The sequence below is a fragment of the Polypterus senegalus genome, chromosome 17 (assembly GCF_016835505.1).
Source record: "Polypterus senegalus isolate Bchr_013 chromosome 17, ASM1683550v1, whole genome shotgun sequence".
In the NCBI taxonomy this organism is placed as follows: Eukaryota; Metazoa; Chordata; class Cladistia; order Polypteriformes; family Polypteridae; genus Polypterus; species Polypterus senegalus.
Window position 1 is genome coordinate 1,716,097 of NC_053170.1, and position 230,268 is coordinate 1,946,364.

Consider the following 230,268-nt stretch of genomic DNA (forward strand, 5'->3'; position numbering starts at 1 on the left):
TTGTAAGCTGCTTTTCATATCTTTCTAACTATTATATAGCGCCTTTCATATCTATATATTTTCAGTCATTAGCACTTTTAATATTCCCATTTTATATCGTCTTTCACCTTTCCCAGGTTTCGGCATATTATATATATTATATAGCTCCATTTCTACCTGACTGTTATATAACGCCGACCCTATGAACCTTTTAGATCTTTACATGTCCCCACTAAATGCGTATCTATCTATTATATAGCGCCTTTCATCTGTTTGTCCTGTTGCCCCAACTGGCCCACCCACCTCATGCTCCTCAGTCACCTCCTCGTGTCCACATCGCCCTGTCCACTTAGTGACCTTCAGCATGTCACAACACACTGAGGTTCCAGCCCTCTCTTATGTACCCCCAACTCTGTATAGCGCCTTTCGTGACAATTAGTGTTTTCCAAATCCCCCGCTTACTCGTTTGTAAATAAACACAATGACAGGTTTGTTTGTGTTTTTTTTGGTTTCTCTTCTTTATTTGTCACGGGTGCCAGCACTTCTACCACTGCATTGTCCCCACCATCCTCCGTCCCCTTCGAGCCCCCCAGACCATCATGATTTTTGGGTTTGACCGTTCAGAAAATACGAGGAGGTCCATCTGTATAAAGCGTCTTTTTGGTGGGCGGGGCTCCGTCTGCGGTGCGCACCCCATTTTCTGTCTGCTGCCCTGCGTCACTCGGCTTCAGTGCCCGGCGTGGAGTCGCCAGGTCCCATCGCCCGTTTGCTTCCTATTGTGACTCAGCTTCCTGACCACTTGGACCCAGTGGTGGAACAGACTGGTCTCGAGCTCGGGGGCCGCCAGCAGGCGCAGGTGGTACACGGGCCCGTTTCTGAGCTCCACTCGCAGCAGCCGCCGCTCCACACTGCGCACGCTCAGCTGCACTTCGCTCAGGGGCAGGCATCGGGTGAGCTTGGCGGTCTCATGGGGGGCTTCCTTGGGGTGTCGGTCACCTTCTTGTCCAGCCTTGGGCACTCCAACCAGCATGAGGTCGGGCATCCTGCGCAGTGGGCTGCTGCTGGTGATGAGTACCCTGACCTGTGGGACCCCAGCATCTAAGTGGCGTGCGCAGCCGTCTTCGGTCACTTCGGCGAAGTTGCTCTCAATGAGGGCGTTCTGGCAGAAGGCGTGCAGGGTGTCCATCTCGACGGCGTAGCCCGGTGGTCTCTCCATTAAACTCCCCTCCTCTTCTCGTTGTTCCTTTTCCGCACGCGCGTTTCCCCCCTTGAGATTCTTCACGAGTTGGACCCACTGCTCGAAGATGACCTTCTCCAGTTTAGCAGGGGCCAGCAGCTTCATGTAGTGGACCTGCTGTGGGGTCAGCTCCATTCTCAGCAGCTGCTGCCCCTCGCTGTGGACGGTCAGTGTGACGTCACTGAGGCTCAGGCGCTTGGTCAGCTGTAAGTGGCACCTGCACCCATGCTCTTCAGGTGGGCCTGACTGGCCGCTGTCACCCTGGGCAGTGCCCACCAGCATCAAGTCCGGCAGTGGCAGGAAGGGATTGGTGGACGAGATGAGGATGGTCAGCGGCGACGCTCCTGCCGCCCCTGTGCTGAGCTCCTGGCCGTCCTCGGACACTTCTCTGAAGTCGCTCTCGAAGACGACATTGTCGCAGAACGCGTGGAGGGTCTCAATGTCCAGTTTGTGCTCCGGTGGACTTTCAGCTAAGGTGACGACCCCTTCTGCCGTTTCCCCTTCCTCGCCAGTGGTCGTCTCTTTCAGTCTGTTGACCAGCTGAACCCACTGCTCGAAAACAGCCTCGTCCCGGCCGGGGGGAGCCAGCAGCCTCAGGTAGTGGACCAGACCGGTGTAGAGCTCCACCTTCAGCAGCTGCCTCTCCTCCGAGTGGACGCTGAGCTTCAGGTCCTTTAGGGGGAGGCACCTGGTCAGCTCCCTGCCATGCAGGCTGGCACACCTCGGCTCTGGCCACCCCCCCGTCTCTCTCTCCGTTTCTTGCAGCGGTCTTCCCAGGAACATTAAATCGGGCAGCGTCTCTGAGGACACGATGGTCACGCTGACCACTGCCAGCCCGGCGTAGATGCTGCTCGTCTGGCCGTCCTCGTTGACCTCCGCGAATTTGCTCTCCAGGATGACGTTGTCCTGGGCTGGCCCCGTGTCCTCTAGGGGGCGCGCCGCCTTCTTTTGCCCCTCGGGGGTCCCGTCACAGAGCCGCCTCACCAGCTCCACCCACATGCTGAACACCAGCCTCTCCAGCCCCTCGGGTGCCAGCAGCTGCAGGTGGTACACCGGCCCGTTCAAGACCTCCACCCGCAGCTGCTGCCACTCGACGCTCACCACGGACAGCTTGACCGACTCCAGGGCCAGCAGCTTATTGAGCCGCATGCCGGCCGGAGGGCTCTGCCGCCATGCCGCCGGGTGGCGCTGCAGCAGCTCTTTCAACTTGTAGCTCCCGAGCAGCAGGGTGTCCGGCAGGGGCGAACTCGAGTCCGAAGAGGTGATGCCCACCGTGATCACCGTGCGCCGGTCCAAAAGCCTGGACACCTGACTGCTCTCGGCGAACTCCACGAAGCTGCTCTCAAAGATGAACTGGTCGCAGATCGGGCAGAGACGCTGCCTCCGGAGGAACCGTCTGAGCACCCCGTTGCAGGTAAGTTTGAAGGCGGCCGCCGTGAGACCGAGCCGTGTGTTACTGACCGTTAGAGCCTGGCACTCAGAGGGTATTTGGTCCATTAAGCACATGCGATTGGGGGCAAGTGTGGAGGAGGACAGAGAGGGCGGGGTTATAAGGCTGCTCGGGACAACGAGGGCTCGCGAGAACCGCGTCTTCACTGCCCGGCCTTGCTTTGCAGATGGATAATATTGGAGTCAGGTGAGGCTTTGAGATGTGGCCGCTTGTAGACACACGGGGGCGCTAGTGACGAGATTCTAATTTAATGGCCGCCGATGTACTTTAGCGCTTTAAGCCCTGAAGCAGTTCACCTTTCAGCTGTAAAAGGTGTGAACGCAGACGCACGCGCACAAATACAAACACATGCACGCGCGCAACGCGCGCACACACGCACAAGCCCCGGCATCGCCAGTCTGACGCGCGCGTCTTCCAAACCAGTTCCCCGAGTCCCCGCGCGCGCCCGATTGTTACGTCATTCTGCGTTTGTAATCAGACGGAGCGCATTTGGCAAAAAATGACATAAAGAAGACAAACTCAAACAGCACAACGTTGTCTATCAGTTCAATATCGTTAACGGCTCTTGTGATTCAAAAGCGTTAAATGTGTTAATATAAATAATATGTACTTTATAGGAGGGGCATATCCGGTCTCCAGGTGGGACAAGTCTCCTTCTTTCTTTAATACTGGACTTTTTTTTAACGAGCTTACCATTTTGTTCATTTTCAGTTTATTTTATGTATTTTCCTGGCCGAAGGATTTCTTGTAGTCAGTCAGTCTAGATGGAAAATGGACATATTGACACAAGAGGCGACTCCAGGGACTCTGCGGGGTTCCTCCTTAACAGCAATATTTTACAGTTTAGTACCATTGTTTCCAGACTTGTGCCCCCCTTCCTTCACGCGTGCACCACAGCAGTGGACGGCACATCCATCCAATTCCGACCTGGTACAAAGACAGCGTCCTGGAAAGAATGTGAGTGGCACGAGGACAACTGCAGACGTTCAGGGCCAGGCGGCTGTGTAACGTCACCATGCGGTGAGGGACTGCAGCAGCACTCGTCTGTCATCGGCCATGTCACTGCATGGAAGGCATCCAGCAGAAAAAGAACAAGAGAGGCGACATTTAACAGTATTTGTGACAGGATGGGACAATGTGGCCCTTCATCGTCCCTGGCAGGTCACAGAGTGGCTTACAGCCCACCGCAGGATGATGTCGTTATTCCCACCACCCACCGTGCCCTCCAGTCCTCAGTCCCATTGAAGAATCGTTTTTTCCTGCATGGGAGGTGGGAGGGACAGTCGTGGCCAAACGTTCTGAGAAGGACCCGAGTGTTGGTGTTCACCAAGTCTGCTGCTTCGCCCAGAGGGGACTGGGTGGTCTCATGGTCTGGAATCCCTACAGATTTTATTTTTTCTCCAGCCGTCTGGAGTTTTTTTTTGTTTTTTCTGTCCCCCCCTGGCCATTGAACCTTCCTCTTATTCGATGTTAATTAATGTTGATTTATTTTGTTTTCTTATTGTGTCTTTCATTTTTCTATTCTTTAATATGTAAAGCACTTTGAGCTACTGTTTGTATGAAAATGTGCTCTAGAAATAAATGTTGTTGTTGTTGTTGTTGCTTCGGTGGCTTTAGATCTTCATGTCAGATGTTTCTCTGGGATACTCAAGTAGAACGACGAGCAGTTCCGAAGTTTCAGAGGCTTTGATTGACAATGACATGAAGTTTATGTGGCACAGAGTCCAGATTTGCAGTGTTGGCCCTTCTTTCTTTTTCAAGATTCACCCTGGCAGGCTGGCAATCAACGTCTGGGCCCAATCCTGACAGATGGCAGCTGCCCATTATTGCAGAATCAGAATTGGTGGCTTTTTGTTTGAGGATTGACCACAAGTTCTCGATGGGATTAAGGTCGGGTTTCCTGGCCATGGACCCCAAATGACAATGTTTTGTCCCCCGAGCCTCTTAGTTCTCACTATGGCCTTATGGCCCGGTGCTCCGTCATGTTCTTGGATGGTTGGAGAAGTTGCTCTCAGATGTTTGGGCAGCAGGCAGGTGGGAGTCAGGTGAAGACTTTTAGAGGATGGCCTTCGTGGGCATCAAGAAGGGCAGCAAAGAGGCCAAGACAAACATCAGAGACAGACTGATATTCTGGGATTGGACTGCTGGGGTCAAATCATCGTGTCTGATGAATCCCCTTTCTGATTGTTTGGGGCATCTGGAGAAGAAAAGGTGAGTGGCACTACCATCAGTCCTGTGTCAGGCCAACAATAAAGCATCCTGAGACCATTCATGTCAGCTGAGGCAGTGCGGGACTCAGAACACAGCCAGGAATGAAGAATGGGGGCAAGCAGTCCAAAGAATACCCCAGCAGTCCAATCCCAGAATATCAGCCTGTCTCTGATGTTTGTCTTGGCCTCTTTGCTGCCCTTCTTGATGCCCACCATGCCATCCTCTAAGTCTTCACCTCACTCACACCTGCCTGCTGTCATTCCTGACCAAGCTCTGCACTGGTGGTGCCCCCTCGATCCCGAGCCATGAATAAAGAATGGGACCCAAATATCCTCTGACAGCAACTTCTCCCAACCATCTAAGAAAAGTTTGGTGACCAACATGACGGAGCGCCGGGCCATAAGGCAAAAGTGACAACTGAGTGGCTCGGGGGACAAAACATCATGGCCAGGACACTCCCCAGACCTTTACTCCCATCGAGAAGGCGGGTGGACAAACAAAAACCCACCAGTTCTGATTAAGCAAGAATGGTCGGCGGACATCAGTCAGGATTCGGTCCAGAAGTTGATTGCCAGCCTGCCAGGGTAAATTGCAGGGTTTTTGACAAAGAGAGAAGGGCCAACACTGCAGATATGGACTCTGGATCACATCAACGTCATGTCATCGTCAATTAAAGTCTCTGAAACTTCTGATCTGCTTGTCATTCTACTTCAGTGGACCAGAGAAACATCTGACAAGAAGACCTAAAGACATTGAATCAGCAGACTTGGTGAACACCAACACTTGGGTCCTTCTCAGAACTTTTGGCCAGGGCTCTGTAAGACCACCACCTTCATGACCAGATTGTCCCATTGGCTGCTGAGTGTGGGGACATAAGAGTGGAGGACACCCAGGCCTGGCTAAGACCCTCTAAGAGATTTTGCTCTCAGTATACTTCTGGAGATGACATCCGTTGTGATGGCCAAATGCAGAGGACAGGTGGCTCGTCACCTCCAGGGTCACAGTAGACGTCTGCTGGCAGCTCCATGTGTCACGTCTTCCTTCGCTTGCTGCCCTGGACATGGAGAGGTACGCGTGGTGTGACCTGCCCTAGGAGCTTTTCTTTTTATTTTTCAACGCACCACCACACTCTGGACAGACGGGGGACACGGAGACACGTAATCTGAGACGAGTCCAGCTGCAGACCCCCACTGCTCTGCGATTCAGGAGCTCTGCTGGACGGCCAATTGGATGGCAGGTTTTCGTCACATGGTCAGGTAACTCCTCCCCCAACCCTAACCTTATTAAGAGGGGCGACAAGCCCCCCAGTGGAGTGGAGCTCTAGGGGTCCGCAGCTGTAGTCCATTGTGTAATTTACGTATTATTGGCTGATTGAGTGACATGGTGGTCTTGTGGGGGCATGCAGTAGGTATGGAATCACCTTTGGGTGACGAGTGAAGTGTTTTGGTGGCTGAAGGTTCCCAGATGTGCTCAGGTGTGTTTTGTGAGGAGTTTACATCAAGCGGACCCCCCAGTGGGACACGTCTGGAAGATCAACAAGGGGGTGTTTACTAAACTTTATTTTAATTTGGTGAAACGCGCGTTATTGACAGTTAATAACACAGCAACGTGAGCACAGAAAAGAGACAAGCAACAAAGAGCAGAATGGCGGGCACTTAAAACCCCCCAATGTAAACAGGGGGTACGATGCCAGCAGTCAGCTCCTCTCTGAAGCGGCCCGCCCTCTCCACCTGGTCACCATGGATACTGAGGCGGCGGTGGCACTTCTGATGTTTCCTCCACAATCGATCAGCTTCACATACAGGAGTGGGCTGCCTTCCTGATGCCAGTGTGCCCACCAGCCTTGTCCAGGTAAGCCTGTTTATTGTTGGCAGAGATCAGGCCGACCACAGCTGTGTCTTCAGCAAACTCAAAACCGTGATGTGCCACCATGAAGCTGGCGCAGCAGAGGACTCGGCCCACAGCCCTGTGGAGCCCCCTGTGTTGAAGGTGAGGGTTGATGAGGAGTGCCCACCCACTTAAACCCACCTGGGGTCTTCCCATCAAGACGTTCAGACCCCGTGAAGTGTTCAGTTGCGGGGTCCAGGGCTTGGTGGGGTTTATGTTGTTAAATGCCAAACTACGGTCTGTAAGTGGCATTCGCACAGAATTCCCTATCCTGTTGCCCAGGTGGGCCTGAAGGTTCGAGGTGATGGCATCCTCTATGGATCTGCTGAAGCAGAAGACGTGTGGGCAGTGATGGCATCAGTGGTTAGGGCAGGGAAGAGCGTATGGGGGTCAGTGTGACAGGTTGAGAGTCGTGCGGGCAGGCACAGGGACAATGGTGGACGATTCACTGGACCTGCTGCCATCCTGGTGTTCCCCCCTCACGTCGCGTTCCCACAAAGTAAACGACGCCTCATCGCCATGTGCCACTCCCGCCACCGATATGCTGGACCCCCTAGTTGAAGCTCGTGTGGAAATCCTTAACCTCGTCTTCCAGAGGTTTAATAAACTGAGGGAGACTCCTGCTGGGCCCGCGGGTGGTCACTAATGGGTACGGGGCACCAGTGAGGTGGGGGAGGCCTACTGGTGTGGGCTGCTCTCACTAAGGATGACCTATCTGGACCCTTCCAGGTTGAAGATGGGCTGACAAATCAACGCCCGAAGCTACTGGCCATTTCTTCAAGAGGTGGGACATGAAGATATCACTAGCGTTCAAGACGGACGTGACCTTTGTGCACGACACATGATGCTAATTCACTGGCACTGCTTGGCTGACCGAATGACCTGGCACCCCACCTTGCTTGTCCTTCGTTAAACATTCAGGTTTGACTTTGGATCTACCTAATAAGTGTGTGCACAGCGTATGCCATGCGATGGACTGGCAACCCGGGCACGACTGGGCTCAGCAAAAGTCACCAAGGAGGCCACCACAATGGAGGGATATCAAAGAGCCCGACGGAGAGTGACAGTGACAGAGTGGAGGGGGCATTGTATAATATGAGGGGGTCCTGGCCAGATTATGCCACTAGGTCACATCCTGGCACAACCCCAGTATGCCCTCTCTTGGTGCCCTAGGGTGTTAAGGTGCATGTGCCCCCTACAGGTTACAATGTTTTGAACAAACTGAACCCACAAATACTTGAAATGCAACATGCGAGCCACTAGGGGGCCACACGGCTCACAGACACAAAACAGGAGGCCTGAATGGGTCACCACACTGGTGGTCTGCTTTTGGAGGGCTGGCATGATTTGGGTTTGTTCTCTTTAAGCATCAATAGATTTCTTAATAATGCTCTCATCGTGTTAGAATTTATTCTTTTCCTTTTCTATGTATTTATTGAGCCAAAGTTGAACGCCATGAGAGCTGATTGCCTTTTAAAGCCAACGGCCCACCCTGATTGGCTCCCTCGTCTGGCGATGGCTCAATACCAGCTGCGGGCATCTTTATTTCTTTTACTGTTACCATTTGAATTTCATTTTCTCTTTCATTCTTGCTTTTCCCGGCCATTGAGGCCCACCGCTAACTTGCTTTGTTTAATGTGCGCCTCCTGCTGCTAGGGGGCGCTCTCTCCCAGTGACCAGCGGTCGTTGCTGTTGAGGATCCCTTAATAAAACACGACAAGCCGTCTCACTGCATTCCTGTGAATGAATGAAACGATGTCCGCCGCCTGCTGACTCACTGGAGTGAGGAGACCCCCCAAGTGGAAAGACCACTGGACTTGTCATCTGCATGTCCGGTTAGACAAGACGTCCAGCTTCTCTGGGGTCCCTTTGTATTCTCAATCCCCCCTTATGATCAGAAACACTTGAAGTTGGGAATCGGTGGACCCTGGGGGATACGAGGGGGTCTCAAGCCTTCATTAAAATGGGCATCGCTCATCTAGTCGTGCGGAGTGTCGTTTTCTGTGATTTCATTTTGGGTATTTTGATTCTTCACAGGTGGTCCTCGTCCAAAATGACCAAAGTGACACAGGTCAGGGATTATGAATCCGAAGTTACTAAAAGCCCCCCCCATGGACCACCCAAATGACACATCTCTATGACAATCGAGGTTATTGAACCTTTTAAACCGACGCACAAGTCTGAACATTTCAAACATTTCCTGCTTGTCAGGCCCTAAATCCTTCCGTTTCTTCTGAACTCCCCGCATTAGGTGGGCTTACGCCAATTGTGACTTTTCGCTCTTCACGGAGGGCAGGCGCAGAGCGCTGAGCAGTTCTCAAAAATCCTCTCTGAATTGTTTTTATGTTCCTTTTCTATTTATTTATTTGGCTTTAACAGGGCAGGCGAATGGCCCACCTAATGCCGCCTGTCCAGCTGAATACAAACAGAAGGGGGTGGCTGGGTGGGTGGGCTCTCGGACGTCTTTATTTCTTATTGTTATAAGTTTCATTTCTATTTATTTCTTATCCATCACAGACAATGCCACCCACCTCTAATGTGCCGTCTCGCTTTTTATGCAGTCCTGAACTGTTCCTGTAGGGGGCGCACTCCTCGATTGCCACACAGCCGGCCAGCTCTCAGTGACATCATGAGGCAGGGCAGGGTCCTCGACTCTCCTCTTGGCCCCTTTAATCAGAGGGTGTCTATATAGCACCTTGTCGTTCTAATAAAGCTGTCAGAGGTGCAGACTGACGTCAAGGTGAAAGAGACACTGACTGCAGGGGGCCAATAGGGGGCTCTGCCACCCTGCGTGTGCTGCTGGACCACCAAGGCAGGCGTAAGTCACAAGGTGTGGCGAGCCGCCAATGCCCAGCTGCTTGGGTGGCCCACCTTGGCTTGGGAGGCTCCTCCCCGGGTTTCTCACTCTTACTTCTTCTTTTTGAAGACGCTGAGGCGGGTCGCTTTCTTCTTCTTGTCCTGACTGAATGACCCGCCACGTTCGCCCGATCCTTTTTTGCTGCCCTTCTTTTTATCAGCACCTTTTTTGGCCTCTGGTGGGAGCTTGGGAAGTTCTCGTCTCGCCTGGACAATCGCCGGCTGTGACTGTGCAGCTTCTTCTTGTGACGCTGCAGCAGCCTCCTTTATGGGGGTCCCTACCTTGCTCTTACCAGGGGGCTCAGCCTTACCCCCCACCTTTACCCCTTCTTTCTTAGTAGCGGGAGGCTCCGCCTTTTTCTCCAAAGTCGTCTTTTCGGGAGACTCCTCCCTTTTCTCTTCCTCTTCCCTGCTGAGGAGCTCCGCCTCTTTGCTGTCCTTTCGTTTCACAAGAGGCAGCGCCATCACCTCCTCCTCCTCTTCGTGAGGTTCCGCCGTCATCTCCTCCTTCTCTTTGTCTTCCTCCTCCTCTTCCTCCTCCTCCTCCTCTTCAGGAGGTGCCACTTCGTTGAGTTTGTTGACCACCTGGATCCACTGGTCAAAGAGGACCTCGCGCCGGTGTGGAGCGGCCAGCAGCCGCAGGTAGTGCACCTGACCGGTGGACAGCGCTACCTTGAGCTGCTGCCGCTCCTCGCTGTAGACGCTCAGTTTCATTTCACTAAAGGGCAGGCACCTGCTCAGCTCGGTGCCCATGTAGCGACTCCTGTCCTCCCACGGGCGGCACCGGCTCTCCGGCTCTTCTCTATCTTGTCGCCCGTTCGTGGGCAGACCCACCAGCATGAGGTCAGGCATGGATAAGAACGGATTGGTCGACACCACGAGCACACTGACCACTGGCAGGCTGGCACGGATGCTGGACGTTTGCCCATCCTCATTGACCTCAGCGAATTTGCTTTCCAGGATCACGTTCTCGTGGGCATTCACCATGTCTTCTGGGGGGCTCACCACCTTCTTTTGCTCCATGGGGTTCGCATCACTCAACCTGTTGAGCAGTGCCACCCACATGTTGAACACCAGCTTCTCCAGCCCCTCGGGCACCAGCAGCTGCAGGCGGTACTCCAGCTTGTTGGGGAGCTCCACTTTGAGCTGCTGCCACTCGGTGCTCAGGACGGACAGCTTGACGGCCTCCAGGGCCAGCAGGCTCTTGAGCCTCATGCCATCGGGCACCCCGGGACCAGCAGCTTCCTGCATCCCCCGATCCCCCTCATTCGCCTCGGTTAGCCCCGCCCTTCCCACGGCCCAACTGCTCTCCGTGGTGTACGTGGCCACGAGCATGGCGTCTGGCAGCGGGAGGTTGGAGTCTGACGAAATGATGCCCACCGTGATGACTGTCGTCCCGTCCGTGCTTATCGACCTCCTCCCGGCCTCCGTCACCTCAATAAAGTCACTTTCGAAGACGAACTGGTCGCAGATCGGGCAGAGTTTCTGCTCTCTGAGGAATCTCCTGAGCCTCCCGTTGCAGGTCAGCGTCAGCGCGGCCATCGGTGAACTCGGCCAGCCTAGGCAGGTGAGCTCAGCTAACGGCTCTCACATGAGATTACGAGCAAGTGGCGCCGGAGCTGCCCGGGCTGCTCTAATAAGGACTCCCGCAGGCTCGGCAGTCTCGCGACAACTCACGGGATGAAAACACCGGCCACGTGGTAAGTGTGAGCAGCCCGGCCAGGGGATCGGTGTATTGTATAGCGCCGCGCAGGGCGAGCACCGCTTCGAGCCGGATTGACCCTGACAGATTACATCCTGGCACTACAAGTAAGCACGTGACGGGAACGCGGGCACAAGGCACTCGCTGATTCGTTACTCGTCGGAAACGCCGGTGCGCAGTGTGCGCTCTGGAACTTCACATTCGCCGCCTCTAAATCCGAATTGACCCAGCCGAACGTCTTAAAACGGGACGATTAACAGCGGGGGCCGTCGTCACAGGCTTAACTTGAACGGGCTGTGTATTCATCCATCTTCTAAAGCCGCTTATGCAAGGCAGGAACAAACCCAGGACAGGACGCCAAGGCACCGGTTTTACATTATTACGTACTCCGTGAGGAAAAGATTGAGAAGCCATCGGAAAAGTCAGCTAATCTGAGCATAGAGACCTTCTTAGAAACGGAGGTTGATTGGTCCCTCGGAGTGAATTAACATCTTCCCCACTTTCTCTCTCTCTATATATATATTTTTTTTATATATATATACTCAGCAAAAAAAAGAAACGTCCCTTTTTCAGGACTGTGTATTTCAACAATAATGTTTTAAAAATCCAAATAACTTTCCAGATCTTCATTGTAAAGGGTTTAAACAATGTTCTCCATGCATGTTCAATTAACCACAATGCACCTGTGGAATGGTCGTTAAGACCGCTTACAGAAAGTAGACATTTAAGGTGACAGTTCTAAAAACGCAGGACACTAAAGAGACTTGTCTACTGACTGTGAAAGGTGCCCAGGGTCCCTGCTCATCTGCGTGAACGTGCATTAGGCCTGCTGCAGGGAGGCATGAGGACTGCTGAATAAATTGCCATGTCCGCACTGTGAAACGCCCAAGACAGCGCTACAGGGAGACAGGAAGGACAGCTGATCATCCTCGCAGTGTAACAACACCTGCACAGGATCGGTACATCCGAATATCACACCTGCATGACAGGTACAGGATGCCAACAACTGCCCGAGTCACACCAGGAACACACAATCCCTCCATTGGTGCTCAGACTGTCCACAATAGGCTGAGAGAGGCTGGACTGAGGGCTTGTAGGCCTGTTGTAAGGCAGGTCCTTACCAGACATCACCAGCAACAACGCCGCCGATGGGCACAAACCCACCTTCGCTGGACCAGACAGGAGTGGCACAAAGTGATGAGTCACGGTTTTGTCTCACCAGGGGTGATGGACGGATTCGTGTTTATCGTCCAAGGAATGAGCGTTACACCGAGGCCTGTACCCTGGAGCGGGATCGGTTTGGATCGATGGCTAGGGCCATTCCCCCCAGAAATGTCCAGGAACTTGCAGGTGCCTTGGTGGAAGAGCGGGGTAACATCTCACAGCAAGAACTGACAAATCTGGTCCAGTCCATGAGGAGGAGATGCACTGCAGTACTTCAAGCAGCTGGTGGCCACACCACATACTGACTGGTACTTTTGATTTGGAGCCTCCCTTCATTCAGGGACACATTGTGAGACATTTGTAGTTTATGTCTTATGGTGTTGACTCTTTTAGTGTTCATACAAATATTTACACGTTAAGTTTACTGAAAGTAAAAACAGTTGAAAGTCACAGGACGTTTCTTTTTTTGCTGAGTATGGATGGATATACACACACACACACACACACACACACACACACACATATATATATATATACATACATATATATACATACATACATACATATACACACACACACCCCCCCCAACACACACATATTTTCTGACCCCACTTAATGCTACGCCACACCAAAATGTCAGGGATAAAAAAAAAAATGAAAAAATCCTGACCGGGCGGCTCGTCTCAGTGAGGCATCATAAAGGCAGAATGTCTGAACTTGTGTGCTTCAATCCTGTGAACCTCACTGCACCTGTGCTCTTACCATTAGCTCTGGCCAGGGCCGGATTTAGACTCGATAAGGCCCTAAGCTATTTGAGACATGGGGCCCTTTATAAGTCCAGATATTCTACGTTAAGTGCCAACTATGACTTGTTTTGGGGGCCCTAAGCTATAGCTTGTGTAGCTAATACGTAAATCCTGCACTGACTCTGGACCCCCCCCCTTCACTGATAGCCGTGTGTTTTACGTGGAGTGGTGGTTCTGAGGGTAGGGATCTGTGCTGCCAATCAGAAGGTTGGCGGTTTGAAATTAGGATTTTACCTGCAACTTAAACAAAAGCAACAACATTGTGGTCCTTCCCAACATAACAAATGTGAAGTGCTGGCACTGGTCATTAAATGTAGAGGTCAGTCCTGTTAACTTGGTGTCCATCAACAAGACAAGGCCAAGTGGAGGGTACACCAACATAACAAGGTGCCATACTATTAAAGCCTGGTGTCCACCTCCCAGCAGACAGACAGTTTGGAGGCTAAGTGGGTACCCAACCACCTAGTAGGTGGACAATTATAAAGGACTATGAAGCCACGGCAGGACTGAAGACCAGAAAAGCAGCTCTCATCTGTTTACATCACACATTCAGGAGTGCAGTTTTAAAAATCACCATGCTGGAGCATCACTGACATCCCATGAAATCCTAACTTGAAAGAACTGTCATCCATGAAATGAAGAGCTTGTCTTGGCACTGGAGACGGCCACCCACCCTCATTTATTTTTTTTGGATAAAACAGACAAATGGAAACAACTTAAAATCCAGATTGTCTTCTACAGTTACAAACTGATGTATTAGCACAAATATGAGGCAAACATGAAAAGCCTGAACTACATCAGAACTTCTAAAAATATCAAGTATAGGTGAGACCCAATAGATATTAGATTAAGTAAAATTCAAAGTGTGTGCTCTGCAAGGAGTCCATACTTGCACTGGGTTGCTACTTGATGAAGTAGGCCCAGATTCCCATTTTCCTGAACTGGGATAAGCAGGTACAATAATAGAAGGATGTAAACATTTGACACACATAACTGGATACTCTGCTCAGGTAGAGCTGAAGGCCCCCTCAGGACACCCAAAATACAAACTCTGAGTTGATACCCCACGCCGAGTACAGAAAGCAAACCAAAGGACAAGTCTGTCAGATCAAGTGACCAATCGAGTACCTGATCGCAAGGCATCTCCTCGTCACAGTGGGCTCATTCCACTTTAACACGCTGAGCAGCAGCCTGTGTGTGTTAAATAGCAGTAGGATTCATGCCAGTGCGTCCCAAACCCGGTCCTGAGGACCCCCCGTGGCTGCAGGTTTTTGTTCCAACCTGATTCATAATCGATGACACCTGATAGCACTGATCACATTTAATTAGCTGGGATTATTCTTTTTATTCTACATTCAGAAACGGACAGCAGCATGATTTGTACATTTATAGGACATTTAGAAATATTTCTGCTTTTGCTGTAGATTTAATTGCTTAACTCTTTTGTTGATTTCATTTTATTTTATTTTGCCCTTCATTGTATCTTATTAATGACAATTAAAAACGAGCAGAGCAGACACGCAGCCAAACACTGAATAATCAGTAATAATATAATATTATAATATATATAATATAGCAATAATAAGGCTGCAAGTACTTTAGCATCAGACCCACTAATTAGTAAATAATTACTACCCGGGGGAGTAAATGCTATCATTAATTTTATTTTAATTTTTTTCATGTTTATTACTATTTAATTTAATATTGTTTCTTTGTACCAGTATACTGCTGCTGGATTATGTGAATTTCCCCTTGGGATTAATAAAGTATCTATCTATCTAATGGATTAAACAAACAATTAGAACACCTAGAAAAGTAGAAAAAAAAATCAAGATGAAAATACTGTTAAGAAAGAAAAAAAAAAACACATTATTCCTATATAACTGCTTGGTACATTTTAATTATCATTTTTTTTTTTTTTTAAACCAAACTTAAGTTTTCTAATTCCTATATTCCCCAAAACACAGACCTTGGGAAATAAACGGTTCACTTAACGAGCCCAGGAGTCACAGGGGGTCACACTGCTTCAGGCTACCTGATCACCTGGTCACTTGCAGGCCACTCTACCACCAGCTGCCTGTGGGTATTAAACATCTCAGTAAGGACACCTGAACGCCCCCCCTCACCACTGACATTACAGGTAGAATGTTGACCCCATTTTCAGGGTATTTTTAAACTATAAGGTGCAGTGGTGCTCGGAAACGTACAAGTGACATTTGGAAAACTAGTTCCTGTTAAAATAAAACTGCTGAAATCTGTTTCGCAGCTTATCACCCATTTCTGCTTCGGCCCCAGCGAGGTTCAGTAAATGAAAGGAAGGAGTGCTTCACTTAAGTGTATAATTTGAATTATACAGAAATATAAAATTGACCCAAAAAAAGCTACTGCATAACAAACGCAAATTTAGAAAATAAGGAATAAAAACTCACTTTGACACAGTTATAGAAAACAAACATTTCAGAGTGGTGTTTATACATTTATTTTTACAATAATGCGGAAACAACTTAGAATCTGAGCTTTTGGAAGAACCACTTATTCTTGCCAGTCTTGTACCTGTGAAGAATACAGAATAATGTCAAGTGGCAAATAATACAGTAGAATAAAACACTTTAAACTCAAATTATAGAAACTGCTCAACTTCTACTGAATGAAAACGTACCCAACTCAGATTTAAATACGGAGAAGCTCCTGCAAAATCTACAAATCCTACACATTTCCTCATCTTCTTCTTTCCAAGAGCCACTAATCTCTACCAAAACACTCAACACCAACGAAATACACGGACAGTTTCTGTAAACACCAGGCTAACACTGTGGAACACATATACATATATATATATACACATACATATACATATATATATATATATATACATACATATCTCCCAAAATGCACTTTAATTTGGCCTTTTCAAAGCTGCATTTTAGTTTTATGATCAACAGATTATATATGCATAGAAATATCACACGCTATATGGACTTGCAGTCATTCATCTCGGTTTTCTCTTTTGCAGTATTTGTGGTGGAGTTTTGCTCTCCACCACCTGATCAAAGTGCTGAGCTACCATCTGTTAACGTAGAATTTAAAGTGGACACTTAATGATATCCACTGTATCACATCTACTAGGACAAAGTTTAAAAACCAATAGGAACAACCAAAGCACACGTATGTTCGGTGGAACGCTCAGGGAGGGCCCGACAGTCTTTTACTTTTGGAAACCCTCCTGAGATTTTTTTTTTTCCTTCCAGCATCTCAACCCTGGAGTTTTGTTTTCTTCTGACCATAGCATCAGACTCCGATTTAAAAACAAATCTATAAGAACTATGTCCACTGTATTAGTTATATCTGCATTATGCAAGTGTGTATTAATTTCATCTTATTTATGAATTTTAGTATCATTTATTCATGATTTTTTTTTTTTTTTGCAAAGTTTTCTTTGACATATTGTAAAGCACTTTAATCTCCAGGATTTCTACAAAAATGTGCTACAGAAACAAGTGATAGTAATTATACGCAATGTTATCTTACCTCTCTTCAAACTTAACCTTTGCCTCCCGCCTGGCTTTGCGTTTCAGGGCGGGATCTCTGAACACATCCTTGTTGACAACGGTTTTGTCCAATGGAATATCAACAGAGTATCTAAAAAGAAAACTTTAAATTAACATCTCAAAAGTAAAAGTTGACAGAACAAAAAAAAAAAAAAACAGGTTTAATGTCCTATGTCAATGTCAACTGACATTAATAAGTACAGTACCATAAGAGCAACGTTTTAACAAAACCTTTACTTAAGTATCAGAATTGCCAATCAGTAATCAATTCAGGATTTAATTCCATCAACAGAACAAGTTACAATTAAACTTTCATGAAGTATACCATAAAACAGAACAGTGTTTAACTCTACCAAGAGTGCACAAAAGTAGCACAAGTATTCAATTTATAAACTAGTTGGTCTTACAAGGTCATAACAGTATTACATACGTTGTAAGATTTTTTGCACTAATTTCATAATTTAAAAATTCCAAGTAATAAACAATGAATACTATTTATTCTGTTGAGATTTCTGAGCCAGTGCACACCATTCCCTCCATAAGATTTAGCTGAACCCTGTGATGGAGGACCTATAAAGTCAAGCTACACTGGCAAGTTAAACATTTCCACAAAAAAAAAAAAAGACCTCAGTGCCACGATGGGACAACTTAGCCGACAGTCTTGTAGGACGAAATGATTTCATGCATTTATAAACTGATACAGCGATTCCAACACACAACTGATCTGAGAGAAAATTCCCAGCACACACAGCTCTCCCACCAAAGCCCAATTCAGAGTTCTTATATAGATAATTAAATTGAGCTTTTTAACTACGCCAAAAACCTAACTGGCTACTGACCGGGTAGGCATCAGGTGGTTATAGTTGTAGACCTTGACAAAAGACTTGATCTTGGATCGCTTTGCAATTTTCTTTTTGCCCATAGTTGTGGTAACTTTCCGTGGGTAGCGGTCAATTCCAGCAACAAGTGCATGGCTGTAAGGCCTGTCAGACGTGCCATCATCTACATTCTAAAGGACAAAAAAAAAAAACATGCTGAAAGATTACATCAGAAAATTGCTAAATAAAAAAATAGTTTATAATTCACTTCCAAGGTAATGCACACAACAAAGTAAGATGAGTACTCATTTTAAAGTGCACAGTATTAGTAGTAATAATAATAATAAAAAAAAAAAAGCGAAACAAAAAATGTAAATGAGCCCAATCACCTAAATACATTTCAAGTTCTTAAGGGGAAAAAAAAACAAACAAACAAACCCACACCCCACAACTTCAGGCTTCCAGAGTACAAACCTTCAAATTATCAGAAAACAACATCGGCTTGAAAGCAAGATATTATGCCAATGTATCGCAACAACAATCAACGATGCCTCATGAAATACTCCAAAGAGATTTTTGCGAGAGAGACCGGTGTATGTTCTCCACTCTACAGTAGCTGGCAGAGGATGTACAATATCGTTATATATTTTTTTTTATTGTCTCCTCGAGATAACAGAATAATTTTTATTCGAGATGTCGAGAAAACAACCTTTGTTCCTGGCATCAGGTTCTCTTAATTGCGGCGCTTCTACTGCTGAAGCCTTGCTAACCGTCGTCTTAAATGACGGACACCACCGTTATTTTCTACACTAAGGCATAAACATATTTCAGCCTGCGTTAGCCCTCGATTGAACAAAAATGTGATATGCTGACCAGCACAGTTTTGCTCTTCTGCCATTTCAAACAGGACGTGGCTTCAATAAGCTAAACATTAGATACAATTATTTTATAATAATATCTTTTGATTTCTTGAGATCGATAAAATGAGTCCGTTATCTCAAGGTAACAATTTAAAAAAATAACGATATTGCATGTCCATTCTCAGCTTCCGTATCACTCTTTTGAGAGTACGGCTACCTTCAATTCTCTCAAACTCACCTCATCATTTCTTCTTAATGCTAACTTTTTTTTCTAAGCCTTTTAAACTAAATTCAAACATAAAATGACACCGATACTCCTGCACATACAGACAATACAGACTGTTGATGTGGATTTGAGAAAACATAAGAGGCTGTTGTCCATTTTCTTTCACAAATACATGCAAAATACTTTATATGACTGGCATATTTAAAGTATCTATCTATCCATTTACAAGAAAGCGGAGACGTTACCTTTACGATGACAGCTTTGCGTCCAGCATAGCGCCCTGCAAGGACCATAACCACTTTCCCAGGTTTCATAAACTTGCCCATCGCTACAAAAATGAAAAATAAATACACATAAACAAAACAATAAAAATCAGTCAAACGTGCTCAAAACGTTAAAAGTAGAGAAAAAACTAATAACGGATAAGGCCTATAAACTGCTGCACCTTAAAGAAATGACCAGTTAAGATCTTAAAACATTTGGCTCCACATAGAAGTGATATATTGATTTTAATTGTGTTTACTCAAATTAAAGTTGATATCTCAATATTTAACATTTATTCAAATATAACAAGATACCTGGAAATATTACTACGGAGAACCTTAAGTTTAATGGTACTGTGACTCCATGTTCTCAATAATTTAATTTTCTCCTTAAACTCTATTGATGGCTTTTGTGTAGAAAGCACACAAAGAGGCAACGACAGACCCAAGGTGCAATGTTACTTCTACTCTTTCAAGATGTCACAAAATTTAGAAGGAGTAACAGATCATGGGTCAGATATTGTGATCCACGACCATCATCAACAGGTGAAGCAGTTTACCATGTCTGGCTACATTTATGAAACCAACCAGAGCAGAAAGGGCCATCAGTTATTTATACAGCTTTATGGCTAAAACTCTTGGTGCATCCTAATACCTTGGTAATGTGTAGCAGCACATAAACATAAAACACTTAATACTGTTTAGAACCAAAACCTCAGCACTTTAACTCAAAATTTGCAATAAGTACTTAAACATTTCAGTAGACTGGTAATTTCTTGACAGTTAAAAAAAAAAATAAAGGTTTCCATTTATATCAATTTTTTTTTTTGTACACAATAATGTGTCCGAACACAAGGAATGCAGAATGGCCAATCAAAAGAACATGGAAGTCCTTGGGATTTCTGATGCCAATTGGCTAAAGTTTGACAGCCAGATGCTCTCTCACATTACACTTCTGCCCTTATTTGGGCTTGAGACTGGCACCAAATCAGGCTGGTGTGCCCCCTTGGTGACTTTATCTAGGATCAGTGGTGGCCCCAGATGGAGAATTACAGGCAGAGATAACCCACAGAGCGCAGCGGTGATTGAATAATTGGAATAGAAGTATCACAAGGACTGTGTGACTAAAGAATTATGGCAAAAAAGGTATGGTGTATAAGGCAATGTTGGACTAGCAATGATGTGTTAAGCCAAAACACGGGCAGTGCAGGAGATTAAGAAGTTAGACAGGGTAGAAATGAGAATGTTGAGATGGAGATATGAAGTTACAAAAAAAGGACAGAATAAGAAATGACAACGAAAGAAAAAAGTAAGAGAAATCTAAGAATTTACATTCTGGGGTTACGGCCATGTTAGGAAGACATACAAAAAAACTGACAGAAATAGAAGCACATGGAGAAACAGAAAGCGGGAGACTTCAGATGAGATGGATAAAATATTTAAAGGGAAAGGGTTTGACGGGGAGGAGGTGCAGGACAGAACTGTACAGAGAAGGCTGACCAGGCACATCCACCTCTCAGAGAAATGGGAAAACATGAAGAAGTGGAAGAAGCAGCAAGTCTTTTGGGAAAACGGAGAAAAAACACAGGCTGAGACAGGAGCCAAACATCTGAGGCAACAACTTAAAAACGAAGTTCATTACTTCATCAATTTTTGCCGAACTATTCCATTAACCAGACAACATCTATACTACAGAGGTAGCCTACAGAAAAAATGTTTAGATCAAAGACGACTCAAACGATTTAACAGTATTTTTCATATTCCTTATGGTTTAGTTTGCATCTCTTTATCCCCCACACCCCAATAACGTGGACCCCTCTAGACTGCATTTTCAGTGCAAATAGAAGCCTAACGGGATTCACAATCTAATTTTTACTTTAATTCTCTTAAGAAAAATAAAATTAACCTTCCTATAAGATAGTGGTCGGGGGTTAGTAAAATGCGGCTTTATCTTTAGCGACACACCAAAATTAAATGCGTGCATTTAGGAAATTCGTAGGACACGGTGTACAAGTCCTTCCTTCCCTTTGCTTTTTCAGGTAATTCCGGTAGAAAAACCTCAGCTCACACTATGGTTTGCTTATCAAGTAAGACCTCGGCTATGCCGACCACATCATAATGCTATTGAACCCAAAACCTACACTGGGTGCTATTCCTATGGACCGAGAAAGCCGCCTTTATCCAAGAGCTGCTTATGAATGGCCTAAGCTGAGGGCGGCCATGTTTTCCCTACTCTTCTGTGGGTACAAACAGCGTCAAGCTTTCAAGACATCATCTTTCCTCACATTAACAACGATTCGCAAAAATCATCAAAGGCTTAAACTACAATTGTATGTACTTCTGTCTGTGGTAGGGCAGCTTAGATATTTATATGCATTTGAAGAAGATGCAAGGCGATTCAATCCATGAAAACTCCACTCACCGATGCTGTTCGATGGCCGCCAAGGACAATAAAGGAAGTACGTAGGGCGCGTTTGACCTTTCACCCTGCGCCTCAAGTGACGTCAGCTTCTCGCTAAGAACAGATAGGACGCCTTCGGCTGCGTAAGCTCACGGTGAAAGCGAGGCTAAGGCGGATCTTCCGGTTTGAAGAACGTAAACGCGAAGGGTACACGTTTGGGTCTTTGGAGCTGACTTTGCTTAGGAAGCTACTTTTGTTACCTTTGAGATAGTTCGTTAAGATTTTTTCTATTGTGCTCAGCGAGTACGAACCTCCCCTGGTATTGTATTGATTATTTGTGATCTGTCGCTTTAAATTAGATTAATAACGTCTATGTTATCCATCCCTGCCATTCTGATACGGTATTAATGATGTGTATGTATGCTTGTATGTTATACATTGGATGTGTTTATTGGTCTCATGGCACAGTTGGCATTTATGATGTATATGTAGACCTTCCAAAATCTAACATCGCGTTGTTATTGCTTAATTAATTAGAAGTGCACGCTTAAGGAAATGTCTTTCAAGGATAATCAGCCAAGTGATGCGTTACAAGAAGGATGTCCGTCAAACGTTTTTATACGTTCGGAGCATCAACCGGGCCCATTTCGGATAGTGCTCAGTCCCTTTTTTCCCCCGTCACTTACTCAAGACAATACGAGATATGCAAACGCAATAGCAAAGGAACACATAAAAAATAAAGCGTTACATTCAGCTAACATCAAGAAAGAAAAACAGTAAAACTTCAGGACAGCCAAAATAAGGCACACTGATTTACAGTCCGGGAGAAAGGCGATGCAAAAAGACTGTTGAGAGCAATCAGTAGGAGGATTTTACAATTCCATTTAAATAAAACATATCCATCCATCCATTCATTCATCCATTTTCTTAAACCCACTTATCCAGAGCAGGAACGTGGGGAAGATGAAGCCTACCCCAGCAAGACATGAACAACCTCTGGTGAGGTCCATTAGACGTCTCGGAGGCTGTAAATAAAGACCCCAGTGTGTGTCGTCTTATTTCAAATGCCACTTTTTAAATCTGGCATTCACCTTGCCAGCCTGACACATGGTGTGTTCAACACGCTATAAACAAAGAACAGATATCCTGGCTGGGAAGGAGGGTGGTTTCATACCCAGACTGGAAACCAGAAGAAGAAGAAGGACAAATGGATTGACTGGTGGGACAAGAAAATAACCTTGTGTCCCACCGGTATTAAATAACGGATGGAGCAGCGATAGCCAGGAATCGGACTCAGTTCCATTCCCCCATATGCCAAGTAGGGGAAGCCAGTCGGGACACCCAGAGAGGTGCTTGGGATATCGAGTCTGGAAATGCAGCCCCGAGGATCGAAAGAGGGCGCTGTTGGGGGAGGATCTCCCTACTTTTTCTAGTGCCTGGAAGTGCTTTCAGGAAGAACTGGCATGGCACTGGAAGAATTCTATGGGTCTAACTTAAAAGGGAGCCAGCCTGCTGCCACACATACACCAGTCAGAGTTGGGAGGCAGCGGACAACGCTCAACAGGAGGACGGAAGGAAGATGAATTAGTTTATTTCTGTATAACGAGGCTAAAGTTAGAAAATGGGATTCATCAGAAAATGGAACAAACCTTCACAAAACTGACAATGTCATTTCTCAATGTACAATACAATTTATCTTTGTAGAGCCCAAGATCACACAAGAAGTGCCGCAATGGGGTTTAACAGCCCCTCGGCCTTGACTCTCTAAGACAGTGCGTCCCAGACTCAGTCCCGGGGTCCCCCTGTGGCTGCAGGTTTTTGTTCCCAGCAGCTTCTGTTTTTAATTGGACTCCTGGGCTAATTAAGTGAGATGTTATTTCCCAAGTTCTGTGTTTAGGGAACATTATAGAAATTAGAAAGCTAAGTTTGCTAAAAAAAAATTAAAATGTACCAAGCAGTTATATAGGAATAATGTATTTGTTTTCTTTTTAATAGTATTTTCATTCTGTTTTTCCAGGTGTTCTAATTGTTTAATGAATCCATTATTTACTAATTAGTGGCTCTGACTCTAAAGTAGCTGCCGCCTTTGATTATTCCGTGTTGTTTGCCTGCGTGCCTGATCTGCTCATTTTAAATGGTCATTATTAAGATACAATGAAGGGGAAAAACGGCACAGAGAAAGGGCAAAGTATAATGAAGTCAACAAAAGAGAGTTAAGCATTTAAATCAATAGCAAAAGCAGAAATATTTACACATGTCTTATAAATGTAAAAATCAGGCTGCTATGCTCTTCTAAATGTAGAATAAAAGAAAAATAAAATACAAGCTAATTAAATGACCTCAGTGCTATCAGGTGTTGTCACTGATTAGGAACAAAAACCTGCAGCCACAGGGGGTCCCCAGGACCGAGTTTGGGAAACGCTGATCTAAGAAGACAAGAAAACCTCCCAAAAATAAAACCCTATAGGGAAAACAATGGAAGTTCAAAGAGAGACCCCTTTCTAGGTAGGCTGGGTGTGCAGTGGGTGTCATAAAAAAGGGGGGGTAAAGACAACACAATACACAGAAGAGGACACAAGTCATCCTCAATACAATACAATAATGCAATAGAAATAGCAGAGAGCAGAATTTAAGAGTAGGCAGTGGCGGTTTTAGGCATGGGCGAACGGGGCAGCCGCCCGGGGCGGCATTTTTCATGACACGTGGGGGGCGGCACACGAACTTGGAGGAAAAAAAAAATCATCTGTCCCGCTAAGCGGTTTTCTATTATCTATGATACCTGCGCCGCCCCTGCTGCTGAAGGAGCCGCACAGAAGCTGAGCTGGCGCCCTCCGTGCAGCTGTGAGTCGACGTAATTCTTGGTAGCGAGAACCAATCGGATCGCTCTCCGCTACCAAGATTCTACCAAGAATTGAAAACACGGGCCAATCGTGGCCCGTATCGGCTACCAAGAATTGACCAATGACGGCTCGCTCGGCTACCAAGAATTGACGAATCACGACTACCAAAACTCGGAAAGTGCGGGCCAGCCTCTTGTCAGTTAATGTATTCTGCAAAAGCTTGTTCGACACAGACGCTTTGCGATTTGCGTTTCTTTTTGAACTTTCTACAAATGTTACTCACGAGTGTCGGTTTGTGACAGACCAATAATTGGCACATTTTTATTTATTTATTTAATTGTGTGAAATGGCTAATAAAAATAGGTAATAAAAAACAATTATGACGTGGAGGTGAATTGGTTTAGTCTTGACTTCTGGTCGTGAGTGACAGCGTTGGGGGATTGATGGGAAATCTGTTGATTGCCGATTACTTAGTAAACACAGGTGCCCAATTTAGGAAAAAAAGAAAAGATGATGAGGAGAAACGGGCAAAAGATAAAGGTATGCAACAATATTCTCTCTGTATGATTAAGGTATTCATGTCATTGTGTTAATTAGTGGTATAACGTTAACTCTTACTTTGTTAGCCTTCTTGCTTATGATGCATGCATGCTATGCTTACCTTGCTAAAAAAAAACACAGTAAAAGCCATCACAGAAATTCTAATGGTTTCTATTAAATACCATTGTGAACCATTAACTTTTTTCCAGTGAAACTATTACAAAATTCCTTATTGTAGTGTGTTTTGGGCACTTTTCCAATAGGATTTACCATCCCACCCACCAATAGAATCCATCATATACCAGCAGACACTGTTATACTTACCATTAAAACCAATACAATTCCCATTATAACCATTAAATCCATTACATTTTCTGTTATTTTTGGGCAGGGTTCTATTGTTTTTTCAGCAGTGTATACAACATGAGATCTAATTAAATTTAACCACAAAATTATGCTTTGCAACAAAACTGTTGCAAGTCCAGTTATTATTTATTTCCATTGTTTGTGTTGGCTACTGTAAATAGCCAGTGTAATTTACATATGTGTAGATCGTGTAAAAGACAAACATTTTCCATTTGCTATAACTCTGTTACGTGACAAAGCATATAATTTGAGGCAGTAAATTAACCAAGGAGCTAATTGTTCCTCCGTACCGCTTCAGCATCTGCACGGTTGTTTGGTATGACATGCTATCTGCAATACAGCATGTCAGCAAACTCATGCAGTCTCCAAATATGCATGTCGACCTAGCTGTGAATCTTTTGAAGAGGACTGAGCAAGGTCTCCAGAGCTACAGGGCAAGTGGCTTTGTGACTGCACAGATGGCGGCCAAAGACATTTGTGAAGAAATGAATGTGGAAGCTGTTTTGAAACAAAAAAGGCTGAGGTCCACAAAGCGCCACTTCTCATATGAATCACATGATGAGCCTTTCAGTGATGCCCTTAGGAAGTTGGAGATTGGATTCTTCAATGTTGTTCTTGATGCAGCCCTGTCAGCCATCGCGGAGAGATTTACCACATTGGAAAATGTGGAAAACAAATTTGGGGTTTTGACAAATTTCCCTAGTCTTGCAGATGAGGAGCTGGCAGAGCAGTGCAATGCACTAGGTACCACACTACACTTGAAGGGCATTCTGATTTGGACAATAGAGAGCTTTTGCAGGAAATCAAGAACTTCCCTCACCTGCCATCAAAAACCATGAGCCTCCTTGAGCTTATCACTTTCATGCATGATAAGGATCTATCTGAGATCTACCCCAACTTTTGGACTGCTCTCAGGATTGCACTTACCCTGCCAGTGACTGTGGCTCAAGCAGAGAGGAGCTTTTCCAAACTGAAGTTAATCAAGACATACCTGAGGTCAACCATGTCTCAGGAACGGCTCACTGGCCTTGCTGTCATAAGCATTAATCATTCAGTAGGGGAGCATATCTCATATGATGCCATTATTGATGACTTTGCATCTAGAAAGGCCAGAAATGTCAGATTTTAGTTTCAGTTTGTGTTTTCTGTTCTGCAGTGAAATAATTTAATTTTCTTTAGTGTGATTTATTCTATATTTTATTTGTATATTATTCTTAATAATTTAAAATATTTTTTCTTAAATAATATTGGTTTGTACAGAGTATAATTAAGTTATGAGCAGTTTATTTATTTATTTATTTATTTTGCAAAAATTGGTCTGTTACGGAATGACGGAATTACTACAATAAAACGTGTGGTGTGTACAAAATGTGTAGTTTTGTCATGTTGTTATTTTTTTTGGGGCGCCGGGTGGGAGTCTCGCCCGGGGAGCAATTTAATGTAGAACCGCCACTGAGAGTAGGTGACATCCCATAATAGGATTTGGATTTATTCAGAGAGTCCTGGAGACCTCCGCCATCAAGCTGCCTCCCCCTATTGGCCATTCCGCAGCTGAGCCAGCCAATCCGATGAAAGGACCTCTCTACCCGACGATTCCTGCGATCCCCCATCAGAGATGACTTTACCTTAGGCAGGCAGGTGGGCAGTGGCACCAAAAAGAGAAACTGAATAGGTGAGGGTTAGTAACAAATTCTAACTCTCATATTACTCATGTTTTAGTGCTAATGACCAGCAACAGAGTTGCAGTTTGTGCAGTTAATCAGTTAATGTCATCTCCACCCTTCTCAATGCACTGGTGCCACACCTGCCTGGCGGTGCCAGGATTCCAGCAGAATAAAAGGTTTGGTCTTGTCCTCACAACTACTCATGCACCCGAGTTATTATCGAACACGACATGCCGAGGGGTCCTACAGTGACTAGTGCGAGTTACTGTGTCTTACTGGGGACCAACTTGAAGCCTGCTGTTCAATGCAAGCTGCAGGGACTGGAGTCACACACACACACACACTGCTAAGAACACCAAGGCTTGTTGTCTGGAGGGACTGAATTTTGAGGTGTTGCCACATCCCCTCCTTATTCGCCACATTTGGCACCGTGTGATTTCCACCTTTTTGGACCACTCAAAAAACAATTGGGTGGTCGTCGATTCAAAGTAAATGACGATGTGAAGAAAGAGGTGCACGAGTGGTGAGGAGGACGAGACCATATCTTTTATTCTGCTGGAATCCCAGCATTGGTGGCGCCAGTGCATTGATAAGGGTGGAGACTCCATTAAGAAATGACATTCTCAGTTTTGTGAAGGTTCGTTCCATTTTCTAACTTTAGGTTGAACCCCCCAAATACCGACCCCACATATATATTGGCTGATCTTTGGAGAGGCCTTTTGTTTGAAGAAATCTTCTTTATTTGAACTCCGGAGTTCGCTGCTCTTTACTGTGTCTGTGGTTTGGGGTTCTCTGGCGCCCTCTACAGGCTGTAACATATATGGACAGACTTCTTTGACTCCTTTGCACTCGCTGTACTCGTGGACTTCACCATTGCCACATTAGGCAAAGAGCACTTTTTCTCTGACTGGTTTACACTTTTCTCCTCGTGATGATGAGCGGCTCAGCAATTAACAGCCAACTGACAGTGAAGAGCCCCATGTGCAGTCAGGCTGCTCCGCCCTGGATGAGTGCCTTGCATGGTTCAAGCATTTGAGACAGAAAGAGGCCATCCATTCATCATCCAACCCACTATATCCTAACTACAGGGTCACGGGGGTCTGCTGGAGCCGATCCCAGCCAACACAGGGGGCAAGGCAGGAAACAAACCCCGGGCAGGGCGCCAGCCTACTGCAGCTGAAAGAGGCCATTCAGCTCAACTTGCTGACCAATGCTGTTCTCCTCCGCTCACCATATTTTTTACTCTACGTGTCTCTGGTTCTTTGGAGGACACTTGCTGACAAATGGGAACATCTCTGCCTAATTTCAACAGAGTCCTGCTTGCTGTGGTGCAGGCTGTCATTTACTGGTCTCCATGGCTCATCACCATTACAATAAAGGAGCCCAAGGAATCTTTCAGGCAATGCAATAAAATCATTCAGTAGGCGAGGTGCACACAATGCTATTTATCTGGATGGTCAGAAGACTTTTCATGAGGTACCACATACGAGGTTTGTGATCAAACAGCAACACGCAAAAGGCAGACAAGACAAGACTTCCGAAGCCAAAGCAGAAGCCAACAAGGGAATGACATCCTAAAAAAGTCTGGATTTGTGAGGGGCCCATCATGTCCATAAATTCCAAAAGGTGGAGGGTCTTGGGCTGGGAGACGCAGCACTTGGGAGCAAAGCAGGAGGTAACCCTGGACAGAGGATTTCATACCATATACTGACTCGCTCAGTTTTGTACCATTTGAGAGGAACTGGACTTAAGAGACGACAGCCCACCCTGACCTGGGAGGAACACGCAGACTCCGCACAGACAAGAGACCACTGAGCTAACCGCTGCGCCGCCTCTGAGCCATGCAGACTGGTGTAAAGCCCAAGGTGTGGATGGTGACCTTTAAGTGACATCCTAAGTGCAGACGATGCCAGTCCCATTAGAATCTCCAGACATACCAGTAGGACAGAGCTTCCCAAGCTTTTTTGGTTTGTGGCCCCATTTTGAAGTCTGAGCTTTTTTGCGGCCCCCAGCTGTTTCAAATATTGACATTCACTTCCTATTCAATACATTCTTTAAGGTTTTTTTTTTCCTATTTTGAAATATTTTCCCACAACCCCATTGGCATTTCAGAAGACCCCAAGCTTGGGAAACACTGCAGTAGGGGGACATTAAGGGAAGACCACACCTGCTGCTTTGGTTATGATCCAAAGTGCTGCTTCTTAACCACTGGGTCTGGTTGCGGGTTGTTGCTGGTGGGCCGCCAGTTGCTATTGTTTGTAGTGGTAGTGGGATGTGGTGGGTCTTGAAGTTAGTTGTGAGTGGGCACTTGATTACTCTGACAGTCGTGTTTGATTCATCAAGCTGTACCCCCTTAGTATTTTAGGAAGAAAAGGCCCACTAGAGGGGGAACAACTTATCAAACCCTGGCTAGTAATGTGTAATTAGAGACAGTGACAGTGTTGGGGCACTCGCGGGCAAACTCGCATAATTGAACTATACCAACTGCTTAGTGTTCTGGGGGCTGCTGCCAATCCTGGCCACATCTTATACAAGGCAGGAACCAACCCAGTCCATCAGCAGCCCACCCACCACTCTCACTCATACAGGGCCAGTTCCGGCTTGCCACTTAACCTAACAAGCTCATTTTTGAAATGTGGTAGGAAGACCCAAGTAACCCTGAGAAGAAGCCACACTGGTACTGTGAAAATGTCCACGCTGCAGAGAGACAGCACCAGGGCCAGGACTACCCACACGCTACCTGCCATGCTAGTCATTACAACACCATGCTGCTAAGAGGAAGATAATCATGATGACCTTCATGAGGCTGGTCCTAGATTATTAAGTCCCCTTGAGGTGGACCACCTGGACTCACTCCAGTTTGCCTAATTGGAGTGGAGGATGCAATGATCTGCCTACTTCACAAGGCTGGCCGCACTGCGAGGATTCTGTTTTTTGATTTCTCCAGTGCCTTCAGTACCATGCAGCCAGCACTGTTAAGGGGTCAGCTCAGAGATATGCAGGTGGATGAACCGGTGGTGTCCAGGATGATGGTCTATGTGGCAGGCAGACCACCAGTGTGTGAGGCTGACGGCCTGTGTGAGCAACACTGGAGCACCAAAAGGAACAGGCCTGTCTCCTCCTCTCGACACTTTGTGCACCTCTGACTAGCAGGACAGGTCACTGGTGGACATTCTCAGATGATTCTGAACTTACAGTATGTGGGGGTGTATTGGTAAGGGGGACGAAACGAAGGAGAGGAATCAGGGGGAGAACTTTGAGAATTGTCTGCAACTTCACATCAGCAGAACCAAGGAACTGCTTATTGACTTTGACCAAACCAAACAGCCTCCATGTCCAGTCACCATTCAGGGAGTGCATGTAGAGGTGGTCCACTCCTACAAGTACGTGGGGGTCCACATGAATGACAGGCTGGACTGGTCTTGAACCACAAAGGAACTGCAGAAGACAGGACAGAGACGGCTTTCCTTTAATGTAGGTGACAACCTTCACATCTTCTATAACCCTGTGATGGCCAGTGTGGTGTGCTGGGCTGGTGACATCACTTCAAGAGAGGCCCACCGAATCAACAAGCTAATTAAAAGGGCAGGCTCAGTTATGGATTGCACTCTGGACCCCCAAGAAGTAGAAGAGGAGGTGAGAATGAAAGCAGAACTGAGTGCCATTGTGAACAATGCTGCACATCATCTCTCTGACACACCAACAATAAGGACTTTGAGTCAATGAATTATACAGAAGGGTGTTAAGAAACGTGACTGGGGGTCCTTTATACAAACTGCAATACACCTGTATTGTGCCTCATTGAGACTGGGTCTGCCAAGTCAGAAGTGTCCCTTTTAATCATTGAGGTGTGTATTTCAGGGGTTTGCCGTCTGTCTCAATACAATATTTATGTATTTATTTATTTATTTAATTCTTCTTCTTCTTCCGGCTGCTCTCGTTTGGAGTTGCCACATCGGATCATCCAAAATCCATATTGATTTGGCAAAATTTTACACTGGATGCCCTTCCTGACGTAACCCTCCCCGTTTATTTAATGGAGTTTCTAAAAAAAAAAAAAAACCGTGGGGGCAAATAAAGTGCTGTCGATCTGTCTGTCATACAGTGACTAATAAGGCTGTGTCTATCCATTCACTTACAGAAGCCCCGTAATCCAATCTTGGGGTCGTGGGCTTGTCACTGGGTCCTCGCACGCACGTTCACTTGCGCTTTTTGCTTTCTCATTATTATCAGAGCAGAAATTTCAGTTCCTCTCACCATGAATCCTTACTGGTGTTGGGAAGTATCCGTGATCTCTGCTTGTAGAAACAGCACCTCGAACACCGAACTGACCAACTCTTTCAGCGGCAGTGCAAATAAATGTCATCGCCTGTGTGCCCCGCCCACCGCGGCATGCTGTCGTCCTTTTTTTTTTTTTTAAAGAAGGCTCCCATTGGTGTATCCGATTTATCAACCCTCGCGTCACTACAAGCGCTTCACCAATAAACGCACATAACTCGTCACTTAGCAACAGCGACTACCGCACCTGCCAGACCAACGCTCTGTCAATACCTTGACTGCGTTTCCAGGGCGACACGTAAGCACCGCCCATCGAACCTATTACGACAAGGGCAGGGCGGGACTGGGCCTAAGAGGTGACGTCATCCACAGCTGTCCAGTTTCCTTTAACATGGCGTAACACCTGCTCTTTCTCTCGCGGCAGGTCGAGCCTTTTCTCTTCTTTATTTTAGGTTTCGAGACTTTTCTTCCTTGTATTTATACCAAAGTAATCACTGTGCGAAAACAGGACGATGTCAACTGAGGAACTGTCTACGTCTGACAGCGAGCCAGCGTTCGCAGGCGGCGAGAGGTGGGCACCGGTGGGCGCGGTGGCCAACCCGGAGGATGAAGAGGACAACGAAGGGAAAATCCGCACTACGGAGCCGCAGCGCCGGACCTCGACCCCGGGGGATATGGCGGACAAACTGCGGCGCCTGGAGGATGAGCAGGAGTTGCTGAACTCGTCGCTGCTCGCCCTCACCTCGCACTTCGCGCAGGTGCAGTTCCGGCTCAAGCAGATCGTGCACGCGCACACTGAGGACAGGGAGCGGCTGCTGGTGGAGCTCGAGGACTTCGCGTTCCGAGGCTGCCCGCACGTGCTGGGGTGTCGCGCGCAGGACGCGCAGATGCTGGAGAACGCGGTGAGCGGGGCGGAGTCACGGGAGTGGAGTAGGGTGGGTGCGGGCCGCCGTGGCGGGACAGGAGCTCGTGCCAGGATCACCTTAATGGCCGGTGGGGCGCAAAAGTGTCACAGGGCAAGGAAGGAAGACCCGATTGGCAGGAGTCGAGAATCAGCTAAAGGGATGGCGGTGGGATCAGGCAATTAATGAATGAGCAGAGAAGGGCGACAAATAAAGGCGACTGTGCGGTGGTTAAATCGTACAGGCGTGGCAGGATCTGTGAGGACAGGCTGTTGATTAAAGGAGGGATCAAAATAATCACAACCTATCGCCCTCGTCAATCTTTAACGTCCTACACAACACAAGGGGGTTTTCAGTGATCGGACTATGAACTCAGTCAAGCCCCCTTCCATTCTTGTGGGTACGTTGATATTCCTGTCATGTAACCTTGTTTAATTTGTGCCGTCTCCTCATGGTTCTCATCTTCTTCGTTTTTCCCCACTTCTGTGTGAGGGTCGGTGTGCCAGATCCGCCTTTTCCGTACAGCTCGATCCTGCATCACCACCTCCCCAGTCAGACCCATCTCAGTCAAATCTTTTACTTTATCCATCCAGCTCTGCTTTATCCTCCCTCACTTTCTTTTCCCACGGACTGCCATTCCCATCACTCTTTTGCCCACATATTGTCTGTCCTCCTCACATGTCCATACCACCAGTATTTTCTTAGATGTTTTTCCCGCTTTGTTCATCTATTAACTTTATCATTTCTTATTCTGTCCTTGTTTGTAACTCCACTCTTTTCAGTTGCGCAGGCTTACTTGTGAATTCTGGACATCATTAAACCTCAGCTCTTCTGTCGTCATCTTCTTCCTGTTTATCTGAAACCCCCCCATCTTCCAAAGCCCATCTCCATTCTTTGAACTTCCTCTCCACTTCCTCTTTACTGGTGCTACACAACACAACGTCAACGGCAAAAAACCTGAAATATGGGGACTGGTCTTTTATCCCACAAGGCAACACACCCATAAGCCGATCAAAGAGGTGAGGACTTCAAGAAATCTCTGGTGCAGACCTCCTCTAACTGGGCTCTCGTCTGTTTGCCCAACACTGCTTTGAACCCGAGTCCTCGCTCCCTCAGACATACCCTGGACAATCCTCACACACTTCTCTGCTCCTCCGTTCTTCTCCATGCACATGTGTGGTTCTCTAATAGATTTTTTTATTCCCACTTTTTATTGTAATTCAGTTTAATTTCACTTACTTGGGGTTAAATGTTTGATATTCATTTGTATTTAGTGTTACTAATTTGATGTTATATCTTTGCTATTACCCCTTGGGATGGGAAAGGTGCTATATAAATAAAATGTATTATCTTTTAATTGCTAGCTGTGCCATCCATCTAAGACAGGTTGAAATCAAAGTAATCAATGTAGACCTCACTGTTAACATTTGCAGTATACCATATAATGCATATGTCTTTGTTATATGCCATTTGGTATGGGATTCTTTAAAGTAGTGTTAATGTTTGTGATGCGACATCTGCTGGAATGTCAAATGCAATGCATTTTATTACAAAACATGTTTGTGATACACCACCTGTTGGAATGCAAATGCAATGTATAGGTCCCTGTTATATGCCATTTGGTATGGGATTCTTTAAAGCAGTGTTAATGTTTGTAACATGCCCTCTATTGGAATGGCAACTGCAGTATACATTTTATTACTAAAATGTGATGAGCCACCTTTTGGAACGGCAAAGGCAATGCATATGTCTCTGTTATATGTCATTTGGTATGGGGTTTGTAAAAGCAGTGTTAATGATTGTGATGTGCCATCTGTTGGAATGACAGATGTAGCAAGTTGATGGACACACGGATAGACAGACACATATACACTTCTTCTTTTATTAACATTGGGGCAAGCCAGTAACAAGGCAGGGCAAAGATTGGTGGAAAAAGACCAAACAGGGAAAGTGTGTAGTTGAGGTCACTTTAGTGGCCAATATGAGGACATGTCTGTATGACTCTGTAGAGGGTGAAATAGAAGGTGCACAGTGTGGCCACTAGGGGGACGTTACTGAGCCCCAAACTCCAGACACCGGTGACTTCATTACAGTCACTGGTTCAATAAAGTGATTTTTTACTTTTCCACTCTTTTCTAGAGCCATTCTACACAGCACAGTATAACAAAGTGAATTAAACTCTTCCTCTTTTGCCTCCTCCAGTCTACTCCTCTTTCTCCAAGCAAGTGGTGTCTCTTGCCTTCCTACTCGGACCCCCTTACCCCCCCCAGAGGTGAGGCGGAGGGCTTCTGTTAAGTAAGACTGAGAAATACTTCCAGTACCTGAGAGAAGCCCTTTCATGTCAGCCGGAAGTCCCAAGTAGAGACGGCCCATCCCCGTAGCGCCCCCTTGTGGCACTCATGCAACATCCGCTTCGTTGGGTCCTCCCTGCGTGGAGAGTGCTTTGAGTAGTGAGACAATTGCTATATAAATGTGAAGAATTATTATCATCATAACCCAGCAGGGCTGTCTCACAGAACTATAACTCCCAGCATGCCTTGTGGGAGGAGAGACATAGGAGTGCTGCCCTCTAATGTACTGGCGGAGTATGTGCTCCCTTATCTTACCTCCCAGTCAGCTAAGGATCTTCTTTCCGACCTTTCAGGATTGCCAGTCCTCTCATGCTGCCATGCTATGCCAGGCTTCTGTTTAGGTTGGTCAGCTGGCTTCACCCCCGTCGGAGCAGCTGCCCCTCAAAGTTACAGTCCATTAAAAGAGGTCCACGTGTGCCTTTTGAAATGATGTCCAATCCGTTCAGTGTGCCACAGGTGGACTCCAGTGGAGTTCTAGAAACATCTCGGGGAGAATCAAAGCAGTCAGGACGAGGCACTGGAGAGCAGTTTGGAGAGCCACAGCAAAGGGTCCGAATGCTTCCAGGAAAAAGAGATTTTAGTTTTTGATTTTTAATAATTTTGCTTCACATTCTCCTTCTGGGTTATTAAGTGGAGACTGATGGGCAAAAATGGCAAACGAATCCACATGGTAAAGTGTGCAGAAAGTAAGGGGGTCTGAATAATCCACTCAATTTGTCATTGTGCTCAGGAGACCCCCTATTCTGGGGCCCAGTATCCCTTTGAGTTAAAGTGGCCTTGGGTGGAGGTGGGACCCCCCTCTACTAATGAATGCGACGCCCTAACGGGGAGAGGGGCATTTGCCAGTTTTATTTATTGTCATAACAGGTGCTGTTATCCAAAGCGACTTACAAAAGAATTCAACATAATTGAGCAAACGTCAGACAGGGGGCTTTTTTTGGGGGGTGGGGGAGGTCTGGGTTACTGTGTTGAGCAACACAAGACTGGCAGAGACATGGCAAGGACATCGTACAGCCAATGCCAGTCTGGTCAGGCACTCGGCAGGGAGACCAGCATTTGAATCAGGGTTACTGTGTTTGCTAGAACAACACAGGGTGGGTCGGGGGGCACGCAGAGGGCTTAGCGTTGGTTGCTGTGTGGGTCTGTGGTGGGATTTAGTGAAGCCAAACAAAGACAGGTAGGGCACTCAGTATGTCAACGTGGTAAAGACCAATGGAGTGGAATTACTTGGTGCCAAGCAAATTGGTATGTGGGTGAGGTATTCACTTGGGTGCCAGTGTTTAAGAATATGAAGGTGGTGTTTGGTGGGCTCTCCATGTCTGTGGATTTTTTGAGGCCATGCCAAGTGCATTCTTGTGAGGCACCAATCAGCAAGTCTGGTGGTCCTGGACTGCTTGTCACTGAATGTCCAGCCTCTGACCAGTCAAGAGAGAGAATCCGGTTCAGGCCAGTCCCAGTCCCAGTGCTCGTGGCTGAGGGTGTGTGGACTGGTAGCTGTGCCCGTGCGTCACTTGTGTATGAGGTGGCGTGGTGGGGGGGTTGGTGTGCAGGACTTGTCATTTTGTGTTACTGTCAGATTTAACTCTGCTGTGTGTTTCTTCTTTCTGCTGCCATGCTGCCGCTCTTCTAGGAGGATCTGGTGAGTACGTCGTCCTCTCTTCACCCGCACAGTCCTGGTGTGCCCCTCCTCAGTGAGACTTTGATGCCACTGATTTTTGATGGGGTGCAGCAGGCGTCCAGCGTCCACCTAAAAGGGTCTTCTGCCCCTCCTAATGAAAAACGAGTTCATGTTTTTAAGTTATTTTGGCATTGAGCTGCCCTCTCTACATGCCCACCACAGGATGACATCCTGGTATTGCCACCACACTGCCACTGACTGATGGGTGAACCCCTGAAGCTTACGAGACCCCAGAATCATCAGAAAAGAGAAACACTTTGAGTTGACTTTCTGACTGTAAGCTGCATGGCAAACGCCGGGAAGTCGGGCACTGTGGCCGTGCCATGGTGAGGTTGGCAGTGGCTGCTGCTTCGCAATGCTGGCACCCCCGAGTTTGACTTACACTCTCAGATGTCCCCCCGGTGCAGTTTCTGTGTTCTTCATATATCTCTAGGGGGTCCACTCTCCCCCCCACCATCCCTGAAGACATGCAATGTCATTTAATGTGCAGGGGGTGTCCCCTGGTATAGGAGGAGGAGTCTGTGGCCCTCCTGCCCGCTGTGACCCCCCCCCCCTTCAGATTTGTCTTTCATTAGTTTTTCTATCATTTGTAACGTCTGTTTTCACTGGGATGCCACCTCTGCTGCTCTGGTCATGCAGGCTGCTGTGCCCGTGTTGTTGATGTTTGAATTGCTGTGGGCTCAGACCACCAAGGGTCTCGGTTTGAAGATTGTCACTGTGGTGACCGCTGATGGCCAATCATTAACCACCATCATCTGGCTCAGATGTGAGCTAAATTTGGGGGGGCTCTTTGAGGAGGCCACGCAGAGACCACCTCTGAACGCTGCGAGTGGAGTGCCTCTTGGTGATGCCAGGGGACTACTCTGTGTGTCGGGCACCACTTTATCCATGCAGCATCACCACCGTGCAAATCTCATCCTGGTGGCCAAGTGAATGGCCGTGGACTCTCGCCATGTGAAGACCTGCACTGTGATGCGCTGCTGGTGGTCAGTCGTGATCCCACCACGCCATCTTTAAAAGTGGTCTCACTGCAGCGTGAGCCAGCTGTGTCAAGGCCACTTCTGGACCCTGAGGGTCTCCACGGCAATTCACAGGACCAGGAGGAAAAAAAACGTCCAAGTGTGACTAAGAGGTAAGGAGCGCCATCCGGTGGCTGACCCTGTTGTTGTTCTTCTCTGTTGTGGCAGAGCGAGCGAGAGAAGCGAGAGCGCATGGAGGCCCACAGGCAGAAGCAGAGGGAGCTCATCATCCAGCTGAAGACGCAACTCGACGACCTCGAGAGGTTCGCCTATCAGGAGGGAAACTACGACTCGGTGCCCCAGTCCATCGTCATGGAGCGGCAGCGGGTACGAACGATACGCCTGGTTGTTCTGCCCTCTGTTGGTGCCCAATCCCCACCCTCTTCCCTAGCTTGTTTCACCATCTATGTGTTAATGTTGACCCCGGTGGTCTCCGTTTCTGATCTCCTCTTCCCGTTTGAACAGGTGATCATCGACGAGCTCATCAAGAAGCTGGATGTGAATCTGAATGAGGACATTGGCAGCCTTTCACCCGAAGAACTGCGCCAGAGGGTCGACTCTGCCATCGCCCAGATAGTCAACCCGGCCCGAGTGAAGGAGCATCTGGTGGAGCAGCTAAAGACGCAGATTCGGGACTTGGAGATGTTCATCAGCTTCATTCAAGGTGCGCCCCACCAACCCGCCATTGTCACTTCCCCCACCCTCCATTTGAGTCAAAAAGCTGAGCTGCTTGCTCTTGGCATACGCTTACACTTGGCATACGCTCACACTTGGCATACGCTTACACACTTTTGTCTTTCATTCTTAACAACAGATGAAGTCGGGAACCCACTGCTGACCAGCGCCGAAAACTCTGAACGTGTGCCAGCGCCGGGCAGCAGGGGACTGCCAGGGCAGCGTAAAGGTGAGTGCCAGTGTGCCCTCTTTAAAAGGCTGGTCACTGTGCGCATTCCAGTTAGTCTGATTGAGCTGTCATCTCTTTTTATTGTGTACTCCTCCTCTCTCTCTCGTCTCCCTCACACCAGTTTGTCATTTTTCCTTTTTTTTGTAATTAACCCCTTTTGTTTTGTGTCTCTTTCTTATTCAGTTCGGGGTTGACGGTAATCCTTTCCCTTGTGGGGCTTTTTGAATATGTTCTGGGGTCCTGGCCGTTTATTTTAGCACTTTTTGAAGCCAAAGGCCTGCTTGGCCTGCTGTACGTTGAAGCCAGCCATCCGAGTTGGTGGTCAGGCTGCCTGACGGTGGACCTTACCTGGGCAGGCCAGTAGGGAGTCTGCCCTGCTTTTTTGGCTGTTTTCAAGACCTCACATTTCTTGTCATTCTTTCGTGTGAATCTTAACATTTATTTGGCTTATGGGAATTTTTGATGTTCTTGTGGTTTTCCTCCCACATCCCAAAAACGTGCAGAACAGACTGAATGGGACATTAGCAAAGTGAGGGTGTACCCTACATTAGCCTGGCATCTTAGCCTTAGCCTTTTACCCAATGCTGACGAGAGACATCCCAGACCTAGGTGACAATTAACTAGCATGGAAGAATAAACGAGTGACCTCCACATGTGCCCTGCCATCGACACTGTGCTGCAACCCATTATGAAAATAAAAAGGGGGCAGAGTTGGAAAGGATTCTAACAATGCTGGATCCGTGTTGATGGTGGCACTGCCACCAGCAGACTCCAGAAAGGTTCAGGACACCACTGGCCGCTAAGGATGTACGTAGAAAACCCATAGATAGGGAGCAGGAGCTCAACTTCTGTGATAAAACTCAACCACGTCAGGAAGACAAGGATGCCAATGATACATTCTGGACTCCATGGGGGATCTGCAGGGTGCGTCCGCAGTAAACTGTGAGGTGAAGTTCATCATTGGCATTGGGAACTCAACATCTCTCGGACGTACAAACTGAATTCGGGGTCACAGACGCTGGAGCCTATCCCAGCAGCACTGAGCCCCAAGCAGTAGGTATGGCCAGGTCCACACCCACGCCATTTTAGAACTGCCATCTCCTCTCACCATCTGAATAACACTTCTCGTGTTGAGGGGCGCAGCAGGACAGCCATGACTTCTCTGTCTCCATTTACAGATTCCAGAATTTCCAGTTCTCCTAAAATGTACATCTCTGGGCATCTGGGAGGAAACATCATATGAATGTGGGCAGAGCATGCAGACCCCACACAGGTGGTGATGGGGTGCAGGATCCAAGCCCAGTCCGATGGATGTGTGTGAAACAGCAGCCTTGAACACGATGCCACTGTGCCACCTCGGAGCAGTCACAGCTAAACCCTGTGGTCATGTTAAGTGCTGGGGTACGGGGGGGTGACCCTGTTTATGACCCTCCGGAAGGCTAAAATGAAGGAAGAGGACAGTAGAGCAGCAGCAGCAGTGGCAGCCACTGACTGGACCTTCTGCTCTCTGCACTTCCTTCCTGTTGTTGTGTTCTGATTGGCTGAAAGGGCACAGCTAGGGGGCGGAGTCGGGAGTCTTGACGCCAGAATCTTCTCAGGTGTACCCCAAGAATCCTAACATCCCTGCACGTTCGATCCCCGATGTGTCAAGGAGTTGGTGCAGAGGAGGCGCTGAAAGAAGACGTTGGCGTGTCGGGTGGTCGTTAAAGCGTTTGGACACTGGGATTACTGGTGATTTATTATAATGAGCATAACGCTTGAGGAATTGTGTGGTGCCTTATGGAAGCTGCGATTGAATTACTGTGAAAGGCGCTATATACTGTAAATTACAGGTTGACTGACCGTTGTTTTGTATTTTGTTTTTGTTTAGTGGACGCAGAGCAGGCGAGGAAGATGCGGGCGACGGGACTGCAGATGATGAGACGGGCCCTGGCGTTCCTGCAGATCTTTGCCGTCAGCCAGTTTGGATGTGGCGCCGCTCACCTCCCGCGGGGTCTGTGGCCGCAGGACGAGCCCGGCCAGGACTTCGCCCCTTTGCTTCTGAAGCTGGAGGCGTCGGTGGAGAAAGTGAGGAAGCAGGCCCTGAGACGACAGCCGCATGACGACCACGTCATCAGCTACAGCAGCACTCGCGCCATCGCGGCGGGGGCAAAGGATGAGTTGACGAGCGCCGTGCGCAAGGACCTGGCCGTGGCCCTCCGGGACCTGATGGCCCACGGCCTTTACTCCCCTTCCCCGGGCATGAGCCTGGTCCTCGCCCCCATCGCTTGCCTGCTCCCGTCGTACAGCGCCTCCCCGCAGACCCTCCACCCCTGGGAGCTTTTTGTGAAGTACTACGACGCGAAGAACGGCCAGGCCTTCATGGATTCTCCAGCCAGAAAACTCTCTCAGTCGTTCAGCCTGCCGGTCAGAGGAAGCGTGACGGTGACGCCCAAGCAGTCCCTGCTGTCTGCCATTCACTTTGTCCTCCAGGACCACGACCCATTCAAGCGTGGCGCGGACTCGGAACTGAAGGCGCTGGTGTGCGTGGCGCTGAACGAGCAGCGTCTGGTTTCCTGGCTCAACCTGATCTGCAAGTCGGGAACGCTGATCCAGACCCATTACCAGCCCTGGAGCTATATGGCCCAGACGGGTTTTGAAGGGGCGCTGCACATCCTCAGTCGCCTGAGCCCCCTGCAGTTTAGCCTGCCAGTGGACCTGGCGGTGCGGCAGTTCAAAAACATCAAAGATGCCTTCTGAACTCTGGCAAGGAAACGCAAGTGGCCACCTCCTTGGAAAGTATCCCACCGCTGCCACCATTTGATACAACCACTGCCTCTCCCAGCCTGCGCAGCATTTGCACTTTGCTGGTGCCTATGGCGCCGAGATAAACTTGGTACTATGGATGATGGGTAAACTTTGCTTCGCATAACTGGTTTAACTCACTTTCCCTTTCCCTGCCCGTAAAGTCCCTGGCAGTGCCCTCCGAGTCCTGTGGCTGGCTACAAGGGGCCGGTTAGGGATACTTCGTGTGGCACGTCCTGGGATGGCTGAACGCGATTTCATATTCAAAGTCAGTGGAAGACAGGATTTCTCTCGTCTGCCACTACCTTGAAAGTGTTTAAAGGGGGCAGCGTCCATGATGAAGCGGCCATCCGAGTGCACATAAACACTTGGAGCGTTCCCTTCAATGTCTGTTCGGATTGGAGCTTTAGGAACGTTCGTGTCGGTGTGCGCTTCAAGACCGGAATTTGGGGCCCGCTGAACCAAAATAAGAGACTACCTTTAAGGAGTCCATGAGGAGATGCCAGACGTTTAAGACGCGGGCTGCACGGTGCCAATATTCGTGCTAAGGATGGGGGGGCAACACCTCTGGAACACTTTGGTGCGATCAAAGAAAATGGCTGTGACTTCTATAAAGCAAAAAAAAAGAGCAACTCAGAGGAGGGGGCAAAGCGGAATGAGAGACTGGTACCATGCCCGCTGTCTTTAAGATGCCTACACTTGTTTAGTGAGCCGCGGAATGTAAAATCAATGACATTCTGATTGTAACGGGCATCTTGGGGTCCAACTTGAGCACGACAGGATAACTCCAAGTCCCACATTAAGCAAGCATGTCATGTTAGTAATCCTCAGTCGCTAAGTGATCACTAGAGGGGTTTATATGGGACCACCACACGCTTGAAAGAATGGTGGACCCCAAGCACTCGGGGTCTTCGCGTAACCCTGGCGATTCTTCCGTGGAGACTCCTGGGAAGCCATTGTAGTGATTCGGTGCCTCATTGGCCTCGAATCGACTGAATTGGAAGGGCGTGGCACAGACATTAAGACCCCCAGCACAGAGGTGGCAGCCCACCCTTGTGTAGCGAACTCTAAAGTGAAGCTCTCGTTGGAACCGAATCGCCTCAGGGATGCGCAAACTCTGCTTTCTGCTCTCGTCAGGGCAGGGTTGGCATCGTCCTCCCTCGCGGTGGACACCTCTTACTTTTGGTGGGTGGTCTAACATTGATGGACATTTCCATGGTAACTACCACACGTGTCATGGAAGTATGGGAACCCGTGTCCACGTGACTTCATGTGGATTGGTGGACACCATAAATGGCTTTTCTCTAGCAGCCCTCGCAGACAATTCTGTCAAAATGGAGAGCGGCCTCAACGACATCTTACTGGCTGCTGAGTGTAAGAGCCGGCTGATGGAGTTTAAGGAGTTAAATACGTTTCGTATTCTCCATTTGCATTCCGCAGTTCCGTAAAATTTTGACTGCCTAGAAATTGGGCTGGCAACTAAAATGATTTTATGCAGATATGAACCAACTGGGGGGGGGTTAGGAAGCATTCTGGGCCTCTCCTCTTGTACGCCGATCGATAAGACCACCCTAACGTGTGGCCAGACGTCTCCTTGACCAAATTCTCGTTTCGGAAGTGGACAATTTCACTTCTCTGTGTGTGGCACATTTCACCCGGGACGGCATCTGAAAGATGTAAGGCGCATATTGGGGACGCCTGCGAAGTGCTAAACGACCGGACCACTACACTCTTGAAGGAACGGTGGGCCCCCGAGCACTTCGTGTCTTCATGTCATCCTGGTGATTCCACTGTGGAGGCTCATGGGAAGGGTTTTGGTGACCGCATGGAGGACGTGCAGCCATTAAGAGCCCGTGCAGGGAGGTCCGCTGTCCCCTCGGATCGCACCACTCCAGGCCCCTCCAAAGATTATGAAAGACGCAGAATCGATGAGTCGATTAACATTCTAGAATTTAGAATGAGAAATGAAATCTCGTCACGTGAGGAATTGATGAATGCGTCTGGCCGCACAGCCTTTTAGTATCCGTCACGGCTGGCGAGTGAAGGCTCCGTATCAGACACTGGCGGCCATGATGCCAAACTTGGATTTGTGCTTTTCACGATTTTTGTTTTTTTTTTTTTTCTTCTCAAAATTGTCTACATGGTGGGTCCCATTGAACGTGTCGAAGGGTGGAATGGCATTCCCTGATTCGATTTTAGTTGAGTAAGTGAATGAGCGGTGGGCGCACCAGGGACTCGGACCCGTGTCTGTGGGCCGGGCGTGGATGAACACGATGAGGGATTTGGGTTCTACTCGTACTGCCTGCCTGTGATGTGTCCTTGGTAACGTCGTGTCCTGCGAGGGGCTCATTGGCAGCTGTGCCCACTCGGTCGTCTGTCCGTTTTATTGATTTGTGATTGTTGCGGGGGCTCCCGGGGGTCTCGTGATTGGTCTTCTTCCTGTGACTTTTTGTCTGACTTCTCTTCTGTCTGTCTGTAATGACCAGGACCCTCGTCATAGCGGTGCACTAAACACTTTATGTATATAAGTGGAGGCAAACATGAAAATGAGCTCTATTTTGTTTATATGTATTGGAAAATAAAAAAATGTCTGAAAACGACAAGAGTCGCGAGTGCTGTTTGTTTCAGAAGTTCCACTGAAAGGCAGCGTTGCTGTCCAAGGTTCAAAAAAACCCGGAGCAGCGAATCTGAAAATGAATCGCCATCCGCTCCACGGCCACTTTATTAGGTACACCCGTGCGGCTGCTCGTTCACGCAAATCTCTAATCGGCCAATCAGACGGAGCCTTTCGGCCTGAAGACCTTGTCAAGACCACCCCGTCGGAATGGGGAAGAAGAAGAGGGGCTTGGAGTGACTTTGAATGTGGCGTGGCTGTTAGTGCCAGACGGGCCGATCTACTGGGATTTCCACACTCGACCATCTCTAGTGTTTACAGAGGGTGGTCCGAAAAAGGGAAAAATATCCGGTGAGCGGCAATTCTGTGATGCCAGAGGAGAACTGGCAGACTGGTGAGGTGTGCAGAAGAGCATCTCTGAACTCCTAGCATGTCAAACCTTAAATCAGGTTGGGGGGCTATAGCAGCAGGAGACCACCACCCCAGGTGCCACTCCTCTCAGCTAAGAGGGCAATAGAAGACTGGAAAAATGGTCTCGATTTCTGCTGCACCTTCTGGATGGATTGGCTCAACAACATGAAAGCGGGGATCCATCCTGCCTTGTTATTGGTGGTGCTGTAAGGGTGTGGGGGTATTTTCTTGGCACGCTTTTGGCTCCTTAGTGTCAACTGAGCATCATTTAAATGCCACAGCCTCCCTGAGTGTTGTTGCTGACCGTGTCCATCCCGTTATGACCACCATCTTCTGATGACAACTTCCTTGTCACCAAGCTCACGTCACTTCCAACTGGTTTCTTGAACGTGACGCTGAGTTCTCTGGGCTCCAGTGGCCATCTCAGTCAGCAGATCTCAATCCAGTAGGGCACCTTAGGGATTTGGTGGACCGGGAGATTCACATCATGAATGTGCAGCCGACAAATCTGCGGCAACTGCCCGATGCTCTCCACTCAATATGGAGGAAAATTCCTGAGGAACGTTTCCAGCGCCTTGTTGAAGAATAGGGGGTCCGACCCAGTATGAGCAAGGCATACCTAATAAAGGGGCCGCTGAGTGTAAATGTGATATAGCTCCTTTTACAGCGAGTATCACCAAGTAATATAAAGACACACATAATCCACGTTATATAGCGCCTTTCACAGCAGCTGGCATTGCACGAAACATTTCATAGAAGATAAAGAGATGGCACGATGTGGGAAATGCACCCGATGGTGGCTGGGTACCTGACCCCTTCGGTGTGCCACTGTCATGCCACTGTCATTGTCTACCCTTTGTCAAATCCACCCTGCCAATTCTGTTGGCTCCTTTAGCATTTCAACATGTTGGCACTGGTTGCTCCAGTAGACTTTAGACCCCCGGTGTCGCCTGCCTTTTTAAATTTTTTTTCCTTTTCATGGTCTTCTATTTCTGGTCGATACAGCAGGAGGTCAGGCCTTCACTGACTGTAACTCACGACTTAATGGAAGGTTCACCAGTCCTCTCGGGCCACCATGGGGACCACAGATAGACCCCATTGCCTCACTGCCCCCACCAGGCCCATGTGGACCATCACAAACGTCAGTAATAAGTGAGATGTGGCACTGAGGTACAAATACGTCATATCGGGTCAACTTGACTTTCTTTTATGTTCAGTGCAGGGTGTCATAAGAATGGACAGGAGACCTGAAAAGGTTTGGGGCAGCCACCCGCGTGTTATGGCCAGGAGACAAAATGGCTTTGTTTAGCCGAGTAGTGTTCAGGTTCAAGTGCCAAACCGAGCTGCTGTAGGTGTGTGAAGATGGCGGATATAAAGGCCGAGACCAGAAGTGACATCTTCATGGGTACCGGAACTGGAAGTGACATCTTTATGTGTGCTGGGACTGGAAGTGACATCACTGTGGGTGCCAGAACTGGAAGTGACATCATCATGGACGTCAGAACCGAAGTGACATCTCTATGTGTGCTGGGACTGGAAGTGACATCACTGTGGGCGCCAGAAGTGACATCACAGTGTGCTAACCCTAATTCAAATGAATTTAGTTTTGTTAAGTTTGATTTGTTTGTATGGAATGTTATTTGCTTTTAATAAATTCAATAAAAAAAAAATTTAAAATTAGTAGAATCTCCCCTTGACTCTCTCATATACTCAGATATGGGGATGGATATTTGAGGAGTAAACCGCAAGACAAGGATTATATTTATATAATATGTACATTTAAAGAACCATCAACAAGAAATCAAATTAATAATATACCGAACAATTATTATAAAAGTAAAGGTTGAAGAGGTTATCTTCAAAAGTGTGGCTCGAGTTAAAGGTGCTTTCAATGTAGGGCACACCTCCATAATAGCTTCAGCTATGATCTATACATCGATTTCCCAACCTGCTGAATCCAAACACAGGGTCACGGGGGTCTGCTGGAGCCAATCCCAGCCAACACAGGGCACAAGGCAGGAACCAATCCTGGGCAGGGTGCCAACCCACCGCAGATGATCTATACACCTGTTGTGAATATGTATAGGGTGAAGGATACTTTACAACATAAAATAAAAGCTGACCTCCAGAGGTCATACGAAAAGATGGTTTCCCCCCAGGGATTAATAAAGTTTATCAAATCAAATCGAGAGAAAAGCCAAGCAAAATGACACCTTTTATTGGCTAACTAAAAAGATTACAATATGCAAGCTTTCGAGGCAACTCAGGCCCCTTAGTACCTCAAATCAAATCGAAATCATGAAACAGCGCTGCACAAAACGCAAAACTGATTTCGCCGGGTGTACGATGTGTAGCGCCACCTTCTGGTCAGTACGTAAAGTCTCATCAACCGGCGATTAAACTTGAAACACACACAGCACAGGCGAGCCTGCCATTCGTTCTTTTGAGTGTCCGCTAAATGAAATCCCGGACCATTTTTTCCCCACAGCGACTTTTGCTTCTTTCGCTTTAATTTGTCCCCCTTTGCTTTGGGTGACCATCCCTTTTCTCTTTTGCGAAACACCAAATGTCCGACCCCATAAAAGCGACCCCTGATCGTGGGCTATTCAGTCCTGTTTTTTTTATTTTTAATGTGTTATTATTATTCTTATTATTATTTAGGTTTGACTGGACAGGCTTACAGGTAGCTGGGCAGCCCGTAGCCGTGCGGGTGTCTCGGTGAAAACGCGGACTTTTCTGTTCTTAGACATTTTTTATTCCTCATACATTTAAAGGCCTCTTTACGCACGCAAGCCCCCCAACCTCCCCCCGATGGTAGATCAGGCTCGAGTGCCTGGTGTCAGGGCCACATTATGAGAAGCAGCACCAGCATCTTCCTCGTCTCCGCCACTCTCAAATGATAACATGAAGCGGAAACTTTTCCAAATAAGAGGGGGCGGCTAACTCCCCCCCGTTCACGGCGTGCTTTTAAATAGAAGGCGCTGGCGGGAGTTGCAGTTCAGGACTAGAAGCATCTGGAAAATGCCCCAGCATTCCCCGTGGAAAGTGATAAAGGAAAGCGACAGCTGAGGGCTGCCAGTCAACAGGCGGACCACCCTGGGAAAGACGAGAGGAGCGTGCAAGTGGGCCGCGTGAGACAAGCAAGAAGCGCCGCCGACAAGTCGACTTTGAACGACCGGACCGTCTCGCTATGCCACTAATCGTCAGGCCGGAAAACAGGTACGACCACCCGTGAACCGGGAGGGTAACGATCTGGGGGTTTGAGTCAAAGAGCAGGAAGAAAAGAAAAAGGGTTGGAAATAGAAAACCTAATCCAAGAACGGGACAAATATTTATATATAATAACGTGTGTGTGTGAAGGTGCGCCCGTGTTGTCTGTGCCAGATTTCTATGAATACTTTTTATTTTACTTTTAATAAGTGCCCGGACAATTTCGGAGCTCCTGTTGCCTCGTGACGTGTTTTATGTTTCATCTTCTGCGGTGGACTGGCGCCCTGCCCGGCGTTTGTTTCCTGCCTTGCGCCCTGTGTTGGCTGGGATTGGCTCCAGCAGACCCCCGTGACCCTGAAGTTAGGATAGAGCGGGTTGGATGATGGATGTTTCATCTTGACTTCCTTTTATTTCATTTTATCAAGCGAGCTCCATGAAAACGTGCTCTAGAAGTAAAAGTTGCTGTTGATATAACGGGCCCTTCATCTCCTTCACCAAAGTTGGCAGCCGAATTCATCGTCGCATGCCCAGTAACTCGAGAGATCATAATACTAATGGTGCATTTTATCCATATAGCGCCTTTCACAAATATTCAAAAAGAATACAAAAGCCACGACAGCCCAGAAAAAGGAGCCAGTTAGTAACAGTGGATACAAACTAATAACCAAACCCACCAGACAATACACGAAACGCACAAGTTCTGAACTGGAATAAGAAGCCCACCCACTCTTTATAATGGAAGGCGCCAGAGGGGCTCTTCTGAGCGTTGTGACACGTTGAAATGATTCCACAGACAAAACAATCTTTGTTTTTAAACGCTTTAGTGAAAATTCAAGGTAAAACAGTTCACACGAAAACAAATGCAAAGTAAAGAAAAGCTCGAGTTTAACAGTTCTGGTTAAAGCTTATAAAGGACGTTTGCTCAAGTAACCGACTGCAGTCTGCCTTTCTCTGCGTCGTGTAAATGATCGTCAAGTCAGAGGCACGCAGGGTCAAAACAGAAGATTTTATTTTCCTCTCCAAAACTAAAGGAATAAAAAACGAAGAGTGCGTCACGTAGAGTAAGCGGCGGCTCCGCGAAGCCCCCCACAGCGTCCAGCGCGGCTTGTGAGGTGTAACGCCAATTAACGCCCGTACTACAACAGCTGCTATTATCAGTAAGATATTAACTGTTTCCAGGGGTCAACTCATAACTAAAACGAAGTGACATTATGAATAACATGTTACGATTTGCTCCACTCTCTAAACGGTGGAACTGGACACCATTGTTGCTTGCCAGCAGACTCTCTGTCACAGTTACTCCCTACATGCTGTTTTTCATTGTAAGTTTTTTCCCGTTGTTAATGTGCGTTTCTTTGCCACTGTGTACAGTATAATAGTTTTTTTTCTTATATTCTTTCTTTATTATAAATACTAAACGTACAGTGCACTTATAGACTTTGATAAATTGTTTCTTCTGGTTTCATCGATTCCTTGGCACGTTACCCTTTCCATTGCTCGGTACATAGAATATTATTTCTGTGTCTGCCTACTTTATTGTGTGCTGCTGCCAAAGGAGCCGTCCACGTGAAGGATCCAGTAAGACCTTTTAATACACATACAGCGCATCCGGAAAGTATTCACAGCGCATCACTTTGTCCTCTTTTTGTTATGTCACAGCCTTATTCCAAAATGGATTCAATTTATTTTTTTCCTCAGAATTCTACACACAACACCCCATAATGACAACATGAAAAAAGTTTACTTGAGGTTTTTGCAAATTTATTAAAAGTAAAAAAACTGAGAAATCCCATGTCCATAAGTATTCCTTTTCCATGAAGCTCCAAATTGAGCTCCGGTCCATCCTGTGTCTCCTGATCATCCTTGAGATGTTTCATTGGAGTCCACCTGTGGTCAATTCAGTTGATGTGACCTGATTTGAATGGCACACACCTGTCTATAGAAGGTCCCACAGTTGACAGTTCATGTCAGAGCACAAACCAAGCATGAAGTCAAAGGAATTGTCTGTAGACCTCCGAGACAGGATTGTCTCCAGGCACAAATCTGAGGAAGGTTACAGAAAAATGTCTGCTGCTTTGAAGGTCCCAATGAGCACAGTGGCCTCCATCATCCGTAAGTGGAAGAAGTTCGAAACCACCGGGACTCTTCCTAGAGCTGGCCGGCCATCTAAACTGAGCGATCGGGGGAGAAGGGCCTTAGTCAGGGAGGTGACCAAGAACCCGATGGTCACTCTGTCAGAGCTCCAGAGGTCCTCTGTGGACAGAGGAGAACCTTCCAGAAGGACAACCATCTCTGCAGCAATCCACCAATCAGACCTGTATGGTAGAGTGGCCAGACTGAAGCCACCCCTTAGTAAAAGGCACATGGCAGCCCGCCTGGAGTTTATAAAAGGCACCTGAAGGACTCTCAGACCATGAGAAACAAAATTCTCTGGTCTGATGAGACAAAGATTGAACTCTTTGGTGTGAATGTCAGGCGTCACGTTTGGAGGAAACCAGGCACCGCTCATCACCAGGCCAATACCATCCCTACAGTGAAGCATGGTGGTGGCAGCATCAGGAACTGGGAGACTAGTCAGGATAAAGAGAAAGATGACTGCAGCAACGTACAGAGACATCCTGGATGAAAACCTGCTCCAGAGCGTTCTTGACCTCAGACTGGGGCGACGGTTCATCTTTCAGCAGGACAACGACCCTCAGCACACAGCCAAGATATCAAAGGAGTGGCTTCAGGACAACTCTGTGAATGTCCTTGAGTGGCCCAGACTTGAATCTGATTGAACATCTCTGGAGAGATCTTAAAATGGCTGTGCACCGACACTTCCCACCAGCCTGATGGAGCTTGAGAGGTGCTGCAAAGAGGAATGGGCAAAACTGGCCAAGGATAGGAGTGCCAAGCTTGTGGCATCATATTCAGAAAGACTTGAGGATGGAATTGCTGCCAAAGGCGCATCGACAAAGTATTGAGCAAAGGCTGTGAATACTTATGGACATGGGATCTCTCAGTTTTTTTATTTTTAATAAATTTGCAAAAACCTCAAGTAAACTTTTTTCACGTTGTCATTATGGGATGTTGTGTGTAGAATTCTGAGGAAAAAAATGAATTGAATCCATTTTGGAATAAGGCTGTAACATAAGAAAATGTGGAGAAAGTGATCACGCGCTGGGAATACTTTCCGGATGCGCTGTAGGGGGCTCTGAAACCCCCACACCCCCACATCGCTCGCCCCACGCGCTCGTCATTTTTGAGATCTGCCGTTTGCGACGAATCGCGCTGTGCTTTTGGATAAGCACGAATATCAGCTCTGTCTTATAAGCAGGATTTTAAAGTCAATTCTAAATGGCACCGGCAACCAGTGTAGTGACATCAGAACTGGGGTGATGTGCTCAGATTTTCTTTTCCTAGTTTAGATTCTAGCAGCTGAATTCTGCATTCGTTATCATCGATTGATGTCTTTTTTGGGTGGTCCTGAGAGGAGTGCGTTACAGTAATCTAGTCGACTGAACACAAACGCATGAATTAATTTCTCAGCATCTTGCAGTGATAAATGAGGTCTAACTTTTGTTATATTCCTTAAGTGGAAAAATGCTGTCCTAGTAATCTGATTAATGTGTGATTTAAAATTCAGGTCAGAGTCAACAGTTACCCCTAAATTCTTTACCTCCATCTTGACTTTTAATCCTTATGCCTCAAGTTTATTTCTAACAACCTCATATTGCCAATCACTAAAATTTCTGTTTTTTCTTTATTTAGTTTGAGAAAATGACTACGCATCCATTCAGAAACACAAGTCAGTGAATCGATAGAGTCGGGGTCGTTAAGCGATATTAATAAGTACAGCTGTGTGTCGTCAGCAGAGCTCTGGTAGCTCACGTTGTGCCCTGAGATAATCTGACCTAACGGAAGCATGTAAATCGAAAAGAGCAGCGGACCCCGGATAGAGCCTTGTGGACCACCATATGCAATATCAGGGGTCTTTGAAGTATAATCACCACAACTCACAAAGAATTTTCTCCCTGCCAGGTAGGATTCAAACCAATTTAGGACCCTGCCGGAGAGGCCCACCCATTGACTGAGGCGATTTCTAAGAATATTGTGATCAATGGTGACAAACGCGGCACTCGGATCTAAGAGGAGGACAACAGATAGACGGCCTCTGTCTGCGTTAACACCCGCAAGTCATTGACTACTTTAACGAGTGCCGTTTCTGTGCTGTGATTTGTTCTAAAACCCGACTGAAATTTATCAAGAATGGCAGGTTTATTGAGGTGGTCATTTAACTGCGTCATGACGGCCTTCTCTAGAATTTTACTTAAGAAAGGCAGGTTAGAAATGGGGCTAAAATCTTCAAAAGCAGAGGAGTCAAGATTATTTTTTCTACTTACATTTTTTCTATTTACAATGTCAAGAATATTATCATTTAGCACGCCCGGTACTTCTTTGAAAAAACTTGTTGGCATTGGGTCGAGGGCGCAGGTAGAGGGTCTCAGGGTTGAGAGATTATTTTAGATAAATCAGGAAAATCTATCCTGGAATTGAAAGAATTGAATTTGTTTAATTTGTTTCTTGTCTCGTGGTACTTGAAATTATCTCTGAAAAACTCTCCTCTCGTCCCAGGATTATTTTTTTTATATATATATATATATATATATATATATATATATATATAATAGAGAGATCTGTAAGAGGCTCCTAAAGTTAATCTGCGTCAATGGCTGCTGACAGATTTGTGACGTCCCCATAATGGCTCCTGATCGTGCCGCACACCGTCACACAGACTATGTCCCGGTTTTTTCCCTAACCTGCTAGACAGCCTACCATACATACGTTAAAGATTTCAGTCTTCTTCTTCATATTAGGAGGCTTTTCAAAGCACCAGAGACCAACTTCTCATGCAGAGAGCCCGTCCCAGAATGCAATGCTGCTTGGTCAAGCGGCCATTAAAGTGCCATTAAGGAGCCAGCAGAGTGTAACGAGCAATAAGAGAAGACACACAACTCCGGACGAGAGGCCTGAGCAAGTAACAGGAGTTGTGTGAGACTGCACTGACCTGAGAGACTCTGCACCAGGGGACTCCACTCCGGTCCTGGAGGGCCGCAGTGGCTGCAGGTTTTCATTCTAACCCTTTCTTAATAAGTGACCAGTTTTAAGTTGCATATTAACTTCTTTCCCTTTTATGTTAATTGCCTTTTTTTTAATTTTTTCTGAATTTCTTCATTTTTTTTCCTTAAATGGCACCCGAGCAGAAATGAGATGTGAAGCGAGTGAGCCAATCGGGGCCTCAAACTCCAACCAGTGTCTTAATTTGAAGCAGATTCGTGCAGTTAATTAGACCCCGTTATTTCGTTCCATGGCTTATTGGTGCTCTTATTCTGCCACGGCACACATCTCTAAAATGCTTTGGTGGACCCGAGGAGATCAACTTGATTGACCTTCACTATTCATTATTTACAGATGGGCACAGGTTAGCTGGTTACGTGTTGTCTCATTTTCTCTCTCATTATCATCTGGATGCTCATTAAGGAAAAAACAAAACCAATGAAGGGGTTAGGGTCTTAAATAAATAAAAAGTCAATCAGGCGATTCTAAATTGGCCCTAGTGTGTGCTTGGTGGGTGGGTCCTGCGGTGGGTTGGCACCCTGCCCAGGATTGGTTCCTGCCTTGTGCTCTGTGTTGGCTGGGATTGGCTCCAGCAGACCCCCGTGACCCTGTAGTTAGGATTCAGTGGGTTGGAAAATGGATGGATGGAAAAAGTCAATCAAAATGAAGGGAAGGAAAGTGAATTAGCAGCAACGTCTACTGGTCTCTAAATTAAGAAAAGAGCTGGAATGAAAACCTTCAGCCACAGTAGCACTTCAGGAGCACAGCTGGGGACCCTTACTGTAGAGCAGGGCTGTCCAGATCTGGACCTAGTGGGCCGCAGTGGCTGCAGGTTTTCATTCTAACCGTCTTCTTAATCGGTGGCTGCTAATTCGCTTCGTTTGCCTTTGTTTTAATTAACTCGACTCCACCCCCTCCATTGTTTCTTTTTCCTTAATTAGCAGCCAAACAATACGGAGATGCAAAATGAGTCAAAACAGCACCAGCTCACTCACCTGTGCCCATCACACAATATGTGAAAATAAAGAAAGGTGAGGGTCTCGGTCCTGTTGGTCTGCTCAGGTCACCTAAACATTGTGACGGCAGTCTTAGAAAAAACACAAAATCTGCCGTGACAAAATGAGAGGAGCAACAAGCCGTGGAATCAAGTAACGGCTTTAATTAAGAAAAAGAATCAGCTTCTCATTGAGAGGTTGGTTGGAGTGAAACTGGTTGGAGTTTGACGCTCCAGTTTAGCTGGTTATCTGTCAGCTCGTTTCACGTCTCATTTCTGTTTAATGAAGAAACAAATCAATTCAGAGGACCGAAGGCTATTAACTCTTTCAGGGCTGGTGTCGACTTTTTTGTCAAAAGGAGGAGTTGACGATGGTAATCGACTGTAAACTGTGACAAAACCAACCGTTATGTTTTAGTTGCACTCTCGTTGCTAGAAGGAAAGTGTTAACTGAGATTTCCTGCACTCCCGTGAATAGCAAGGTGCCAGCAATGGCAAAAATGGCACTGATATCTGGCGAGAGATCAAAGCGAATGCGTAAAGCAAAACACTCCGAGGACGACGTTGTGCCCGTTATCTCTGAACTGGACTTTGACTTGTCGGACTCAGGATTTGATACAAGTGATCGAAAATGAATGGGAGGTTCCAGCTTCAGCTAATTGGTCCCCAGCTGGTCGTGGTACTGCCAATGTTCGCCAGTGAGGACTGCCACTTAACAATGATAAGAGGTGGAAACCAGATTGCAGTGCACTGCGACTTTGTCCCAGCCTGGCAGAAAGCCTGCCACATATTCTTGGCAAACTGGCAGCCACAGCATGCAGCAACAGATGGTTTATGCTGATTTCTCGGTGAAACCATTGCTTTTCATAAAACTGTTTTTTGGAAAAAATACTCGGCCCTTAAAGAGTTAAAATGAAGGGAAAAGGAGTAAATGAGGAGTGAAACCTGATTAGGAAAAGGGTCGGAATGAAAACCTGCCGCCACTGCGGCCCACCAGGCCTGGCGTTTGACACCCCTGCCCTACGCTGTGTCCCAATGCTGGAGTCACCGGACCCTGACACTCGTGCCCTTCACTTCAGTCCCTGACTCGAGCTGCCCGGGCTCCCCATGTAAAAACGCTTGGCGTCTGCTTGTTCTTCCTGTGCCCGTGTGGGTCTTCATGCCAAACGCATGCATGTTAAGCTGGCTGCCCTCTGATGGCCTGGCACCTCATCCAGGCTTGGTTCCTATCTGGTGCCCAGTGCTGGCCTGGGCTCTCGGTCTCCCTAAATGTGATCAGAAGATGGATGGCGACTACATGGCACTACAGCGTTACATGTTATGCAAGGCGCTATAAAATGTTTGTTAGGTGCTTCAGTTAGACTATACAGCAAAGTAAGTGGCAGTAAGATACCATGGAGCATGGGGGCACCGCAGAAAGGTGGTATATAAAACAAATATGGTGTGTGCTCCCTAACCTGCTTGATTTTAATTATAAAACAATTTGTGAAGACCGCACTCTTATTTGTGAGAGAGAAAAGAATTGCGGTCACCAATGAAAGGCGTTCTATAAATTAAATGAAATATGCCGTGCGTTTCCTAACTCGCCTGATTTCAATAATAAATCCATTCATGAAGGCTCTGATAGGACAGAACTCCGGTCACAGGTGAAAGGCGCTTTATAAAGTGAAGTTTGTGGAAGTGCCAACTCCCTGCCACTTTGCCGCCTTTTCAGCAGAAATGATTTCAATTCCGGGTGGGCATGTGAATGCGTTTGATTCATTTTTTAATTTGATTTAATTCTCTCTCTGGGCACCTCGCGCCCCTTCTGTTTTTATTTGCTCAGTTTGTGATTTTCTTTTTTTTTTTTTTTTTTTTTGTTTTTGCTTTATTTTCAGCCGCCCGGCAAAAGCCCTTTGGTTTGACCGCTCCAAATTTGTTTTTCTCAATTTCATGGTTGAAGACAGTAAGGACGTGCGAGTCGACATTCAAGAAGATAAACTCATTTTCAGGTGAGTCCTGCTGGCGTCACATCTGAGTACGAAAAACAAAAGCAAGTCCGAGTGGCAGCGAGGCTCGGGCAAAGCAAAGCCAACAAAACCACTCGGCTTGGAGGTAGCAGGTGGGCCGAGGGACCCTCAAAAGTGAGCGGCGGGCGAGCAGAAGGACGCAGGCCTGTGACGGCTGAGGGTGGGTAGGGGATAAGGCCAACCGGGACCATAGGGTCGGGTGTCTGCCCCCCCCAATGACAAGTCACACTCACTTTGAGTGGGCCGACTGGGACGTGCCGTCATCCTAACGGTGGCTCCTAACACCACAGGATGAAAGCCACAAGGGCACAGGGAGAAAATGCAAATCGGAGAGGGAGAGACGCTGGCACTCGGTGCAAAGCAAACGAGAGAACAAGGGTGGCACCGCCTTGCCGGGCTTAGCACACTGGCACAGACTGCTCTTAATTTACAGCCAAATTTCAGCAGTATCATCTGTGCCCGCCAGAGGGTGGGCGGCCAGCTGGGCAAGGTCAGCCTGACATTCGTGACGCAGAAACGGGTGGTTTGCCTTTATGTTTTAAATTCAACTTTATCAAATACACTGAAATTAGCCGCATATTGTTTATTAGGTTAAGGCGTCTGATTGTAATGAACCTTGTGAACACCAGGGGTCGCTGTTGCCCCGTTAGACGCTGACACTCGGGAAAAGCACTAAGAAGTATTCTTCTACTTAGCCTTCTGTCTTTAAAGTGCCTTTCAAGCGCTTCAGCCACCATTCACAAATAAAGAAATAATAAATCAATACAATAACCACAATACTGCCCCTCCTCTGTAACACTTCCTCCCAACTCTGGCTCTCCGCTGAGTTCCCATCCGTCCTTTAAATACTCTTTGACCCCAGTGCTTCTGTCCCTCCGACCACGTGACTGGTTGGCACTTTTGGGTCAAAGATAAAACAGGGATTGTCTTCAGCCTGGAAGTACTTTGGGGCTTCCGTCCTCGTGATTACCTCGTACTTCCGGGCTATACTGAAAGAATATGTCCCCAGGTCCTTTGTTAGCTCCTCCTGCTGGCACCCCCGGCAGGGCTGTGTGTCCGAACTCCATGTCCCATAGTACCCTGCGGGAAACTGCACTCCAGGGAAGCTGCCATCTCACGCCTTGGGGGAAGCAGTGTCGGCAAGTAGCTGCCTTCCCCTATCCTTCTATTCCAGGGGCGTACCGACCGGCCGTCCATCACAACCAGTAACAATATAATGGTGCACAGAATGGCCAAACCATTCCAAATACCACAGCTGCTTTAACGGTGTTACTCTCATTGCACCACTCGGAGTATTTTAACCCACTGTGTCCGAGTGTGGAATCACAGATCTACAGCAGCTGATTGGATTATCGGGGTACAGCATCGAGCACACGCTGCCTCAGCCATGCGCACAGTCTATTTGAACTGCTTTTCCTGTACGGACCTCGCGGTTCACAAAGAGTTTCATCCCAAGAACTCTAAACGCACTCAGTCAGTCCATCAAGTGCACCTTGTAGACCTGTTAGGACTTATTAGTACAATCGCCTCACTGTGAAGATGTATACTCGTCAGTGTTTTTCATTGTATTATCATTATTTTTGGTTAATATTTTATAGAAACTGCTGTGGGCTGGCACCCTGCCCGGTGCCCTGTGGACAAAAGATGGATGGATAATTTATCATGTCATGTCATTGTCCAACCCGCTATATCCTAACTACAGGGTCACGGGGGTCTGCTGGAGCCAATACAGGGCGCAAGGCAGGAACAAACCCCGGGCAGGGTGCCAGCCCACAACAGGACACACACGCCCACACACCAAGCTCACACTCACCAATCCACCTCACCTGCATGTCTTTGGACTGCGGGAGGAAACCCAGGCAGACACGGGGAGAACATGCAAACTCCACTCTGGGAGGACCTGGGAAGCAAACCCTGGTCTCCTAACTGCCAGGCAGCAGCGCTACCCACTGCGCCACCGTGACGCCCATGACAAATGATTACATTTTGATTTTTTTAATTGATTTTTAAAGTTTGTCCCATTTCAATACTACACGGGCGGAGATTTATTTTATGTTATCATTATTAGTTTTTTACTTTTCATGATGGCCGAGCCTCACCTGCCTCCTCTGACCGCACATCCGTGTTACTGCATGAGAAAGGCAGCTGCCTTCTGCTTCTGTGCCGATAAAGAAAGGCTGGCCGGTATAAAAGGAGCCGCCTCAAACCCAGTCGGGGAGTCAGAGTCGGGTGGAAGGTGGATGAAGCTTGTTGGGAGGAGTGGAGGAGAAACCGTGACGGAGAGAATCATTTGCTAGAACAATGGGGACCAGAGCAGGCCGTTCAGCCCGACAAAGCTCGCCAGTGCTGTCCACTTAACTCTTCTTTCTAAACTCGTCCCTAAAGTCTTGTGAGCCTAACTACTTGTGGCTGTGGTGGTGGACAGCATTGTGAAGAGTTTCCTGGCAATAAAACAAGTCTTTGTGTCCTCCATGTTTGTCCTGCTGGCTTTGAGGAGCGACAGCGCCCTCTCGTGGCCACGGCGTCCGGTAAGAGGAGTTCTCCCTCTTCAAAGAGAAGAAACAAGTGGTTTATGGTTTAAACTTCCTGCTGACCATTTTCAGGTAGAGGTTTTGGGTCACCCATGGGGTGACGGTCATTACTACCACAGTGTGTGTGTGTGTGCCCTGTGACATGCGAGCGAGCGTCCCATCTGGGTTTGGTTGCCTGATGCCGCTGAGACAGGCTCCAGCTCCCTGTGACTGTAAACTGAATTTAGGAATTGAATAAATGAACAACACAAATCACTTAAGCTGAACCAACAGCGACGGACGGAAAGTCCAGTTAAGAATTTCATGGCCCTACGGACAGTAAACTTGGCATGACTTGTCTATTTGAGTGCCCACTATGGGGTTCGGTCTTTCCATTTTTTTTTTTTTATGTTTTTGTCTTTTCTATTCTATTCACAGCTGCAAGTCGGCAGATGACACCGACATTTACAACGAGATCCACTTCTTTGATAAAGTGCAACCGAAGGTAAGGCCCCCCCCCCCGGGGTGACCCAAGTGTGACTCTGTGTCCCCAGGCTTGGGTGAAGGTCTGTCCAGGTACTCAGCGTGTCTTCTTCGTGTCTTCTCAGGACTCGAGGGAGAGAAGGTACGATAGGACGATCAACGTGCTCTTGAGGAAGATGAAAGAAAATGTCGCCTGGCCCCGGATGACCAAGGATACGGGCAAGGTGGGCAGCGGCGGACTCCTCTGACAAGTCTGTCCTTCGTTTTACTCTCATTGGTGTACTTTGTGTTGCCTTGTCCTGTAAAGCACCGTGTGACACTTTGGTGTTGCTGTGCCAAACAGAGGTGGGGGGGTATTGAGATGGCGCACCCAGGGACACCCAATTGGGTCCAGCAAAGCCAAGCCAACCTGGTAAAACAGGGGTGAGGAGGCACTTCCAGGGTACTGCTTTCCAAGGTGTCAGGGGGGCTAATCGATGACAGATGGCGCCCATTCAAGAACCGGATGTCCTTACCATGAAGGTGGAGCGGTGGCCATACCTGCTGTGTCTCACAGAAGATACAGGATGCCAAGTCTGGTTAGGTGTGCCAGCTGGGACGCCCTCACGGTCCTGTGGAAGAACATTTCATAAGTGCGGCTTGTCATTTATTTGTCATTACTGTCCTGTGGCACCCCTCAGTGACTCTCCCTATTTGCCACCCAAACCCCGATTATGATAAGAGTTTCTGGCCTGGTATTCGGTGTGTGGAGAAGTCAAATGGAAAAGACGTTGTCAGCTCTTCTCGATAAGACCCTCACGTGCTTTGTGATTTGTTTTTGCAGCCCATTTGGTTGGCGGTTGACTTTGACAACTGGAGAGACTGGGAGACAGAAGAGGAGGAGGGCATGGCGGAGTACGAGAAATACCTTGATGTGAGTCCCTGATGCTTTCACATTGCAGATACGGGCGGACCGCTGGCATCCGGTTAAATGGGGGGGCTGCTGTCCAGAACAAGCTGTGCTGATTCAGACGCCAGTCTTGAAGTGGGCTTCTTTATACCCAATGTCTGCGGCCAGACGGAGAAAGTCTGTTTGTGATGTCTGTGAAAGCAAAGCCTGGGTCCGTATTTGAACTTGTCTCTCAACAGATGCTGCAGGGTATGAGCAAGAAGGGCCCACCGCCTAAAATGGATGACCTTGATGACCTGGACGACGTGAGTCCCTCATACACTTTAATATACACTTAATAATAATAATAAATTGTATTGATATATCCCTTGTGCCCTCTGTTGCCTGGGATTGGCTCCAGCAGACCCCCGTGACCCTGTGTTAGGATATAGCGGGTTGTAAAATGAGTGACTGACTGTATCCATATAATAATCTGAAGGTGAAGGGCCTATATTGGGGGTGCATATTGGCTTGGCACAAATAGTGGGGGATGATGCCATCGCTTAGCATCAGGATTTGAAGTTAAAAGCTTGCTGGGTCACAGCCCACCGCTGGCTCTTTTTTTTTTTTTTTTTGTGAAAATAGTCAGGTCAGCTCAGATCAGATTGGGAGGCATGCACTGGTACAGCGTGTTACCGTGCCCACCACACAATGAAACAGCTCGTGATCCTGCTTGGCAGCCTCCCAGGCAGATACGCCACCCTCCAAAAATGACCCTCTATCTGCTGCCAGCCAGGTGTTACGTGGGTGCCCCCTTGGCCTGGTCCAGCCACTAAGGGGTCCTCAACAATAAGCTGGATCACCCTCGGGTAATGGCGCCACATGGCCATAGTGCCGTAACTGATGCTCCCTCATGTGCCTCATTTGGGGGTCCACGAGCAATACAAAGTCCCACCAGTGGGACCCAAGGAGACACACATGAAGGAGTCCAGTCTTCATCTCAGGTCACTGGATGGCGTCCATGTTTCACAAACAGGAAGCTCCAGGACTCTAAAGACTTGGACCTGAGATATTGCGAGCACCACAGACCCCTTTCCGGCGACCTCATGACTGCCCATGACCCCCCAATCTGTCTACTGACTTCATAGGAAGAGTCACCAGAGTCACATGAATGTCACAGCCGAGGTAAATAAACCTCTCAATGACGAGGTCTTCACTCTCTCCACAGACAGACAAACTGCTGATGGCCGTGCCCAAGAGGTCATTTAAGGCCTGGCTGTTGGTTTTTATCAGGACCCTCGCAAGCCCAGACACTCGGACTCCTCACTCAGTCTCTGGAGACCGCCGATCAGAGCCTCCTTTGAATGTCACAGCATCATCAGCAAAGTCAAGATCCGTGAATCTCTCTTCACCAACAAATGCCCCCCAGCCACTCGACCTCAAGACCCCCCCACACCCAACACCCAGTCCATGCAAACACTGAACAGAGTAGGAGCAGAACAGACCCCTGACAGACCCCCAGAATCAACTGGGAGAAAACGCAGTTTCTGCCTCCACTCTGCACTGTGAATGTGTAAAACCACCTGCGCCCCCTGCTGGCCAAAAGTGGAAAGTTGTGCTTTTACATCATCAAGTGCTGCCTGGTGTAGTTCACAGCGGAAGGCAGCAGCTGATTGTTGTGTTGTTGCACCAGTTGTCCCGTTAATGAAGATGGCAGGCAGCTGCCTGAGCTGTGGTGCCATTTGGTCAGCTGGCTTTTTCCTTCTACTGCAGAGGTGGGGGGCAGCAAGGCCGACATTCACAATACACATTGGGGTGCTGGCACATGTCTAAAAACTCACAAGCCTTTCAGTTGTTTGTGTGCGAGTATGTGCAGGAGTGCTGGAGTCCAACTAGCAGCAGCAGGAACAAGAAAGGTGCCAACCCTGGACTGCACAAGTCGCACCTGCACACTAGCCCATTCACGCCAGTTTAGAGTCCCTATTTAACCCACACATCCTTACGGTTACAGAAGACACCACACACAAAGAGAACAGGAATATCCCACACAGGCCTAAGAGCCGAACTCTGGTCCTTGGCACTGTGAGACACACACACACACACGCACAGCCCTTACAGTATTTACTCACAGGTGTGGTGAACTGGTGACTCTGAACTCGCCCAGTGTGAGTGTGAATGTGTGTCTGTGCATAAGTGTGTCGTGACCTCCTTAAGCCCACCCAGTGCTGCCAGCATGGGCTTCATCTACCTTTGACTCTGAACTGGATAACCAGTGTGGACACCAGGGGGCGCTGCAACTCCCCAAACACCCAACACAAGCAGGCTGAGACACAAGTTAAAGGGCTAAAGAGCCTTTTAGTGTGGGAAGCTCTTCCCTGTAAGCGTTTCCCACCACAGCCACAAGTACAATTAAGTCTTTGTCTTTCCACTCCTCCTGCCAACTCTGGCTCCTCGATGTGCAGCGGGCAGCCCCTTTTATCTAATTCCCAGGGGTGCTTCTGATGATATGACACTGCAGCTCCGAAGCACTTCTGGGTGAGGTTGGAACCCTACTGAGTAGGGAGTCCCAAAATCCTGTAGCTCCCCCTGGCTGTCCCCCAGGACTACAATACCTGGCATGCCTTGTGGGCACCCATTTGTGGAGCTGAGCCTGGGCTCGCTGCTATCTAGTGTCCTGGGGGTGACAAAGCCCCTTGTAAGCTTCCTTCCCCTCTCCTTCCACCTCGAGGGCATCCCAGCCAGGTAAGGATGCTGGGCGTTCCTCACACCCTGTTAATGAATAGAAGGGTAAATGAAATAAATAGAAACTTTTTTTTTTACATTTGGCCAAGCTAATTCTGAGATATTTAGGTAAAGTACCTTTCTGAGTTAACCCCCAAAGTGCTGTCACGCACCGGTTGATCACCTTAGGCTCCTGGTGACGCTGACGCTTTTCCTCTTCAAACACCCCTTAATGATTTCTCTCTTTGGTTTCCTTCCATCAGGATGACTGAGATTCTGAGCAGAGCCACAGTGATGCCAGGTAAGTGTGTATACGACGTCAGACTGGCGGGTAAGGGGGACCCTCAAGTGACTCTGAGGCTCAAATAATCCCAGTGCTGTGTTGAACATTGGGATGGCGAGCCACATAAAGGCGCTTTGCTTTATAAGGCAGCGATTGGTGGATTATGGCACAGTAGTTGGCACTGCTACTTACCATTTCCAGAATCACAGGCTGAAAGCCCACACCTGGTTGCTGTCTGTGTAGAGTCTGCATGTTCTCCCTGTGTGGCTGGTCGACTGCCAAGTCTGAATGGAATGGACTGGCACCCCGTCGGGGTCTGGGGTCTGCCACCCAGGCTGGGCCCCCAACTCCAAGTACCCCTGAATGGCACGAGCAGCTTGAAAAACAGACAGATGATTGATTACTGACGGTGGTCCCTTTACCCGTTTTGGATGCCATCAGCCAGGTGGATCACTTTGTCACAAGCAGCTGTGGCCATTCATCGTCTTTTGTCTTCATCTTCTTGTTTCTGATCTCGCGTCTTCACTCACTTTGATTTCTTTCCAGTGGCAACAGAGGAGAAAAGAAACCCGTCAAGAGCAGGAATTGGCCATTGGATTACTTTCAATGAAATATTTACGGAGTAAAATCTAAAGAATAAAAGGGTCTACATTTTGTTATTAAGTTGTACAATATTTGTCTTTTTTTATGCCTGCTGAAAGCCTTTGCCCTTTGTTTTGTAACTTATTGAATCTTTAATTAAACACCCTAAAGCTTACCTTTCATCTTTGTATTGTTGTTAAAAATAATAATAATAATAATAATAATTTACATTTCTATGGAGCCTTACTATCCACACAAACGATTTACAAAGCACCACTAGGGTGCAGCGCCCACCTGGGTGATGTGACGGCAGCCATTTTGTGCCACTCATTGGGTGGTAGGTGGTGAAGGGGTGAGAAAGAGTTAGCCAATCAGAGACAGAGGATGATTAAGGGGCCTGACTGACTAGTCTAAGGTGGGCAACTTTAGCCAGGATATCGGGATACTGGGTATGACGTTAAACTGCATCCGGCCTTCCAACTTGCAGGGAAATCATGAGGGTTGATGGCAGAACTGGCACTCCAGCTACTGTAACAAAGGAAACTTCACGCAGCTCTGTGACAACAGACAGGACTCCTTAATGGGGTCAGGCCTGTTGGGGGATCAGAATTGGTGTGGTGCTGAGGCATCGCCCGCTGCATGGCAGTACTCAGGACCCACCAGGACTCCGAGCATTTCATGCGACATGCTGTACCTGTGCCTACTCCTCAACCTGACCTGACCTCAATGGGATACACGCTGCTCTTTACAAAGGATGCCCAAGGGGTCTTCAGTGACCACAGAGAGTCAGGACCTCATCCAAAGGCACCATTTTTGCAGCACAGTGTGCCCGTCGCTGCACTGGCGGTATTGGGATCCACACACAGACCACAGGGTAAGCGCCCCCTGCTGGCCTCACCCACACCACTTCTAGCAGCAACCCTAGTTGGTCTCCCATCCAAGTACTGGCCTTTGGTTTGCTCTTTGGTTGTCTCTCATGTGCCATGCAGGCTAAAGGTCCCTTTTGTTGATCTTAGCCCACTCGCTGGTGCCCACTGTAGTTCTGACCTCCTGGTAAAACTTCAATTAAGATTAAATCTCTTACATCTTGCTTGATTAGTGCGTCAGCATCACTGTTGTTCATTTATTTTAAATTCTGTTGGCAACAATGATTTGTTAAAATAGTTTTTGGAACAGAGAGAGGAATTAGTTCATTTTTATATTTTAAATTCATATTGATAAGTGGGGATAGGCATATATTGGACACATCAGATTTTTTTTCCCTAATCAGCTAATCACAAAAATCACAGACAGCGACAACTGAATAGCTAACTTGATACAAGAATGTCCAACAATCAAAAGTAGTTGCTTAGAATAAAATAAACAAGTAAAAGTTCAGGGCCTGAAAGGGATAAACGCCCTCTGCTCCACGCAACACTACGTCAAGTTTGTAAAAAACACGCCAGTAAAATACAGAAGAAGCGGGTCGTTTCATTGATAGCTTAAAACCGCGTTAAAAAATCCATTGTGCGCTCAGAAGTCGGGTTGGTGTTTTGACCCTTGGCGGCTCCCGTCTGAGACGCCTAGAAGTCGCTAAGGGGCGGGGTTACGGCCGGCTTCGCCGCACGGAAGAGGCGGGGCTCACGCTCAAAATAGTCTTCACAGTGCGCTAAGAAGCATGGCGTACCAGTGTCAGAGAGAATGCTATCGGCAGCAGGTGAGAGGTCGGCTAGAATAAAACGCGACTATTAGTTCGTCCAATAGTTAGAGTTTGCTTTAGGACTTTGGGATATGTCGTTCATATCTAGAGTCGTAAGTTCTTAACAGCCGTCTGCAAAAAGTGAAGTTAACGAACGGGACGCCAGTGTAAGCCGAATCTTCTGAAAGCTCTCCCGTGTTTTGAATGCTTTCTTACGCGGCGGGATGTGCAGAATGTTAAATAAAATGACGCCATGCACGTTGAATCGGCGCGTTCCTTTGTTGTCGAAAATGCTGCTGGTTGAGTTTTTCGCCCATTCATTGTTTTATTGGTAAGAATTTCCGCATTTTTGGTGTCCACTACGCGGCCACTTCGAGATTCCCATCAATCTTTGTGCTGCCCGCAGGCTCACGGTCTGTGCACCTGCTTCACGTGTGATGGTGGCCCAGACGAAGTAGCCGGACCAAAGGGAACGGAAATAGTTCGTTTAATTTGCTATCTAATCTCCGTTGAGTCATTGACAAAGCTAGTTTACGGGTTGTAATTCTGCAGCCCATTTCCTCAGTTACGAGGATAAGCAAGTCAGCTGTCTGCCAAATTTTAAGTTCATTTGTACCATAATTAGGGCTTCCAACTCTCTTTCTCTGGAAATGAGGATTTTTGAGGACGCCTTTCCCTGTGATGCAATAATACGCACTTTATACTGTCTTATAGTTTTTTAAAATGATATAAATCTTTAGTAGCGATATAATTATATGATGGCCACAGTCATTGGCAGACTAATAACCTGTTAAATATTTTGTCAAGCCTCGTAAATTAACAGAGTTCATTCCTTCCATCGAATCGAAGCATTACGTATATCTGAATCTGTTCCTCGGAGAGTCACAGTCAGGGTGGCTGATGGGACAGTCCTTATGGATGACACTGCTGTTGTGACCCGCTGGGCTGGCTACTTTGAGCAGTTGTTCAAAGCTGATCCTCTGGCTAGGACGTTGGATATCTCTGGTCCGCGGCTCTTGGTGCTGATCCTCCAATTAGCTGTGAACCCCCCAATCTCACCGAGATGGCACAGGTGATGAACCAGCTGAAGGGGAGAAAGGCTGCTGGGATCTTTAGTATCTGGGGTGAACTTCTCCAGGCTGGTGGTCAGGCTGTCCTCCTGGCATTACCAGCAATCTTTGCTTCCTTTTGGGAAACTGGCATCATCCCAGCTGACTGGAAAACGGGACTTGTCGCAATCTGGAAAGGGAAGGGTGATCGCCTGCATCCCCAACAATGGTGATCTTATGAACCAGATCACCCTTGGGGGGAAATGCGCCACATGGCCATAGTGCCGTAACTGACGCTCCCTCACAGTGCAGGTCATGTGCCTCATTCGGGTCTCCATGAGCAGCACAAAGTCACACCAACGGTACCCAAGGACTTTCCGGAGAGACGCACATGAATGAGTACTTAGATGTAAAAAATTTCTTGTTTAGTCAAGCTGATGAAAGAAGAATCTAAAATAAGGTCTCTTATAGAAAACGTGAAATTATAATTTAACTTAGTTACCTTGAATTAGGATTACAAATAATTAAGTAAAGGAACAACATGTATAAAGAATGGTCTAATCACCAAGAAGGTAAAGCTGAATTCAAAAGATGAAGTGAAAAAGCCAAGTTGGACAGACTTTGATCATCCATCCATCATCCAACCTGCTATATCCTAACTAAAGTGTCGCTGGGGTCTGCTGGAGCCAATCCCAGCCAACACAGGGTGCAAGGCAGGAAACAAACCCCGGGCAGGGTGCCAGTCCACCGCAGGGCACACACGACGTGCACACACTAGGGACAATTTCAGATCGCCAATGCACCTGTAACCTGCATGTCCAGTGGGTAGTGCCTCGCAGTTAGGAGACCCGTCTGAGTTCACTTCCCGGGTCCTCCCTACGTGGAGTTTGCATGTTCTCCCCGTGTCTGCGTGGGTTTCCTCTCACAGTGCAAAGACTTTGATTATTCCTGTCAATATCTGTGCTGTTTACTACCAGAATAGAAGTGAAGATTATTGGGCGCTTACTACTTCCGCAAGTGCTGATTGGTGTAAGGCTTTCAATTTTTAGTAATGACTAGCAAAATACCCGAGCTTCGCAGCGGCGAAGTACTGCCTTTAAATTTTTATTAAGAAGAAAATCAAACCTTTTGAAACTGAGGGAGAATATCCCAATAATTATTTGTTAAGGATCTCTTTGTATCCCACATTGTCAGTTCGGCCCTCCAGTTGTAATCTGACCAGGCTGTGCGCTGAGCTTACTCTTGAGCATGTAACGTACAGTCGGCCATGTGAATAGTAATCTTGTCTCAAATCTCACAGCTTGGATTGCTGCTGTCATAATCGGTTTGAGTTTCATGGTTTGTTTCAATGACGACAGTATTTGTAGGACTTATGTTGAAGTGACATTCACCACCTGTCAAGTGTTGTAAGCACACAACCGGTTTCATCGATAACTTCACATCCAGCTTTTGAGAGTTTAAACATTCATAAACATCAAAGTGTCCACTACTGAAATCGTCACCTGTCAATCTAAGATGTTTAAGAGGCATTGGCGGTTGTCGAAAGGTGTAAAATATTTGGCCATTTCGGTACACTTGAGAGCAACAACCGAACAATTCAGCGGCAGCCATCAACTCACATGCAGATCCACAGGTGAAGAGCTTAAGCATTTCACTCTTCTAGTGCTCCTGTGTAGTCTAATTATCTCCTGTACGTCATCAGTCCACACCTTGAACCTGTGCCAGTCATTCAATACATAAGACACAATGGATATCAAGAGTGAGCCTGATATGGCCGTGCAATACGTAACACAGAGAATGGAAAAGGCAGGCGCCATCTCCGGGCATGGAAACCACTCGGTAAGTGACAGTTCTTTGATCGATGGTGATCACCTCGATAGACATGTTAATGGGGGTACAGTGGGAATGATAAAGGAAATGGGGACCTGAACAATGTAAAGTAAATCTAAAATACCTACACAATAACTATAATCGTAATAAACGAACAATAAAACAGCGGAGAAGCCATGGATTAAATAAAAAGGCTGCAGTTATCAGCAGGGAGACGTGAATCAAGCAAGGAAGGGAATGAAGAGACCGGAGCGACGGACGGCCTTATATAGGCAGACAGCCAACAACGTGGTAGGCGTTGAGATGGGGGACCCAACGCCGCCTCACACGGTGACCGAGCTGCAGGCTATGGACGTATATATGTACGTAAGTAGGATTCAGTTAGCATTGGGAACCTGCGTACCAAATTTCTTGAAGATGGGCCCATAAGTAACAAAGACCTTTGGAAAGTTCAAAATGGCGGCCGACAGTGGCATCATACCACCGAAATAAGCATGTACATCGGTTTCGGTTAGCGGGGAAGCCGCCTACCAAATTCGTGAAGATGGGGCCATAAATAAGAAAGTTCAACATGGCGGACGTTGTCGACTGTTATGACCGTTACGTGTAGAATTTCGAAATGAAACCTGCTTAACTTTTGTAAGTAAGCTGTAAGGAATGAGCTGCCAAATTTCAGCCTTCTACCTACACGGAAAGTTGGAAAATGAGTGATGAGGGAGTGAGGGAGGGCTTTGCCTTTTTTCAGGATAGATAAGGATATGGAGATTTTCTAATTTTAGCAGCCAAAATTCCGGACATTTTCAGAATTTTATAAATTTCTCCTGGACAGTCCATGGTGTGTTAAAAATGTGAATGTCTGTCCGCCCAAGCCATAATGATCATAAGCCGTTCTCGCTCCGTGTGCCACTGTAAATGTTGGGGTCTGAGTGCCCAGTAGCAATTGTGGTTTCCTGAAAAAAAAAAAAGCTGTAAGTCAATGTAATGGAATCTGTGCCAACACCAGGAATAGGATGCTGGAAAATATAAGAGGGTGCAACGGCGTTAGTATAATAAAAAAAGAAAATCACACACATCATAAAATTACAAATTAGGCAGCTAATTATGTAACCGACTAAACGCCATTAAAAATTCAGCAGAATGGATTTCCAACCTCAGTTGTGGCACAAGGATTATGAGAATCCAGCATTCGCCATCAGTCGTCATGTCTGTCTGTGAAGTTTTAAGTTTGACAGTTAAAAGCCCAGCGTGAGCTTTTACAGGATCTTCTGGAGCCGAACATTACCCAGTGAGCACTGTGTCACACGATGCCAACCTGGCCAGGTCCTTCTTTATATCGAGAGGCTCTATAATTGAAGAGGCCTACAGGGCACCTTCTGTATGAGTGGCCCGTCTGTGGCCTGTGCCAGAAACTCGGTAACTTCAGCTGGTTTGCTGTAACAAAGCTCGCCTTTCAAAAAAATCCCAACAAAACGAAAAGGTCAAATTCTCTTTTAATCGGGACGTAGCCTGCAAGACTTGATGGGTAACTGAACTTAAAAATGTAGGAAACTAAATTATTATTTGATCATAAAAACAGGGTATGAATTGGAATTGGGTTTTGCCAAAGTAGAAATTCGAAAAAGACAAAACATAAAGAGAACCCTCACCTACCAGAGCCCGCTGACCGCAGCCTTGTCATTGAATCCATAAGCCAGAACAGAGCTGCTGTGCCTCTTGTGAGTATGGAGGGATGGAAACACATCCACAGCCTAATGCTTTGCTCTATAAACCGAGAAACTAGGAAGAAGTTCCTCCCCAAATCTGTGATTTCTGTTCAGGAATTCATTCATCTGCCAAGATCACCAGTTCAGATACAGAATTTGGGGAGTTTGAACATGTCCTGCTAGGCTGGGGCTCGAGTGAAGGAATAATCCACCAGTCGGCCACAGGGCTCACACACACAGGACGCCAGTCTAGCGTCACCCTGACGTGCACATCTTTGAGATGTGACAGAAAACTAGAAGACGGTGGGGGGGCTGTGTAAACTCTGAAGTAATCGGGGTCTGGTCCTGATCAGGTAAACGGCATAGCCGTCGTCATCTGTGACCCTCAGAAAAAGTGCAAATCAGCCAGTGAAGTGGCCCTCGATGGTGACAACGATTGACTGCTTTTCTTGGTTTTAATTACTCGTTTCTTTGTAACTATTGCTGATAGGCGGAGTGGTGGCTCTGAGACTAGGGATCTGCACTAGCAATCGCAAGTTGTTGGTTCGAATCCCGTAAATGCCAAAAGGGACTCTGCTGTGTTGGGCCCTTAACCTGCAATTGTTGAGCGCTTTGAGTAGTGAGAAAAACGCTCAATAAATGCAAAGAATTAAACTCTTTTAAATGTTAAGGTAAGACGCCTTCTACTGCCTTGGAACCCAAGCAGAGAGACACTCAACTTTGATTCTTTTTTTTTGTTTTTTCTGTCCTCCCAGCCATCAGATCTTACTTTTTTCTCTGTTATATTCCCTAACTACAGGGTCACGTTCTGCTGGAGCCAATCCCAGCCAACAAACAAACCCTGGGCAGGGTGCCAGCCCACCACAGGGCACACACACACACACACACTAGAATCGCCAGTGCACCTAATCTGCATGTCTTTGGACTGTGGGAGGAAACCCAAGCAGACACGGAGAGAACATGTAAACTCCACACAGCGAACCCTGGTCTCCTAACTGCGAGGTGGCAACACTACCCACTACGCCACCATGCCACTCTAGTGTTGCCTACTTCTATTTTATTTTAGAAACCTTTCTCTCTTCATTGTGTAAAGCACTTTGAGCTTCACTATTTGTATGAAAATGTGCTATAGAAATAAATGCTGTTGTTGCTATAACAATAAACCTGTGTGTTAATGTGGAGGGGCACTGCTGCGTCTCGATGGTCTGTTTAAAGTCCTGGCAGAAGACGGCAGTGGGTTCTGAATGGTCACTCATCGCCGAGGTCTTTTTTTTTTTTTTGTGTTTGTTTGGGTTGCAGTTTTCTACGACTGTTGTCTCCTGCATCCCCACTGAGCAGAAACTAGAAGTCAATGGCAGGAAAGAAACGGTCAAAGGATTTCACGTGATCTTCAAAGACACAATCCTCTTTCCCGAAGGTGGCGGCCAGGTACAGTTCAATATTTGAATTTCATTTGTTGTTCTCCATTTTATCTTTTCTTATTTATTTTGTCTTTTATTTCTCTCTCTTTCATCATGTAAAGCACTTTGAGCTCCATCATTTGCATGAAAATGTGCGACAGAAATAAATGTTTGATGAGGTGCCACATGAAAGGTTGGGCATCAAATTAAAAAGAAGTGTCAGTTCAGGGTGATGTTTGTAGATGGGTGCAGAATTGGCTGATGGTGCCAGGAACCTCATCAGAACTGGCCGATGTGAAGAGTGGTGACCAGCAGGGGGCAGTGCTGGGGCCGCTGCTATTTTTAATATCTAGAAATGATTTAGATAGGAATATAAGGAAGAAGCTGGTGACGTTGATGATACCAAGATAGGTGGACTAGCAGATAATTTGGAATCCGTTATGTCATCACAGAAGGACTTGGATAGCAGACCGGCTTGGGCAGATTTGTGGAAGATGAAATTTAATGTCAGTAAATGTAAAGAATTACACACAGGAAGTAAAAATGTGAGGTCTGAATACACAATGGGGGTCTGAAAATCGAGAGTCCACCTTATGATAAATAGATGAAGAGTAAGACAGTAAATTCAGAGAAAAAGCCTAACAGACAACATAATTGATGGCCTGGCGCACACACACACACACACAGGTGGTATGAGCGTCTTGACATGGAGGTAAACTGAGAGACGGATAATGAAGTCAAGTAGAGCTGAAAGCCATCCTGAACAGATGAGATTCAAAAGAATTCATGGAGTCCGCTGACGTTATTCATTTCGGGAGGTCATTCCAGAGTCTGGGCACTAAACAGCTGAAGGCCCTGCTGTCACCCATAGAGTGTAGATTAGTGGGGGGCACAGAATCCGAGGACCTTAGTGGGTGGGCAGGCACATCGTGATGGAGAAGGTCGCTGACGTAGTTTGGCGCAGGTCATTTAAGGCTTTGATTTGATATTCAATCCTGTAAGACGCGGGGAGCCAGTGAAGACGGAGCAGGATGGTGTGATGTGCCCGCCGCTGCTGGTTTGTGTCCGGACTCTTACAGTCGAGTTCTGAATAAGCTGCTGCTGTGATGTAAGATTAGAATCAGCAGCGAGTTACAATAATCGATGAGGGATGTGATCAAAGCAGAGACAAGCGAAAAGGAGAGGAAGGAGCGAACACGGGATACGTGACGGAGGTGAAAGTAAGAAAGATTCTTAAAGTGATTTATGAGAGCGGAATAAGAGAGGAAGGAATCACAAACGACACCGAGAGTCTGTGCAGGAGCGGCAGGTCTGAGGAGATCACCGCCAAGATGGACTGAGCAGGAGCTCATTTTATGAAGTCGCACTTTAGTCCCAGTTTGCAGGAGTTCAGTTTTGTTGCAGTACACGTGTACTACGCTGAAACTCTGCACTTTCAGTTTTATATTAAAAGTTAAGGGTTTTGGAATTATTCCTCTTTTTTTATTTTTATTTTATTTTATTGTAGAATCAACTCTCGGCAGCAGGGTGGCCATGTGGCTCATGCTTATGGGCGCTGTTCTCATTCTCTACCACCTTCGCCGTCACTTCCCCTACGTCTTCATATCTGAAGTCTTCAGTTTGCCTCAAGAATGATTAAAGTGCCAGCTTAAGTGAAAAATTAAAGTAATTGCAACACAAACACTGACTGAATCAGCTTTAACGTGAAAAGATGCTGACAGAAGAAGAGAAGAAGTGGGCAGTTAGAGTGGAGAAAAGAGGAGATGCTCAGGAACAGCAAGTGCATTAACCTCTGAGCAAACGAATGGTAAACGTACAGAGAGAGAGTCTGAGAAGTAGGAATGCTCAAGTCAAGGGGGTTCACTGTACGTTATCGTTCTAGCAGTGCGCCATTACTGGCACTTTTATAATAATTGTTCAATATATTATTAGATAGATAGATACTTTATTAATCCCAAGGGGAAATTCACATAATCCAGCAGCAGTATACTGAAAGAAAGAAACAATATTAAATTAAATAGTAATAAAAATGAAAAAAATTAAAATAAAATTAATGTTTGCATTTACTCCCCTGGGTGGAATTGAAGAGTTGCATAGTGTGGGGGAGGAACGATCTCCTCAGTCTGTCAGTGGAGCAGGACGGTGACAAAAGTCTGTCACTGAAGCTACTCCTCTGCCTGGAAATGACACTGTTAAGTGGATGCAGTGGATTCTTCATGATTGAATTATTGACTATTCATTGACTATTGACAATTCATTATTGACTAGCCATCCCCCGCAGCTCCACCCACGAGTACTGAAACGGGACAGCGACGAGGGCCCCACTCCTGACATCACGCGTCCCCTTCCCCTCGGCCTGCAGCCGCTCTCTCGGATTAGCGTGAATATTTCTCTCATGCAAGCGAACTCTGATTCTTAGCGCAATGAGAGAAGCTGCAAAAATTTAAGCAAATTCTAGAAAAAAAAAACCTGATCTAAATCCGTGAAAAGCAGACAGTTATATATAGAGAGATTTGATTTGTTGTTGATGGTTCTTTAATATACATGGGGGCTTCGTCCACTGCTTGCTTTGCTCGCCAACCCCCATTTTTGTTTTTGTGGATACACACTTTTAAGATTTTTTTTTTCTTTGAATTGTTGCTATTTCATTTGTTTCACTTTTATTTCAGAACTTCTGTAAAAACAAGTCCCAACGTGCTAAATCTTTTAAATGAGGTCCGTGAGACATGTGTGTTTAATGACTTTGTACCCTAATTCAGGACAGGTGTCTCTGTTTTGAATTTCAGCACAGACAAAACGATCTTCATCTTCATCAGCAGTTCATCATATTTTTTTTGCAAAGTAACTAATCATTGCACGTGAGGTAAACTCTGTTTTTGAAATTCTCTGACTTAAACTTCAAAAAAGACAATATTTACATACTTCTGTGTCCGTATATTTGATCTCGGTTCGCCTTTTCGTTATTTCTCCGAGTAATAATTTCTCTGTTTTTGCGCTAATGCAATCTTTACTGTCTTTGTTTTGACCCTGTCACTTTTTTCTGCTTTCATTTTCTGTATCCTGCTCTGCATGTGTTTGGCCCCCTTGTTTTTAACCTCTTTATGATGTTTTACTTTGTTTTCTACTCTTTGCCTTTTATTTCTCCTTTATTTTCAATGACACCTGGTCCATGGTGATTATTTTCCCTTTTTCAAGTAGAATTTCCGTTTGTTTGCGATCTTTACTTTCTTTTTTTATACTTTCTAATTTTCCTACCTTCATATTCTTAAACTTTCTCCACATGTGTATCGTGCTGTGTTTTTTTTTTTTTGAGGCTTTCGAATTCCACTGCTTTCCTAATCTCTAACCTGCTCTGCGTGTGTTTAGCACCAACGTTTGTGAACGTCTTTATGAAGTTCTGCTTTGTCTTTTAATTTTGAGCCTGATTGGACCTGCTTATTTTTTTTTCTCAATTCCACTTGTTCCGAGCTGATAATTACTTTCCCTATTTTCTGAATTTGCACCTCGATTATTCTTTTTCTTTTTTTGTCTCTCCAATGCTTTTGAGTGTTTTCTCTGCGCTGCTTTCTTCTTTGCTTAGTCGTCTACGTTTCATTAATAACTAGCAAAATACCCGCACTTAGCAGCGAGAAGTAGTGTGTTAAAGAAGTTATGAAAAAGAAAAGGAAACATTTTAAAAATAACGTAACATGATTGTCAATGTAATTGTTTTGTCACTGTTATGAGTGTTGCTGTCATCTATACTAATAAAAGGCAAAGCCCTCACTCACTAACTCATCACTAATTCTCCAACTTCCCGTGTGGGTGGAAGGCTGAAATTTGGCAGGCTCATTCCTTACAGCTTACTTACAAAAGTTGGGCAGGTTTCATTTCGAAATTCTACGCCTAATGTTCATAACTGGAAGGTATTTTTCTCCATTAACTGTAATGGAGTTGAGCTGGAAGGGCGGAGTTTAGTGTGACATCATCACGCCTCCCACGTAATCACGTGAACTGACTGTCAACGCAGTGCGTAGAAAACCAGGAAGACCTCCAAAAAGCGCTGAAGAAAACATGCATTATATAATTGAGAAGGCAGCGAAACAATAAGAAGCGAGCGAGTGACATATACAACCATATTCATGAGTGTTGCTACCTCGGAAAGAAAGCACGGTGTAAACCTAAACTTTAAATTAAGTTCATAGACAGGCTACCGCTGGCGTTTCACATGCCCACAGGTAATGCGGGATACAAGTTTAATGAGAGGGCGAGGATATAAACGCGAGTTTTGATCACTTTATAACTAAGTTAAAATTGTAGGTGAAGGGGTGTGCTTATGCAAATTCGAGAGACTGTGTTTGTAGGGGATTGACAGTTAAGGCGGGTGGGGGAGTCACGTCATCATCTCCCCTCCCATTCATCTAATTTCGGTCTGAGCTGAGCTCCGCGGCTAACGCCGTCTTCCGAAGCAACTTCGTCATGCTGCCACCAAATACTCACAGAAAAATCCACAAGTTAATACACACGCTGTCTCTATAGAGTTTCTCCACACTGAATCCTCCAGGCACTACTTACAAAAGGTCACATTGACAATCGTGTTACGTTATTTTTAAAATCTTTCCTTTTCTTAGCACAAGCACAGCTGAGAAGCTTCGATGCATGTGCTCCATAACGCGTTAAAAATAATGCATTTAATCACACTTTGCATTACAAGCAAAGGGAGCTTTTGTCAATGCATGATTTCCTGGTACTGTACACGATTACATTGATCAGCGCATCCCGATTCATTTTACCCTCGCACCACCTTAGTTTGAGAAGAAGTCTGAAAAATATGAGGTTAACACAGAAAAACATCACCAATTCAAGCTTTATGAATAATCGATTAAGCCATCAATAATTGTTTTGGTAAAGCCATCCTCCTTCCATTTTATAATTTTTCCGCCACTAGCCATGATTAAATGAGCGGTAAATAAAGTAAGAGCAAAGCGAGGGTGACTTATTTAGGCAGGCATATATATGACAGCAACACTCATGACAATGTCAATCATGTTACGTTATTATTAAAATGTTTCCTTTTCTTTTCATTACTTCTTTAACACACTACTTCTCGCTGCGACGCGGGATTTTGCTATATATATATATATATATGAATGACCTCCAAAGCTGAGACTTTTGATATCATGAGCGTGTCTGCAAAACTGTGGTCTCCTGCCCTGCAAAAGTCGAGCAGCCAGCGCGTGCATAGCTGTGCCGGCCTTTGAGACGCTGACTGCGCTTCTGCCTTAAGTCAAAGTGAGCACTTTTAATTTTTCATCCTCCCCCCTGCGCTATAGCCCAGACAAGTGCAAACACGGGACCCCTTTTCTACACCACGGCAAAATAATATTAAGGCGATTCACACTTTCTTTTGCACGTATACGATTATGAGGTTCTCACCTCGGATTATGAAAACACGCACACGAGTAGAGGACTGACAGTGCCATCACAGCCGATTAATGGCGGGACGTCTCACCAGTCTACACAAGGCGAACATAACGTCAGCGAACACATATATATGTATAGTATATATACTATATAAAAGAAAAAGGCAACTTTCCTTTCTTTACACCTTTTTCCCTTTTATCCCAAACCAAAGCCTTTCTCTCTTAACACTGCAGAGGACACAAAACTAATTTTCTTTAAATGCCGGTAAGGCACATTACCAGAGGCACAAATTTGAACGTTCACATAGAAAATGTAATTTCTATACCACAGCCGTCGTGTAGCGCCTTTCAAAGGGATCTACTACCGAGAGATGATCCATATACATTTTAGCTGCTGTTAGTTACTTACCTGTTGTGTTACACAGTCTTTAAAATATAGTTTACCTGAAACCACTCCAGTAGTGCTCAATGTACCTGTACTTCTTAAAACGTTAATGTTTTACTGTTTAATAACTTATAGACTATATTTTATTTTTCCCTTGCACTCAGTGACCAAAGCTATACACACACATATAGACACATACAAACATACACACAAGTATATGTATGTGTATATATATGTATGTATGTGTGTGTATATATATATATATATATATATATATAATACACACACCTATCTACATTATATATATATATATATATATATACACACACATACATACACACATATATATAATTTGTGTGTGTATGTATGTATGTATGTATGTGTATATATGATGTAGATAGGTATGTATATATATATATATATAATGTATATGTGTATATGTAGTTATGTATATAGATATGAAGATATGTATGTGTATGTATGTGTGTGTGTGTGTGTGTGTATATATATATATATATATATATATATATATATATATATATATATATATATATATATATATATATATATATATATATATATATATATGACAGCAACAATCCAAGCTGTGAGAAAACACTAAAAAGGAGGCGTGTCAGGCGTTGTGGTACATTTTCTGATGCAGCTACGAAAAAACTTTGTGACGCTGCCAAATACACAAAACAATTACTTTGACAATCATGTTACATTATTTTTAAAATGTTTCCTTTTCTTTTTCATAACCTCTTTAACACATGACATCGCTGCGAAGCGTGGGTATATATATAGATATATATATATATAGATAGATAGAGAGAGATATATATATATATATATATATATATATATATATATATATATATATATATATATATATATATATATATATATATCTATATATCTATGTATCTATATATATATGTATCTATATATAGATAGATAGATATATATAGATATAGATATATATATATATATATATATATATATATATATAAGATAGATAGATAGATATGAGAACAACACTCATATCAATGACAAAACAATTACATTAACAATCAAGTTACGTTGTTTTCAAATTTTTCCTTTTCTTTTCGTACCTTCTTTAACACACTACTTCTCCGCTGCGAAGCGCGGGTATTCTGCTAGTATATTTATATACATACACACACACAGACAAACATATACAGTATACATATCTACATATACACATTTACACATATATATATATATATATATATACACACACACACACACAGACATATATGTGTGTGTATATATATATATATATATATATATATATATATATATATATCTCAGTTTAAAAAGGTTTTCTTTTCTTCTTAATAAAAATTTAAAAGCAGTTCTTCGTCGCTGTGAAGCGCGGGGATTTTCTATATATATATATACATATACAGTATGTATATATATATGTGTGTATATATATATATATATATATATATATATATATATATATATATATAAAAATAAGAAGAAAAGAAAACCTTTTTAAACTGAGGGAAAATATCCCAATAACTATTTGTTAAGGATCTCTTTGTATAGCACGTTGTCAGTTCAGCACTCCGGTTGTAACATGACCAAGCTGTGCACTGAGATTACTTTTGAGAATGCGACGTCTAGTTTTGTCCAGGAGGAAAGCAATGTTGCCTCAAATCAATGGCAACCTTTTGTAGTGTCTGTCCCTGAGACTTCTTACTTGTCATCGCGAAGCAGAGCCTTACTGGAAATTGCAGGCATTTGAATTGAAATGGGAGATCAGAGGGTATAACGGGGACGCGAGGAATACATTCAGAGTGTGGCGCTCTGCTGTTTTTTTGTGTAGCTGTCTTCACACGGCTTCTCCGCTGCTTTATAAACAAACGCCATATAAGGCCGTCGTTTCTCCTTGCTTTGCGGTTCTGTACTGTTTTATTGCTCATTTATTACGATTCTTATAGTTATTAAGTAGCTATTCGAGACTTACTTTACTGTTCAGGTACCCATTTCCTTTATTTAATCCGCGGCTTGTACGCTATTTTTTGTTCGTTTATTACGATTATAGATATTTATTGATTCCCTTCTTTAGCTAACTGCCTGCTCATATAAGGCGCTCTGCTGTTTTTTTGTGAAGCAGCCTTTACACGGCTTCTCCGCTCTTTTATAAATGAACGACATATAAAGCCATCCTTTTTCCTTGCTTTGCCAAGAAAGCTGCCTTTTTATATAATCCACGGGTTCTCCGCTGTTTTATTGTTCGTTTATTATGATTATTAAAGTTCTCTTTATATATCACGTTGTCAGTTCAGCACTCCGGTTGTAATGTGACCAAGCGGCTTTATTTAATGTTAGCTAAGACCCGGCACTTAAAAGTTTCTCGCTACTGCAATTTAAACTCCGTTACAAAGTCTCGTTTATACCTCGTGTCTTCTCATTAAACTTGTATCTCGTGAATATGGTATCCGTCGTGGGCATGACAAACGGCAGCAGGAGCGTGTCCATAAACTTAATTTAAACTTACGGTTTACACCGTGCTTTGTTTCCGCAGTAGCTGCACTTATGAATAAGCTTGCATGTGTTTTTTTCTTCGGCGCTCTATGGAGCTCTTCCTTCTTTTCTACGTACTGCGGTCACAGTCAGTTCACGTGATTACGTGGGAGGCGTGATGATGTCACACGCAGCTCCGCCCCCCACGGCCGTTGAGCTAACGTCCATTACAGTATATGGAGAAAAATAGCTTCCATTTATGACCATTACGTGTAGAATTTCGAAATGAAACCTGCCCAACTTTTGTAAGTAAGCTGTAAGGAATGAGCTGCCAAATTTCAGCCTTCTACCTACACGGGAAGTTGGAGAATTAGTGACGAGTCAGTCAGTCGGTCAGTGAGTGAGGGCTTTGCCTTTTATTAGTATAGATGTATTGTCCTTATATGCTTTGTATGCACTGAGAGCCCTGGATCTGCGACTCACTTTTGCTGCCAGCGGTTTAGACATCAATGGCTGTGTAGGGGACAGCAGATTGACACGGTGACACAAGCTGCACGCGGACTACTTGACATTTGATCAAAGTGTCACATCTTCAGTGCTGTCCCATGAAAAGATAGAATAAAATATTTACAGAAATGTGAGGGCTGGACTCGCTTTTGAGAGATACTGTATGAGTGGTGGTGGTGTGGACATGAGTGGGCCCTCTGATGGACTCTCGCCCTGGCCGGTCTGGGTTGGTTCCCACCTTTCACCCAGTGGCACACTGTGACCCTTACCTGGATTAACTAAGTCTGTAATGGTGAATGTTACAACAACATCAGCAGCAGCGGTTATTTCTGTAGCACATTTTCATGCAAAGGTGCAGCTCCACGTGCTTTACAAGTAGTAAAATAACACAAATGATACTGTCGGGCTATCGTCTGTTTATTATCCTTTTTGCAGCAGATTGTGATGTTCCATCAGTTTCTACTTATTTTTTGCTCATTTGATTGTAATTTCATTTGTTCTTGTGTCTGTTGATTGGAACGTACACAAATGCATCCTGATTCCCAGAAAGCACTGTTTTGACCTCTTGTAGCCAGATGATCGAGGGGTAGTGAATGACATTCCCGTGCTGCGGGTCACACGCCAGGGAGCAGACGCACTTCATTTTGTGACCTCACCGCTGCCGGAGGGATGTGAAGCGCATATGAAAGTTGACTGGGAGCGCAGGTTTGACCACATGCAGCAGCACTCAGGTGGGTGTCGGGCCTCTTGGGCCGCTCTTCTGATATGTGGTACCCATCAGCCCCTCAAACCGCCCAAATCTGGCTTCCTTTTGTTTGGACTTTTTTTTTTTTTTTTTAAACTGTAGAATACAATTTAGCAATACTGTATTGTTAAACATGTTAAGTATGCAGCATTTCAAATTTTAAGATAAGGCACTACCTCAACGTGCTGTTACTGCGATTAACTGTTTAATTAATGTTTATTATTAAAGGTGGCGCTCATAACACGGCACAGTGGCCCAGACGTGGCTCTTGCTGTCTCATGAATCCGCCGTACTAACTTTGAAATCCTCTCAGTTTGTGTTACTTGTGTCTCCTGCATGTTCTTCCCATGTCTTGTATGGATTTCTCTCCCACATCCTCAACTACATGCAGGTTATGTTAACTGATGTTAACTGTGTGTGTGTGCGTGGGACCCTCGGTGGGCTGATGTTCCATCCATGGACAGTTCCTACCTTCTGCCCAGTGCTGCTAGGAAAGGCGCTGGTCCCCTCCTGAGATACTGAATTGGATAAAGTCGGTTTGAGGAAGTTTTGTTACAGTTAAGTGCATTGGAAGTGAGGAAGAACATCCTAAATATACAAGACCTGCCCTTGAATTATAAAACCAAGAAGCTGTAAGTAGTGAGGAGCTGCGCTTAAAGACACCTGACAAGTAAGACGATGAGGACTTCTAATGAATTCATTACAGAGTGAGATCTTCTTTTTTGTAATTCTTGTGTGTTTCTTATGCATGCACTTTTACAATTTTTTCTGCACCGCACTTCTCACTATGAAGTGTGTGTGTGTGTGTGTGTATGGAGCAGTGTGCTCTGCTAATGAGTTAATCAGAGAGTGAGGTCCTTGTAATTCTTGTGTGTTTTTCAGGGTGGTCTTGTTGCCACCATCCATCTGTTTTTTAAACCTGCTTGTGCAGGGCCGGGGTCACAGGGCAGTTGGAGCGTATCCCAGCAGTCATTGGGTGCATACCAGGAAACAACACCTGGGCAGGGTGCCACTCCATCACAGGGTAAACAAACACACACACCAGTCCACCTAACCTTCATGTCTTAGGACAGGGGTCCTCAATCCCAGTCCTGGAGAGCCGCAGTGGCTGCAGGTTTTTGTTCTGACCTGGTTGCTTAATTAGAAAGCAATTCTTGCCAATACAGCACTAACAAGCTATGAAATTAAATTAACTCTGCTCTGTCAGCTCATTCTCATATCCTAGATTTTCTTTCCCTTTCTATCATGCAAATGATTTGAAGGCTAAAATGGACGAGTAATTCTCAGTCCTTCACTTTTTTCTCTTCATTTTTCTTCCAAGTATTTAATTAAACCCAATAGTGCAGATAAACACACACGGGTGTAAATGTAAAGAAGCTAAATGGAGAAATGCTGCTCTCTCTTGTCATTTGCATGTTATTGATAATAAGGAGCAATTCAAATAGCTGTTTAAGACAAAATGAAGCAATAAGGGCTCAAAATCACTAAAGTGAAGCAGAAGTGTTACTTTAGCAATAAGTGCTTTTTATTAAGCAACTGGGTTGGAGCAAAAACCTGCAGCCACTGCGGCTCTCCAGGACGGTGATTGAGGACCCCTGTCTTAGGACTGTGGGAGGAAACCCGTGCAGACATGAAGAGAACATGCATACCGTACCCGGGGAGCACCCAGGATGTGAGCCCCACTCTCCTCCTTATGAGGCAGCAGTGCCGCCACTGTGCCAACTTATTGTTGTTTGTTATAATATTTCTGTATTTGTTGAGCTTCTACAAAAGGTAAATGTCCTCTTGAGACAAACAAAACTCCATTCATCTGTCTGTCTCTGCCTGTCTGGGCAGCCAGTCGGTATAAGGAATGCCATATTAAAAAGAGGAGCAGCACAGTAAATCAGACTGGTTACAGTGTACCCCGTTCACAGATTCCCAGTGGTTTAATAAATGAATTCAGTTTGCTTTAAGATTACATGCCGCAGTATCCTTACATCCCCTCCTGCCTCCTAGAGTCGGTGCCTATTGATTACTGGGCATTGAAGCTGAGTTTACTGGGCAGCCTGTCTGCCAATATCAATACTTGGGGAGTCACTGGTTATGTACGTTGCATGAGTTATTAGGCAGTTCACTTGTGCCCAGCTGTTTGTCATATTTTTTTGTCATCTCACTCGTGCAAAATTCGGTGAGCAAGCACAGTTTGTGTGTGAAAATGCATAGCAGTGCCTTTGAAATTTCAGGTTAAGCTTCATCCAGTAGTAGTGGTGTTAAGCCAGTAAATCCAACTTTTATGCCCTTTAGGGTTAACCATGGTCAAAGATGCCTTATGAAAAATTCACTCGCCACTCCTTGTCAGTCAATGATTTAGTTCATGTTGCCCCATTCTCATCACCTGTCCTTTCCACTGGACACATTAACTATCACTGTTGTATGTCAGCAAATGCGTTCTATATACACAATGCAATAGTACTTCTTCTTTTGGCTGCTCCCGTCAGGGGTCGCCAGCGGATCATCTTCTTCCATCTCTTCCTGTCCTCGTCATCTTGTTCTGTTATACCCATCACCTTCATGTCCTCTCTCACCACATCCATAAACCTTCTCTTAGGCCTTCCTCTTCTCCTCTTACTTGTCAGCTCTGTCCTTAGCATCCTTCTCCAGGTATACCCAGTATCTCTCCTCTGCACATGTCCAAACCAACGCAATCTCAACTCTTTGACTTTGAGCTGACCCTCTAATGTCCTCATTTCTAATCCTGTCCATCCTCGTCAACCCCAATGCCAATCTTAGCCTCTTTAACTCTGCCACCTCCAGCTTTGTCTCCTGTGCCACCGTCTCCAGCCCATATAACACAGCTGGTCTCACTACTGTCCTGTAGACCTTCACTGTCACTCTTGCTGATACCCGTCTGCCACAAATCACTCCTGACACTCTTCTCCACCCACTCCACACTGCTTATATACACACACACACAATACAATACAATTTATTTTTGTACAGCTTGTGGAGCCGACCAGGACACAGACAGGCGGACATGTTGTTCTTCACTGCCACACGTTTATTATTTACTAAATATATACAATAAATGGTCACTCAGACCCAGTCCAAACCCCAACACACAGTCCTGGCCTCACAATGCCTTTCTTCGGGCTGCCTCCACACTTCTCTCGTGCCTTGTCCTTCTTCCACCCCACTCCAGCCGTAAATGAAGGGAGACGGCCCCTTTTATACGCTCCCGGATGAGCTCCAGGTGGTTCCCGGCATTCCCCTCTTGGCCACGCCCCAGCGTGGTGGAAGTGCCGGCTGTTCTCCCAGGAGCTCTCCGGGTGTCCATCTAATTCTTCCCCCAACACCATCTCCCCCACCCGCACTTCCAGGTGTGCCTGAAGTGCTGAGGTCACAAGTCCCGAAGGCATAGGGGCGCCTCCTGGCGGTGACCACGAGCCCCTACAGGGTGGGGCTTCCATGCCCTGTACCCGTGGCCCCCAAAGCATCCAGGAAGGCGGCCCCCACGTGATCCCAGATGGGCACACGCCCACTTCCGGTCCTTCAAGGCATCCCGGCCGGGTCGTGGCCCCTGGCATCCTCGACAAGCTCAAAATCACATAAGAAATGCCGCAATGGGCTTTAACAGGCCCTGCCTTTTGACAGCCCCCCCGCCTTGACTCTCTAAGAAGACAAGAAAACCCTTGGGGAAATGGAAGAAACCTCAGAAAAGGCAGAGAGACCCCCCTTAACAGCTTGGTTGGATGTGCAGTGGGTGTCAGAACTATTGGGGCAGAGTGGTGGCTCAGAGGCTAGAGATTTGCACTGGCAATAAGAATGGTTGCCGGTTCGAATCCCGTAAATGTGAAAAGTGACTCTGGAGCCAAGGCCCTTAACCTGGGTATGACGTTAATCTGCATCCAGCCCTGTATGTAGGCCCTCTAATCCCCAGGGTTGGTGGCACACTCCAGCCACCATAAAAAAACCTCACATTGGTTCCACTCCATCTGAACTCATTTGGTGCTGTGGTGTCGCATGACTGCACTCGGGTCCTAATCTGGGATCCTGAGTTTGTTTGTCATGTGGTGGGTACGGCAGTGCGCTGTACCAGTGTGGGCTCCTAACCTCTTTCTCTCGCTCTCTCACAATCACGTTGTAATACAAGTACAGAGGCATTATATTCAGCTCACAAATAACAAAGAATTTGGTAACGGCTTTAAACTATAAGTAGCCGCAGCACAGAACAGTAACACTTTACACATATAAGCTTACCGGCTCTGCTACCATTGGCTTATTTAAACAGGCAGGATGAACTTTGCTGCATGTACTGTACTTGTGGCAGACTGGGAACACCCCACTGTAAGGCGGCTCAGGAAGGACAAATCTCACAAAGTAAGCATTTTTGAACATAACAGTTTACAAAATTGAAGTGGTTAATAATTAAGGATTTTGGCCATTTTAACAAACATGACATATAAACACAACACAATACACAGAACAGGACACAAGTCATCCTCGATACAATATAATTGTGCAATAGAAATATTACAAGTACAGAGCAGAATTCAACAGGAGATGATATCCCATAATAGGATGTATGACTGTAGACGTAAACGTTTTGAGGAAATAAGAGCAACTCATCCTTTCTGATGTGGTGTTAACTTTAAACCACAAAAAAAAAAAACAAAGCCTAGCATAACACACGTCGAGTGTGTGTGTGTACAGCAACACTGACTTGTTCAGGTAACGGTATGAACAACAACGACATTTATTTCTAGAGCACATTTTCATACACATGATGGAGCTCAAAGTGAAACAAAAGAGAAAATAAATAAGAATTAAAATAAGGGAACACTAATTAACATAGAATAAGAGTAAAGTCCGATGGCCAGGGAGGACAGAACAAACAACTCCAGACGGCTGGAGAGAAAATGAAATCTGCAAGGGGTCCGAGACCACCCAGCCCCCTCTACCTGACATAAATGACCTCAATCAGTCCTCATGGCATTCAGGGTTCTCATGGAAGAACTTGATGATGACGGTCATGTGGACTTCTGGCCTTTAATCCATCAATGTAGGGACATCAAAGTGCTTTGATTAGGTGGCAAAAAAACAGAAAAAGAACAGAAGAGAAAGTAGAGCTTAGTACAGATTTTGGAGCCACCATGAATAATAATGATAATTAGTTAAATCCTGATGCTCTGTATATTGAACTAAGATGAAGTTATGAGGAAGCCATGTTACAGTAATGAGTTTTCAGCAGTGTTTTAAAGAGCTCCACTGTATCAGCCTGGTGAATTCCTATTGGCAGGCTATTCCAGATTTGAGGTGCATAACAGCAGAAGGCCGCCCACCTCACCACTTTTTTTTTTTTATTTTTTTTTTTAAGTTTAGCTCATGGAATTCTAAGCAGACACACATTTGCGGATCTAAGGTTACGATTTGGAATATAAGGTGTCAGACACTCCGATATATAAGATGGAGCAGATTATTTAAGGCTTTGTAAACCATCAGCAGTATTTTAAAGTGAATTCTAAATGACGCAGGTAACCAGTGTAGTGACATCAAAACTGGAGAAATGAAGATAAGTCGCACATCCTGACAAAAGAGAAAGAGAGAGAGAGCTTTGTCTCTGGTCGATTGTGTCTTTTGAGCTTCTCAAATCCATCCTTCTTTTTGTCTGAAAAGGCACGGAATAGAACAGCCGAGTCCTGCTATGTCAGGTTTGGTTTGTGCATGTACAAGATTGATGCACACATTGATATGTGAAAACTGATTGTCACCCACGTACAAAGAATATGTTGCTTGATGGAGAGAGGGGTGTGGTATAGTGGGTCCACGGCTCCGTTTTTTTTAAATAATCTATCGGCCGTGTTGGTTTCCGTGGGCGCACCTTCGCAGGCGCGGGGAGTGGATGAAGTAATTGGGGCAGAGTGGCACCTGCACGTGAGGGTGTGATCTTTCTCAGTTGCTTCATCGGCTTCCTGTGGTGCCAGATTGAGACGTTGTGCCCACAGAGCCTTATGAATACGGGCCGGCCGAGGGGGAAAAAGACGGAGAACTAAAAAAAGGTAAGAGCCGTGAGAACAGCAACGGGTGGAGAGCCAGCAGCATGGAGAAAGGCAGATTGGTCGTTAGGAATAAGGGTTTGGTGCTCTAGGGGTGGATCGTGGCTACTGACAATTCTGGGAAGAGTGGATACAATCGAGGTGGTGTCCACCCTAGGGGTTCAAGGGGCGGCCATGTGGGCGTGAAGGAAGATGGGAGGACAACTGCAACGCCCCGCCGCCACCCACCCGAGTGATCTGGCAGACATGAGCCGTTGGGGGAGCTGAAGAGACTGTTGTGTTGCGCCTTCCAGCTGTGACATGGACTTTAGTCTTCCTGTAAATCTTTTTTTTTTATCTCACAGGTTTTACTGCTCTTATGGCTTATTTATTTATTTATTGGAGGCAATGCACTTACTTTTGGACACAAACTGGTTTGATTTTTTTTTTTGTGTGTGTGACACCTGTAGGGGATGTGACAGCCACCCAGCCCGACACAGACAAACAGACAGACAAGAGGCACACCTACAAAACTCATGCTTTTATTTTTCTTCATTTCAACACACAGCCCCTCAAATCACCAACGATATGCTCAGTCCTTTTCTTTGTCTCTATTTTTTCTCTATTCTTTCTCTATTTCTTTTCTTCTGCTGCCTGTACTCCTCCCTTCGCAAGCTCCGTCCTCCACCTCCCGACTCCGGCTCCCAGAATGGAGTGAGGAGGTCCCTTTTATAGTTCACCCAAATGTACTTCCTCATGATCTTCCGGCAGCACTTCTTGGTGTGGCAGAAGTGCTAATCCAAGGCTCCAGGATCGTCCAGGCGCCCAACAGGGTTGACCTTCCAAGCTCAAGTCCCTCGGCCCTGATGCAAATCAGGTGGGCTGCCCTCTTGTGTCCCGGGGGAGGCATTGCCTCTTCCAGGTGTCCGCCACATGCGTAGTAAAAGCACTTTGCACCATCCTGTTGCTTAGCATATACTTTGTCCCCATCTGCCACGCTCATCCGGTTACGTTATCGACGGTGGCGGATTCGAGAGGCTCCCAGATAAGGAGGAGAGCATGGAGCAGGACTCGCACTGTCACAAAGGGAAAAAGTTATTTCCATGATGGGAAAGATAAAGAAGAATGTCAGCGGCACAGCATTTTGGAAGGCTATACGGCTGAAGCTTCCTTTTGTGTTTTTCGGCATAACAATACCCTTGACCTTTTCTTTTTTCCTTTTACAGATGCATGCTGGTGCAGTCCTTCACTTTCTTGTTTGAATGCGTATTTTTGAATTGAATATTCCTTGTTCATTTTCTTTTAAACAGGGTAAAGTATAGTTAAATTCTTAGATATTCTGCTTGTGGTGAAGAGACAGTCAAAATGGTTAGAAAGAATTTTAAACTATATGCGAGCATTCCCTCATCTGTTGGCTCTTTGAATTCTACTTGGGATTGGCACTTTTCCTATTGACATTTGACTTGCCTGTTAGCAAAAGTGCATTTTTGTGGGCTTTGTGGCTTCTTTTGAATTAATTTTGGTTGCTCTTTGTCTCCTTTAGGTCAACATTTAATAACAGCCATAGCCGATTTAGAGTTTGGATACAAAACGACCTCCTGGTAAGCCAATCTTTATTAGGCCAGTGCAGCTTCAGGAGTCTTTTATAAATTATTTTTGTTTTCAGATAATCAACACATTCTCTTCTGACATTGTCAGTAAAGTTAAATGCAGGTTTAGTCCGGGTAAGAAAGTTAATTGAAATAGTGTGCATCTCCTTTACTGGCGTCACACACAGGATTCGTTTATTTCTTACCAGGTTTTCCCAGAATTCTTTTCAGTTTCTCTTCTTGGTAACCTGCCCTGGTACTTGATACCACTGTTAGTGAGACGTTAAAGACATTAGGAGAACTGCAGTTAAACAGTTAATGTCACAGTAAGACCCCTTCTTATGTTACCTCTGCCTAAACAGCTTTGGGTTTAATGAGCTGTCCTTAGACGTTCATAGAATGCTAGCTGTGTAAGTCCGTGCTGTGTGCACAATTATTAAGCAAGTTGTATTTTTGAGGATTCATTTTAATATGGAACAAATACAGTGCTATCAGTCAGTCCAAAATGTTAAGAAACCTGTAACGTGAATGTTTTACAAAGGAAATGTGAGTGTGAACAACATCAGGGGAATACATATGTGTGCACAATTAGATGGATGGATATAGGGTGGTCCAGATCTAATTATGCAATTTTCATTACGCTATAACTTAAGTTTATTACACAGAAAATCACCCAAAAACTCCCGGACCATCGAGAAGTGTGTAAACTGACGACATGAAGAATCGTCTTTGCGCCGAACTGGAATCTTCCCCGCATAAATCAAAGTCATCCAGACGATCTGGATCTGCATAATTAGATCTGGACCACCCTGTACTTTATTAATCCCAAGGGGAAATTCACATACTTCAACAGCAGCATGCTGATAAAAAAACAACATTAATTATTTTATATATTAATTATTATTAACAATACTAATTATCAGGCAACTATTAGTGTGCAGAATTATTATGCAACTAAAGGAAAAATGAAAATGTTCCCATCTCACTTGTTTGTTTTCATCTGTTAGTGAGAATAATAAACAACTCAAAATTTACAAATAAACATTTAAAAAAAATAATAAATCCGTGCCCAGTATAGCCCTCCTGCTTTTCAATAACAGTCATAAGCCTTCCATTCATGGCGTCGGTCAGTTTCTTGATCTGTTGACAACTTTTTGTGCAGCAGCAGCACCCTCAGCCTCACCCAGATGTCTTCTCTTTTCCTTTCCCGTAAATCTGCCGTTTAAGAAGGGCTTTAGGTCAGGTGACAAAGGGGGCCATGTCATTTTTCTTTTATCATTTAAGGCCTTTATTGGCTGGCCACACACTGGAGTACTTCGATGCATGTGATGGAACATTGGCCTGCATGAAAATCAGGGTCTTCTAGAAAGATGCAGACATTTTCTTTTACCACTGCTTGAATAAACTGTCTTTTGTCTTCTAAAAACTGGCAGTAGGTTTGGGAGTTGATTTTGAGTCCATCTTAAACCTGAAAAGGTCCAACTAGCTCATCTTCAATAATACCAGCCCATACCAGTACCCCACTTCCACGTTGCTGGCGTCTGAGTCCTCTGCGCCCGTTACTGATCCAGCCAAAGGCCATCCATCTGCTCCATCAAGAGTCTCTCTCATCTCATCAGTCCATAAAACCTTTGAAGAATCTGTCTTCAGATACTCCTTGGCCCAGTCTTGACGTTTGACCTTCTGTGTCTTGTTCAATGGTCGGGTCTCAGCCTTCCTTACCTTGGCCATGTCTCTGAGCACCGAACACCTCGTACTTCTGGACACTCCATATAGGCTGCAGTTCTGGAATATGACAGGCTTCCTGGTAACTTCACGTTTGATTCTTCTCAAATATTTGGCAGTTAACTTGTGTCTTTTTTTTCCTTTTTCCCCCAACACATTTCTTGTGGACCCGTTGACTACTTGCAACGAAACGTTTGATGGTTCTGTGCTCACGCCCCAATATCTGAGCAATTTCAAGAGTGCTGCATCCCCCTGAAAGACTTTTTACAATTTTTGACTTTTTAGTGTCGGTTAAATCTCTTGTTTGGCCCATTTTACCTGAGAAAAAGAAGCTGCCTAATAATTCTGCACACCTTGATATAGCGTGTTGGTCTCCTTAGGCCACACCCTCCCTCATTACACAAATACACATCACCTGACTTGCTTAAATCCAATAACTATTCAAGTTTGTACAGCTTAGAGTCGGAATACATAAATAAAAATGATGATATGGTCAAAATACTCACTTGCCGCCTAATTGTGCACACAGTGTAGAAACTATTGAAGTCATCATTAAAAAAAATTGAAATGTCGAGATGTCCGGTATTGGAAAGGAACGACTCTGGGCGTCTCTCTCCTAGGAGGATTCATTTTGCTGACAAGCTCACATCATTCGTGCCTTAGCAGCGGGAGGAAAAGCAAAAGGGATACTTACTGTTTTACCGATGTTGACGGCTAAGCCACTTTGTCTTTCGTTGGAGGTCTCGTTTTGCTGACATGCTGGCCTCGCTTGTGTTATTAGTGGCTAAGCGAGTTTTCTGTTACCTCGGAGGCAGAGCCCTTACCCCGACTCGACCTCTCGCTTCCAGGCCGAACAGACACAGACACACACACATTTCCACATGTAGATTTTTATATATAAGATATAGGATGGTGATGGCAGCCATTTGGCTAAAGTCGACTTTGTCTCTTATAACGACTGTAAGGCCGGATTTATACTTCATGTGACGCAACGTGTGCTCCAGTGGATGCTACTGCTACGCAAGCCTTGTACTGTTTATACTTGCATCTGTACTTTACGTAAATGTGGAAGACTCCAACAGGTGACAGTGCGAGATATCATCGCGGTGAGAGCAGGTTTGACTTCGCTGTGTTGTGAAGTGCCTGAAACATCCATTAAATTCCGAGGACACCTTGTCACAGTATCTCTGAAAAGGATGTTTCAAGATTACATCCATCAATCTGGGGTTGCACCCATTCCAGCAAGCACTGGGCGCAAGGCAGAAACAATCCCTGGACAGGGCATCAGTTCATCACAAGGTGAATACGAGCGAACACACACACACACACACTCTGGCGTCATTTTAGTGTCACCAAATCCTAAAACTTTCATGTCTTTGGAGCCCACTGTGGAAACCCACCAGGAAAACATGCAAACACCAGCAATGGGACTCCCTGCAAGACAGCAGTGCTACCGCTCCACCACCGGGCTGCCCACCACATGTGTAACAAACAGTATTCATTATTTAAACAAAGTTAACGATTTATCTGTAAAATGTAACATCCATACTTTAATGCATTTCATCATGAAACTGATATCCAGTATAAACCTAAGGATTCTAAATGTGCAGAGAGTTAGAATATCCATCCATTATCCAACCCGCTGTATCCTAACTGCAAGGTCACAGCCAACACAGGGCGCAAGGCAGGAAACAAACCATGGGCAGGGCGCCAGCCCACTGCAGGGCACACACACCGTGCACACACACGGGACAATTTAGGATCGGCAGTGCATCTAACCTGCATGTCTTTGGACTGTGGGAGGAAACCCACGCAGACACGGGGAGAACATGCAAAGTCCACACAGGGAGGACCCAGGAAGTGAACCCAGATGGGTCTCCTAACTGCCTGGCAGCAGCACTGCCACTGTGCCACCCCTGTGTTAGAATATCATAAATGTAATGTGTTCTGTGTGGCAATTGCTGCCTGCTGCTGCCGCCAGCCCCAGAAGCACATAGCGATTAACAGCCGAGTCAGTTTTAAGATGTCATTTACGACAGTCTACTTCAATGATAAAGTAAACTACGAGGTTAAAGTGGACATTTCGAGATTAAAGCCGAACTTTCCACTTTAATCACAAAATACACATTTTCACCGTGTCCTTAATTTTTTCCCCCCTCAGTGTCTCAAACACGCCGCCATACATTCCGATGCTGTTGTGAAGGTGCAAAAAAATAAAATAAAAGACGGCACAGAAGATGGCATTTGGGACGTTTGAAATGTGTCATGCCATTACAATGGGGAATATGTGACACTTGAATTTAAAAGCACCACTAATGCATCTGTATGTCAGCATTTTGCTTCACCACATCAAACCATTCATCAAACACCGAAGCGCTCCCGTCGATCCCTAGGATACGCGTAGAGGCTTTCTGTGCACTCCTGTCGACTGGAGTTTTGTATTCAATTCCTCAATCGTCAGATGGCCGCGTCTCTGTTATAATGTTAATGGGACTTCATTGCCTGGTTTTGTTGTTTGTCAATGAGATTCATTTCTGTTTGCCTCTTAACTTTATATCTGTAGTTATGCATGTAAAATATATATATATTTTTTAAATAATGTATGTTTATTCTGTTAGGCAGTTAGTATTCGGACCCTTCACTTTTATCACATTTTGTTGCATTACAGCCTTGCGCTACACTCATTTGAATTCATTTTTATAACACATCAAGCAAAACTCAGTACTCAAGAAGGACAATGGAGGGGGGACTTTAGAATGTTTGGCTGATTTATTAAAAAATGAAGCCTTCAACTGATGGGCTGACTGAAGGAAACATCTAAATCCTACTCTCTCCACAGGGAACTGGGACGACAGCGTAGCGTCATAGAGTTGGACACACCTGGGTTGAAACCAGAACAACTGGAATTTCTGGAAAGAACAGTGAATGAAAAGATCAGGGCCAGCGTCCCTGTGAATGTCAGAGAGGTGTCGGTGGACGATCCCCTTGTGGAGCAGGTATGGACTCGGTCCAGTCGAGTTACTCAAAGAGGACGTTGGATTGCTTATTTTCATTAAAATATCCAAAAGTGGCCCTTCAGTTTTATTCATTTATATGACTTCATCATAAATAATTCACGAGTCTTTCATATTTTCCTAACAGTGAGGTCTCATTTTATTTGTTTTTTTTTTATTATTAATACTATTGTAGCATTGCCACATACAATACAATACAGTTTATTTTTGTATAGCCCAAAATCACACAGGAAGTGCTGCAATGGGCTTTAACAGACCCTGCCTCTTGACAGCCCCCCAGCCTTGACTCTCTGAGAAGACACGAAAAAACTCCCAAAAAAAACCTCATAGGGAAAGACCTTGGGAAAGGCAGTTCAAAGGGAGACCCCCGTCCAGGTAGGTTGGGCGTGCAGTGAGTGTCAAAAGGCGGACAATACAATTCACAACACAGAACAGAACAAATCCTCAATACAGCATAAAAATATAAATTTTAGAAGAACGGAGCAGAATTTAACAGTAGATGATATCACATAATAAGATTTGGATATTTTTAGAGTCCTGGAGACCTCATCCGTCAAGCTGCCTCCCCATTTGGCCATTCCATGGCTGAAACAGTGCTGGGCCAGCCAATCCGATGAAAGGACCCCTCTTTCCCATGATTCCTGCGATCCTCCATCAGGGATGACTTTACCACAGGCAGGCAAACAACTTGGCAGGTGGGCCGTGGCACCAATTGCCACATTTGAGTACCGAGAACAGAAACAGAATAGGTGAGGGTTAGTATTCAATTATAAATAAATGAACATAAATTTGTATATGGTTTGGTTTTTGTCTCTCTAAGTAAAATCCCGTAGCCATTTGAGAATACTGTAGCATAAGATGGGCGGGTTGGATAGAGAGGACCTTTTGGGAGGTACGGGGCTGTCATTGCCATTTCCGGGAGTGCCATGGAAATGGACGCATTATTTACATAGGGGCGCGTAAAGGCAGGAAGAGAAGGAAGAAAAGACATCCCGAGTTTTTATGGTGGAGGAAAAAGACATGACCCATCTGAGTCCAGGAGAAAGATTGTTTTCGGGGAGCACCACAAGTTCAGCGCAGTCTGGGGAGGCCTCCTCGAAGATTCCGGATACACTGAGGGAAGCGAACCTTACCGTGAAAAGGGATCAGCAGCAGTGTGAGCCGGAAATCTTTTATGCTGGGATTGGTGAGTCTGAACTATGGGGAAATGGGAGAATCGGATAATAAAGACCAAATCGAATGGACGGTGGGGAATTTTCTTGGGTACATAAGTTTATGCCTTTTGTTTATTGTATATATTGGAAGAGGGGGAGTTTTGGGGATTGTAGAAAATGTATTCATTACATTTTTTTTGTTGCATCTTTTCTCTGTGTGGTTTTGTAAAAATCGCCTTTATTATTATAAGTCATCTTTCTGCGCTGTGGGAAGGGGTTGACCTGCAATCATCAGTACAATTTTCACTATAAACTTAGTGAAGCGTAGCGGATACGATACAATCGTTACAGAGTTATTATTATTGGTCTCATTTTATCCATTCATCTTGTGATCTCTTGTGTTGTAGGTAGCTGAGAGCTATCATGTCATCAGTAGGGTCATAAGGCATGAATCAGTTCTGTACTGGATAGTTAAACTCCATCACAGGACGTAATCGCACACCTACGCTCTCGTGCATGGGGTCAGTGCAGCGTCTCCAGTTAATAGGATTGATTAGTTTTAGTCTGGACTTTGGTAGAAGAATCCAAGCTGCCCAACAAAAGCTTACCAGTCAGAAACCGAAACCGAATCCTAGTGCCTTGTTGCACAAATTCAACCAGTTGGGCTAATCCTCGTGTTTAAAAAGATGATGTGCTCCGTGACATTTTTCCTCAGGGGTTCTTGTACTGTCTTTCAGGTACGGAGTCGAGGATTGCCAGATGATCATGCCGGCCCAATCCGGATAATTGAGATTGAAGGAATCGACTCTAACATGTGCTGTGGGACACACGTTTCAAACCTTAGTCACTTGCAGGTGAGCTGTGGGTCGCTCGATTCTCCTGAAATGTTTATTTAAACTGATTCTGTTCTCTTCAGCAGAAAAATAGTCATTGTGTATCTGCACGGTCATAAACGGGCTGACTATTAACCCTTAAACCGCAATTTAGCATCTTATTAAAGAAAGAAACGGCATCAGGCAGGAGAAAAAGCTGTTCATTGTATCTTTTAATGACTCCTCGGCAGAATACCTTGGAGGGAGCGTTCATCAAAAACAGTCTGCTACAGCTTGGTCAGAGAAACAAAGAATAGAGGTTCATTTTATAAACTGTTTAATTTATATACAGTGGTGTGAAAAACTATTTGCCCCCTTCCTGATTTCTTCTTCTTTTGCATGTTTGTCACACAAAATGTTTCTGATCATCAAACACATTTAACCATTAGTCAAATATAACACAAGTAAACACAAAATGCAGTTTTTAAATGATGGTTTTTTTTATTTAGGGAGAAAAAAAATCCAAACCTACATGGCCCTGTGTGAAAAAGTAATTGCCCCCTTGTTCAAAAATCACCTAACTGTGGTGTATCACACCTGAGTTCAATTTCCTGATTACTGTCACACCTGTTTCAATCAAGAAATCCCTTCAATAGGAGCTGCCTGACACAGAGAAGTAGACCAAAAGCACCTCCAAAGCTAGACATCATGCCAAGATCCAAAGAAATTCAGGAACAAATGAGAACAGAAGTTATTGAGATCTATCAGTCTGGTAAAGGTTATAAAGCCATTTCTAAAGCTTTGGGACTCCAGCGAACCACAGTGAGAGCCATTATCCACAAATGGCAAAAACATGGAACAGTGGTGAACCTTCCCAGGAGTGGCCGGCCGACCAAAATTACCCCAAGAGCGCAGAGACGACTCATCCGAGAGGTCACAAAAGACCCCAGGACAACGTCTAAAGAACTGCAGGCCTCACTTGCCTCAATTAAGGTCAGTGTTCACGACTCCACCATAAGAAAGAGACTGGGCAAAACGGCCTGCATGGCAGATTTCAAGACGCAAACCACTGTTAAGCAAAAAGAACATTAGGGCTCGTCTCAGTTTTGCTAAGAAACATCTCAATGATTGCCAAGACTTTTGGGAAAATACCTTGTGGACTGATGAGACAAAAGTTGAACTTTTGGAAGGCAAATGTCCCGTTACATCTGGCGTAAAAGGAACACAGCATTTCAGAAAAGAACATCATACCAACAGTAAAATATGGTGGTGGTAGTGTGATGGTCTGGGGTTGTTTTGCTGCTTCAGGACCTGGAAGGCTTGCTGTGATAGATGGAACCATGAATTCTACTGTCTACCAAAAACTCCTGAAGGAGAATGTCCGCCATCTGTTCGTCAACTCAAGCTGAAGCGATCTTGGGTGCTGCAACAGGACAATGACCCAAAACACAGCAGCAAATCCACCTCTGAATGGCTGAAGAAAAACAAAATGAAGACTTTGGAGTGGCCTAGTCAAAGTCCTGACCTGAATCCAATTGAGATGCTATGGCATGACCTTAAAAAGGCGGTTCATGCTAGAAAACCCTCAAATAAAGCTGAATTACAACAATTCTGCAAAGATGAGTGGGCCAAAATTCCTCCAGAGCGTGTAAAAGACTCATTGCAAGTTATTGCAAACGCTTGATTGCAGTTATTGCTGCTAAGGGTGGCCCAACCAGTTATTAGGTTCAGGGGGCAATTACTTTTTCACACAGAGCCATGTAGGTTTGGATTTTTTTCTCCCTAAATAATAAAAACCATCATTTAAAAACTGCATTTTGTGTTTACTTGTGTTATATTTGACTAATGGTTAAATGTGTTTGATGATCAGAAACATTTTGTGTGACAAACATGCAAAAGAAGAAGAAATCAGGAAGGGGGCAAATAGTTTTTCACACCACTGTACAGTGTCAATCAATGCATACATTTTACTCTGATTGGTTTCCACCCAATTGATTTCTATAAAATGAAGTCTCTTGTATTATATTCTAGTTCTTCTTATACCTTTTGAGATGAGCCACCACCCTTGAAATTTCTGTGCATACAACAACTGTCCATTCTCATTTATAGGACGTCTGCTGATTTCGTAGTCATCCTTCAGTGCATTTTATATATTACATCAACCTTTGTTCTGGTACATTCTTCATTAATTGACCGTTTCAGTATTTTTCCTAAACCAATTCTTATATTTCAATGTACATTTTGTTGTTCACTTGACCTTTATTTGGTTTTCCACATTTATTAACCCTATATGCTATTTCTTTAAGATGAATGCTGTGTTACCCTAAAATTATTAGCTGATCAGTCCGTGCCGTACATTCATTGAGCAGCCAGCTCGTGACCACTGACGCCCCCTACAGCACTGCAGCATGACTGTCCCTGGGATTGAGCCGCTGCACTGGACTAGCCTGCTGGCATCAGCGTCGGCCTCTGTGTGCAGCCAGTTCAAGTGATTTACTGAATTTCATCAATGGTGCGTGTCAGTTGCACCGTGCACATAGAATAATAGATTGTTGCAGTAGTTTTTTTAAATAGTTTTTACAGTTCATTGGCAGTGTGTCAAATGATCAGTGCTGCAGTAATTGTGATGCTGTTTGCATGAACAAATTATGGCTTCCATTAGCATTTCACTTTTTCTTGGTGAATTGTGACGTTTCCTTAAAAAGTGCAGCAAAAAAGTATTTAGCGTCCAGGGATGCATTAACCCCCAAGTATGTGGCGGTTTAAGGGTTAATTACTTTTGCTTTCCTGGGGAGACAGTGGTATGGAACAAACGGGTGTTTGTCGCCAGTATGGTGGGCATATGGACTTGGGTTAATTTTTTGGTCCAAGGTAATGTATGTGTCTTGCAGGACCGTCCTCAGTCCATTATGCTTTGTTTAGTACAGCCTTAGGCGTACATATGTTTAAATCTCAGCAACATATGGCACAGGGCACTGTGTGAAATGCCAGTCTTTCACACCCTCACTGGGCTGATCATCACACACTCTGGCTACACATTTCTAAGATTTGGTGGTAATGCTACATGGACAACAAGAGTCAGCAGACAGAGGGCTAAAGTCCATCTCTGGAGCATCGGGCACAAAAATAATACCGGAGAGAATGCAAGACTATTATATGGGTCCATAGGTATATTCATGGGCATAACAGCATAGTCACACACACACACACACACACTGTCATTTTAGGGTCTCCATTCTCATCCTAATAATGGTTTGCTGGGGTGTGGGAAGAGACACAAAAAGGGAGAATAAGCGCATTTTACATAGAGAATGGGTTATACATTTTACTCGGGCACCTTAAAGCAGCAGTGCCAATCACTGTATCGCCAAATGCCCTCTAAAGCAACACTTAAGAAATATAATGTAAGTGTTTTGCCTGCCTAAGGTAAAGTCATCCCTGATGGAGGATTGCAGGAATCGGGGGGAAAGAGGGGTCCTTTCATCGGATTGGCTGGCCCAGCACTGTTTCGGCTGTGGAATGGCCAAATGGGGGAGGCAGCTTGATGGCCGAGGTCTCCAGGACTCTAAACAAGTCCAAATCATATTATGGGATATCATCTACTGTTAAATTCTGCTGCGTTCTTCTAAAATGTTTATTTGTATACTGTATTGAGGATTTGTTCTGTGTATTGTATTGACCCCCTTTTTCTTTTTCACACCCACTGCATGCCCAACCTACCTGGTAGGGGGTCTCTCTTTGAATTGCCTTTCCCGAGGTTTCTTCCATTTTTTTTTTCCCTACAAGAGTTTTTTTTCTTGTCTTCTTAGAGAGTCAAGGCTTGGGGGCTGTCAAGAGGCAGGGTCTGTTAAAGCCCATTGCGGCACTTCTTGTGTGATTTTGAGCTCTACAAAATTAAAATGTAAATTGTATTTTGGGAGTGTCCAGAGAGCCCCGAATATATTACAATTCTTATCTCAAAATGCCCCCCTTTCCAACATCTACTGTATAGAGGTTCCCTGGATGATGTCCCCACTCGGCACCTCTACCCATAACAACCGCCTGGTGTTCCAGACCTTCTCATACCAACATCTCCATAATAGTCTTCTTCCTGATAAACTTTCTCATAACATTATTTTTGCTGGCAGGACATATTGGCCACCTGGCGGTGAGCATCACCTGATGACCCCTCCCTTCATTCTCACAGCCTAACCCTGCGCTGTTAAGATCGATGGCCTTTCAGTTGTTAACAATTAAGTTGAGATCAGAAGGACCCATGTATGAAAACTGAACTGCCTAGTTAATAATTCAATATATGATTACTTGTTGTTCTAGCGTCCTGTAAGGCTAACATAATAGGCACCTGTGCCAGTGAGCGGGCAGCGCACATCTTCACTGATATAAATAACCGTGACACAGCGCTTCATGTTTGAGAGAAAGAAGGAAAAAGATGAGCCTTTAACAAATCTATAAGCTAGCTAATAAGTGCTACTGTATCTTTTTCATAATATGTTGTATTTTAATTTTATTGCCTAAGGCAGGGGTCCTCAATCACGGTCCAGGGGGGCCGCAGTGGCTACGGGGTTTTCATTCCAGCCAGTGTCCTAATTAGAACTCGGTCCTTGCTGATAATGAAAGTTGGTGTTTAACTCTGTGCCTTGTTTGTGCCTTTATTCATCAAAGACAAATCTTAGTTCCTTTATAGATCGGAGGTCCTGATTACAGTCCTGGAGGTCTGCCATGGCTGCAGGTTTTCACTTTAACCCATTTCTTAATTAGAACCCTTTTCTTTACTACTAAAGCAATACGTGTTTTGGGCTTAATTTTAGTTGTCTTGCCTGTTACCATTCAGAACCCTTAATTGTCTATTTTAGATTTTAGCAGCTGCATTTAAGTTTTAATTGTTGCCTGTTTTCTTAACCAGACATTAGTTAATAATGAGATCCAGATAACCAATAAACCAGCAGCTCTCCAGCTAATGTGCTTACCGTGAAGTATCTGTGATACAAAATGTTTAGAAATGAATGAGAGGGGAATTGGAAGGACCATTAAGTTTAAATCTCTTCTGGTCCACAAAACACTTGGCTAATGATCTCACAGCAGTTCGATTCAAATTGCTCTTGGATGATTGCAAGCATTAACAAGCTAAACAGTTCAGTACCAAGTCTCATTATCAGCCTGGACTGCCTTGTCTTCTAATTGGGAAACTAGTTGGAATAAAAACCTGCAGCCACTGTGCTTGAGGACCCCTGGCCTAAGGTATTGATGAGCCCCAATGCTTCTAAATGTCATTTCAATTGCTTATATGTTTTATGTGCCAGCTTGAGAGCTTGCCCTTTACTCGCACAGGCAAAGGCTCTGCATGTAGTTTGTTTAGCCTTCTGTCAGTAAGAAAGTCCGCACCTTCGTTTCTCAAAGCGACATTTGCCTGCTTGCTTCCTCAGAGATGACGAGATGACCTCGTCTCGCAGCTCGACTCGCAGAAACTCAAAGCAAGTAAGGAGGACAGGCAGGCAAGAGGCGCCTCTAGCAAAATAAATGGTGTCCTTTTAACGTTATTTCAGGCCTTGGCTTTTCATAGCTAAGAGCACAAAAATTAATAATGCAGCGCATTGATCCTTGATTTTAAATCCTCAACGGGAGCACAAGATGGTTCATAGTGGCATGTTGATAGAACATAAATTAGATGTTACTAGACGTAAATAAGAATTTCCCTGTTGTGGACGCTAGAGGCGCTGTTGCCCCGTTGAACTCGCCAGACAGACACGTTTAAAAGCAACAAGAAGATTCTTTAATAATAATATTTCTTCAATAATAGTGCACAAAGCACAGCACACTCCACAATTCTCTAATAAATCAATAATAATAATCACAATAATGATAACCAATAACAATCCTCCACTCCCTCCCAACTCCGGTTCAATCTGCTGGGTTTCCCACAGTCCTCTTAAAGTCCATGACCCGGAAGTATTCCTTCTCCGGGTCAAACGCCTTCTTCAAGTATCCCGGAAGTACTGTGGGTTTCTGTCCTCGTGACTCCGAAGGACTTCTGGGTTAGCGTCACTGTAATAGTCCCTGTGTTCTTGGTGAGTTCCCCCTGGTGGCACCCACGGTACCCATCAGGGCTGAAGAAACGGATTCCATGTCCCATGCTGCCCTAAGGGAATCCGGGGAACCATTTCCGTCCAGGGGAGCTGCCATCTCACGTCCCGGGGGTATGTAGTGCCCTGAAAAGGCTCTTTCTTTCAGTTGATGTCATGCCGGCCGTCCATCGCACTGTACATAAGACAACAGTGGCCCTGTGAACTCTCGCTGTACAAGGCAATGCAGATAAACGCATGGGGAGGTCACAGATCCCTTAGAAAGCACCACAGGAAAGGTTAAAGAAACGGCAACACAGCGATTCTTACTTACCTTCTTGCTTTGTCCCATTTCAGGCCATCAAGATCCTTGGTGTGGAAAAGGGAAAGAAAAACAAGAGCAATTTGATTTTTATTGCAGGCAACAGAATCTTACAATATACGGACAAATGCTTCAGTGTGGAAAAAGCCCTGAATTCACTTCTAAAGTGAGTAAGTGGGGAAAATGCAAAAAAAAAAAAAAAAATCCCAGTAGTTTGCCGATTTGGGGAGGGGAAAGCCTTAGATATGCTTGTCTGGTGTCTGTTGTTCAGTGCAGGCCCCACACCTCTGCATTCAGTGTGTCTGCTTATACATGGCAGTGGCCAGCATGGAGTGTTAGCTGTATGGATGGATGAGGTTCAGGGCAGGAAATCACCTCTGTGGAAAGGCCACTCCACTTACAATGTCACCACAGTGTAGACAGAATAACCACAACAACAAAACAGACCAATCGCATCACAATACGTTTATATTAAAGAATCTTTCAAGCAGGCAGCACGGTGGCGCAGTGGGTAGCGCTGCTGCCTCGCAGTTGGGAGACCTGTGGGGAGTTTGCATGTTCTCCTCATGTCTGTGCCGGTTTCCTCCCACAGTCCAAAGACATGCAGGTTAGGTACATTGGCGATCCTAAATTGTCCTTGGTGTGTGTGGGTGTGTGTTCACCCTGCCCGGGGTTTGTTTCCTGCCTTGCACCCTGTGTTGGCTGGGATTGGCTCCAGCAGACCCCCGTGACCCTGTACTTAGGATGTAGCGGGTTGTATAATGGATGGATGGATCTTTCAAGCATATCGATGCAGAGTCCGATTCCTTCAGGGGGACTCAAGTTAAAAGTCATCAGAGACCATTGCAGCAGTTAGCTGAGCTGCTCTCCAGCTGTTGACGTCTCCAGATGCTGTAGGAGTGTGAGGGTCGTTACCAAGAGCAGCAGTTCCAAAGTCTCAGGTCTATGGAGGTCAGCGGCTGTGTTATTCCAGCATGTGAGGGGTCCGGTGATTGTTGTGGTGGTGTCGTCTTAATACTTTTTGTTAACTTTGAATGATTTGTGTTTGATGTGATAATTTAATTTGTGCTTTTGTGACCCCTTTTCTAGAAGTCTCTGCAAAACAGGTTTCTTAACCTTCCTCTTGGGTTTATATAGCAAAAGAATGATGACAAAGGCAATGAATGTATACTAAAAAGGAAAAGTGAGCAGTTTAACTTAGTTATTCTAATGTTAACAATCAGAAATAAAGCTGTATATTGTGTATCGTCACGCCAACAAAAGAAACAGAAGCCAAAAAAGGTTTAGGGTAGCCGCCCCGTATATTGTGGGTCGCAGTAATAGCAAAAGAAAGTGAATTTGTCTAGAGTTCAAAATGGAACTGTCCTTTATAAGCTAAACTGGCGGTTTTATGGAGAGGCAGAGGATGAGAAGTCATCGGGGCCGGAACTGGAAGTGACTTCATTGGGGAGTTGGGGAACAGATATGACGTCATCGGGGCCGGAACTGGGAGGTGACATAATTGGGGCCGGAACTGGAAGTGACGTCATCTGTGATTTGGGGGACGGATGTGATGTCATTGGGGTGGGACGGAGCCAGAAGTGCTGTCATCAGGGTTAGGCAGGATTTCCCGTAATTGGACTCCAGAGGAAAGGGGAAGAGGCTTAGTGCACTTTGCCATCCCCTGGTCTGGCGTGGATTTGCCCTCCTTTGAGCCCTTTAGGTGCCTCCCATCCGCACATGTCTGACAATATGAAAGAAATAATGTTAACCAGGCTACTTACATGAGTGCACAGCTTATGAAATACACAGAACAGAGTGAATTGGAAATTAAGGGGAAGTGCATGTAAAACTGAAGCCAGGGAGCACATCTTTACTCAAAGAGTTGTGGGACTGTGGAGCAAACTATTGAGACGTGGAGTTAAAGCAGAAACCTGGACAATCTTCATGAAGAATCAGGATGACAGATCAGGACAGCGTAGGCATTAACTAAACAAATGGGCCTGATGAACTGAAGGGTCGTCTCCTTGTTTGTCAGATTTCTTACGAAGCACTGAATATTCCCGATTTTCACTGCTGCTGTATATTTACAGGTGACCGCTGGTGGAACGTGACGCCATTGTTACTGTGGTGTCCTTTCACGTGTGCCAGGCCGCCTCTGGTAATTTTTAACACGGTGGAGGGTGTAATGTGTTACACTTCTGCTGCAGATCATCTTGTGAATTAATCTATGATTTGTGCCAAGCACATTTAGTGAACTTTGATCTAAAACTTCAAGTTAAACTTTAGCAAAACTTAAGATAACTTAAATGTTTATTTGAAGTATGAGTTACAAAATAACATAGTGGAACATTCTCAACATGTCTCGATTCATTTCAGGGTGCTGGGTTTGGCAGAATCTGTTCCTGCAGTGTCAGGTTCAAGATGTAAACCCCTGTACATTGCAAATAATAAAATCATTTTTTTAATATTTCTATATTCACACATTAAACTGCTCATTTAGTGTCTCTTAGTGTGTAGATCGCTGGAATTCTAAGTATGGCCTTCAACTTTGCAGTTCAGTGCTAGTAGCCTGACTACAGGAAACTTTTCTGTCCTATGGTGACATCTTGTAGTAAACACTGTCCTGTGGAACTTTGCATGCTGGGAAGTCTGGCTTTGAGTGTAATGTAAATGGAGTGGCCTGCTTTGAGTAAGACGGCGAGTCTGAGGTGGACACTGTTTGTTGTACCTGCTAAGAGGCCACACTTTCTAACACTGAACGCTTTTTATTTTTCTCCCTCACAGAACTGGCCCAGAAGAGCATGTTGAGGCTGTAGACAAAATTCAGAAGTCTGTAAAGATGCTACAAAAGGTATGTTAGAGGACAGCCACCAGATACGTACATCTAACTGGACAGAGAAAAGAAAAGGTTACAGAACTTGTTATTGTAAATCATTTGGGGCGAAGTACATGCAGATCCTCCTCATCTGTTGCTTTCTGTCTTCCTCTTCTTGGTCGTATTTTGAGAGACTCCTCTCTTTGGCCTAAAGTCCCACTTGTGGAGATATGAGGGACATTCAAAAAGTTTCTGCACTTCTATATTGTTGTTGGAAACGGTGAAGGCGGGAGGAGTACTGATTGGTCGTGTCTGAGAGGGTCATGTGACTGGGAAAATTGCTTCGCAAAGGAAGGTGACTGTGTAGAATAGTGATGTCATTTGCTTTTAATAAGTAGAGTTAAAACGAGTGCACTTTGAATGGCCCTCATATCTCCACAAGTGCGACTTTAGACCAAGGAGATGAGTTTCTGTCAATTTATTTTCTCCTTAAGCTTTTCTTGTTGTCTGTGATGATGAAAGATCACAATTGTCTATGAATCCCTAAGGACATGTAACGTTCCCCACATGCTGAGGCACCTCTTGGCTTGTGTATGACTTGGTGTCGGTTTGAAAATAAAATAAAAAGGTGGAGCCGTCAAAATCAAAGGGCAAATTTAAAAATCAAAGCCGTGAAGCAAATTGGATTTCAAAACACTGACTTCACAGTGGTGCCTACTTGAGCTGAAGCCAACTTTCACCAAGTTCTTTGCCAGATTTCTACCGTGTATTTTTGAGGGATACAAACTACAGCACATTTATAGCATGACTAGCTGAAATACCCAGCGTTGCTCGGGAGGAAAATAAAGTGTTTTTTTTTTTTCTTTTCATTGTTTGAGAAAAATATAATAAAAAAAAAACTTTAAAAATAAATGAACAAACAATAAAGACCCAGTAATGCACTTGTCTTGCGGTCTTGTATGTGTGCTATCATCCAGTTGATGCTCGGAATCAGTCAACTGTACTTTAATTTGAAAAGCAACAGGGGCGCGCGGTGGCTCTCAAACATAAAGAATACTGGCAGTCACCTCTAGTCCGCCCTCCGGTGGTCTTTCCAAGTGTCAACTGGATGATAACATGCATACAAGACCAAAATATCTCCTCCCCCCACCCTACCCAGAAGGTTGTGGGTAAGGGTTTATTTCACCCTACTGTACTTTTAGTCAACCAATGAGAAAAGTGTACCAAGTTTCATGAAAACCGCTCCAGCCATTTGGATGTGATGCTGGAACACACATACATACACACATTGGCTTTATGTCTATCTGTCTGTCTATCTATCTATCTCTCTATCCATCCTAACTGTGTAAGCTGATCCTAGAAAGTATTGAAATTGTCAGAACTACGCTGGGTATCTCTCTGCTATGAGGTCACATGTTGCCGATGTGCTCTCATTGTTTGTGCATTAACAGCTAAGCGACTGTCTTTCTTAGGAGGTTCCCTTTTGCAGGTGTGCTGGCCTCACTTGCATATCGCTGGAGCCCACACCCCAACTCTACGTCTTACTTCCGGGCCGGACAGACACACACACACTTGCACACGTAGAACTCTATTTAATTTGAAAAGCAACAGGGGTGCGCGGTGGCTCTCAAACATAAAGAATACTGGCAGTCACCTCCAGTTCGCCCTCTGGTGGTCTTTCCAAGTGTCAACTGGATGATAACACGCATACAAGACCAAAATATCGCCTCCCACCCTACCCAGAAGGGAGTGGGTTATTGCTGATTTCACCCTGTGGTATTTTTAGTCGACCAATGAGAAACGTGAAGCAAATTTCATGAAAATCGCTCCAATCGTTCGGACGTGATGCTGGAACATACATACATACATACATACATTGACTGACTGATTTTTTTTTATATAATATATATATATATATATATATATATAAAATTATAATATGAGAGAGAGATACAGTATCAACAGAGTCAGGCATGTGATGCTACTTGGGGCATTGGATGAACAACTAAAACAGACATGAATAAAAGTTAACATCATCAATTCAAAGTTGACATGGTTAAACTACAAAACCGAAATCCTTAACATAATAAACATGAACTGAATAAAATTCTACATATAGAATGCCCTTAAACACGACCTCACCCCATTGCAAGACCACAACACACACATACAGCTGGCAGCAAAGAATGAAATGTTTAAGCATTAGGGAAGCAGAAAAAGTTTTAACTTGTAATGTCGGTTGCAGTTTGCACATACAAGCAGCACATTGTGATTATCCTCAAATCAAGAATGTCCTGCACTAAAGAAGAAAGAACCATAAGCCTGTTTCTTGTTTACCGCCCAGTTCTTGGCTGTTCGACTCTGCCCGGGTGTTTTGCTTTGGAGCGTTAACATCCAAAGGCCACCTATAATATCTGAATGGCACTCAAGTGTTAAGGTTGTCCCCCATGTGCAGTCTGCATGTTCTTCCCGTTTCCAAAGACATGCATGTTAGGTGAATTAGCGCTCCTCAGTAGGCCCAAGTGTGTGTGTGTGTTCACCCATTGCACCCTTTTGCTAGCTGGGATTGGCAAAGTAAACCTCCTAATCAACACCACCCTCCTTCCCTCAGCTTGCCCTTGACCTGAATTAGGCAGGATAGAAAATGACATGACTCTTAGTGTTAAAACGTGAAGAGCAGCCAATACCTCCTCCTCTGTCTCTGCAACTAAAATACCAAGCAAGTCCTTTTCTATATTGTTTTAAATGTTGAAGTTCCAAGCTGAACATTTTCAATTTGTGTATATAAATGTGAACTGCACTGTGATTGCACTGGAAATCAGAAGGTTGCTGGTTTGAATCCCGTAAATGCCAAAAGGATCTCTGCTCTGTTGGGCCCTTAACCTACAATTGCTGAGCGCTTTGAGTAGTGAGAAAAGCGCTATATAAATGCAAAGAATTATTATTGATTATAACTGTATCTACGTATGAGAATTTGATGTAAGAGAACTCAAAGTACAAATGTATGCCTCAGTGTTTTAAGTGGTAATTCCCAGTGGTGTTTAAATGATTGGTTCTCTTTAGCGCCCACTGCAGGCACACACGGTGGGATTTGGTGCTCATTGCCTCCTACATTCAGGCTCATTAAACACCGAGTGATGAATTCCGCTGCTAGTGTGAGGTCAAGGAATTGAAAGCTCAGCTCAGCTTTGCTCTGCTCTAAAATTCTACAATGTGTCCACGGTTTTTGATTTGACGTTTTTTTTTTTTCCCTGGGTGTCCTGGCAGAGTAACCTTAACCTCCTGCGTGACTTGGCAGTGCTGACGGCCCAGGCCTTTAAAAGTGATCCAAAGAGAGGCAAGCTGTTCACTCTGCACCGGTAAGGAATTGAACCGTTCTGTCTGTCTCTCTATAAAACCCTGAAGTGGCCATTTCTGTTCTCTGCCTGCGTCTTGCTGTGCACTAAAGACCACGGCTAGTGAGGGACTGGGAGATGAAGGTGGTCTCTAAAGCAAGCTTGTCATGTTAAAATGTGTTTTTTTTTTTTTCTTTCTTTCAGGAAAGATGGAGACAATGAATTCATGAATATTATAGCAAATGAGATCGGCACAGAGGTGAGTTCTGAATCATAACCCTGTGATTTGTTATGTCTGAGCAGAAAAGACTTACGACCATTAAGATGTGGCTGTGTTTTTTAATAAAGTTTTATGCGACTTTGGGCAGTTGTTTTACACCTGAAGTCAAGGTGGGGTGTGAGTTTTGGCATATAATGCGAGTCTGATTGGCACATGTACTGTAAGAGCCCACCTTCGCCATTATCTGTTTGTGGATAGCCTATGTGTAAGTATAGTCAAAAAATACAAATGTATGCATCATTGTTTTAAACGTAATTCACATAATGTGCAGTGCTATGAAGGCGTCACTAGTTCTATAAACTACAGTATGGCCCCCTGTGCGAAAGAAGTGAAAACAACAGATGTGTCCTGTCCTTGTTAGAGAAACATGTGCCACATACAAAAACAGACTACATATGCTGCATGTCAGAGATGTTCAGATTCAGAACAACTGTGCGACCAGAATTGGTAGTTAAAAAGTTACACAATGCAGCATTCTGCCATGCCATAGTTGTGGTAGGACCTCCACATGCCTATCGGACTCCAGAGCAGAAGGCCTGTAGTTCAAATTCTTAGACTAGGCTTCCCAAAGTCAACAACACCATGTATTTCCAGAGCACGTTTTCATACAAATGATGGAGCTCAAAGTGCTTTACAAGATGAAGAAAGAAAAATACAAAAATAAGATTAGACAATACTAAGTAACACAGAATAAAGTAAGGTCTGCACCACCACCACCAAATCAAAGCACCATGATGTTCCTACATTGATGGATTAAAGGCCAGAAGTCCACATGATCATCATCATCACGTCCGTCTATGAGAACCCTGAATACAATGAGGACTGATCATTTATGTTAGGTAGAATGTCCAGAGGGGGCCGAGTGGTCTCATGACCTCTGAACCCCTGCAGATTTTTTTTTCTCTCCAGCTGTCTGGAGTTTTTGTTTTTTCTGTACTCCCTGGCCATCAGACCTTACTTTTATTCGATGTTAATGAGTTTTGTCTTATTTTTCTTATTTAATTGGTCTTTTTTTCTTCTTCATCATGTAAAGCACTTCGAGTTACATTATTTGTGTGAAAATGTGCTATAGAAATTAATGTTGTTGATGGCCAGAAGGACAAAAATAAAAAAAATGGAGGCTCTGATTGGGGCACTCGAGAGTCTGAGTGTCGGGGCTTGCGAGTGTCCTGATAAAAACCAACAGCCAGGCCTTTAACGACCTCTTGGGCACGGCCATCAGCAGTGTGTCTGTCTGCTTCGTCGAGAGGTCTACTGGCCTCGGCAGTGACGTTCATGTCTCTGGTGACTCTTCCTATAAAGTCAGACGGATTGGGAGAGCATGGGGGCTCATGAGGCCGCTGTAAAGGGGTGTGTGTGGCGCTCCCGATATCTCAGTAAAAAGACGAAGGTCCAAGTCCTTAGAGTCCTGGTGTTTCCTGTCTTGCTATATGGTCGTGAGGCATGGACGCTATCCAGTGACCTGAGCCGAAGACTGGGCTCCTTTGGTACTGTGTCTCTCTGGAAAATCCTTGGGTACCGTTGGTTCGACTTTGTGTCCCATGAGGCACATGACCTGCATTGTGAGGGAGCGTCGGTTACGGCACTACGGCCATGTGGCGCGTTTCCCCGAGGGTGATCCGGCTTGTAAGATCCTCATTGTTGGGGACCCAAGCGGCTGGGCCAGGCCAAGGGGTCACCCATGTAACACCTGGCTGCGGCAGATAGAGGGTCATTTCCAGAGGGTAGGACTGGACCCACATGTCTGCCTGGGGGGTTGCCAACTGGGATCCCGAGTTGTTTCATTGTGTAGTGGGTGCGGCAACGCGCTTTACCAGTGCAATGCTCCCCAACTTGACTTGGTCGTGTGGACCTCTTGCCTTCAATCCATCAGTGTCGGGACTGCATGGTGTCCTGATCAGGTGGTGGGGGCGCAGATTGCCACCACAGAAAACCGGAAAAAGAACAGCAGAGAAAGTAGGGGTTAGTACTGATTGTGGAGGTTTGATAAAAGTGATAATTCAATGTATATACAAAATATCAGGGTTACACTAAAATGTAGCTATGAGAGCGCCATTTTACAATAATGGGGTTTTTAGAAGTTTTTTAAAGTGCTCCCCCGTTTTAGCCTGGCAAATTTCTATCTGTAAACTCGTATTGTAGATCTGAGGTGCATAACAGCAGGTGGCCGGCCGCCCGCCTCACCACTTCTTTTAAGTTTAGCTCTTGGAATTCTAGGCAAACAGATTTAAGGTTACGATTTGGTGTCTAAGGTGAAAGGCATTCTGAAATATAGGATGGAGCAGATGATTGAAGGCTCTCTAAACCATCAGCAGGATTTCAAAGTCGGTTCAAAATGGCACAGGTCACCACTGTAGGGACATCAGAACTGGAGAGATGTGCTCGGATTTTCTGTGATTCTTGTTCCAGTGCTACAGAATGGGATCAGAGCCCTAGTCTTATATATAAACGTCTACATGTGGAAGTGTGTGTATGTGTGTCTGGAAGTGCTTGGCTGCAGCATGAAGCTCAAAGAAAGCAACTCTGTTGCCAAAGTGAAACTGCCGACAAAAGAGAGAAACTTGCTTAGTCGCTGATAGACAACGTAAGCGAGCACGTCGGCAAAACGAAACCACCGGAAAAAATAGAATCTCGCTTAACCGCTACTGCACAACCGATGTGATTGATTGATTGAAGTGCCAGAATCCATGGTTTCTAGGAGCGTAGGCTTTTTACAGCATGGGCTTACACAGCAAGTGTGTTATATAAACGTCTACACGTGGAAGTGTGTGTGTGTGCGCGTGTGTCTGTCCGGCCCAGAAGTGAGATGTGGAGTCGGGGTAAGAGCTCCGCCTCCGAGAAAACTGGCATAGCCGCTAATAGCACAAGTGAGGCGAGCACGTCGGCAAAACGAACCTCAGAAGAAAGACAAAGTCGCTTAGCTGTTAACATCAGCAAAACGGTATCCCTTTTACTTTTCCTCCCGCCGCTAATACACAAGCGATGCCAGCACGTCGGCAAAACGAATCCTCCTAGGAGAGAGGCGCCCTGACTCGTTCCTTTCAATTACCTGACATCTCGATGTTTCAATTTTTTTTTTCTGACAGTTTCGATATAGGACCCCAGGCTTCTTACAGCACAGCCTTACGCAGCTAGTTTTAAATAAAGGTCTGTTTGGTGGAGCAGAACAAAAGAAAAAAATGATTTAGTAGAGCTGCGGGCACAGTGGAGTATATTTGATTAGATTAACTTTATTAATCCCATTGGGAAATCCAAATTCAGTATCCAAAGCTTCAAATACATCACACTTGAAACTGAATTAAGTCACCGGTCAGCATTGTGTTACTCTGGTTAGGTTTTGCCACATTGCACAATTCTTTTAGATGTTGTATTTGTACATTTGCTACATGGCTAAAAGATTGTTGACATCTGACCGTCACGCCTATGTGAGCTTGTTGGACGTCCCATTCTAAAACTGTGGGCAGTAATACGGATTTGTCAGGCTGACACTTGGCACTCTCTGAAGGCAGAGTCTCAGCTTTGTGTGTTGGTGTTTGGCCTTTGGGGAAGCTGGCAGGTGAACCTCTGATACAACGCGTCCTTTTGTTTTCACAGGAAACGCTAATATTTTTGACTGTTGGAGATGAAAAAGCGGCAGGGCTGTTTTTGCTGGCAGGCCCAGTTGAAATGGTCGAATCTCTGGGCCCACGGTAAGTGTGTGGCAACTGACTGTGCCAAATTTGAAGATGCAGGATGTCACAGATTTTTTTGGTTTTATGGTAACTCCCTAATCGCGACAAATGGAGGACTCTGAGAAATAAAGCAGTTATGGTATTGGCCACTAGGTGGCACAAGGACATCATTTAAGGTGTTGTGCTCTTCCAGCCTCACGTCTGAGGAGACTAAACAGTGAAAAGCAAAGCTGAGCCTTGAAATTATTAGGAGCTGAAAGCTGGCACTGCAGGCCCACTCACTCCACCAAGATGCACTTTTTTAAATAAACCCCCTGAAGATATTTCAGTTTTTCAAAGCATTTTCACATAAAGTGCTTTTACTGATGATGGATGTTTCGAGCCAGAGGGGCAGCAGAAGCCCTCCGGAGATTTGCTACTCCATTCCTAAAACTGAATCAGATTTCTGCCATACGTGTGGTCATGAGACTCGGCCCATTTCTGGGTGTTGTCTGTGTGCTTACGCCAAGGGGGCAGAATTTCTGTCCGCCATTTTGTGAACCTCTCTTTAAGATTTCTGGCATTTGAAGTTAATCAGCTTATGAGGGATGTTTAAAAAGTTTCCAGACTTTTTTTTTTTTTTAGCTTTATTTATTAAGAATTTCAAAAACAAATGACATCACTTTTCCTTGTAGTCACCTTCCTTTGCTATTTCCCAGCGCCATACCAACTTTTTAATGCCATCAGCAAAAAATATGTTTGGTTGAGTGCATAGCCCCGATTCAGTTCCAGGGTTTGTTCTTCATTCCTTGTGGTCCTGCCTGTAGCTGGACGTCTGGAGTGCTTAGCCATTTTCAAACATGGCAATCCCCTCATAGACGACTCTGCGAGAAGAATTGGTGCTCCTGGCACACCACCTGCCCACAAAGACATACGACAGACCCCTTTTCGTCTTTGGTGCACTTTATAAGTTTATCAGAGTCGTCTTCACAAGGATGTCTGCGAAACTGCAAGGGACAGAGCTAGTCACATGACCAATCGCTTTCACTGTTTCCAACGACAATATAAAAGTGCAGAAACGGTTTGAACGTCCTTCGTAGTTGGTGAGTTCTTGAGATTTGTACATTCTTGTGTGATGTCCTCCACAGAACGGATGTGTCAGTGGCTTGTTTAACACTTTCTTACTGAACAGTGTGGTCAATCGCAGTTATCAAGCATGAAATGGGATTCAGCTTCAGACGTAGGCTCGGAGTTTCCGTATTTTACAGAATCATTCTGTAGTTCATTAGCAGATTTAATTAAACAAAACTGTTTCTATATAAGCACACAAACATCACATTAAACACACTAAAGCAGAAGTTAGGTGAAGTGAATATAAATGAAAATCATAGTTAAGATCTGGCTGGCTGATGATGTGATAGATACTTTATTAATCCCAAGTGGAAATTCCCAGACTCCAGCAGCAGCATACTGATAACAAACAATATTAAAGAGTGATAACAATGCAGGTATAACAGACAATAACTTTATGTAATGTTAACGTTTACCCCCCCGAGTCGCATAGTGTGGGGTCTCCTCAGTCTGTCAGTGCAGCAGGATGGTGACAGCAGTCTGTCGCTGAAGCTGCTCCTCTGTCTGGAGATGATCCTGTTCAGTGGATTCTTCATGATTGACAGGAGTCTGCTCAGCGCCCGTCGCTCTGCCACGGATGTCAAACTGTGCAGCTCCGTGCCTACAATAGAGCCTGCCTTCCTCACCAGTTAGTCCCTCTTCTTTATGCTGCCTCCCCAGCACACCACCGCATAGAAAAGGGTGCTCGCCACAACCGTCTGGTAGAACATCTGCAGCATCTTATTGCAGATGTTGAAGGACGCCAGCCTTCTAATGAAGTATAGTCGGCTCTGTCCTCTCTTGCACAGAGCATCAGTATTGGCAGTCCAGTCCAGTTTATCATCCAGCTGCACTCCCAGGTATTTATAGGTCTGTACCCTCTGCACAGTCACCTCTGATGATCACGGGGTCCATGAGGGGCCTGGGCCTCCTAAAGTCCACCACCAGCTCCTTGGTCTTGCTGGTGTTCAGGTGTAGGTGGTTTGAGTCGCACCATTTAACAGAGTCCTTGATTAGGTTCCTGTACTCCTCCTCCTGCCCACTCCTGATGCAGCCCACCATAGCAGTGTCGTCAGTGAACGTTTGCACGTGGCAGGACTCCGAGTTGTATTGGAAGTCCGATTTATGTTGGATGAACAAGACCAGAGAAAGTCCAGTCCCTTGCAGCGCTCCTGTGCTGCTGACCACAATGTCAGACCTGCAGTTCCCGAGACGCACATACTGAGGTCCGTCTGTCTGTAAGAGAATTAAATTTCTGCCAGAAAGAGAACAAGAACTCCAGATGACTGCAGTCCTGGGGCCAGCAAACCTCTGGGGGTCCACATACAGAGGGGCAGCTCAGATAACCTCGGCCTCCCTCATCCTCCTGAGTTGTCCACTGAGGGGCTGTAGACTGAAACAGCTGACTGTTGAATCCCATGGTTTCCAATGTACAGTGGAACCCAAAAAGGATTCCGACCCCTTCATCAACAACAGCAGCATTGATTTCTGTCGCACGTTTTCATACAAATGATGGAGCTCAAAGTGCTTTACAAGATGAAGAAAGAGAAATGTAAAATATTAAAATAAGAGTAGACAATGCTAAGTAACAAAGAAATAAAGTAAGGTCTGATGGCCAGGAGGACAGAAAAAACACAAAAAAAAAAATCTCCAGAGGACTGGAGGAAAAAACAATCTGCAGGGGTCCCAAGGCCAACACATCAATGATCTCAATCAGTCGTCATTGTCGTTGGCCTTCACGTAGAATTAGACGACGCTGGTCATGTGGCCCTCTGGCCTTCCATCCATCAATGTTGTGACTGCATGGTGCCCTGATCAGGTGGTGGTGGCGCAGATCGTCGCCACGGAAGAACAACAGCAGAGAAAGTAGGGGTTACTGTGGATTGCGGAGCCATGATAATATACAGAATTTCAGGGTTACACTAAAATGAAGCCATGAGAGCGCCATGTTAACATAGCAGGGTCTTTAGCAGTTTATTAAAGTTCTCCACTGTTTCAGCCTGGCAAATTTCTATCAGTAAACTCGTATTCCAGATTTTAGGTGCATGACAAGGCCGCCTCACCACTTCTTTTAAGTTTAACTCTCGGAATTCTAAGCAGACCCTCATTTTGAAGGCCCTCTTCATTGTGTTATATCCGTCTAGAGTTACGTCTCCATTTGTCATTTTGGCCAGTCTACACTAAATAACGCCCCTCCACTCTGTGCCAGCGTCGATTTGGTGCGGATCTCGGCTTGGAGTTTCAGCGACTGGCCTGTAAATTCTGTTTACTTCTCCTCAGAGTGTCTGAGATGTTGGAAGGAAAGGGAGCTGGGAAGAATGGGAGATACCAGGGAAGAGCAAACCGAATGAGCCGGAGGTCAGAGGTCACAGCACTCCTGCAGGAATCCTTGGAGCTGCACAGCCAACAGGAGGAGTGAAGAACAGCAGGACTTGGACCAGAAGGCATCCGGACATGGCGGGTGGGCTCTCAGTTCACAATACAGCTTGTCTTTATGACTGAACTAATAAAGGCGGATTTAAAATAAACTGAAAGATGACTTTGAATGTTTTTGAATTGTAGAGAACTTTGCACTAAGTGACATCAGGGAGGATTTCCGTATAAAGCAAATAACACTGGGGGGCAACCCAAGTTTTCCAATCCCAATTCTGTTAAGGCTGTGTCACATTATTTGATTTTTTTTTTTTTTTTCCAGTGATTTTCTTATCGAGTCAGAGGTGGTTGGCGTTGGGCTCCTGTGAAGGCTGCAGTCATCTAGTGTGGCATCCCTGGTGACTCACCCCTACTCGTCCACGACTCGCCGCTCAGACAGGTTTGCATTTTGTCTTAATTCCTGGCACACTCCTCATCATTGGTGACGGACCTGCTGACTGACGGCAGTGGCACCGTGAATTCTGAGGTGTGTAGAAACATCTGATCTGCTCGAGTTCCAGTAGACGCCTCCAAACTCCCTGGATGGCACTTCATCCTACAACAAGATGATAATCCAAACACACTGCTGAGGTAACACAATAGAGCTAAACAATAGAGAATTCTTGAATGGCCAAGCGCTGAGCAGAATGCTGAAGGGGACAAGCAGGGGCTGAAGATGCACAATGGTTTGTGAATCACAGACGTCAAGCCGCCATCATATGTGACGTAGTCCTAAATGTGACTTGCCATTGCTGTGTCCCGAACATGATGGTGGCCTGAAATTTTGGGGGCCCTGACTTGAAAAAGTGTCAGCAGAGACCCTTTAAATGAAAGTCTGCAATGTGCACTTTAATCGCGTCATCGGAATCTCTGGATTTGTAATTTTGAACTGTGGAGCTTTTGACAATCAAGAAACACGGGGTCTTTGTGCCAAACATGACGGAGGACCCCGTATGTACGTGTGGTGAAGGAGAAACGAGTATTGAGAGGAAACCCCACACCCGTGGGCGAGTTGAAAGGGTTCGTCTTGCCAGCACTAATGGACTTGACGTGTCACTGTGTGTCACAGGGGACATTCTGAAGACCTAAGAGCGGGACCCACGACACGTACTCGATACGAGTTTAATGAACTCTTTTAGGGCTGATGATGATTTTTTTTTTTTTTAAATATTTTGAATATTTTTCGAAAGAGCTCAGTTTTCTGAAAAGCACACAGTGTGACAGTTTCACAGATAAATCAACATGAAATACTTAGTGAGTACAGAAAAGACCCCCCTTTGAAATATCCCCATTTTTTTTGCTTCACAGCCTTAAATGAAAACACACAAACTAATATTTTTTCCAGCTTTACTTACTCAATGCCACCGATAACATCCAAGTGAAAGACATCACAGCTACAGTGCAGAAGAATTTTAAAAAGTTAGGATACAGCGGGTTGGAGAATAACGGACAAACAAACAAGAAATCCTGAGATTAATAAAAGATCAGCCCCCTAAACTCACTCAGGTGTCAGTGCCCACCATTCCCATTGCGGTTACTGGTTTCCTCCCACCTGTGCTCATTGTAATGTGAGTGTGATTAGTGAAGCTGTTCCTGGTCCATTCATTCAACTGACAGCAAACAAGTGACTATGGGTGGCAGGCCACCTTCAGAAGATCTTGGGGACAGAGTTGTGGACGGACAGAAGGCAGGAGATCTCAAAGGCTTCATCAATCCCAAGGAGCTCAGTAAAGTCCATCATAAGTGTTTGGTACTACTAGGACCTCCCTGGATCCTCCAAACTGGGTGAAGATCAAGGAGGAAACTGTTAAGAGAGGATACCGAGAGGCCACTGGCCACTTTGAAGGAGTTACAGGATTTGATGGCACAGAGTGGTCACTAATGGTGTGCAGGTGACAACAATATCACAAGCGCTCCATCAATGTGGCTTGTTCAAGAGGGTCGCAACTTCTCAAGAAAGGCCACATGAAGGCTGGTTTGAGCTTTCCCAGAATGCTCCTTGAAGATTCGGATTCCAAGTGGGGAAAAGGTCTTCTGGTCAGGCGAGAGGAGAATAGAAGTTGGGAGCCAACGCTGATAGAGCGCATTGCCACACTCGCCACACGGCAAGCCAACTCAGGATCCCAGATTAGGACCCGAGTGCAGCCATACTACGGGTGACACCTCAGCGCCACACTAGTTCAGATGGAGTAGAACCAATGTGAGGTTTTTTATGGTGCCTGGAGTGCCAATTCTGCCACCAACCCCCAAGTCTTTCTCTGCAGGTTCGAGGGCCGACATGCAGATTAGCGTCATACCCGGGACGGAGCAACTGCAAGTTAAGGGCCTTGCCCAAGAGAGCAGAGTCTCTTTTGGCATTTATGGGATTTGAACCTGCAACCTTCCGATTGCCAGAGCAGATCCTTATCCTCAGAGCCAAAATCAAACTATTAGGCCTCAACACCAAACGGTCCACCAATGCAGCTCACCATCCACAACACACCATACCTACAGTAGAGCATGGAGGGGGCAGCATCCTGTTGTGGGGGGCCTGGGGCTCTCGTTAGGGCAGAAGGAAAAAAAAAATGGATGGGGCAAAATACCATCAAATTCTTGAGGAAAACCTGCCGCCCTCTGCCAGAAAGTTGATGATGGGCACAATGTTCACCTTTCAACACGATGACCCGAAACACACAGCAAAACTGACCACGTGGGGTCTGAAGAAGAAAAAAGAGTCACCAGGGGCCTCGTGTAAACTGTGCGTACGCACAGAAATGCTGTGTAAGAACTTTTCCACGTTCAAATCGCGATGTATGAAACCTACACTTGGCGTAAAGCCACGCACTTTAACATGGTACCTCATGCCGTGTCGTACGCAAGTTCTCCGCTTGGTTTTACAGACTGGCGGCACCCAGCGACAAAGCAGTGCTACTGTTCCTGTGTGATTACTCTTTATTTTATAAATACACTGAAACTAATCGTATATTGTTTATTAGAGTAACGCATCTGATTGTAATTAACAGTAACAATAGAATGGCAGAGGGAACAGCCATAGTAGTCCAGAGAGCAGAACTGCTTTAGCGTTGTTACTCTCACTGCACCTTCTTCTTCTTCTTCTTCTTCTTTCAGCGGATCATCTCTTTCCATATTCCTCTCACTGCACCACTCGGAGTATTTATATCACTGTATCTGAGTGTGAATCACAGCAGCAGCTGATCGGAAAGAGAATTATCGATATACGGCATTAAGGACACGCTGTCTCAGCCACAGCAAAACGTTTTAAAGCCTTTCCTGTACAGACCTCGCGGTTCACAAACAGTTTCATCCCAAGAACTCTAAACGCAGACAGTCAGTTCATCAAGTAGAACTGTTAGGACTTATAAGTACAATCTCCTCACTGTAAACTTGCACTACAGTTATAATATCTCACAACCTGCGCCACTTTATAAAGCGCGTATTTACATATGATGACGAGATCATTTTTTTATTATTATTGTTAATTTTTATTGCAATCCATACAAATCAATCAAGTTTTTACAGAAAGAAAGATTGAGTTAAGATCGATCCCCACCCCTGAGAGAGACAGCAAGCCAAACGGCGTGAAATTCAAGGCTTGTAAACATACCTAAATGAATAAATTCTCTGTGCTTTATGAACTTATTTTAAAATATTACTGATGAGATCCTGCCATGTTTTGAAAAAAAAGTCTGTACGGATCCTCTACCTGAGTATTTGATTGTTTCCAATTTCAAATAGTATAACACATCAGTTTCCCTCTGACTTAAAAGAGGAGAGTTTGGGTTCTTCCAGTTTATCAGAATGAGTCTGCGTGCCAACAGTGTAGTGAATGCCATCCCAGTTTGTTTGTTTGTCCTTCTCCACTTTAAGCCCACACCGTCTGGAAGACCCCCAAACACAGCTGTTAATGGGTTAGGAGGGATTGTGAGTCCAAGGCTGTCTGAGAGGTCATTCAAAATGTTTGTCCACAATAATGTTAATTTGGTGCAGCCCAGAACGTGTGACCCAGTGAGGCTGGAGCTCGTTTGCCGCGTTCGCAGGTTGAATCAGGCCCTGGAAACATTTTGGAGAGTTTTAGTCAAGACAGATGTGCGATTATATAATTGTGAGTTGTATAATCATTTTTAAGATTAAATGCAGCAAAATATGTTGATTTATATTATACAGATAAAACTTTATTTAAATAATCTGTATTGTTAATAACTAAACCTGCGAGGACACGGTGCCACTGGCGCTCCATTCACGTATTGTTCGTGCCACACGCTGTATGTTTGCTGAGGCAGGCGTGACACTGAAAGGATAGACAGACAGAATAATTAAACACGTACTACAAAGATATTTCAATGACCCTGAAAAGTTTTGAAGAATCGGCATTCTAAGTTTACAAATGGCTTAACGTCCATTACAGAGCTGATTGTGTGGCGATTGGGTATTTGGAGAAAGAAAAGTAAGGACAGGAATTGGAGGTTAGTACGTTTGAGAGAGACAGGACTGCTGCAATAAATTATTTAATCGAAGATCGTGCAGCAGCATCTTGTGTGAGACATGACCAATCACTGCGCCACCGTGTGCCCATGTTTAATAATGTGCTTTAACTCCTATGATCATGAAAATGACATCACGTATACATCTCAGTATTTGAGTTATTCAGAGAGCTGTAATGTCACGAATGTCATGGACTCTGTGACCAGTTGGAGGAAGAGAGCCGGTTTAAGAAGCAAGTAGTGATTCACACACATAGAGCACATACGAGTAGAAGATCAAATACGAAACAAAGCATTTAACGTGCACTTTAATTACGATGTGATTTGGGAAACTGGTTAATTAAACGATTTTAAGATGAAGTTTATGATGTTCTACTTTAATGACAAAATGAACTACGTGATTAAAGTGAAAATGTCGAGATTGAAGTTGACATTTCGTGCTTTTTCCCCCACTGTGTGCCTTTTTTTTCTCTGTACCCTAATAAACTTTCAGACGGTGGGCTTACAACTCGGCTTTTCTCGGCGACTTTGATATGTGACTTCTTTTTTATTTCCGGCACTGTGCGATTTTGTGAATGTGAGCTTTCAAGTTTCTCCAACACGCTATGTCACTCGATCAACTTCCTTTTGTTGATTATTCCACGGTTTATTTGAACACATAGTCTGTTTTTCCTTTGTTTGCCTCCACTTAGTATTCGCTGAAATTCTTATATTTCCCCCTGTGCTTTTCCCATTGTCTTTTCACAGAAGGCTGAGTTTAAGGGCGATTTATATTGATTTGCATATTCAAAGAGGCGTAATTCTGGGGGGCGTGACATAAAGCGCGTGCACGAGCGTCAGTTTTCACGCTGATCGGGATTTATGGAGCAGAAGAACGTGGAGGTTGGAGTGCGCACAGATTCCTGCATCTGGATTTTTCTGTGCTTACGCCATGTTATAGTGCGAGTTCTACGCACGGCGTTATACGTGAGGCCCCAGGTCCTCACAAATTAACGCAACGCGTGCGGGAGTCGCAGTACCAGCAAAAAGTCGGGGGGTTGTGGGATTTGGTAATAAAAGTGGGAATGTGACGTCAGAGTCACTGTTTACTACCCACATGTGACAGAAAGCCGAGTCTTGCGGAACCTACGAGATCGGTGTGCGCGCTTCAATGTTTGACGAACGGCTCGATGTGGTGAAGCGAAATGCCGACATACTGATGCATTCGTGGTGCTTTTATATTAAAGCGTCACATATTCCCGATCGTAATGACACAATAAATTTTAAAAGTCTCACATATCAACCTTTGTGCCGTCTTTTTTTCTGTGACCTGACATCAATAGATCGCCACACAGAACCCATTACACTTATGATATTAAAACTCTCTGCACATTTGGAATCCTTACATTTATACTTGATGTCACTCTCATGATGAAATGCATTAAAGTATGTATGTGACATTTTACAGATAAATCGTTAATTTCGTTTAAATACTGTTAGTAATTACACACATGGAGGTGACACGGTGGCGGAGCATTAGCACTGCAGTCTCGCAGGGAGTCACGTCGCTGGTATTCCCTGCCTGGAGTTTCCATCTTTTCCTGCTGGGTTTCCACACTGAGCTCCGGTGTCCTTCCAAAGATGTGCAGATTTGGTGACACTGAAATGATGCCAATGTATGCGAGTGCTTGTGTTCGCCTTGCGATGAGCTGAGGACCCGTCCAGGGATTGTTTCTGCCTCGTGCCCAATGGTAGCTGGAATGGACACATCCCTGGATTGATGGATGTAATCATTAAACATCCTTTTCAGAGATATTGCGGTAAGATGTCCACAAAGTCTAATGGCTACTCAAGGCAACTCACAGCGCAGAGAAGCCGAACCTGTTGTCGCCGTGATGATAGCTCGCACTGCCACCTGCTGGACTCCTCCAGATTTACGTAAAGTTGGCGCGCGAGTGTAAACAGTCAAACGTTGGATTAGCAGGAGCGTCCGCTGGAGTACACATCGCGCCGGATCACGTGAAGTATAAACCCGGCCGAAGGAAATGCTAACGATTGGAATAAAGTTAGAATAAAAGTGTCGGGTGTCGGTGCTCCGTGTAAAATGGACAGAATGGCGCTGACACGGCTACAAGGCCAGTGTGATGTCAGCAATTGGACTGGGACTGGTTTGAAAGTGGACAAAAGAAGTTAGTGGGCCGGAACAGATCTGTGTGGGATAAAGCTAATCCCCTTGAAATGGTCCGAGCCGCACTAACCCCCCAAATCTAGCAGAGATCGGGAATATTAAAAAAAAGGAAAAAAAAGCCCCGTTTGCCCCTCCTGCTGCTACAAGCTGCTTAAAGACACTGAGGTAGAGGAGTCTGTGAGGCCAGGGGGGCGCTGGCACCGCGCCATAGATGGTGGGCTTTGGAGGAGTTGTTAAGGTGGCTCAGTGGACGGACTCACTGTGACTGTGCGTACCACCTGGAGAGAGGGGGCCTGGGGGACGCACCCTCCATTGCTTACGTGACTGCGATGGCCGCCTGTCCCTGTCACTGTCCCTGCGTGAGCGCAAAGCCACAGGCCCCTTTTGATTACGGAGCACATTCGTTAATCTTTTCCCCGGTGACGCGTTGTTTTGCGGTTTGGGTTTATGGTGACGCAAAACGGTGAACTGCTGACCTTCGACGCGATGACAAACACTGCTGGATTCCAGAGGGTGGGCCGCGGGGACGGGACGGTAAACAAGCTGGAGAGTCCCGCCTGTGAGGGTCGTCTCGGGGGTCTTTGAACTGTGTCTTCTGCTCACTTGTACTGCTGCTGGGTGTCGTTGTGTGCTCAGCACTAACGTCTCGATCCCAAAGGATAAGGAGCTGTAAGCCCCCCTTACCGGATTGGGGTCTCTCGCCTTTCGTGGGTGGACGTTTGCTTTCTTTTTATTCTTCCATCCCATCCATTGAAGGCGCTTTTCGCTTCGGACTTATCGGTGGGTGAATGAGCTGCCCCTGAAAACACAAGAGCCGTCCAGTTTCAGGAATACGTTTTAGGACGGCTGTGCACTCCGGTCGGGGGGTTTGGGGGTCAATCAGGGAATGAGTCCGCTGCCCAAAGGGGGTGATGCCAGTCCTGCTCGCTGGCTCCAGGGGTACAACACGGGCTGAATGTCGCTCTCACTTTCCGGCTTTTCTGTGTTCTCTTCAGGTGCCCATTCGTAGCTCTTGAGCCCACCCAGTGCTGCCCAGCAAGTCGCCCAGTTGTGTTAATGGGGTCTGTGATGTAAAACGGCGGGGGGTGGGCTCCATCCACAGTGATGACCATGATGGCATTATAAAGTAGCTCGTGTGACAGGCTCTCAGCGGAGCTCTGTGTTCACGCGGCTTGTTCTGAAGACCCTGCGGATCAAGAGGGTGGTGGGCAGAACCTTCCCCAGTCTGGAGACCACCATAATGGAGGTGTGCAGGGGTGTACGTTCCCTTCAGCACTCTGGCAGAGCTCCTGTTCGGACACCCGCCGGCCTCTTGTATTAGATGTACTGTCTTAACGAGCCGCCATGTTGGGGGGTCCTCGAAGACTGCCACTGAAGGGGGCTACTTGGAGGGGGCAGGACGTGCTTCTGAGGTTCACCCCTGACAAACCAAATGTTCTCCTGGGGTTTGGTACTCCTTAGCCAGGTGAGCTGGGAGTGGTGGGCTACACTCGCCTGGACTGGGGGAGCAGAACGTAACAAGTGGAGGTCCCCCCAGTTCAAGAGGGCGGTGGTGATGTCCACAGTTGGCTCTCATTATGCCAGCTGCTGCCAGTGTGGGTTCACAGTGGGGGTCTCTGCCTGACAGGCCTGTCTACACCAGTGCCAGCTGCTGGTGCCACTGGTGGTCTCCTTATAACTGGCACAGTTGGCAGTGGTATTACTGGCTGAGGCTGATGCTACTGACTCAGTTTAAAAATGTGGGCCATTACAATGACTTGTAGCACCCACTCTGGGCACACACAGTGGTTACTGGTGATGCTGGACCCGGTACTGGTGCAACTACAGCTGCTGCCAAAGTGACGGATGCCCTTATACCCAACACTGAGGTGGCAGGGCTGCTACTGGCACTGGCCAAACTGGTGAGTGTAGTGCTGATGCTACCCCCAGTGGTAGGACTGGTGTTTTAATGATGTCACTGGTGTAAATGGTAACCCAATGTAGAAGTCGTTCTGTTGCTGTAATGGGTGTCACTGGTGAGCCTGGTGCTCCCAATGGTTACACTGGTGTACAGGTCACTTTTCAATGGGCAATACTGGCAGAAGGCCTTATTCTGTTATTGTACCCTTAACTGGTAACACTGGTGAGCATCCTGTGGATGGGTTGGCCTCCAAGCTGGGATGGTTGGGTGATATCTTCCCCAGTCAGGAGACCACCATAATGGAGATGCAGTGGGAGACATGTTCCCTCTGGCAGCAGCTCCTGTTCGGAGACCCCCTGGCCTGGTGTGGGATGTGCTGGCTTGTTGGGTGGGGGTCCTCAAAAACAGCCACTGAAGGGGGCTACTTGGGGGGTGGGGCAGGAAGTGCTTCTGAGGTTCACCCCTGACATGCCAAGTGGGTTTGGAACTCCTTAGCCAGGTGAGCTGGGAGTGGTGGGCTACACTGGAGTGGGGGAGCAGAACGTAACAAATGGAGGTCCCCCAGTTCAAGAGGGTGCCATTCAGCACACGGGGGCAGTCGTGATGTCCACAGTCGGCTGTCGTTATGCCAGCTGCTGCCAGTGTGGGCTCACAGAGGGGGTCTCTGCCTGATAGACCCGTCTACTCCTGTGATAGGTGCTGGCACCGCTGGTGGCCTCCTTATAACTGGCACAGTTGGCACTGGCTGATGCTAGGAAGACGAGGAGGAGGAGGAGGAGGTAGAAGAAGAAACAAACAAACAAAACACTACAAGAGTCTTTTTTGGACCAGAATCGTATATTTAGGAGTTGAGCTCTTGGACCCCCACAATCCCACCCCCCCTCACTCTTTAGCAGTAACACTGATATCAAATATGACACAAAGGATTGTGGGAATCTGAAACAAGCTACAGAGATATGAAGGTGAAGAAGAAACCTTGAGCACCTTTAGAAGGCTGGGGGATTAGGGGGGCAGCTGAATGGACCGAGTGGTCTCCCCTCCTCTCGTTTGGTACGTTTGTGATGTCATTGTCACCCGATGCTAGTGGTGACGGCCCCCCTGTGACCCTTCCCAGGTTAGATAATGGCAGACTGGTAAGAGGTCTTACTGGTGTGTGCTGTACTCTTAATCGCTAGCACTGGTGTGGATGCACTGGTGTGAAAATGTTCCTTTTACTGGGAGCTCTGGTGAGGTAACGCCGTTGTCTTAGATACTCTGTAGTAACACTAATAATACTGGGAAATCCTAACTAGTAATACTGGTGGGCACAAACACTGAAGGCGGTACTTTTACATTCAACCACTGCTGGACGTGTCCTGTCGGGTACAGTGGCACTGGTGGCACCAATGGCGCGTCCTTCACGTACATTACGCCCATCTACTCATACTGGGGCAGACAATACTGCTGTCGGGTGTGCCAGTGACCCCAAGTGCGGGCACCACTCTCGAAGGTCTGGTGGGCCTGCCGTTACTGTTAACTGGGAGTACCAGTCTAAATATCACTGGTGGCACTCGGTGCCCACATTAATCTTACAGCTGGTACTGGGGAGCGTAGCGTCACTAATGGTGTTGGCGTTACTGACGGTGGTAAGACTGGTGTAAGTGTCACTCTGGTGAGGTGGAGACGTCTTTGGCCACCGTGTCCACGTTATGCTTCGAGCAGGTACTGACGTGGCTCCTCCATTACTGCCATTGGTGGACTGGAGTGGACTTTCCCAGCCCTGTTCTTACTGCTGTGGACGTCACTGTCATTGTCACTGTGTTACTCGTAATGGTCACTACGCTTAGTGCCAACGTCACGCGCCGCTCTTCTCTTTGCCGTTTCTCACAGTGCCCTGATCAGCACATCTCGTTCCTTGGAGCTCAGATAAACTTGAGTGAACTTCACGTTCTTGTAGATCTTTAACCAGGCCTGATGCCCCCCCCACCACCCCTCCGGCTCAGTCTCAGGAAACAGGAATTTGCTTCTTCGCCGGCAGATTTATTACGTAAGACAGACAAGTCGAGGGCACAGCGGCCTGAGGATCACAAATAAACAAGTGCTGCCTGCTGCCTGCTGCCCGTCGGACCGAAGTGCAAAGGTGCAAGTTGCACATGAATGTGTCTCGGGCAGCACAGGTTCCAAGTTCCTCGGGGCCAGGAGTGCCACCTCGGTGCTTCTTGCCGGTGCCCGTGTCCTGACCGTTTGACCTGAGAGATGCCCCTTCGCTTGGCATTGGCTAGTTGGCCTGACCTCTTCTTAAGTCTTTCAGTAACGTGAAGACAATAAATAAAAGGAAGTGACGGAGGTGGCAGCCGGTGCTTCTGCTGCTGGGCCGACGTCTCCTTAAATAAGTTTAAAAGTAAAATAAAGATAAAGCAGATAATCCGGATCACGCCAGCTTCTCGCCTCCGCTCCGCATGCCGGAGATGCAGTAGGGGATGATGGCCACGCTGGCCAGGGGGACGGCGGCACTCTTACAGAAAGACAGCAGGTAGAAGAGGCTCTCGATTTTGGTGGGCGGTCGGAAGGAGTCAAAAAGGTGCAGCAGCACCAGGGAGGCCACTATACAGCCCAGCCTGAAGGGGGCGCCCTTGCCCTGTTTTCCTTGGCAGCTTTCCTGATAGAGTGGTGAGTTGAGTGCCAGGCCCAGACCAAAGAGGGTGCCCAGGTTGCGCAGCAGGCTGGCGAAAGGCGTGGTGTCCATGTGCACCCATTCGGGCCGCACGCACCACCTCCTGGCTTTCTCGAGGGTCCACAGCAGGTCCACACCCACCACCTTGAGGAGCAGGTAGAAGCCCAGTGCGAAGCAGAAGAGGAAGAGTGTGGTCATGAGGTACCGCTTGAGGCTGGCGCCATAGATCCACTGGGTGCGGCTGAAGGCCTCTGCCACCATCATGCCTAACAAAATGAAATTAAAATGCCGCTGTCAGAGAAGCAAATGGCATTTCACGGGCAGAAGCTGCTGCGGTTGGCAGGACCCTCACCTGAGATGACCCCTGCTATGACCTGGTGTGGGAAGTGGGCGGCCAGGAAGATCCTCGACAGGCAGACGCAGAGCTGGACGCTCCAGAATAGTGTCCACAGGAGACCCCGCACACACCTGCGGAGAGAGTAAGAGGGTCTTCAGGAGAGGATTCTGCCATTTTACACGGTTGGCAGGCGCTACATTGAGCAAGGCGGTGGCGACCCTCTTGAAAAAGCTCACACTCACCAGCTCTTCAGGTGCGACTGGCTCCTCTTCAGCACCACGCTCAGCACCGCCGTCACCATCACGTAGTAAACGCCAGCCGAACCCATGGCGTGACCCGAGGGGCTGCCTGCAAAGCACAAGCGTAAAGACGGACAGTGAGAACAGCAGGGGCGCAAAAAAAAAAAAAACGCACCCCGGTGGGTCAGGATGACAGTTAGTGGTGGGCGAGCAAAGTGGACTGGGTGACAACGGTGACAGGACTTGGCATTCACGTGTGGTGTGGGGGGTCCCATTGGTGCTGTTCTCAGATAATATGGAATACAAGCTGTGCTGCCCACCCAAGACAAGTTGAAATCTAAATAATCGATGTAGACCTCAGCAATAATGTTTGTGATGCGCCATCTGTTGGAATGACAAATGCAATGCATATGTCTCTGTTGGATGCCATTTGGTATTAGTAGGGTGTTGTACTGTGTTAGCCACTATGGATGCAATGAGCCATTTGGTATGGAATTTGTGAAAGCAGTGTTCATGTTTGTGGGGCGCCATCTGTTGGAATGACAATGACATAGCCACTGGTCGGACACACAGACAGACACGTGTCCTTTTATTAAGGTGGACACAGTTAGGATTTGCTCAGCTTGGGTGGATGAATCCCATCACACACGGAAACTCGGTTGGGAAACAAAAGCCACAGCACCTCGTCCTCCTGAGCAGCACTGCACAGAGTGGCCACTTTTCCCGACACACACGCACTTCTGTCAAGAAAGTAAGAAGCCCTGGCGCCCCCAGCAAGGGCTTGCCCTAAGAACCGACTCGGGTCAGAAGTGGACCTGGCAGGACGGCCCACACGATCCGTGAAGAACACACAAACTCAACACGGTGACCAGGCGTAAGGTTTGAACCCGGGATGTCGGACTCGTGAGGCAGCAGAGCCTTCCACTGTGCCACCCAGAAGTGCAGCATGTCAAAGGGAATGGAGGGGGCTTGACTGTCCTGCAACTTCACTTCCCTTGACCCCCCAGATTCGATAACGCAGGGGGCTCTAATAACCCATGATCCCCGGCTCTCCCTTCTGCCACCAGTCACTGGTCTGTCACCTTAAGCCCCCGTCACACAACACGACTTTTGGCCATTTTCAGGCACAGATTTCATTTACATAATCGTCGTCACTTTAAAATTAATTGATGAAGAACTTGGGGGGGGCACAGACTGACGTTTCTCACAGACATTCAGAGGTTTATCTTCACACGGACACACGGAATCAGTGGCCAGGAGTGTGGAGGACAGCAGGACTTTAGGGGCCTTCAACACTCGACTTGATGTCATTCGAAGACGTGGAGTGGACGGGACTGGCGAGCTCGGGTGGGCTCCCCTGTCCTGGTGTGGGTCAGCGCATGGCTGTGACCGTCTTCACTCAGTCCGTCGCCATCCAACCCTCTATATCCTAATACCGGGTCACGGGGGGTCTGCTGGAGCCAATCCCAGCCAGCACAGGGCGCTGGGCAGGAGCAAACCCCGGGCAGGGCGCCAGCCCACCACAGATGGTCCGCATCCTTTTTATTATTTATGTTGGAAAAATTCCTTTAAAAACTAATAAGGCAAAGGAGGTCACATGCAGGGTGGGCCACAAGTGGTTGTGGCTTTGAACTTGACACCCCGATGTTGGGGGTTCAAATCCCACCGCTGACACTGCGTGTGACCCTGAGTGAGTCACCTGGGATTAATAATAATGAGAATAGTGTCTGGTGAAGACCCCCTCAGCTGTCCAGCGATTTCACGTCACGGCAGACGGGACAGACGCCCTGAAACACTTCAGCACTTATGTTGGTTTGTTCACGTCTGCTAACAGGGGGCCTGCAGCTCAATGAATGGGCTTTGAAGAAATTAGGGTTAGGGTTATTCAACTGTAACACCCGTTATAATTAATGACGACCCTGGCACATTGTCCTGTACACAAAATGAAGGGGTCCCATGTGTGACGGGCTCAGCAAGTGCGGCTATCGAGTCCGACCAGCCCACCCCATTGGAAGTCGTGGAATGTGCCCCCCCCCAGTGTCTGAATGTCCAGATATGAAAGCAATGCACACTTCACCCTGATTTAAACTGTTTCATGTTGGTGATAAATTGTATTTCTTTTATTATACATATTGGGTACAATGCCCTTCTTTGAATGTGGCCTTGTCATGGCAGCAGCACCTGGCACTGCCCGTGTGAAGTAATTTGAAGGCACAACTTCTATAAATGGAGTGTAAGAGAGACCAATTAAATGGGCACAGTCCTTAAAACTCTCTGTAGTAAATATGAGACCCCCCCCCTCGGGTCTCACGTCTCTAACCTGACAAGGTGGCTTACGTGTGTAAAATTAAAATTACGTGTGTCGAGACTGAACTAAGGGAGTGTAATTGTATAAAGAATACCCGCATATTAAATTCAAATTTTGTGTTTGTTGTTACTGTTTATTAAAAAGACCCAAAACACCCCTTTGGTGCCTAAGTCAGTTTGGGGGTCTGCATCTCAAATCATAGGGGTGGGCTTAGTGTGCACATGTCACAGCTGACAACCAATGAGCACTCAGCTGGACGTACAGCGCATAGAGTGCAGGTGGGAGGAGAGTGCGAGAGCTCCACCCCATTGAGCAGCCTATCAAATATCACACATTCAATGAGGTTTAGTCACCACACCAGTCATGGGACCCGCTGCAGCCGGTCACTCATTTCTGAACACGCCCACATGAAGGCGGACCTTGCATTTCACTCTCGCAGTGGTTAAGATTAGGGCTGTGGGAGGAGTTATGGTGAGCGGGTGTGGCATGTAGCAGGACGGTCTCTTGGATACGTCACGGTCCCAGCGTCACAGTCTCATGCCAGGCCCTTCTCGCGTCCATGCAAATCATGTGACATAAACATGCATTATCAACAGAGGTCTGCATCGAGACCCTTCTTGTTTTGGACCCCACAGACTGAAGAGAGACTTGTCTGTCTGATGTCTCATGTTTCACATCCCATAATAGAATTTAAAAAAAATAAAAAGGTGCCAAGTTCCCTTTCACGCAGGTGACAGCGAGGTCAGGCAGCACCTTAGTTGGTGGTCAACACACGGTGAGCTCGCAGTGCTTCAGAAATGTGAAGCTCAACCTGAAAACAGGACGTTGTCACCTGCTGCGATTTCTGACGTCCTCAAGGTGACGAGATCAGCAAGTTCAGTTATCAAGTCTGGCATCCCACCCCACTAGAAGTCATGTTTTAGGTTTTAGTTGCTCATTGTACCCCCAGTGTAACAAGCCAACAACGACCCTTGAGTGGCGGTGGGTCAGTCATCTGGTAAGGCGGTCTCACCTGGTCCAGTCTCACACGTCACCGGGAACTGCTCGATGTGCGGCGCTGACGTGTTCTTGTAGTAGGATGTCTCGTGGACCCACCAGTATGGCCGCTGTCCAAAGAGAATCCTGCAGGAGACAAGCAGATGCCCGGTTAATCTGGGGGATGCCCCTGGCACTGCGGTATGCCCGACTTTGGGTTCAGAACCCTCGCCCACCAGAAAGGAGCCTCGTGTTCAGCAAGGAATGACCACCCTGTCGTTCACACTGCACTCGCACCGTCATCCCTAGTGTCCATGCTGCGAACCTTTGGATGCCAGTCAGTCGTCGGTCATCCCCACCCTCAGACCACCCGCACTCCATTCACGTATCTTCTGCTTCTCTTTTGCTCAGTTCCTGTGGTCCATGGAGGCCATTTTGTGTTGGGATGTTGCACCCGAGTCTTGAACCCGTGTCCTGCCTTTACAAAGCACGCCGTGGCATTAAGTGAGTTTGTGCACAAAGGGGAACTGACTTTTGCATAGAGCTCACCATGAAAGGCACTATATGAAACGAGGGGGTTCTCTCTAACACCCATCCTTCACAACACCTGGGCAGTCAGAGCCTATCCTGGCATCACCAAACCATCACTGGGCGCACACACACACAACCACATGGGTCCAATTTCACAAAACTGGAGAACCTGGGCATGGGGAGAGCATGAAGACTCCAGACGGGCAGCTCAGGGCACAAGGTAGGACCAACCCTGGATGAGGTGCCAGTCCATCGTGGGGCGCACGCACATTTTGGATGTCTTTTGGGATGTGGGCAGTAAGCAGGGGTGCCAGGATTTGAACCCAGGACTCAGGTGTGCCATCTCAAATGTAACATGACGGCACTTCTTGATAAAAAGGCGCTCTATAAAGTGAAGGTTGATATGTAAGTCTATTAATGAAAGGAGCTATATGTATAAAAAAACAGAAGCACCCGCATTGTGGAGCCTTTGATTGGGTACTGCGGGCCATGAGGGGGCGTGTACCAGGCTGCAGTCACAGTGAAAGGCGCTCTATAAAGTGCTCTGGTCTGTAGATTTGCATAGATGAGCCCTCCAGAAGTTCCAAGCTGAGGCGTAGCCATTTGTCACATAGAGGGCGCTCTCACTTTGTTAACCCCTCCTTATGAAAGGCGCTATATGACAGGAGAGATGGTGTAGTGCAGCTCTTGGTTGGTAATGGTCACATACAGCTCATGTTTGCCAGGCACTTCACAATGAAAGGCGCTATATAAAGAAGCGACCCCTGACAGGGTACTGCATTTTAAAGGCAATACATAAATGACGTGACTGCATCACACACACCACATCCATTAGCTTCCTAACCTCTGCATCTGTCCCTCAAGTCTGGCAACACTGGGCAGGGTGCCAGTCCATTGCAGGCACATGATGCCAATTTAGAGACCCCAATTCACCAAACCTGCACATCTGAGGGATGTGGGAGGAGACCATGAAAGCCCAACAGTGTCCAAGCTCTGGGTTTGAACCCGGGATTCTGGAGCTGTAAGGCAGCTGTGCTAACTGCTACGCCACTGTGCCACCCCAAATATAAAGGCGCTACACAAACACAAACTGTGATGCTGTCAGTGTAAGCAATGCCTGACTGTCAGACCGCAGTGACGCCTCTGCGTTTTACAAGGTGTCAAGGCGCTATATCGCACTTTCAGTCCCACTCCCTCCCTCATTAATGCAGCCCCAAGCCCCCCTTACCATTTGAAGACGAGGTTCAGCCAGTCGCCAATCACCGCCACCCAGATCAGCCTGACGCCCACCGACTCGCACAGGTGAAACCAGATGGGGAAGAAGATGAAGAAGGTGTTGCGCAGGTCTGCAGCGAAGGACACGAAGAGGAACCAACCCTGGGCATCCCGGTAGTGCGTCTGCAGGTATTGGACGGCGTCCACTCCGGAGCTGTGAAGAAGGTCCATCTTGAAGATCCTTGTGACACTCTGCTGTCTGCACGCTGCCGAGTGGCCTGAGTGGTGTCTCTTTTATACGATCAGCAGTGTCACAAAGGGCCCTCCTATTGATCTTTGCACTTCGCCCACCTGGGGGCACCATGCGTTGGTCTGGACATAACAACAGTGTGAAAAACACCTTCACCTGCCAGGTATTGATCGGCCAAACCACCTCTGACGTCACAGGGGTCAAAAAACACGGCGACCCTGGCGAGCAGTTAACAGACAGCAAAAAACACCTCAGTAATCATTAGCAGAGGCGGCGGGGCATGGGTGGGCACGAGGATGGGTGGGCAGGCAGCCTGCTGCGCCAGCTGATGAGTTACATAAACTGAAGAGGCCAGCCTTAGAAAGCACGTGGGGGACAGTTGTCAGTGCAGAGAGTGCGCCTGGACCACCGAGGGAAGGGGGGGCTTCTCAGTTCAAGGGGCTATATGACATGTTTAATGGGGTACATAGTAGGAGCTGCAGGTGGTAGGCATCAAAGTCATAGTCACTGTGTAAAATGAAGGTGGGCTGCTTAATGAAGCACTTGCTGTGAAAGGCACTATATAAACTGAAGGTGGGCTGCTTAGTACATAGTGTGAAGGGCACTGTAAAAAATGGAGGGTGGGCTGCTTGTCGAAGTATTTTGTCACAAAGGCACTGTGTAAACAGCTTACTGAAACAGACAGTTAGGGTGGGCTACCTGTTGAAGAACTGAATGTGTAAGGTGCCATATGGAACAGATGGGCTGCAGGTGGTAGGCATCAAAAATACACAGCTGCTGTATAAGTGAAGGTGGGCACCTTAGTTAAGTAATTAGTGTGAAAGGCGCTATATAAATTGAAGGTGGGCAGCTTAGTAAAGTAATTAGTGTGAAAGGCGCTATATAAATTGAAGGTGGGCAGCTTAGTAAAGTACATAATGTGGGAGGTGCTTGTAAAATCCAGGTGGGCTGCTTGTTGGTAGTTCTCAGAGTCACAGATGCAATATAAAATAAAGCTGGTCTGGTTATTGAAGTGTTTTATCTGAAAGGCGCTATATAACATAAAGAGGGGCAGCTTGGCGAAGTCTACAGTTTTAAAAGCACCTTATAGAATAAAGGAGGGTTGATTTTTAAAGAATTCATATGTAAGGTGTTAAATAAGACAGGTGGGCTGTGTTTTGAGGAGGCCTCAGAGTCACATGTGGTATATAAAATGAAGGTGGGCAGCTTAGTAATTAGTATGAAAGGCGCTATATAAATTGAAGACAGGCAGCTTGCCAAAGCACCTTAGTAATTGCGCTCTCCATAAATATCTTTCTATAAAATGAAGGCAGTTGATTTTTGGCATAACACCCAACGTAAGGCACTACATGAAATGAAGGAAGGCTGGGTGTTCGTAGTGCTTACTAGAAAAGGCGCTATATAAAATGAAGATGGGCTGCATGGTAAACTGGTCCTCAGAGTGAAAAGTGATGCCTACAATAAAACAAGGTGGGCTGCTTGCTGACAAACTACACTTTCTGGCAGCCTCGCCAAGACAGGCGCTCTATAAAGCGAAGGCATGCTTCCAAGTCCGTTGTGTGAGTCCCGATATGGAAAGGCGCTATATACAGCAGACACATCGTTCACTCCCTGTGATCATCCCTGTTTAAAATGGCTCCTCTGGAAAGTGCAGAATCCGTCCGCCTGTCCGTCAGTCTGTTCTGTTTTTGTGATGTGGCTCACTGTGCGCGTCGTGTGAGGACCTCAGAGTGCCACCAGTGACAGCACTTTGTCACCAGATGAGCAGTCCAGGCATTGAAGTGAAAAATGAAAATCTGACCATTTTTTTTCCCCATATAGCGCCTTTGCTGCCTCATTTGTCACCCTGCTTTATCGATGCTGTCACTCCACCTTCTTGCTGCAGCTCCTCAGCAGGCAGGACAGGCAGTAGGGGACAATGGCCACGCTGGTCAGTGGCACGGTGGCGCTCTTGCAGAAGGACAGCAGGTAGTAGAGGCTTTCAGTTTGGGTGGGCAGCTGGAGGGAGTCGATGAGGTGCAGCAGCCCCAGTGAGGCCAGTATACAGCCCAGCCTGAAGGGGGCGCCACAGCTGTGCTTTTCACGGCAGCTCTCCCAGTAGAGCGGGCAGTTGAGGGCCAGACCCAGGCCGGCGAGGGTGCCCAGGTTGCGCGCCAGACTGGAGAAGGGCATGGTGTCAATGTGGACCCAGTCTGGCTGCACACACCAGCGCCTGGCCTTCTCCACCGTCCAGAGGAGGTCCACGCCAAGGGCCTTGAGGAGCAGGTAGAGACCCAGAGTGACGCTGAAGAGGAGGAGTGTGGTGACGAGGTACTGCCTGAGGCTGGCACTGTAGATCCACAAGACCCGACTGGAGGACTGTGCCACCAACAACCCTGCAGAAGAAGAAGGAAAATCAAAGCCACAAGACTGTGTGCGATGCCCACTGGTGCCAGCTAGTGCAATTAAGCAGAGTGATATAACTGGGGTCTGGCTGAGGACACAACTCAGCACTTCAGGGCAACAGCCGTCAAGTTTACTGACCAGAGAGGACCCCGGCAATGACCTGGTGTGGAAAGTGAGCTGCCAAGAAGACTCGGGACAGGCAGATGCAGGCCTGGAGCCCCCAGAACATCGTCCACAGCAGACCCCACAAACACCTGCAGAGAAAAAGAGAGGAAGTGTACACTGGGTATGAGGGCAAGAGCTGGCACACCGGTTTATCATGCCAGAGCCCACATTTGGTCACTTCAGACTCTTTTGAGTGCCCGCATTGACTGCCTGGCATCCTGCACTCACCGGTCCTTCACCGACAACTGACGCCCGAGCTGCAGCTCTGTACTGAGCGACGACACCATGACGTAGTAGATAGAGGCCGCGGCCATGGCATGGCCAGATGGGCTACCTGCAGAGAAGGAGATACAAAAGAAGAAGTGACCTCGACCTTACCTCGATATGGCGCCTCTCATTGGCAATCACAGGAGGGCAAGAAAAGGGCATTCAACGTCGACATCAGGGAATCACAGGAGGGCAAGAAAAGGGCATTCAATGTTGCCGTCATCCAACAGAGTGGACAGTGAGAAAAATGATCCGGTACGTCCGTGAGTTGGGTCACCCTCATGGGGGATGGCCTACCACCACCTGCCAAGCTTTGGATGAAGAGGTGGGCTGCTCAAGCGAACGGAGCCCACCCTCTTGGCCTGACTTCATGGCAGAAATCTTACTCTGACCCTGTGATAGCTTGATGTTTTAGTGTCAGCGGTGGGATCGACAAGTAGGACACGAGCCAGGAGTGTAGCGGGACCATACAGAGAACTCCAGATAGCCGCTCAGCCCAGGGGCCTTCGTTACCACAGTTGGCACAGCTGGCATTTTCATTCCAAGTCCTCTGCCTGGCCTCCTGAAGGCTCACTTTGCTACGCATCACCTCCTCTCTGTTATTAACGCGACCATTCATTCAGCTCTCTAGCGCCACCTGTCTGCAATTAGTAATCATTTTAGTACCTTGGATTTATGCAGTGCCTGTCTCAGGCTCAAAATGCTTAATTATGAGCATTCATTCAGCTCTCTGTTTGTAATTAATAATAATACATGATTACATTAATAATCCATTTCTATAGCGCCTTGCCCAGGTACTTAATTATTGAGATTTCTCATTTAGCTCACTAGCGCCACCTGTTTGGAATCATCAGCATTAAACCTAAGAGGGTGGACTTTAGCGAATGCTGCGTTTTGATTGGTGGGTTGTCAGTACACAAAGCTGTGACGGTGGGCGCCCGGGAAGGACTCAAGTGCAAGAAGAAGTTGCCCAGAATGACCGCACAAAACGGTGGCTTCCATCCCGGAAGCTCCAAGTTCCTCATCTGAAGTGTCTGCTAGTGCTGAGCAATGAATGAATGAACGGAAATGCAGTTTGTACTTGTCTTGGTCTTTGAATGAACGCACTGGTACAATGACGTTAAAGAACAAATCTTTTTCGAGGCGTTTTAAATTGCTTTCCGTGACAGTCTGGAGCGGCCATCCTAACTTCACTCCAATGGCCGCAGTCTTCTGGAAATAGCCAATCAGTGAACTGAAACAGTCCGGACCCGACAGCTAGCCAATGACTGACTTGGTAGAGGACACCAAGCACCTCCCATTGATCGGTTCACTCTGACTGACTGACTGACTGACTTACTGCCTTACTGAATGAACCAGCGTGCCCCCTACTGAGCGGTACCAGCATTGCAGACAAGAGACTCGCAGTACAGTTCACTGATGACGTATGTGTGACAGACAGCATCAGACACCTTTATCGTCATGTGTGCGCTATTGTTAGGCTCCAATTGTACGATTGCTTTTTTTATTTGATGAGTTTTTTTATTGTCAGGATTCAATAAAGAGGATTGTTGTTGTTATTATTATTATTATTATTATTATTATTATATGGAAATTACTTATTTTGTTGCTTGATTTTTATATTGCTTATATTGTTTGGTGGTTAAAGTCGGATCCCAATCCAGGTGGTTTGTATAGGGTGGCCCAGATCTAATTATGCAAATTTCATTACGCTATAACTAAGTTTATTACATAGAAAATCACCCGAAAAATCGAGCTGACGACATGAAGAATCGTCTTCGAGCCGAACTGGAATTGTCCCCGCATAAATCAAAGTCATCCGGACGATCTGGATCTGCATAATCAGATCTGGACCACCCTGTAGTGTGGTGGGTGCGGCAACGCGTTATCAGCGCCCAACCCGTTCTCACTCGCTCTCGCACTATTCTATATTTTAAACTAGAATATAGATTGCTATTGTTTGTGAAGTGAGCGTATCAGTAATTCTGAAATTCGAATGAATGTGAACTGAACGAAATGAATCGAATTACAAAAAAGAATTTCATCGCACATCTTTAGTGTCTGCCGCTAATATGAGGACCGCTGCTGACAATTCGCCAATCACAGCGCAGCACGCGTTAGAACCCGCCCTCTCGGCGTTGACGGCTGAAAGTGACAGTTTCCGTGTTGCGAGCGACATAAGCGTATTTCATGACACTCATATGCTCACATATCATAACCCATTTTACAATAAATGTGTTTTTGTATTTATGTTCGTCCGAAATATTCCTTCATTCACTGCCACTCATATCTGTCAGCTAATTGTTATGCAAAGTTGGTCCATTCCAGCTGTTCTGATTGGACATTAACACATACGGTTGGTCTGCCCAGGGTCCTAACTTTTTTGTTTGTTTGTTTGTTAAATTCATTCAGTCTGTTTTTTTGTTTTAAATGCCAGTTATTTTTCATTTCCACTTTTTTTTTTTTTTCTTTGTGAATCTTCACTGCCAGATACCAAACGATCAAGAATGATTGGCAGCGTATATCGGCTATGAGGGACAACCCAAGGGGGGTTCCCTGCTCTCAGCTGTTTTTTTGTGAAGGGGTATAGGGGGCGGTGATCGGTGGTCCAACTCACCAGGTCCGGTTTCACACGTGATTGGGAACTGCTGGATTTGTGGCACCGCTGTGCTGTCATAGAAGGAGGTTTCGTGGACCCACCAGTATGGCCGCTGCCCAAAGAACACCCTAAAGAGAAGGACAGGACAAGTCAGGGTGGCCTTGGGCGTGATCTGCCCATCCTGGGGAGGGCTTGAGGGTCTTGGCTGCATGTGGTGTTACATTGCTTGTTGGCACTGCACGTCTGATGCCAGCCTCTCAGCACGGTGACTGGAGACCCCTACCATTTTAAAACGAGGTTCAGACAGTCTCCGACGGCCGCCACCCAGATCAGCTTAATGCCCGTCGTCTCTCGCAGGTGAAACCAGATGGGGAAGAAGATGAAGAAAGTGTACCGGAGCTCGGCGCTGCGCGAGGCCAAGACGAACCAGTCGCGTCGGTGCCCGTAGTGCGTCTGCAGGTAGCGCACCGCCTCCACCCCGCAGCCGTGAAGCCAGTCCATGTCGGCGGCCAGGCGGTGATGCAACGGGCGCTTATCCGTGTCCTCCCGAGGCTGCTCTTTGGACCCTGCGCAGGAAAACACGAGAGAGTGAGAGAAAACAACAAGAGGGGGCGTCACAGGGGGGTCGGAACAAACAAGACGTCAGGACATGAGCGGAGAAAAACAACGGAGATTAGCGGAGACCCGCCAGGGGGTCACGTGAGCCTCGACCTGCTGATGGAGTTCGTGGTCGACGTGGGGACGTTTGTGTGGACGGAATGCCGGGACAGTACGAGCGGGATTGGGGGATAGGCAGCCGGACCCCTCGGGGTGGCCTGCGCTCCGCCGCCTTGGCTATTGGGGCTTCATTGGCTTTCTGTCTGTACCTGTCCCGTTCAAATAGAGGTTTATCAATTATAAAGCGCCTTTCATGTCTGTCTCTCTATATATCTATTATATAGCGCCTTTCATATCTCTCTGCCTATATGTTATATAGCGTTTCATGTATTTTCATTAAATAGTGCCTTTCATGTCTATATTTTAATAAATAAATATATTTATTAAAGAGTCCCCTTCATGTCTGTTTTCTATAGTGCATTTCATTCCTGTTAAAGTATATATAGTGTTTCGTGTTTTTCCATTATATAGCGCCTTTCATGTCTGGTTAACTATTATACAGCACCTTTCACACCCTTCTATCTATATACTGTATTGCACCTCTCTTATCTACAGTATGTATCGTATAGTGCCTTTCAAGTCTAATTTATATAGAGCTTTATCTCTCGATTAAATTCTGCCTTTCATATCTGTTATATAGTATATTTCACATCTGTATACCAATCTATTATATAGCATTTTTCATATCTATCTATCTATCTATTATATAGTGTCTTTCATTCTATCTATCTATCTATTATATAGTGTCTTTCATATCTATCTATCTATCTATCTATCTATTATATAGTGTCTTTCATTCTATCTATCTATCTATCTATTATATAGTGCCTTTCATATCTATCTATCTATCTATCTATCTATCTATCTATCTATCTATCTATCTATCTATTATATAGTGTCTTTCATATCTATCTATCTATCTATCTATTATCTATCTATCTATCTATCTATCTATCTATCTATTATATAGTGCCTTTCATATCTATCTATCTATCTATCTATCTATCTATCTATCTATCTATTATATAGTGCCTTTCATATCTATCTATGTATCTATCTATCTATCTATCTATCTATCTATCTATTATATAGTGCCTTTCATATCTATCTATCTATCTATCTATCTATCTATTATATAGTGCCTTTATAGTGCCTTTCATATCTATCTATCTATCTATCTATCTATCTATCTATCTATCTATCTATCTATCTATCTATCTATCTGTTATACAGTGCCTATCATATCTATCTATCTATTATATAGCACCTTTCAGACAAAATTGTATAGTGTACCCTTCAGTCAATGAAAGAAATCTATCTATCTATTATATGGTCTATCAGAAATAATCTTTAATCTGATCAAAAGTAATAGTGCCTTTCATATCTAAATCTATCTATTATATATTCTGTTATATATGGAAATTTAACAGAAATAACTTTAATGACAAAAGTCAGACATTGCTTTTCAACCATGCTTCAACAGAATTAATAAAACTCATGAAACAGGCCTGGACAAAAATGAAAAGACTGAAAATAATGTGACCAAAGGGACATGTTAGTCCAAGGTGTGTCCACTAATTAGCATCACAGGCAGGTGTCTACAATCTTGTCATCAGTCAGTGGACCTACAGTATATATAGGGCTCCAGGTAGTCACTGTGTTGTTTGGTGACATGGTGTGTACCACACTCAACATGGACCAGAGGAAGCGAAGGAAAGAGTTGTCTCAGGAGATTAGAAAGAAAATTATAGACAAGCATGTCAAAGGTAAAGGCTATAAGACCATCTCGAAGCAGCCTGATGTTCCTGTGACTACAGTTGCACATATTGTTCAGAAATGTAAGATCCATGGGACTGTAGCCAACCTCCCTGGACGTGGCCGCAGGAGGAAAATTGATGACAAATCAAAGAGACGGATAATACGAATGGTAACAAAAGAGCCCAGAAAAACTTCTAAAGAGATCCAAGGTGAACTTCAAGCTCAAGGAACATCAGTGTCAGATCGCACCATCCGTCGTTGTTTGAGCCAAAGTGGACTTCATGGGAGACGACCAATGAGGACACCATTGTTGAAAACAAATCATAAAAAAGCCAGACTGGAATTTGCCAAACTACATGTGGACAAGCCACAAAGATTCTGGGAGAATGTCCTATGGACAGATGAGACAAAAATTGAACTTTTTGCCAAGGCACATCAGCTCTATGTTCACATATCAAGAAAAGAACACTGTCCCTTCTGTGAAACATGGAGGAGGCTCTGTTATGTTCTGGGGCTGCTTTGCTGCATCTGGCACAGGGTGTCTTGAATCTGTGCAGGGTACAATGAAATCTCAAGACTATCAAGGGATTCTAGAGAGAAATGTGCTGGCCAGTGTCAGAAAGCTTGGTCTCAGTCGCAGGTCATGGGTCTTGCAACAGGACAATGACCCAAAACACACAGCTAAAAACACCCAAGAATGGCTAAGAGGAAAACATTGGACTATTCTAAAGTGGCCTTCTATGAGCCCGGACCTCAATCCTAGTGAGCATCTTTGGAAAGAGCTGAAACATGGCGTCTGGAAAAGGCACCCTTCAAACCTGAGACCACTGGAGCAGTGGGCCAAAATACCTGCTGAGAAGTGCAGACGTCTCATTGACAGTTACAGGAATCGTTTGGTTGCAGTGATTGCCTCAAAATATTAAGTTAGGGGTACCATCATTTTTGTCCAGGCCTCTTTCATGAGTTTATTTTTTTAAATAATTCTGTTGAAGCCATGGTTGAAAATCAATGTCTGACTTTCATTGGTTAAATTTCATAGAATTTTTATTTATTATTACTTTTGTCAGATTAAAGTTATTTCTGTGACCATTGTGAGTTTTTCTTTCATTGACTGAAAGGTACCAACAATTTTGTCCACGTGTGTATCTATCTATCTATCTATCTATCTATTATATAGTGCCTTTCATTCTATCTATCTATCTATCTATCTATCTATCTATCTATCTATTATATAGTGCCTTTCATTCTATCTATCTATCTATCTATCTATCTATCTATCTATCTATTATATAGTGCCTTTCATTCTATCTATCTATCTATCTATCTATCTATCTATTATATAGCACCTTTCAGATCTATCTATCTATCTATCTATCTATCTATTATATAGCACCTTTCAGATCTATCTATCTATCTATCTATTATATAGTGCCTTTCACCTATCTATCTATCTATTATATAGTGCCTTTCACCTATCTATCTATCTATCTATTATATAGCACCTTTCACATCCGTCCATCGATCTGTATATTCTATTGCACCTTTCATATCTATTTCATACAGTGCTGATTTGTCTCTAGTCCATTTCGTGTCTGTCTCTCTATCATATAGCGCCTTTCGTCACTTTCTATTCGCGCACAGAACAGACAAGGCGCTAAGACAATAAAAAGAGTCATAAAGAAAGACGAGGGCCTGCAGACCCGACTCGAGTCCGCCTCGCATGTAATTCAGAGCACACACAGCGCTTATTCCCCAGCGGTCCTTTACCGGAGCCCACTTTTCCGGTTAGACGCAGCTCACCCACTGATGCACGTCGTCTTCTTGCTCAGTCGTTCGCTCGTTAAACGTTTCCCGTTAAAAGACTCCGCACGCTTACGAAATGGCGGCTGTGATTTTAATAACCACAGTCGTCAGTAATTCACCGTCGCATCCTCAAAACAAGACGGAGGACGATTTCCAGACGTGTAACCCAAAGCCCGTGAGCGCCGTTTTTCATTTTTTTCCTCTATAAACGATCACTGTGCCCCCTGACGTATACCGTCGCTCCCGGTGTTCCTCGCCGTCCGGACGATTGACTTTGGGGCTGTCAGTCCCGCAAACGCAGCGCTCGTCCGGCCGTCTCCTTCTCTGTGGTTATCCTTGAGGTTACCGGCGGATTTTGCTCGTTCCCGTTGGACTGTTCCACTCGGCCCTTTTGGCTTTCTTGTCTAAGAACGCGACGCACGGACGGGTGACATTTAAAGATGGCGCTCCCAGTGTAAGCAGCGCCCTTCTCTTTGATCTTCTTGTAGTTTTGTACTCCTTCTTGTAAACGCGGCGGGATTTGGCTTCATAAGGCGTTAGTCCGTTTAGCGGTGGTTCAACCCCACGGCACGACTGCTACCTCTGGCCCGCCAGCGTATAACACGGAGTGGCCCTTGGAACTAAAAAATCGGGCCCCGCTGTGCTGGGCAGGGGTGGGCAGCGAAGACCCGCGGCTGAACAGGTGTCAGCTTTATAGAGAAATTTATTATAATGCCGCATCCCCAACGCCCACCACTCAGGCTTGGGAGGGGTCGCGATAAGAGCTCACTGGACGGGGTATTGGGAGGGTCTCCCGGGTTAACAGGTCCTAGTAGTCCATCGGCATCCGTGAGCGGTACAGAAAGGCAGGGAGAGCTCCTCCTATCGGTATTTGAAATAATAAGCTGACAAATGGACTTTTATAAAGCATCACCCACTGAAAGCAAATTAGAATGCATAAATAAAAAATTTACATTCAAAAAAGGCGCACAGCTTCGAGTTCGTAGAACATCAGCTGAGCCTGGCAGTCACTGCCTCTCATGGCCACTAGGCGGCCAACACGGACCAGAGAGCGGGCGGGGTGCGCGCACTTAGCACAGCTGGAGGAGGCGGTCGGCTGCTTCAACAAAAACCGAAACCGATTTATTATCAGACAAGCGTCAGACACCCTCTGGGCACCGTCCGGTGGAGATGGAGCCGAGGCCAGCGACGTAGCTAGCAAAGCCGCAACCATCCCCACAGGGTCCTGGGTTAAGGCCGAGTAGGCACCGGCAGCCCAAGAGCGCTATGACTCATCCAAGCGCTATACAAATGTAAGGAATTACTATTATTATTATTATTATTTATTATTATTATTATTATTATTATTTTTTATGATTATGAAGATCTTCTCCTGTGCGGACAGGTACTGTAAAATATGGATATGAACGCGCGTCCGTCTTCTAGGGGAACCCTGCTCTCTTCGATTTTATTTACAAATGTGAGCGCGCTGCCATCTCCGATCTTTTCGATTGGTTGTCAGTATAGCGGGTCGCATGTGTAACAACTGTACGTGAACGCGCTCGGACCCCGACCCCTTTAAAGTCTCATAAATACGCTGCTCAGACAAATTAAAGGAAGACTTTGAAAACACATCAGATCTCATGCTGGCCATCTCTACTGATATGGTGATGTGTGAGGAACGAAAGGATGGCCGCCACATAGCTTAATGGAAATGAAAAGATCAACCGACAGAGTGAGGGCTCAATTCAAACTTAAAGTGACGAAAAGATGGGGCAGGCAGGCAGGCAGGCAGGCAGGCGAGTCCATTTGGCTGAAATGTCATTGCAGCAACTCCAAATTGTCCTCAGTGGTTTGTATGTGTCCATTCAAACCCCTAAACCCACGAAACCAACCCCAGATATCCTAATGAGATGGCGGATGGTGACCTGGTGGATCTCCTTCTAGATCTGCACTAGGGCATCACTGAGCTCCTGGACAGGCTGAGGTGTCAGATGGACTGAAATATAATGTCCCACCCAGAGGGGTCAGGCGAGTGAGTGTGGGGGCTGGGCAGTCACTGGTATCAAGTCCTTCATCCTCTCGCCACATGAAGCCGGGCATTGGTGTGCACCAGGAGGAACCAGCATAGGGTCTGACGATGAGTCCAAGGAGTTCATCCTGATACCTAATGGCAGTCCTGTGGTGCCCACCGTTGTCTTGCCTGTAGAGGTCTGTGTGTCCCTCCATTGATGTGCCTCCCCAGACTGACCATCACTGACCCCCCACCATACCAGTCACACTGAACGATGCCACAGGCAGCATAACGTTCTCCACGGCTTCTCTAAACCCTTCACGTCTGTCACATGTGCTCAGGGTGAACCTGCTCTCATCTGTGAAAAGCACAGGGTGCCAATTCTGGTATTCTATGGCAAATGCCAATCGAGCTCCATGGTGCCCACTAGAGGACATCGGGCCCTCAGGCCCCCCTCATGTTGTCTGTTTCTGATTGTTTGAGATGTCAGAGACATTCACACCAGTGGCTGGCCTGCCTGCTGGAGGTCATTTCGTAGGCTCTGCCAGTGCTCATCCTGGTCCTCATTGCCCAAAGAAGCAGATACTGGTGGGACCTGCTGGTGGATTAAGGACCTTCTACAAGGGGTCCTGTCCAGCTCTCCTAGAGGAACTGCCTGTCTGTCTCCTGAAATCTCATCCATGCCCTTGAGACACAGCAGACCTTCTGGCAATGCCACGTGGTATTGATGTGCCATCCTGGAGAAGTTGGACTACTTGTCCTAACTCTGTAGGGTCCAGGTATGCCTCATGCTACCAGTAGTGACGCTGACCGTAGACAAATGCAAAACGAGTGACAAAACAGATGAGGAGGGAAAAATGTCCGTGGCCTCCCACCAGTTAAACCATTCATTCCTGTTTTGGGGGGTCGTTTCATCGTTGCCCCTCTAGTGCCCCAAAGCGTCTGAAACTGATGAACAAGCCCCTCTGCTACTTCACTGACCAGATCAACAGCCCCCAAGTGTCACTGACTTGATGCAAAACTCTCATTCAAAGGGGTGCCTGTCATTTTTTTAAGCAGTTTATATGAACGCGGGTGTTCCAGCCTCGAAGGTTTCACCCCCTACCCCCCCACCCCATTGCCCAGGGGCGCCATGTACTCTATAAGTTGGCCCTGCCCGGCTGCGTCACTAACCAACCTGTCAGAAATATAAAATTAAAATGTGAGGATTAAAGCAGCAAGCGCGAAGCCGAGTGGGCGGGGCTCTGCGGATGAAAACGGGGCGCCAAGAGGAAGCGGCGCGCTTTTCAGTTGTGATGGCGAGAGTGTCGCGAGCTCTTCTGCGCATGTGTGGGATGGTGACTTTGTCGGCCTCGCCGGAGTTGAGCAGAGGGACATGCGACACGTCAAACTGCCTTGGCTTGAAAGTGCAAGTCGCCTGAAATATATATAAAAAAAATCAACAGCAGAGTAAGGACTGAAGTGACGGCGTCTCGCATGGGTTGTGCGTAGTTACCGATCGCAGTTTGATTTCTGCCAGTGCGGTTTTGCTCCTCGAGCCCATGGAAGGGGCATCGCGGTATTTTTAGGGGCTCAGAGTTCAGTTACGTCCACGCTATGATTGCTGCTACACTGAGAAACGTAATCGAAGTGATGGACTAAAAAAAAGGTAACGGTGGGAGAGATGTGTCCAGCTGCGACCTCCACGATTCAGTAGCTCCGCTGGACAGCCAATTGGATTGCAGGGTTTTTGTCACCTGGTTTTCTTGACTCGAGTCAGGTAACTCCTCCCCCAACCCTAATCTTAAGCACAGGGTAACCAACCAGGTGTCAGCAGTGACGTATAATATAAGGCGACAACCTCCCCAATGGAGTGGACCTCTGGGGGTCCACAGGTTGAGTCTATTGGACGGTGGGTGTTTCAGCACTGAACCTGTAGGACTGGCAAATTATGGAGAGAGCTGGGGGGTTAATACTGTAATGAATGGAGTTTTTTGTCGGCCATTCGCAGACACCTGAGGTGATGGATGATGAATGATTGGGGGGGGGTGTCTCCCCATCTCCCCGGGGGTCTGCCCAAGCGATTTGGTCCGATTAATGCAGGAGCTGAATGGGATATGGGATGCCAGCTGAAACAGAGGTGGGAGAGTGAGAAGGACCCAGGATCAGAAGTGAAAGAGTCCTGCTCTGCCCCCCGAGCCGCTCGACTGCGCCCCACCGGAGAACGGCAGATGGAGGCGAGGCGGGGGCTCTCATTTGTCTTTCTGTGGGATGCAAAGACCACCAAGCATTTGTGTCCACTCTGTGCAGGATGTGGTGGGTCACCTTAGACGACGTTCAGACACTTGGACACAACTGTCAGGGTTCAACATGACTTGCAAACTTTATTTCATAATGGAGCACTTTATATCGGTGCATAATAAAAAACTTGGATGATGTGGGCAATCTGCGCCTTATAAAATGGGTACAAAAAATGACTAAAAAAAACAAAACAAAATAAAACAGCTGGTGTGCCACTCAGGCAGGCCACTGTCCTCTGCCCTTTAATGTGACCGGCGTACCCTTGGACTTGTCAGGGTGTCCACCTGTCCCTGGAGGTGCCTAATGGCACTTGTCACCTTGGAGCTTTGATGATGAACAACTGCTAATGCTAAGATGGTGGGGCTGTCGTGGCTGGCAGGCTGGCTCTTTGTTTCCCAGGTGCCACTTTGGCCACCACATGCCTGTGTGTGACCGTTTGGCTCTTCCATGCGTAGCTTTGAGTTGCTTTTGAGTGTTTATGGAACTTACAAGGTGGGAGTTTTATTTGAAACTTAAGGCCTTGGAGTGTTGTGGGGGGCCCCGGCTGACTGGGAGTGTGGCGAGTGCGGACCTCCGTCTGCGGACTGGCCAGCTGACTGGGGAGAACAGGCTTGTCGTCTTCATATTGTGCCCACCCTGCTGGCCAAGCTCATTATCTGTCAGGAGATGAGTGACCCCCAAATGTGGGCAGCCTCAGCATTCAGCTGAAGCCCTCCAAGATGCTCTCCTTGCCAGTATCCTTTTGTTCCTCGGTGGCACATTTGCCCATCTGTCTGTGTGGTTTGTCTTTTCTGGGCAGCCGGTGGGATGTTCAGTTGCATGAAGGAGAGAGGAAGAGCGGAGGGCTCCAGTGCATAGCTGACCATCTGTGGTCCCATGTAAAACGTGTGGTCAGCTGCTGTGTTTTAAAATCCGTCCTCCCCTTCCTCCTTTGTCTTATACCAGCTTCTTGCCACTGCTGGTCAGCAGGTTCGAGACGCCATAGGGGATGATGGCCACACTGGTCAGGGGGACGATGGCGCTCTTGCAGAAGGACAGCAGGTAGTAGAGGCCCTCGATTTGGGTGGAGGGTCGGAAGGAGTCGAAGCCATGCAGCAGCACCACCGAGGTCACTATGCAGGCCAGCCTGAAGGGGGCGCTCTCGTCCCGTTTCCCGTGGCACTTCTCCAAGTAGAGCGGAGAGTTGAGCGCCAGGCCCAGGCCAAAGAGGGTGCCCAGGTTTCGCAGGAGGCTGGCGAACGGCGTGGTGTCCATGTGGACCCACTCGGGCCGCACACACCAGCGCTTGGCCTTGTCCAGGGTCCACAGCAGGTCCACACCCAGCACCTTCAGGAGCAGGTAGAAGCCCAGAGTGAAGCTGAAGAGGAAGAGTGTGGTGACGAGGTACTTCTTGAGGCTGGCGCTGTAGATCCACTCGATGCGACTGAAGGCCTCGGCGACCAAGATACCTGTCAGAGGGGAGGAAGAAAAGGAGAACGTGAGACGAACCTTCAGAGACCTCGCGAGACCCCTGTGGGGTCAGTGGGCTGTAATGGAGACACGAAGGTTTGCTACTCTCAGTCCGCTCTCTTTTTACTTCATCTTTACATCCTGGTAGTTTATCTATTGTCACAGTCGATGGGCTCAACTAAGCGGGTAGCAATGCCGGTCCAGGGGTTGGCAGGGTGTACTAATGCCTGTCTTTCTTTCTCTGCAGATCCCCTGAAGCAAAACCCACCTGACGACACTTCTGGTCCCGCCTCCAGAGAACCCCCATGCACCCCCAAGGCTCTCGTCATTTCCGCTGCCAGCCTCAGAGACCTGCTGTAAAGGCGCCATATTCCTGCCCGTAGTCAGCCCAACTGTTGTTACGCTCGGCCCTAAAAGATCACTCGTGGCATTGTGACCCTCTCTCTTGTGTCAAGTGTACAGGGTGGATCCCCCCAAATCTTTTTCTTGGTTCTTGTCGTTCCTATACCATCCATTTTCCAACCTGCATCTCCAGCTCAGGAGCACATGGAGATGGTGTGTGTTATGCAGGCCGTGTGGCAGATTCACTCACTCCGGGCACTTCAGTTGACTGTAATGTAAAAAAAAAAAAAAAAGACCACCCAATGGAAGCCCACACACACCATGTCCGGGGTCGATTTGAACTCGGGTCTGAGAAGCAGCAGTGCTGCCCGCTTGTGATGCATTGCCGGATTACGTTTTTGTAATTGGTGCTGCAAGTTCGGCTGTGAAAGGCACTATATTAAATGAAGATGACGGGGCGGCACAGTGGTCAGTGCAGCTCCAGGGTCCTGAGGGTCACCCAAAGGCCCAGTCTGTGGCTGTGTGGGGGCCGTACCTTCCCCCCATGTGCTCCAGTGTTTCACTCAGATCCCTGACTGACTGACTGAAAGACTGGCAGGTCAATCGACAACTCCAAACTGGTCCCATGTGGGCCCTGTGACAGACTGGCACCCACACCATCCTGGGTTGTTGCCTGCTTTGCATCCAGTGCTGCTAGGATAGGCTTCACCCCCCCATCCACCACCACCCCGAATTGGGTGAAGCAGCCTTGAGAAGGTCCAAGGACTGCATTGCGCCACCAAACCCACCCACTTCCTCACTTTGTCCTACTGACCTGAAATGACACCTGCGATGACTTGGTGTGGGAAGTGAGCAGCAAGGAAGACCCTGGACAGGCAGACACAGAGCTGGACCCCACAGAAGACCGTCCACAGCAGGCCCCGGGCACACCTGGAAAGGACAAAACTCTCATTGAAAGACCCCTGAGATTTTGGAAAACCATCAGAAAGCACAACAGTGACCGTCTGGCAGAGGTAAGCTGACCACTGACCACTTCTTCGCTGGACTGGATGCTTGAATTTCTTTGAGTAGGATGCCAAGAAGCGCAGACACCATGACATAATAGACTCCAGCAGCACCCATGGCATGACCCGAGGGGCTTCCTGCAGGGTAACAACAATAACACCACCAAGAGGGGCATTAGAAACACAAAGAGAAAAGTCAGCCCGAGTTCGGCCTCGTCTGGACCTGGCCTGGCTCACCTGGACCCGTCTCACACGTCACCGGGAACTGCTCGACGAGGGGTGCTGATGTGTTGCCGTAGTATTGCGTCTCATGAACCCACCAGTACGGTCTCTGTCCGAAGAGGACCCTGGACGAGACAAAGGAGCAAAATGAGAAAAGCTCACAGCACACACGGCCATCGGACTTCAGGACAGCCCACTGGAGCAAAGCCCTCATGAGATGAGGTGAACAACATGACGCCGTTTGGAGGGCTCCACTGGGGCTTAGTGTAGCGTCCACTCCGATCTTTGGCTCCAACGCTTCTGATCAATTTGTAAGTCTACCTTTTTCATCTCAAGAGTTTCTTTATATTCTATGCTTGTTTGCTTTGCAAAGGCCCTTGATGGTGCTCATTACAAAAGGCGCTATATAAAGCAAAGTTTCATTGTGCAGCCTGCAGATACCCCACCCACTAGGAGTACCCGTCTCCTGACGTCATCCGGGCATTACGCTAGCAAGCTTGTCGTTGGGGCAGAAGTGTGATGAGGAGTAACTATGAACGGCACCCTCTAGTGGAGGACCTCACTGCGCTTATTGTGGCTTTTCTGTATTCCGCACCATCAGGGTCTGCCTGTTTGTGAATCTCTGGGAATGACTGCAGCCTCGCGACCATCAACGCGCAGTGACGTAGCGAGCGTTCGGGGTGGGCGGGGCGGAGCTCCAGTTTGGCGCTCTCCAACATATCTGAATATATTAACCTATTTAAAAAGAAAATTTAAATGACGTATAGAGAGAAATTACGATAGAGTTTGCATAGATTTATTCATATATAGCGAAAAAGCAATATTTTTCAACATATAATATATATATATATATTATATATATATATATATATATATATATATAAAAGTCAAATACCTCAGACTCACTCATCACGAAATCTCCCTAACCATGAGGACTTGGGACTTGAAATTTGGAATGTAGGTTACCTTTGGCACATAGGTGTTCGCTATGAAACGGTTTTAAAAATTTCGTGGTCCAAGGGCGTCCTGTTTGCATGCCTGGCCGCCTTTCACGAGAGAATTACTTAACAGATTTAGATCTGGTTGTTTTCTATAGTTTGCTTGAACTTTCCGGTTGATCTTGCGACTTCTCTCATCGCGCTAAGTACCAGAGTTCTCTTGCGGTACCGATGTAGTTATGCAAATCCAACAGAGTGGCTGTGGGCAGGGGGGCGGGGCCTTCCTCATTCACTCGCCAGCCTCTGTTCGAGTCGCTCTCCCGTCGCCACGTGTTGGAATGCACCTCGTCTCCACTTAGCTAGCGATACCCGTTTGTTCATCAGACATTATCATCTAGAAATTGTTAAGGAGTAACATTTGACGTTTTTGAGAGAGAGATCAGAGCTCCGTGTGTTTTAGAGGGTAGCTGCTGATTGCCGGAGATATCACGGCCACGTGGGGGGCGCTCTCCCGTCAGAGCTGAACACGATCAGATACAGTGCCAACGTCTATTGATTTTTAGAGTTTGGCCTGTTTCATTTCTTTGTGGGCGCAACCATGGGATACAGCTAGTTATTTATAATCATCAACTAATTATTAGTTTAATATAATTACGCTGCGAAAACCAGAACCAGTGCAGTGGACAAGTGATAGGTGGGGATATTTTCTGGGCAGAGCAAGTAAACATTCGGATTGATAACGAAACGAAATTATAAATTGTAAATTAGTTATCTTCCTAGAAATCCTTATCGGTGTAAACTTTGTTTGTTTTTGTTATTACCTCAGTGAGAAGTCAAGCAAAATGACCCCCTTTATTGGCTAACTAAAAAGATTACAATATGTAAGCTTTCGGGGCAACTCAGGCCCCCCGTACATCTCGCCTGAAGAAAGGGTCCGAGATGCCTCGAAGGCTTTCATATTGTAATCTTTTTAGTTAGCCAATAAAGGGGGTCATTTTGACTTCTCACTACAATCATAATGGCTAACTCGGCACAACACCCTGCCTCATAAATTTCATCTGCTGTGTCTGATGCCGTCACAGAAGGAAAATCTGAAAATGCAAATTATTTTTAAAGCATTTGTGAATAAAAATCAGAGAATTCGACTTTTTTCATTCATGAGTGATATTTTTCCGAACCCTGCTGCTTACACACGAATTGTGCTGAGCCTTTTGGCCAATCACTGAAAAAAAAAATGTGATGATTCACACTTAATATTTTCAATCTGAACCAATATAATTCTTTTTAGCTTATTGATCCCACAATTTTTAAGTTGAGGCAAATCATTTAGAATGATTAGGTGCAACTCACTTGGTTTTTTTTTACTGAAGTAAATCTATTTTTTAAGTTGTTCTTCTTTTTTGGCAGTTGGAAAGCCATCAAACTGGAAAGTTCGACCGAAAGAAAATACAAACGGCCCCTCAAACACAGCACATGAACAGTTAAATGAAATAGGATTTTTATGTTTATTCCCTCCACCATAACTTAATTTGGTACAAATATTTTTTTTTTTACTTTGATTGAGATCTGAAACCAAATATTTCAAGCTGCAACACTAAATGACGAATCTTAAGTTGCTTGAACGAGAACATTTACGTTGAATGAACAACATCAATGTTAGACTTTTTTCAGTGATTAGCCCCACAAATGTGCCGCCCGGGGTAGACTGACCCCTCCGCCTGTATAGCTACGCGCCTTAATCACCTGTACAGATTGTTATTATTTAATATTAGAATGCAGCACAAAAAAAAATCAATTCCAGAAATCAGTGGACACCAGGGGATGAAGAGTCATCCAAAGAAGTGGAATCCACGACACGCTTTGGAAACACTGCGTGCCCTTCTGAAGCAAATATGGTAAAGCTCCCAGGCTGTAGGGGGACCTTCATTACAACCTTTAATAAAGGGCATCAATAACGAAACCACAACCGCAACTGCTTGGCTTACCAAGACACACGTGCTCGACGGACAGGCTGACGCCCCTTCCATTGCCAGTCCCTGCCTTGCGCTCGTGGCTGCTGCTATAGGCTCCGGCACGGGCGGCCCAGAACTGCAGGGTACAGATAATAAACGAGAGATCGCAACCTTCGGAAAGAGTTGTTTGTAGGGGAATCCCGATAGCGCATGTGTAGCATATTCATTTTTCATGTTTTTGAACGGGCGGACTAATTTTGGTGACCTTTTTGTTTCGTCCTGTTCGAATCAGTTAGTGAACAAAGTACGAATATGACGAAAATCATTGAAACGTCTGTCATCGGCGCTAGTGCGGTTTATATTTTACTTTATATAAAACGCACTTTGATTCCTACCGCGTCATTAAGAGTTAACGCCCCCATACTGTGCTTACAGACGCGCCGTACGCAGGAGTGTTTTTTACACCCTATTAGTGTTTTGTGAGCACTGGCAGGTGCAGTTGCTCTCTTAGTTTGATGATTTATCTGTCAAGCCTTCACCGTATAATCCATCTAGCCGGCCACAGTGACCGCTGGAGGAAACTGAATTTGTTGGCGTTTGAAACTAATTTGGGTCGCTGCGCAGGTACGAATCCCCGTTAAAGCTCCAGTCGCCCAGTTGGGACAACGTTAATACAGGCGGTGGTTTAACGAATGAATGGCGTCTAGCAGTTACTGTAAAATATTCACAGAATGTACATTATTAGATAGATAGATAGATAGATAGATAGATAGATAGATAGATAGATAGATAGATAGATAGATGTGAAAGGCGCACCATTGAGATAGAAATGAAAGGCACTATATAACACTCAGATGGATACATGCAATATTTCATAGATATTGTTCTGGGCCTCCAGAAGATAATTCTCCTTTGCCTAAGGAAAAATATAATTTAGGAACTCAACCAGTTTTGAAAAAACAAAAACGCGTTTACGAAAACAACTCTGGTTGGACATTTGTTGAGTGCTTCCTCAGACCCGCTGTTATAGTTTGCTGATCGGGGTCTTAGCCCCCTCTGTGACTTTTTCCGCGCAGCCTCTTGAATATAGAAATGACAGAGTGGGTGGAAGTAGTTTTCCCCTTGAAATTGCTCGATTATTGATCTAATATTTATATATTAAGCCCCCCCCCCTTCATTAGAGGCTGAATCAAATACGACGCGGGGGGGTTAGCGTTATTATTCTTGTACTTTTCTGAAAAAAAGAAATGGGGCTTGGCGCAGTAGATAAGCCCCTGATGCCCCCCCATAACCCAAAGCGGACGCCACTGCGCTATATAAGCATCCATTCTTCGAGCCCCGTCTCTCCTCTGGACCTTTCAAGAGGTCTTTTCCTCACAGCTGCGGTTTTAGATGGTGTGAAGTTTTGCAATGCGCCGTTTTAATTCGGCTTGCAGTTCTCTGTTATACACGGTGTATCCTCAGAGGACGGCTCCTCTGGTCCATCTGTATTTCAGGATTTTCAAAAGCCCCTCCAGCCTTCTACTCTTTTTCTAACCAGGATCGAGCGAGTCTCCATATATGCAGGCAGAGCCGATTGTGTCATTTTTGTAGTTAACCCAATCCAAAGACTTTATAATTATACTTGTGCGGAGTGCGTGAAGTGGGCACCACCAGTACGCATACTGGCACCTCTTTCAGTTTCAGAACAGACATAAAAAAGACATTACACAATTCACTTTTAAAATGAAACAATGAGATTTTGAGGTGCAGAGTAGACCACCAGGTGGGCAGTATACTTTGTTGACAATGAACTTTATGCAGAGGTGGACTAGATCTAGTGCCACTCACCATTTCAAGACGAGGTTCAGCCAGTCCCCGATGACCGCCACCCAGATGAGCCGGACGGCCACCTTCTCGCGTAGGTGGAACCACAGTGGGAAGAGGACGAAGAAGGTGTTCCGGAGATCTGCTACGTTGGAGACGAACAGAAACCACTGCTGGGAGTTCTGGTAGTGCGTCTGGAGGTAGTGGATGGCGTCCACTCCCGAGCTGTGAAGCCAGTCCATGCCAGCGTCCATCTTCAAGCTCGGAGGGCCCGCAGATGAAGACAGCAGCACGGAGGCGGCGCGCTTATGTAGCGATGCGCGCACAGGTGAGCTGCGTGATCGAGCGAACTTTGAACCTGGGAGTTAAATTAAAAAAGGAACAAGTGGCAGCCACTGGACTGTCATAAAAATATGATTTAGTGGTGGGGAGGGGGTCGGCTGACCATTAACAGGTGGAGATCAGTTCAAGAAGACAGAAAGCCCAATCCCCTTATTATTAAATAGCCGCTATCGGTGTTCATCAGCACCATTGTGTGCCAGCTAGCGCCACTGCGGACGGTCCAGAAGCCGTGCCGTTTAATGACTGACCCCACACTCAGGTATGTTTTAGCTTGGATGTAACGTTCCACAAACTCAAAATACAATTTTAGGTTTCGGTTACGTCAGACAATTGGAGTACATTACTGTATGAAGCTTCAGAAAGCTTCCGTTTACGGCGAACTCTTCAAAATAAAGGAGCCAAAGTAGGCTTTCTGAGCAAGCAGGGCAGACTCGGACATTTTGGCAGCTCTAGGGGAAGCAAATGACGAACACCCCACAGCTACCTCAACACCTCAGCTGCCACACTTGGACATTGACACCTGGAGAGACGGGGGGTTGGAATGGAACTGCGGAGAACAAAATATGGAGGGTTCTCTGGATACAAAGCAGTGGACTGACAATTGGAGAATGTCAAGAGGGATGCTTGATTACGCGACGTCGTTTAACGTTTCTCCGCGACCACATTTCAATTATTCTAAAGATACAACACACTTTAAAATCACATCACTTATATGTTTCAGAATAGGTCACTACTTGAACCTTGAGCCAGACATTGACCTTATGATGATGATGATGACAGTTTAGTTAAGTGTATCAAAGCATCTCCATAACAGATACATGTCGTTTAAATTAATAAAATAAACTGATAAACTTAATATAATTACAATATTCGATGAAACTGGCGTTTAACGTTTATCTTTAAAGAGCACTCATTACCCATGATTCCTATTTGCATACAAATAATGCACTGGAACTATCCAATCAACGCACGTCCGCTACAGATGGACTATGGAGACCTGCGTTAGCCTGCCAAGAGTGAACCTCAGAGGTGGTGCTGAACATCAGAGCACGATGTTTGCCAAGTGTTAACGCAAGTTTTATTTATTTATTTTTTTTGTGATCAATTGTTTATTGAATATTTCCAGAACAACAAATAAATCAATTGTGTATAACATGTATAAAAAAATCCAAGCCCTGAGGACCCTATAGGGGAGTTGGCGGACCCCCAGAATCCCTGAAATAGCCTCAGGTCGATACAAGATGCAGATAACGTATTATAACACAAATTTAAATATGAGCGCATTTGGGAGATGATTACAGTTTGAATTAAATCAGCCTTTGTATTCAAGTCCTATTATTATTATTATTGTTCATATTCATGTTGGACTGTGCTGGTCATGAGACATTTAGCTGAAACATTGCTAGTATGCAAAAACAATATAATCAGACAGTCATATTGACTCAGAGTGTTCATAGGTCTGCATCGTTTAAATAAATGTCACTCCCCAAATTTTGCTGCCCTTGTCGACCACCTAATTTGCCTAAATGATAGAGCCTGACTGATGCCATAGGGGAACCAGTTCCAGAAAGAACCATCCACTTAGACGGTCAAGAAAGAAGCTTTATTAATTTGGACCTGTATCAGGTTCCAGAAATCATTTTAAACATATGTTAGCAGGTTTGTGAAACACCAGTGGAGTGCAGTTCATGCTGCAGGTAGTAACACGGACTAAGTTCTGGTTCTCCTGATCTGTCAGTATCCTACCTACTATACTCGTTAGAGATTTCTGCTTTGTTCACATACTTGGAACCTTTTCAGAGCCCAACGACTCAAACTCAAATGTAAACAGTCCTTCCCTGAATGTCACGGGTCTTTGTGAAGGAAAGGAGCAATGAGGAACCACACAGCCCAGTAAAGTGTCATTGTAGAACCAGGATTTTAAAGAGTGTAGGCTTAAAATCTGCTCATTGTACCACATCCTGGACTGTGTCATTTCCAGTGGGGGGTCAGGAGATATCAGACTCCAATATCATCATTTGGCCTTTGTAGACCTGAAAGTTGTAATAACTCTGAAATACGCACCCACTTACATTAATTTAACACAGATTAGAAATGGATGGGCAGCAGAACTGGCACTACACATGTTAGGAGGAAATTTAAAAAGATTAGGATTGTACCAAACGGAGAATGCAAAGCCATACAAATTTAAAATCTACAAGAGAATAATTGACTACCAGAAACAGTGTGTATTCAAAGATGAGGAACAGGGGCAATGGAGGAATTGCAAAGACTTGGTTAACAACACTGTATTAAAGAGAAGGAGATGCCCGCATGTGGTGTGTAAAACTGGAGCACCTCAGGGAACTGCCCTGTCTCCCTTCCTGTTTACCCTCCACACAACGGACTTCCAGCACAATACCAGTGCTTGCCATCTACAGAAATTCTCAGATGACTCCTCCATCATAGGCTGCATTAGTAATTGAGATTAATCAGAGTAAAGCAGGCTTATGGAGAACTTTATCTTGTGGTGCAGCAAGACAAAAAAGTTGGTGGTGGACCTCTGGCATGCCAAAGAGCATCAGTCATCATCCAGGGGGAGGATGTCGAAGTAGTGCGGGGCTACAAGTACCTGGTGGTCCACATGAACAATAAACTGGACTGGTCTGAAAACACTGTGGTGCTGATCAAGAAAAGCAGACAGGACTTCCTGAGGAGACTCAGGTCTTTTGATGTATGCAGCAACCTGCTGGAAATGTTCTACCAGTCCGTAGTAGCCGGTATGTTGTTCTATGCGCTGGTCTCCTGGGGAAACGACTTGAGTTCAAAAGATGAACAAAATCTGAACAAACTTATCAGGAAAGCCTGCACTCCATCACAGGACAAACCATGGACACACACTGGAAGCTGTTGTGAAAAAGAAAACAGTGGCAAAACTAGATGCCATCATGAAAAATCTCCACCAGGAGGCGCTCTCTTGGATCACTTTTAGCCATTAGCTCCTTCCTCCATAGAGTGAAGTGCTTCTGGGGGTCTTTTCTGTTGGCTGTTATCAGGCAGTTCGATGCTTTCTCCCAACATCCATCCATCCATTTCCTAACCCGCTGAATCCGAATAGGGTCACGGGGGTCTGCTGGAGCCAATCCCAGCCAACACAGGGCACAAGGCAGGAACCAATCCCGGGCAGGGTGCCAACCCACCGCAGGACACACACAAACACACCCACACACCAAGCACACACTAGGGCCAATTTAGAATCGCCAATCCACCTAACCTGCATGTCTTTGGATTGTGGGAGGAAACCGGAGCGTCCGGAGGAAACCCACGCAGACACGGGGAGAACATGCAAACTCCTTTCTCCCAACATCCCAAATTAAATACTCTTTAAATATTTTGTGCCATTCCTGCACAAATAAAAGTTTATTTGATTATTTATTTATCTCTCAGTTTATTGTATTAATTGTCCTGTGAGTCTGTATCTTTGTGTTTTATGTTTCTGCTGTTGTATGTATCTAAATTTCCCCTTGATGTTAATAAAGTTTATCTAATCCAGTTTAATATTAGTTTCAGGTAAATCTAAAGAATTGAAAAAGATAACAGAAATGATTGGAGGGGGAAAAGCATGAAATTTTAGATACCAATGTAATCTAAGTAAAAGAAAAATTCTCAAAAATCTCAGGTGTACGCAAACAGAAACCTCGATACACGGACTATCAGACTAGGCAGTTGCCCGGAGAAGTCCACCAAAGGAATAAAACAATTTGGAGGACATTTATTTACATGAACATCTGATTTTGTTTCATTTTGTGCCTTTGTCTTACCTGTGCAGAGAAAACTGGATGATTTAAAGTCTTTGGGGAAATAAAGAGCTTCTTGGAAAGTCTGTCTGTCCAGTTACTGAGCTTGCTCATCCAACACCAACTTGTAGGGATGTGTACCTTCCACGACAACACTGGAAGGCAGACAGGAAACCACCCTGGATGGGCAGCAATCTTTTGTTGAGCACATCTGCTCACATTGCCAGTCAAGGATTCATCTCCTGTCACATTCAGCTTTGCAGACCTGTTTGAACATAATATGTTTGACAAATGAGAAGCGACCATTCATGTCATTTAGTCACCTAAATTATTCCAGCATCTCATCAGTGACTTTAAAACATTCTTTAGTTTCTTGGTGCTCTCAGAATAAATCTAAAAGTAGTTGATTTCCAAATAGGATTTGAACAAGATCTTAGATAAATTGTGTGATAACATAATTCCTGTTCTTAACATTGTAACACTCCCCATGGACTCACCACCTATGGGAGGGGCCAAGGAGGTTGGGTGCAGTGTGAGTTGGGTGGTGGCGAGGCGGGACCTTGGTGGTCTGATCCTCGGCTACAGAAACTGGCTCTTGGGACGTGGAATGTCACCTCTCTGAAGGGGAAGGAGCCTGAGCTTGTGCGCGAGGTCGAGAGGTTCCGGCTAGATATAATCGGACTCACCTCGACGCACAGCTTGGACTCTGGAACCAATCTCCTTGAGAGGGGCTGGACTCTCTACCACTCTGGAGTTGCCCCCGGTGAGAGGCGCCGAGCAGGTGTGGGCATACTTATTGCCCCCGACTCGGAGCCTGTGCATTGGGGTTTACCCCGGTGGACGAGAGGGTGGCCTCCCTCCGCCTTTGGGTGGGGGGAAGGGCCCTGACTGTTGTTTGTGCGTATGCCAACAGCAGTTTGGAGTATCCACCCTTTTTGGAGTCTCTGGAGGGGTTGCTAGAGGGCATACCTTCTGGGGATTCCCTCGTTTTCCTGGGAGACTTCAATGCTCACGTGGGCAATGACAGTGAGACCTGGAAGGGCGTGATTGGGAGGAATGGCCCCCCCGATCTGAACCCGAGCGGTGTTTTGTTATTGGACTTCTGTGCTCGCCACGGATTGTCCATAACGAACACCATGTTCAAGCATAAGGGTGTTCATATGTGCACTTGGCACCAGGACACCCTAGGCCTCAGGTCGATGATCGACTTTGTGGTCGTGTCGTCGGACTTGCGGCCATATGTCTTGGACACTCGGGTGAAGAGAGGGGCGGAGCTGTCAACTGATCACCACCTGGTGGTGAGTTGGCTTCGATGGTGGGGGAAGATGCCGGTCAGACCTGGTAGGCCCAAACGTGTTGTGAGGGTCTGCTGGGAACGGCTGGCAGAGTCCCTGTCAGAAGTAGCTTCAACTCCCACCTCCGCAGAACTTCAACCACGCCCCGAGGGAGGTGGGGACATTGAGTCCGAATGGGCCATGTTCCGTGCCTCTATTGTTGAGGCGGCTGACCGGAGCTGTGGCCGCAAGGTGGTCGGGGCCTGTCGTGGCGGCAATCCCCAACCCGCTGGTGGACACCGGTGAGGGATGTCAAGCTGAAGAAGGAGTCCTATAGGACTTTTTGTCCTGTGGGTCTCTGGAGGCAGCTGATAGGTACCGCAGGCCAAGCGAACGGCTTGGTTGTTGCTGAGGCAAAACTCGGGCATGGGAGGAGTTTGAGAGGCCATGGAGAACGACTTTCGGACGGCTTCGAGGAGATTCTGGTCCACCGTCCGGCCTCAGGAGGGGAAGCAGTGCAGTGGCAACACCGTATATAGTGGGGATGGTGTGCTGCTGACCTCACTCGGGACGTTGTGGGTCGGTGGGAGGAGTACTTCAAGACCTCCTCAATCCCACTAACATGCCTTCCACGAGGAAGCAGAGCCTGGGGACTCTGAGGTGGGCTCTCCCATCTCTGGGACTGAAGTCACCGAGGTGGTCAAAAACTCCTTGGTGGCAGGGCCCGGGGTGGATGAGATACCGAGTTCCTTAAGGCTCTGGATGTTGTAGGACTGTCTTGGTTGACACGCCTCTGCAACATCGCATGGACATCGGGACAGTGCCTCTGGATTGGCAGACCGGGGTGGTGGTCCACCTCTTTAAAAAGGGGGACAGGAGGGTGTGTTCCAACTATAGAGGGATCACACTCCTCAGCCTCCCTGGAAAAGTCTATTCGGGGTTCTGGAGAGGAGGGTCCGCCGGATAGTCGAACCTCGGATTCAGGAGGAACAGTGTGGTTTTAGTCCTGGTCGGAACAGTGGACCAGCTCTTCACCCTTAGCAGAGTCCTGGAGGGTGCATGGGAGTTTGCCCGACCGGTCTACATGTGTTTTGTGGACTTGGAAAAGGCATTCGACCGTGTCCCTCGGGAATCCTGTGGGGGTGCTCGGGAGTATGGGGTACGGACCCCTGATAAGAGCTGTTCGGTCTCTGTACAACCGTGTCAGAGCTTGGTCCGCATTGCCGCAGTAAGTCGAGCCCGCTTCCAGTGAGAGTTGGACTCCGCCAGGGCTGCCCTTTGTCACCGATTCTGTTCATAACTTTTATGGACAGAATTTCTAGGCGCAGCCAGGGTGTTGAAGGGGTCCGGTTTGGTGGACTCAGGATTGGGTCACTGCTTTTGCAGATGATGTTGTCCTGTTTGCTTCATCAGGCCGTGATCTTCAGCTCTCTGGATCGGTTCGCAGCTGAGTGTGAAGCGGCTGGGATGAGAATCAGCACCTCCAAATCCGAGAGCATGGTCCTCAGCCGGAAAAGGGTGGAGTGCCCTCTCAGGGTTGGGGGAGAGATCCTGCCCCAAGTGGAGGAGTTCAAGTATCTCGGGGTCTTGTTCACGAGTGAGGGAAGAATGGAGCGTGAGATCGACAGGCGGATCGGTGCGGCATCCGCAGTGATGCGGGCTCTGCATCGGTCTGTCGTGGTGAAAAAGGAGCTGAGCCGTAAGGCAAAGCTCTCAATTTACCAGTCGATCTACGCTCCTACTCTCACCTATGGTCATGAGCTATGGGTAGTGACAGAAAGAACGAGATCACGAATACAAGCGGCTGAAATGAGTTTCCTCCGCAGGGTGTCTGGGCTTTCCCTTAAAGATACGGTGAGAAGCTCAGTCATCCGGGAGGGGCTCAGAGTAGAGCCGCTGCTCCTCCGCATCGAGAGGAGTCAGATGAGGTGGCTCGGGCATCTGATCAGGATGCCTCCTGGACGCCTCCCTGGTGAGGTGTTCCGGGCACGTCCAACCGGGAGGAGGCCCCGGGGAAGACCCAGGACACGCTGGAGGGACTATGTCTCCCGGCTGGCCTGGGAACGCCTTGGGATTCTCCCGGAAGAGCTGGAAGAAGTGGCCGGGGAGAGGGAAGTCTGGGCCTCTCTGCTTAAGCTGCTGCCCGCGACCCGACCTCGGATAAGCGGAAGAGAATGGATGGATGGATGGATGGAACATTGTAACAGATGTTCACGTCAGCTAATTTAACCCAACAGCTGCATGCAGACCGCAGCTTTATATCTTAACATTCATGGATTGCATAGAAATGAAACAATAGTGCGAGATTTAGCAGAAAATTAATATTGGAAAGTCTATGCATTTTGAGTATAAAATAAAAAAATGCAATCGATACCTTTAATGTGTACACATGCCTGCTAATAATGTCTTCAGAGCTCTCAGTAGTGCACAGCTTTTGTCCAGTTGAGCAACTTAAGAAAAAAAAACAAGACAACAGCATCTGGTCTTTGATGTTAGATAAGCAGAGCAAAAAATAATAATAATAATCTGAGGCAGCAGACAGAACTGCACCCGATTAAAATGTAACATTTGTAAGACAGACCCGGGATTTCGTCTAAGTTCTTCACGGATTTCGACTGCTTGTCTGATGCAAAGCTGACGCCTCTTGTGGTCTGACAGCCTTCGGCATTTCTGCTCCGCCCAGTCTCTGCATTTCTTGATCGTGATTGGTTTAAATTAGGCGCGCAGTTTCGGCGCGTAGTATAAGGAACACGTTATGGCGAATCACTGCCGCGGTGCGCTGTTGCGGCTCTGTGTAGAGAGGGCCTCTTGCTGCTCATCCTGTGGCTGCCCACTGAAAACCAACAGCTTTATCGATTAATTTACGATGGTTCATAGGAGACTGTGTAAGATGGACTTCACAAAAGTACGATGCTAGAGGCCTACGTATGAGACTTCATACTTCGTGTGAGTGGAGCTGTATTGGCGCTTCCTTGGGTACTTCTAAATGCCAATGTCACATTTTCTTTCACTGTCTCCAGACTCGCCCCTGTCGTCCCTGGTAGTCTAAATTACAGGTAATTAAATGTAAATCTTTTAAAACTAACAACAAAAAAAATATTTTAAGAATAAATTGAACTATTGTTCTTATAGGATAATTTGATGTTCGTGGAAAAGCAAATGTGTATTTTACTTCAAAACGTTTTAAGGCTTAAATTCTTAAGCTTGCATTTATCACTTCTGCGAACTTGCAACTAATCGGCATGCTTGTTTTATGTATGTTTGTTTTTTTTAATTATTATTATTAATAAACGAAGTCTACCCCTTTAAATATTTGTTAATCCTTACCAGAGACGTGCTTCTTCGTGGGGTTGGACATGGCCGTCATTGCGTGGCAGTAATCAAGGCGATTGTCCCTTCAGCTCTCAAAGCCTCATTGACCCGAGTCGGATAGTGTACGGAACGGTCACCCCGGCACACAAATAAACAGTAATCGTCGAGAATCTGAAAAATGTCAGAAAAGTATTTTATTATTTACTTCATCAAAGGGAAGGGTTACGATTTCTCTCTCTGTATCTCCGTGCTTGACGTGTGCCGGTAAACAATAGTACAAATACTGGCAGATACTGGCACGTCTTCCAATTTCAAAATAGAGTATCTGGACAGTTTTTACAGTACCGGCACCTCTTCGTGAGCAGGCCCGTTTCTGGACATAGGATGGTCTAGGCAAGCGCCCTCTAGCGGTCAGGATGCATTATTGCGGCATTCGCAAACTGTGAATTCCAGGTCCTAAATACTTCTCTGTCCCCAGTCCTGTTAGTCTCAATGTACTTGGTGTTTCCTTTCAAAGCTAAGTGGCTGGCTGGGCGCCATTTACAACTAAGTTTAAGGCAGCATAAATTCTAGAACCGGCTCTGTTCATGCGTCATCAAGCGGGACTGTCCGGCTCTTCGATCGAGTTTCATTGTATCGTGAGGATCGCTGTTTTACCGTACCCGGTACCTTATAGCGTACTGACACCTTTTCGTTAATCGAATCTTTACTGGTGACCAAGAGTATCGCTACTAATCTGGTTCCATATCATGAAATAGCTTTTCTTGGGGTAAATTCTAGAATGTTGTGCCGTGTTAGCCATTATGAATGTAGTGAAAAGTCAAGCAAAATGAAACCTTTTATTGGCTAACTAAAAAGATTACAATATGTAGGCTTTCGAGGCAACTCAGGCACTTTCTAAACGCGAGATGTAAGGGGGGCCCCGGAAGCTGAGTTGCACTCGAAAGATTGCATATTGTAATCTTTTTAGTTAGCCAATAAAAGTGGTAATTTTGCTTGATTTCTGGGGTAAATTCGAAACAATCAATTCATTGTTTTTAGGCAGAATATATCGAAAATCTGTCAATGTTTTGTAAATTGCAGCTGTAATAATATAGAAATAAATAAATAAAACCCGTTCCTTTCGACACCTCTCGATGAAAATTGCACTTCTCCCATGCGGCCATTCATTGAAGAATATATGTGCCAACATTCAAAGCATTCATTCGACTAGGAGCTGATTTGTTTTGTCCAGACAGACGGGAAGACGAGAAGACGTACTTCACTAGGCATACATGCAGTTGCACCTAAAAAGAAATATGCAGGCTGATCGTACTACCCCCTTTTTGGGGGTGTTCGGGGATTGGTATGCCACGTTTATTTCTTTTAGACCGTCAGAAGCCTGTTCAACGGAATATGGCAAACACATTTAATTGTAACCGAGCTTCCATAATTTCGCTTATCCCTGCAATTCATTCATAAAAACAATACTCCCAAAACGACTGGTCAGAGCGATGCCATAAAAGAGTCATTTTTGATTCTCAAAAGAAATTTCTACAAGAAGGCCCCCGAAAGAACCCTTTATTTATTTTGACCCGTAAAACGGGTCCTATAGACGACAATAAATAGACAACATTGCGAAATACAAATTGATTCTTGCTTTTAAAAGGACAATAACGCAGGCAAAGTTCGTGCTTTCTTAATCTCTTTTATCCTTTTACACATATGCTAATTCTTCAATGACATTTTATGGTTCATACCGGATTGTTTGCTTCCTCATAAAACTGTGCTTGACCAAAGAACCATTTCATTCTGGGTCGGGTTCTTTGCATATGAAGTTGATTTTTTGTTATTTGAAAAACTTGCTAATATGTAGAAAAACAAAAGTTTGGTAGGCTATATATGCGGTACACACTAATACTTAAAAAAAAATCTGCTTGTGCTGTTGTATGCAGCAAGAGCCCCTTTAAAGATCATGAACTGTTTGTATTTTACAAATCCGTTACCATCTATTCATGATTATTTACTGTATGGACCTTGTTTTGATCCTAAAAGTTCATTCTGGAATCTTCAGATGGATCTTTTGGAAACCAAAAACGATTCCTCAATAAAGCAGCTCTGAAGAGCCACTCTGGCATCTTTATTTTTAAGAGTGTGTTTTGCCTTACTATACATTAAAGATTTCTGTTTTGTCAGCATTTTAGGAGCATTTCAAAGCTCAAAGAACCACTTTCACATGTAAAGGCCCCTCTCTCAGAATGGAATGGTTCTTTGGTTCTACCTGTGCAACCCACTAAAGTGCCATTTGAGACTGCAGTATTTTGAAGAGTGAGGGTTACTAATAAGTAAACACTGAAGTGGTTCAGGTTTGTGGGGAGAATGTTCTAATTTGCACTTTGTCCAAAGACCATGCCATCCACAAATACCTTCAAACATGTTTACCAAACTCTGCAGGCCAAATTTCAGGGCCGTTATACCATCATAGGCCCCTGGGAAAAGTAGTGCAATGGGGTCCCTGGTTTCATAGCAAAACAGAAACATAGGCACCAGAAACATCGTGCAACCCAGAGGCTAGTGTCCATTGTGTCCATGCCTCAAGATGGCCGGTAAAGCCAGAAACAACAAAATGCAGTTTCATAAAGCAACTCCGCTCAGGAAAGCACAACACAGAATGACGTCTGCTATGGCGTTATTAAAATCGCATGGTTCTGTTACACGAAAAAACGAACAATTCGTTTAAAAATGTCTTGACAAGTATATTTAAATACCAGACAAATAAATAAATAACAGCAAAACGGCCAGGGAGCAAACTTGGACGCTACATGAGACATACGTGGGTTGATCAAACTACATCATCACTCAGACATTTTGTTCAGACGCAGAAAAGCCGTGGATCGACCATACCCGAATAAAAACATCATATACATGGCCTCGTCTGGTACATTCAGCAAACCTGAGCTATCCCGAAGGGGAGCACTCAGTCGGTCACGGGCTAAATGTGTAAACCCCAGGAGGTTGCATAGAGAAACGTTCTCAAGAACCGCGCCTCATTTTTATAGAAATTATATTTTCATATACACAGATGCGCTGTTAACTTGTGTGGTCGGTTGTTCCCAGCACTGACCTATGAAACTCAATCCCCAACTCCTTGTTTGACTCGGGCGTTTCAGGTTATCTGTAAGTAAATACCTGTAAAAAGCTTATTCATTAAAACACGCTAGCAAAATCAATATAAATGGTTAGGATCTTCTTAAATTCGCCAATTTGAAAGTGAAGGTTGTGAAAGGTGCTTTATAAACTACACTTTTGTGTAGGTAGGACAGCGAGGAGAATATTTATCACAAATATAGAGCGACACATCTTCAAATCTTTATTAACTTGACAACGATTCGAATGGGCCGTGGGGCAGAACTGCTAATCCGGGACATGCAGAACAAGGCGCAATGATAGCCTTACATTAAGGTTTTGAAAAGATGTCTAATGCCTCCTCATATTTATGATATTTAGTCTCTCTGGGCACGCTTGGGCCCCTGACGCTGCACGTACAGCTCGTGGCTGACAGGACAGTGACACTGTTGGTCAATCGCCCCCTCCTTCAAACGAGACCTGTTGAGGTTTAAAGGTTAGTGCCGTCCTGTTTAGGCAAAAAGACAAACAACTGAACAAGCTCGCATATAAAGTCCAGCAAAGAGCGCGGACGATGCGAAATTAGACCGTCTCGAAAGTGGCCAGCATACAGCGGCTAAACGGGGAGCCTCGAGAGCCACAATGGATGTGCTGCACAGTGCCGGAGTCAGGGTGGCCCAGCACCTCCAAAGCGGCTTTAACGAATACGAGGACTGGTTTATGTTCGCATCCAACGTCGCCGACCTCCACACACCTTATTTCGTCTTCTTTCCTATCTGGTTCCATCTACAGAGTAAAGTCGGGGTCAAACTCGTTTGGGTGGCGGTCATAGGGGACTGGCTGAACCTCGTCTTGAAATGGTAAGTGGTGATACTCGCCTCATCGTGGACACACAGCACTGTCCACTTGTCTGTGTCTCGCAAAGTCATTTTGTACTGCAGCCATGTGCAGTCTGGCTGGCCAGTCACCCTAAAATAATAAAGTAAGTAGGAAATCTGTCTGTCTGTCTGCTCTGGGCTTTAGAAGTGTAAGGGAACGGAAACACAACAATGCGACTGTAGACGAGACAAATACGAAATTCAGAAAATAGTTATTTAACAACAAAAGAGGCTGCAATATCTGTAGTTGTTGTAAGCACTTTGCACTTCGCTCGATCAAATGTCAATATATCATTTGTCAGGTTTTATCCATTGCTTTGAAAAGCACTTCGAATATTGCTCGTTATAAGAGAAGTGCAATTTACAGAATAATAAATGTAGTTTAACTGCACAGCATGACGCTCATTATAAAAGACATATGTAATCAATCTTTCTTTTAAGTTGGATTTCTTTATAAAGGCTGTCGTGAACTGGTTGGTAAGCGTTTACAGTCGGGACCGACTCTATTTTTGCCATCCTAGCCGAGAATCTGTCTTAATTTATCTGTATACATATATAGCGCCTCTGAGTTTTGAGGTCATTGTTATATAAGATAGACAGATAGATATTGTACTTTATTAATCCCCAAGGGGAAATCCCCATACTCCAGCAGCAGCATACTGATAAAAACAATATTAATTAAATAGTGATAAAAATGCAGTGCGAGTTAAAAAAAATTGCAGGGTGGAGAGTGCAAGGCAGGTATAAGACAATAACTTTGTGTAATGTTAACGTTTACCCCCCACCCCCACCCGAGTCGCATAGTGTGGGGTCTCCTCAGTCTGTCAGTGGAGCAGGATGGTGACAGCAGTCTGTCGCTGAAGCTGCTCCTCTGTCTGGAGATGATCCTGTTCAGTGGATTCTCCATGATTGACAGGAGCCTGCTCAGTGCCCGTCGCTCTGCCAAGCGACCCCAAAAAGAGACAACCGAAAGACCTGCAGTAACTGAAATCGACGAAGAAAGGGGCGACCCCTTTGGAGGTCGGTGTCCCCGCGTTCGTATATGAAATCCGTCATTAATTTTTGGAGGTTCTCGCTCGGAGATGGCCTCCTTCGTGATCGCACATAAAATGACTTATTGGCGCCCCGAGGCCAGTGTATATTCGGCACGTGCCTACAGCCGTCCCGCGCATATTAGGTCGAATAACACGGGGACTGGTGTTGCATTGAGTCTGAAGGTGTATAAGTCACAGTCTGTAAAAAAAAAAAAAAAAAAAAAAACGTCGCCCCAGAATTCGCTTCGCGCAGCCGACCGCTAGACTATACTGCCTATTCGAGTGGTAGAGGCAGCCCTGAGTGTAGTTAATAGTCTTTAAAGCATTTCAAGTATCAATGCGTGATCCGATGGTGCTTCCTAATCTTACTATTCCACATTTCTTCTGATTGCTTAAAAAAAGGAACGTAAAATAAAGGAAGTTAATCGCTTAATAAAGCACATTGAACAAAGCGCATTATAAAGGCGCTATATAATTTTCTTTCTTTAAAAACCTCGATCGCTAAATGTTGTGACGTCACTAGTTTCTCGTTTTCTTTTAATTCTGTAAAATTCAACGCCGATGCCATGCAAAGCAAGTCCGGATAGTCCCAACCCTTTAGAAGACGGTGTTAGATGTCGTTTTAAAGAGGGGTATGCAAAACATACACGTCCTGACTTTGTCCCTGCTTTCGGCGTTATTGCCTCCGTGTTGGCACATCCAAGGGCTGCCACGCAGTAACCTAAACACTCGACCCAAATTCGCCTCTTCTTTTAGTTTGATTTGTAACTATAGGCCAAAACCGGTGTGAGACCCCAGTGTTGAAGTCACTTGGGGTCACTTTCGTTAAGTGCCTTATCCTGGGATATCATTATAAAAAGGATGGCAAGGTATAAAGACTGATTGATAAAGAGCATAACTTCATGTTTTTCATTTCTAGGAAGCTATTCATTTCTTATTGTGTCTTTCTCTATTAACAGAGTCTTACAAAACAGTGCATCAGAAAGGTTTATTTACAGAACTTTATTTGTCCCCAGAATGAAATTTGGCTTATATCATCTCTTTAAATAAACAAATATGATCAAAGTATATCTGAACACGAACTAGAATGACTCAAAGGGAAGAAAATTGAAAAGAAAGCAAACTTCTGACTTGGCAGTCCCAGTCCAGCTGTGCTGCTGTTGGTATTAAGGACACCCCCCAAGCATTTCTTGACACACTTCTGCTGAATAATTCATTGGCTGAAACTCCTCAGTGCTGTCAGAGAAAGGATGTGTAGCATTGTTCATAGTGGTACTCAGTTTTGTTTTAATTTTCTCCTTCACTATAACCTCCAGGGATCCAGAGTGTGTCCCATCGCTGAGCCTGCCCTTTTAGTTAGTTTGTTGAGTCAGTGGGCTTCTCTTATCAGCCCAGCACACCATCTTGGCCGTCCATCACACTGAGGTGTAGAAGAAGTGAAGGACGTCACTTCTCACATTAAAGGAAAGCTGTGCCCTAAGGGAAAAAATGCCTACTGTGTTAATAGACCAGCCAGACCTGCCAATGATGTGGTCCCCCAAGAACCTGTAGGAGTGCACCACCTACCTTCACTCCCTAAATAGTGAATAGTGTGATTTTATTATTGTAGTGGCAGACGCCTACCCACCCCGAGACACAACAGGTTGAAATGTTTGCTAGTTAGCAGAGCGAAGGAGGGCTGGCCAGACTCGTAGAGACCATGCAGACCATGTTCAGAAGAGCCATGCGAATACGTGAGGAAACCACCATGACATCGCCCATTTATATTAATTGAGAGAAAAAGACCAAAAGCCCATCAAGCAAATGGAAAGGATCACTAAGTTGTGCCTGTTAGGGGGCCGTGGATCGTTTCAGGGGATGTATAATAGTACCTTTCAACGGGAGTCAAATGTAGGCCATTGTCTTCTGGTGGGCTTTGTTTTTATCAACCACATTAGTCACAGAAACTGGTATGGGAAATCGTCCCTGGACAGGCACAGAGTTTTACCTTTCCTCTCCACCTTCTTTGTTTTAGGGTCCTGTTTGGTGAGCGGCCATACTGGTGGGTTCATGAGACCAACTTTTATGGGTCTTCTCAGCGCCCTGTCCTCAAGCAGTTCCCTGTCACATGTGAGACTGGACCAGGTAAACCGCCAGGGGTCTCCTGAAAACAGATATGTCATAGTAATACACTGTTTGAAATGTAAAGAGGGTCAACATAGATGGCTCTGCGAGCCACTGGGGGTTCTGCCAGAGTCATAATGGCCTTGGCTCTTAACTTTTGTGCCTTGCTGGCCCAAATGGCTGCTTGTTTCATTTAAGCTTTTTTTTCTTAGTAGACATTAAAGACTTCCTTTTGTTCTTTGAAGGCAGAGAGTTTGGTTTATGTGGAGGGCTGCTGCAGTCCTCCTTGTTAACATTAACTGACGTGCCACACACGTTTCAAAGAAGTGGATTCAACCACTAGTCACCTTCCATACACTCTTAAAAAATAAGGGTCATTCATTTCATTGGGTTCTGCGTTTCCTTCTAGAACCATCACTTGACACCACTTGACCACTTCATACTGGAAAGGGTTATTCACACATGAAATTGGTTCTTTAGGCTTTGAAGAGATTCCTAATATGGGGGCAGAATAGAAATGTTTAATGTGCAGTGGGCTACTGATGGAGCAAGAAATCCAGAACTGAGTCTGTGGTATTGTATGCAGTCACAGTCCTTTTAAAATCTGACACCCGTTGGCATTTCATAAATCTCTTATCTATTCATAAGTATTTGCGAGACCTGTTACAGAAGTAAGGGTTCTTTCTGAAACCTTCCTATGTGCGGATGATCCTTTTGGGAAGTAAATATGAATTCCTTATGGCATTGCACTGAAGAGCCATATTTGTATTTTTATTTTTAAGGGTGTTGCACCTCTCCTGGCAACTACCCTGGCAGTAACAGGCTGAGCGGGACTAACCAGACTTCCTTATCCCAAGTAACATTCTTCTTCTCCCACCTAAGATGGAGAAGGAGGAATGTCCATCTTCACTAAATACTCAAGGTTAAGGGAATTACCAAACTCCTCACCCAGTAAAGTAGATTAAGAACCAGAAACCCTGCATTGAGCCCTCATTTCAAATGTTTGCATGCACAATTTTATACTTCTAGTATCTACCAAAGCTGAAATGAAACACACAAGATGCCGTCACTGGACAAACCACTATCAGATATGGGCAAGCATCAGCTGCCCATCCATCCATTATCCAACCCGCTATATCCTAACTACAGGGTCACAGGGGTCTGCTGGAACCAATGCCAGCCAACACAGGGCACAAGGCAGGAAACTACCCCGGCCAGGGCGCCAGCCCACCACAGGCATCAGCTGCTCAAGGTCTGTGAACTGAACTCCGATGAAGGACCTGGCTGGAATGAAAGGTACCAGCCACAGTGTTGCAAGTCAAGTTGGGGAGCATTGCACTGGTACAGTGCGTTGCCGCACCCACTACATGACAAAACAACTCTGGATCCTGGTTTGCAACCCCCAGGCAGACACATAGTCTAGTCTCACCCTCCGGAAATGACCCTCTATCTGCTGCAGCCAGCGGTTACGAGCCAGATCACACTCAGGGAAACAAGCCACATGGCCGTACTACCGTAATCGACACTCCCTCACAATGCAGGAAATGTGCCTCATTAGGGACTCTATGAGCAACACAAAGTCAAACCAATGGTACCCAAGGATTTTCCGGGGAGACACAGTACCGAAGGAGTCCAGTCTTCGTCTCAGGTCACTGGATAGCATCCATGACTTGCAACCATATAGCAAGACAGGAAGCACCAGGACTCTAAAGACTTGAACCTTCATCCTTTTGCATAGATATCGGGAGTGCCACACACCCCTTTCCAGCGGCCTTATGACCCCCCCATGCTCTCCCAATCTACTGACTTCATTGAGTGTTGCAGCACAGTCTTTTCATATGCAATGTGCCGTCTTGAGTCTCTGTCACACTATGTTGTCTTACATTCTTCTCAGCATCCTTTACACATAAAGTACCCCCTTTCTTGGGGTGAGATTGGATTAAGGGGATTCATTTAGACTAAGTCCCAGCTCAGCCACTGGCTCCCAGTGTGGTCCTCATCACACCCGCATCCAATGTGAGAGCTGAACTCTTAATGCTTTTATGAGGACCCAACTTGCAGTCTGATTTAGGTGAGTGTCATTTGGAGATGTTAGTGACTCATTGTAGACATGTTGTGTTTCATTACTGTCAGGAAGCCCCTCCGGTCATGCCATGGGGTCTGCTGGGGTCTGGTATGTGATGATCAGCGCCATTCTCACATTGGCTTCCCAGAGGAATCACTCCACTCTTCAGACTGGGTAAGTGTTAAGGCAGGGAGCTCCATTTTTATGAAATATTTCTTTACCAGTTGTGCTGACATGTTTCTTGTGACCATCTGAATGTCTCTCTTTGTTTCCACAGATGTCTACGGGTCCTGCTTTGGTCTTTGTTCTGTGCCATTGAGCTCCTGGTCTGCATGGCTCGGGTGTATCTGGCAGCTCACTTTCCACATCAGGTTATTGCTGGAGTGATTTCAGGTCAGTCCCTCAATCTGCTCACCTCAGGCCATCCTCTATGATTCAGAGTTGATTAATAGGTTAAGTAAGTGGATAGATGGATGTGGTCACTCACTGTTTCATTAATTATAATGACGTTTGAGCTCTGTCACTGCATGCTGACTATCAGATATGTCATTCCACATTGAACCAGAACAAGGCAGCTTGCCAAGAGTCCTAAGATGATCTTTCAGGTCTGACAGGAGGGTCCATTCTGCCCACTAGATTTTATAGATCACCATTCATCTATATCTACCACATGATCACTCCATCCTAATATCTATTCTTCCTTGCAACTATTCCTCCCTTTTTCCACAGAGGCCTCCCATCTAGTCATTCATCCACCCAAGAATCACTCCAATGAACCATCTGTCCTTCAATGCAGTCATCTATCCAAGCTGCCATCCATTTTGTAACTTGCTTTTCCAGTTCATAGTCATAGGGAGCAGGTTCCTATGTGTGTCACAACATGTGTAAGAATGGCGCACACCCTGGTTAAAGCACCAGTCAGTATACATATACAATATATAAATGTAAAATATGATACTGTCTTCTATTTTTCTTTAATGTGTTATGAAATATAATGCTAATCATGAGTGTGTTTAGCAGTACTGTGTCAAAAATTCGACAATCTCAGCCTGAGGTTCATTGAGCCAGTTAGTGTATTATAGCAACATCTCCCCAGCAGGGGGTGCAAAGCAGGCACCAGCCCTGGGTGGGGCAGCAGCTCAGTGCAGCACACACTAAGGCCACATTGGCCAATTTAACCTAACATGCATACAGCTGGGATGTGAAAGCAAACCTGGAGGAAAGTCTGACACAAACAAGGGGAGAACCTGTGCACTCCACTGGGTTGGGATTTGAACCTATGGCTGCAGAGATGGAAGGCAACAGCCACCCTCCAGCTATCCAAGTCCTAAACCAACTTAAACTATCTGAGATGATGGAGGCTGGAGTCATCATCAGGTGCATGGCAGGAACATACCCTGGACGGGGTGCCAGTTTGTTGCAGGGCATACTCACTCACACCCCCACAACTGGCCAGTTTAAAGGAGCAGGCTAACCTAATGGGCACATCATTGGGATGAGGAGAAACACCAGACTACCCAGAAAAATCCCACATAGGAAATGACCAGAGGCAGGTTTTGAACTTCTACACCGTGATGCAGCAGCACCATCCACCGTCCTGTTGTTCCATACTCTGTTACAAAGCAGTCTCACTAAATGCAATGAGCCCCGTTACACTCTCAGGTGCCCAAGACAATCTCATATCTTTTCAATAACATATTTACAATAGACAGTTTTCATAATATGAATATTTGTATACATATGTCTGTTTGTGTGTGTCTGTCTCTACATACAGTATATACATGTTGTTACACATTGTCATTAAAAATAAGATTGTGTATTATGTCATTATGATTGTTCTAGTAGGGCTACCCATTTAAGACAGTTTGAAATCTAAATAATCAATGTAACTTAACGTTTGCAGTGCACTGTCTAACGAAATGTATTTTGTAATGTATGCAGTAATAACATACATTGCATTTGTCATTCCAACAGATGGCCCAACATAAACATTTGTAGTAATACAATGCAATGCATTTTTCATTAAAATAAATGGCTGCTATGTCTCTGTTATATGCCATTTGGTATGAGATTTGAAGAAGCAGTGGTAATTTTTGGTGACTCTAAAATGACCCAGTGTGAGCGAGTGTGGTTGTGATGGATCAGCACCTGGTCCAGGGTTAAGATCAGCTCTAGGTCCCCAAGCCCCTGAACGGAATGACAGAGCTTGGAGAGGGCTGTGTTACATTAGATAATAAAGATGAAGGAGTTGAGTACTGTAACTGTATATTCGGTGTAGATATGGTGGATGTAAATGTGGATTTTTAAGACACCAGGCTTCTGTCTTAACTGGGTTAAGTGTGTGCATGTAAAGGCATTGACTGTGGGTGGGTGTGTTTGTGCCCAGCTTCCACTTAAAGGGTGTCCAGTCTTACTGCTGTTCCGCAACATCTGGCAGCTGCCAGGTCATGGTGGCAGGAATGTCCACAGGCTTACATTTTCTATGTCAGCTTATTGTCTGCTCCACGGGGTTGTAAAGAGAGTGACCAGTGGTTTGCTTCTTGTTAATGTAGGCATTCTGGTGGCAGAATTGTTTGACAAAGTCCAGTGGATCTATGGTGCCAGCCTCAAGAAGTACATCATCACCACAGTCTTCCTCTTCAGTTTTGCCCTGGGTTTCTACCTTCTCCTTAAGGTCGTAGGAGTGGATCTTCTGTGGACACTGGAGAAAGCCAGGAGGTGGTGTGTGCGGCCTGACTGGGTCCACATGGACACCACACCATTTGCCAGCCTGCTGCGCAACCTGGGAACGCTCTTTGGCCTGGGTCTGGCGCTCTCCATCAATGCTCCACTCTATCAGGCCAGCTACAGAGGAAAACAGGTCCATGGTGCCCCCTTCAGGCTGGGCTGTATAGTGGTGTCTCTGTTGGCTTTGCGTTTGCTGGACCTGGTACCAATTCCCGAGGAACAGGAGCTCCTGCTTTATGCCCTTTCCTTCTGTAAAAGTGCAGCGGTGCCCCTAATGGTGGTATGGGTTGCTCCTGGCTGCCTATCACAGCTTTTCACTGTTAAGAAAAAGAAGGCACAGTGGTGACCTGCAAGTGGACAAAGGGACATTTTAAGCATTGCATAGAGACAATATGGTGTTGACTTGAATGCCTTAAAACTGTGAGATTCAGCTGCCAGTGTGACCCATGGAATGCAAAGTGCTTGTCAGAGGAGCTGGTGGGTTTTTGGAAGGGGGCAGGAGGTTAACAGAGTTGTGGGGCGAAGTTTAAAACATGGACAATGAAACCAAGCAGTCATTAAAATCCTCCAGTGAGTGCCTCTCTGCTCTGGTTTTGCCTGCCCTGTGGACCCTGTGCTTGGTCAGGGTGGAGGGTACTAATCACATGACCCAGAAAATGATAAAATCCTCTCGGGACAGTCATGTGTCATATGAAGAACATCCATCCACTGTCAGGACTCACTCTGTCCAAATTAGGGTCACCAGGGAAGAGCCTCTCCCAGCAGCAGCCTGGCACAATGCAGGAAAGAACTGTGGAGGGAGCACCAGTGATATGCAGTGATATATATAAAGATGGCTGCAGGCCTATACTTTCCATGATGACCCCCCCCATCCCAACACCAAGTTTTCAAATTGCTGCTCAACGCCCCAGCATAATAAGCCTGCATATTCACATAGAGTATAGCTGAATTATAGAAGGGGACTAGAGGGAAAAAAGCCATGTTTGCGTTTACAAATCCATTGTTAATGAAAGATTTCCTACACTTAGTAGCTGAGGAGTTTTATCATTTTCTTTGATGTTAAACCAAATTGAAAATTCATCGATAAAATTTGTAATGTTTATATATAGTACTATATTTCTGATTTTCCTCTTGTAGCAGTTTTAAAGAGCCTTCTCAATATCAGGAATTAAGATGCGCTCTGATTTTAAGGTGCCTGTTGGCCTCACACACAATAAGGGGTAATGAAATTTAAACACCAAACCACCTTACTATTCTCTGTAACTGTAAAGGAGGAGGAAAAGAAATAGTTGAATCATTTGGTGTTTTGCTTTTCTTCTGTTATATTGCATTCTGAAAAGCATGCAGTAGTGTGTGGTTTGCATAGGTAAGAATCTTAAATGTATTTATGTTTTAGCCACAGCTTTAAATTCTTAATTACACACTCTTAAAAATCCTGCTTCTTTATTTGCTCTGCTCTGGTTTGTGTGGTTCTTACCTCCATTGCTTGCCAAAAGACCATTTCATCCTGGGCCCGGCTCTCTGGACATGAAGTTGGTTCTTTAAGTTTTGAAAGGTTCTTAGTATGCAGAAAACAAAAAAAAAAAAACAAAACAGAGGCCTTTAATGTCCAGTAGGCGAGCTATAGCAGGTACAACACATCAAGAAAACCTGAACTCTGGCCTGTGGGATTTCATGAACCAGGAGTCCTCTCAAAACCAGAAACCCTTCACAGATGTTTTATCATCTATTCAAGGATATTCACGGACCCTCTTACAAATCAAAATAAAAGCTTCTTTCCTGAACTTGCACGTGGACGGTTCTTTTGGGAACAATAAATGGTTCCTGGTCTCAATGCACTCTGACACCTCTGCTTTTTGAGAGTGTAACTTTAGTCGTTTTTCCTTTTAATTCGTCATTGATGTCACCTTAATTGCACACTGACAATTAACAACAAGCACAGCAGACGTATGGGCAATGACTTTAGTGTAAGCCCCACTTGGTGCGTTTCCATGCACTTCAATAGTTATGCACAGAAACCTGATTTCTAAATTGCAGTGTAAACCCTCATTCCGATTAGAAGGATTGCGTTATTGGTCTCAGAGAAACCCGACTAAGAGACGTACGTTTCTCCACAAATAATCCGATTATGCTGCCATGAAAAACCAAGACGGGTTATTGTTTAGGACGTTTAGTCTGCGCATGTCTGTTGCGCTCTGTAAGTCTACGCAGGCATTTTGCTTTGCAGACTTTTTCAGCAGCCACGGGTACAAACGTCCACTCCATTTCCAGAGGCAAATGCTTGGGCGATCGCATTATTCCTTCTCCTGGCTGAAATTGTCTGCCTCAATATTTCAGAAATATCAAAATTTATGTTGATAAGGTGAACGTACACAGCCAAAAAGTTCGGTTAACGAGTAACCTAACGCAACACTTACAGTAGTGAAAACAATGATGATATAGCCCTTATCTCGTAAGTACGTGAACATATCTCGTACGTACGGGATACTTTCGAGATGGGTTCACATACAAGTTAGATTTAAAACATACAAACGTGCGCTTCGAGGCCTACCATGGCTACGGTGGTACAGTTTGACGACACTCCCATCTCTTGTAGCGCTTTGATATAAAAAACAGACGGGTTGGCTTTTATCCGTTAAAAGAGTGTGGCATGGTTGGAAATGGGTTTAACTGCAGCCTGCAATACCCTGACGTACGTTGTCCACAACGTCAGTCACGAAATGCCCATCGCATGCCCCGTTACACTATGATTAAGATTAGGGTTGTGGGAGGGGTATCTGACTCAAAGGGTTTAGGTTCGTACTTTAGATTTACAGGTATCCGTCTGCACACCCGTACGGAGTCCCTGAGTGGATATGATGTAATTTTTTTTTTCTTCCAGGGAAGCAATTTAGAGCATACAACTTACTATTTTGTGCCCACCACAGCCGGCGCACCATGCAGGTACTTTAAAGTCGAACCGGCTAATACTGCGTGTGCACCGCATACATTCAGATGAGCACCGAGCTACTGTACATCATTTTCTGGAAACAGTACATATCATATCACTAAACAATTTGACATTTTCCTCACACAGAAATGCATATTGGACAGTCCAGGCTATGCATTCGAGCATAGGTCATTGGATCCGCGAAGCAGCAACGCTAACCTCTGCACGAATTTATCCATCCATTATCCAACCCACTATATCCTAACACAGGGTCACGGGGGTCTGCACAGGGCGCAAGGCATGCAGGAACAAACACACCCACACACCAAGCACACACTATAGGGACAGTTTAGGATCGCCAATGCACTGTGGACGGAACCCGGAACACCCGAAAGAAACCCACGCAGAAACGGGGAGAGCATACAAACTCCACGCAGGGAGAACCCGGGAAGCGAACCCAGGTCTCCTTACTGCGAGGCCATCGTGCCGCACCGCACTAATTTATAGTAAAAGGAAGTGACATTAGTTAGCTAACTACTCGCCTATAGCTCACAGACGCAGCCTCCTATTCGCACATGTTACGAAAGGAATTCATATTTCACATATTGATTGCATGTGCACTTTGCCCAGTCCAATGTGGGTACACTAACTTAATTCTCTGGTAAACGTCACACTCGATCGTTTATCTACATCAATGAACTGCAGGGATTTCACGTGCATCTAAAGAGTTAAATCCAAATCGGGCCACTGCAACTCCCCCCGTTTTCAGACAAGAAATGTACCCTTGTTAAAAAAGAAAACTTTGAATATCCTATATAGTCAAATCCACTGGCAAACCTGGCACACTGGGTCATCAGTTGTACTGTGCAAAACGAACTGCGATATTTAAAGGGCACAGCAGAGACCTAAATCGCGCTGGGGCCGTTTTTATGGTCACGTTCTTCACAAGATGGACCCCTAAGTTAAACTGTAGGTGCACATACAGGAATCTTTGCTCTTGCGCCCTCTCATTATTTCTGGAAAAAAGGAACCCTGTAGAGCTGTTTCGTTGCTTTATCATATCTCATCAGCGCCCTATATCCATTGTACAGAGACAGAGGTGATGTTCTGAAAGGTGGTGTCATCTTGTAGAATGGCGCTCTGGATGTCACGAAGAATACTCGCGTTGTTGGCCCTGTCAACAATTGCGATCTCTTGTTCTGGTGTAAATAATGGGCCTCTGCCACCAGAATGGGGACATGGTACAATTCTGAAATGGTGCAAACATTAATGAATTCAACATTACAAATATCTGTGACAGTATACCTTTATTAAGTTTACAAAGAAACAGTAAAATACATATGAAATGTGCGGGATTTGGGTTATACTGTACACCTGTTTTCATTTCTGGACGTTAATTTGAATTATGTGTACCACTGAGGTGTGGCTTAGTTGCAGATGGACCCTTCGCCCAGCCTCGGCCATGATTAGGCCATGATCTGTTAACTGGTCAAGATCTCAATTGTGTTTAGTCACCTTTGACACCCCCTGTCCCTTCCTCGTCCTCTCTGCGCTCCTCTCAGATCTTTACCACACACTCTGACGCCTCTGCCTCTTACTATTGCATTTGTTACTCGCTCCACACTGAGGAAGATCTCAGGTGTCTAATTAATAATTGGTAACAATTATCCATGAATTACACATGTAGAATGGGAATGGGGGGTGGTCGTTATTTTCATATACCTTCTAACAAACTGCCAAATGAAAACATTGCTCGTTGTACTTTATATTTAGCATGCAGTGACCCATTGTGGTGATATGAATGACAAATACATATTTCTAAATGATAAAAAGGCAATCTGCTCTGATTGGCTTTTCAGAGTGAAACGAGAATTGTGTCTATGAAAAGATGCATGTAGTGATTTGCAAAATGTGCTTTACTAATTGCCACTTACACATTAAGAAATGAAGCGCGGTGTTAAAGTTGTGGAATATTGAGTCTGTGTTACGGGAATGAGGTTGGTACTTTGACAACTGTATTTAAACAAATGAAAAAAAAAATACTGATTGATGTGCTTATTACCGAAAAGACGAATGACGATCATGTTAACGAAAACCTTAAAAAGCAACATTAAAAGACAAAAAATGAACACTGAATAAATAACTACTACACTCCAATTCTCATTTTATAAACCCCGTTTTTTTTTTACTTCTGGGTTAGCACCAACACATAGAAACTGCGAATACCAACACGATAAATTATGGGAGTCCAATTCAAAGAGGTTATTTGGTGGGAAAACCTACAGCCCCAGGGGTCCGAACATGACTTTATTTGAAAACCGCTATTTTACAAACCCGCTGTCATATCTTTCAGGGTTTGCCTTGCCTCTCTGGCCCCCCGTATTTCTGGTAGAGGAGCGCTCGAGGGCTGTTGCTATTATGGGTGTGTGGCTCCAGTCAAATCATTAAGAGCTGACACGGAGTAAACCTGTTGATTCCGGCGCTTATCTGATCGCTCGCTGGCCCCTGAGCGCACGAGCAGGACAGCCTGCTTAACGGCCAGAGAGTGGGGCGGCACTTGCGGCTCTTGAGTTAATGCCCACGTTCGAGCGGCGTGATCATACTCGTGCCAGCTGATGGCTTGGCATTTTTCACGCTTGATGAAACTTCAGCAAGATAACGAAAGACAAAGGTGTAGAGACGGAGGAGCCCACGTGTAATAACTTCAACATACAGTATATCGCCTTTCATTCCGATAGAATAGCCCTAGAATGAAAACGTGAGCTGCACGCCAATACGACCGAGCCAGGTTTGTGGTTTACTTCTCTTCGTGCCACAAGTTACAGCTGACGATAAAACACCCGGACGGTCTGGCAGACCTGTGATGAGACTATCGGTCCAAATGTCATGGTGAGCCTTTTAGGATCCTCAGCCTTAATGCCGTAAATCTTCCTTAGGCACCAATGAATACTGCAGAAGTCATCGACTTCCGTTAGTCTTTATTGCAGGGATCCTCAGTTGGGGTTCTGGGCATGCGCAGTGGCTGCAAGCTTTCGTTCCAACCAGTTTCGTAATTAGAAGCTGAGCCTGGCAAATAATAGAACTTGGTGCTATTTCACTATTTCTTTGTGCATTCATTCTTCCAAGACAAGAACTGTACATTTTCTGTTTCCTGAATACTCTCTTGAAAACTTCATTCTCCTCTTCTCCCTCATTTTGTTTCAAAACAATTGTATTAAAACAAATCCTTCATGATACATGTGCAGAGGTTTACATGGAAACACGTTATCTGGAGCGCTGCGGGTTCATTTGTTGTTAGTAATTGAGGGCTGGTTAAGAAAACGGATAATTAAAACCCAAAGTCATCAGTTTAAAACTAAAATAGGCAATTGAGGTTTATGAATTGCAACAAAAAGTGTAACTAAAACTAATCCCAAAAATGTTTTTTATTAGTAAATAAACAGGTTCTGATTATGACACTGGTTGAAGCGAAAACGTGTAGGCACTGCTGACCTCCAGAACCATAACAGAGCACCCCGCTTTATTGTATAAAGCGCCTTTCAATGAAAAAAAAAAAAACTCTCAATATTTGTTTAAGATGGTGCCTTGCATGTATAAGCAGTCTGGGTCAGACACCAAATCCTTTTTTTATGAACTCCTTTCTAACCCAAGCTGTCATCCACCTTAATAAAAGGACAAATGTCTGTGTGTCTGAATATCTGTTTGTCCATCCTCTTGCTATGGCTCTGTCATTCCAACAGATGGCAAATCACAAATGTATATAATAATAAAATGCATTGCATTTGTCATTTCAATAGATGCTGCATCACAAACATTAACACTGCTTTTACAAATCCCATGCCAAATGGCATATAACAGAGACAGTGCAGTCATCATTCCAACAGATGGTGCATCACAGCAACAGGTTTTTGTCCCAACCAATTCTGCTTTTAATTAAACTGTTCCCCTAATTCAGAGCATTTCTCAAACTATGGGGACCCCTTTTGTTCCAAGGCACATGTTTTTATTTGGCCTCTTAGCTAAGCCCTTACTTCCCAGTTTCTATGTTTTGAGGTCAATGCAGTTTGGGCATTTTTTTATGAGAACATACCTAGTGTTTAAATGTGTTACATATAGATCATTTTATTTTAATTTAACTCCGTTTTTATGATTTTCATCATCATCCTCACTCGGGTTTTCCAGGTGTTGTAGTTATTTAATCTGTTATTCAGTATTGAACTCCACTCCTGGGCATGTCTGACACTGAAGCCTTTCCTCATTCAGTGTGGTCTGCTCCGCTCAATCTTAATTGTCATTATGAGGATACAATTAAGGCAGCAAACTTCAGAGATATGCATGACAGCAAAGGAGAACTGAGCATTTATAGCTAAAGCAAAAATGAAAATATTTCTAACTGTTTTAGCAATGTAAAAGAAAAAAATAAATGGCCCTGTCACGTAACCCACCTGGACAGCTGATCTGCAGACTGGTGGGCCACTTTAACCGAGGGCAGCAGATCTGAGGGGGTCAGGAAGTGGCTGAACTGTCCTAGTCTGCCCCCTGCTGGTGCTCACTGGTTACGAACAGCCACACTTGTCAATAAAATCCCCGCGTGCGTTTGTTTTGCTCAAAGGCCCAAGGCCACTCAGTCCTAATCTGCTCCTGCCAGGGTAAGTCTGTAACAAATTAACCAGCCGGTTTCTTATTTTTCCTTGTTTTATGTTTTGCTGAGCACAGAACTGTGAGTGCACCTGTGGTGACCATTGTGCCCATTCTGCTGTCTCAAAGGTTTCTTTCACACTTGGCACTGTTGCCAAACATTACATAATAAGAAGAGCAAATGGGCTGAGTGGACAAATCAGAGCTCCTAATCAGGGCAATCGGGGCACTAAGGAGCCTTTTAATCGGGCCAGTAAATGAAGTCAGGCAGGGCTGTTTGTGCTCAGGATGGAGGAAGATGTGTGTGTGTGTGTGTGCACCTAAATCTGGATATGTGTGTGCAGCATAATATGGGCACCAATCTGGGTTGGGGTGCCATTCACGCACACCCCTAGGGCCAGTTTCAAATTACCAAGTGACCTAACCTGCATGTGTTTAGATTTTGGGAGAAGAACCAGAATACTGGAAAGGGAAACTGACCAAAACACAGGAAGACCATGCAAACTCCATACAGGCAGTGGCCAGGCTGAGATTTGAACCTGGGATTTCCGAGCTGTGGGGCAGCAGTCCTCACCATTGAGCGGCCCATCATCAAGCATTGTGTCTTTTGATAGGTCTGAAGCACAGGCCTCTCCTCTTCCTCATTGCTCAGTCTGCACTGCTTACTTCATCTCTCCTTCCTTTTTGCACATCATTTCCTTCCTCGTGGTCTTCTTCACAGGAATCTTTCCTCCGTCATGTCCTTCATTGTTTCCTCTTCCTGCGTATCTTAACCTGCTTTATTTGAGAAAGGCAAGAGGGAAACCACCTCAACCATTCCTCCCTGGTATGTACCAACCATAAGGAAATATGTCCTCCTAAATGCATGTGGCACTGAGCTGGCACACTGGGCATTCCATGTAATTATACAACTGTAATAAAGGGACTCCATGCCACATGCCTTGGTAGAGGAACAGTGCCGGGCATTCCCAGTGGCACACACTTTTATATTTAGTAGACACGCCCTGCTCACCATTCCTTAGTGTTTCATCAGCGCCACACACACTCTGATTGTGTTTCTTGGACAGTAGCACATGAAGAGAGCATGAGAGCAGCATGAGGTGCACATGTGCCCAGAGCAAAGGACAAGAAGATGATGATGTTTGTTGATTAGGAAGGAGACGCCCAGCATCTGCCAGTGCCATCAGGTAAGTTCACATGAAACAGAGATCAATGTCACACAGAAAAGGGGACACTCGGCTTGGACAGAGGCAGAGTGTCATATCATACTGCTAAGGGAGTGTTCCCTGGAAGAGCGGGCACCAGTCCAGGGAGGTTAGGACATCTTAAATAATCAGTTGAAGACAGGAGCCCAGACACTACATATGAGGGCACATTGTAGGGAGAAGAGCATCAATGATCACGTCAGACAGGACTAGAACCAGAAATAAAGATCTCAGCAGAAATGTCTGTGACACTGGGCTCCAGCTTATTGGATCCTCTGCAGCTAAAGGTGGGTCGGCTCCTGGGGGATGATAGCATTAGTGAGAAGGATGGGCTTCTTGAAAACTGAACAAGAACAGTGCGTGTCCTCTTTGAGGAAAATCCATTTTAAAAAATAATAAGATTACACGAATTATAGCCAGCACCTTGAGCGACAAGCAAGCCATCAATGGAAAAGAACCAAAACACCTTAAATGTCTTTTTAGTGCTCTTCCATAGCAAATCTGTGACACTTCAAAAACGTAAACATGATAAGTGTTACATAAAACAAATGGAAATATGTAGATGGATATAACAGGTGCTTTACAGTAGATGTACTGTAGGTGCTATCTGATAGAGATAGGATAGACACTCTTTGATAGATATATATACACTGTAGATAAAAAGGGATATGTGAAAAGCACTGTATAATAATATTAAATAATGTAAAATAATGTACAGTAGGTATATGTGAAAGGTCAGTCAGTGTCTAACCCGTTTAGTTCAGAAAAGTTCACGGGGGTGCTGGAGCCAATCCCAGTCAGCATAGAGCGCAAGGCAGGAACAAACCCCGGAAAAGGACGCTGGTCCATCGCAGGGTGAAAACACACACACACACACACACAGCCCAGCCCCCAACTCCCCCCACACACAGCCCAAACCCCCCTCCACACGCACATACACAGCTCAGCCACACACTGGAGCCTCTTCAGGGTCACCAATTGACCAAACCTGTAGGAGGAAAGTGGAGGGCACAGGGAGAACACACACACTCCATACAGGAAGGATCTGGGATGTGAACCCTGGTGTCCTTGCTGTGAGGCAGCAGTGCTACCACAGTGCCCCCCACCCCATGATGTGAAAGGTGCTATATGATGTATGTGGGAAATGTGCTATATAATCAATGTGAAAATCACTATATAATACGTGTAAGGTGTTATTTGAAAGGCATAGAAAAGACCCTGCTTAAAAGGTATAGGGATGTAAAAGGTGCCATAAGATAGGATTATAGAAAAGGCACCACATAGTGGGAGTAGGCAGATGTGGAAAGTGCTACATAATACACAAATATGAACGGCACCACATCAAGTGAAAGAGACAACTGTGAATGGGCTGGTAGTGTTGAGAATTTCAATTAAGGCTCAATATGCCTTATTATTAGTTACTGTATAGTGCTGTTAGCTACGATAAGCTTAAGCCTGAGGCACCCTTAAAGGACACCAGCTATATCAGCAGAATGTCCCTGGCCTGCCTGCCTATTTGTTTTGTTTTGCACTTCTGCGAGTCAAGGACGTCATGTTCTCTGAAGGAGCTGAACAAGCAGGCAGGGCCTTTAACTGTGTGACTACTAGGCAAGCTGTCAAGTAACACATACAGGATAAGCTCTTAAACAGCATTTACATACCTAGCTAGTCTAAGCTACAGTATAATGGAGCTTAAGAGTTGATTATTGAAGGCTCAGGATTTTTGCTTTACAAATGATAGATAGATAGATAGATAGATAGATAGATAGATAGATAGATAGATAGATAGATAGATAGATAGATAGATAGATAGATCTTTATTGTCATTGTCACTTTTACAAAGGAACAATGAAACTGAAGTATGCCTGTGAAGTGACTAGCAGCTCAGGCTTCATGCTGGCAAGTCAGGGTGTGCAGCTGTCTGTGTTCGCAGGTTTTCACATTAGCACACATGTAAATAGATATTTTAGATAGCATTTCAGTTCACATGCCAATGCTGTTTTATGTATCATAATGATAATAAAGTTACAGCAGAACGTATAAAACTAGTCAGCTTTAAGATACGTAAGAATCAATTGTTAAAAAGCTTGTATTTCTCCTTTCTTTCAAGCAGCCAGGAAGCACTACAGGATGTCAAGGCTGTCCACAGCTTGGCCTTATCAATGAAGCTGCACGTTGACGCTTACTGGCACGACCACTTATGATTTTAGCCTTAAAGAGTGTTAGCGCAACAGGTAATTATAAGATTTGATTAACCAAAAGGCCATTGATCCTTAAATGCTCAGGATTAGAATGTGGGAACAAAGGGAGGGCTAACCAGGTGATTGTTATAAGAAAAGGTGCTGAGCAGAGTCATTATCATGAGAAACCCTGGAGAGCAGATGATGGGAAATGTGTGGGGGGGGGGGGCATTTTGGGATAAGAATTGTAATAAATTTGGGGCTCACCCAATGCTTGAGGCTCACTTCAATTGAACTGAGGCAGGCTTTATGTGCTCTGTAATGGTCTCCTATGCTGTGCGAAAACCTTTAAGTTCTGACGGCCTTTTTGAAGACTCTACTCATTTTTCCTGAAATTTCTCCACAACATAAAATAGACAGGTGGGCGGCACAGTGGCGCAGTGGGTAGCGCTACTACCTTGCAGTAAGGAGACCCAGGTTCAATTCCCTGGTCCTGCCTGCATGGAGTTTGCATGTTCTCCCTGTGTCTGCATAGGTTTCCTCCCACAGTCCAAAGATATGCAGGTTAGGTGCATTGGCAATCCTAAATTGTCCCTAGTGTGTGCTTGGTGTGTGTGTGCACCCTGCGGTGGGCTGGTGCCCTGCCTGGGGTTTGTTTCCTGCCTTGCGCCCTGTGTTGGCTGGGATTGGCTCCAGCAGCCCCCAATGACCCTGTAGTTAGGATATAGCAGGTTGGATAATGGATGGATAGATAGATAGATAGATAGATAGATAGATAGATAGATAGATAGATAGATAGATGATAGATGATCGAGTGTGACGTTTACCAGACAATTAAATTAGTGTTCCGGCATTGGACTGGGCAAACTGCACATGCAATCAATATGTGAAAAATATAATTCCTTTCGTAACTTGAGTGAATAGGAGGCTGTCTGTGAGCTAGTAAGTGAGTAGTTAGCTAACTAATGTCATTTCCTTTTACTATAAATTAGTGTGGGGCAACATGGTGGTGCAGTGGCACAGTGGTAGTGCTACTGCCTTGCAGTATGGAGACCTGGTTTCGCTTCCCAGGTCCTCCCTGTGTAGAGTTTGCATGTTCTCCCTGTGTCTGTGTGGGTTTCTTCCAGGTGCTCTGGTTTCCTCCCACATTCCAAAGATATGCAGGTTAGGTGCATTGGTGATCCTAAATTGTCCCTAGTGTGTGCTGTGTGTGTGTGTGTGTGTCCTGCGGTGGGCTGGCGCCCTGCCTGGGGTTTGTTTCCTGCCTTGCCCCCTGTGTTGGCTGGGATTGGCTCCAGCAGACCCCCGTAACCCCGGGCAGAATAGAAAAGGTGCTAAGATAGATAGATAGATAGATAGATAGATAGATAGATAGATAGATAGATAGATAGATAGATAGATAGATAGATAAACTTGACCCTTCTGTGCTCCAATTGGAAAGCCAAAAAGAAATGTGACCAATTGTATCATAAATATAAGTTGCCTTGGATAAAGACACTAGCCAAATAGGTAAATGTAGATAGAATGAAAAATGATAGATAAATTGGGATGAAAGGGACTATATAGATAATAAATGGCTAGATGAGCCATTTTATAATACGCAGATATATAATGAATAGATAGATATAGAAGGCACACTAGTATAGTGTGACAGTTGTCTCTTTTGGGGTCTTCCTGTTAAGTTACACGAGGAGTCGCACACCTGTCAACAGACCCAAACTTAATACCAACCAATCAGACAAGTTGTGACAATGCCCAGGCCCCGCATTCCTACTCTTCTGGTCCAGTTGACGAAGCAACAACCAAAGCCAAGATCAAACAGAGTAGCCCCCTAGCCCCAGTCCTTTGAACTCATTTTTGTGTTTGTTTTTTAGACACCCACAAAACTTTGCAGATGTGAAAGGAGGTGTAGAATGGACAGACTGAATGGACAGTGTGCTCCAATTAGCTTTATTCTTACGTATATACTTACAACCAAAAATGACAGCAGATCACATCAGTGCACAGATTTCTGAATTGCAGACGACAGAATTACAAGGTGGTCCATTCCTCCACCTCCTCCTCTTCTTGCCATTCCCACCCATTCACTGATTTTGTTGTAAATTCCAAATTTGAAAGCCTGGCAAGAGGAGCCCACCAGAGCCTCACCTTGCCTGGCAGAAGAAGAAGAAGCCTCTCTGCTGCTGTCCTTGTCTCTTTGTATAGCCATTTGTTACTGAGGTTGCACACAGGGTGGCGCTGGTAGACATTTTTTGTTCCACTCCTGCAGCTGAGCCCATGTGGTGAGGGTATGCCATGCTGAGGCTGGGATATTTTTGGTGGAGAGAGTAAAATGACATTTTTTAGGATTTGCTACTTCCACCTAAGACCTGGTGGAAATGATTTGATTGGCTCACACCTTCATGGGCATCGGGCTATGGTATGCCAATCTGACAATGGTAGACTGATGTAAGAAATTGTTAAATGGTGAAAGGGCCAGCCTGACATGTTTTATTTGACTCCCGGAGCCTGTAGTGTGGAGTTTGAAGACTGTTGGGTTATCCTGTTATTTGTAGTAGAACCGAGTACCGCTAGGGGGCAGCCCCTCTCACAGCTTCTGCATCCCTGAGCAGTTGCTTTAGCGTCACGCGTGGATTTCCTTGCATGACCGTGTTATTAGTAACTGAAGTTATTTTTGTCTGCACCCTTTTGTGTGTAAATATATTACTTATAAAACGTGGCTTATTATAAGGTGATTGAAAAGTAAGTGTTGCAGACAATTCTTATCATTCCCAGAGATTTGAATCCTTGTAGAAAAGTTGACAACTGATTTGTCACTCACCTGTCCCAGCACCACTAGTTCCCTCCCAGTCCCTCCCCAAAACAGAGACCACAAGTGAGAAAGACCACCTGCTCCCCCACCAAACCCAAAGTCCTCCAACCTAGATTTGAATGACCTCGTCGAAGCCATTGTAGGTAAAGGCAGGCAAGTTGGGCATGCAGGCCTCCTTCTGCAAACAGGCATTGGGGTTCAGTTCGCAGCTGTCCGAAGGGATGCTGGGGTCGAGGTAGACAGAGTCAGGCGAGTTGATGGATGGGTCCTCGTCGAAGTAGTTGTGTGGCCTCAGGAAGAAGCCGCCTCCATTGCCAGCAGTGACAGTGTTGGGGATGTCCTCGGCATGGGGAATGTGAAGAAATCCAGTCGAGATCCAAGCCACAAGATCCTAAGAACAAACAGCGAGACAGTTAACCTTCACCTCACAGAACGACTTTCACTGGTGGGGTGCCTGCAGGGGCCATTTGGAATCCGTCAGCTCCAATACAATGAAGGGATCATCCCGGCAGTGGGAGCGAATTTAACTGGAGACCTCACTGTCCACTGGGCTAGTGGCCACTACAGGGATGAAGACCAAAGGCCCACTGGCAGGTGTGGAGACCAGGCCTTTTCAGGATCCCCAGGCAAATGCTGCACTTACACAAGACACAGACAAACACTTAACTGTACCTACTGTGGGAAGAAGGATGAAGGGAAATAAAACCGGGATGACAGAGGCACAGAAGAACAGATTTATGTGAGAAACAAATAAAAGTCAACACCGGATACCCAGAGCCATGGGGTGGGGGAGTTGGTATGGTGACCAAAACATAATACAAGAAGGGGGCACAGCAGGCAAGGGCCACCTAAAGAAACACCCGGCCAGCTGGGTGTCACGTGCTGCTGCCACTTTAGAACTACTGTGTCATTTACTAAGGATCATCCTGCTTTGTGTACCTCACCTTCATCCTGATGCACACTTGCTAGGTGGCCTTCTGCAGTGCCAGCATGGCAGCTCTGTGAGGCATGGCGGGCACAGGCGAAACCACAAAATGACCACAGGTACCCACTAAGCTGCATTAGGCTGACTGCCTATTGAGTTCTCCTGTAGCTTTTCACTTTAGGTGAACATGTGACTGAATGACAAACACTTGTCAACTCCCCTAAATGACCAACTGTCACCTGGACTCTTAAACTCCACCCCAATGACTGGCTTTCAGTAGACTGCTCAAATCCCTCCCCAAGCTGTATGTTTGTTGATTGGATGGAGCTTGTCACTTTGCTACCTAAGCCCCACCTCCAAATTATTGATTGTCAGCTGCCTTACTAAGCCCCTCCCTGATGTGTGACCATGTTTGGGAATAACTTAAACCCCACCCCTAAATGACCGGCTGTCAGTTGGCTGCCTGAACTCCTCCTTAAGATCTGTTGGTATTGTGGGGTCTCTCTTTGCTGCCAAAGCCCCACCTCCAAATGACTGACTGCCATCTGGTATCCTAAGGTCCTCCCACAATTGACTGACTATCAGTTGACCACCTTAACTCCTCTTCAAGGTGTCTGACAAGGTGGGGCTTGTCACTTATATGCTTAGGCCCCTCCTCCAAATGACTGACTGCCAACTGGCCAATTAAACTCCATATTTAGTGACTGAACAACACCTGTCCTTCGAAGCCCCACCCCAAGGTATGAATCTGTTGGAAAAAGGCTTATCACTTTTCTCCTTAAACCTCATTCAAGTGTGGTCTGCCTTTTAGCTGTTTCAGTTCCACCAGTCAGCCTCCTCCCTGATTGCCCACCTCCCCATCTCATGGACTGACCTCATTTTCAATGGACTCGCCGTTGATATAGCTGCTGAAGTTGACGGCTGGGGACCACATGTCGTTCTGGTTGTAGAGGCTGCTGCTGGTGCTTTCGTGGTCTTTGTGTTTAGTGATGGCAACTTTATACCTGAACAAAAAAGAAACACAGAAAATGACTCGTCAAATTTGACTTGGCTTTGGTTTGGGGGTGGGGGTTAAACAAAGCAAAAAATTCCGAAACTCTTACAAAAACTTTTGTTATTCAGCTTACAGTAACTCTGTTTTAGTTACCGTCAAAAGATTCAGTCCACTTGTCCCAGCCCTTCTCCTATTCGACGCTCAGCTTTTGTCCAGAGCCTCTTGTGGTTTTATTGCGGATTTTTAACATGGCAGTAAATCGTCCTCCACCCCGCCTCAGTTTTAATTTCGAAAAAAAAACTACAAATACAGGACGTGTGACACAACAGCCACGTTGTCTTTGGTTCAAACCCCTTTGATGGACAGTGCGGTGTGTGCGGGTTAGCTGACTGTCAGGGACCAAAATGCGGTTTTGCGTGCGCCGCTGATGCTTTCCGACAGACGAGTGAGGAGGTCAGCGTAATACTGCTGATTATGCGGCTGCCCAAACTCTTTATGAACAAAGTGTTGAAGAATGCGATCATCGTTGTCTTGATGCTTGATGTGACCTAAAGTGTGAAAATCGACCAATCTCGAGCACGATTGTAGAATAAGCATCAGAAATACGCAATCGGTCGATTTAGCACAATGCCGTTCAGCGGGAATAAGCAATCAGACTGTATGCGTGCGATACCAAGCGGCGTCTTTAAACAACTACACCCTGCTCCTGCGCTATTGGCCAGTTGTGTCTCCATTTTTTAAGCTACGTCTTTTAGGATTTTTATTTGCATTGTATCAATTTATTTAAATTATTTATTATCCCAATGCTTTTATTCAAAGACTTAGCGTACCTGTTGATAGAGCACCCCCATGTGGTCACAATGTATAGACTCCCATTTGGGAATCTGTATTTTTTGCGTGAAGTTTCTCCCTTTGTTTGAGCTTTACAATCTGATTTTAGTTGGATGCACCATGTTGGAGTTTTGGTTGGTTTAGCTCTCAGTGACCAGCAATTACGAATTAAGGTGAGCTGACTCCATTACCTCTCATTATTGTATGTTATTGTGAAGGACCGCCATTGGAGTGAACTCGGCTTCTCAGTCCTACTAAGTGCTAACTACTCGGGAGGAAGAGCAAAGCCACGAGGTAAGGATGTCACTCATTAGTGGATTCATGGTTGAACTGAGGATTAGCACATGAAAGGAATATGTTCACTGGGACACTAGAAACCTAAAAAAGATGTGAAAGGCACTATATAATGGATGGACCACTAGTGTGAAAGGCATGATAAATAAATAGATAGATAGAGTGAAATGCACTATATAATGATAGATAGATAGGTACAGTGAAAGGCACTATATAATGATAGATAGATAGATAGATAGATAGATAGATAGATAGATAGATAGATAGATAGAATGACTAGAGATATGAAATAAAAGGCACTTTATTCATGATTAATAGATGTGAAAGGCACTATATAACAGGCTAATAGATTCAATGAGCACTGTAGAACAGACAGAGAAAAAAGCAGATAGGTATGAAAGGCACTATATATCAGATTGATTTGAATGGCACTCTAGTTCTGGCAGTTCTCAAGTAAGGAAAGGCGGTCAGGTTATTGATGTATCACTTGTTGCTCAGCACACACAAGTGACAGTCTCACCTGCTCATCTCGTGTGACTATAATGACCCCATGAATCTGTAAGTGTGCTGGTTGGTTAACTGAGCGCCCCCATGTGGTCACAATGTATATTTCAGTGTTTTTGTATTTATTATTGGACGTTGCTTTGTTTTTGGTTTTGTTTTGTCAACTTTATGTATCTTTTCTCTTATAATTGTAATTATTCTAGAGTGTGTACTTACTAAGAACAGCTTGAGAGTAGTGGGGTGTTGATAGACTTGAACCCTTTAAATCCAAACTAAAGCATCAGTTCTGAGTCGACAGCAAACAGCAACTTCACCCCTTAACCTTCAGTTTATGGCTTCTGAAAAAGACACCCAAAAGATCCTTCCAACTCACCTGGCCCAGGACACGGCCGCCTCCTCTGGAACAGATTCGGGCAGGTGGTCCCCATTGAAGCTGAGCACCTGAATCCTGTACGAGCGATTGTGACCCCACTTGTTGGTCTTATTGCTAGCGATGTGCAGGTAGCGGGGAATTTTCTGATCAAATCGTAAGGCTGCCTCATTTTCTGTCTTCAATTGCTTCTCCACCAACTTGGGCACTTGCACCCTGCGCTCTGGGCTCCAGGGGATTTGCACCTCATGGTAGGCCATATCCTTAGTCAGAAAATAATTATTTGTACCTGCATGAAAAGACACAAACACAACTAGTAAGCCATCTTGTCTCAGTGTCCCTGTGGTCCTGTTGTCCCCCCAGCAGTGTCACAAATGCAACCTTATCATATATCCAGGTCAGGGCGTCAGTGAGCCAATGGCTGTCCAGCATTTTTTTTTTTATTATTATTATTGTTATCTGGCTGATGCTTTTATCCAAGACAACTTAAAAACATTTGAGATTCAGTTTGTTCTTTTGATTTTTCCAGTTGGAGCACAGGCAGGAGAAGTGACTTGCTCAGAATTACACAGTGTTAGTAGCGTCATTTGAAGCCACAGCCTCAGAGTTTAAGGTCCAAAGCCTTAACCACTAAGCCACACTGCCAGCTGGTAAGTGCCAGGCCCTGATGAAGACTGGCAGCAGGCGAAATGAAACGCAATGTCCAAGTCTCACACACAGCCCCTCGGCCCCTCAGCCCTGGATGGATAACAGCATTAAGAAAGGTCCATTGCAGGGGTCAACACTCCAGGTGATTTAAAAGAAGACTCAAAGTACTCATTTACACCAGGGACAACCACAGTCCCCAAAGTGAAACAATGGCAACATGAGGGTCACCTGCCAACTCCACACAGAAAGGACACGAGTGCAGAGGGTGTGCATATCGGAAGTCGTGTCACACAGATAGCATGCAATACAGGGTGGCAGGCAGTGTCAGCCTGGCAAAATTGGGGGGGACTTTTGCTCAGTGAATCTAAGTGGCATGGTGGACTGGAATGTGCCAGACATTAACACAGCAGTCTAGTAATGCAAATCCCAATGATTTGAAAGATTTAGTTCAGTACTATGAAAAGATGCAGACCACCAACTTAGTACCACCCCTGTCCTAGAATAGGAACACCAGCCTGAGCCCCCAACACACTTCTATATCAGCCGATGCTGCCAGTGGGCCACAAAGAAGGCAGTAGAATAAAGGAAAGATATGATAGCTAGATAGGGAAAGGCACTATATACTAAGATAGATAGATAGATAGATAGATAGATAGATAGATAGATAGATAGATAGATAGATAGATAGATAGATAGATAGATAGATAGATAGATAGATAAACATTTATTATCTCCCTTTATCTCTTTTTACATTTTTGCACCCACCATAACGAGTTACTTGCATATTGAAGCAAAATTTTGAACAAAATGTGACAGGTGAGGACAGGTTTATGAAGAATCTGTTCCAGGTGTATTGATTTAAACACATAGAAAGAAGGGTTCACATGTTGTGTGGTCTCAGAGCCCCCTATCGCCACTCCTCGCCTAGTCCAGTTCTCCCTTAGCCCCTGCCACCACACAGCACTTACCTTCGATGTCCAGGTCAGCTTTGAAGCTGAGGAAGTGTGTGTGGATGGTTCCCAGTGTGTTTGCTGCCACCTGGTGGCCGTACTGCAGCCCACCCTCAGTGAGGTAGGCTGAGGAGATGTAACCCGTGGCGAACACCTTGACCTCCAGCGCCCCATTCTGGTAGAATACAAAATCCCATATGTAGTCATAGTTGCCGATGGCCGAGATGGTCCTCATGACCAGCACACTGTTGGGTGCACCCCCATAATTTGGGCTATAGTTGTCGGTGACATGGCGTCTGAGCGGGCGCCCCTCGTTGTGCTCAAAGATGCAAATGGAGTTCCTAAACCTTTGGGTGTGGTTGGTGTCAAAATGTCGGTAGGTATCCACATAGGTGGCAAAGTAGGGGCAGTCCACCCCCCGCACCAGCTCGTAAGCATAATTGCCAATGCCGTAGGTGGAGTCCGTGTATTTCATGATCATGCTGGCAGGGGTGTTGGAGCCATAAACCACAATGGCTTCTTGCACGCTGACCTCATAGGCAATTCTTTCTTGTTTGAAGCGGACATCAAAAATTCTCATGCCAGTCAGGCTGCTGAGGCCAAATGCAAACCTCCAGTCCAGGTAGAACACCTGGTTGAGTCGGACACTATATCTTTTACCATTAGGCTCTACTTGGAGGGGTGGCACACCAGTGGGCTTGCTGCGCGGCCTCAGGGAGGCATAGTTGTCACTTTGCTGATAAGAGATCTTGGTGACATTGCCCACCTCATAGCTCTCACTCAGCTCTTCTATGCTGTCAAAGTACTGTCCGTTATAGAAGGCCTTCTGGATGTGCCAGTTGGAGCTGTTGGCATCACTGTAATTGAGTAGGACCTCCAGCCCCACAGGGTGCAGGTAGTACCCCTGGCATTGCCGGGAGAAGGCCATCCACATGAGCCGGTCTCCAGAGGCAGCGCCTGCTGGGACGCCGAATAGGTATTTCAGGTCTGGCATTTGGTGGCCAAAGCTCTCCCTCATGAGTCTGGGTGCCTTGGCCAGCTCTCTTCGGGACACGGCTTCAAACCTTTTGTAGTCCTGCATGGTTGCCACACGGGCATTGAAAGGCAGAAGCCTCCCATAGTTCTCTTCACTCACATCTCGGTGGTAGGTCGGGTTGGGGAGTGGCCCCACCACCAACTCCATGATCTTCTGCTGAGCCTCGGAAAATAAGTACACCCTTGCCTCCCTGAAGGGCCTGGTACTGCTGCCATTCAGGTAACGCAGCACCTCCAGTTTCTTGGGCAGATGTAGCTCAATCAGGAAGATGACCACATTGAGGTCTAGGTCATTCTGCTTCTGCAGGTAATCCTTCACGGTGCTGTGCTCTTGACCCGTGAGATCTGCAAAAAGCAGACTGCTGTTGTCATGGCGGTAGGGTGGCCACTGTGTCTTTGGGCATTGGACCAGCTGCTTGACCTCCACCGGCTCCCTCAGCTTCACGCAGATCAGCACAAGGTTAGCAATAAGAGATGCGATGAGCAGGATGGATATGCCCAATTTGACTACCTTGTCCATCTTTGGCGAGATGTGTGTTCTGCTCATGCTGACTGCAGACGTTTATACGCCAAGCAAGATGGAAACAGCCAATCACTGGAGCTTTGTCTGCCATGTTTAATGATTGTCAAGTGTAAAGATTCACACCTTTAAGGCAGATTAACCAGGTTTAAGTTGGTCGATTAATGTGTAACGGGAGCGGCCTGGGAGGTTTAAGTATTAGTGGGCTGTTTAATGTGTGTGCAGGTCCGTCTGGAGACGTTAGCAAAGGGCCTTCACTGGTCGGGGGGGCCTTCTTGGTTGTCTTTGGATGTCTTCTTGCTGTTCTGTAGATGTGGGGGATGCACGTCCTGTCCTGGAGTACACCACGGCTGGGCACCCTGGGTGAGGCATCACCACTTTAACTGAGTAAGCCCTTCTTCACTGCTTGTAATTTTTTAGTTTGTCCACAGGGTGTCCTTGTTGTCATAAGCCACGCACTGTAGTGTCATTATTGTCACACGCATAGCTGCAGAACTTGTGTAATTCAGAAAAGCTTGGGCGGACAAATCGGTGGCCAAGAGGAAACCAGCTTTACCAGTAAGGTAATAGTTTGGCTTTATAGCAAATAACCCCGGAGAGCGAAAAGACTTAGTGGTCAACCGTTGTGACAAAAGATTCACAAATGACAAACTTGCATAGTCAACCAACACATTGCCTGCCGTTAATTATTAGCACTCTCAGATCACCTTGTCTGAGCTGACCCCGAAAACGTCCACATTGTAACCTCCAGAGTTGAATTCTCTTCACTTTTGGATTCGGAAAAAGCCCCAAATATAAGCAGGACAGTGCGAGATGAGCGCGGAGCCGCGTCACGTTTATTATCTGAACAAATGTTACATTAATAAACACTGTAGGCTCTCTTTACCTCATCTCTCCAAAGTGTTATCTTAAAACACAATGAGATTTTAGTCCTGCTAAGTAACAAAACGCCAACCTTCAGATTCTCTGAAACAGCAAAGGAGGGGAGCAGTTCAAGTATGGAGACAAAGTGAAATGCTGTAATAACCCTTTAGGGGGAGTGATGAGGATGTCCCTTTTCAAAGCCCCCCGGGTTTTTCACAGAGTCGCTTTCCTTGTGGAAGCCCAAGGATCTTCTGCTGATGAGCTGATTGAAGAACGAAACACACGCCCTGCCAGGCCCCCTTTACTTACAGTAGTCCAAAATGATCGTGAAATACAGCGCCCAATATAAAGTTTGGGACAAAGACACATTTTCCTTGATTTCCCCCTCTGCTCCACAGTTTAATATTCCGAAGCAAACAATTCAAACGTAATTAAATATAAAGGGATTGGCAGACTTTTCAGTCACACAACACTTTTTGAACTCGGGCCTCCCTTCATTTCAGGGTGCCATCATGTTTGGACACAGCAATGGCATTTCTATTAAAATTGTCACATTTGGACTTTGTCACATATCCGTCACATTCAATGACGTCTGCGATTCACAGATTTCAGCAGGTGCTGAGGATCTTCTCTGTCAAGACCCTCACACAGCCATCTACTGCTCCTGCTTGTTGGGGGGCTTGTTAGACTGAAATTGGCTGACTGACCTGGCCATTCAAGAATTCTCCATTCTTTAGCTTTTTTAAAACTCGAATTGAGCCTCAGCAGTATGATTATGATTGTCATCTTGTTGTAAAATTGAAGCACCATGCAGTGAGTTTGGTGACATCTACTGGAACTTGAGCAGATTAGATATTTCTACAAACCTCAGAATTCATTGTGCCACTGCCATCAGCAGTTAAGTCATCAATGATGAGACGTGTGCCAGGACTTGTGCCAGCCATACATGCCCAAGCCATAACACCCCGACCACCATGTTTAACTGATGAGGTGGTCTGCTTTGGATCTTGGACAATTCCTTGTCGTCTCCACACTTTGCTCTCGCCATCACTCTGATGAGGTTCATCTTCATCTCGTCTGTCCACAAGACCTTTTTTTCCCAGAATTCCCCAGGTTCTTTGATGTCCTTCTTCACTTCACTGTAATCAGGACCTTCTGTTTTTATTGTTAACATCTTGCAGGGTGTCCTCTGTGTTTCTGTTCATGACATCTTCTGTTGATAGTCGTCTGTGACTCACACACATCGGCCCCCCCGAGGACTTTTTCTGATCTGTTTGGGGGCTTTTTGGTGACCATAGTGAGGATTCATCTGGCCAGTGGTGGTCTTCCTTGGCCTAGCAGTTCCTTTACGATTCCTGAACTCACGAGTGTGTTCTTTCTTCTTCATGATATTCCAGACAATTGATTTTGGTCATCCTGAGGGTTTTTCCTGATGTCCCTGATGGCTTTATTCTCATGTTTAGCCTCACAATGGAGTCTTTGACTTTCACTGTCACAGCTCTTGTCCTCATGTTGAACAATGGTAACTACAGAGCCTAAAGGGTAGAAGCAGGCCGAGGTATCTTATGAAGCCATGTGACCCACCTGAGGAATCACAGACACAGATGATGCCATTATGTTCCTTTGAAATGGGGGTGTAACAGGAAAAGAACATGTAGATGAAGTGTTGTGAGACCAAAATGTCTGCAAAGACCCTGAAATAAAAGTGGGTGGTGTGCACTTGAATTACAAAGGGGGAAATCAAGGAAAAATGAGGTCCTTGGGTCCCAAGCATTATGGAGCACAGTGGGTGGAGTTTAAGTGGGGCAGATGCACAGGTGTGTTTAAACCCGGGGACACTAGGACCCTGAAGCATTTTATGAGGGGTTGTGACGGTAAGGCCAGCAGTTGGGCGCTAAGCGATTCTCCATCGCTGCTCTCTGGTATGTGGGGGTTCATTTTCTTAGTCAGTGCGGCAAGATATATAAATATTTATATTTTAATTTGTAGGAGACACTTAACTTTGGAACACAATTCCATTTGGTAAATGCATGTACTGTATAGCATGTTTGAGAAGGAAAAACGTGCCAAAGGTGTCCTTTAAATAAACGCCGGTTTCAACATGAAAGATGTAATCAAGAAAATAACCAGGTGAGAATTCGGTCCCTCGCGCGCATAAACCCCAGAAACGACAGCGGGACGACATTTATAACGAAAAATAAAAGGGAGCTCCCGGTGGCGTAGCTCGAGTTCGTGCCGCTCGGGGCGGGCCGGTGCTTATGTTTGCCGCAACATATCTGAAAATATTGACCTGTTTAAATAGAAAATTAAAAGGACGTATAGATACATTTTGCATAAATATATTCATATATAGAGAATCAGCAATATTTTTTCACATATAATTATTTATAAGCATTAACTACACAAGAATAGAGTATAGACGCTGCACCGATAAGCCGTGTTCTAATTACTGTATTAGTTTAATATAATTACGCTGCAAAAACCAGAACCAGTGTAGTGTACAAATAATAGGTGGGGATGAGCACGAACACATTCGGATGGATAACGAAACGAAATTATAAATTGTAAATTAGATCTTTATCTTCCTAGAAATCATTAATGTAATATTTCCGTTTATTTTTATTATTGCCTCAGTGAGAAGTCAAGCAAAATGACCGCTTTATTGGCTGCCTAAAAAGATTACAATATGCAAACATTCGAGGCAACTCGGGCCCTTTGCATATTGTAATCTTTTTAGTTAGCCAATAAAGGGGTCATTTTGACTTCTCATTACATTCATAATGGCTAACACAGGCACAACACCCAGTTATTGCCTCATAAATTTCAACTGCTGTGTCTGATGCCCTCACAGAAGGACAGTCTGAAAATTATTTTTGACGCATTTGTGGATAAAAATCAAAGAATTTGACTTTTTACATTCCCGAGTGATATTTTTCCGAACCCTGCTGCTTACACACGAATTGCGCGGAGCCTTTTGGACAATAATGCCGCCCCCCAAAAATGTCCCTCCCGGGTCAGACTGCACCCTCTAGCTACGTCACTGGGAACTCCATTCATACTGTAATGTGGTTGTTTTAATGACGAGTGTGTTTTAATTATTAATTTAATGATTCCGTTACAGTTGTGTAATTAAATGATTTGCACCAAATTAAATGAAACGAATAAACAACTGTTGCTCCTTTGCCATTATTTTGCGTATAATCGTTATGCAATTATTAATCGAATTCTTTATTTACATATTTTGAGTAAAAGCGTAGTAAGTTTTTTTTTTTATTATAATTGCAACTTTCTTTTCATTTACTTATTCATTCAATCATTTGCATTACAATTGTAAATGAATTATTAACTTAAAACTCTAAGACTGAATTATTTTGAGCATAATTGCAATCTCACTATTAATTCAATCCGTTATTCATTTGCTTGTTTTAATTACAATTGTAATTTATTAATTGATGGGTCCGGGTCCGTGTACTTTTCGGTATTTGAAATTTCATTTTAAAAGCAAAAACGAAAAAACGAAAATGAAAGGAATTTTCAGATTTTTATTTTTGATTAAAGAATAAAATGAGGGAAAATAAGGTATTTTTTTAATGTGGTAACAAATAGCAGTAATAAATTTAAAATTACACACACTTTTCTGGATTTATTTGTGATTCAAATGATGAAGGTGTAATAGCTCAAAAACAACAAAACAGACGCATTTTCGTTGTCTGAAACCGGAAGCATTTCTTCTTCTGCGCGATTTTTGACGACACCTGCGAACAGCCCTCCCTCCTCACAACACATCGACCGACGGCCTTGAAGTTACACTGCATGGCATCGGATGAACCATCACGTTGTTTTTCGGAGCAGTAAAAGAGTGACACTCCGGGACAAGGACATGACTGCAGAAAAACTGAGTCGCATCTTTCCGGTAAAGAAATACAAGCTTTGCTTCATTGATGTAGCAGTTCTTTTTTGAACGTTATTGTTGCTAGTTACTGTGAAACAGCTAACATTTGGTGATTTCATTTATTAACACTAGGTCTGGCAATTTTTATACTGTAGTGCTAACATTTTGAATGGCTGCTCATTGACAAGTGTAACACATGTTAAGAAAACTTTCTGTAAATCACGTTGCTTTCCTAACGTGTTACACTTGTGCGCATTGTTAATACTCGAAACGTTTACTAGCGATAGCACTATAAAAATGACCAGACTTAGTGTTAGTTAATGAAATCACCAAATGTTAGCTGTTTCACAGTAAGTAACAACATTAACGTTCATAAAAGAACTGCTACATCAATGAAGCAAAGTTTGCAAAGCGTGTATTTCTTTACCGGAAAGATGCGACTCAGTTTTTCTGCAGTCATGTCCTCGTCCCGGAGTGTCACTCTTTTACTGTTCCGAAACACAACGTGATGGTCCATCCTCTGCTGATGCCATGCAGTGTAACTTCAAGGCCGCCGGTCGATGTGTTATGAGTAGGGAGGGCTGTTCGCAAGTCTCGTCAAAAATCGCGCAGAAGAAGAAATGCCTCCGGTTTCAGACAACGAAAATGCGTCTGTGTTGTTGTTTTTGAGCTATTACACTTTCATTGTTTGAATCACAAATAAATCCAGAAAGGTATGTGTAATTTTAAATTTATGACTGCTATTTGTTACCACAGAATTTAAAAAATAGCCTTTTTTTCCTCATTTTATTCTTTAATCAAAAAATAAAAATCTGAAAATTCCTTTCATTTTCGTTTTTTCGTTTTTGCTTCTAAAATGAAATGTCAAATATCAAAAAGTACACGGACCTTTGAATTATATATTTGTTTCATTTCTTGAGTATATTTTAATTATGAGTTCACTTATTTATTACTTATTGTGATTCCGTTTCTAATGTATAAGCGTTCATGCGTTTCATTTTGCATTACAATTGTAAACGGATTATTCGCTCCATTCTTGATTTGTTGTAATGACCTTCTTGTGCTTTCCTTTCATTGATTCCACTCCCTTATTTTCTTCTCTTGCCCCCTCCAGACCCACCCCGTGTTTGCTGCGGCCACGCTGAGTGTCACGGTACCGGTATAACGCACGGAGAGGCGCGGGGATATGACGATGATGGCTCGCGTCGCTCCTCTCCGTGTTTCTGCCCTCTCGTTTAATGGCGTTGTGCTTTGCCACGTGAAGTGACCCGCGCGACGTTCTGAATTAACGCTTGAGGACTGACGACTTGAAACGCCCACCGCCCCGAGTGCTAAGAGACATACCGGCGACGTCCAGGTCCACCTTGAAGTTTACGAAGTGAGTGTGGATCATCCCCAACACGTCCTCTGCCACCTGGTGGCCATACTCCAGGCCGCCCTCAGTCAGGTGATTGGAGTAGATGTAGCCTGTAGGAAACACTCGGGCCTCCAGCGCCCCGTTCTGGTAGAACATGAAGTCCCACACAAAATCGTAGTTCCCAATTGAGGTGATGGTCCTCACGATCAGAACACTGCTGACCAGTCCCCCATAATTTGACAGAAAATAGTCTGAAAAATGGCGCCGGAGTGGACGTCCCTGATTGTGCTCAAAGATACACAAGGAGTTTCTGAACGTCTCTGGCTCCTCCGTGTCAATGAAGCGGCTGCTATTCAAATAGGTGGCAAGGTAGGGGCAGTCGACTCCCCGCACCAGCTCATGAGCGAAGCGTCCTATGCCATAGCCTGAGTCGAGGAATTTGGTGAGCATGGTGGCTGCTGAGTTGGAGCCATAGAAGGATGCTGCTTCCTGGACGCTGATCTCGTAGGCGATTCGCTCTCCCCTGAAGCGAACGTCAAAAACCCTCATCCCCGTGAATGTGCTGAGGCTAAAGGTGAAGCTCCAGTCCAGGTAGGTCACCCAGTTGTTCTGGATGCTGTATCTTCTGCCCTTTGGCTCAGCCTGGACAGGAGGAGAGCCTGTTGGCTTTCTTTGAGGCTTCAGAGTGGCATAGTCGGCTCTGTCCTGGTACAAGATCCTGGTTACGTTGCCCGCCTCATACTGGGCACACAGTTCCTCCATGCTATTGAAAAGCTGGCCGTTGTAAAGAACCTTTAGGAGGCGCCACTTGGTGCTGTTGGTGTCACTGTGGTCCAGCAGCACATCCAGGCCCAGCGGGTGCAGGTAAAAGCCTGCCTTGTTCCTGAGGAACGAGAACCACGTTGAACGGTCGCCGGACCTAAAGCCCCTGGGCACCACGTCATTGAAGAAGTAGGTCTTCTCGGGGCCGAAGCTCTCCTGCAACACCTGCCTGGCTTTGGGGAGCTCCTGTCTGAAGAGGTGTTGTAAGAGGAGCTGGTACTCATCCTTGGTGACCGTGCGCGCATTGAAATGTGGGTAGTGGTCGTAGTTCGATGAGGTGACGTCACGGTGTACAGTCGGCTTGGGCAGGGGTCCCACGGCATACTCCACCACCTTCCTCTGAGTCCCACTGAAGACCACCACTGTGGCCTCCCGAGGTGGGGGCTCACCGCCTGCATCCATATAGAGGAGCGCCTCCCGCTTCCTTGGCACCCGCAGCTCAATAGAGAAAATGTGGTCCCCCGAAGGGTGTTTGAAGGCCGCCTGCGAGAGGTTCACATCGCTCTGCGCCTTCATGTAGTCCCGGATGGCTGCCAGCTCACCGGCGGACAGTTCAGCAAAAAGCCAAGAGTGGGGATTGGACTGATGAGCACCCGTAGTCTTGGTGGCATCCTCCTGGGCACATTTCTTAGTGCCAAGGGCCTGAGCACAAGTGAGAACGGCAAACGCCGTCCAGAGAAAGAGACCAGCAAGATACATCGGGTATGGCGTGTCAGCCCCACAGATCCTGCAGCGTGCCAATGTGTCTTTATACCATGGGGACAAAAAATAAACCAATGACAGATGCTGATAAGAGCAGCCTTGACACAAAAGTCACAGCAATGCCAGTTGTGTTTGCTTGTTTGTTCTGTGAACTGTGGTGCAGGTATTCGCCTAACTCAGTGTTTCCTAACCTCGGTCCGGGGGGCACACTGTGGCATCAGCTTTTTGTTCCAAGCAGATTCCTAATCAGTGACAACACCGGACTGCACTCATCTCAGTTGATTAGCTGGGATTATTTTTCTTCTATTCTACATTCAGAAAAGCACAGCAGCATGACTTTTACATGTATAAGACATTTAGAAATATATATATATATATATATATATATATATATATTACCAAACTAGTTTTCTAATTTCTATATTGTTCTCAAACACAGAACTTGAGAAATAACACATCACTTAATGAGCCCAGGAGTCCAATTAAAAACAGAAGCAGGTTGGAACAAAAACCTGCAGGAACAGTGTGCCCGCAGGACTGGGTTTGGGAAACACTGGCCTAACAGACCCTCGTCACAGGGGAGCCGAGGGCAGCAGGATGGGCCGTTCATGTTGGGAGTTACGTTGCACCCTGCAGAGTTGGAAGGGGGCACCAAAGGTGGAAAATGGTGACAAATGGCAGCTACGTCAGATGAGTGGCTAATGCCATCTAAACAGAGAAAGCAGCAGTTAATGGAAAGCAATGATGAATGTGAACCTGGCACACAAACTGTGCCCGGTGCCACCCTCGGTAGGGACCAGGCACAGAAACTAAAGATGAACTAAAGCTACCCAGACATACAGGCGATTGGGGTAGCAATGGATTGGGCAGATTGTGCAAAGCATAAGGGCCTACGAGCTTGGGGGTCCCACTCGGGGACATCGAGATTTTAAAAAAATTCTTAATAACTTGACTAAAACAGCAGTTTCACAGTCTCAATGCAGTGGTTTCAAAGTTCAATCTCTTGTTACCATCAACTCTGAACTCGATGGCTGACGATCAATTGTACGCTGCTGCTGATGTTCTCGTTGAAGGCCATGCTGTAGCACTGACATTTCACCGGTGTTATGAGGTCAGTTGTCGTCATTTCGTTGCATGTTTTCAATTCATCCTATCAACCAAGTCAACTGTTTTCAAAGTAGCTTAACTGTTGTGGTTCGTTTCCCGGGTCCTCCCTGCGTGGAGTTTCCTCCCACAGTCCAAAGACATGCAGGTTGGGTACATTGGCTATCCTAAATTGACCCTATTGTGTGTGTGTGTGCCCTACGGTGGGCTGGCGCACTGCCCCAGGGATTTGTTCCTGCCTTGCGCCCTGTGCTGGCTGGGATTGGGACCGAGACCCTGTAGCAGGATATAGCGGGTTGTATAATGGCTGACTGACTTAACTGTTGCTGATAGGTCGCTGTGCCCCATTGTCTACTTTCAGTGACGCCTGCACGGCTAACATGTTACTGCCGACTATGCCAATGACCGTTGCTGCGTGTGAACGATTGCCTCCAAGTTAAAACTCATCAAAAATGACCTCAGAGGCACCACAGCGCAAGACAGACTTAGTGGTTCGGCTGGACTCTCAATCAATAACGGCGCTTGAAACTTCAACTCCCAGCAGTCCCTGCAGTGGCTTTGATCGGTCATCTGTTGAGGGTGCTGGGGCTGTTGGGTTCAAAGAGGCCAAAAAAGGGAGAAGGATTTTGTGTTTCGTGTCTAAAGTTCCTATCAGTCTACCTTCCATTGTGATTCCTGTGCTTCCTCACAGGGCCATTCTTAGCAGTTTGGGGGGTTCAGAAATGTGCAGGCCCTGGATGTGCAGGCCCCGGATGGGGTGAGGGGAGTCCAGTGGGGCAAAGCCCCCCGAAGCTCAGGAAGGGGTTCTAATAAAACATCCGGAAAATGCCTTAGGTGACCAGTAACAGATCCACGTTGTGCAATGGTTTATCCAGACTGAGCAATCGCTATTCATACATTCCCAGTCCCACGGCCATGCCCCCGATTCCCTGCCTGCTGCCCCCTGTTCCTACCCTTCCCCTCTGAATTCGACTCACTCAAAATTATAAAATTTTGGATGAGGAGGGTATCGTGACACACGACGTGAGGAACTGGCACAGACGGCTGCAGTGCCAGTGGCATGACAGGGGCCCCAGGCTCAGAGCCCGACAAAAAAAATTGGAAGTTGGGGCCGGGCTGGGGGACCCCCTCACGGTCGGGGCCCTACACGGATGCGTAGTTCACGTATGCCTAAGAACGTCCCTGTTCCTCATCTGTGTCCTCGATTGTTTCTGGGACTGTATGTGGATTCATGGCCATCCTGTGAAGAAAGGAGCGCTCCTGAACCCACCGTCCACCCGTCTTCACCATTTCAGGACCTACCGGTAGGACTATCTTTACATTCCCATTCAACGTGCGGATCTCTGGACTCTTTACCTTCATCTTTACGTCATCTCAGTTGCTGTTTTTTCATGGACTTTACTGTGTGTGGGTTTGTTGTATTTAATGTATAATCGCTGTAAGGGGAACTGGGGTGGGATCATTGTTTTCATGTATTATTATTATTACATTCTTTATTTTATTTGTTTTATTTACGGCGGCTTCTTGTCTCTGTTTGTGAGTGCATGAGGGTCGGGCCAAGGCTGGGGGTGTCCCTGGAATCCATCCATCCATCTATCCATTATCCAACCCGCTATATCCTAACTACAGGGCCACAGGGGTCTGCTTGAGCCAATCCCAGCCAACACAGGGCACAAGGCAAGGAACAAACCTCGGGCAAGGCGCCAGCCCACCACAGGGCACGCACACACACGCCCACACACTGCGCACACTAGGGACAATTTAGAATCACCAATGCACCTAACCTGCATGTCTTTGGATTGACAGACACGAGGAGAACATGCAAACTCCACACAGGGAGGACCCGGAAAGCGAGCCCAGGTCTCCTAACTGCGAGGCAGCAGCGATGCCCACTGCGCCACCATGCCGCCCATCCCTGGAATCTCCAATAAAAAATAATATAAATAAATAAATCACCATCCCCTCGAAGGTATGAATCTCAGCAGCACCGGACCGCTACAACTCGACGTGTCAAATACTGGGGAGACTTTTGTGTGACAGAAGGCACACAAGCGAGTATTTGAAGGTGCCAGTGACATTAGCAGTAATATGATTTGTGACTTGTCAGTCAGTGCCCTTATTGTAAGCTTTAACAGTTTAACATACGTATCTGTCATCTGTTTTATTGTATTTACAGTATCGCTGACTGTGCGTTTGTGTCACTGCTGTGAGGACTCTTGTGTGTCACCACTTTATGACATCCATTTTCTCAGAACTCGTGTAAAACGGGTCGATGGTGTCCTGTCAGCCGGTGTTGTCGTTTTAATTTGTCACAAACTGAAATGGCTTCATTTTAACAGTTTCTACTTTGTGGCTTATGTTAGATTTTAATCAGATTCCTTCATTAAGTTGTCTTGGTAAAGTAAGCGGGTCCACATCTTCCATATATTTATGTGTGACTGCTGCTACCCACGCCTCCCACACTCCGTTCCCACAATTTACTTTTGCTAACTTACAGCGGCTGTAATAAAGTGATTTTAAAAAGTTATGACAAACTCCATTTGGAGAGCCGGTTTGTTGGTCACCAGCGTGTCATCTGATAGTGACGCGGTCGAGGACACCACTGCCCAGCCGGCCCCGAGGATCTAATTGCAAATGAATTACTAAGGGCTCTTTTATACTTCACGCTCAGAACGCAGACGAGCACACATCATGGCTGCCACGCATTCCCAGCGTTCATTTGACGCGTCCTCTGAGCAGGTCCTCAGAAATTAACGTGATGTCTGCGCATAAAAGTTATGCTGGACAGGAGGGGTCCACCTCAGTGTGCCACACAGGGGCCTTCAGCAAGCCGGCTACGCCTCTGCACAGAGCCGATGCTCAATCCCATCCTGGTATAGAAAGAAGGGACTAACATAACCAACATACGGAAACCAGGGGCTCAGTGCCAGCCAAAATGGAAACGTATGCCAACATCTGTCCAGGCTCTGACCCAGCACCTCATCTGCACCAGTATACTTAATGCCAGCCAAATTCAACTACAACACCTTATAATTACCTGATACAGAAAGTGGGGACACATATCTATCAAAAGTGGAAAGTGATGACTATTGGGTACCAAATACAGAAACCAGTGCCCAATGCCAGCCAGTTACAGGCACCATGGCTTCTCCAGCTCAGGCCTAATGCCAACTCACAGTGAATTAAAGCCAATCAGACAAAAAATCAATATCTCCTCCCTAGCAGTGCCAGCCGCTCAGCTGCCAGGCATTTCCCAATCACTTTTAATCGTTTTGTTCTGTTAACTGGACATGTGGTGCCCTGGCGTCCATCCAAGGACATATTCAGAGAATTAAAAGCCAATTTAAAGTCTCCGGTACAAAGTGCGTGAGCAGCCAAGTGCCACCCTTATCTCATGTTCATGGTGTCCTTAGCACAGTAGACATGGGTGACGATAATCCACAGAGCTAAATAAATAAATAAGACCCCAAACCACAGCACCTCTAACATCAAGTTGTGAAACTTAAAGAAAGGAAAAAAACAAAAACCGACCAGATTCTCCAAAACAGACATAGAATGAGTGGACCTCCATGTCTGAAGCTCTTTATGACGGTGGCGGTCACCTCAAAGCACAGGCGGAGCCCGCGGGCCGAGTCCCTTTATCAGCTGCACTTCTTCTGGCAGTAGCCACGAGCCCAATGGCTTCCTCTTTAGGAGCTTTGCTCACTTGTCTAATTGTAACCAGTTGAGCTCAGATGTTAGGGTAGCGGGAGGCCTGATCCTGTCCTGTCAACACTGGGTGGGCTGCCCTAACGGGGATGCCAGTCCATAGTGGGGTCCACTGACACACACACACACTTAGTCTGACCTGTACATATGTGGTAGGGAAAATGAAGGAAAAGTAACAGAAACTGGGAGAACATGCAAACTCCACAAAGACGATGACGGGCACTGGAGCTGAGAGGTGGCAGCGCTGAACATGGCACTGCCACGCTGTCATTTACATTGAATCCAATCTGTAAAGCAATGAACTCTCAGCTTTGTGCTGCAGGATTTAATATCCAATAGATGTAGGCCTCCATTCTTTGTGTGTATCAGAAGTGGCACTCACAGCACCTCCAGAAAGTCCTCAGTCGCCTTCACCTCTTACACGTTGTTGCAGCCCTGAGCAAAAGTCGTTGAAATTCCCTTTTTTTTACATCAAGCAACACTCGATACTCCAGAACGACAAATCGATTTTACAAATGTTTGCCAGCTTATTAGTAATACCACACCATTTTTCTAAATCCACATAATCGTGGGCAGCACCAACTCAGATATCCCATTGGCACGAGTCTCCAGATCCTCTACTGAATGTTTAAGTAAAGCTCCTTTGGCCAATTGGGTTCAGGACTGGACTTCAGCTGGGCCACTCGAGGACATTCCCAGAGTTGTCCCTAAGCCACCCAGTTTTGTGTTTCCTTTGTGTTTAGGGAGGGTCACAGATAACCTTTGGGCCAACCGGTAGGACTTCTCTATAATTTGTTGTTTTCAGCTTTCTCTCTCAACCCTGGTTGGTCTTCCTGTCCCCAAACCAATCAATGGTACTGCATAGATGACGAGCGGTGCCTGGTGACCTGGGGCCTCATGTATAACGCCGTGCGTAGAACTCGCACTATAACATGGCGTAAGCACAAAAGCCGAAATGCGCTTACGCACAGAAAAATCCAGATGCAGGAATCTGTGCGCACTCCAACTTCCACGTTCTTCTGCTCCATAAATCCCGATCAGCGTGAAAACTAACGCTCGTGCACGTGCATTATGTAACGCCCCAAATCCTCCCAGAATTACGCCTCTTTGAATATGCAAATCAATATAAATCGCCCTTAAGCGCAGCCTTCTGTGAAAAGACAATGGGAAAAGCACGGGAAAATATAAGAATTTCAGCGAATACCAAGTGGAGGCAAAGGAAAAACATACAATTTGTTCAAATAAACCGTGGTATAATCAACAAAAGGAAGTTGATCGAGTGACATAGCGTGTTGGAGAAACTTGAAAGCTCACATTCACAAAATCGCACAGTGCCGAAAATAAAAAGAAGTCACATATCAAAGTTGCCGTGAAAAGACGAGTTGTAAGCCCACTGTCTGAGTGTCATATGAAAGTTTATTAGGGTACAGAGAAAAAAGGCACACAGTGGGGAAAAAGCACGAAATGTCAACTTTAATCTCGACATTTCCACTTTAATCACGTAGTTTATTTTGTCATTTAGTAGAACATTATAAACTTCATCTTAAAATCGTTTAATTAACCAGTTTCTCAAATCACATCGTAATTAAAGTAGCACGTTAAATGCTTTGTTTTGTATTTGATCTTCTACTCGTATGTGATCTGTGTGTGTGAATCACTACTTGCTTCTTAAACCGGCTCTCTTCCTCCTACTGGTCACAGAATCCGTTACATTTGTGATATTACAGCTCTCTGAATAACTAAAATACTGAGATGTATACGTGATGTCATTTTCATGATGATAGGAGCTAAAGCACGTTATTAAACATGTGTTTCATGAGCCTCGTGCTCATGACAAGCATTTATCTTTTGTCGAAATTTGTCGCTGCGTTTTTAGCTGTGTTGTTATTTTCTCTTTCTGTTTTATATTCAATATATATTGGCGTAGCCGTCACTGCAGTCCTTGCTTTTCTTTCCCCAAGTAACCGATCGCCACACAATCAGCTCTGTAATAGACGTTAAGCCATCTGTAAGCTTAGCGCCGATTCTTCAAAACATTGAAATATCTTCGTAGTACATGTTTAATTATTCTATCCTTCACGACACTCCCAGTGAAGAATATAGATTATTTAAATGAAGTTAAAGTTTTATGTGTATAATTTAACAAACATATTTTGCTGCATTTCACCTTAAAATGATATCGTCATCATATGTAAATACGCGCTTTATAAAGTGGCTCAGGTTGTGAGATATTATAACTGTAGTGCAAGTTTACAGTGGGTGATTGTACTTATAAGTACAAACAGTTCTACAAGGAGCAATTGATTGAGTGCATTTAAAGTTCTTGGGATTAAACTGTTTCTGAACCGCGAGGTCTGTACAGGAAAGGCTTTAAAACGTTTTGCAGTGGCTGAGACAGCGTGTCCTTAATGCTGTATACCGATAATTCTCTTTCCGATCAGCTGCTGCTGTGATTCACACTCAGATACAGTGATATAAATACTCCGAGTCGTGCAGTGAGAGTAATATGGAAAAAGATGATCCGCTGTGGCAACTCCTAACAGGAGGAGCTGAAAGAAGAAGAAGAAGAAGAAGAAGAAGAAGAAGTGCAGTGAGAGTAACAACGCTAAAGCAGTTATGGTATTTGGAATACTATGGCTGTTCCCTGGACCATTATATTGTTACGAGTTAATTACAATCAGATGCATTACACTAATAAACAATATGCGGTTAGTTTCGGTGTATTTATAAAGCCGCGTCATGAAAATAATGAGTAATCACACAAGAACAGTACCATTGCTTTGACGCTGGGTGCCGCCAGTCTGCAAAACCGAGCGGAGAACTTGCGTACGACAAGGCATGAGGTACCGTGGAAAAGTGCGTGGCTTTACGCCAAGTGTAGGTTTTATACATCGCGATTTGAACGTGGAAAAGTTCTTACGCAACATTTCTGTGCGTACGCACCGTTTATACATGAGGCCCCTGGTGACTAATTATCTGCTCTTCTACACACCATCTTTACCAGGGTCTGATGTTCTGGGCAGGCCGTGTGGCATACTGGCCTTCCAGTCAATGAGGCTGTGGCTTCAAATCCCACTAGTGACACCACTGTGTGACCCCAAGCGAGTCCCGTCACCACCGTCAGGCCCTCCGAATAGAAAACCACAGAAATGGAGTTGACAGAATCTCAAATGCTGTACGCTGCCTTGGATGGAGGTGTGCGTCAAGTAAGAAGTACGAATCCTGCTATTCACCCGCTGCGCAATTGTCCAGGCGTAAAACATTCCTGCTGTTCCTGGTGACAGACTTGGCTTTTGTTGCAAAACAATGTCAGTGCCAATTTATTTCCAGAGGACATTTAAACCAACATCAGTAAAGCTGAAGCCAAAGTGCTGACATTGACAAGACACACGAGGACTGGGAAGTGTAAGCACTGGAACTGAAACAGTCTTTGGGAATAATGCAGAATTTATTATTAAAATGAGATGTTTGTGCTGTTCACTCAAGTACAGCATTTTTAACATTTCTTATCACTTGTGTGTATCTGCAGGCGTGATTGTAAATGCAAAGCCGGTGCCCACCCTGTGTGTGACACTGACGTGCTGTACAAATGTGAAGAGTGAGGGCACGGAGTGTTACCCCATTGAAGCGCCACAGATGAAAGGGGAAAGGGGGGTGTAGGGGGGTGCTATTGGAATTTTGCACTAAGACTGGGGGGCTCGAGGTCGACAGAGTGGAACAGACAACCAAGATGAGAGCCGTACACGTCCAAAAGTGCCAGCAGTCAGCAACATCATCACATCACTTCCTGTCCTGTCCAAGGCCCCGCCCAGCCGCACTTTCAGTCATCTCTGCACCCAATTGGTTGGTGGTTCTGTTTGCATGGCCTGTCAATCATTTCGTTCATTTGCAAAAAGCGCACTCACAGCACAGGGCGGGTCCATTAGCATAATATTAATAAATAACATAAAAAACACGGGTCAGCACATTTTCTTTTTTGCATAACTTTCAAAGCATTTTTTGAAATTTTGATGTATTTATTTTTTGTATTTGGGGTTATGTCTATCCATCCATTCCATCCTTTATCCAACCTGCTATATCCTAACTACATGGCCAACACAGGGCGCAAGGCAGAAAACAAATCCCGGGCAGGGCGCCAGCCCATCGCAGGGCACACACACACACCCACACACCAAGCACACTCTAGGGACAATTGAGAATTGCCAATGAACCTGACCTGCATGTCTTTGGACTGTGGGAGGAAACCCATGCAGACACGGGGAGAACATGCAAACTCCATGCAGGGAGGACTCGGGAAGTGAACCCTGGTCACCTAACTGCAATGCAGCAGCGCTAATCGCTACGCCATCGTGCTGCCATGGGTTTACGTCTAAATATTGCTATATCTAAATGCCCTTTCTTTGCAGATGCCCGCTGCCCAAATGTTCCAGCCTGCCAAATGTTCAGCTTTTTAACCAACTAGTGTGACAGACAGGGGGCGCCACTGACACATTGACAGTCACGGTTTCAAAACTGAGGCTTTTACTATAAAAATGCCTCACATAAGGATCCTCGCAGGTTACACAAGTATAAACAATATTCTTCTTCCTTTCCTCCTTCCCTCTCTTTTCACTCCGTCCACCTCCCTCCAGTGAGGATTGCCTTCCTTCCTTCTTTCTTCACAACTCAGCTGTCCTTTTATGTCAGACCCGGGAGTACTTCCAGTGCCAGGGCACAGCCTGAAGGAAGCAGTCGGAAGTCTCAGAAAGTAGGGATTGTGAATCACTGCAGCACCCCCGGTGGCTCCCATGGGTCCCAGCATGGCTGACTCTCGGCACTACAACTCCCATCATGCCCTGCAGAGTTCCACATGGTCACCACAGTCCTAGGATGCAGTCTTCTAGAGGATGGGGGGTGAAAATATACAAAATTAGGAACTGTCTGCCACTGGTCCTTTATCTTGTCCTGTAGTCCGGCCGGGTAAGGGTCACATGCCAGGTAATCCTGCTTGGCACATGCAGTAGGAAACAACGAGTGAATAAATGAGTCTGTTGACTGTGCCTTTTATATATACCCGTGCAGTTTTACTGTCTACATATTTAAAGTATCGTGACCTGAACACGCTTGTTTCTCTTTGTCCATAAAGTAACTCGTTGGTTTAGCATTTCAGCCAAAGTGCCATCACATGGAGTTTTGCTTTCTTAGCTGAAGAGACAGACGGGTCTTTTGTTGGATTTCTGCTTCACTCCTGGTAATGACATTTTTGAGTATCAAGGCACAAGTGATGTAAGCCACGTGCCACACACATGCACTTATTACCAGCCACAGTGCCCGTCGTGGACAGCTGGTAGAAAACTACTGGCTATCTCTTGCCCTCCGTGTGCCAGTCCTCGGTGTCTGAGTGTCTCTCGAGCGCCCGTTTCCGTAAAGCCCGGTTGTCAGACTCTCTCGTTATCTCTCGAAAAGAAATAACGAGGGTGATGTAAAAGAGAGAAATAAAACGAGCAAACAGAGGCATTCACAGCATGTCCACGTCGAGCACCTGACTTGTGTACAGACGGCGGTCCGCCTTCCCTTGAAGAGAAGAGTCTCGTGTCGCGACTTTAACGTCTCTGTCTTTGTCGATCTTACAGAGGGGCCGCCGCACGACACCAGTCTGTTTGTGTTCAGTCTCTCTGTTCTCGCAATTTTGCTCACAGAGGTCACCATTTTGTGCTGCGATTTTAAATACAGAAGCCGCCATTTTGTGTCTTTTTTTGTGGAGGTTTGTGCGTTTTCTCCCATGTGACCAGTCGCCGTAGTCATACGTGTCACCAGGCTGTTAGCTATTTAAGATGGAGGCTCACTACTGGAAGCGTCTGAGTTTCTGGACTCTTTGGACTTTGGGAGTTTTGCGGTTGACGTTTTGCGCTGCTTTTGTTTACGGGCATCGATTTCATCCGCTGGTCCCTCCACTTAACCTCGAGCCTGCTGTTTAATCCATCTTGGCAGAACTCCCTGAGCCCGTCTAAACACCCTGCTGGCTGCGGTCCCATAAACATTTGGCAAACGTGAAGAAACTGGGAAATGGGAGCTTGGAGTCCAATAAAAAGTAAAAGCTGGCCAGGATGAAAACCTGCAGCCACAGGGGGCGCCAACACTGGACCTCCGAAGCAGCAGAAGCGCAGGCAGGAGCCCCGGTGGGCCCTTTTCAGAATTACGCTCCTGAAATGTGCCAGTTTATAAAGAAGCCGGGCGCAGCTCAAACAAGGAGGCGCTTCACCCATTTAGGAGTCTTCATTCGACGCGGTGGTCCTTCGTTCATTTGTGAACCTGCAGGCCGCCATATTAGATAGGCGGAGCTCGATGACATAACATGTCACATGACTTTCATGTTACCAGGCTAACACACAGCATAGCAACCGTAACCAAGAGGCATGAAACATTGGCAACCGCACAAAAAGAACTGGAAAAAGTCAGAGAGAGTCCAAAATGGAAAGCTTAGGTTCGGTTTCTTGTCCTTTAATTTCTGTTTGTATTTTCTGTACATTGTTTTGTTTTGTTTTTTTATTTTTTATTTTTTTTTCTCCTTTGACTTCTGAGGTCAAATCCTCGTTTTTAGGGTTTTTTATGAATTTGAGGTTCATTTGGTGAACTTCCAGTTGCTCCACAAATTTCCTCCGCCATTCCGTGATTTTTGTGAACGCCACTGTGTTTGGTTCCGATCGTTAGGACAGCTGGGGGCGTGCCCTAAGTGGCAAAGGGCGTGTCCTAAGTGGTCCCACTGGATTATTGTGAGCTTAAATTTTGAAGAGGGACTGAGAGGTCAGTGAGAATGTGGAGAGGTCAGAAGTCAGAATGACCGGCGAATATCAAGCCAAGAAACTAAAGAAGCCATCGCCACCTTCCTGCCCGATTTTCACACGTAATTCGTCGCTAACTAAGGTGCAAAGGTTTGCTTTTATCCACCGAGGGATACGCAACATTGGCAGCACAGCCATATTTAACTTGGGGGGGCGGGGTAACTTACTGGCTTAACCCTCGTACACACCTGACACAACCGGACCACCACTCGATGTCACCCGCCAGTGGTCTCCTTGCTCAAAGGTTTGGCTGAACACATCACCCCATGACTAGCACGGCTGCAGTGGCTCCCCACCTGATATCTCGTTTCGTTCCGAACTCCCCTACCAACCTCCAAAGCCATTCATTGTGGGACACTGGTGTGCCCATCCTGTCTGTGCCATCGGCCATCTCCCACTCCAAAGACCTCAAAGCCACTTACTGTACGTCCCTGCAGCTCTTTGGCTGGCACTCCCTGGCATTCTGCTGCTCCTTCAGGTTTTAGTCTTCCATCTTTAAGGGCTCTACTTTGACAAACGACTGATTCAGCCAGAATGTCACTTCGTCCATCCGCCCATTCATCCCTCCGTTATCTGGTTCAGGGTCACAGGGCGAGGGTCCCGCTCACAATTCAGTTCTTATAGTCCCCCTCATTTTGGTTCTTGAAACTTTATCACCAATTGAATGTTCTTGAGTTTGAGCTGAGAAGTGGTTGCTGAGCACAGGACCCTGTGATGGCTGCCATATAAAATCCAGACCCTCTGTGTGTGTGTGTGTGTGTTACATCTGATCACACGATGAGGTAATGGGGGTCACGAGCAGAGAACCAGGGGGCCGATGTTTCCGTTGTGTTCCCACTAAGGTCTGCCCGCTTGTCCATTTGGTGGTTTCCTCAGGTCAGTCGTGCTGTCCTGGCACAGAAGTACCCCTTACAGTGTTGCCATCTGCTAGTTGATATATCTGGCCCTGTTATTTAGAGGGGGTCTAAAGGGGGGCTTGCCTTCCAGCTCTGTTTCCAGTGGGACCTGCGGTCCTGCCCTCTGGCCATCGTCCTGACAGGAAAAAAATAAAAAAATGTACAGACAGACAAAAGATCAAAGCTGGGGGTCAAAACAGCCACCAGAACCACAGAAAAATCGAGGAAATGGTGAAAGCCAAAGGACACACTGGAAGTCTTGGAGTCCGTAGATCAGATAAGGAGGTGAACCAGCAGCTGGGCCTTTCATCCCAGCATGGGACGTGGACCTAGTGACAGGCACAAACAATGGCGGCGATCACGGGCACTTAAAATGGCATCCAAGACATTATATGTATATAAAAAAAAAACCCTACAACTCCTAATCTTTTAGGAAAATCAAAGATAAATAAATAACCAGAATCGAAACCTTGACCTAAAAAAACAAAACCAATCACAGGATCGTATCACCTGACCATCAAAATGAGCAAAAAACAAAACCAAATCCTAACTGTCACCTGTCAGGCCACCGCGTCACCGTACTGTGAACTCTCAGTCCTTAGCAGCAGCGCCACCTGGTGGATTGAAGTCATTCTGTCTCATTGTACCATAGAATCTGAAACTTTACCAGCACTGCCACCTGGTGGACTGATGAGCTCATTGTCTCATTCTACTGTCAAAGCTCAATCCCCTCAGTCCAGAGGTCCGCAAGCTTTTTTGGTTTGTGAACCCATTTTGAAATCTGAGCATTTTTGTGACCCCAGTACTTTGAAATATTGACATTCACTTCCTATTCAATACTTTGTTCAGGGTTTCTTTTTCTATTTTTAAATATTTTCTCGTGACCCCATTAATATATCAGGTGACCCCCACTTACAGCCGTGACCCCAAAGTTAAGAAAGCCACCTTAGTCTGTCACAGCACAGCCTACTGGTGGCTTTGACTGGCTACTTTCTCCTTGTACCTTTAGTGACACTGCCACCTGGTGGTTGTCATAGGACAGTAAAACTTCATTTTTTAGCAGAATTGCTATCGGGTGGCTTTGAAACTTTACCATGTCATTGTGCCATAATACTTCAAAACTGAGTGTCACTGCCACCTGCTGTTTCACCATCTTATTGTACAGTAAAACCTCCATCTTTAGCAATAGCGCCACCTGCTGGTTTTGATAGGTCACCATCATACTTTACTGTAAAACCTGAGTCTTCATCAGCACTACCACTTGGTGGTTTTGGAACCATGAAACATTTCTCTTTAGCAACACTGTCACCTGGTGGATTGATAGGTTTCTATCGCAATACACAATAGAACCGTAGTCTTTAGTAATATTGCCATATTATTATGTGAAATACTCACAGCTCAGTGTGCTATTACTGTTCAGTAAACGAGGGAGTTTGTGAGAGACCCTGATGTATACCATAGTATCACTTATGTTGAATTCACCGCATACCTGTAGAGCATAATGAGTGAGGATGTATTGTAGCTTATTTTGACATTTAAATTCTATTTTATTTTTCATATTTGCTCTCTGTGTTACATGTGCCTTTGTCTGTGTGTACACTTGTAATAAAAGTCATTTCCTTCAGGATCAATAGAGGAGTTTTCTTATATGGAGATTTTCAAAGCTCTCCGCTTCATTTATCATAACACCGTAATCTTCAGTTACACTGCCACCTGGTGGTTTGACACGATTCTGTCATATTGTACCATCCATCCATTTTTCAAACCTGCTATATCCTGAGCAGGGTCTCAATGGAGCCGGTTAAACACACACACATACACACACACACGCACACACACACACACGCACACGCACACACACATACACACACACATACACACCACACACACACACACACGCACACACACGCACACGCACACGCACACACACACACACACACACATACACACACACACACACACACGCACACACACATACACTTACACGCACACACACACGCACGCACACACACATACACACACACGCACACGCACACACACATACACTTACACGCACACACACACGCACACACACTAATGCCAATCGCCAGCCCGCCTAACCTGCAGGTCTTTGGACTGTGGTAGGAATCCGGAGCACCCAGAGGAACCCACAGAGCCATGCGTATGAATATGTAAACTCCACGCAGAGAGGACCCCGGACATGAACCCTGGCCTCCTTATGGTGAGGCAACAGTGCTACTACTGTGCCACCATGCCACCCATCCCATTGTAAGATAAATCCTAAAAATCTTTACCAGCAGTGCCAACTGGTAGTGGCTGTAGAAGTGCCACCCTCTCAGTAGTCTGCAGCAGTGCTGCCACCTTGTGGTTGTGATAAGCTACCGTCTCGTTGTACAGGATGGCGCAGGGAAACTGGGAAACTTTCAATTGACATTCAATGCACAAATAAATGATGAAGTGAACTGTACAGGATATGCAGTTAATGATGGTAATCGATATTCATTCAACATTCGCCATTCATGAAGGTGTCGTCTGTTTCTGTTTCACATTCTGATGGCCTGTTGTGGAATTTCTGCATGTCAAGAGCAGTGCTGGAGATTTCCTTCTTTTTTAGTTCGGCAGTGGTTGCAGGACGTGTGCGGTACACTTGGCTTTTAAGATGTCCCCACAGAAAAAAAAAATCACAAACGGTGAGACCTGGGGACCTCGGTGGCCATGGAATGTCACCGTTGCGTGAAATGACACGCATTCCAAACAATTGTCGATGAGCTGCCATCGATTGTCTGGCAGTAGGTGAAGTCGCTGTAATCACATGAGCCGACGGGACACGATCGTGACGTCCAAATTGGTAATGACACCTGAATTCCCTTTGTGCAGCCGTCACACTGTCACCGTTCTTATAAGAGGCTCTCACAGACAGCGCTCGGTGCACACCACTCCACTGCTCCATTATAACTCATGGCAAGGGGTCCTAAACAGAGTCGCGTCAGTCCCAAACAACTGCCGACACCCCAGGGTCCCCAGCACCTACAGTTCCACAATTTCCAGTTTCCCTGCACCACCCTGTACAATAAAATCTCATGTCATCCTGGTGGTTTCGGTAGCCTTCTGTCTCATTTGCCATACAGACCCTGCCACCTGCTGCTTGGGACAGTTGCTGTCTCATTGTCCCTTAAAACATCAAACAAGCAACAGTGTCACCTGCTGGACTTGGTGGGTTGCCCCCCTAGTTTTGCTCTAAAAGCTCACTCTTTGGTGGCACTGCCACCTTACTGTCTTATTTACCACAAAACCCTCAATCTTTACAAGTTGCCTGAAGAAAACTGGCACATCATGTGACCTGCTCAGTTAGCCAATAAAAGGTGTCGTTTATGCACCCCTGGTGTCATAGATGTTCACTTCGGAGGCACCTCGGGGGTCTAACTAAGATTAAATCACCGGGACGGGTGCTAAATGGGTGGACTGACACCTCTTCTTCCCCCTTTCTCAGATCCTCTGAAGAACATAGCCAGACCTAATCTTCCTCTTCCTCACCACACCCACGATGACCTCATTTTCGGCAATTACCTCATTATCCCACCTCTTCCTTTGTTTTTGGGGTGTGTGGGCTATTTAACTGCCCACCTAACCTTTCTTTTGTTCCAGACTCAGTCTATGGTGACTACTCTGTGGAATTGCAGTTGAACTTTTGTTGTTTTCTCTACAATATATCGAGTGGGTGGTTCAGGTGGATCCCCCCAAAACTGTTGTCCACCTTTGTCTCTCTTCTCCACAGGTTACAACACCCTACTACCCCTGAAGAACACCTGAACGCCACCTGATGGTTTCCAGTTGTATTGCAAATGTTGTAACGAGCGCACTCGGTGTCATTCGAGCCTTAACTGTTCTGGAGGCCGTGCGAAAGCCTTGAGTTCCCTGCCTTGCCCCCCTCTAGCACCCGGACCCTGATAATGCATTCGAGGCAGTCAGTTAAGCCCCTGGTGAGAAGAAAAAGGGGTCACCTTTTAGCCGTGGTAGGTCAAGCGAGGCACTCACCCGCGATGTCCAGGTCCACTTTGAAGCTCATGAAGTGAGTGTGGATGTTCCCCACTGCATTTGCTGCCACCCGGTGGCCATACTGCAGACTGCCTTCAGTCAGGTAGGTGGTGAGGATGTAACCCGTGGCAAACACCTTGACTTCCATTGCCCCGTTCTGGTAGAACATAAAATCCCAGATGTAGTCGTAGTTGCCGATGTCCGTGATGGTCCTCACGACCAGCATGCTGTTGGCCTGCCCCCCGTAGCCCACGCTGATATAATTAGTAAGATGGCGCCTGAGTGGGTGCTCTGTGCTGTACTCAAAGATGCAGATGGAGTTCCTGACCCGCCGGGTACTGTTGGTCTGGACATACTGGTAGGTGTCCACATAGGTGGCAAGATAAGGGCAGTCCACGCCCCGCACCAGCTCGTGAGCGGAGCTCCCCATGGCAAAGCCCGTATCCAGAGACTTGGTTAGCATTGCTGCACCCACCGAGGCTCCGTAGACGCTGGCAGCTTCTTGGACGCTGACCTCGTAGGCCACACGCTGCCCTGCAAATCGGGCATCAAACACACGGAAGCCATGGACCAGGCTAAGCCCAAAGTCAAAGCTCCAGTTGAGGTACTGCACCCGGTTGTCATCCAGGGTGTACCGCCGGCCCCTCGGGTCAACCTCCAGGGGTGGCACACCTTCCGTCTTTGTCCTGGGCATTAAGGTGCCCAGCTCCTTCTTCCCTTGCAGTGTGACCCTCTTGACGTGGCCCTGCTCGTATTTCTCCTTCAGGTCCTCCAGGCTGTCAAAGTACTGGCCGTTGTAGAGCACCTTGAGGATCTCCCACTGGGAGACGTTGGCATCGCTGTGATCCAGGAAGATCTCAAAGCCCATGGGCTGAAGGAAGTACCCGGGCTGGGCAAAGCAGAAGGAAAGCCATGTCTCCCTCCTTCCCGAACTGAAGCCCCTTGGCTGGCTTTCAATGGTGTAGAACTTGTCAGCGGCCCCTCCGAAGCTCTCCTCCAGGATGGCGGTCACCTTTGAGAGCTCCTTCTGGCAGACATGATGGAGGAAGGCATCGTATTCCCAGTTGGAGATGGGGCGGGAGCTGAAGGGCGGGTAGCGGCCATACTTCTCCACGGTGACATCCCGGTGGTAGGTGGGCTCTGGCAGCGGCCCCACCACATACTCCTCTATCCTAGCCTGGGACCCCCTGAACAGCACCACAATGGCCTCCCTGGGGGGCTTGTCACCCACGCCTTCCAGATACCGATGAGTCTCTTCCTTCCGGGGCAGGTGCAGCTCAATGAGGAAGAGGGAGTTCTCGGTGGGGTCAGCCCAGGGGTCATCGGTGATGTTCAGACTGGCCAGCGCCATGACGTACCGCTTCACAGCGTCGTGCTCGGCGGCAGTCAGGTCAGCGAACACCGAATCCTGGCCACGGTGCCCACCACTCCGGGACTCGCCCTTAGAGGGGGAGCAGCCGTTCCTCCCGGGCGCCGCCTTGCGGGCGAACATACAGATGAGGATGATGTTGGTCATGAGCGACGTGAAGAAGAGCAGGCCAAGAAGAAATTTGGCGGTCCCGTTCATGCTTTGGGTGAAGGGGCCGAGACGCGGCAATGAGGGGAACAACGGTGGGAAAAGGAAAGTGGCTGAAATCTGTAGGAGGAGGACAAGGAGGAATGGAAGGAAAGGAGGAGTCGCTGCGCTTGACTTCTTTTTATGGCCACTCAGTCGTCGTCTTCTGGGTTTCTTTTTTTAATTGGAGGCATAAATTTAATCCCATAAATAAACTCAAGGGAACAGGAAAAAAAAAAAAACAATCGAGTCCTCAGGGTGGTCAAGATGGAGAGGCAGGGGTCCCTTAACGACACTTGGACACCTCCACCCCCCCGAAGAGAGGCCTGCTTTCACTCAGTGCCAAGCCTGCTGACGCAACGAGGGTCTCTTATCAACTTGTTTATAACAGGAATGCAGAAACGGCGCCCAGAGAGACCACCGGGCTTCTCGGCGAGCTGCACATCTGCCAGGGCGTCGCTAACAAATGACCAGCGGTGAGCCAAGACAAACAGCGTGGCGCATCTGGAAATGCCATCTGCACGGGACGGTGGGGCTTGAACCGGGAGCCCTTTAGCCACTGATCTGAACTGGAAGTGACCGTCGGGGGGCAAACATCTGAAGCCTGCTGGTCTCATACTGGGTGTCAATATTCGAGGCTGCATTTCTTTGAGATTTGAACCCGAGGCCAACTCCTTTCAAACTTCTCTCTCACTGGGCTATGCTGATAATTAATAAGCGACTTGAGATTTGAACCCGGGGCCTGCTTATTTCCAACATTCCTCTAACCGGGCCATGCTAGGAGTCTCAGCCTGACCTAGAATTTGATCCCAGTGCCGTCCCACAGCAGACCTTTCTCGCCGTTTGACTAAACTAGAAATCCGTAGCAAATCTGGGGTTTGAACCCGGGGCACTTTCATTTTAAACCTCCCTCTCAGTGGGAATCAGTAATTGACCTGGCACTTGAACCCGGAGCCTGCTGATTTTAAGCTCTTCATTCATTAGGCTATGCTAAGAATTACTAACTCTCCTGGCATTTGAACCCGGGGCCAACTCATTACAAACTTTTCTTGCATTTCCTCATTAACTCACCTAGCACCTGAACCCGGGGCCCTGCCCATGTCAAACCTTTGTTTCACAGGGCCATGCTGGGAGTAACGACTGAGCCTAGGATTTGAACCCGGGGCCTGTTTATGTCAAACTTACCCTCTCTTGCCTAGGCTAAGAGTTAGTAGCTGACCTGGGATTTGAACCTGGGGACGGTTCATCTCAAAGCTCCCTGTCATTGTGACTGTGCTGGAGATCAGTAGGAGATTTGAACCCGCAGCCTGCTTACTTCATGCTCTTCATTCACTCATTTATACTAAGAATTAGTAAGTGACTTGCGATTTGAACTCGGAGACTCCTTATGTTTAAATGTCTCCGTCACCAGGACTCACGACCTGACCTAGAATTTGAACCCGGGGCCGTCTCATTTCAAGCCTCTCTCTCACTGAGCCATGTAAAGAATCAGTAGCTGACCTGGCATTTGAACCCGGGGCCAGTTTATTTCAAACATTTTTCTGACTTGGCTGAGCTAAGAATCAGTAACTCACTTGGGATTTGAACCCGGGGCCAACTCAAGTCAAGTTTCTCTCTCTAAGGTTTAGTAGGTGACGTGAGGTTTGAAGGTGCAGCCCCCTTATTTCACACACCCCCCCCACTAGCCAATGCTGGCCTAGGATTTGAACCCGGGGCCTGCTGATTTGGACAGCTAAAATGTCAAGCTGGTGTTTGAGGTGTGGCTTCAACCCAAATCCCCCACTCATTCGAGACCCCTGAGCTGATGAGCCATCCAGACGTCTACCCTGCACTCTTGTTGGAGCCAGTCTGTGCTGGCGCCTCCTCTGTGCCAACTGGGCCATAGTGGCACTAGAATCTTGAATCGCCCAGCCTTGGCACCTTCACCTACAGAGCTGTCCTATAGGAGCCACTGAGTGGAGAGTCTGACCCTCCTGGTGCGGCGGGGGGGCACAATGACCCGGCTGGCCTAGCAGCTGGGCGCTGTTTTTGTTGGCCCCTCTTCCCGCTGCCAGAGTTCATGCAGAGTTCAGCGAGCTGGGAGTGGGTGCCAAGAGCAGGTGGTATGAATTTGGGACGACCCTTTCACTTTTTCTGGGCCGGAGGTTTGGCAGAGGAGGTCTGCTTGGGGTCAGCTGTAAGTATGCGCATGTTGGAGATGCCCCAAGCCCTGGAGATATTCTGCCTGTCACGCCACGAAAGCTTCCCACCGGATCCATTTGCCCACCCCTCCCCTGCCCCCCCAAGCAGGCACCATGCTGTCTCACGCACCTCGCCCCCCCTCCCCCCACCACGCAGCACCTACCGGTCACATCCAGGTCCGCCTTGAAGTTCACAAAGTGTGTGTGGAGGGTCCCCAGGGTGTTTTTGGCCACTTGGTGCCCGTAACGCAGGCTGCCATCAATCAGGTAAGCGGAGGAGATGAAGCCGGTGGCAAACACCCTGACTTCCATTGCCCCGTTCTGGTAGAACACAAAGTCCCAGATGTAGTCGTAATTGGCGATGGCCGTGATGGTCCGAATGATCAGCACACTGTTGGCCAGCCCCCCGTAGTCGTTGATAAAGAAGTCAGAGAAGTGGCGTCTCAGTGGGCGCCCCATGTTGTGCTCAAAGATACAGATGGAGTTCCTGTAGTGCTTGGTCCTACTGGTGTCCAAGTAGCGGAAGGTATCCACGAAGGTGGCATGGTATGGGCAGTCGACCCCCCGCACCAGCTCATGTGCCAGCCGGCCGATGCCAAAGCTGGAGTCGACGTACTTGGTGAGCATGACAGCGGGCGTGTTGGAGCCGTACATGGCGATGGCCTCCTGGACGCTGACCTCGTAGGCGATTCGCTCTCCTTTGAACCGGATGTCGAAGAGGTACATGCCAGTCAGGCTGCTCAGCCCGAAGGCGAAGCCCCAGTCCAGGTAGAGGACCTGGTTGTCCTGGACGCTGTACCTCCGGCCCCTCATCTCGTGCTGCTGGGGTGGCAGGCCGGAGGGCGGCCGGCGGGGCTTCAGAGAGGCGTAGTCCTCGCTCGGCTGGTACACAATCTTCTTGATGGTGCCCCTCTCATATTTGTCCCTCAGGTCCTCTGAGCTGTTGAAGTACTGGCCGTTGTAGAAGATCTTCAGGACCTTAAACCCGGACGGGTCCTTGCTGCTGTGGTCAACGCGAATCTCCAGCCCCACAGGGTGCAGGTAGAAACCGGACATTTTACGGAAGACGGTGTACCACGACGCCCGGTCGCCTGACTTCAGCCCTCTGGGCATGCCCTCCACGAAGCAGAAGTTGGAGCCGTTGTAGCCGAAGCTCTCCTGCAGCACTCGGCTCAACTTTGGGAATTCCTTGGTGGCCAGGAAGTCGAAGACGTAGCCGTACTCCACACGGGTGACTGGGCGGGCCGAGTACTGTAGCTGCCTGCCATACCTCTTGAAGGTGTTGTCCCGGTGGTAGGTGGGCTTGGGCAGCGGCCCCACGATGTACTCCACGATCTGGTCCCGAGAGCCATGGAAGACCACCACCTTGGCCTCGCGGGGCGGCTTCGATCCTGACCTGTCCAGGTAATGCAGCGCCAGCTCCTTCTCGGGAAGGTGCAGCTCGATGAGGAAGATGTAGTCATCAAAGAGGGTGGTCATCTCGGAGTCGGTGAGCTTCAAGTCCGTCTGCTTCATCAGGTACTCCTTCACCACCGTGTGCTCCTCGGCGCTCAGGTCGGAGAAAATCAAACTCTTGCTGTCATGCATGTGAGTCTTGAGCATGCCCGCCGCCATTTGCCTGCTGCATTTTGGCACCTCGGGGGTCTTGCGCGCCTGCATGCAGATGAAGACCACATTGGCGATGAGCGAGGCCAGGAGCAGCAGGCCCAGGCAGTACTTGGCTGTCGAATTCATCTTCCGACTCCCGGCTCACATCTGTCCAGACGACCCGCAGCTGGAGGAAGACATCTGGCCGACTCCGCCCCTCAGTGGGCGGGACCCACTGCCTGTTCCCTGAATGGCCAAAAAAATAAAAGAACTCCAAGAGGCAGGAGTGGGGGTGTGGGTTGGACGGGTTGGGGGACACTGCAGCTGACAGAGCAGAAAAGGCGCTGTACTGGAGTCTGAATGGGGGATGGGGCACTAGGGTGGGCCATCTGCTGCAAGCCCCAAAGTGCACGTATCACATTTCACATGACTGTCCTCTGTGGCTCCTGGTGGGTGAGCTGCAGCCTTTTGGACAAAGGGGGGCATCAGCTCAGGAGGAATCAGATGAGAGGAGGGCACCGGTGGTCCACTTATTTAGTCACTGAGCACAGAGATGAGGGGCAGGTAAATAAATCGAGGCGGCCACCCAGAGTCCACCTCTCAGACTTTATATAGCGCCTTTCAAAAGCCAACCCCACCACGGCACAACTCACAAGCCAATTCATCAGTTTGTAATACAAGGGGGGGGGGAGTCTGGCGGGGGGCAGGCCTGAGAATGAGGGTCTTCATTCCAACCGACTTCTTAGTTGGGCAGCCAGACCTCGTTATTTATAAGGAATGAAGGAATATTTCAAATTACTTGATTAGCCAATCAGACTGCCTTTCCGTTTCTGTGACTCGTCCTTCACTTTCTAATTTTAATTTTTAATGATTCATTAGTGAGATCCTCGACTCGTGATTTGTTTCCACGGCTTGTCTTTCATTTCGCATTTCTTAATGAGCTTGTTCTTAATTTCTTAATTAGCTAAACAAACTCGTTATTTAAATGGCTTGTTACTTCTAATTTGTTAAACGGCTAATCAAAGTCCTTATTCATTTCAGTTCCCATTATTAATTTCTAGTTTATTAGTGAGCTGGTCAGACTCGTTAATTAATTAAATTACTCTTTTTTTTTTAATAATTTGTCAGAAGCCAATCAGATTGCTTAATTATGTTTATGGTTGCAGCTAATTATTTCCATGACTCGTTCTGATTTCTTTCTTATCCAATCAAAGTCCTTTTTTTTATTTCTATGACTCGTTAGTTGGTTTCTAATTTGATAATTCGCTAATCAATAAGTTGGTTATTTCTAGGTTTTTAATGAGCTCATTAAACTCATTATATGAGTCATTAGTTTGAATTTTTAATTAGCTCCTCAAATTGGTTATTCATTACTAAGTGGCTAAATCACACTGTTCTTTATTTCTATAGCTCGTTATTTATTTCTCATTTTTAATGAGCTAATCCAATTAGTCATTTCTTTAGCTCCATATTCATTCATCCATCCATTTTCCAATCCGTTGAACCCGAACACAGGGGTCTGCTGGAGCCAATCCCAGCCAACACAGGGCGCAAGGCAGGAACCAATCCCGGGCAGGGTGCCAACTCACCGCAGGGCACACAGAAACACACCCACACCTACACACACGGGGCAATTTAGGATCACCAATTCACCTGACCTGCATGTCTTTGGACTGTGGGAGGAAACCCACGCAGACACGGGGAGAACAAGCAAACTCCACACAGGGAGGACCTGAGAAGCGAACCCTTAAGGGTCTCCTAACTGAGAGGGAGCAGTGCTACCCACTGCGCCGCCGTGCATTTCCAATTTATTAATGAACTAATCAAACACAGTGCTCATTTCTAGGACTCGTTATTTAGGCTCTGATTGGTTAGTCTCCAGGGTCTGCTAATTATTAATGAGCTCATTGAAACTCATTATAGGGGTCATTAGCCACTGAAATTAGTTATTATATGTTACTGATGTAGAAATGGTTGGATTTTTGAACGAGGTAATGCATTTCTATGGCTCCTTATTTATTGCCAAAGAGTGATAGTTCACTCTACATATCTATTATATAGTGTCTTTCACCTGCCTAGCTAACTATTATACTGCTTTTCAATTATCTATCTATCAATCTGTCTGTTATATAGCGCCTTTCCTGTCTATCATAAATTGCACCTTTTATGGAGGTCTTGATCTCCTGGACGACCACCATAATCCACCCCAGAAACACCAGCTCGGGTGACGGGCGCACACGCACGCACACACATGGGAGGGGATGAGTAAAGGGAATAAATACATGGGGGGTACCAAAGAAATAAACCAGAAGGCTGCGGAACTTCTTGCGATAAGAGAAAAAACGGGAGGAAGTGGAAGCGATGGGAATATTTTCAGGCAATGGGACCTGCGCGCTCAGGACACAATGCAGCGCTCTGCTCGCAGGCTCAGGTCCCCCGAGTCTCATCACTCCATAGTGCCGGTCACTTCTTACTTTATATGTGGTCGCTGGGACACAACTTTGGTCAACACAACCCGCCCTTCACTTTCTGGATTCGCTCAGTCCAGCTGGGGGGCACAGCAGGGGCAGCATCAAGTCATTAACGATGGCCCCCTGTGTGTGTGTCTTTACTTGTCCCCCGGGTCCGCACAGCGACAGCAATTTAATGGTGATGAGCGGTCACATCGAGCGCTAACTGTCACCAGGACGCGGGTGAAGAGAATCCCCGATTAACACTCGACGATCCCACGCCCATCCGTCCATCTTTCAAGCCCGTTTATCCAGCTCAGGGGCGTCGCTACGGCTTCAGCTCTCATTAGGCCGTGTTGTGCATGAACTGCAGTAGTTCAGAAGAGCGAAAGTCATTTTACTAAGAACGGTGAACTTAACGTAACGTATTTGTGAGTGAAGAACTTGAACGTTAGGTGACATTACATAATGAGGTGGTGCGCCGAATCCATCCATCTCCTAACTACAGGGCCACGGGGGTCTGCTGGAGCCAATGCCAGTCAACAAACCCTGAGCAGGGTGCCAGCCCACCGCAGGGCGCACACAAGTTAGGACCTGACCTGCATGTCTTTGGACTGTGGGAGGAAACCCACGCACACACAGGGAGAACATGCAAACTCCACGCAGGGAGGACCCGGGAAGCGAACCCTTAAGGGTCTCCTAACTGCGAGGCAGCAGCGCTACCCACTGCGCCACCGTGCCGCCCTTACGGTATTCAGAGAGCCCCAAATAGTGGATTTTTACGAATATTTATTTTGTACGATTTTTTTGCCATTTATTTGTATTCGGATAAAATAACGTAAAGTCCAATCGGCGCAGTCATGTCTGCCCGCCTGTGCTCAGGCAGCACCTCCACCGACACGAGCACGCGGTGAAGCTCCACTTTTGCTTTTAGGAAAACGTCGGACTTCGCCATGCAGGCCACTTTAGATTTTTCCCCGTTGGACACGCAATATGTGACGCGAGTTCTGAGCGGCAGTGTAATCGGTTAGTTCACCACTCGCGGGTTCACAGTCGCCATTTGTGGCACACGGTTGGAAACAGAGCGGCCGTTTCTATCAATCAATCAATCAACATTTATTTCTATAGCACATATTCATACAAAACAAATGTAGCTCAAAGTGCTTTACAAACTTTTCTATATGTACACTTGCGTCTGTTTCATTTCGTTCTTGACCGGGAGGATATCAGGCTATATGGCTGGCTATACGTGTTTGTTGCTGGGTAGAACTCGATAAAGTGTGTTTAAATAAAAAAAGTCTTCAGAATTATATTGTGTTCAAGAACTCTGTAATAGCCTAATATAAGGCATGCGACACTGAAAAAAGTAAACTCCTGGGTCATTAAAAATACAAAATGAACTGAACGTGAACGACTTCAAAATTGAAATGTGAACTCTGAACGTGAATTTATTCATTCGTGTGAACTGAACTTTAAGCGAGTCCTGGGGGGTATTCCAGAAAGCTTGGTTAACTTACCATTTGGTAAATCATAACCTCTGGGTTGATTTACCCCAAACCCGCATACCATGAGTATGTCGGTTCCAAAACACCTGAGAAGAGTAAGTTCAATCAACCTCCTACTGGTTACCCAGAGTTAATGCGCGTGCACCGTGCATACATAAAGACGTTTTCAATGGATCGCCGATTTCACGAGTCAAAACGGAAGATCAAGGAGAAAAAAAGCGAGCGGCATATTTCACAGAGGTGGAGTTGGAGGTGTTAATGCAGGCGTTTGAAGAATTCAAGCCTATCATAATGAAAAAAAGTAATACGGCTGCATCGGTTAAAGAAAGAGAGTTGGCTTGGCAAAAAATAACGGACAGCTTAAAATGCGTGAGTGTATTAAATTGCAAAATTGACATCGCCTCCCTTTTATTATACTGTAAAATAATGAAACACCCCTTCCGCACCCTTTTCACTGTTCAATCACTTTGAATGCATTCACTTTTCCTGCCATTCATTTCTTTAGGTTAAAATAACAATGTGTATTGACTAGGAATATATGGTTTCTTATTTAATAAGGTGTAATCCGTCTGGATGCAGAAGAACTTTGAGGCAAGTCAAAATGAAACATAGAAACATACTGCAAAAAGGTAATAGTTGATTACACGCTCACTGAACTATTGATTAAACACGATTTAGTATATTCTGTCTGTCATGTAGCTAATAGAAAGCAAGCTGAAGCCCGTCTAACTGGCGATGGGGATGGGGGGTCCCACCACCACCACCTCCCCTCACCCCATCTGAGGAGCTGGCTCTGTCCCTTAATAAAGGGCGACCAGTGGTTGCTGGCATTCCAGGGGGCACTTCGTCACACACACCATGCACCACAAGTAGCATGGTGAAATGTAAGTTTACCACTATGATTTGTTTTCATTATATGACTTAATAAATTACTATCTCTGTCACTCAAAGGCTTCTTCAACATTCTTAATGTTTTTATGCAGGCTGACTTTATTGAACACAAAATCCAGTTCTTACCTGCACATTGATACTATGAATAGATTTCCTATTAACATAGTCTCCCTGATTCATTGAAGGAGCTTTAATAGGAATGTGGGTGCCGTCAATGCACCCAATTACATTTGGAAACCCTGAAATAGAAAGTCATATAGGGAAGTATCAAGTGTGTGTGCAGGATGAATACATCTATAGATATAAATAGTATAATAGTATGATATATAATTTAATATTACATATTAAATATGCGTCATGAATTTTACTACAAAGGACAAACCTGCCACTCTGTGGAATTCCTCTTTAATTACACGCAGAGGTTTATGGCCAGGGAACTGTACACACGTGTGTCAGAAGTGTTTCAGTGCCAGACATACTGTGCGAACGGCTCTACACACAGTTGCCTTTCCCACATGCTCTGCATCGCCCACATTATACAAAAAATGCCCTGAGGCAAAAAACCGAAGTGCTATGCACAGAATGTTTTCTGTGCTAAGCGCAGACCCGCGGTTTGTGACATGTGCAATATGCGGTGCCAAGAGATGGGTCAAGTAAATTAACGATTCTTTTGAAAACCGATAACGCTCTTTTAAAAAATCATTTGGAAATGAAAAGACATCAATACGCGGTCTTATTACTCTCTCCCGGCGGAAAAAACCTCGGATAATTTGTGCTTCCACGTCCACAGGATCGTCATCAAAAGGGCACGCCATGCTCAGTAACCTTCTGAAGCAAACTTACCCTGGAACATAACCTGCTCGGTGGCAGGTTATCTTCAGAGAGTAAGCTGCTATGGTTGCTTACATACCCAGAAAGTTACCTCCGTTTTTGGAACCGAAAGTTGAGGTTATCCACTAACTTACCCTTAAACTTACCCGGGTATGTCACATAACCTGCTTTCTGGAATACCCCCCTGGTGAGGTGTGAACCTGCACAGCACCGTCATTGGGGGCTTAGCTCCAGCCACCTGACCACCGAGCTAAACACCGATGGATTATATAGTGCCTTTCAATTCTATTTATCTAGTGTTAATCCCATCTGTTATACAGTGAATTTCATATCAACTGATTGATCATAAAGGTCCTTTCGGCTCCATCTACTTCTTTAGTACTTTTCCTAACTCTTAGAGAAAGCTGAAAGGCACTATATATATCTAGCTATCTATATATGTATTATATAGTGCACTTCACATCCATCGATCGACGGGTCTCTCCATTATATAGCGCCTTTCGGTTCTATCTATCTGTTGATCTACGATCCGCCCAGCCTGCAGGAGGCGCAGCCACACAACCCGTAGGCTTTTAAGAGCTTCGACTCCACGCTTCCTGTGATCGGCGCTATATTGAACAACGGCAAATAAAGCGACATTGTGGCCCATCGGGCACTTGTTTGCGCAGTAAATAAAAGATGGCGTGATTGATGTCAGGGTATCTGCCGCTGTGCGCCTTGAGGCGGCGACTGCGCCGATTTTTAGATCTTTGGCTTCTCGTCAACTTGCGCGCAATGCAAGACGCTTCATACATTTGTCAGCCGTGCTGTTGTTCTTTTGTGTCCTGACTCTCCCGACAAGACGCTCATAATCAACATCTTTATTTAAAAGTGGCGCAGTGGTCAGCCAGCCGGCAAGTTTAAAATGTGAACGGGACGGGACGAAGCAGTCAGTCAAGACCCCATTCTTAC

At 46.1% G+C, this 230,268-nt stretch overlaps 11 protein-coding genes across 15 annotated transcripts in view; 4 read left to right on the plus strand and 7 right to left on the minus strand.

Annotated features, from left to right (window-relative positions):
* LOC120517924 overlaps nucleotides 1-3,015 on the minus strand; it is a 3,210-nt gene extending 195 nt beyond the window's left edge. Inside the window, exon 1 of the mRNA XM_039740439.1 lies at nucleotides 1-3,015. This exon is cut by the window's left edge and continues 195 nt beyond it. Within this exon, the coding sequence (XP_039596373.1) occupies nucleotides 707-2,722 (2,016 nt within the window). The 5' untranslated portion in view covers nucleotides 2,723-3,015 and the 3' untranslated portion in view covers nucleotides 1-706.
* Nucleotides 3,016-6,277: 3,262 nt separating this feature from the next.
* Nucleotides 6,278-11,812, minus strand: LOC120518065 (protein FAM71B-like). The gene has a single exon (XM_039740651.1). The coding sequence runs from the start codon at nucleotides 11,160-11,162 to the stop codon at nucleotides 9,672-9,674; it is 1,491 nt and encodes a 496-aa protein (XP_039596585.1). The 5' UTR covers nucleotides 11,163-11,812; the 3' UTR covers nucleotides 6,278-9,671.
* Nucleotides 11,813-15,755: 3,943 nt separating this feature from the next.
* rpl27 (ribosomal protein L27) lies at nucleotides 15,756-21,524 on the minus strand. The gene is made up of 5 exons (XM_039740085.1): nucleotides 21,430-21,524; nucleotides 18,990-19,072; nucleotides 17,680-17,849; nucleotides 16,821-16,931; nucleotides 15,756-15,845 (listed from the first exon to the last, which is right to left on the minus strand). The coding sequence occupies exons 2-5, from the start codon at nucleotides 19,068-19,070 to the stop codon at nucleotides 15,797-15,799; spliced, it is 411 nt and encodes a 136-aa protein (XP_039596019.1). The 5' UTR covers nucleotides 19,071-19,072; nucleotides 21,430-21,524; the 3' UTR covers nucleotides 15,756-15,796.
* A 9,922-nt stretch (nucleotides 21,525-31,446) lies between these two features.
* rundc1 (RUN domain containing 1) lies at nucleotides 31,447-43,334 on the plus strand. 2 transcript variants are annotated; one of them, XM_039739315.1, is made up of 6 exons: nucleotides 31,447-31,998; nucleotides 35,980-35,988; nucleotides 37,215-37,373; nucleotides 37,512-37,710; nucleotides 37,861-37,950; nucleotides 39,821-43,334. In XM_039739315.1, the coding sequence occupies exons 1-6, from the start codon at nucleotides 31,609-31,611 to the stop codon at nucleotides 40,687-40,689; spliced, it is 1,716 nt and encodes a 571-aa protein (XP_039595249.1). In that variant the 5' UTR covers nucleotides 31,447-31,608; the 3' UTR covers nucleotides 40,690-43,334. The 2 variants fall into 2 exon arrangements, with proteins under 2 accessions (XP_039595249.1, XP_039595250.1); XM_039739316.1 differs by lacking the exon at nucleotides 35,980-35,988.
* A 3,463-nt stretch (nucleotides 43,335-46,797) lies between these two features.
* ptges3l (prostaglandin E synthase 3 like) lies at nucleotides 46,798-62,694 on the plus strand. The gene is made up of 8 exons (XM_039739914.1): nucleotides 46,798-46,978; nucleotides 54,941-55,054; nucleotides 58,021-58,087; nucleotides 58,191-58,289; nucleotides 58,889-58,978; nucleotides 59,194-59,259; nucleotides 61,918-61,955; nucleotides 62,484-62,694. The coding sequence occupies exons 1-7, from the start codon at nucleotides 46,950-46,952 to the stop codon at nucleotides 61,924-61,926; spliced, it is 474 nt and encodes a 157-aa protein (XP_039595848.1). The 5' UTR covers nucleotides 46,798-46,949; the 3' UTR covers nucleotides 61,927-61,955; nucleotides 62,484-62,694.
* A 1,438-nt stretch (nucleotides 62,695-64,132) lies between these two features.
* aarsd1 (alanyl-tRNA synthetase domain containing 1) lies at nucleotides 64,133-114,106 on the plus strand. The gene is made up of 12 exons (XM_039739913.1): nucleotides 64,133-64,215; nucleotides 70,079-70,207; nucleotides 79,544-79,703; nucleotides 87,275-87,332; nucleotides 91,885-92,041; nucleotides 93,951-94,067; nucleotides 100,442-100,572; nucleotides 103,173-103,239; nucleotides 106,471-106,562; nucleotides 106,743-106,797; nucleotides 110,413-110,507; nucleotides 113,859-114,106. The coding sequence occupies exons 1-12, from the start codon at nucleotides 64,177-64,179 to the stop codon at nucleotides 113,995-113,997; spliced, it is 1,239 nt and encodes a 412-aa protein (XP_039595847.1). The 5' UTR covers nucleotides 64,133-64,176; the 3' UTR covers nucleotides 113,998-114,106.
* A 9,250-nt stretch (nucleotides 114,107-123,356) lies between these two features.
* Nucleotides 123,357-131,073, minus strand: g6pc1a.2 (glucose-6-phosphatase catalytic subunit 1a, tandem duplicate 2). Its single transcript, XM_039739465.1, has 5 exons — nucleotides 130,810-131,073; nucleotides 129,088-129,197; nucleotides 125,771-125,876; nucleotides 125,544-125,659; nucleotides 123,357-125,457 (listed from the first exon to the last, which is right to left on the minus strand). Exons 1-5 carry the CDS (start codon nucleotides 131,025-131,027, stop codon nucleotides 124,949-124,951), a joined length of 1,059 nt encoding a protein of 352 aa, XP_039595399.1. The 5' UTR covers nucleotides 131,028-131,073; the 3' UTR covers nucleotides 123,357-124,948.
* A 1,836-nt stretch (nucleotides 131,074-132,909) lies between these two features.
* On the minus strand, nucleotides 132,910-137,412 carry LOC120517997 (glucose-6-phosphatase-like). The gene is made up of 5 exons (XM_039740542.1): nucleotides 136,746-137,412; nucleotides 136,481-136,590; nucleotides 133,825-133,930; nucleotides 133,570-133,685; nucleotides 132,910-133,421 (listed from the first exon to the last, which is right to left on the minus strand). Exons 1-5 carry the CDS (start codon nucleotides 136,961-136,963, stop codon nucleotides 132,910-132,912), a joined length of 1,062 nt encoding a protein of 353 aa, XP_039596476.1. The 5' UTR covers nucleotides 136,964-137,412.
* A 7,598-nt stretch (nucleotides 137,413-145,010) lies between these two features.
* LOC120517264 (glucose-6-phosphatase-like) lies at nucleotides 145,011-152,932 on the minus strand. Its single transcript, XM_039739464.1, has 5 exons — nucleotides 152,691-152,932; nucleotides 147,986-148,095; nucleotides 147,775-147,886; nucleotides 147,559-147,674; nucleotides 145,011-146,401 (listed from the first exon to the last, which is right to left on the minus strand). The coding sequence occupies exons 1-5, from the start codon at nucleotides 152,918-152,920 to the stop codon at nucleotides 145,890-145,892; spliced, it is 1,080 nt and encodes a 359-aa protein (XP_039595398.1). The 5' UTR covers nucleotides 152,921-152,932; the 3' UTR covers nucleotides 145,011-145,889.
* Nucleotides 152,933-164,991: 12,059 nt separating this feature from the next.
* LOC120517805 (glucose-6-phosphatase-like) lies at nucleotides 164,992-174,717 on the plus strand. Its single transcript, XM_039740294.1, has 5 exons — nucleotides 164,992-165,335; nucleotides 168,402-168,511; nucleotides 170,624-170,729; nucleotides 170,833-170,948; nucleotides 173,108-174,717. Exons 1-5 carry the CDS (start codon nucleotides 165,118-165,120, stop codon nucleotides 173,626-173,628), a joined length of 1,071 nt encoding a protein of 356 aa, XP_039596228.1. The 5' UTR covers nucleotides 164,992-165,117; the 3' UTR covers nucleotides 173,629-174,717.
* A 12,408-nt stretch (nucleotides 174,718-187,125) lies between these two features.
* aoc2 (amine oxidase copper containing 2) lies at nucleotides 187,126-223,819 on the minus strand. 4 transcript variants are annotated; one of them, XM_039740747.1, is made up of 4 exons: nucleotides 222,218-223,819; nucleotides 190,968-191,253; nucleotides 188,846-188,975; nucleotides 187,126-187,437 (listed from the first exon to the last, which is right to left on the minus strand). In XM_039740747.1, exons 1-4 carry the CDS (start codon nucleotides 223,785-223,787, stop codon nucleotides 187,156-187,158), a joined length of 2,268 nt encoding a protein of 755 aa, XP_039596681.1. In that variant the 5' UTR covers nucleotides 223,788-223,819; the 3' UTR covers nucleotides 187,126-187,155. The 4 variants fall into 4 exon arrangements, with proteins under 4 accessions (XP_039596681.1, XP_039596682.1, XP_039596684.1 ...); XM_039740748.1 differs by lacking the exon at nucleotides 222,218-223,819 and adding an exon at nucleotides 218,319-220,085; XM_039740750.1 differs by lacking the exon at nucleotides 222,218-223,819 and adding an exon at nucleotides 200,218-201,791.
* Nucleotides 223,820-230,268: the final 6,449 nt, after the last annotated feature.

Excerpts from the sequence above, each read along its gene's own strand:
- ptges3l (XM_039739914.1), top strand. The coding sequence starts at position 46,950 with ATGCCACTAATCGTCAGGCCGGAAAACAG. Across the intron at positions 46,979-54,940 it reads ATCGTCAGGCCGGAAAACAG|CCGCCCGGCAAAAGCCCTTT; the intron begins GTACGACCACCC and ends CTTTATTTTCAG. Across the intron at positions 55,055-58,020 it reads GAAGATAAACTCATTTTCAG|CTGCAAGTCGGCAGATGACA; the intron begins GTGAGTCCTGCT and ends TTCTATTCACAG.
- aoc2 (XM_039740747.1), bottom strand. The coding sequence starts at position 223,787 with ATGAATTCGACAGCCAAGTACTGCCTGGGCCTGCTGCTCCTGGCCTCG. Across the intron at positions 191,254-222,217 it reads GGCGGACCTGGATGTGACCG|GTACAAATAATTATTTTCTG; the intron begins GTAGGTGCTGCG and ends CTTTTCATGCAG. Across the intron at positions 187,438-188,845 it reads GCGAGTCCATTGAAAATGAG|GATCTTGTGGCTTGGATCTC; the intron begins GTCAGTCCATGA and ends GTTTGTTCTTAG.
- LOC120518065 (XM_039740651.1), bottom strand. The coding sequence starts at position 11,162 with ATGGCCGCGCTGACGCTGACCTGCAACGGGAGGCTCAGGAGATTCCTC.
- LOC120517264 (XM_039739464.1), bottom strand. The coding sequence starts at position 152,920 with ATGGACGCTGGCATGGACTGGCTTCACAGCTCGGGAGTGGACGCCATC. Across the intron at positions 147,675-147,774 it reads TCCAGTCCAGCGAAGAAGTG|GTGTGCCCGGGGCCTGCTGT; the intron begins GTCAGTGGTCAG and ends TGTCCTTTCCAG. Across the intron at positions 146,402-147,558 it reads CATCGCAGGTGTCATTTCAG|GTATCTTGGTCGCCGAGGCC; the intron begins GTCAGTAGGACA and ends CCCCTCTGACAG.
- LOC120517997 (XM_039740542.1), bottom strand. The coding sequence starts at position 136,963 with ATGGACTGGCTTCACGGCTGCGGGGTGGAGGCGGTGCGCTACCTGCAG. Across the intron at positions 136,591-136,745 it reads CTGAACCTCGTTTTAAAATG|GGTGTTCTTTGGGCAGCGGC; the intron begins GTAGGGGTCTCC and ends CCTTCTCTTTAG. Across the intron at positions 133,931-136,480 it reads CACGTGTGAAACCGGACCTG|GTAGCCCATCTGGCCATGCC; the intron begins GTGAGTTGGACC and ends CCTTCTCTGCAG.
- LOC120517805 (XM_039740294.1), top strand. The coding sequence starts at position 165,118 with ATGGATGTGCTGCACAGTGCCGGAGTCAGGGTGGCCCAGCACCTCCAA. Across the intron at positions 165,336-168,401 it reads CTGAACCTCGTCTTGAAATG|GGTCCTGTTTGGTGAGCGGC; the intron begins GTAAGTGGTGAT and ends TCTTTGTTTTAG. Across the intron at positions 170,730-170,832 it reads CACTCCACTCTTCAGACTGG|ATGTCTACGGGTCCTGCTTT; the intron begins GTAAGTGTTAAG and ends TTGTTTCCACAG.
- rpl27 (XM_039740085.1), bottom strand. The coding sequence starts at position 19,070 with ATGGGCAAGTTTATGAAACCTGGGAAAGTGGTTATGGTCCTTGCAGGG. Across the intron at positions 17,850-18,989 it reads GCAAAGCTGTCATCGTAAAG|AATGTAGATGATGGCACGTC; the intron begins GTAACGTCTCCG and ends TTTGTCCTTTAG. Across the intron at positions 15,846-16,820 it reads AAGGTTAAGTTTGAAGAGAG|GTACAAGACTGGCAAGAATA; the intron begins GTAAGATAACAT and ends TATTCTTCACAG.
- aarsd1 (XM_039739913.1), top strand. The coding sequence starts at position 64,177 with ATGGCGTACCAGTGTCAGAGAGAATGCTATCGGCAGCAG. Across the intron at positions 79,704-87,274 it reads CCACATGCAGCAGCACTCAG|GTCAACATTTAATAACAGCC; the intron begins GTGGGTGTCGGG and ends TGTCTCCTTTAG. Across the intron at positions 87,333-91,884 it reads GGATACAAAACGACCTCCTG|GGAACTGGGACGACAGCGTA; the intron begins GTAAGCCAATCT and ends CTCTCTCCACAG.
- g6pc1a.2 (XM_039739465.1), bottom strand. The coding sequence starts at position 131,027 with ATGGACCTTCTTCACAGCTCCGGAGTGGACGCCGTCCAATACCTGCAG. Across the intron at positions 125,877-129,087 it reads GACGTGTGAGACTGGACCAG|GCAGCCCCTCGGGTCACGCC; the intron begins GTGAGACCGCCT and ends TGTGCTTTGCAG. Across the intron at positions 125,660-125,770 it reads CAGTCGCACCTGAAGAGCTG|GTGTGTGCGGGGTCTCCTGT; the intron begins GTGAGTGTGAGC and ends CTCTCTCCGCAG.
- rundc1 (XM_039739315.1), top strand. The coding sequence starts at position 31,609 with ATGTCAACTGAGGAACTGTCTACGTCTGACAGCGAGCCAGCGTTCGCA. Across the intron at positions 37,374-37,511 it reads TCGTCATGGAGCGGCAGCGG|GTGATCATCGACGAGCTCAT; the intron begins GTACGAACGATA and ends CCGTTTGAACAG. Across the intron at positions 37,951-39,820 it reads ACTGCCAGGGCAGCGTAAAG|TGGACGCAGAGCAGGCGAGG; the intron begins GTGAGTGCCAGT and ends GTTTTTGTTTAG.